The sequence below is a fragment of the Heterodontus francisci genome, chromosome 23 (genome assembly GCF_036365525.1).
Source record: "Heterodontus francisci isolate sHetFra1 chromosome 23, sHetFra1.hap1, whole genome shotgun sequence".
In the NCBI taxonomy this organism is placed as follows: domain Eukaryota; kingdom Metazoa; phylum Chordata; class Chondrichthyes; order Heterodontiformes; family Heterodontidae; genus Heterodontus; species Heterodontus francisci.
In genome coordinates this window covers 59,549,565-59,837,922 of record NC_090393.1, presented here as the reverse complement: position 1 = coordinate 59,837,922, position 288,358 = coordinate 59,549,565, and the positions used below count along the sequence as shown (strand labels likewise).

Below are 288,358 nucleotides of genomic sequence, written 5' to 3'. Positions count from 1 at the left end.
CGTTCTTCTTAGAACAGAGACGGTTATGGAGAGACCTAACAGAGTTATTCAAAATTAGGATGGGTTTCGATGGAGTAAGTGGGGAGAAACTCTTCATTCCGGCAAGTAGGTTGGTAACCAGAGCTTATAGATTTAAAATAATCGGTAAAAGAACTAGAGGGGAAATGAGAAATATTTTCACACAGAGGGTTGTTAAGATCTGAAAGGATGGTCGAAGTAGATCCACAGGATCTTTCAAAAGACAACTGGACATGTAATTGAAGAGGACTTATTTGCAATGTTATGGGGCAAAAGCTGAGGTCCTGGGAGTGGTCAGTTCAGAAAGATGGATCCACTGCCTGTGAGTGACCAGTTCAGAGATGGGTGGAGGAGCTTGGAATGGTCATTTTGGAGAGAAGTGTGCAGGGCCTGGGAATGGTCAGTTCAGAGAGACGGGCACAGGGGTTGGTAAGCTGACCGCTGACTGTGATACTGAACCACACTAAGCTCAGGCCTCAAGTTTAATCCTTCATTGTTGGTGTGCTAGCTGATGGTGTGGTATTATATTGGACAGTTCTTTCACACATTTGGCACAGCTATGACAGGCTGTATGGCCTGCTTCTTTGCTGAAGCCAACACTTGGCTCACTCCAATTGGATTGGAGAAAATGCAGCTGGAGTGTTGCTCCTCATCTTTGTTCAATGAGATCCAGAATCCACTGCAAGACAGCATAGGCTGGGAAATCCCGATCCCACTGAGATAGAACACAGACTGGGAAATCCCGATCCCACTGGGATAGAGCACAGACTGGGAAATCCCGATCCCACTGGGATAGAGCACAGGCTGGGAAATCCCGATCCCACTGGGATAGAGCACAGACTGGGAAATCCCGATCCCACTGGGATAGAGCACAGACTGGGAAATCCCGATCCCACTGAGATAGAACACAGACTGGGAAATCCCGATCCCACTGGGATAGAGCACAGACTGGGAAATCCCGATCCCACTGGGATAGAGCACAGACTGGGAAATCCCGATCCCACTGGGATAGAGCACAGGCTGGGAAATCCCGATCCCACTGGGATAGAACGCAGACTGGGAAATCCCAATCCCACTGGGAGGGGGCACAGGTTGGAAAATCCCAATCCCACTGGGAGGGGGCACAGGTTGGGAAATCCCAATCCCACTGGGATAGAACACAGGCTGGGAAATCTCAATCCCACTGGGAGGGAGCACAGGTTGGGAATTCCCGATCCCATTGGGAAGGGGCACAGGTTGGGAAATCCCGATCCCACTGGGAGGGGGCACAGGTTGGGAAATCCAGATCCCACTGGATAGAACACAGGCTGGGAAATCTCAATCCCACTGGGAGGGGGCACAGGTTGGGAAATCCCGATCCCATTGGGAAGGGGCACAGGTTGGGAAATCCAGATCCCACTGGGATAGAACACAGGCTGGGAAATCTCAATCCCACTGGGAGGGGGCACAGGCTGGGAAATCCCGATCCCACTGGGATAGAACACAGGCTGGGAAATCTCAATCCCACTGGGAGGGGGCACAGGTTGGGAAATCCCGATCCCACTGGGAAGGGGCACAGGTTGGGAAATCCCAATCCCACTGGGAGGGGGCACAGGCTGGGAAATCCCGATCCCACTGGGATAGAACACAGGCTGGGAAATCTCAATCCCACTGGGAGGGGGCACAGGTTGGGAAATCCCGATCCCACTGGGAAGGGGCACAGGTTGGGAAATCCCGATCCCACTGGGAGGGGGCACAGGTTGGGAAATCCCGATCCCACTGGGAAGGGGCACAGGTTGGGAAATCCCGATCCCACTGGGAAGGGGCACAGGTTGGGAAATCTCAATCCCACTGGGAGGAGGCACAGGTTGGGAAATCCCGATCCCATTGGGAGGGGGCACAGGTTGGGAAATCCCAATCCCACTGGAAGGGGGCACAGGCTGGGAAATCTCAATCCCACTGGGAGGGGGCAAAGGCTGGGAAATGGAGAGTTGCTCCGACAGTCTTAATCACATGATTGAATGACCTACTCGAGCTAGGTAGCCTGGTACTGCCCCTGGTAACCATTTGAGGACATTTTGTGGACCATACGCGAGTGCTTTCTCTGTGATGAATCAGTCTGTGTCTGAACTCCCCATCACACTCTCGCTGGCTGCTGATTCTCTTCTGTCGGCGCCGATAGTTTGCGAACCAGTTGTAGATCTGTTGTTTATCAAGACCAGTCTCCTTGATTAGCTGCTCCTACACAAGAGGAAACATGAGGGTAAGTGTATGACACAGAACCTGCTCTAGGAAACAGCGTTGAACCTCACACTACACCAACAATGAATTCAGACACACGACTCCTAGGACCATCCCCAATCCCCAGGAAAGCAGAATCAGAGCAGACCCACTCTACACTGGGAGTGTACTCAAGAGCAGACTCACTCTACACTGGGAGTGTACTCAAGAGCAGACTCACTCTACACTGGGAGTGTACTCAGAGCAGACACAAACAACACTGGGAGTGCACTCAGAGCAGACTCACTCTACACCAGGGGTGCACAGAGCAGACTCAACCTACACCGGGAGTGTACTCACAGCAGACTCACTCTACACCGGGAGTACGCTCAGAGCAGAAACACTCTACACCAGGAGTACACTCAGAGCAAACCCACTCTATACCAGGAGTGTACTCAGAGCAGACCCACTCTACACCGGGAGTACACTCAGAGCAGACCCACTCTACACTGGGAGTACACTCAGAGCAGACCCACTCTAGACCAGGAGTTCACTCAGAGCAGGCCCACTCTACACCTAAAGTACAGTCAGAGCAGACCCACTCTACACCAGGAGTAGACTCAGAGCAGACCCACTCTACTCCAGGAGTACACTCAAAGCAGACTCACTGTACACTGGGAGTGTACTTGGAGCAGACTCAGTCTACAGTAAGAGTGCACAAGGGCCTCAGGACTTACTCCTGCAAACGCTAATCAACACCAGCACGACATACGCCTCTCGCCAGTATTTATTGTTCCCTATTTTATTGACCATGGTCTTTTTTCAAATTCTTTCATGGGATGTGGGTATCACAGGCAAGGTCAGCATTTGTTGTCTATCCCTAATTGCCCCTGACAACTGTGTGGCTTCCTAGGCCATTTGAGAGGGCAGTTAAGACAATGTGGCTGTTGAGTCACATGTGTGCCAGCCCAGGTAAGGAACGGCAGGTTTCCTTCCCTACAGGGCATTAGTGAACCAGATGGGTTTTTATGACGATCAATGATAGTTTAATGGCACCATTACTGAGACTAGCTTTCCATTCCAGATTCTATTAATTTGAACCTGTGTCTCCAGGGCAATAGCCTGGGCCTCTGGATTACTAGTTCAGTGTCATTCCAACTCCACCACTGTCTCCCCAATTCTCTGATCCAATTCTAATCTGAGTTCCTGCAGATTTTTGTTTTATTAAAAGCTTTTCATAAAGAACATTTTTAATAGCTTTCCAAAATCCAAATAACGTGCCTGAGAGAATTGTTATACGCTACTTCGAGAATGGTCTTAGCCTCGCCATTATTTCTTTTTGTGGTCTGAATTAATTTGATTTTGATTTGCTTATTTGAAGCTCTGCATTCTTGATCCATTCCAATGGTGATTTCCAGGTAACCTGAAATGTAACCAAATTATTCTCACTGACCCTCACATACCCCACTAATCCAATTTTAAGGCTTTACTCTGATCCTTCAGAAGAGCCTGTCCCAAGTGTGAGGTTTCCAGATTTTGAGCCTTCTCTGTCAGGTGGAAAAGAGGCAGTGGTGCCCCTACAGATGGTGGGGCAGAGCAAATGCCCCCTTCCCAGCATGGTCTACTACTGGGCGGCCAGGGAATTGAGTCAGGTGGTTAGTCCTTTAAATATGCTAATCAGGGTCCTCTGGTTCCGCCAAGTACCAGTTGTTATCCATCCAAACAGGAGCCCATAATTGAGTTTTAGTGTATTTCTGAGAGGCTGGGAGCAGCAGGAATTCTCCTTCAGATTAAAGGCCTGCTACCTGACCTGAACCCGATGGGACCCGATGATGTGTCGGGTTCGGGTTGGATCGGGCCCCTCTTCCCGGTCCGGCTTTCGGATCAGGTCGTGCTCGGGTTGGGTCGTGCCGGACACACATGGTAAGTCCTCTGCTGGTGTGCATTAAAAATAAAAAAACTTAGCTGAGCTGGGAGTCCGGGACGAAACTGAGTCTGCACAGTGAGCGAGTGATGTCACTATGATGTCATCACGTATGCGCTGCATCTTCACGGAGCTTCCCAGTGGGAAGTAGAGGGATGGTTCGGTCGGGCTCGGATCAGGCTGAGTGGGATCAGGCTCGAGGCGAAATTGGAGGGAGTCGGGCCGGGTCGGGCTTGGGTCCACTGTGGATCGGTCCAGTTATTTTTCCCCACCCGAGCAGGCCTTTATTTTGGATTTCCCTTCCCCCATCCCATGGACCAACCTCTCCTGGCTCACAGGCCCACCCAATATTACTGTGGTCCGGAATCTGCGCATTTTCCATCCGCTGTTAACACTAATGAAGAGCCCACCACTCCCGCCAGGACAATGGGTAATTGGTGAGCTTCTCAAAATCCACATTGAGGCTGGGGGCGTGGGGAGGAAGATGGTGCCCAATTGGGTCAGAGAGTATTGCACACCACAACTACTGTTCCTAACTCTGTTGCCTGATTTCTTTGGCCATTCCCCGTTTATCACAGTATCATACAGCAACAGGAGGAGGTCATTGCCGTCTCTTTGAAAAAATAAATTCCTTCTTGTCTCATATTTATCCAATTCCCTTTAGAAAGTGACTGTTGAATCAGCTTTGACCACCCTTTCAGGCAGAGCATTCCAGATGGTGACAATTTGCTTCGTGAAGAAATTCTCATTTCCCCCTGGATTTTTTGATACTAGGTCCATTCCGAGTGCCAGGCTTCAGTGTGGCATTGGCTTCATCACGTCAGCCCAGATGGTGCGTTATTAGAAGAAGAAGGGGAATCTTTCTCTCACTTGATTCAGGAACTATCTCCATCCTCGATTGGAGGAATTCCCTTCTGTGCTGAGTTAAACTGATCTCTGTTACACGAAATTCACACTCAGAAACAGGCCATTTGGCCAAACTGGTCTATGTCGGTGTTTATGCTCCACACTCACCATCTCACACTCAAGAGTGGTCCCTCGCGTGTGGTGCGGTGGTTGCTGTGGAAACCAAACCCCAGCCGGAGTTACTACTGTTAGCAGTGGAGGGAGAGAAAACAGGGCAAACAAAAACCCTTCAATTTGTGCCATGTACATATATTGATTCTGCACCTTCCATGGCAACACACCTCCAGCTGAAATGTCACATTGGTAGCAACAGGAATCTCCGACCAGTCTCAGCAGATAAGGTGAGACCAGGAGCCCTACATACAGAGTCCACTGTTTACAATATTCAGTGGCAGAAAGTTGTGGGTTCAAGTCCCATTCCAGAGACTTGGGCGCAAATTCCAGGAGGAGATGTCGTCTTTCAGATGAGATGTTAAATCGAGGTCCCGTCTGTCCTCCCAGGTGGATGTAAAAGATCCTGCGGCACAATCTCCCCGGTATCCTGGCTGATATTTATCCCTCAACCAAAATTACTTAAAAAATGATTATTTGGCCATTATCACCTTGCTGTTTGTGAGAGTTTGCTGTGTGCAAATTGGCTGCTGCATTTCCTATAATACAACAGTGACTACACTTCAAAAGTATTTCATGAGCTGTAAAGGGTTTGGGATCTCCTGAGGTTGTGAAGTGCACTACACAGATGCAAGTCTTTCTTTACCCTTTCAGCCACACTTGGGGTGACAGTGTTGCCTTCAGCCCAGGCTCTCAGGTACTGCCTCGCCTCCGGTGGTAGGCTCCTTGTCTTCATTTCCTCTGGACAGAGGGATCTTGGTGGTGGGTTCCTAGAAGATGTATGGAACACCATTACAAAATCCACTGGCGCTCTGAGATAACCCGTGTCGAGTACCCAGTCACTGCAAACTTACTCTCTCATCAGTGTCAAAATCTACAAATACAGCTGTTCTGAATTCACCCCCCACCTGCTATGTGGCTCAGTGAGTAAAATGCACCCATATACCGAGCCATTCAGGCCAACATAATCCACTGTTTAGTCCCCAGTCTGTGTTTAGCTAGCTAATCTCTACCAGGACTGGGAAGGGGAAGGTGGAGAGAAACATCAGATAGAGTTCTTCCTCTGTGACTGCTGCTGGAAGGGCATGTGTGGAGTTAGATATAGCTTTTGGGGCGAAAGGGATCAAAGGGTGTGGGGATAAAGCGGGAACAGGTTACTGAGTTGGAAGATCAGCCATGATCATAATGAATGGCGGAGCAGGCTCGAAGGGCCGAGTGGCTTACTCCTGCTTCTATTTTCTATGTTTCAACAATTTTGGAAACACTGGGTGTCATTCTAGTTTTGGGTGATAGTGTTAAAATGAGAAATAGAAAATCGACAGCCTGGTTTACATCTCACTAGATTTGATCTCACCCATTTTACACAATGCACATGGTTAAAATAACCCCACAATCTTCAGGAGAGGGAGATGATAAAGATCCAGCCATCAACACATTCTGAAATATTATGAGCCAGGACCACTTTTCTCAACATATTCTGAGAAAGCTGGATAAAGGGACCATAGGCTCCAAAGATTGGAAGCAGTAAGCGAGAAGATGAGGCAGATCTGAATTTGAGACTAGGTAACAACAGCTGGGATTTAAAAGCCTGTAGATTGTAGGAAGAGAAAACTGAGGATAATGACAGCATTGAGGTCCTGAGGAAGAACTGGAGATGGAGATGGGTTATGCCATGAGCTGGTTTCAACTCCGAGAGGACACAGAGAGAAGGCAGAATGTTTAGGATGACGGATTAAGAAAGGAAAGTTCTGAGGAGCAGCATGCATTGATAAAATAGAGAGAGAGAGATACTTAGGAGTGGCGAGAATGCAGAACTCGCTATCAGATGGAGGAGCTGAAGTGAACAGCATAGAAACATTTAAGGAGAAGCTAGTTAAGTACATGAGGGAGAAAGTAACAGTAGAATATGTTGAAAGGATGAGATGAAGTAAGTTGGGAGGAGGAGGCTCGTGTGGAGCAGAAACACCAGCACAGACCAAATGGCCTGGATCTGTACTGACAATTCTGTGCTTGTGACCATGGTGTAAAGTGACTTCTGCTGACTCGTCACAGTGTGTGCTGTAAGGAGACCAGCAATCAGCAGAGTGTCTCTGTCTAGTTCAGACACATGGTGGGACTGGGAAGATTAAGATCTAGCAGTGTACCTCTTTCTGCAGCGGAATCGTTGCACAGCGGTCAGGCTGTTCTTTCCAAGCTGTTCCTTCAGTTTCATATAATGGACTTCATACCACAAAGATCTGATGTCCCCTTTCTCTTCAATCCTGCAGGCCTAATATGAAACAACTGCCTGTTACTGGATGAAACTCCTTTCATCACCCCCCATCATTTGGACTCTGTCTTTCTGAAAGCTCTTACAGTAGACGGTCCATTATCTGCCAAATCATGCGGAAACACCCCCCACCGCCAATTAATAACAGTAACGGCCACTCCTCAAATGTTAGCTTTGTATATAGGGGCCGGCAATACCCTCAGCACAGAATGAAAACAGATAAAAGATTGAGCAACAGAATTAATTTCATTTCACTGGGGGGGGGGGGGCGTTGTTGAGATGGATTAATGTCAGACTGGGGGTGGGTGTTGAGATGGATTAATATCAGACTGGGGGTGGGTGTTGAGATGGATTAATATCAGACTGGGGGTGGGTGTTGAGATGGATTAATATCAGACTGGGGGTGGGTGTTGAGATGGATTAATATCAGACTGGGGGTGGGTGTTGAGATGGATTAATGTCAGACTGGGGATGGGTGTTGAGATGGATTAATATCAGACTGGGGGTGGGTGTTGAGATGGATTAATATCAGACTGGGGGTGGGTGTTGAGATGGATTAATGTCAGACTGGGGATGGGTGTTGAGATGGATTAATATCAGACTGGGGGTGGGTGTTGAGATGGATTAATATCAGACTGGGGGTGGGTGTTGAGATGGATTAATATCAGACTGGGGGTGGGTGTTGAGATGGATTAATATCAGACTGGGGGTGGGTGTTGAGATGGATTAATGTCAGACTGGGGGTGGGTGTTGAGATGGATTAATATCAGACTGGGGGTGGGTGTTGAGATGGATTAATGTCAGACTGGGGGTGGGTGTTGAGATGGATTAATGTCAGACTGGGGGTGGGTGTTGAGATGGATTAATGTCAGACTGGGGGTGGGTGTTGAGATGGATTAATATCAGACTGGGGGTGGGTGTTGAGATGGATTAATGTCAGACTGGGGGTGGGTGTTGAGATGGATTAATATCAGACTGGGGGTGGGTGTTGAGATGGATTAATGTCAGACTGGGGGTGGGTGTTGAGATGGATTAATGTCAGACTGGGGATGGGTGTTGAGATGGATTAATGTCAGACTGGGGGTGGGTGTTGAGATGGATTAATATCAGACTGGGGGTGGGTGTTGAGATGGATTAATGTCAGACTGGGGATGGGTGTTGAGATGGATTAATGTCAGACTGGGGGTGGGTGTTGAGATGGATTAATATCAGACTGGGGATGGGTGTTGAGATGGATTAATGTCAGACTGGGGGTGGGTGTTGAGATGGATTAATATCAGACTGGGGGTGGGTGTTGAGATGGATTAATATCAGACTGGGGGTGGGTGTTGAGATGGATTAATATCAGACTGGGGATGGGTGTTGAGATGGATTAATATCAGACTGGGGGTGGGTGTTGAGATGGATTAATATCAGACTGGGGGTGGGTGTTGAGATGGATTAATGTCAGACTGGGGGTGGGTGTTGAGATGGATTAATGTCAGACTGGGGGTGGGTGTTGAGATGGATTAATGTCAGACTGGGGGTGGGTGTTGAGATGGATTAATGTCAGACTGGGGGTGGGTGTTGAGATGGATTAATGTCAGACTGGGGGTGGGTGTTGAGATGGATTAATGTCAGACTGGGGGTGGGTGTTGAGATGGATTAATATCAGACTGGGGCTGGGTGTTGAGATGGATTAATATCAGACTGGGGGTGGGTGTTGAGATGGATTAATATCAGACTGGGGGTGGGTGTTGAGATGGATTAATGTCAGACTGGGGGTGGGTGTTGAGATGGATTAATATCAGACTGGGGGTGGGTGTTGAGATGGATTAATGTCAGACTGGGGGTGGGTGTTGAGATGGATTAATGTCAGACTGGGGGTGGGTGTTGAGATGGATTAATGTCAGACTGGGGGTGGGTGTTGAGATGGATTAATGTCAGACTGGGGGTGGGTGTTGAGATGGATTAATGTCAGACTGGGGGTGGGTGTTGAGATGGATTAATATCAGACTGGGGGTGGGTGTTGAGATGGATTAATGTCAGACTGGGGGTGGGTGTTGAGATGGATTAATGTCAGACTGGGGGTGGGTGTTGAGATGGATTAATGTCAGACTGGGGGTGGGTGTTGAGATGGATTAATGTCAGACTGGGGGTGGGTGTTGAGATGGATTAATGTCAGACTGGGGGTGGGTGTTGAGATGGATTAATGTCAGACTGGGGGTGGGTGTTGAGATGGATTAATATCAGACTGGGGCTGGGTGTTGAGATGGATTAATATCAGACTGGGGGTGGGTGTTGAGATGGATTAATATCAGACTGGGGGTGGGTGTTGAGATGGATTAATGTCAGACTGGGGGTGGGTGTTGAGATGGATTAATATCAGACTGGGGGTGGGTGTTGAGATGGATTAATATCAGACTGGGGGTGGGTGTTGAGATGGATTAATGTCAGACTGGGGGTGGGTGTTGAGATGGATTAATATCAGACTGGGGGTGGGTGTTGAGATGGATTAATGTCAGACTGGGGGCGGGTGTTGAGATGGATTAATGTCAGACTGGGGGTGGGTGTTGAGATGGATTAATGTCAGACTGGGGATGGGTGTTGAGATGGATTAATGTCAGACTGGGGGTGGGTGTTGAGATGGATTAATATCAGACTGGGGGTGGGTGTTGAGATGGATTAATGTCAGACTGGGGGTGGGTGTTGAGATGGATTAATGTCAGACTGGGGGTGGGTGTTGAGATGGATTAATATCAGACTGGGGGTGGGTGGCAGCAGGCAGAACAATAATGGCTACATCCTCAACATGGCAGTAACCTGTCAAGATTTTAGTGGATAACTGATTCACGACCACGGCCATTCCGCTGTGTTCAGTGAAGGAGCCCTGCTCTCCAGTACTGCCTTATTTACATACACAGAAGTTTACCAAACCCCTCACATCAGAGTTTTATTAGGGCAACAGAAAAGAGATTTTCTTATATTCCCAAATCTTTACTTACATCATTACTAATGAATGATACTCTGGCTTGCACTACAGTCTATCCAAACCGCACCCCAGGTACATGTTGCAAAGGCCTCAAAGGTGACATTCCTGAGATCACAGGGCACTTACATACATGGTAAAGGTACACTACTAAACTGTGGGTGCTGTAAATATCGTTCCCCAAATACAGCTATACTCCACAATGTATGGACAGCTTGCCCACCCAACTACAAAAACCACTGAGGGGAGTTGGGGTCAAACCATGCGATGTTTCCCTCCTGTAACTGCACGAGAAGGTATCCACCAGCTTTTTCAGTTCAGCTAAAAGCCATCTGCTGAAGCAATACCCCGTCCCTCTTGTGTTTTATACAGATGGTTGTTCGCAAACACCTATACTGACAATAATGTGAAGAGAAAAGATATCTACCAGGAGACCCCCAGATATAGTTTATTTCCTCCAAAAATCTTTAACCTCGTCCCTGCCTCAAATATTTCTCGTTCAGTTGCTTAGCTTCCCTTGATTCTTGGTTGGCTAACCCCTATATAGTCAGTTTACATACAATACATAGTTGGTTACCTTTCTTACTATCCCATTAAAATCCAATCCTGCAGTTCGCTAACTCTCCCATTAATGGCTATTCCTCCAGTGCCCTAACTCTTCCATTGAATCCTATCCCTCCAATACCTTAACTCGGCCACTGAATCCCATCCCTGCAGTGCCCTATCTCTCTCATTATAGCATCCAGCTGCGTTCTGAAATTCCCTGCTGTTTTTGTTTCTGCTCCCCTACAACCATAATCGTTGTGTAAATACATTTTCACTAATTGTACCCTCTTGTCTACTCTCTTGGGATTACATTAAAGTAATATTCTGGTGTTAACTTACCTCAACACCATTTTATACTTCACATACCTTCCACTGCCTTCTTCCCAGATTGTACAGTACAGCTTTCTCACTGCTCATGCACTTTACATGGAGTATCAGTTTAGTTGCTCTTCACTGCATCATCTCCAGTGATTGTGCATGTTTATGGTACAGTACCAGGAAAGAACACAGTAATCCAAGAAAGATCTGGTCAATGGACTGTAAACCAACAGCACAGCCTGTGGCAATTCTCCTGTTCCTTTCTCCTTTTTCACTATTAGATTTTACTGTTTACTGAGACATTTAAGACTATAAGTGATGTATCTGTCACTGCTTTCGCCTATAGTTGTAAATCGTGGTAGGTTTGCTACAATTAACCTCAGCACCCCCTAGACTTGGGGGGAGGATGGAAATCAGTCGCGATTCTCAGTCTTCATCACTATCTAGTGCCCTCCACTGCACAATGCGTATGTAGATGTTGGGTGAGGACAGGTTTTGCTCAGAGAACAGCTACATCTGTTATATACTAGCTCGGGGAACAACTTTTCTACCTACCAGATTGCTGGAAAATTATACTCAGAGCCTCTGCTATTTGTCCTTGGATGTAAACCATCAGGTTTTGGCAGTTTGTCTATCTTAGCTTTGGAGAACTCCTTTACTGCCATTTATCTCCTAAAGATAATCTCCACTCATAGCTCTACAATCTAGTACCTTTCAAAAAGGAATTGGATATATTCTTGAAAAGGAAAACTTTGCAGGATAATGGAGCAAGATGGGGGAGTGGGACTAATTAGATACTCTACATTACTGTATTTATCATGACGTTACAATCTGCTCTGCAAGAAATTTGAGCACATAATCTATGCTGATCCTCCAGCACAATACTGAGGGAGTGTAGGCTGATCCTCCACTGCAGGACTGAGGGAGTGTAGGCTGATCCTCCAGTGCAGGACTGAGGGACTGTAGGTTTATCCTCCAGTGCAGGACTGAGGGGAGTGGAGGCTGATCCTCCAGTGCAGGACTGAGGGGAGCGGAGGCTGATCCTCCAGTGCAGGACTGAGGGGAGTGGAGGCTGATCCTCCAGTGCAGGACTGAGGAAGAGTAGGCTGATCCTCCAGCACAATACTGAGGGAGTGTAGGCTGATCCTCCAGTGCAGGACTGAGGGAGTGTAGGTTGATCCTCCAGTGCAGGACTGAGAGGAGTGAAGGCTGATCCTCCAGCACAATACTGAGGAAGTGTAGGCTGATCCTCCAGCACAATATTGAGGGAATGTAGGCTGATCCTCCAGTGCAGGACTGAGGCAGTGTAGGCTGATCCTCCAGTGCAGGACTGAGGAAGTGTAGGTTGATCCTCCAGTGCAGGACTGAGAGGAGTGGAGGCTGATCCTTCAGCACAATACTGAGGAAGTGTAGGCTGATCCTCCAGCACAATATTGAGGGAATGTAGGTTGATCCTCCAGTGCAGGACTGAGGGAGTGTAGGCTGATCCTCCAGTGCAGGACTGAGGGAGTGTAGGTTGATCCTCCAGTGCAGGACTGAGGGAGTGTAGGCTGATCCTCCGTGCAGGACTGAGAGAGTGTAGGTTGATCCTCCAGTACAGGACTGAGGGAGTGTAGGCTGATCCTCCAGTGCAGGACTGAGGGAGTGTAGGCTGATCCTCCGTGCAGGACTGAGAGAGTGTAGGTTGATCCTCCAGTGCAGGACTGAGGGAGTGTAGGCTGATCCTCCAGTGCAGGACTGAGGGAGTGTAGGCTGATCCTCCAGTGCAGGATTGAGAGAGTGTAGGTTGATCCTCCAGTGCAGGACTGAGGGAGTGTAGGCTGATCCTCCAGTGCAGGACTGAGGGAAGTGGAGGCTGATCCTCCTGCACAATACTGAGGGAGTGTAGGCTGATCCTCCAGTGCAGGACTGAGGAAGTGTAGGTTGATCCTCCAGTGCAGGACTGAGGAAGTGTAGGTTGATCCTCCAGTGCAGGACTGAGGGAGTGTAGGCTGATCCTCCAGTGCAGGACTGAGGGAAGTGGAGGCTGATCCTCCTGCACAATACTGAGGGAGTGTAGGCTGATCCTCCACTGCAGGACTGAGGGAGTGTTGCACTACCAGAGGTGCATCTTTCAAATGAGATGTTAAACCAAGGTCCCCTCTCAGGTGGACACATGATGGTATCTCAAAGAGGGGTCGGGGAGTTAACTCTGGTGTCATGGCCAATATTTATCCCTCAATTAACATCAGTATAAGCAGAATATCTGGCCATTATCATATTGCTGTGTAAACTGGCTGCCGTTTCCATTATCACAATAATGACCATACTTCAAATGGTCTGCATTGACTGTAGAGCACTTTGGGTCATCCGGCAAGTAAATGTCAGTTCATTTTTTTTTCTTTCTTAAGTGTTAAACGCAGTGGCGCAGTGGTTAGCCTCACAGCTCCAGCGACCCGGGTTCAGTTCTGGGTACTGCCTGTGCGGAGTTTGCAAGTTCTCCCTGTGACCGCGTGGGTTTCCACTGGGTGCTCCGATTTCCTCCCACAGTCAAAGACTTGCAGGTTGATAGGTAAATTGGCCATTGTAAATTGCCCCTAGTGTAGGTAGGTGGTAGGAGAATGGTGGGGATGTAGTAGGGAATATGGGATTAATGTAGGATTAGTATAAATGACTTGGTGGGCCGAAGGGCCTGTTTCAGTGCTGTATCTCTAAATAAAAAAAATTAATAAATGCGTCTTTATTTCAGTTTGACCCAGGCTCTCTATTTGTCTGTGGGACACCAGGCTTCTGGACCCTTTCTCAATGTAGCAACACTGTTGAAATAGCTGAAGGTAAAGTTGAATGAGGTGCTCGGGATTTCCAGGATACCACCCTCAAGCTGATCAGAACATACCTCAGTACTTTATCCTGTTCTTGGTCATTGAGACACAAAGGAATCATTCAAGTCCTAAAGGCAATGCAAAGAGACAAAAGGCCGATCCTGTGTCAGACGACAGAGTGATGAGGACAGACTGGAGAAACATGTTTTAGGAGGGACAAAGATTGCATAAGGAAGGAACAGAAAGTTTAACAATGGTAATAGGACATTAGCAACTAAGGTCACATCAGGGAAAAATAGTAAGTTAAAATTAAAGGTACTGTAGATAAATTATCGGTATTTTAGGTACTATAAAGGTATTAAAGTATTCGTAACAAGATAGATGAATTAATAGCACAAATAGAGATAAATGGGTTTGCTCTAGTAGACATTATTGCAACTTGGTTGCAGAATGCCCAAAATTAGAAACTAAATATTCCAGGGTACCTAACTTTTAAAAAGGCAAAATGGAAAAGGAGACCGAGGAGCCCTGATAATAAAGGATGAGATGAAGGCAGTAGAGAGGAAGGTTATTAACCCAGAAAATCAGGGGGGTAGAATCAACATGGGTGGAGCTAAGAAATAGCAAAGGGCAGAAAATACTGGTGGAAATAGTTTACAGGCTTCGTAACAGTAGTCATAGTGTTGGGCAGTACAGGCCTGCTCAGGTCGGGAAAAAAGAACCCGACCCGAAAGAACCACCGCGGACCTGAGCCTGACCCGGCCTGAGTCCCTCCAATTTTGCCCCGACCCAACCCGACCATCCCTTTACTCACCTTCAGGCTCGGAATCTCCACGAAGCTGCAGCGCATGCGTGATGACGTCATCGTGACGTCACTCGCTCACTGCGCAGACTCAGTTTCGTCCCGGACTCCCAGCTCGGGTAGGTTTTTAAAATTTCAATACTTACCAGCAGAGCACTTATCATGTGTCCGGCCCAACCCGACCCGACTTGACCTGGACTCGGCCTGACCTGACCCGAGCCCGAATGTCGTACCCTGAAGATGGGCCTGAGCCGACCCGAACCCGACACATGTCGTCAGGTCCCATCGGGTTCGGGTCAGGTAGCAGGCCTCTATTGGGCAGAGTATAAATCAGGAAATTAGAGAAGCGTGTAACAAGGATAATGCAATAATCGTGGAGGACTTTAATCTTCATATAGACCGAGCAAACCAAATTGGCAAAAGTATCTTGGAGGACAAGTGCATAGAATATATTTTGAGACAGTTTCCTAGAATGCTATGTTGAACACCAAACTATCCTGGCTATTTTACATCCACTATTGTGTAATGAGACAGGGTCAATTAGTCTTTGAATAGTAAAAGATCCTTTGGGGAAGGATGATAATATGATAGAATGTCATATTAGGTTTGAGAGTGGTGTAATTAAGTCCGAAAATAGGGTCTTTAATTTAAACAAAGGCAATTACGGAGGCATGAGAGGGGAGTTGGCTGAGGTAGATTAGGAAATTAGATTTAAAAATATGATGACAGCTAAGCAGCAGCAAATATTTAAAGAAATAATTCATAATTCGCAACATACATTGCCTTGAGGAATAAAAACTCCATTGGAAAAGTGATACAACTGTGGCTAACGAGAGAAGTTAAGGATAGTACTGCATTGAAAGAAAAGGCTCACAATGTTGCCAACAAGAGTAGTAAGTCTGAGGATTGGGAGGGTTTTGAAAATCAGCAATGGGTAACCAAGAAAGTGATAAAGAGGGAGAAAATAGATTGAGAGTAAACTAGCAAGAAATATATCAGATTCTAAGAGCTTTTACAAGTAATTAAAAAGGAAGTGAATAGTGAAAGTAAACATGGGTCCCTTAGAGGCAGAGTCAGGAGAAATTAAAGTTGGGAATAAGGAAATAGCAGATAATAAACAAATACTTTCTTGCTGTCTTCACGGTAGAAGACACAAAGAACATAAGAGAGTGTGGGAACTAAGGGTCTAATGAGAGTAAGGAACATAAAGTAATTAATACTAGGAAAGTGTTGGAGAAATTAATGGGATTAAAAGCCAACAAATTCCCCAGACTGGTGGCCTACATCTTAGGGTTCTAAAAAAGGTGGCTACAGACATAAGTGAATGCATTGGCTTTCATCTTCCAGAATTCCCTACATTCTAGATTGCTCCCCATCAATTGAAAGGTTGCAAGCACAACCCTACTATTCAAGAATGGAGGGAGAGAGAAAACAGGGAACTATAGGCCAGTTAGCCTGACATCAGTATCACGGAAAATGGTAGTATCTGTTATTAAGGACATGGTAACAGGGTAATTGGAGAATCACACACATTTAGACAGAGCCAACACAGATTTATGAAAGGGAAATAGTGTTTGATAAATCTATTAGAATTTTTTGAGGGTGTACCTAGTAGAGTAGTTAAAGGGAACTAGTGGATGTAGTATATTTGGATTTTCAGAAGGCATTCCATTAGGTGCTACACAATAGATTGTACACAAAATTAGAGCTCATGGAATTGGGGGTAGTATATTGGCACAGATTGAGAATTTGGTTAACTGACAGAAAACAGAGTCAGGGTGTAACTAGTGGAGGTCTGGCAGCATCTGTGGAAAGAGAAGCAGAGTTAACGTTTCGGGTCAGTGACCCTTCTTCGGAACTCCGAAGAAGGGTCACTGACCCGAAACGTTAACTCTGCTTCTCTTTCCACAGATGATGCCAGACCTGCTGAGTGAATCCAGCATTTCTTGTTTTTGTTTCAGATTTCCAGCATCCGCAGTATTTTGCTTTTATGTAACTAGTGGAGTGCTGGCAAGGATCAGTGCAGGGGGCTCAGTTATTTACCATCTATATTGATGGATGAGAAGAGGGGAACAAGTGTAATGTATCCAAGTTTTCTGACGATCCAAAGGTAGATGGGAAAGTAAACTGTGAGGAGGATACAAAGACACTGCAAAGGGATATAGATGGCTTAAGAGATTGAGCAAGAAGATGGCAGGTAGAATATAATGTGGGAAATGTGAAATTATTGACTTTCTAGTGTTATGAAGGTTTTTTGTTAAAAGTACTTTTTAAAAGGAATTCATAGTCAAACTGAATAAATGTTGGGCCAGTTTTTTTTTCCAACAGAGTCATTAAGAGGACAGTGAAGGAACTGGATTGGCAATAATGTTTACTGGTTCTCACATGACTCAGGTTAAAGATAGAACAGAAACCAAGTGCCTCTCGATTGGACAAGCCCAGCAGCAGTGCGCACCTGGGAGGGCAGAAAACTCACAAGTTTTTTGGTTGTAGGGTCAGTGTGTTTTACCTTCTGGAGTGAGCAACTGCTGCTGAAGATGTGAGGGAAGGAGAGAAGACCACAACCCAGCTCGCTTTCCAGCATCTCTAAAAGACCCTGCGAAGTCCACTGTGTCAATTCATCTCATCTCCTGTCTTTGAAGAAAGCCTGCTAAATTACTTCTCAACGCAGCCTGGAAAGAAGTGTTCTAAAAGATCTCAGTGACCCGACTACAGGTACTCAGAAGTTAGACTGTATGCCAGTTTTGGAACATATCTATCTGCTGTTTTCTTCGAAAATGAGCAAGTAATCCGCCCAAGTGTGTTTTTTTTTGATCTGTAACAGAACTCTGAATTTTAAAAATCCCTTTTTTTTGTTTAACCGGTGGATGTATTGTACTTAGATTTCGAGACGATATTTGATAAGGTGCCACATCAAAGGTTATTGCAAAAAATAAAAGCTCATGGTGTAGGGGGTGACATATTGGCATATGATGTGAGGGGACAGTGGACTTTGAGGGATGATGTGAGGGAGCAGTTGTCAGTGACAGGATGATGTGAGGGGTCAGTGGTCAGTGAGGAAGCAGTGGCCAGTGAGGGGATGATGTGAGGAAGCAGTGGTCAGTGAGCGGACAGTGTGAGGGGACAGTGGTCAGTGAGGGGATGATGTGAGGGGTCAGTGGTCAGTGAGGGGATGATGTGAGGAAGCACTGGTCAGTGAGGGGACAGTGTGAGGGGGCAGTGGTCAGTGAGGGGATGGTGTGAGGGAGCAGTGGTCAGTGAGGGGATGATGTGAGGGAGTAGTGGTCATTGAGGGGACAGTGGTCAGTGAGGGGATGGTGTGAGGGAGCAGTGGTCATTGAGGGGATGGTGTGAGGGAGCAGTGGTCATTGAGGGGATGGTGTGAGGGAGCTATGGTCAGTGAGGGGATGGTGTGAGGGAGCAGTGGTCATTGAGGGGATGGTGTGAGGGAGCCGTGGTCAGTGAGGGGATGGCGTGAGCGGTCAGTGGTCAGTGTGAGGGGTCAGTGGTCAGACGGACTCCTACCTCCAGCAGTGTGGTGGCTCTCCCGAACTGCCGGAGCTGCAGCAGCTCCCGGATCGCGGCTCTCAGCTGCTGGGCAGTGTCCGGTGCTCCTGCCGCTCTGCAGACGCCCTCCATCCTCCTCCTGTCACTCCGAGCAGTTTCTGCAACAAGAGCCGGGCCCGGGGATCAGAGACTCCAGTGAGTGACCCTCAGTCATCCCCAACCCTCCAGAGCAAGTCCCGGGGGAGTGACCCCTGACCCGCGACTCCGGCCCTCCCGGGGGAGTGACCCCTGACCCGCGACTCCGGCCCTCCCGGGGGAGTGACCCCTGACCCGCGACTCCGGCCCTCCCAGGGGAGTGACCCCTGACTCCGGCCCTTCGCCCGGTCAACACGCGGAGAAATGCCGCCAAAAGGCAGTGACATCATTCAGTCAGTCCCAGTTAACAAACTATTACCCACTCAGCTCATCCTCAGTGTTTTCACTAACTTTATGTTTTAGAAATCTTTATATCCCAGAGTTTATTTTATTTTACTGATTTACAGGTAATGTGAGGGAGGCAGATTCCAGGCTCGGGTCACCGAACGACTGACACTTCTCACTTTTCACAGTCTCTGCACATTGCACCGCCCAGTCCAGCCCGACCGACCCCACCCAGTCCAGTCCAGTCCAGCCCGACCCCACCCAGTCCAGTCCAGCCCTATCTCTGCCTGCTGGAAGGTTCCAAGCAGTCGTAAACTAATTCTGCCCTACCTATCCTGGGCACTCCTTTCCTCAGAATGCCTGCCCCTAGGATTTTAAAACAGTGCGTTGGTTAACTGATAGGTCAGATCTGGAACAGGTTGTCAAACTAAAAAATCTGTGCAATGTTTCAAAATGTTTATTAAGGCTTGTTGCATGCGACAGTTTTGTTTTTGGTGAATTTCCTGCTCATGAAGGTAAGGGATGTCATTGCTGGGGAAATGAACCGCTCGCATTTCAAGCATCCTGTCAATATCAAGCACTCCTAGGTCAGGTACAAAATGGGGTTAGATACAGAGTAACATTCCCTCCATCAAACAGCCCCCATGGTCAACTATAGCATGAGTTAGTTACAGAGTAACACTCCTTTCACCCTGATCCAAAGATAAAATACCATGTTGCTTGGAAATCTGAAATAGAAACAGAAAATTCTGGAAATACTCAGCAGGTCAGGTGGCAATTGTGTAGCGGGAACGGAGTTAACATTTCAGCACCTTTCATCAGAACTGGAAAATGTTACAGTTGTAATAGGGTTTAAGCAGGTACAGAGGCAGCAGAAGTGGGTAGAGCAAGGAAAAACAAAAGGTAAGGCCTGTGATTGGCCGATCACTTTGCTGAACAGCTTCGTTCAGCCCCCCCCCCCCCCCCCCCAAGTGTGACCCAGAGCTTCCGGTTATTTTAATTTTCTATTCCACTCCCACTCTGACCTCAGCCTCCTGCACTGTTTCAGTTAAGCTTAATGGAAATATGAGGGGCAGCACCTCACCTTTTGATTGGGTATTTTACAGCCTTCTAAACTTAACATTGAGTTCAATAATTTCAGATCATAATCACTGCTTCCGTTTTTCCAGACGGCAGGTACAAACAAAGGCATTTATGAATTAGGAGCAAATGTAGGCCATTCGGCCCCTCGAGCCTGCTCCACCATTCAGTAAGATCATGGCTGATCTGTGTTTCGAATTCCACACTACCCCGATAACCTTTGATTCCCTTGCCCAAGAATCTATCTACCTCCACCTTAAAAATATTCAATGACCCCGCCTTCACCACCTTCTGAGGCAAAGAGTTCCAAAGTCGCACAACCCTCTGAGAGAAAAAATTTCTCCTCATCTCTGTCTTAAAAGGGTGACCCCTAATTTTAAAAGTGCCCCCTGGTTCTGGACTCACCCAAAAGAGAAAGCATCCTTTCCACATCCACCTTGTCAAGACCATTCAGGATCATATAAACTTAAATCAGGTCTCCCCTCACTCTTCTAAACTCCAGTGAAACCAAGCCCAGTTTGTCCAACCTTTCCTCATAAGACAACCTGCTTATTCCAGGTATCAATCTAGTAAACCTCCTCTGAACCGCATTTACATCCTTCCCTAAATAAGGAAACCAAAACTGCACACAGTATTCAAGGTGCTGGTAATGGTTCTGCTGTTGCATTTTTACATTCTCTAGACCCATCTTTTGTCTCTTTTGATATTTGGCCTTCCACCCTATCACAGACCATTGCTTTTGTTGTCGAGTTCTCCCAGCCCCCTTTCCCTGTCTCTGTACTTTTTTAAATTCATTCTTGGGATATGAGCATTGCTGGCAAAGCCAGCATTTGTTGCCCAGTCCTAATTGCCTTGAGCAAGTGATGGTGAGCTGCCTATAACTGAGTGGCTTGTTATTGTCATTTCAGAAGCTAGTTAAAAGTCAACCACATTGCTGTGAGTCTGGAGTCACATGGAGGCCAGACCAGGTAAGGATGGCAGATTTCCTTCCCTGAAGGGCATTAGTGAACCAGACAGGATTTCACAACAATCCAGTAGTTTGATGATCATTATTAATAAGACTAGCATTTTATCCCCGAATAGGATTTGAACTCATGTCTCCAGAGCATTAGTCCCCTTGATTACTGGCCCAGTAACATTACCACTGTGGTGCTTGCTTAAAGCCTATCACATCTGTAACATTTTCCAGTTCTGATGAAAGGTCCCTGATCTGAAACATTAACTCTGTTTTGCTCTCCACAGACGCTGGCTGACCTGCTGAGGATTTCCAACATGTTTTGTTTATACTCTCTCTATGCTGTTCCATCAAATGCTCCTAGGGCAGGCACAGAATAGATTAGATACAGTACAAAGCTCCTCCTACACGGTACCCCCTTACCTTTCCAAAGTTATGTTCTCACCATCCAAACTCCACCCATCTTTCTCACACTCCATGTTTGAACCTCTCCAATCAGGTTTCTGCTCTGCCCGAGCACTGAAATGGCCCTTTATCAAAGTCACTAATGACATCCTTATGTGACTGTGACCATGGTAAACTATCCCTCATCATCCTTCTCAACTTGTCTACAGCTTTTGACATAGTTGACCACGCCATCCTCCTCCAACACCTCTCCACTATTGTTGAGTGGGATTGCCCTCACATGGTTCTCTATCCAGTCTTAGCCGGAAAATCACCTGCAATGGCATCTCTTCCCAGTCCAACACAGTTACCTCAGGAGTTCCTCAAGGATATATCCTTGGCCTCCTCCTATTTCTCATCTACATGCTGTCCCTCAGTGACATCATCCAAAAATACAGCATTAATTTTCAAAGTACACTGACGACACCCAGCTCTACCTCATCACCGCCTCTCTTTACTCCTCCACTGTCTGATTTATCACCCTGCTTGTCAGACATCCAATAGTAGATGAGCAGAAATTTCTTCCCATGAAAATTCCAAAGACTGAGGCCATTGTCTTCAGGCCTTGCCACAAACGCCACTCCCTGGCTACCAACTCTGTCCCTCTTCCTGGCAACTGTCTGAGGCTGAATCAAAGTCTTTGCAACCTTGGAATCCCATTTGAATCTGAGCTCAGTTTCCAACCCCATATCATCTCCATCACCAAGACCATCTACTTATAACTGCATAACAATGCCCATCTCCACTCCTGTCTCAGCTCATCTGCTGCTGAAACCCTCATCAATGCATTTGTTACCTCCAGACTCGACTATTCCTGGTCGCCTTCCCACCTTGCACCCTCCATTAAAATTCAGCTCATCCAACGCTGCTATTTGTGACCTAATTTGCACCAAGTTCCATTCACCCTTCACCCGTGTGCTCACTGACTTACACCTTAAACCTACCTCTTTGGCCAAGCTTCTGATCACCTGTCCTGATATCTCCTTACGTGGCTTGGTGTCAAATATTTTAGGATAATCGGTCCTGTGAGTGCCTTAGGATGTTTTACTATGTTAAAGGTGCTATATAAATGCAAGTTGTTGTTTTTGTTATTTCATCAAATCCTCCCAAGTCACGTGCAATGCAGGTTAGATACAGAGCAACATTCCCTTCTACATTGTCCCACCAACCACTCCTAGATCAGGTACAGCACAAGTTAGATATAGGGTAAAGCTTCCTCTACACTGACCCAAACACTCCTAGAACAAGTACAGCATTACAGGGCACAGAATTAGATGCAGAGTAAAGCTGCGTCTATACTGTCCCATCAAACACTCCCCAGGACAGGTACAGCACGGGGGTTAGATACAGTGTAAAGCTCCCTCTACACTGTTCCCATCAAACACTCCCAGGACAGGTACAGCATGGGATTGGCTGCCCACTGATTTGGGAGCCTCAGTGCATCAACGAGGTGCAGCTGAGAGTGCTGGTGGCAGTTGGAGGTTGCAGAGGTGGAGAGAGGAGCTACACTGAGCAAGGGAGAGCTTCTACAAACAAGCAGAGGAAAACTCCAACAACAATCACCTTTAAAAGAGAAGAAAGTGACATTCTTTTTTTGTTGGAAACAAGGCTTTGTCTGGAGGTGGGTGCTGAACACCAGTAATTTACTTTGGACTGTTGGGGGAGGAACAAGTGGCTGGAACAACAAGGGGTGGGGCTGCCAATTCAACAGGAATCTGTGCTGCTGCAAAAGCACACAGGAAAGCTCCCTCCCCACCCCAATTTGCCAAACCTGGGTCAGCTGAAGCTGCCCAGCTAAACAGACGGAAGGGGATAGATAGTGCCTGGGCAGCTTCAGCTGACCCAGGTGAAGACGACTCCCCCAACCAGAAGACCGGAAGACCAACTTCAAAGACTGTTTGTTTTAAGTGTACTGTGAGCACCACCTCCAGAAAGCAAGTCATCCCTTCCAGCCTGCCTTTGCCTCTCCTCTCTTACCTCAGCCTCTCCACTAACCTGTTGTTTGTTTGTTTGTCTTTTCAAATTTTTCTGTGAATCTGTTATTTAGTGTGCAAGTCCACAATTTGGGGTGGGTTTAGCTCTTGGACCCATGGCAAGCCCTTCATCACCGGTGGCGGGGCCCTCTACTACCTACGCAGCTGCAGCTTCTGTGGCTGCCCACGTGGTCCCGTCACCCTTTAAATTATTGACATGCAGCCATGGGGTGAAGAGCTATCCCCACCCCAACATGTCTATTGAGGCCTGCGTTAAGGCAATGGCCGTGGTTGTCGGCCCCTCGGCCATTGTTGCGGCCTCAAAAATGTATGGGAAGGCTGTGTTCTTTTTGAAGACCGAGCGGGCGGTGTCCCTGGCCCTGAGTAAAGGGCTCACTGTGGGGGGGACCTTCCTGCCAGTGGACCCTCTGGGGGCCACTGCGCATCGGATAATGTTGTCCAACGTCCCACCCTTCATTCCCAGTGAGCTCCTCCTCCACCACCTGCACCATCTGGGGGAGGTGAGGTCGGGGATCACCCCAGTCCGGCTTGGTCTTCGGGAGCACAGCCTCCAACATGTCTACTCCTTCCGCCGCCAGTTATTTATGCAGCTGGCGCGGGAGGAGGACACGGAGGGCCAATTTAATGTGGAGTTCCAGGGGACGGCCTACCGCGTCTTTTGGACCTCGGACGGGGCGCGGTGCCACGTCTGCAAGGGGGTGGGGCATGTTCGGAAGAACTGCCCCAACCTCCCGGCCGCCAGCTCCACCTCGGCGGCCCAGAGTGGTTCCACAGCACCTCCTCCCACTCCCCCCGCACATCCAACAGACACCGCTCAGTCGGTTCCGGAGGCTGTGGTTTTCACAGCCTCTGGCGGGGAGGGGAGCGTCCGTCCGAGCGGAAGGAAGACGCGGGGAAAAAAGAAACATCGTGAGGCGCGTCCCCTGGACACTTTGACTCAACCCGAGCCTGAGCTCAGCCCAAAGCCCATTCCCATGGAATCCACCTGTCCCAGGGCTGGGCTCAGGCCCAGGGTGACTAAAAAAGGAAAAAAGGGTGCGGAGGCGGAGGCCTCTGATGACATGGAGGTCTCTGAGTCTCCGCGCCCAAGTGCGAAAAAGAGGAGAAGGCACCCCTCCACAGAAATAACACAGGGCCCTGAGGTGCAGGGCCCATCTGTTGGAGGGGAGCTGCCTCCTGTTTCTGGTCCTCAGGTGCCCCCTACCACCACCACCAAGGCTGCTAAGTCCGGGCAGGTGCTCCCTATTCCTCAGGATGGAGGGGAGGGGATGGCCCCGGTACGTGAGGCCCCTCCTGAAGGAGTAAGTGGGGCCCTGCTTGTGGTGGGGGAGCCTGGGGAAACCGCCCATTCCGCCACTGCTACTGGGTCGGGTGTCCTGAATGAAGGGGAGGGCGAGGCCCCAGAGGGTCGGGCCTCCCAGCCGGAGTCCACCACCAACCAGGAGACACCCGACCCAGTTATAACTGAGAATGCTGCCCCATCTGCTGGGCCTGTGGGTGCTGGCGGAGCGGGAGATGGCCTCCTCTCGCCGCCTCCAGTCTCGGCTCCGGCTGGTTTCCCGGAGTCCGTAACTTCTGTCTCCCCTGGACCAGTCATTGGCCTGGGGATGGAGGTGGAGGGGGGTCCTGAACCGCTGGTGCCTACAGGCTCCAGTTTCACAATAGAACCCAGAGAGGACTCCTCCGCCATCGATCCTGGGGGTGGGATCGTGACGGAGGCGGGACCAGCTGGCGCGGCCGGGACGTCCGCCCCACAGTGTGTGGTGGATGTGTCGGCCGCTGGCGGTGACGACCCGGAGGAGGATGGGGATTCGGTGCGGGGCACGGAGGATGATCTTGATTCCATCGCCAGTGAGGTGGTGGAGTCCCTCGTGCCTCCCACCGAATCTCCTCTCATCCCCACGGCGGAACTCCGGGATTTCCTCGCGGCTTGCAGAGGTTGCCGCAATAAAGTTCAGCTGGCCCTCGACCGTTGGTCGAATCTGGCGCTGATCATCCAGTCCGTCCGTGCCGCCCTTAAGATAGCGGGCAAGCGCGCGGACGTGAAACTGGTTGAGAGGCGCCGTTTTAATGTGTTCCTCAATGGGTTGCTGGGGGAGTGGAGGGCCAGGTGCACTTCCACTCCCTCCTCACAGTGAGCTGTTGGTGACGGGTTTTACGTACCTTTGACATGAAGATAACCATAGCCAGCCTCAACATCAACGGCAGCAGAGGGGCTCACCGCAGATTTCACAATCTCTCAGTCCTTAGGGAAGGGAGATACGCGGTGAGCTTTCTGCAGGAAACCCACACCGTTCCGGGAGACGAAGCCACCTGGCTCCCGGAGTGGCAGGGTGGGGTCTACATGAGTCACCTCACCCCTATTTCTAGTGGGGTGGCTATCTTGTTGGCCCCGACTTTTCAGCCGGAGATCTTGGGGGTCAAGGAGCTAGTGCCGGGCCGCTTGCTCCACCTCGCCGTTCGCCTGGGTAGCGTGCCGCTCCACTTTGTGAACGTGTACGCGCCCAGGCCCGGCGCTTTGCAAGCGCGCTTCTTTGAAGAAGTGTCCGCTCTCTTGAGCTCCATCGATAGCGGCGAGTGCATCATCCTCGGGGGGGATTTTAACTGCACCCTCGAGGTGGGGGATCGCTCCGGTCCCCAGCGCGGCCAAGCGTCGGTGGAGAAGTTGAGGGGACTGATCAGCTCCCTTAACTTGGTGGACGTCTGGCGGAATCTCCATCCCGACTCCAGCGCCTTCACGTGGAGGTCTGGAGGAGGGGGGTCGCGAATCGACCGCCTCTACATTTCGCAGGCGTACGTCTCCCGTGTCTCGGCGGCCTCCATGCGGCTGGTGCCGTGCTCGGACCACCGCCTGGTGTGGGCGGAGTTCACTCCGCTCCGCACGCGGGCGGGGTCTGCGTACTGGCACTTTAACAACCGGCTGCTGGAGGACGTGCGATTTCGGGACTCGTTCTGTCGATTCTGGGCCGACTGGAGAAGGAAGCAGGGGGGCTTCCCCTCCTTGAGGCTATGGTGGGATGTGGGCAAGACTCACATCCGCGTCTTCTGTCAGGAGTACGCGAAGGGGTCGACCAAGAGGCGGGAAGCCGAGGTCGGGCGCCTTGAGAGGGAGGTGCTCGACTTGGAATCCCGCCTCGGTCATGCCGTCGCGGACCCGGCCCTGTGGCAGGCGTACAAAGAGAAGAAGGGCGCGCTGAGGAACCTGCAGCTCATAGGGTCCCGAGGCGCGTACGTGAGGTCGCGGATCCAGATCCTGGAAGATTTGGACCGCGCCTCACCCTTCTTCTACTCGCTGGAAAAATGGCGGGGGGTCCGTAAGCAGCTCGTCGAGCTGCTGGCCGACGACGGATCCTCCATCACGGATCCGGAGGGAATGGGCCTCCTGGTCCGGACGTATTACAGTGCGTTGTTCTCTCCGGATCCGTCCAGCGAGGATGCGCGCAGAGTTTTGTGGGAGGACCTGCCGCAGGTCAGCCCGGAGGGCGCCGAAGGATTGGAGGCTCCGCTCACGTTGGCGGAGCTGACTGGCGCCCTCCACCAGCTCTCGAGGGGCAAATCCCCAGGGCTGGATGGGTTGACCGTGGAGTTCCTCAGGGCGTTCTGGGACGTCCTGGGGGACGATTACGCGCGGGTCCTGGGGGAAAGCCTGGCGACCGGGGAGATGCCCCTCTCGTGGCGCAGGGCGGTCATCGTCCTGCTGCCGAAGAGGGGCGATCTCCGCCTGCTTAAAAACTGGCGTCCGGTCTCCCTCCTCAGCACGGATTATAAGATCTTTGCCCGGGCTATGTCTACCCGCCTGGGCTCCGTGCTGGCCCACATGATCCACCCCGACCAGTCCTACACGGTCCCGGGCCGGTCCATCCAGGACAACATCCACCTGGTCCGGGACCTGATCCATCTTTCCCAGAGGACTGGTCAGTCGGTCGCCTTTCTCTCCCTCGATCAGGAGAAGGCGTTCGACAGGGTGGATCACGATTACCTTTTCGGGACTCTGCGCGCTTTCGGACTCGGGCCGCATTTCGTGGCCCGGGTCCGACTTTTATACGCCGCCGCAGAGTGTCTAGTCAAAGTTAACGGGTCCTTGACGGCGCCCCTTCGATTTGGGAGAGGAGTGCGTCAGGGGTGCCCCATGTCCGGCCAATTGTATACCATCTGCGTGGAGCCCTTCCTGTGCCTGCTTCGCAGGAGGTTGACGGGATTGGCTCTGCGCGAGCCGGCCATGCGGGTCGTCCTCTCGGCTTACGCCGACGACGTGCTCCTCGCAATCACAGATCCCGTTGACTTGCGGAGGATGCGCGACTGCCAGCAGACCTTTTCTGCCGCGTCCTCCGCGAGGATCAATTGGGAGAAATGTTCCGGACTCCTGGTTGGTCAGTGGCGGGTGGACTCCCTGCCGGAGGAGATGACACCTTTTGCGTGGAGCACCACGCACCTCCTCTATCTGGGAGTCCACCTTAGCCCCGCTGAGGAAGCCTGGCCGGCAAACTGGCAGGAGTTGGAGGCGAAAGTCACCGCTCGGCTGGGGCGCTGGACAGGACTGCTCCGAGTGCTTTCCTACAGGGGCCGAGCGTTGGTCATAAACCAACTGGTGGCCTCCATGCTGTGGTACCGGTTGGTCACTTTGGCCCCGCCCCCTGTATTTGCCACCAAGATCCAGAAGAAACTCGTCGATTTCTTCTGGGGCAAGAGGAAACACTGGGTCTCTGCCGCGGTCCTGAGTCTCCCGATCGAGGAGGGCGGTCAGTCGCTGGTGTGCGTCCGCACCCAGGCTGCGACTCTCCGCCTTCAGACCCTGCAGAGATACCTGTACGTCGAGCGTCCTCCCAGATGGTGTGCGCTGGCGACGTATTTTTTCCGCCAGTGTCACTGCCTTCAAGACGACACGCAGCTCCCGGTGGAGTCCGTTAGCCGCGCCTCTCTGAGGGAGTTGCCTGTCTTTTACCGGGATCTTTTCCGAGTCTGGAACATGGTCGCCTCCAGTCAGGGCGCTCCCCCGCCGGCGGAGGAGAGCGCCTCGGCTGTCCGGGCGGCCGACTCCGGGGACGGTCCGGCGGGCAGAGGAGTAGCCGAAACCCCCGGGACGCCCCTCACTGCGGGTGGCGAGGGGGCTCGGGAGTGCGGAGCGATCCCGGCCGAGCTGACCCCCGCTGGGCCGGAACTGCTCATCGGACCCAGGCCCCGAAACCCTCCTCGGGAGCCGGTCCCGCACAACCCGAGCCGCCTCTCGGGAATGCCCTCCGTGCCATTCCAATCGGCGCGGAGGGGTTTCCTGTACGGGCTGCTCCTGCACACTTTCCACTTCCTCGCCCTCGTCAGCCGGCCGGACACGCCCTGGCGGTCTGCGTTGACATCTGGCGGCGAGGGGAAACCCCGATGGAGGTCTCTCTACGCGGGAGTCTTCCCCCTTTACATCGGGGACCTGGGGTGGAGGGTGCTGCACAGAGCAGTCCCGTGCAATAGGCTTTTAAGTAGGTTCACGGACTCCCAGGCCAGCTGTACTTTCTGCGGCCTGGACGAGTCCGTGTTCCACATTTATACGGAGTGTGCGAGGTTGCAGCCCCTATTTGAGTATCTGAAGGGGCTGCTCCTCAAATTCTGGCTGCACTTCAGTCCCACGCTCCTGATCTTTGGGCACCCGGTGCGGAGGGGCTTGGGCCGGGAGGAGGATCTCCTCGTCGGTCTGCTCCTGGGCCTGGCCAAGGTGGCAATTCACAGGTCCAGGTTGCGGGCCGTCGGGGGGTCCGTCCTCCCCGATTGCCTGCCCCTCTTCCGCGGTTACGTTCGCGCCCGGGTGTCCCTGGAAAAGGAGCATGCGGTGTCCGCCGGTACGCTTGAGGCCTTCCGCGACCGGTGGGCACCGCAGGGACTGGAGTGCATCGTCGACGCCGAGAATGGCATTTTAATTTGAGTTTTTTGTTTATTTATCTGTTTTAATAAAGTTATTTTAAAACTGTAAATATGTACATAAAGGGGGCCTGAGGGATAAAGGCCCCCTCGATGTGAAAAAATATAAAAGGGGCCTGGGGTATAAAGGTCACCTTGTAAAAAAGAAAAAAAAAAAGAGAAAAAAAAAAAAAAAAACGGGGGTAAGATACAGTGTAAAGCTCCCTCTACACTGTTCCCATCAAACACTCCCAGGACAGGTACAGCATGGGATTGGCTGCCCACTGATTTGGGAGCCTCAGTGCATCAACGAGGTGCAGCTGAGAGTGCTGGTGGCAGTTGGAGGTTGCAGAGGTGGAGAGAGGAGCTACACTGAGCAAGGGAGAGCTTCTACAAACAAGCAGAGGAAAACTCCAACAACAATCACCTTTAAAAGAGAAGAAAGTGACATTCTTTTTTTGTTGGAAACAAGGCTTTGTCTGGAGGTGGGTGCTGAACACCAGTAATTTACTTTGGACTGTTGGGGGAGGAACAAGTGGCTGGAACAACAAGGGGTGGGGCTGCCAATTCAACAGGAGTCTGTGCTGCTGCAAAAGCACACAGGGAAGCTCCCTCCCCACCCCAATTGCCAAGCCTGGGTCAGCTGAAGCTGCCCAGCTAAACAGACGGAAGGGGATAGATAGTGCCTGGGCAGCTTCAGCTGACCCAGGTGAAGACGACTCCCCCAACCAGAAGACCGGAAGATCAACTTCAAAGACTGTTTGTTTTAAGTGTACTGTGAGCACCACCTCCAGAAAGCAAGTCATCCCTTCCAGCCTGCCTTTGCCTCTCCTCTCTTACCTCAGCCTCTCCACTAACCTGTTGTTTGTTTGTTTGTCTTTTCAAATTTTTCTGTGAATCTGTTATTTAGTGTGCAAGTCCACAATTTGGGGTGGGTTTAGCTCTTGGACCCATGGCAAGCCCTTCATCACCGGTGGCGGGGCCCTCTACTACCTACGCAGCTGCAGCTTCTGTGGCTGCCCACGTGGCCCCGTCACCCTTTAAATTATTGACATGCAGCCATGGGGTGAAGAGCTATCCCCACCCCAACATGTCTATTGAGGCCTGCGTTAAGGCAATGGCCGTGGTTGTCGGCCCCTCGGCCATTGTTGCGGCCTCAAAGATGTATGGGAAGGCTGTGTTCTTTTTGAAGACCGAGCGGGCGGTGTCCCTGGCCCTGAGTAAAGGGTTCACTGTGGGGGGGACCTTCCTGCCAGTGGACCCTCTGGGGGCCACTGCGCATCGGATAATGTTGTCCAACGTCCCACCCTTCATTCCCAGTGAGCTCCTCCTCCCCCACCTGCACCATCTGGGGGAGGTGAGGTCGGGGATCACCCCAGTCCGGCTTGGTCTTCGGGAGCACAGCCTCCAACATGTTTACTCCTTCCGCCGCCAGTTATTTATGCAGCTGGCGCGGGAGGAGGACACGGAGGGCCAATTTAATGTGGAGTTCCAGGGGACGGCCTACCGCGTCTTTTGGACCTCGGACGGGGCGCGGTGCCACGTCTGCAAGGGGGTGGGGCATGTTCGGAAGAACTGCCCCAACCTCCCGGCCGCCAGCTCCACCTCGGCGGCCCAGAGTGGTTCCACAGCACCTCCTCCCACTCCCCCCGCACATCCAACAGACACCGCTCAGTCGGTTCCGGAGGCTGTGGTTTTCACAGCCTCTGGCGGGGAGGGGAGCGTCCGTCCGAGCGGAAGGAAGACGCGGGGAAAAAAGAAACATCGTGAGGCGCGTCCCCTGGACACTTTGACTCAACCCGAGCCTGAGCTCAGCCCAAAGCCCATTCCCATGGAATCCACCTGTCCCAGGGCTGGGCTCAGGCCCAGGGTGACTAAAAAAGGAAAAAAGGGTGCGGAGGCGGAGGCCTCTGATGACATGGAGGTCTCTGAGTCTCCGCGCCCAAGTGCGAAAAAGAGGAGAAGGCACCCCTCCACAGAAATAACACAGGGCCCTGAGGTGCAGGGCCCATCTGTTGGAGGGGAGCTGCCTCCTGTTTCTGGTCCTCAGGTGCCCCCTACCGCCACCACCAAGGCTGCAAAGTCCGGGCAGGTGCTCCCTATTCCTCAGGATGGAGGGGAGGGGATGGCCCCGGTACGTGAGGCCCCTCCTAAAGGAGTAAGTGGGGCCCTGCTTGTGGTGGGGGAGCCTGGGGAAACCGCCCATTCCGCCACTGCTACTGGGTCGGGTGTCCTGAATGAAGGGGAGGGCGAGGCCCCAGAGGGTCGGGCCTCCCAGCCGGAGTCCACCACCAACCAGGAGACACCCGACCCAGTTATAACTGAGAATGCTGCCCCATCTGCTGGGCCTGTGGGTGCTGGCGGAGCGGGAGATGGCCTCCTCTCGCCGCCTCCAGTCTCGGCTCCGGCTGGTTACCCGGAGTCCGGAACTTCTGTCTCCCCTGGACCAGTCATTGGCTTGGGGATGGAGGTGGAGGGGGGTCCTGAACCGCTGGCGCCCACAGGCTCCAGTTTCACAATAGAACCCAGAGAGGACTCCTCCGCCATCGATCCTGGGGGTGGGATCGTGACGGAGGCGGGACCAGCTGGCGCGGCCGGGACGTCCGCCCCACAGTGTGTGGTGGATGTGTCGGCCGCTGGCGGTGACGACCCGGAGGAGGATGGGGATTCGGTGCGGGGCACGGAGGATGATCTTGATTCCATCGCCAGTGAGGTGGTGGAGTCCCTCGTGCCTCCCACCGAATCTCCTCTCATCCCCACGGCGGAACTCCGGGATTTCCTCGCGGCTTGCAGAGGTTGCCGCAATAAAGTTCAGCTGGCCCTCGACCGTTGGTCGAATCTGGCGCTGATCATCCAGTCCGTCCGTGCCGCCCTTAAGATAGCGGGCAAGCGCGCGGACGTGAAACTGGTTGAGAGGCGCCGTTTTAATGTGTTCCTCAATGGGTTGCTGGGGGAGTGGAGGGCCAGGTGCACTTCCACTCCCTCCTCACAGTGAGCTGTTGGTGACGGGTTTTACGTACCTTTGACATGAAGATAACCATAGCCAGCCTCAACATCAACGGCAGCAGAGGGGCTCACCGCAGATTTCACAATCTCTCAGTCCTTAGGGAAGGGAGATACGCGGTGAGCTTTCTGCAGGAAACCCACACCGTTCCGGGAGACGAAGCCACCTGGCTCCCGGAGTGGCAGGGTGGGGTCTACATGAGTCACCTCACCCCTATTTCTAGTGGGGTGGCTATCTTGTTGGCCCCGACTTTTCAGCCGGAGATCTTGGGGGTCAAGGAGCTAGTGCCGGGCCGCTTGCTCCACCTCGCCGTTCGCCTGGGTAGCGTGCCGCTCCACTTTGTGAACGTGTACGCGCCCAGGCCCGGCGCTTTGCAAGCGCGCTTCTTTGAAGAAGTGTCCGCTCTCTTGAGCTCCATCGATAGCGGCGAGTGCATCATCCTCGGGGGGGATTTTAACTGCACCCTCGAGGTGGGGGATCGCTCCGGTCCCCAGCGCGGCCAAGCGTCGGTGGAGAAGTTGAGGGGACTGATCAGCTCCCTTAACTTGGTGGACGTCTGGCGGAATCTCCATCCCGACTCCAGCGCCTTCACGTGGAGGTCTGGAGGAGGGGGGTCGCGAATCGACCGCCTCTACATTTCGCAGGCGTACGTCTCCCGTGTCTCGGCGGCCTCCATGCGGCTGGTGCCGTGCTCGGACCACCGCCTGGTGTGGGCGGAGTTCACTCCGCTCCGCACGCGGGCGGGGTCTGCGTACTGGCACTTTAACAACCGGCTGCTGGAGGACGTGCGATTTCGGGACTCGTTCTGTCGATTCTGGGCCGACTGGAGAAGGAAGCAGGGGGGCTTCCCCTCCTTGAGGCTATGGTGGGATGTGGGCAAGACTCACATCCGCGTCTTCTGTCAGGAGTACGCGAAGGGGTCGACCAAGAGGCGGGAAGCCGAGGTCGGGCGCCTTGAGAGGGAGGTGCTCGACTTGGAATCCCGCCTCGGTCATGCCGTCGCGGACCCGGCCCTGTGGCAGGCGTACAAAGAGAAGAAGGGCGCGCTGAGGAACCTGCAGCTCATAGGGTCCCGAGGCGCGTACGTGAGGTCGCGGATCCAGATCCTGGAAGATTTGGACCGCGCCTCACCCTTCTTCTACTCGCTGGAAAAATGGCGGGGGGTCCGTAAGCAGCTCGTCGAGCTGCTGGCCGACGACGGATCCTCCATCACGGATCCGGAGGGAATGGGCCTCCTGGTCCGGACGTATTACAGTGCGTTGTTCTCTCCGGATCCGTCCAGCGAGGATGCGCGCAGAGTTTTGTGGGAGGACCTGCCGCAGGTCAGCCCGGAGGGCGCCGAAGGATTGGAGGCTCCGCTCACGTTGGCGGAGCTGACTGGCGCCCTCCACCAGCTCTCGAGGGGCAAATCCCCAGGGCTGGATGGGTTGACCGTGGAGTTCCTCAGGGCGTTCTGGGACGTCCTGGGGGACGATTACGCGCGGGTCCTGGGGGAAAGCCTGGCGACCGGGGAGATGCCCCTCTCGTGGCGCAGGGCGGTCATCGTCCTGCTGCCGAAGAGGGGCGATCTCCGCCTGCTTAAAAACTGGCGTCCGGTCTCCCTCCTCAGCACGGATTATAAGATCTTTGCCCGGGCTATGTCTACCCGCCTGGGCTCCGTGCTGGCCCACATGATCCACCCCGACCAGTCCTACACGGTCCCGGGCCGGTCCATCCAGGACAACATCCACCTGGTCCGGGACCTGATCCATCTTTCCCAGAGGACTGGTCAGTCGGTCGCCTTTCTCTCCCTCGATCAGGAGAAGGCGTTCGACAGGGTGGATCACGATTACCTTTTCGGGACTCTGCGCGCTTTCGGACTCGGGCCGCATTTCGTGGCCCGGGTCCGACTTTTATACGCCGCCGCAGAGTGTCTAGTCAAAGTTAACGGGTCCTTGACGGCGCCCCTTCGATTTGGGAGAGGAGTGCGTCAGGGGTGCCCCATGTCCGGCCAATTGTATACCATCTGCGTGGAGCCCTTCCTGTGCCTGCTTCGCAGGAGGTTGACGGGATTGGCTCTGCGCGAGCCGGCCATGCGGGTCGTCCTCTCGGCTTACGCCGACGACGTGCTCCTCGCAATCACAGATCCCGTTGACTTGCGGAGGATGCGCGACTGCCAGCAGACCTTTTCTGCCGCGTCCTCCGCGAGGATCAATTGGGAGAAATGTTCCGGACTCCTGGTTGGTCAGTGGCGGGTGGACTCCCTGCCGGAGGAGATGACACCTTTTGCGTGGAGCACCACGCACCTCCTCTATCTGGGAGTCCACCTTAGCCCCGCTGAGGAAGCCTGGCCGGCAAACTGGCAGGAGTTGGAGGCGAAAGTCACCGCTCGGCTGGGGCGCTGGACAGGACTGCTCCGAGTGCTTTCCTACAGGGGCCGAGCGTTGGTCATAAACCAACTGGTGGCCTCCATGCTGTGGTACCGGTTGGTCACTTTGGCCCCGCCCCCTGTATTTGCCACCAAGATCCAGAAGAAACTCGTCGATTTCTTCTGGGGCAAGAGGAAACACTGGGTCTCTGCCGCGGTCCTGAGTCTCCCGATCGAGGAGGGCGGTCAGTCGCTGGTGTGCGTCCGCACCCAGGCTGCGACTCTCCGCCTTCAGACCCTGCAGAGATACCTGTACGTCGAGCGTCCTCCCAGATGGTGTGCGCTGGCGACGTATTTTTTCCGCCAGTGTCACTGCCTTCAAGACGACACGCAGCTCCCGGTGGAGTCCGTTAGCCGCGCCTCTCTGAGGGAGTTGCCTGTCTTTTACCGGGATCTTTTCCGAGTCTGGAACATGGTCGCCTCCAGTCAGGGCGCTCCCCCGCCGGCGGAGGAGAGCGCCTCGGCTGTCCGGGCGGCCGACTCCGGGGACGGTCCGGCGGGCAGAGGAGTAGCCGAAACCCCCGGGACGCCCCTCACTGCGGGTGGCGAGGGGGCTCGGGAGTGCGGAGCGATCCCGGCCGAGCTGACCCCCGCTGGGCCGGAACTGCTCATCGGACCCAGGCCCCGAAACCCTCCTCGGGAGCCGGTCCCGCACAACCCGAGCCGCCTCTCGGGAATGCCCTCCGTGCCATTCCAATCGGCGCGGAGGGGTTTCCTGTACGGGCTGCTCCTGCACACTTTCCACTTCCTCGCCCTCGTCAGCCGGCCGGACACGCCCTGGCGGTCCGCGTTGACATCTGGCGGCGAGGGGAAACCCCGATGGAGGTCTCTCTACGCGGGAGTCTTCCCCCTTTACATCGGGGACCTGGGGTGGAGGGTGCTGCACAGAGCAGTCCCGTGCAATAGGCTTTTAAGTAGGTTCACGGACTCCCAGGCCAGCTGTACTTTCTGCGGCCTGGACGAGTCCGTGTTCCACATTTATACGGAGTGTGCGAGGTTGCAGCCCCTATTTGAGTATCTGAAGGGGCTGCTCCTCAAATTCTGGCTGCACTTCAGTCCCACGCTCCTGATCTTTGGGCACCCGGTGCGGAGGGGCTTGGGCCGGGAGGAGGATCTCCTCGTCGGTCTGCTCCTGGGCCTGGCCAAGGTGGCAATTCACAGGTCCAGGTTGCGGGCCGTCGGGGGGTCCGTCCTCCCCGATTGCCTGCCCCTCTTCCGCGGTTACGTTCGCGCCCGGGTGTCCCTGGAAAAGGAGCATGCGGTGTCCGCCGGTACGCTTGAGGCCTTCCGCGACCGGTGGGCACCGCAGGGACTGGAGTGCATCGTCGACGCCGAGAATGGCATTTTAATTTGAGTTTTTTGTTTATTTATCTGTTTTAATAAAGTTATTTTAAAACTGTAAATATGTACATAAAGGGGGCCTGAGGGATAAAGGCCCCCTCGATGTGAAAAAATATAAAAGGGGCCTGGGGTATAAAGGTCACCTTGTAAAAAAGAAAAAAAAAAAGAGAAAAAAAAAAAAAACGGGGGTTAGATACAGTGTAAAGCTCCCTCTACACTGTTCCCATCAAACACTCCCAGGACAGGTACAGCATGGGATTGGCTGCCCACTGATTTGGGAGCCTCAGTGCATCAACGAGGTGCAGCTGAGAGTGCTGGTGGCAGTTGGAGGTTGCAGAGGTGGAGAGAGGAGCTACACTGAGCAAGGGAGAGCTTCTACAAACAAGCAGAGGAAAACTCCAACAACAATCACCTTTAAAAGAGAAGAAAGTGACATTCTTTTTTTGTTGGAAACAAGGCTTTGTCTGGAGGTGGGTGCTGAACACCAGTAATTTACTTTGGACTGTTGGGGGAGGAACAAGTGGCTGGAACAACAAGGGGTGGGGCTGCCAATTCAACAGGAGTCTGTGCTGCTGCAAAAGCACACAGGAAAGCTCCCTCCCCACCCCAATTGCCAAACCTGGGTCAGCTGAAGCTGCCCAGCTAAACAGACGGAAGGGGATAGATAGTGCCTGGGCAGCTTCAGCTGACCCAGGTGAAGACGACTCCCCCAACCAGAAGACCGGAAGATCAACTTCAAAGACTGTTTGTTTTAAGTGTACTGTGAGCACCACCTCCAGAAAGCAAGTCATCCCTTCCAGCCTGCCTTTGCCTCTCCTCTCTTACCTCAGCCTCTCCACTAACCTGTTGTTTGTTTGTTTGTCTTTTCAAATTTTTCTGTGAATCTGTTATTTAGTGTGCAAGTCCACAATTTGGGGTGGGTTTAGCTCTTGGACCCATGGCAAGCCCTTCATCACCGGTGGCGGGGCCCTCTACTACCTACGCAGCTGCAGCTTCTGTGGCTGCCCACGTGGCCCCGTCACCCTTTAAATTATTGACATGCAGCCATGGGGTGAAGAGCTATCCCCACCCCAACATGTCTATTGAGGCCTGCGTTAAGGCAATGGCCGTGGTTGTCGGCCCCTCGGCCATTGTTGCGGCCTCAAAGATGTATGGGAAGGCTGTGTTCTTTTTGAAGACCGAGCGGGCGGTGTCCCTGGCCCTGAGTAAAGGGTTCACTGTGGGGGGGACCTTCCTGCCAGTGGACCCTCTGGGGGCCACTGCGCATCGGATAATGTTGTCCAACGTCCCACCCTTCATTCCCAGTGAGCTCCTCCTCCCCCACCTGCACCATCTGGGGGAGGTAAGGTCGGGGATCACCCCAGTCCGGCTTGGTCTTCGGGAGCACAGCCTCCAACATGTCTACTCCTTCCGCCGCCAGTTATTTATGCAGCTGGCGCGGGAGGAGGACACGGAGGGCCAATTTAATGTGGAGTTCCAGGGGACGGCCTACCGCGTCTTTTGGACCTCGGACGGGGCGCGGTGCCACGTCTGCAAGGGGGTGGGGCATGTTCGGAAGAACTGCCCCAACCTCCCGGCCGCCAGCTCCACCTCGGCGGCCCAGAGTGGTTCCACAGCACCTCCTCCCACTCCCCCCGCACATCCAACAGACACCGCTCAGTCGGTTCCGGAGGCTGTGGTTTTCACAGCCTCTGGCGGGGAGGGGAGCGTCCGTCCGAGCGGAAGGAAGACGCGGGGAAAAAAGAAACATCGTGAGGCGCGTCCCCTGGACACTTTGACTCAACCCGAGCCTGAGCTCAGCCCAAAGCCCATTCCCATGGAATCCACCTGTCCCAGGGCTGGGCTCAGGCCCAGGGTGACTAAAAAAGGAAAAAAGGGTGCGGAGGCGGAGGCCTCTGATGACATGGAGGTCTCTGAGTCTCCGCGCCCAAGTGCGAAAAAGAGGAGAAGGCACCCCTCCACAGAAATAACACAGGGCCCTGAGGTGCAGGGCCCATCTGTTGGAGGGGAGCTGCCTCCTGTTTCTGGTCCTCAGGTGCCCCCTACCGCCACCACCAAGGCTGCAAAGTCCGGGCAGGTGCTCCCTATTCCTCAGGATGGAGGGGAGGGGATGGCCCCGGTACGTGAGGCCCCTCCTAAAGGAGTAAGTGGGGCCCTGCTTGTGGTGGGGGAGCCTGGGGAAACCGCCCATTCCGCCACTGCTACTGGGTCGGGTGTCCTGAATGAAGGGGAGGGCGAGGCCCCAGAGGGTCGGGCCTCCCAGCCGGAGTCCACCACCAACCAGGAGACACCCGACCCAGTTATAACTGAGAATGCTGCCCCATCTGCTGGGCCTGTGGGTGCTGGCGGAGCGGGAGATGGCCTCCTCTCGCCGCCTCCAGTCTCGGCTCCGGCTGGTTACCCGGAGTCCGGAACTTCTGTCTCCCCTGGACCAGTCATTGGCTTGGGGATGGAGGTGGAGGGGGGTCCTGAACCGCTGGCGCCCACAGGCTCCAGTTTCACAATAGAACCCAGAGAGGACTCCTCCGCCATCGATCCTGGGGGTGGGATCGTGACGGAGGCGGGACCAGCTGGCGCGGCCGGGACGTCCGCCCCACAGTGTGTGGTGGATGTGTCGGCCGCTGGCGGTGACGACCCGGAGGAGGATGGGGATTCGGTGCGGGGCACGGAGGATGATCTTGATTCCATCGCCAGTGAGGTGGTGGAGTCCCTCGTGCCTCCCACCGAATCTCCTCTCATCCCCACGGCGGAACTCCGGGATTTCCTCGCGGCTTGCAGAGGTTGCCGCAATAAAGTTCAGCTGGCCCTCGACCGTTGGTCGAATCTGGCGCTGATCATCCAGTCCGTCCGTGCCGCCCTTAAGATAGCGGGCAAGCGCGCGGACGTGAAACTGGTTGAGAGGCGCCGTTTTAATGTGTTCCTCAATGGGTTGCTGGGGGAGTGGAGGGCCAGGTGCACTTCCACTCCCTCCTCACAGTGAGCTGTTGGTGACGGGTTTTACGTACCTTTGACATGAAGATAACCATAGCCAGCCTCAACATCAACGGCAGCAGAGGGGCTCACCGCAGATTTCACAATCTCTCAGTCCTTAGGGAAGGGAGATACGCGGTGAGCTTTCTGCAGGAAACCCACACCGTTCCGGGAGACGAAGCCACCTGGCTCCCGGAGTGGCAGGGTGGGGTCTACATGAGTCACCTCACCCCTATTTCTAGTGGGGTGGCTATCTTGTTGGCCCCGACTTTTCAGCCGGAGATCTTGGGGGTCAAGGAGCTAGTGCCGGGCCGCTTGCTCCACCTCGCCGTTCGCCTGGGTAGCGTGCCGCTCCACTTTGTGAACGTGTACGCGCCCAGGCCCGGCGCTTTGCAAGCGCGCTTCTTTGAAGAAGTGTCCGCTCTCTTGAGCTCCATCGATAGCGGCGAGTGCATCATCCTCGGGGGGGATTTTAACTGCACCCTCGAGGTGGGGGATCGCTCCGGTCCCCAGCGCGGCCAAGCGTCGGTGGAGAAGTTGAGGGGACTGATCAGCTCCCTTAACTTGGTGGACGTCTGGCGGAATCTCCATCCCGACTCCAGCGCCTTCACGTGGAGGTCTGGAGGAGGGGGGTCGCGAATCGACCGCCTCTACATTTCGCAGGCGTACGTCTCCCGTGTCTCGGCGGCCTCCATGCGGCTGGTGCCGTGCTCGGACCACCGCCTGGTGTGGGCGGAGTTCACTCCGCTCCGCACGCGGGCGGGGTCTGCGTACTGGCACTTTAACAACCGGCTGCTGGAGGACGTGCGATTTCGGGACTCGTTCTGTCGATTCTGGGCCGACTGGAGAAGGAAGCAGGGGGGCTTCCCCTCCTTGAGGCTATGGTGGGATGTGGGCAAGACTCACATCCGCGTCTTCTGTCAGGAGTACGCGAAGGGGTCGACCAAGAGGCGGGAAGCCGAGGTCGGGCGCCTTGAGAGGGAGGTGCTCGACTTGGAATCCCGCCTCGGTCATGCCGTCGCGGACCCGGCCCTGTGGCAGGCGTACAAAGAGAAGAAGGGCGCGCTGAGGAACCTGCAGCTCATAGGGTCCCGAGGCGCGTACATGAGGTCGCGGATCCAGATCCTGGAAGATTTGGACCGCGCCTCACCCTTCTTCTACTCGCTGGAAAAATGGCGGGGGGTCCGTAAGCAGCTCGTCGAGCTGCTGGCCGACGACGGATCCTCCATCACGGATCCGGAGGGAATGGGCCTCCTGGTCCGGACGTATTACAGTGCGTTGTTCTCTCCGGATCCGTCCAGCGAGGATGCGCGCAGAGTTTTGTGGGAGGACCTGCCGCAGGTCAGCCCGGAGGGCGCCGAAGGATTGGAGGCTCCGCTCACGTTGGCGGAGCTGACTGGCGCCCTCCACCAGCTCTCGAGGGGCAAATCCCCAGGGCTGGATGGGTTGACCGTGGAGTTCCTCAGGGCGTTCTGGGACGTCCTGGGGGACGATTACGCGCGGGTCCTGGGGGAAAGCCTGGCGACCGGGGAGATGCCCCTCTCGTGGCGCAGGGCGGTCATCGTCCTGCTGCCGAAGAGGGGCGATCTCCGCCTGCTTAAAAACTGGCGTCCGGTCTCCCTCCTCAGCACGGATTATAAGATCTTTGCCCGGGCTATGTCTACCCGCCTGGGCTCCGTGCTGGCCCACATGATCCACCCCGACCAGTCCTACACGGTCCCGGGCCGGTCCATCCAGGACAACATCCACCTGGTCCGGGACCTGATCCATCTTTCCCAGAGGACTGGTCAGTCGGTCGCCTTTCTCTCCCTCGATCAGGAGAAGGCGTTCGACAGGGTGGATCACGATTACCTTTTCGGGACTCTGCGCGCTTTCGGACTCGGGCCGCATTTCGTGGCCCGGGTCCGACTTTTATACGCCGCCGCAGAGTGTCTAGTCAAAGTTAACGGGTCCTTGACGGCGCCCCTTCGATTTGGGAGAGGAGTGCGTCAGGGGTGCCCCATGTCCGGCCAATTGTATACCATCTGCGTGGAGCCCTTCCTGTGCCTGCTTCGCAGGAGGTTGACGGGATTGGCTCTGCGCGAGCCGGCCATGCGGGTCGTCCTCTCGGCTTACGCCGACGACGTGCTCCTCGCAATCACAGATCCCGTTGACTTGCGGAGGATGCGCGACTGCCAGCAGACCTTTTCTGCCGCGTCCTCCGCGAGGATCAATTGGGAGAAATGTTCCGGACTCCTGGTTGGTCAGTGGCGGGTGGACTCCCTGCCGGAGGAGATGACACCTTTTGCGTGGAGCACCACGCACCTCCTCTATCTGGGAGTCCACCTTAGCCCCGCTGAGGAAGCCTGGCCGGCAAACTGGCAGGAGTTGGAGGCGAAAGTCACCGCTCGGCTGGGGCGCTGGACAGGACTGCTCCGAGTGCTTTCCTACAGGGGCCGAGCGTTGGTCATAAACCAACTGGTGGCCTCCATGCTGTGGTACCGGTTGGTCACTTTGGCCCCGCCCCCTGTATTTGCCACCAAGATCCAGAAGAAACTCGTCGATTTCTTCTGGGGCAAGAGGAAACACTGGGTCTCTGCCGCGGTCCTGAGTCTCCCGATCGAGGAGGGCGGTCAGTCGCTGGTGTGCGTCCGCACCCAGGCTGCGACTCTCCGCCTTCAGACCCTGCAGAGATACCTGTACGTCGAGCGTCCTCCCAGATGGTGTGCGCTGGCGACGTATTTTTTCCGCCAGTGTCACTGCCTTCAAGACGACACGCAGCTCCCGGTGGAGTCCGTTAGCCGCGCCTCTCTGAGGGAGTTGCCTGTCTTTTACCGGGATCTTTTCCGAGTCTGGAACATGGTCGCCTCCAGTCAGGGCGCTCCCCCGCCGGCGGAGGAGAGCGCCTCGGCTGTCCGGGCGGCCGACTCCGGGGACGGTCCGGCGGGCAGAGGAGTAGCCGAAACCCCCGGGACGCCCCTCACTGCGGGTGGCGAGGGGGCTCGGGAGTGCGGAGCGATCCCGGCCGAGCTGACCCCCGCTGGGCCGGAACTGCTCATCGGACCCAGGCCCCGAAACCCTCCTCGGGAGCCGGTCCCGCACAACCCGAGCCGCCTCTCGGGAATGCCCTCCGTGCCATTCCAATCGGCGCGGAGGGGTTTCCTGTACGGGCTGCTCCTGCACACTTTCCACTTCCTCGCCCTCGTCAGCCGGCCGGACACGCCCTGGCGGTCTGCGTTGACATCTGGCGGCGAGGGGAAACCCCGATGGAGGTCTCTCTACGCGGGAGTCTTCCCCCTTTACATCGGGGACCTGGGGTGGAGGGTGCTGCACAGAGCAGTCCCGTGCAATAGGCTTTTAAGTAGGTTCACGGACTCCCAGGCCAGCTGTACTTTCTGCGGCCTGGACGAGTCCGTGTTCCACATTTATACGGAGTGTGCGAGGTTGCAGCCCCTATTTGAGTATCTGAAGGGGCTGCTCCTCAAATTCTGGCTGCACTTCAGTCCCACGCTCCTGATCTTTGGGCACCCGGTGCGGAGGGGCTTGGGCCGGGAGGAGGATCTCCTCGTCGGTCTGCTCCTGGGCCTGGCCAAGGTGGCAATTCACAGGTCCAGGTTGCGGGCCGTCGGGGGGTCCGTCCTCCCCGATTGCCTGCCCCTCTTCCGCGGTTACGTTCGCGCCCGGGTGTCCCTGGAAAAGGAGCATGCGGTGTCCGCCGGTACGCTTGAGGCCTTCCGCGACCGGTGGGCACCGCAGGGACTGGAGTGCATCGTCGACGCCGAGAATGGCATTTTAATTTGAGTTTTTTGTTTATTTATCTGTTTTAATAAAGTTATTTTAAAACTGTAAATATGTACATAAAGGGGGCCTGAGGGATAAAGGCCCCCTCGATGTGAAAAAATATAAAAGGGGCCTGGGGTATAAAGGTCACCTTGTAAAAAAGAAAAAAAAAAAGAGAAAAAAAAAAAAAAAACGGGGGTAAGATACAGTGTAAAGCTCCCTCTACACTGTTCCCATCAAACACTCCCAGGACAGGTACAGCATGGGATTGGCTGCCCACTGATTTGGGAGCCTCAGTGCATCAACGAGGTGCAGCTGAGAGTGCTGGTGGCAGTTGGAGGTTGCAGAGGTGGAGAGAGGAGCTACACTGAGCAAGGGAGAGCTTCTACAAACAAGCAGAGGAAAACTCCAACAACAATCACCTTTAAAAGAGAAGAAAGTGACATTCTTTTTTTGTTGGAAACAAGGCTTTGTCTGGAGGTGGGTGCTGAACACCAGTAATTTACTTTGGACTGTTGGGGGAGGAACAAGTGGCTGGAACAACAAGGGGTGGGGCTGCCAATTCAACAGGAGTCTGTGCTGCTGCAAAAGCACACAGGGAAGCTCCCTCCCCACCCCAATTGCCAAGCCTGGGTCAGCTGAAGCTGCCCAGCTAAACAGACGGAAGGGGATAGATAGTGCCTGGGCAGCTTCAGCTGACCCAGGTGAAGACGACTCCCCCAACCAGAAGACCGGAAGACCAACTTCAAAGACTGTTTGTTTTAAGTGTACTGTGAGCACCACCTCCAGAAAGCAAGTCATCCCTTCCAGCCTGCCTTTGCCTCTCCTCTATTACCTCAGCCTCTCCACTAATCTGTTGTTTGTTTGTCTTTACTACACATTCAATATTTTCAGTTAAATCGCTGATATTTGGTGTGCAAGTCCACAATTTGGGGTGGGTTTAGCTCTTGGACCCATGGCAAGCCCTTCATCACCGGTGGCGGGGCCCTCTACTACCTACGCAGCTGCAGCTTCTGTGGCTGCCCACGTGGCCCCGTCACCCTTTAAATTATTGACATGCAGCCATGGGGTGAAGAGCTATCCCCACCCCAACATGTCTATTGAGGCCTGCGTTAAGGCAATGGCCGTGGTTGTCGGCCCCTCGGCCATTGTTGCGGCCTCAAAGATGTATGGGAAGGCTGTGTTCTTTTTGAAGACCGAGCGGGCGGTGTCCCTGGCCCTGAGTAAAGGGTTCACTGTGGGGGGGACCTTCCTGCCAGTGGACCCTCTGGGGGCCACTGCGCATCGGATAATGTTGTCCAACGTCCCACCCTTCATTCCCAGTGAGCTCCTCCTCCCCCACCTGCACCATCTGGGGGAGGTAAGGTCGGGGATCACCCCAGTCCGGCTTGGTCTTCGGGAGCACAGCCTCCAACATGTCTACTCCTTCCGCCGCCAGTTATTTATGCAGCTGGCGCGGGAGGAGGACACGGAGGGCCAATTTAATGTGGAGTTCCAGGGGACGGCCTACCGCGTCTTTTGGACCTCGGACGGGGCGCGGTGCCACGTCTGCAAGGGGGTGGGGCATGTTCGGAAGAACTGCCCCAACCTCCCGGCCGCCAGCTCCACCTCGGCGGCCCAGAGTGGTTCCACAGCACCTCCTCCCACTCCCCCCGCACATCCAACAGACACCGCTCAGTCGGTTCCGGAGGCTGTGGTTTTCACAGCCTCTGGCGGGGAGGGGAGCGTCCGTCCGAGCGGAAGGAAGACGCGGGGAAAAAAGAAACATCGTGAGGCGCGTCCCCTGGACACTTTGACTCAACCCGAGCCTGAGCTCAGCCCAAAGCCCATTCCCATGGAATCCACCTGTCCCAGGGCTGGGCTCAGGCCCAGGGTGACTAAAAAAGGAAAAAAGGGTGCGGAGGCCTCTGATGACATGGAGGTCTCTGAGTCTCCGCGCCCAAGTGCGAAAAAGAGGAGAAGGCACCCCTCCACAGAAATAACACAGGGCCCTGAGGTGCAGGGCCCATCTGTTGGAGGGGAGCTGCCTCCTGTTTCTGGTCCTCAGGTGCCCCCTACCGCCACCACCAAGGCTGCAAAGTCCGGGCAGGTGCTCCCTATTCCTCAGGATGGAGGGGAGGGGATGGCCCCGGTACGTGAGGCCCCTCCTGAAGGAGTAAGTGGGGCCCTGCTTGTGGTGGGGGAGCCTGGGGAAACCGCCCATTCCGCCACTGCTACTGGGTCGGGTGTCCTGAATGAAGGGGAGGGCGAGGCCCCAGAGGGTCGGGCCTCCCAGCCGGAGTCCACCACCAACCAGGAGACACCCGACCCAGTTATAACTGAGAATGCTGCCCCATCTGCTGGGCCTGTGGGTGCTGGCGGAGCGGGAGATGGCCTCCTCTCGCCGCCTCCAGTCTCGGCTCCGGCTGGTTTCCCAGAGTCCGGAACTTCTGTCTCCCCTGGACCAGTCATTGGCCTGGGGATGGAGGTGGAGGGGGGTCCTGAGCCGCTGGTGCCTACAGGCTCCAGTTTCATAATAGAACCCAGAGAGGACTCCTCCGCCATCGATCCTGGGGGTGGGATCGTGACGGAGGCGGGACCAGCTGGCGCGGCCGGGACGTCCGCCCCACAGTGTGTGGTGGATGTGTCGGCCGCTGGCGGTGACGACCCGGAGGAGGATGGGGATTCGGTGCGGGGCACGGAGGATGATCTTGATTCCATCGCCAGTGAGGTGGTGGAGTCCCTCGTGCCTCCCACGGAATCTCCTCTCATCCCCACGGCGGAACTCCGGGATTTCCTCGCGGCTTGCAGAGGTTGCCGCAATAAAGTTCAGCTGGCCCTCGACCGTTGGTCGAATCTGGCGCTGATCATCCAGTCCGTCCGTGCCGCCCTTAAGATAGCGGGCAAGCGCGCGGACGTGAAACTGGTTGAGAGGCGCCGTTTTAATGTGTTCCTCAATGGGTTGCTGGGGGAGTGGAGGGCCAGGTGCACTTCCACTCCCTCCTCACAGTGAGCTGTTGGTGACGGGTTTTACGTACCTTTGACATGAAGATAACCATAGCCAGCCTCAACATCAACGGCAGCAGAGGGGCTCACCGCAGATTTCACAATCTCTCAGTCCTTAGGGAAGGGAGATACGCGGTGAGCTTTCTGCAGGAAACCCACACCGTTCCGGGAGACGAAGCCACCTGGCTCCCGGAGTGGCAGGGTGGGGTCTACATGAGTCACCTCACCCCTATTTCTAGTGGGGTGGCTATCTTGTTGGCCCCGACTTTTCAGCCGGAGATCTTGGGGGTCAAGGAGCTAGTGCCGGGCCGCTTGCTCCACCTCGCCGTTCGCCTGGGTAGCGTGCCGCTCCACTTTGTGAACGTGTACGCGCCCAGGCCCGGCGCGTTGCAAGCGCGCTTCTTTGAAGAAGTGTCCGCTCTCTTGAGCTCCATCGATAGCGGCGAGTGCATCATCCTCGGGGGGGGATTTTAACTGCACCCTCGAGGTGGGGGATCGCTCCGGTCCCCAGCGCGGCCAAGCGTCGGTGGAGAAGTTGAGGGGACTGATCAGCTCCCTTAACTTGGTGGACGTCTGGCGGAATCTCCATCCCGACTCCAGCGCCTTCACGTGGAGGTCTGGAGGAGGGGGGTCGCGAATCGACCGCCTCTACATTTCGCAGGTGTACGTCTCCCGTGTCTCGGCGGCCTCCATGCGGCTGGTGCCGTGCTCGGACCACCGCCTGGTGTGGGCGGAGTTCACTCCGCTCCGCACGCGGGCGGGGTCTGCGTACTGGCACTTTAACAACCGGCTGCTGGAGGACGTGCGATTTCGGGACTCGTTCTGTCGATTCTGGGCCGACTGGAGAAGGAAGCAGGGGGGCTTCCCCTCCTTGAGGCTATGGTGGGATGTGGGCAAGACTCACATCCGCGTCTTCTGTCAGGAGTACGCGAAGGGGTCGACCAAGAGGCGGGAAGCCGAGGTCGGGCGCCTTGAGAGGGAGGTGCTCGACTTGGAATCCCGCCTCGGTCATGCCGTCGCGGACCCGGCCCTGTGGCAGGCGTACAAAGAGAAGAAGGGCGCGCTGAGGAACCTGCAGCTCATAGGGTCCCGAGGCGCGTACGTGAGGTCGCGGATCCAGATCCTGGAAGATTTGGACCGCGCCTCACCCTTCTTCTACTCGCTGGAAAAATGGCGGGGGGTCCGTAAGCAGCTCGTCGAGCTGCTGGCCGACGACGGATCCTCCATCACGGATCCGGAGGGAATGGGCCTCCTGGTCCGGACGTATTACAGTGCGTTGTTCTCTCCGGATCCGTCCAGCGAGGATGCGCGCAGAGTTTTGTGGGAGGACCTGCCGCAGGTCAGCCCGGAGGGCGCCGAAGGATTGGAGGCTCCGCTCACGTTGGCGGAGCTGACTGGCGCCCTCCACCAGCTCTCGAGGGGCAAATCCCCAGGGCTGGATGGGTTGACCGTGGAGTTCCTCAGGGCGTTCTGGGACGTCCTGGGGGACGATTACGCGCGGGTCCTGGGGGAAAGCCTGGCGACCGGGGAGATGCCCCTCTCGTGGCGCAGGGCGGTCATCGTCCTGCTGCCGAAGAGGGGCGATCTCCGCCTGCTTAAAAACTGGCGTCCGGTCTCCCTCCTCAGCACGGATTATAAGATCTTTGCCCGGGCTATGTCTACCCGCCTGGGCTCCGTGCTGGCCCACATGATCCACCCCGACCAGTCCTACACGGTCCCGGGCCGGTCCATCCAGGACAACATCCACCTGGTCCGGGACCTGATCCATCTTTCCCAGAGGACTGGTCAGTCGGTCGCCTTTCTCTCCCTCGATCAGGAGAAGGCGTTCGACAGGGTGGATCACGATTACCTTTTCGGGACTCTGCGCGCTTTCGGACTCGGGCCGCATTTCGTGGCCCGGGTCCGACTTTTATACGCCGCCGCAGAGTGTCTAGTCAAAGTTAACGGGTCCTTGACGGCGCCCCTTCGATTTGGGAGAGGAGTGCGTCAGGGGTGCCCCATGTCCGGCCAATTGTATACCATCTGCGTGGAGCCCTTCCTGTGCCTGCTTCGCAGGAGGTTGACGGGATTGGCTCTGCGCGAGCCGGCCATGCGGGTCGTCCTCTCGGCTTACGCCGACGACGTGCTCCTCGCAATCACAGATCCCGTTGACTTGCGGAGGATGCGCGACTGCCAGCAGACCTTTTCTGCCGCGTCCTCCGCGAGGATCAATTGGGAGAAATGTTCCGGACTCCTGGTTGGTCAGTGGCGGGTGGACTCCCTGCCGGAGGAGATGACACCTTTTGCGTGGAGCACCACGCACCTCCTCTATCTGGGAGTCCACCTTAGCCCCGCTGAGGAAGCCTGGCCGGCAAACTGGCAGGAGTTGGAGGCGAAAGTCACCGCTCGGCTGGGGCGCTGGACAGGACTGCTCCGAGTGCTTTCCTACAGGGGCCGAGCGTTGGTCATAAACCAACTGGTGGCCTCCATGCTGTGGTACCGGTTGGTCACTTTGGCCCCACCCCCTGTATTTGCCACCAAGATCCAGAAGAAACTCGTCGATTTCTTCTGGGGCAAGAGGAAACACTGGGTCTCTGCCGCGGTCCTGAGTCTCCCGATCGAGGAGGGCGGTCAGTCGCTGGTGTGCGTCCGCACCCAGGCTGCGACTCTCCGCCTTCAGACCCTGCAGAGATACCTGTACGTCGAGCGTCCTCCCAGATGGTGTGCGCTGGCGACGTATTTTTTCCGCCAGTGTCACTGCCTTCAAGACGACACGCAGCTCCCGGTGGAGTCCGTTAGCCGCGCCTCTCTGAGGGAGTTGCCTGTCTTTTACCGGGATCTTTTCCGAGTCTGGAACATGGTCGCCTCCAGTCAGGGCGCTCCCCCGCCGGCGGAGGAGAGCGCCTCGGCTGTCCGGGCGGCCGACTCCGGGGACGGTCCGGCGGGCAGAGGAGTAGCCGAAACCCCCGGGACGCCCCTCACTGCGGGTGGCGAGGGGGCTCGGGAGTGCGGAGCGATCCCGGCCGAGCTGACCCCCGCTGGGCCGGAACTGCTCATCGGACCCAGGCCCCGAAACCCTCCTCGGGAGCCGGTCCCGCACAACCCGAGCCGCCTCTCGGGAATGCCCTCCGTGCCATTCCAATCGGCGCGGAGGGGTTTCCTGTACGGGCTGCTCCTGCACACTTTCCACTTCCTCGCCCTCGTCAGCCGGCCGGACACGCCCTGGCGGTCCGCGTTGACATCTGGCGGCGAGGGGAAACCCCGATGGAGGTCTCTCTACGCGGGAGTCTTCCCCCTTTACATCGGGGACCTGGGGTGGAGGGTGCTGCACAGAGCAGTCCCGTGCAATAGGCTTTTAAGTAGGTTCACGGACTCCCAGGCCAGCTGTACTTTCTGCGGCCTGGACGAGTCCGTGTTCCACATTTATACGGAGTGTGCGAGGTTGCAGCCCCTATTTGAGTATCTGAAGGGGCTGCTCCTCAAATTCTGGCTGCACTTCAGTCCCACGCTCCTGATCTTTGGGCACCCGGTGCGGAGGGGCTTGGGCCGGGAGGAGGATCTCCTCGTCGGTCTGCTCCTGGGCCTGGCCAAGGTGGCAATTCACAGGTCCAGGTTGCGGGCCGTCGGGGGTTCCGTCCTCCCCGATTGCCTGCCCCTCTTCCGCGGTTACGTTCGCGCCCGGGTGTCCCTGGAAAAGGAGCATGCGGTGTCCGCCGGTACGCTTGAGGCCTTCCGCGACCGGTGGGCACCGCAGGGACTGGAGTGCATCGTCGACGCCGAGAATGGCATTTTAATTTGAGTTCTTTGTTTATTTATCTGTTTTAATAAAGTTATTTTAAAACTGTAAATATGTACATAAAGGGGGCCTGAGGGATAAAGGCCCCCTCGATGTGAAAAATATAAAAGGGGCCTGGGGTATAAAGGTCACCTTGTAAAAAAAAAAAGGGGTTAGTTTCTGCGAAAAAAAAAGAAAAAAAAAAAACGGGGTTGGCTGTTGCTTTATTGTAGGTGCTGACTGCTGATTGCAGCAACAAAAAAAAAATATAAAGCTCCCTCTACACTGTCCCATCAACAGTAAATATCATTGCATTTTTAAAATTCATTCTTTGGATGTGAGCTAGGCCAGCATTTATTGCCCATCCCTAATTGCCCTTGGGAAGGTGGTGGTGAGGTGTCGCCTTGAACCTATTATGACCTCAGTGAGACAGTTAACATTAAAATATGAGATATGAACCCCCAGACTAATTTAAAGAATTACACGACAATATTTCATGTTTTAAGACTGATTATAATTAAACTAAAAGAAATCCCCATTAACTGAATAGTACTTTCTAAGTAGCTGATACCCCAAATTAGAAAGAAGGGTATTTTCTTTATTCATTAAAACACTTGAAAACCTCACACCACACTTATACGTTACAGTCCTCTTTGAAGGTGACATCTTTGCTGTTAAAAGTCCTAAACTTCTCCCAGTTGTAATGGGTTGGAGCTCCCAGATCTTTCTCAATGTCCTCTTCGCTCACTTCTCTGAGCACTTTTGACCTAGACATCCGTGAATAAGGCGATTCCTGGTGATCCTGTTGGTCTTTTCCTTCTCTGCAAACCTCAGCTTAAAAGAAAACAGGTTCAAGTCTTCACAGCCTTTTGCTGTATCTTCTCTGAAAGCAGGTGTTCCCTCTCGCTCCCCTGAGACTACCACCTTTATTACAACCTTCTTTGAGGATGCCACACTAATTCCTTTCTTACGGCCTGCCTGCCTTCAGAAAATCTGTTTAAATTTATCTGGAATCAAAAGTCAATAGCTCATTGTCCTTTTCCAATATGCAAAGTCCAGAAGTCTGGTTTCAGCAGAGCCACCTAGGCCTTCCATTGTTTCCTGGTGTTAGCAGCTGCCTGGTACATTTGCATCCTCAGAAGCACTGACTCCTTGTTTATGATCCAAAAGTCTGGGAGGGTGAAACACATTATCCTTCAGGTGTTATACGCCTGTAGTCTCTTTTTCAAAAATAAGTCTTTGATCTGTGTTCTCTGTTGTCCTGGTAACCACAATTTCTGTCCTTAAGCAGCATTGATGTGAGTTCACCTGACTTCTCTGACTCCATTGTAAACTTTTAAAAATATCAGTTTTTAAAACATAATCATATAACAATGTCCAGCATTCATAACAAAGCACAACAGTCCATGTGGTGCAGGTACACCCACAGTACTGTTAGGAAGGGAGTTCCAGGATTTTGACCCAGTGACAGTGAAGAAACACCAATATAGTTCCAAGTCAGGATGGTGTGTGACTTGGAGGGGAATGCAGATGGGATGTTCCCATGCATCTACTGCCCTTGTTATTCTAGGTGGTTGAGGTCACAGGTTTGGAAAGTGCTATCAAAAGGAGCCTTGGTGAGTTGCTGCAGTGCATCTTGTAGATGGTACACACTGCTGCCACGGTGCGCCAGTGGTGGAGGGAGTGAATGTTGAAGGTAGTGGATGGGGTGTCGATCAAGCGGGCTGCTTTGTCTTGGATGGTGTTGAGTTTCTTGAGTGTTGCTGGAGCTGCACCCATCCAGGCAAGTGGAGATTATTCCATCACACTCCTGACTTGTGCCTTGTAAATGGTGGACAGGCTTTGGGGGGGGGGGGGGTCAGGAGGTGAGTTACTCACCGCAGAATTCCCAGCCTCTAATCTGCTCTTGTAGCCACAGAATTTATTTGGCTGGTCCAGTTAACTTTCTGGTCAATGGTAACCCCCCAGGGTGTTTATGATGGGGCATTCAGTTATGTTAATGCCACTGAATGTCAAGGGGAGGTAGTTAGATTTTCTCCGGTTGTAGATGGTCATTGCCCGGACTTGTATGGTGCGAATGTTATTTACCACTTATCAGTGCCTTTAACATAAAATCAGAAATATTTCTCACTTCCTGGGTTGCCTGCCTATGTTCTCATTGAATTGCTACTTAATTTGTATATTGTGTTCACTGTTATCATTGAAACTAACTATGAATGAACCATTCACTGACTTGGCTGTACACGACCAGCGTGAACAATCCAGCCACTGACCTGGGATTGATAGATATTTGTGATCCAAAGGGTATTAAGGAATATGGGATAAAGGTAGGTATATGGAGTTAGGCCACAGATCAGCCATGATCTCATTGAATGGTAGAACAGGCTCAAGAAGCTAAATGGCCTATTCCTGTTCCTATGTACACAGTGTGTATGAATGGAAACCAGCACACCACAATTATCAGTTATAACTATTTGTGAGATGCCATCATGAATGTCTGTTAGGTGAAATATTATCGGTGCGAAAGAAACTTTGCAGATGGAAACAGAGCAAACCTGGTTCTCCTTACAAAGAAGGATATGCACATTCTGAATTCAGTGTGTGACTAGGTCCATCAGTGTGCACTTACACCTACATAACTGAGAAGTGGCTATCCTCAACAGTAGACTCATCCCGCTTGACCTGTGTTCTGCTGTGTGAGTGGAATTAACTCTGATGGTGCCTGTGTTTCTGATGGAGTGCTGCTTGAAAATCTGTGTTTCTATAGAAAGAAACTTAAGTGTCAGTCTGCAGTATCTGGTGAAATTACCAAACAAGGAGAGCCAATGTGGTTTTAGAAGGGGCAATTTTTCACGACCAACCTTGAGTTTTACTTGGCACATATAAATCACCTGGAACCTTAGCTTCACTGCAAGTAGTTAAATTCATAGATCAAATCGAGGGGGAGGGGGAGGGAGGAAGAGGGTGGTGGTGGTCTGCTAACTAGTAGTATGCTGCTGAGCTGGACAGGGTTTGCACCTGGACTGATGACTGAAAAATGAAGTTTAATGCTAGCAGATGCATGGTATGTGTATTCTAAGTTATAGACTTGGTAAGGGAAAAGTTGCAAGAAACCTTGGTGTGTTCGTAGCTATCTCATTGCAGTCATCCCCACTACCAATATCAGGTAGAGGTATTGAGTCTGAAACTTTGTGAGGCACAAACATCGCGACTATACCATTAACAGGCACGCACATTGAAACTAACAAGTATGGACATAATCACCTGATTTAGAATGAAAGATCAGGGATCGAGAACATTCAGTCCCATTCACCCTTTGTGTGACCGACAATGGTTTTCTAAGTTGTCTTTTTACATGAAACAGCAGCTGTGCCTAGATACTAGTCATTTTGTTGGCACTATAACAGAGAGTCAAGACAGCAACATATATCTATCTTTAACCAATAAATTATTTAAAATGTTTTATATAGGTACCAACTGAGTTCGATTAAAACATTGTGACAGTGAATTTGATGGCTCATTAACACATTGTTATAGAACAAAAATTACTCAATTTCTGATTTCCCAAATATTTATGGATTAGTTGGGTCTGACTGTATTCATCATTTTCACCTAAAGCATAATAAGGCTATGAATAAGTTACCAGGGTTAAGATGATTGAAGCAGTCTGACTAGGTTCAAGAAACAATCGAGTGTGTTTCTGGAGAAAGGATTGAGGGAATGTGGTGTGGAGGTGGGTTTGACCAGTCTTGTTGAGACTAATGGGAGTTTCCAGTTCCTAGGTGTTTGAAGGAGGAGCAGGCACATGGGAATAGGACTAGGTTCACCTGGAGGACTTAAAAACTTTGCTCTCAGAATGTGGGTGATACTGGCAGGTCTCCTTCCCTGAAGGACATTAAACACCAATTGGGACAAACAGCCTTGTTTCCATGTAATTCCCACACAACTCTGTGTAAAGCGCACAGTGTCCTTGTTCCGATTATACACTTGGAAATATGGTGACCAGAGACACAACCAAAGGAATACAGAGTAAGAGATAGTCTCCTCTTCTCCCCTCCCACCAGCTAAAAAGAAACTTGCTTCTCATACTTGGATTGTTTTAAGCCTTTTCCCTACAATGGTTGGGAATCTAACAAGGTACAGCTTAGAATATCAAACAGTGAGGGGGACAGGCAAGATACAAGGAAGGGATGATTCTGGGAACTGAATGCATAAATTCAGGAGCAGGACATTGCCTGATGGATAAGTGAGAATGGAATCAATGTGAAATTGCACAATTTACATATTTTTGTATGTAAACATAAGATAGTGTTAATTCCAAGAAGCAAGCAGTTGGAACAGCAGGTTATGAAAATATAATAGTTATTAGTCACATTTATTGCTTACTTTAAACATTTTGAACCCATAACATGAATTTTCAGAATTCTCTATATTCTTCTCCGCACTCTCTAGTATAACTGTGCATATCCCATTTTAATCTGGACACAAGATAGCATAACATGAACCAAAAATAATCTTCCCCCCATAATGTCAGCTGATCTCCTGGTTCCACAGAAAACCCCATTTCTGCCCCAAACACAGTTCAAAGGTTATGCTGCCTGGCAGCTGTTGGCACACTGGAGCAGATCTTAGCACAGTGACTGTGTTTTCTGCCAGTACTGAACCAGCTGATTTGTGTTAGTACAGCAGCAGTAGTCAAACTTTAGCCAACAAGTGCAGGATTTAAATCCCCCAACTTGTCAATGGTTCAGTTTGTTTTTGAAATGCCAAAGCTACTTTTGTTGCCCTTTCTACTGGAATCAAGGCTTCTGATAGTTATCCAAAGCCTCGGTCACCTCCGAGTTCAGGACCCTTCCAGATACCAATTGATCTGCTGTGTGCGTCTGGAATTTCCTGCTTCAAGTCGGATTCACAATGCTTTCTATTTTCTGCCTTTATACAGTCCCTGAAAAAGGGGCTTCGCCAGCCTAATCAGAAACTGTTCACTTGAAAAGTTAACTTTTTTTGAAGATAAATTAAAACAGAAAATGCTGGATACACTCACTAGGTCAGGCAGCGTCCGTGGAGAGGGAAATAGAGTTAACGTTTCAGGTTGATGACCTTTCATAAGGACTGGGAAAAGTTAGAAATCTAACAGGTTTTAAGCAAGTACAGAGGCAAGGTAAAAGGTGGTGATTATGGGTGAGGGGTGGGGGAGGGTTAGTGGGTAGAACAAGGGGAGATCTGTAGTGATTGGAGGACAGGAGTGATTAAATGACAAATAGAATAATGATGCAAGGCAGCAGAGAATGATAATGGGACAATTAAAGAAAGAGTAGATGGGTCCAGAGGAGGTATACAGGCTAACAGTAGAATAGCAGAGAGGGGTTGGAAGCATGGGAAATGTGGAAAGAGGAAAAGGTTCCTGTGGCAAAGGAAAAGATGCTTGACCTGCTGTACAATCCCAGTAATGTCTCCCAATCGGATTTATTTGGAATACAGGCTCCAAAACAACCTCAAGTTAGCTTGAACGCATGGAACTTTAATATTGCAGCTCAGTTGCTATTTTATCAATTCCCAAAGTGGAGCAGTTGGCAGAGCAGAAGATCTGAGAATGGAAAGAAAGTAAAAGGACTTGTATTTATATAGCAGCTTTCATGAACTCAGGACATCCCAAAGCATTTTGCAGCCAATAAATGAAGTACTTTTTGAAGTGCAGTTACAGTTGTAATGTAGGAAACAGAGCAGCCAATCAATGCACAGCAATGCGACAATGACTAGATGATACCTTAATGATGTTGGTTGAGGAATAAATATTGGCCAGGACACATTGGAGAGACTGCTGCTCTTTGAAATAGTGCCATGGGATCTTTTACGTCCACCTGAGAGAACAGATGGGACCTCGGTTTAACATCTCATCCAAAAGACTTCACCTCTGACAGTGCAGCACTCCGTCAGTACTGCACTGGGAGTGTCAGCCTAAATTTTGTGCCCAAGTCTCTGGTTTGGGGTTTGAACCCATAACCTTCTGACTCAGAGGTGAGAGTGCTACCGACTGGTAGCAAGAGCTTGAGACATCCTTTGGATAGTGAGCAGTTTTACTTTTGGTCCATTTTAAAATCTAGTTACAGTTTATTAAACCCGTCAGCAATCTCTTTGTGAAAGTAGGTGGCATAACTACCACTTGAGCTGTTTTTGCCCCGCCTTTGTTTTGGTTGCTCTATGAAGGTGCTCTCCTCCTGACTTTGCAAATTCTGAGGAAGGGTCTCCCTGAAATATCAACCAGTTTTTCAGTTTCGGATGGGGTCAGACCTGCTGTGCATTTGCTCTATTTTCTGTTTATTTGTCAAGGCACAACATAGAAGTACAACCCAGCTCAACAATTTGTATTTATATTGTGCATTTAACGTAGTAAAACGTCCCAAGATGCTTCACAGGAGCGTAATCAAACGGATATTAATACCAAGACACATTAGGAGATACAAGGACAGGTGACCTAAAGCTTGCAGGTTTTGAATATCTTTTTTTTATTCTTTCATGGGATGTGGGCGTCACTGGCGAGGCCAGCATTAATTGCCCATTCCTAATTGCCCTTGACAACTGAGCAGTTTGCTAGGCCATTTGAGAGGGCAGTTAAGAGTTAGCCACATTGCTGTGCGCCTGGAGTCACATGTAGGCCAGACCAGGTAAGGATGGCAGATTTCCTTCCCTAAAGGACATTACTGAAAAAACCCATGTCCCCAGGGCATTAATCTTGGCTTCTCCATTACTAGTTCAGTGACATTACCACTACGCCACCATGTCTTAAAGGAGAAGGTCTCACCTATGTTTCCTCATGTCAGGCTTCCATTGCTTTTGTGATTAAAATTTCAAAGCAACGAACAAAAAAAATCACATGAATATTTACTGAGACTGGAAGTCTATTCGTGAGATATTTTAATCTTGTTCTGGTGATTTAATGACAATCTTCTGTACAGAATTACAAAAACTGTAAAAAATAAAGCTGAAGGTCTTTTTGCTTTTTATTTGCAAATATAAATTTTGAAGAGAAAGCTGAGGAAATGTTAGTGGTGCTTGTTTCTCTCTCTCGAGCTGAGTCAGGTACTTGGACATGCTCAGAACCAGTCTAGATGGAGACAATGGCCCAAATCATGCCCGTATTACTAACTGCCAACTCCACAGGTACAGTCAAACACCAAGTGGATGTACTGAGAGTTACAGGTTGCTCACAGGCAGTGGTAATAATTTGAGGCGAGGAATTAAGAACATCACGCTATAATTGCACAACATTAAAGTGGCTTAAACAATTTCCATAGTCGTCTTGCCCTGATACTGAGGTACTGTACAGTCTACACGTGAAAAACATGCTCAATAAATGTTGTGCCATGTCTGCCCCTCATGGTTCAACATCATCTATTTTCCAGGATGGTGTGGAACACACGTGCCGCTTTCTACACTTGCAGGGACTCGACACAGGAGGAGCTGGATTTACACACTCGTAGGTATTCTGCACATCAGGGGCTCGGTTTACACACTCAGGAAATTTTCTGCAAGAGGGATGGAGCTTACACATTCAGAGGGACAGGATTTGCACACTCGTGGGACTTTGTGCAGGAGGGCCAGAGTTTGTACACTTGGAGGGATCCCATGCAGGAGGGACAGGGTTTGTACACTTGTGGGATTCTGCGCAGGAAGGATGTGATATGCTTGTCGCCTTAATTTTCTTGTTTGCATAACCTGGCTGACTGAGGAGTGTAGATGAATATAATATATTGTAAAAATTATGCGAATTAACAAATCCCTTGAAGGGAGCTGATTGAGTTCAGTTTCGGGGTTCATTCAATAGAAGTGATTGGGATTCATTCAGTAGAGCCTGGTCTGTAAACCTTCCTCTTGCCCTGTCTTGTGCAGAATCCTAGTTATACACTTATACTCAGCATTCTCCCCCTATCCCACCCGCTTCATCAAACCAGCTGAGAATACAGACCCTGGAGTAGCGTGTGGATATTGGGGAGGGGAAGGAGAGCAGAAGAACGCTTTGGAAATGTAAGCAAAACGCCATGAGAAATCAATGAATGAAAGACCTAATGAAATGGTAGACAGCGTGTAGGGTCCCTGTATGGGTCGGACACCGGAGATGCGTTACAATTCAGAAAGTGGCCAAAACTGTACTCCTCACAAACAGGACTGTGCTGTACAACAGCACCTTGGCCAGGTTTGCTCATGACCACTTGTGGCCAAGCTGATATTTCTAAATTCCATTGGAACATTCTGCTCTACATGAAGCCTTGTGCCATTCCATTCCCTTCTAAACAAAACTGAAGGAAATAATTCAATACACAACAGCTTAAATAAATACTCAATAGAAGAACCAAGTTAGTCATTATCTGGACTTGACATATCAACACAGACAAAGGCACATGGTTACAAAGTGTAGGGACTGAGGTCAGTTATTCGAAAGAGCTCATCTAACCAAGGTTTGAAATTAAGAAAAACCTCAGAAACTGACGACAGCTAGTGGGTTTGGGAGAGGAGTTTGTTAATGAAGAGATTTGACTGGATGATGCAATTTAATGAAGGAGCATCAGCAAAATGAAGCCCCTTCCTCTTCTCGATTTCTCCACACTCCCTTTCCAATGTTCATTGCCCAGAGTCCCAGGAACTCATGTCCTACTCTGCCCAACCAGATTCACTAACTATTCCAGGCCAGGCGTTTGTCAGGGCAGCTGAAATTGAGATAATATCTGGATTCATAGTCAATGTGACCAGACGTGTGGATAAGGCCAAGTAGGGTATATAGGGAATTGGGTGGATAAAGGAATCATCATTTGGGAAAACTCATAGCTGAGGCACTGAGGCAATGAGTCAGGGAGTGCAAGTGGCACTGCAGGCTAGCGTCACATGGAATTACAATTTGACTCAAGCATACAATGGTTACTGAATGTGCTTCCAATGGGCAAAGGATAGACCCATGTGTCACCAACTAGATGTCTAGTTTTACATGGACAATGACCCTGACCGTGATTCCCTGCTTTTCCCACCCGTTCTATTCTGGGTCTCCCTCTCAGGGTGCACTGGAATGCATTTTCTCCAGACAGCTCTCCCAGAAGTTGACCAGACGGTTGTCCCTGTTGGAGCAGAAGTCGTTAAAGTCCTTTAGCAAACGATCGGCAAATTTCTCATCGCCTGTGGCGCTGGATCTCCAGGATTTGGTCAGCATGGTGTTGTAGGCCCAGTTGTAGCCGATTTTCTCCTCACCGAAGAGGCTCTGGGTGCTGGAGCTGGTGGAGTTCCTCCGCCGTCTCTGTTGGCCGCTGGTGAACTTACGTTTGGAATATGGCAACTGAAGAAATACTGTACCTGGGGTAAGCAAAGAAAAATATCAACCTGGAATTAACGGGTTGCCTGAACAGATGAAACACTGTCCATATCAGGGACAAATCAAAGGCTGCATCTTATACTTCTCACTATGGTCTTAACATTATTTATGATCAGTGAACAAAATCTTAGAGCTCTCTATGATTTGCAACATCATTAGCCCTCAAACACTGGTCCCATTTGCTCTTGGACAGCAGATGCTGGTAATGAAGGATGGCCACATCAGAGCCATTAGGAGTGGAGGTGTGGGCTGGGGATCCCCCATTGGTACATGGTTGGCAGGGTGGTCTGCACCCCTGGGGTCTACCCACCTGCCACATTCCAAGGCTGCGGCAACCCGCTTGCTTTGAGATTTTTTCCATATTTCCTTGTCATTGTGCTGTAACCATTTACACCTCATCTGAATCCTAGAATGGTCAAAACACAGAAACCATTCAGCCCATTGAGAATGTGTTGGCTCTCTGCAAAAGCAATTTATCTAGTCCCATTTCTCTGGACCCATTTGTTTCTATACTTGTCTCATTACCACTCCCTTTTGCCTTGCACTATCATTGATTTTACCATTTGATCATTCCTGGTACTCAGCTTTATCACAGAACTTCTCTTTTGCTCTTTCACTGGCTCATTAATTGCTATAAGCAGTTCATTTCTAATATCTTCCAGTTCTGATTAAAGGACATTGACCTGAAACATTAACTCTGATTCTCTCTCCACAGATGCTGCCAGACCTGTTGAGAATTTCCAGCATTTTCTGTTTTTGTTCCAGATTTCCAGCATCTGCAGTATTTTACATCTGTTTTGTAACTTTTTTTTGTTGGTAACGAGATATTAAAACTTAACATCTCCGTTAAACAGAGGATAAAACAACAGCTTATTAACGATTTAACAGTCCACATACTAACAGCGTAATTCCAAGGCTTCAGTCTTTGCCGGGGGCGGGGCAGGGGGAGGGACAGGGGCGGGGGTGCTGCTGGGAAGAAAAACCTCGGGATATGTCAGAATTTTGTATCATCATTTTCATCAAGATAAGCCATTAATTTTTTCCAGTTACTAATCAAGCCTGACCCCAAGTCAGGAGTCTCTGAGCACCCATGCTAGCAGATTCCCCACTGCACAGCTGAGACGCTGAGCAAACACCAGCAGATTCTCCACAGGAGAGCTGAGTCTATGGACTCACACCAGCAGCTCCCCATGCACAGCTGAAACTCCCAGCAGTTTCCCCTCAGTGAAGGGGGCGATAGCCGAGAACCGAGTCCCCACTGCACACCTCGCAGTGGTTAGTTACACAGAGGCAGAGGATTGCTCACAGACTCTCTCAGCTGGGGAACACAGAGCAGGTAACTAAGAAGGGAGAAAATAACTAGAGGGAAACAATGAAGAGAAGAGAAAAAAAGTTACTTTTAAAATATAAAAAATTCCTTCATTTCTGCAAATGTAAAATGGAGAATAGTAAATCCAGCTCATGCAGGAGGCTTTGGGTGTCTTGCAGGACAAAGTAGCTTCTAGATGGGTGAGAAAGCACACTTCCCATCGGCTACAGGCTCAGCACCTGTGTAACTGGCACCTGTAACTAGCACTACATGAATATACCTGGACCGAATTCCTACACCAGCACTCACCTGTGACATGAATGTACTGCGGTTTGTTCTCTGCAGGGAAGTTAAAGGCTGAGGCAGTGTACTTGTCTTGGACAAAACCAAACCTGGAGGAGGGAGATAAGTAAGAAAGATAATTGCAAGCAGAAAGCAAAAAACCTGGCCTTCCCGAATGGCCAGGCTGTCACAATGTGCAGCTGAGCCCCACAGACTAGGCTGGTTTGTCTTGAATTAGCTGATCACAGCGGGTGACAGTAAGAATATTGCAATGTTTACTCCAGAGAAATATCGTTTCTCAGAGTTCTAGAGAGAGCCATAGAGTCATATAGCATAGAAACAGGCCCTTCGGCCCACCGCATCCATGCCAACCATAATGCCTATCTATACTAATCCCACCTGCCTGCATTAATTCCATATCCCTCTATGCCTTGCTCATTCAAGTACCTGTCCAGATGCCTCTTAAATGTCGCTACTGTTCCTGCCTCCACCACCTCCTCAGGCAGCTCACTCCAAATACCCACTATTCTTTGTGTGAAAAATTTACCCCTTTGATCCTCTTTAAACCTCCTCCCTCTCACCTTAAATCTATGCCTTCTAGTTTTAGTCACCCCTACCATGGGAAACAGACTCTGGCTATCTACCCTATCTATGCCTCTCATAATTTTATATACCTCTAACATGTCCCCTCGCAGCCTCCTTCGCACCAGGGAAAACAGACCCAGCCTATCCAATCTCTCTTTATAACTCAAGCCCTCCAAACCAGGCAACATCCTTGTGAATCTTTTCTGCACCCTCTCCAGCTTACTCACATCTTTCCTGTAGTGCGGTGACCAGAACTGCACACAGTACTCCAAATGCGGCCTAACCAACGTTATGTACAACTGCAACATGATGTCCCAACTCTTGTACTCAATGCCTCGGCCGATGAAGGCAAGCATGCCATACGCCTTCTTCACCACCCTGTCTACCTGTGTTGCCACTTTCAGGGAACTATGTACTTGCACCCCAAGGTGTCTCTGCTCAACAACACTCCCCAGGGCCCTGCCATTCACTATATATGTCCTGCCCTGGTTTAACTTCCCAAAACGCATCACTTCACAATTATCGGCATTAAATTCCATTTGCCACTCCCTTGCCCACTTTCCCAGTTGATCTATATCCTGTTGTAACCTTAGACAACCTTCTTCACTGCCCACTACACCACCAATTTTGGTGTCATCTGCAAACTTACTAATCATGCTCCTTATATTCACATCCAAGTCATTAATATACATGACAAACAACAGAGGGCCCAGCACCGATCCCTGCAGCACACCACTGGTCACCGGCCTCCAATCTGAAAAACAACCTTCCACTACCGCCCTCTGCCTCCTATCACCAAGCCAATTTTGTATCCAATATGCTAGCTCACGCTGGATCCCATGTGTTCGAACCTTCTGGACCAGCCTACCATGCGGGACCTTGTCAAAGACCTTGCTAAAGTCCATGTAGACAACGTCCATTGCCCTGCCCTCGTCAATCCTCTTGGTCACCTCCTCGAAAAACTCAATCAAATTCGTGAGACATGATTTCCCATGCACAAAGCCATGCTGACTATCCCTGATCAGACCATGCCTATCCAGATGCATATAAATCCTGTCTCTCAGAATCCCTTCCAATAATTTTCCCACCACTGATGTAAGGCTCACCGGCCTATAGTTTCCTGGCTTATCCCTGCTGCCCTTCTTAAATAAAGGCACAACATTAGCTATCCTCCAGTCTTCCGGTACCTCACCCGTGGCTAACGATGATACAAAAATCTCTGCCAGGGCCCCAGCAATCTCCTCCCTTGCTTCCCATAGCATCCTAGGGTACACCTGGTCAGGCCCTGGGGATTTATCCACCTTAATGCGCTTCAAAACCTCCAACACCTCCTCCTTTGTAATGTTGATATGCTCCAGGATATCGCTGTCCCCTCCCTTGAACTCACTAGCTTCCATGACCTTCCCCACGGTAAATACGGACAAGAAATATTCATTTAAGACCTCGCCCATTTCCCGTGGCTCCACACATAGATTGCCACACTGATCCTTAAGGGGACCTACTCTCTCCCTAGCTACCCTTTTACTCTTAATATACTTATAGAATCTTTTAGGATTTTCCTTTATCTTATCTGCCAGGGAAATCTCATGGCCCCTTTTCGCCCTCCTAATTTCCTTCTTAAGTGTAGTCCTACATCCCCTATACTCCTCGAGGGACTCGCTCGATCCCAGCTGCCTCCTTCTTTGTCCTGACCAGATCCTCAATATCCCTCGTCAACCAAGGAGGTGACCAAGAGGATTGACGAGGGCAGGGCGATGGACGTTCAAGTTCCCTAAACTTGCCAGCCTTGCCCTTCCATCTAACAGGAACATGTCGGCACTGAACTCTTCCTATCTCACTTTTAAAAGCCTCCCACTTGCCAGACGTCCCTTTACCTGTAAACAGCCTCTCCCATTCAACTTTTGAGAATTCCTGTATGATGCCATCGAAATTAGCCTTCCCCCAATTTAGGACTTCAACCTGAGGACCAGTCCTATCCTTTTCCATAACTATCATGAAGCTAATAGAGTTATGGTCACTGGTCCCAAAGTGCTCCTTCACTGACACATCAACCACCTGTCCATCCTACTTTCTTAAGAGGAGGTCGAGTATAGCCCCTTCTCTAGAGTGCGAGGGGGGAGATTAGAGAGAGAGAGGCGGTTTGAGAGAGAGAGAGGGGGAGGTTTGAGAGAGAGAGGGGTTCAGTGGAGGGGGGGTGGAGATTCGAGAGAGGGGGGGGAGGTTCGAGAGAGAGAGAGAGGGGAGGTTCGAGAGAGAAAGGGGAGGTTCGAAAGAGAGAGGGAGAGAGAAAGATTCGAGAGAGAGGGGAGGTTCGAAAGAGAGAGGGGAGGTTAGAGAGAGAGATAGGGTCGAGAGACAGGGCGGGGGGGTGGGGGGGGGGAGTTTGGAGCGAGAGAGAGAGAGAAGGGAGGTTCAACACAGAAAGAGAGAGAGAGGGGAGGTGAGATGAGAGAGAGGGGAGGGTCTGGATAGAGAGGGGCGGTTCTAGAGAGAGAGGGGGGAGGTTCTAGAGAGAGCAGGTTCAAGAGAGCGAGAGAGAGAGAGAGGGGGGGGGGAGGTCCGAGAAAGAGAGAGAGAGGAAGTTCGAGAGATAGAGGGAAGTTCGAGAGAGAGAGGGAGAGAGAGGTTCTAGAGAGAGAGAGAGAGAGAGAGAGAAGAGGTTCGAGAGAGAGAGAGAGAGAGAGAGAGAAGGTTCGAGAGAGAGAAAGTTCGAAAGAGAGAGAGAGAGAGAGAGGGAGGAAGTGAGAGAGAGAGGGAGGAAGTGAGAGAGAGAGGGAGGAAGTGAGAGAGAGAGGGAAGAAGTTAGACAGAGAGAGAGGGAGAGAGAAGAGGTTCGAGAGAGAGCAGGTTTGAGAGAGAGAGGGAGGTTCGAGAGAGGAAGTTTGAGAGAGAGAGAGAGGTTAGAGAGGGAGAGAGAGAGAGAAGAGGTTCGAGAGAGAGGAGGTTCTGGAGAGAGTGAGAGAAGCGACATTTGGGTGAGAGAGAGAGAGAGAGGGGGTTCGGGGGGGGGGGAAGTTCGAGGGGGGGGGAGGTTCGAGAGAGAGAGAGAAAGTTCGAAAGAGAGAGAGAGAGAGAGGAAGTAAGAGAGAGAGAGAGAGAGAGGGAGAGAGAAGAGGTTCGAGAGAGAGCAGGTTCGAGAGAGAGCAGGTTCGAGAGAGAGCAGGTTCGAGAGAGAGCAGGTTCGAGAGAGAGCAGGTTCGAGAGAGGGAGGTTCGAGAAAGAGAGAGAGAGGGAGGTTCGAGAAAGAGAGAGAGAGGGAGGTTCGAGAAAGAGAGAGAGAGGGAGGTTCGAGAGAGGAAATTTGAGAGAGAGAGAGAGAGGTTAGAGAGGGAGAGAGGGAGAGAGAAGAGGTCAGAGAGAGAGCAAGTTCCAGAGAGAGAGGGAGGTTCGAGAAAGAGAAAGAGAAAGAGAGGGGGGCGGAAGTTCGAGAGGGGGGGGCGGAAGTTCGAGAGGGGGGGTGGGGGAGGTTCGAGAGGGGGGGGGGAGGCTCGAGTGAGGGGGGGGGAGGCTCGAGTGAGGGGGGGGGAGGTTCGAGATGGGGGGGAGAGGTTCGAGAGAGGGGGGGGAGGTTTGAGAGAGGGGGGGGAGGTTCGAGAGAGGGGGGGAATTTCGAGAGAGGGGGGGAATTTCGAGAGAGGGGGGGGAATTTCGAGAGGGGGGGGAATTTCGAGAGAGGGGGGGGGAAGTTCGAGAGAGGGGGGGGAAGTTCGAGAGAGGCGGGGGCAGTTCGAAAGAGAGGGGTGGGAAGTTCGAGAGGGGGGGGAGAAGTTCGAGGGGGGGGGGAAGTTCGAGAGGGGGGGGAAGTTCGAGAGAGGGGGGAAGTTCGAGAGAGGGGGGAAGTTCGAGAGAGGGGGGGGAAGTTCGAGAGGGGGGGGGGAATTTCGAGAGAGGGGGGGGAATTTCGAGAGGGGGGGGGAAGTTCGAGAGAGGGGGGGGAAGTTCGAGAGAGGGGGGGGAAGTTCGAGAGAGGAGGGGGCAGTTCGAGAGAGGAGGGGGCAGTTCGAGAGAGGGGGGGTGGGAAGTTCGAGAGGGGGGGGAGAAGTTCGAGGGGGGGGGGGAAGTTCGAGGGGAGGGGGGAAGTTCGAGAGGGGGGGGAAGTTCGAGAGGAGGGGGAAGTTCGAGAGGGGGGGGGAAGTTCGAGAGGGGGGGGGAAGTTCGAGAGGGGGGGGGGAAGTTCGAGAGGGGGGGGGGAGTTCGAGAGGGGGGGGGGGAAGTTCGAGAGGGGGGGGGGAAGTTCGAGAGGGGGGGGGGAAGTTCGAGAGGGGGGGGGGGAAGTTCGAGAGAGGGGGGGGAAGTTCGAGAGGGGGGGGGGAAGTTCGAGAGGGGGGGGGAAGTTCGAGAGGGGGGGGGAAGTTCGAGAGGGGGGGGGAAGTTCGAGAGGGGGGGGGAAGTTCGAGAGAGGGGGGGGAGGTTCGAGAGAGGGGGGGGAGGTTCGAGAGAGGGGGGGAGGTTCGAGAGAGGGGGGGGAGGTTCGAGAGAGGGGGGGAGAGGTTCGAGAGAGGGGGGGAGAGGTTCGAGAGAGGGGGGGAGAGGTTCGAGAGATGGGGGGGAGGTTCGAGAGAGGGGGGGGAGGTTCGAGAGAGGGTGGGGGAGGTTCGAGCGAGAGAGAGAAAGTTCGAAAGAGAGAGAGAGAGAGAGAGAGAGGGAGGAAGTGAGAGAGAGAGGGAGGAAGTGAGAGAGAGAGGGAGGAAGTGAGAGAGAGAGGGAAGAAGTGAGAGAGAGAGGGAGGGAGAGAGAAGAGGTTCGAGAGAGAGCAGGTTTGAGAGAGAGAGGGAGGTTCGAGAAAGGAAGTTTGAGAGAGAGAGAGGTTAGAGAGGGAGAGAGAGAGAGAAGAGGTTCGAGAGAGAGGAGGTTCTGGAGAGAGTGAGAGAAGCGACATTTGGGTGAGAGAGAGAGAGAGAGAGAGGGGGTTCGGGGGGGGGGGAGGTTCGAGGGGGGGGGAGGTTCGAGAGAGAGAGAGAAAGTTCGAAAGAGAGAGAGAGAGGAAGTAAGAGAGAGTGAGAGAGAGGGAGAGAGAGCAGGTTCGAGAGAGAGCAGGTTCGAGAGAGAGCAGGTTCGAGAGAGGGAGGTTCGAGAAAGAGAGAGAGAGGGAGGTTCGAGAAAGAGAGAGAGAGGGAGGTTCGAGAAAGAGAGAGAGAGGGAGGTTCGAGAAAGAGAGAGAGAGGGAGGTTCGAGAGAGGAAATTTGAGAGAGAGAGAGAGGTTAGAGAGGGAGAGAGAGAGAGGGAGAGAGAAGAGGTCAGAGAGAGAGCAAGTTCCAGAGAGAGAGGGAGGTTCGAGAAAGAGAAAGAGAGGGGGGCGGACGTTCGAGAGGGGGGGGGGCGGAAGTTCGAGAGGGGGGGTGGGGGAGGTTCGAGAGAGGGGGGGGAGGTTCGAGAGAGGGGGGGGAGGTTCGAGAGAGGGGGGGGAGGTTCGAGAGAGGGGGGGGAGGTTCGAGAGAGGGGGGGGAGGTTCGAGAGAGGGGGGGGGAGGTTCGAGAGAGGGGGGGGGAGGTTCGAGAGAGGGGGGGGAGGTTCGAGAGAGGGGGGGGGAGGTTCGAGAGAGGGGGGGGAGGTTCGAGAGAGGGGGGGGAGGTTCGAGAGAGGGGGGGGAGGTTCGAGAGAGGGGGGGGGGAGGTTCGAGAGAGGGGGGGGAGGTTCGAGAGAGGGGGGGGAGGTTCGAGAGAGGGGGGGGAGGTTCGAGAGGGGGGGGGAGGTTCGAGAGAGGGGGGGGAGGTTCGAGAGAGGGGGGGGGAGGTTCGAGAGAGGGGGGGGAGGTTCGAGAGAGGGGGGGGAGGTTCGAGAGGGGGGGGGGAGGTTCGAGAGGGGGGGGGGAGGAGGAAGTTCGAGAGAGAGAGAGAAAGAGAGGAGGAAGTTCGAGAGAGAGAGAGGAGGAGGTTCGAGAGAGAGAGAGGAAGTTCAAAAGGGGGAGAGAGAGAGAGAAGGAGGAAGTTCGAGAGAGAGAGAGGGGAAGTTCGAAAGAGAGAGAGAGAGAGAGAGGGGAAGTTCGAAAGAGAGAGAGAGGGGAGGAGGTTTGGGGGGGCAGGGAAGTTAAAGAGAGAGAGAGGGTTCGAGAGAGAGAGAGGGTGGAGGTTCGAGAGAGAGAGAGAGAGAGGGGGAGGAGGTTCGAGAGAGAGAGAGGGGGAGGTTCGAGGGAGGAAGAGAGGGGAGGTTCGAGAGAGAGAGAGAGAGAGAGGGGTGGGAGGTTTGAGAGAGAGAGAGGGGGGCGGCTCGAGAGAGAGAGAGGGGGGAGGTTCGAGATAGAGAGAGAGAGAGGGGGGAGGTTCGAGAGAGAGAGAGGGGGGAGGTTCGAGAGAGAGGGGAGGTTCGTGAGCGAGAGAGAGAGAGAGAGTGAGGGGGGAGGTTCGAAAGAGGGGGGGAGGTTCGAGAGAGAGAGAGAGAGGGGGGAGGTTTGAGAGAGAGAGACAGAGGGGAGGTTCGAGAGAGAGGGGGGGGAGTGATTCGAGGAGGAGGGGGGAGGTTCAAGAGAGACAGAGATGGGGGGGAGGTTCGAGAGCGAGGGGGAGGTTCGAGAGGGGAGGTTCGAGAGAGCGAGAGACAGAGAGAGGGGAGGGAGGTTCGAGGGGGGGGGGGGGGAGAGGTTCGAGACAGAGAGAGAGAGAAGGAGTTCTGGAGAGAGAGAGAGAGAGAGAGAGAGAGAGAGAAGGTGTTCTGGAGAGAGAGAGAGAGAGAGAGAGAAGGTGTTCTGGAGAGAGAGAGAGAGAGGAGGAGTTCTGGAGAGAGAGAGAGAGAGAGAGAGAGAGAGAGAGAGAGGGAGTTCTGGAGAGAGAGAGAGAGAGAGAGAGAGTTCTGGAGAGAGAGAGAGAGAGAGAGAGGGAGTCTGGAGAGAGAGAGAGAGAGAGAGGGAGGGAGTTCTGGAGAGAGAGAGAGAGAGAGAGAGAGAGAGAGAGAGAGAGAGTTCTGGAGAGAGAGAGAGAGAGCGAGAGAGAGGGAGTTCGAGAGAGAGGAGGTTCAAGACAGAGTGTGTTCTGGAGAGAGAGAGGGAGTTGTGAAGAGAGAGGGAGGGAATTCTGGAGAGAGAGTGTTCCGGAGAGAGAGAGAAAGAGAGAGAGAAAGAGAGAGAGAAAGAGAGAGAGTGTTCTGGAGAGAGAGAGTGAGAGAGAGAATTCTAAAGAGAGTTCTAGAGAAAGAGAGTCAGTGAGTGAGTTCCGGACAGAGAGAGAGAGGGTGTTCTGGAGAGAGTTAGAGTTCTGGAGAGAGAGAGAGAGAGAGATGTGGGGAGAGTGAGTTCTCGAGTGGGCAGAGTTGGAGAGAGAGAGTGTGTTCTAGAGAGAGGGAAATAGTTCTAGAGTGGATGAGTTCGAGAGAAAGGGAGAGTTCTGGAAGCAGTATGCCGAGAGGGGACGGTAAGTATCGAGGGGATGAGTGCACAGCAAACAAAAGGAAACTATTTTTTAATTGTACTATGATTGCTTGCCTTGGTTGCTTGCAGCAGTGCCAGGAGGTTAATTCCTAGAGACTCTGGGGTAATCCTGAGTAGTGGTAACTCGGCTCCCAAGGGTTACATCATCTAGAGTTTATTAAGTACAATGTTACAGGCATTGCCAGCAATTTACCCTCAACAGCTGCACTTTACACTATAGTCCTATGGCCCTGATACACCAGTTTGGCACTGTAGAATGCTGTAAGCTGACAGCACCAAGTTTAACGGCAGGGTTGGTATTTCTCTCTGGTTGGGGCAGCATGCCCTGTGCACCAGGGATTACTCACTGCCATCTGAATGCCAGTCCATGGTCTTGCCCCTCCTCATCTCTGTAACCTCCTCCAAAGTTCCTACATCTCTGCACTCCTCCAATTCTGGCCTCTTGAACATCCCCAATTTCTTTGCGCCACCATTGGCCATGCCTTCAGCTGCCTGAGCCCTAAGTGCTGGAATTCCCTCTCTCTGCCCCTCTCTCCTCCTTTAAGATGCTCCTTAAAACCTACCTCTTTGACCAAGCTTTTGGTCATCTGTACTAATGTCTCTTTTTGTGGCTCAATGTCAAATCTTGTTTCATAACAATCCTGTGAAGTGGCTTGGGATGTTTTAGGGGCTATATAAATGCACATTGTTAAACAGTACAGACAGGACAATGATTTGCTACTAACACTGAAAATCAAGTGTGAGAACACCAGCTGATCGTACAGCAGCCAGTGCGAAGCCGAGCTGGCGAGAACAGACTGTCTCACACCACTTCCGATCGAACTGAGGTACGACACTGCTACTGTGCCTTAATTCTAAGGCACAAATCCCAGCATCTCCAGCCCCTTAATGCATTCAGTGAGCTCACTGCTTCAAACTCCAGCACCACTTAATTTAAAAAATACTTTGACTGACAAGATTTAATTTGGCTGGCTGGGTGACTGCTGCTCTGTGCCTGTGTCCCTGAAGAACAGGGCACGAGGGGGCTGTTCTGCAGCATAAAATATTGACCTCACACATTATAATAAAACAAAATAAGATTAACTTCACAAATGACTTGTCGAAGGTAAATGTTAACACGTTTGTCAGAGTTACAATGATTCACAGGGCAAGCCCATGATACCAGCTTGGTACCGAGTGGAAATTTACACAGGGGACATCAGAAATTGGCTGCACAACAAGCAAATTGCACTTCAAACAGTAATGCATTGGGTGAAGATGTGTTGACGTGATGAAGGCCTCACATAAAGAAGGTTTGTAACTGTAATAAGACAAGCTCATGCACCCTCTAATGGTTACAGCGTGGCACTGCCTGCTTATCTTCAGGCTGAGGAACTGGTGCATTATTGGGGGGATGGACGAAATAATTTAAAGATCGAAAGGTGGTAGGGCAGGAAAAGAAATTAAATGGTCATCACTGGAGACAAGGGTGGTGGAGGTGGAGACAATCAATGACTTCAAAAGGAAATTGGATGGGCATTTGAAGGAAATAGACCTTCAGGGCTATGGGGATTGAGCAGGCTTGCCCTGTGAATAATGGTAACTCTGATTATAATGTGTGAGGTCAATGTTTTAAGCTGTGAACAGCCTCCTCGTGTCCTGTTCTGCAGGGCCACAGGCACAGACCAGCAGTCACCCAGCCAGCCAAATAAAATCCTGTCTGTCAAAGTATTTTGCAAATACTGGGTAGCTCCGTGGTGAGTTGGCATGGAGTCGATAGGCTGAATGGCCTCCTTCTGTGCAGTAAATGACTCTAGGTCAGAGATATTGTACTAAAGTGCTTGTCCCATGTAGGTTGAGAATTTCAACTATTGCTGTTTGTACATATGGGCAAAGATTATTTCCCACTTAAAACCCTTCTGTGTGTAACAATGGCAACCTGGCAAGTATCCTGAAGTACAGTACCTGGCAAGAATAGCCTCCTGCAGAAGCTGCATCCGATCCCAGTACGTCTCAGGCTCGAACCCTAGAATAACAAACAGAGCAGTGAGATTAAACACAGAACATTGTGGCAAGGGCACAAGTGTCTCCTCAGAAACCTGGTATAGTGAGGGAATTGATCACCAAACCCAACTGACTGGTATATCAGAAGGGGCAATTCTCCAACATGTCCTGTTGGTCCCATTATCCCCAACGTGTTCTGTCAATCCACAATAGAATAGCAGTTAACATGAAAGGTAACCCAAAATTCTTCTATCGGCATGTAAATATGAAGCGGGTAGTAAGAGGTGGGGTGGGGCCTGTTAGGGATAAAAAGGGTGATTTATGCTTTGGGGAAGCACAGTGGAGCAGTGGTTTGCACTGCAGCCTCACAGCTCCAGCGACCCGGGTTCAGTTCTGGGTACGGCCTGTGCGGAGTTTGCAAGTTCTCCCTGTGACCGCGTGGGTTTCCACCGGGTGCTCCGGTTTCCTCCCACAGTCAAAGACTTGCAGGTTGATAGGTAAATTGGACATTGTACATTGCCCCTAGTGTAGGTAGGTGGTAGGAGAATGGTGGGAATGTGGTAGGGAATATGGGGTTAATGTAGGATTAGTATAAATGGGTAGTTGTTGGTCGGCACAGACTCGATGGGCCGAAGGGCCTGTTTCAGTGCTGTATCTCTCTATGACTCTCTAGGAGCAAGGCAAGGCTAGAATACTTTTCATTGGTGTTTACGAAGGAAGAAAATGCTGACAAAATAATCGGTAGAAATGGAGACGGTAGAGGTAATGGATGGGTGAAAACTGATAGGCAGGATGTACTGGAAAGGCTGGCTGTACTTAAGAGTGGATTACTTGCCTGATCTGGATGGTTTGTATTCCAGGTTGCTAAGGGAAGTGGGTTTGGAGATAGCGGAAGGGCTTGCCATAATCTTCCAATCTTCCTGAGAAATGGGGAGGTTCCAGAGGAATGGAAAGTCGCAAACGTGACACCCTTGTAAGAACATTCCTAATAACCACAGGCTGGTCAGTTTAATATCTGTGGTTGGTAAGGTTTTAGAAACAATAATCAGGGTAAAAATTAACATGCACTTGGAGAGGTTTGAATTAATTAAGGAGAGCCAGCATGGATTTATAAAAGGCAGACTGTGTTTGGCTAATCTAACTGAATTTTTTGCTGAAGTAAGAGAGAAGGTTGATGAACAGAATGCAGTGGATGTAGTTTATATGGATTTTAAGAAGCGTGTTTGCCAAAGTACCACATAAAAGACTGGTTAACAAAATTGAGGCTCATGGAATAGGAGGGCCAGTGTCAGCTTGGATAAAAAAATTGGCTTAAGGATAGAAAACCGGAAAACAGCAAGTTGTGGTGAATGATTGTTTTTCCGACTGGACGATGACAGACAGTGGTGTTCCCAAGGGTCAGTGCTGGGACCACTGCTTTTTTTTTGATATATCTAACTGACTTAAATATACCAAACTTGGAGGTATGGCAGACAGGGAGGATGACACCAATCAACTGCAACAGGACATAGATAGGATAGGCAGACAAGAGGCAGATGGAATTTAATATAGAGAAGTGTGAGGTGATGCATTTTGGCAGAAGGAATGGGGTGAGGCAATACAGATTTAATGGCACAGTTCTAAAGAGTGTGCAGGGACAGAGGGACCTGGGTGTGCATGTGCATCAATCTTTGAAGGTTGCAGGACATATTGAGTGTGTGATCAGCAAAACATATAGGATCTTGGGCTTCTTAAACAGAAGTATTGAGTACAAAAGCAAAGAAGTTATGCTGAACCTTTATAAAACTCCGGTTAGGCCACAACTAGAGAATTGCGTCCAGTTCTGGTCACCACACTTTAGGAAGGATGTGAGGGTCTTTGAGAGGGTGCAGAGGAGATTTACCAGAATGGTTCCAGGGATGAGGGATTTTAGCTACAAGCTAAAGCTGATGTTGTTCTCCTTGGAGCAAAGGAGATTTGATAGAGGTGTAAAGATTATGACAGGTTTGGATAAGGTGGATGAAGAAAAACTGTTCCCATTAGCTGACGGTACAAGGACTAGGGGACACAAATTTAAGGTTTTGGGCAGGAGATTCAGGGGGGAATATGAGGAAGGGCATTTTATTTTTTAGACGGCCAGTGGTAATGACCTGGAACACACTGCCTAAGAGGGTGGTGGAAGCAGAGAGGATCAATGATTTCAAAAAGAAAGTGGATGGGCGGAAATAAACTTGCAGGGCTACAGTGTTAGATCGGGAGAATGGGGCTGACTGGATTGTTCTACAGACAGCAGCCAGTGACTCAATGGGCCGAATGGTCTCCTTCTGTGCCGGAATGACTCTATGAAATAATCAGGCAAGGTTCTCTGCTTGTTACCTGGGCACACAACAAATTTTACTTTTCTATCAGGGCAAGTGGGATGTAGACAGCTTGGGGTCAGCTGCAGGTGTAGTCTCAAGACAAGGGGAGAAAAATGGGTGGGCAAAAAGTCAGTTGAATGCAGAGGTAAAAAAGTACCAGTCTCTTTTTTAAATATACATAGATGGGGCCTATATACCCTGAAATAAAAATAAGAAATGCTGGAAATAGTTAGCAGGTCTGGCAGCATCTGTGCAGAGAGAAGCAGAGTTAACGTTTCAGGTCAGAGACCCTTCTTCAGAACTTATATATACCCTGAGTTTGGGGTGCCTCAACCCTGCTTCGAGTGCTGCACCAACAGGCAATTTCACCTGGAGAGGCCCAAGGTCGGCTGGTGTGTAAAATAGAAAAATGACACACGTTTCTCTCTTCTAGTCCTGAATGCATTGTCCCATTGCTGGGTACAGTTCAACAGGTGCTGGGTATCCTCCAGTTCCTCTTGTCCCTTTCAAAGGGTGTCACGCTCATGGAGAGAACAATGATGAAATATGAAATGAACTGGAGGAACTATGAAATAAAAGTCAACTTATGAACTGAACAAAAAAATGGACATATGCGTGCTAGAGGCCTGCTTTAGGTGGGAAAAAAAACCCAACCCAAACCTGACCGAACCATTGCCGACCAGAGCCCCGTCATTTTGCCCCGAACCCGCCCCGACTTGAACTGACCTAAGCCCAACCCGACGATCCGTTTACTTACCTTCCTGACACCGAACCTGCAGCGCATGCGCAATGACATCTTAGTGATGTCACTCACTCACTGCGCAGACTCAGTTTCGTCCCGGACTCCCAGCTCAGGTAAGTTCTTTTACTTTAAACTCTTATCAGAGAGGAACTTACTGCGCGTGTCCAGCCCGATCCGACCCGACTAGACCTGGACCCGGCCCGACCCAACCCGAGCCCGAAAGCCAGCCCCGGAGAATGGGCCTGGCCCGACCCGAACCTGACACGTCGTCGGGTCCCGTCGGCTTCGGGTCAGGTAGCAGGCCTCTAATGTATGCCACAGACAAAATGAAGGTGACACCTCCTGTACGGTCAATAAACATGTTTGGCTGTTGAAGACGAAATCCATTATCCACGTCTGAATTAGCTTTGTGGAAAACATACTGAAATGGAAGAACAATCCATTCCATGCTAACAACTCCTATCTGCTGGAATGGAACTAACAAAGACTTTTGCAGCCAGACTGACTCCGAAGCCAAGGCCCAAATAATAGGTGTGAAATAACACCTATTTATCAAAATGGACCACATTCAGATACCATCTTGTAAAAATGGTTCCCATATCCTGCAGCACTGTCGGGGTAACAACCCAACCTGACAAGTTTCTATCTTAATAGGTATCTCTCCGGAGAAAGATAGATAGAACAGCCAGAACAGCTGTGAGACAGTTCCAACTAAGCATGAGTCCTGCTGATAACTTTTAACTACTGCAGCAGAGAAATTTCAAGGTGACTTTGCAACTCCCCATCTCAGAAAATGAACCATCGACTTCGGATTGAGGCTTAACCATGAGAAGCTGGCGACATTTTATCCTTTTCAAGACAAAGATGATTCAGGTCTGCAGCAGAAAGATTTCCACCCAAAAAGCTTCTAAAAGTTTTCTGAAAACAACAAACTCTTTTACAATAATTGGGCTCTAATTTCATGCTAACACTCTACTCTCTATCTTTTCTTGTGTGTGTGTATGTGTGTGTGAATGCATGAGTGGGTGAAGTCGCGAATATTTTTTGGTTACCGGGTAAAAATATATATTTTTTTTAAACCTACAAGAAAACCTGTAATTTGTCTATTGATTTGACCCTTAAAACACTTAGACTAAAACAATTGTTTAAACACTATCTGCGGTCAGTTGAGAAGTGGAAAGTGGAAGTCACCCACATCAGTGCCCACCTGTCCGTAACAGATTGGGGGCTTGTCCGGTTTTCTGAAACAGCAGATTATACGAGAGATTCGGAAATGGGAGGAAAATTGATTCCTAAAATTGTAAACATTAAACAGGCAGGTTTTCTCGTATTTCTTTTTTTTCTCTACGGTCCTAAAAACAAAAGACATGGCTACATTCGATGTCAAAGTGTTTATAGAGCATGGAGAAGTATCCTACGATACATTAAATCAATTAAGTATTGAATAATTAAAAGCTATAGCTACCCAGATGGGAGTCACTTTCAAGCAAAAAACAAAGAAACCTGAGATCCTTAAGAATCTAGGAAGTCATTTTATTATCCCAGAACCAGAAGGAATGGGCATGGAATCTGAAACTGAAGAGGGAGCCCTAGCTAGACTTCAATTGGAAACGCCAAAAGCGGAATTGCAGTTTCAAAAGGAAACAGGGGAAAGAGAGATGCAAAGAGAGGCAGCAGCAAGACAGTTTGAGTTAGACAGGCTGCAAGCACAAAGTGAGAATGCCACCAGCCATTCAAATATTATCCCCAATTTGGAGCAAAGCTTTGATGTTTTGAGACACTCACAATTAGTGCCAAAATTTAATGAGCAAGAGGTCGAGTCCTATTTTATCTCCTTTGAGAAAATAGCTACCAGGCTAAAATGGTTAGAAGAATTTCCTTTTACAAGATGAATTGGTGGGTAGAGCTCAAAGTACATTCCATGTTATCAGAAGAAAGCTCCCTCGATTACGAACATACTAAAATGGCTATCTTAAATGCATACAAGTTAATCCCTGAAACCTATCGGCAAAAGTTTAGAAATCCCCAACCCTTTATTGAAGTTAAAAGAGTTAAACACATAGCTTCCGATCACTGGATACGATCTCTCAAATTAGACCACTCATATGAAAATTTGACAGAGATGATTCTATTGTAAGAATTTAAAAACAGTACTCCCATCAATGTAAAGACCCATATTGAGGAACAAAGGAGCACAAGGGTGAGAGAAGCTGCTACAATGGCAGACAATTATGAGTTCATCCATTAATCCTTTCATCAAGGAAAATCCTTCCACGGCAATCCCCAGAGGTCCGGGAAGGACAGAAAGTGGGAGAGAGAGAAAAGATGGGGTGCTAGTGAAAAGGAAACTAAGAGTGAGAACACAGGGAGCCCTCCACCAGTCAGGAAAGGAAGTGTAGAGGATTGGAATGTTTTCCACAAACCCATGTGTTCCACAAACCCATGTGTTCCCACTATAGCAAAGAAGGGCATGTGAAAGCTGACTACTGGAGATTGAAGCTGAACCCAGTGAGTTTTGTGGGAGTTTACAAGGCTAGCCTAGAAAAGGGTGCCCCAGCAGGCAGTAAGGCAGATAGGATTGTGGCCCTACCCATGGTGATGGACCCCTCAAAGAATACTGCCATAAATGTGGCACAAACAGTAGAAATTCCTGAGGGTTACCAGGATTCTGTTTTAAATGGAAAGGCAAGTCCATTATCCTCTTCAGAGATACAGGGGCCACTCAATCTTTAATGCTGGATAAAGGCATGACCTTTCCACAGAGAGCTTGTTAAAAGTGAAGGTTTTTTTAAATTCTTTCATGGGATGTGGGCATCGCTGGCTAGGCCAGCATTTATTGCCCATCCCTAATTGCCCTCGAGAAGGTGTTGCCTTCTTGAATAACTGCAGTCCATGTGGGGTAGGTACACCCACAGTGCTGTTAAGAAGGGAGTTCCAGGATTTTGACCCAGCGACAGTAAAGGAACGGCGATATAGTTCCAAGTCAGGATGGTGACTTGGAGGGGATCTTGCAGGTGGTGGTTTTCCCATGCATCTGCTGCCCTTGTCCTTCTAGGTGGTAGGTGCTGTCTAAGGAGCCTTTGTGTGTTGTTGTAGATGGTACATCCTGTTGCCACTGTGCGTCGGTGGTGGAGGGAGTGAATGTTTGAGGGTGGGATGCCAATCAAGCAGGCTGCTTTGCCCTGGATGGTGTCGAGCTTCTTGAGTGTTGTTGGAAGCTGTACACATCCAGACAAGTGGAGAGTATTCCATCACACTCCTGACTTGTGCCTTGTACACAGTGGACAGGCTCTGGGGAGTCAGGAGGTGAGTTACCTGCCGCAGGATTCCTAGCCTCTGACCTGCTCTTGTAGCCACGGTATTTATGTGGCTGGTCCAATTCAGTTTCTGGTCAATGGTAACCCCCAGGATGTTGATAGTAGGGGATTCAGCGATTGTAATGCCATTGAATGTCATGGGGAGATGGTCAGATTCTCTCTTGTTGGAGATGGTCATTGCCTGGCAATTGTGTGGCACAAATGTTACTTGCCACTTATCAGTCCAAGCCTGGATATTGTCCAGATCTTGCTGCATCTGGACCCGGGCTGCTTCAGTATCTGAGTCGTCGCGAATGGTGCTGAACATTGTGCAATCAGCGAACATCCCCACTTCTGACCTTATGATTGAAGGAAGGTCATTGATGAAGCAGCTGAAGATGGTTGGGCCTAGGACACTACCCTGAGGAACTCCTGCAGTGATACCCTGGAGCTGAGATAATTGACCTCCAACAACCACAACCATCTTCCTTTGTGCTAGGTATGACTCCAACCAGCAGAGAGTTTTCCCCCCGATTCCCATTGATCTCAGTTTTGCTAGGGCTCCTTGATGCCATACTCTGTCAAATGCTGCCTTTATGTCAAATGCAGTCACTCTCACCTCACCTCTTGAGTTCAGCTCGTTTGTCCACGTTTGAACCAAGACTGTAATGAGGTCAGAAGCTGAGTGGCCCTGGTGGAACCCAAACTGAGCGTCAGCGAGCAGGTTATTGCTAAGCAAGTGCAGCTTGATAGCACTGTCGACGAAACCTTCCATCACTTCACTGATGATCGAGAGTAGACTGATTGGGTGTTAATTGGCCGGGTTGGACTTGTCCTGCTTTTTGTGTACAGGACATGCCTCGGCAATTTTCCACATTGCAGGGTAGATGCCAGTGTTGTAGCTGTATTGGAACAGCTTGGCTAGGGGCGCGGCAAGTTCTGGAGCACAGGTCTTCAGTACTATTGTTGGAATGTTGTCAGGGCCCATAGCCTTTGCAGTATCCAGTGCCTTCAGTCGTTTCTTAATATCACACAGAGTGAATTGAATTGGCTGAAGACTGGCATCTGTGATGCTGGGGACTTCAGGAGGAGGCTGAGATGGATCATCAACTTGGCACTTCAGGCTGAAGATTGTTGCAAATGCTTCAGCGCACTGATGTGTTGGGCTCCCCCATCATTGAGGATGGAGATATTTGTGGAGCCACCTCCTCCAGTTAGTTGTTTAACTGTCCACCACCATTCACAGCTGGATGTGTCAGGACTGCAGAACTTAGATCTGATCTGTTGATTGTGCGATCACTTAGCTCTGTCTATCACACGTTGCTTATGCTGTTTGTCACGCAAGTAGTCCCGGCTTGTAGTTTCATCAGGTTGACACCTCATTTTGAGGTACACCTAGTTCTGCTCCTGACATGCCCTCCTGCACTCTTGATTGAACCAGCGATGATTCCCCGGTCTGATGCTAATGGTAGAGTGGAAGATATGCCGGGCCACGAGATTACAGATTGTGGTTGAGTACAATTCTGCTGCTGATGGCCCACAGCGCCTCATGGATGCCCAGTTTTGCCTTGCTAGATCTGTTTGAAATTTATCCCATTTAGCATGGTGGTAGTGCCACACAACACGATGGAGGGTATCCTCAATATGAAGATGGGACGTCGTTTCCATAAGGACTGTGCGGTGGTCACTCCTACGAATACTGTCATGGACAGATGCATCTGCGGCAGGCAGATTGGTGAGGACAAGATCAAGTATGTTATTCTCTCTTGTTGGTTCCCTCACCATCTGCCGCAGACCCAGTCTAGCAGCTATGTCCTTTAGGACTCGGCCAGCAGTGGTGCAATCGAGCCACTCTTGGTGATGGACATCCAAGTCCCCCACCCAGAGTATGTTCTGCGCCCTTGCCACCCTCAGTGCTTCCTTCAAGTGGTGTTCAGCATGGATGAGTACTGATTCATCAGCTGAGGGAAGGCGGTAGGTGGTAATCAGCGGGTTTCCTTGCCCATGTTTGACCTGATGCCATGAGACTTCATGGGGTCCGGAGTTGATGTTCCCCGGGCAACTCCCTCCCGACTGTATAGCACAGTGCCACCACCTCTGCTGCGTCTGTTCTGCCGGTGGGACAGGACATACCCGGGGATGGTGATGGCGGTGTCTGGGACACTGTCAGTAAGGTATGATTTGGTGAATATGACTATGTCAGGCTGTTGCTTGACTCGTCTGTGGGACAGCTCTCCCAGCTTTGGCACAAGCCCCCAGATGTTAGTAAGGAGGACTTTGCAGGGTCAACAGGGCTGGGTTTGCCGTTGTCGTTTCCAATGCTTAGGTTGATGCCGGGTGGTCCGTCCGGTTTCACTCCTTATCAACTTTGTAGTGGTTTTATACAACTGAGTGGCTTGCTAGGCCATTTCAGAGGGCAGTTAGGAGTGAACCACATTGCTGTGGGACTGGAGTCACATGTTGATCAGGTATGGACGGCAAATTTCCTTCCCTCAAGGACATTAGTGAACCAGGTGGGTTTCTATGACCATCGCCAATGGTTTCATGACCATCATTAGACTAACTTTTTTTAAAATTCCAGATTATTAATTGAATTCAAATTCCACCTTCTGCCATGGTGGGATTCGATCCCATGTCCCCAGAGCAATACCCTGGGACTCTGGGTTACTAGTCCAGTGACAATCCCACTACGCCACCGCCTCCCCACGAACACAGCTCTGATGAAAGGTCACAGACCTGAAACATTAATTCTGTTTCTCTCTCCACAGATGCTGCCTGACCTGATGAGTATTTCCAGCACTTACTGTTTTTATTTCAGGTATATAGTAGGCCCTCTGTAACTGAAGCCCAGCAGGGAGACCGATTTAAAAAGAATAGAGCAGATCACCTGTTCTGAGACAGGCAAAGAAAATGCCTGAATGTTATTACTTTAAAAATGGAGTAATAAAGAGAAAATGGAGACCTCCACAGCAACCTGCAGAGGAGGAGTGGACAGTGATCCAACAAATTGTAGTTCCCCCATAAATATCTTAGGTAAATTTTGAGGCTTGCCCATGAAGTCCCTATGGCAGGGCACATGGAAAGACCCAGGCCCAGATAAACCAACACTTGTACTGGCCTCAAATCCACAAGGATGTGGTTACATTTTGTAGGACCTGCCATACTAAGTGCGGCTGGTGGGCACAGAGTGTGAAGAAGGGAATTTGGTAAGTGAGGGAGTTTGGTAAGGAGGGGAACTGTAAATTAATTAAGAAAAAATAAATTAAATTAAATTAACACAGTTTAGATGGCAGGATAGGTGATGTGTTGCAGCTGCAGTATGTGGGAGCTCCTGGATGCCATGGTAATCCATGGCAACCACATCTGTAGTGTCTGTGGCTTGAGGAGCTTTGGCTCAGAGTCATTGAGCTGGAGGCCAAGTTGCAGGCACTGTGATACATCAGGAAGGGAGAAAGTTACCTGGCCACTTTGTTCCAGAAAGCAGTAACACCCCTAAGGATAGGGTTGTCTGTTTTGGTCAGTGCTCAGGGACAGGAGGGTGTGACTGAAAATCAGGCAGGTAAGGGGATCGAGAAGATGGGAGTGGATGGAGCCTCAGCCCTTGCAATTGAGCAACATGTTCAAGGTTCTTGCAGCTTGTATGGACAACAGCGAGGTCTGTAATGTAGATGACTAGACTGACCATGGCACAGGAAGCTGTTCAAGCGGGGGGAGCACAAAGGAATGTAGTAGTAGTAGGGGACAGTAGAGTGAGCAGGAATAGCACTGTTCTCTGGAGCAAAGAGTGAGAGTCCAGAAGGCTGTGTTGCCTGCCCGGTGCCAGGGTTTGGGACAACTGCTCAGGGCTGGAGAGGAACTTACAATGGGAGTGGGAGAGAGAGGATCCAGTCGGCGTGGTCCATGTAGGTACCAAAGACATAGGCAGGACAAGGAAGGAGATACTGCATAGTCAGTTTGAGGACCTAGGCACCAAATTAAGAAGCAGAATCTCAAAGGTAATAATCCAGAGATTATTACCTGAACCACCTGCAAATTGGAGTAGGGCAAATAAGATTAGAGAAATGAATGCGTGGCTCAAAGACTGGTGTGGAAGAAGTGGGTTCCAGTTCGTGGGCCACTGGCACCAGTAATGGGAAAAGTGGGGGCTGTACTGTTGAGACGGTCTACACCTGAACCGTGCTGGAACCAGTGTTCTAGCGAGCCGCATAACTAGGGAAGTAGAGAGGTTTTTAAACTAAATAGTGGAGCCAAGGGACCAAATTTGGGAAGATGTAGTAAATCAAAGAATGGAGACAAGGCCAGAGAGAAAGGTATTAATATGGGAAAAGATAGACTGTGACAGGAAGGGACAGTGAGTACAAATCTAAGAGTAAATCAGCAGACAAGACTAGAGATTACAAAAATAATAAGAGGACAAAACTAAAGGCTCTGTATCTGAATGCATGTAGCCTTCGAAACAAAACAGATGAACTGACAGCGCAAATAGAAATAAATAAGTACGATTTGATAGCTCTTACAGAGACATGGCTGCAGGATGACATAGATTGGGACCTGAATATTAAAGGGTACATGACATTTAGGAAGGACAAGAAGCTAGGAAAAGGTGGAGGGGTGGCTCTGTTAATTAATGATGGTGTTAGCACAATAGAGAGGAATGACCTAAGTTCAGGAAACCAGGATGTAGAAGCGGTTTGGGTCGAGATGAGAAACGATAAAGGCAAGAAATCACTTGTGGGAGTGGTGTACAGACTCCCTAACAGTAACCACATGGTCGGACAGGGTATACAGGAAGAAATAATGGGTGTTTGTCAGAAAGGTACGGTGATAATCATGGGGGATTTTAATCTACATATAGACTGGAAAGGTAGCCTAGATGAGGAGTTTATGGAATGTTTTTGGGATAGTTTCTTACAACAGCACATTCTGGAGCCAAACAGAGGGCAGGCTATACTAGACCTGGCATTGTGCAATGAGATAGGAATAATTAACGACCTCATAGTGAAGGTGCCCCGAGGCAGAAGCGATCATAATATGAATGAATTTTACATTCAGTTTGAGGCAGAGAAGAGTCTAGTATTTTAAACTTCAATTAGGGCAATTATGAGAACATGAAAGCAGAGCGAGCAAAAAAATTAGGTCAACAGAGATGCAGTGGCAGACATTTAAGGGGATATTTCAGAATACACAGGATAGATACATTCCAACAAGAAAGAAAAATTCCAAGGGGAGGACCCACCATCCGTGGTTAACTAAAACAGTTAAAGATAGTATCAGAATTAAAGAAAAAGCAATGTAATTGCACAAAGAAGGGTAGCATGTCAGAAGATTGGACAGAATATAAAAAACAGCAAAGAATGACTAAAAGATTAATAACGCGGGAAAAATTAGAGTACGAGGGAAAGCTGGCTAGAAATATAAAAACAGTAGAGTTTCTATAGATATTCAAAAAAAAAGTTAAAGTGAGCGTTGGTCCTATAGAAAACGAGTCTGGGAATTATAAGGGAAAATAAGGAGATGGCAGATGAATTGAACAGGTATTTTGCATCAGTCCTCACTATAGAGGATACAAGTAACATCCCAGAAATAGCTGTAAATCAGGAAATGGAAGGGAGGGAGGAACTCAAGAAAATTACAATCACCAGGGAAGTGGTACTGAGCAAATTGTTGGAGCTGCGGCTGACAAGTCATCAGGATCTGATGGACCACACCCTAGGGTCTTTAAAGAAGTGGCTAGTGAGATAGTTGATGCTTTGATTTTTAATTTTCCAAAATTCCCGAGATTCGGGGAAGGTTCCATTAGATTAGAAAATAGCCAATGTATTCCTTTATTCAAAAAGGGAGGGAGACAGAAAGCGGGAAACGACAGGCCAATTAGCTTAACATCTGTCTTTAGGGAAAATGTTAGAAGCCATTATTTAAGATGGTGTAGCAGGGCATTTAGAAAAATTGAAGGTAAACAGACAGAGTCAACATGGTTTTGTGAAAGGGAAATCATGTTTAACCAATTTATTGGAATTCTTTGCAGTAACATGTGCTGTGGATAAAGGGAAACCGGTGGATGTATTGTACTTAGATTTCCAGAAGGCATTTGATAAGGTGCCACATCAAAGCTAATTGCGGAAAATAAAAGCTCATGGCATAGGGGGCAACATATTGGCGTGGATAGAAGATCGGTTAGCTAACAAGAAACAGAGAGTAGGTATAAATGGGTCATTTTCTGGTTGGCAAGATGTAATGAGTGGTGGGCCACAGGGATCAGTGCTGGGGCCTCAACATTTTACAATTTATATAAATGACTTGGATGAAGGGACCGAAGGTATGGTTGCTAAATTTGCTGATGACACAAGGAAAGTAAGCTGTGAAGAGGACATAAGGAGGCTACAATGGGATATAGATAGGTTAAGTGAGCGGGAAAAGATTTGGCAAATGGAGTATAATGTGGGAAAATGTGAAATTGTCCATTTTGGCAGGAAGAATAAAACAGCATATTATCTAAATGGTGAAAGATTGCAGAGCTCTGAGATGCAAAGGGATCCGGGTGTCTTTGTGCATTTATTTTTATTTATTTATTTAGAGATACAGCACTGAAACAGGCTCTTTGGCCCACCGAGTCTGTGCCGACCAACAACCACCCATTTATACTAACCCTACAGTAATCCCATATTCCCTACCACCTACCTACACTAGGGGCAATTTACAACAGCCAATTTACCTATCACCTGCAAGTCTTTGGCGGTGGGAGGAAAGCGGAGCACCCGGCGAAAACCCACGCGGTCACAGGGAGAACTTGCAAGCTCCGCACAGGCAGTACCCAGAATCGAACCCGGGTCCCTGGAGCTGTGAGGCTGCAGTGCTAACCACTGCGCCACGAATCGCAAAAGGTTATTATGCAGGTACAGCACATAATTAGGAAAGCTAATAGAATGTTATCATTTATTGTAAGGGGAAGTGAATACAAAAGTAGAGAGGTTATGCTTCAGTTATACAGGCATTGGTGAAACCATATCTGGAGTACTGTGTACAGTATTGGTCTCCTTATTTAAGGAAGGATGTAAATGCATTGGAAGCAGTTCAGAGAAGGTTTACTAGACTAATACCTGAAATGGGCAGGTTGTCTTATGAGGAAAGGTTGGACAGGCTAGGCTTGTATCTGCTGGAGTTTAGAAGAGTAAAAGGCGACTTGATTGAAACATACAAGATCCTGAGGGGTCTTGATAGGGTGGATGTGGAAAGGATGTTTCCTCTTGTGGGAGAATCTAGAACTAGGGGTCACTGTTTTAAAATAAGGGGTTGTCCATTTAAGACAGAGATGAGGAGAACTTTTTCTCTGAGGGTCGTGAGTCTTTGGAGCTTTTGTCCTCAAAAGGTGATGGAAGCAGAGTCTTTGAATATTTTTAAGGCAGAGGCAGATAGATTCCTGATAAGCAAGGGTATGAAAGGTTATTGAGGGTAGGTGGGAATGTGGATTTGAGGTTACAATCAGATCAGCCATGATCCTGTTGAATGGTGGAGCAGCCACGAGGGGCCGAGTGGCCTACTCCTGCTCGTAATTCCTATGTTCATATATCTGCCAGGTTGTTGGGAAACCAATAACTACAATCAAACCTGCTCCACTAATCCCCATTCCTGCTTTCGAGGAACCCTTCAGCAGAGTTCTTGTCGATTGCATGGATCTCCCGACCTAAAACTAGGGCAGGCTACCAATACCTGCTAACTATCATGGCTATAACAACCCAATTCCCAGAAGCCACACCCTTGAGGAAAATTACAGGTAAAGCCATAGTTGAGGGGCTGACCAAATTTTTCACCCAACACAGACTGCCCAAAGAAATTCAGTTCGTTTAAGGAACTAATTTCATGTCTCGAACATACATATGAACATACAAATTAGGAGCAGGAGTAGGCCATTTGGTACCTTGAGCCTGCTCCACCATTTGATAAGATCATGGCTGATCTGATTGTGGCATCAACTCCACTTTCCTGTTTGCCCCCCACCCCCGCCGCCCCATAACACTTGACTTCAAGTGTTAAATAGATCAAGAATCTATTTAACTCAGCCTTGAATATATTCAATGACTCAGCCTCTACTGCTTTCTGAGGAAGGGAATTCCACAGACTAACGATCCTCTGAGAAAAAAATTCTCCTCATCTCTGTCTGAAATGGGAGACCGCTTATTTTTAAACTGTATCCCCTAGTTTTAGTCTCACCCATAAGTGGAAACATCCTTCCAGCACCCACCCTGTTAAGTTGGCTCAGGATCTTATCTGTTTCAATAAGATCACCTCTCATTCTTCTGAACTCCAATGCGTATAGGCCCAACATGTCCAACATTTCCTCATTAGATAACCCCTTCATCCCAGGAATCAGTCGAGTGAACCTTCTCTGAACTGCTCCTAATGCAATTTAATCCTTTCTTAAGTATGGAGACCAAAACTGTACACAGTACTCCAGATGTGGTCTTACCCCTGTACAGCTGTAGCAAAACTTTCCTACTTTTATATTCTATTCCCCTTGCAATAAAGGACAACATTCCATTTGCTTTCCTAATCACTTGATGTACCTGGATACTAAATTTTTCTGATACATGAATGTTCCAAGAAGTCATACACAACCTTGGTATTGACCAGTCGAAATTTTTAGCATATCACCTACAGTCACAAGGGGCTCTGGAACGAAACCATCAAACCCTGAAAATCATGATCAGGGCATATGGCTGTGATTACCCTCATGATTGGGAGAAAGGAATAGCTTTTTTGGTGTTTGTTACCAGAGATTCACCAAATGAATTCACAGGCTTCAGTCCATTTGAATTGATTTTTGGACATGAGGTGCGGGGCCCCTGAAATTGATCAAGGAAAAATTCCTGGATCGAAGGGAGGGAACATCATTACTAAATTTTTGTGAAAGACTCTTTAAAGCCTGTGCTGTAGCAAAAGAACACCTGAGCAAAACATGAGAAGACAGGCTGCAGCCTTTTTGTCTGCCTGAGAATTTAAGCCAGGCACCAGGTTCTGACACTGCTACCAATACAGGGCGAACCCCTAAAGGCCAGATTCAGTGACCCGTATGGTGTAGGCAAAAAAAGTCAATGAAGTGAACTACCTAATTAACACAACAGACTGGAGGAAAAAGCAAAGTCTGTGCCTCATAAATATGCTAAAAGGAGCCAGATAGACCAGTGAATGTATGTCAAGCAGTGAGAACAGTAAAGGAGGACAACAGCAGTGAAGATGAACTAGGGGAGGAAAGGAACCCAGAACTTCTCAAATTGAACCCCCTATTGTAAAATTGGAAAATACAGAAATTATAAGCAGACCAGAATATATTTGACTATCTATCTGACCAGCAGAGAAAGGACCTAACAACACTGTTAAGGAACCTTGAGGAAGCTTGCAAGGACAAATCAGGTTGTAGCTCTCTACACGAAGTAGAAGTAGGAGAGACCCCATCCATAAAACAAAACCCTTACAGGCTGAGCCCCGATAAATTGGTTCAGGTCCACACTGAAATCCAATATATGCTGGGCAATGATTTAATTGAACCCAGCAAAAGCACACATTGTACTAGTCCCCAAACCTGACGGATCAACCAGACTTTGCATTGATTACTGCAACGTTAATGCAGTACCTGAACAGACTTAAACTCAATCCCCTGTAGGAAGTAGGAAGTTCCACCTACGTTAGCAGAATTTATTTATGAAAGGATATTGGCAAGTTCCCATGACCACCCAAGCAAAGAAAATGTCAGTATTTGTCAGCCTCGATGGCTTATTTCAATGTGAAGTAATGCCATTTGGTTTAAAAAATGCCCCAGCAACTTTCCAAAGACTAATGAACCAGGTGGTAGCCTGTTTAAACAACTGTGTCGTTTACCTGGATGACCTGTTAGTTTACAGTGATACCTGGGAAGACGACTTGAATGGATTAACAGAACCCTTTCAGGGTTTACAGAAAGCTCACCGAGTGACCAATTTAGTAAAGAGCGAATTCGCTAAGGCTAAAGTAACCTATTTGGGCCACATTGTAGGCCAACTTTGAGTGTTGCCAAGGGTAGCAAAAGTGCAAGCCCCGGTAGATTTCCCTGTTCTCAAAACCAAGTCAGAAATCATGTGATTCCTGGGAATGTGCAGTTTCTATCGAAAAGTTGTTCCCAAGTTTAGCACCTTAGCTGCACCCTTAACTGACTTACTAAAGAAAAATGTAAAAGTGGTGTGATCAGAGCCAGCTAGCTCTCAAAAGCTTGAAGGCAATTTTAACAAATGACCCGGTATTGGCAGCCCCCAATCTTAATAAGCCCTTTAAGATGGCTATTGGCGCCAGTGATATCGGAGTAGGGGCAGTCTTACTCCAAGATGACGATTCAGGCCTTGAGAGGCCGATTGGCTATTTCTCAAAAAAAAAACAAACACCAAACATTTCGAAGTTTATGCAAATAATGGACGCAGAGAAATTCAAATCTATGGAGACCACAACCCCCTCACAATTCTGGCAAAATTCAAAGTTAAAAGTGCCAGACTGTTCCAATGGAGCTTATTTCTTCAGCCGTTCAACTTCAAAGTTGTACACATTGCTGGGAAGAACAACATTATTGCTAATCGATGTCCTGAATTTAAATACTGTACTACCAGAAATCTGTGAAGAAACAGGACTGAAAGCATGAGGAGTGAATGGGATGAATGTATGAAGATGTGCTAGTGCTGTTAGGGAGGGTTTAAACTAAATTGTCAGGGGGACGGGAAGCTGAGAAGGAGCTCAGATTGGAGGGAAACAAAACTGGTAACTTGTCAGGGGTGTGGGAACCAGGAGCAAGTATCAGAGAGGAATGCCAAGGAGCACAGAACACTGGGGGAGATAAATAGCACAAGAGTAGGGAATAGTAAGTTATTAGGTGGGGTAAGAGTAAGGGAGCAAGTAATAAAGTCTGAATCAGGGTTAATGTGCACGTATATGCATGTACGGAGTGTGGTTAATAAGACTGGTGAGGTACAGGCGCAGATTGCCATGTGGAAATATGATGTTGTGGCTATAACAGAGACGTGGCTCAAAGAAGTGTTAAATATTCCTGGATACAGGGTGTTCAGGAAAGATAGGAAAGGGAAAAAAGGGGGAGGGGTGGCGGTATTGACTAAGGAAAGCATTGCAGTACTGGAGAAAAAGGGTCGAGGTCAGAATCAATTTGGCTGGAGATAAGGTGTTCAGTGATGACAAAAGAGGTGGAGATTAAGATAAAGAAGAAAAAGTGTGCTTATGACAGATGCCAGGTAGAAAATACTATTGAGAACCAGACTCCCAATAACAGTGCAAATACTGACTCCCAATAACAGTGCAAATACTGACCCCCCCCCCACCATAAATAACATTGCAAATACTGACCCCTGCACCGCAAATAATACTGCAAGTACTGACCCCTGCACCGTAAATAATACTGCAAGTATTGACCCCATAAATAACAGTGCAAGTATTGACCCCCATAAATAACAGTGCAAGTATTGACCCCCATAAATAACAGTGCAAGTATTGACCCCCATAAATAACAGTGCAAGTATTGACCCCCATAAATAACAGTGCAAGTATTGACCCCCATAAATAACAGTGCAAATACTGACTCCCAATATACAACAGTGCAAATACTGACTCCCAATATACAACAGTGCAAATACTGACTCCCAATATACAATTTGGGCGGCACAGTGGCGCAGTGGTTAGCACTGCAGCCTCACAGCTCCAGGGACCTGGGTTCGATTCTGGGTACTGCCTGTGTGGAGTTTGCAAGTTCTCCCTGTGTCTGCGTGGGTTTTCTCCGGGTGCTCCGGTTTCCTCCCACAAGCCAAAAGACTTGCAGGTTGATAGGTAAATTGGCCATTATAAATTGCCCCTAGTATAGGTAGGTGGTAGGGAAATATAGGGACAGGTGGGGATGTTTGGTAGGAATATGGGATTAGTGTAGGATTAGTATAAATGGGTGGTTGATGGTCGGCACAGACTCGGTGGGCCGAAGGGCCTGTTTCAGTGCTGTATCTCTAATCTAATCTAATAACAGTGCAAATACTGACTCCCAATATACAACAGTGCAAATACTGACTCCCAATATATAACAGTGCAAATACTGACTCCCAATATACAACAGTGCAAATACTGACTCCCAATATACAACAGTGCAAATACTGACTCCCAATATACAACAGTGCAAATACTGACTCCCAATATATAACAGTGCAAATACTGACTCCCAATATATAACAGTACAAAGAATGAAATGCCTGAAGCAAACACTGGAAATTCAAAACTCTAAAAATAAGTGATTACTTCATCCGTGCTGTCACTAGGCTTTTTTGATGCACCAGTGAACTACACAAAAGAAAGAAGTCCATTTCCAGTTTAATCTGCATGATACTCCTATTCAAATTGTTTTTTTTGACTGCATACAGACCCACTGTCCAGCACATACCAAAGCTTCTCCAGTTACAACCTTAGTCTACAACTGGGATTAAGTGGACAATGAGTATTCCACCCTTTTATTACATCTTATTGTAACCATACTAACAGTTCAATTGTACAGATGAGTTATTTCGTCACAGTTTAGACCCCTTCATCATAGCCACTCCAGGCGCTGCTTCACAAACCACTGACCACCTCCAGGCGCGTATCCATTGTCTCTCGAGATAAGGAGGCCCAAAAGAACAAAAGAAATTGTAACCATACTAACAGTTCAATTGTACAGATGAGTTATTTCGTCACAGTTTAGACCCCTTCATCCCCATTACAGGATAGCGAGACACTTACCGTCAAAGAGATGCTCAGCGCCTTCCTTCACCAAACAGCTGATATTAAGGGGGATGAAAAGCTGAGCGCGCAGTGGATCTCCGTACAGATAGCTGGGTAGAGCAAATGGACCTTCGAGAACAGGTACCAAGAGAAACCCGCAGGAGGTGGCCTTCCTATGCCAGCCTTGCACCTGGATGAGTAAATTGATTAAGTGGTCAATGAGCCTGCTATTTGATCATGGGGAAGTATATCAACTGAGCCTGATTTTAACCCCACCTGTAATTCAGATGCAAAAGGTTTTAGTAGTGAGTCATCAAGTAGTGGACAGGGGCAGTGACCCTGGTAGATTCCCACCTCTGCCCATTTTCGCCAAATTCTTGCGCTCTGATTGTTGCTCCAATTGGTACCTGAGCACAGATCTAGGATCCTCCTAGCCCACAGTGGGCAGAGCATCTACTTCCTGCCACTCAACAAGGCAGCAGGCTTACAACTTTCAGCATCCATGTGTGCCTGCACCTACCAGAATTCTTCTGGAAAATGATCGATATTGAGGCTGGCCATTCGCCACATGCCAGGATTTTTTGCTTATAACCCCCATTCCCTCCTCCTGTTGTAAGGGAAGAAGGGTTTATAAAGAAAAGGTCCTGGCATACTCTGTGAACAAAACTCCCCAGAGAAATCATTTGAAGCACGTAAGATCACTGGATTTTTTAAATATATAAAATCATCAACAGGACAATGCATGAATCTTGGAATTTTATCAGAGACAACTGTCAAAAGAAACAATTTAAATTTCTATTTTCAGAGCTGTTGCTTATTTAGTAACTTCAACCAGCTACATATAAGATAAATGAAATTTTGGCCCCGATATTAACTCTGAGGCAGGGAGGGAGCTGGGCAGGTGGAGGCGGGGGTGGGTGGTGTTGGGAAAAGCAGTTTGACAGTCCCTCAGATCCTGTCAAATTTAACGGCAGGTCCTAATTAGCTTTCCTGGAATGCATTTTCCACAAGTCTGTAGGGACATTGGATCGCAAGGTGGGAGGGGTGGTGGTGGTAGGGGTCCAAACGCTGGGGAGGATAACTCTACTTGGATGGGGGAGAAGAACTCCTGCTCCTCCTGGCCCACAAAGAGTGCTGGTAAAGTACTAACTGGTTCCATTCAGTCCTCGCCTCCACTTAGCTGACAGGTTTCCCAAGACCCAGGAAACCCAACTGGCCAGCATCAAAGCTGGAACAGAGAAGAAACCGGAGGTATGTACCCTCATTGAAGTAATTAAATGAGCAATTCGATTCCAGGGAGTGTTTTGGTTGCCCATTCCCTCATCCCACCGCAGATATAATGGGAAGTAGGCGGGTTCAGTTCAGGTTTGAATTTTGTTTTTACGTTTTTACTTCCCATACAACCCAAACTCATCTTTTTTTTGCAGGGGAGGGGGTTCAAATTCCCCTCTTAGTACTTAATTGCATTTTAAAAATATATCTTGAAATGTACTCCAAATGAGTATAACAGTTGCCTTTATTTTGTTTATTTGGGTGAAAATTTAAAAACAAAGCAGCTGCAGAATGGAAGGCAATGGCAGCAGAAATGTATTGAGCTCGAAGGCTGTACTGTAGTTCAATTAGATCATGGCTGATTTGTATCACATCCTTTAAAACCTATACCTAACAATAATCTACCTATCTCAATTGAATTTGTCAACTGACCCCCAGCCTCAACAGCTTTGTGAAGGAGAGTATTCCAGATTTACAACATTTAAAAAAAAATACAGGACAAAAGCTGTTGAACATTGTGGGCCATCATGACATGATGAAAGAAATGATATAAGCACAAGGTATTTCTCTCTTTAGCGTAGAAGGTATAATGATTCTTGATCTCAGTGCAGTGAGGATGCAGAGGAGGAAGATTGTGCAGGGATGATGTGTTTGCAGCTCAGGAAGAACGAGAAAAGTACAGATAAACATAGATCACATGCAGCATTGGTAAATCCTGGATACAAGAAAGGTTAGAGGCGAGAGAAGGATTGGCTACCAGATGACAAGCTAACACTCAGGACATGGGCCATCTCTAGTTGCCTGTGTGCTGGTGGTGAGTCATCAACCTGAACCGCTGACAGCAGTCGGGGAGGGTGTATTTGCTTCTGCAACGTCAGTCACTCCAAGCAAAGTGGATTTATGACTAATGAATCTAAGACTGTGTAAGTTTGTATTCAGTGAAACGCTGTTAGAATAGGTGAGGAAAACAGATATTCATCGAGGATAATGCATATAAAATATAGACAGAGCTAATGGAGCAGACTGTCATCAAATAATTATGTCATCAGGCAGCAATCAAATGTCATTTTGAAAGGAATCAGCCATTAACCTGCTAACTAACCTGGAACTCTGTGTATGTTTAACAGATGCTACACTGACTCATTTTATGACAGCAACTTCAAATGCATCCCATTTCACTCAGCTGCCTGTGCTGACTGAGCTCATCTACACTTTCAACTGTGTTCAATTTTAGTGTTAAGAAAATTAAAATGCAAAAATTGACAGACATACAGGAAAAAAAAAACAAAATGGAGAATGAGAGAACACCAGAAAATGGGGAGAAATGGAATGTGGAAACAAGCAGAAGGAATCAGGAAATAGGGGGAAAATATGACATGGTGGGGGGGGGGGAAAGAGAGTGAGTGAGTGTGCTGGGAGAAAGCAGGAGCACATGGGGGAGAGCACGCAAAAGGGGGCGACAGTGAGTGGGGACAAGCTAGGGAGAGAAGGCATTGAAGGATGTTGAAAGAAGATGGGATGACCCCTGAAAATGTAACAGACTCTATGTTCCTTTTTCTCTTGCTTGAAAATAGCAGAAATTATTCAGATTTCAAAAAGTTATTTTTTATATCAAAAATATCTTTTGTTCTCTCCTTGAAATGCAATGAAAGGCACGCAAATACTTGCTGTTTTCTGATTGTTGCCAATGATGTCACAAGCTATAAACTACTAGTAAAACATCTCTCATTTTGTAATTCATTATAATAATGTACCAAATGCACCTTCTGGACTGCAAGTTTTTCTCCTCAGCCATCTCAGAATATAACAGTACCTTCTCTAACAAATCACACATCCAGTCACACCAGAGAGCGTGGCACTGGTTTGCCATTATATCTACTCTTATACCTGCACTAATGCCTGTGTTCTTGGCACTGGCTCCAAACATCCATGTCATCTCTCACTGTTGGTTGCAACCAAGAATAAATGTGCCTGTGCTCGGCAAGGCCAGTGGCTGGGAAGACACGCTAAAAACTCAAGAAGCTCAACACCATCCAGGACAATGTAGCACACTTGATCCACCACCTTTAACAGTCACTCCCTCCACCACCAACGCACAGTGGCAGCAGTGTGTGTCATATACAAGATGCACTGCAGCAACTCACCAAGGCTCCTTTGACAGCACCTCCCAAACCTGAAAACTCTACCACCTAGAAGGACAAGGGCAGCAGATGCATGGGAAAACCACCACCTGCAAGTTTCCCTCCAAGTCACACACCATCTGGCTTGGAACCATATCGCCGTTCCTTCACTGTTGCTGGATCAAAATGCTGGAACTCCCTAACAGCACTGTTGAGAGTACCTACACCATATGGACTGCAGCGGTTCAAGAAAATGGCTCACCACCACCTTCTCGAGGAGAATTAGGGATGGGCAATAAATGTTGGTCAAGCAAACAACACCCATATGCCACAACTTAAAGAATGGGTCTCCTGATTGCTGAACTTAATGGATTCTGGCAAGTTTACATTTGGGTTGCAATTGGGTGTCAGCAACTGGTGCCGACCAAGAAAAGCTGCTTTTGCATTTGTCAACATTTGTACCTCAGGACAGACAGCAATTTCCGGTCCGTCCTACGGTGTCACTCAATTGTCTGATCCCACCTACCATTTCAAAGAGCACAGCTGATGTTACTGCCATCCAGTGTAGCTTGACTTCAAATGCAGCATTTAACGAGTAGTTTCCGTGGTAATAACAACTGCACCATTCAACACGGTCCGAGCGGTTATTGACATCCACATCCAGGGTCACTGTCTTCTGCTCAGGGACTGTGGCAGCTACAGAGGAAGAAGGTTAAGAGAAGCAGGCAGGAACAAATTAAAATGAGATACAAATCTCACTATATTTGAAGCGCTACATGCACCCACAGGATTAGCAGTGTGGGAAAATCAAGGAGGGGGCATATCTTAGAATTAGAGCCAGGCCATTTAGGAGGGAAATCAGGAAGCACTTTTTTTTTTAAACACAAGGCTTAGTAGAAATCTGGAACTCCCTTCTCCAAAAGGCTTCCAATGCCGGTGGAGGCGGGGGTGTCAACTGAAACTTTCAAGATGTGATCAATAGATTTTTGTTAGATATGGATACTAAGGGACATGGAGCAAAGACAGGTAAATGAAGTTCAGGTATAGGTCAGCCATGTCATTGGGATTTCACTGCCCAATGGTCCAGCTCTAAGTTTAAAATTATGCCCTCTTGCTTGGATTCCCCTAACAGAGGAAAGCTTTGCTGTGTATCTGTCTTATCGAATCCCTAATCGGAGTATACTTCTAAAGTGGAATCTAAACAATAAGGGACTCTCTAATTTGTCTGGGTATTTGAAAAGACAACACTGTCCTTTTGTCCGCTACTAGCCTATGAGAGGGTATATAGAGTGGTTCTACTTTGGCAGTAGGACAGGACACAGAGGGATTATTTTGCTTAAACTAAGGAACACCAGACTGGGAGTGGCATCGCATGTGCTTGCATCATTTGAAATATGTAACTCTAATCATACCTGTTTGCCCTGTGTGATTTACCTTACTTTGGAATAAAGCAGCTCTCTGATCCAAATCAAATCTGATCAAGTGTTAACTCCTCCGTCTTCGGAGAGATTCAAGAAACAAATGTGCACAAGACCCAAGTATCTGGTCCAGACAGCAAGTGGGTGCTGCTGTGGCATTCCTGGGTTATATTACTATTTCAAGTAGATATAGGGCTGCATGAGTCAACTCCCATCAGAGCAAGATCACATCCGGGAGACAACACCACTGAACCCAAGCAGGTATCTGTCTCAGACTTGAATCTGGAGCAGAAAACAACAACTTGCATTTATAACTCACTTTTAACACAGTAAAATGTCACAAATTGCTATTCAACAGAGAACACATAAATCCAGAATTGTTGCCTTGTGCTGAGAGTTGGATCCTCATTGGCAGAAGGCCGAGGCCAGATTGCTCAGCCAGGAGTGAGATGCTCTATGGGAGATAATCAGAAGAAAAAGGCAAAGGAAGAAAAACAGCTTAGGAAATAAAGCAAGAACCAGACAGGGTTTTGTAGCACGGTACAGATAATTACTGGGGACAACACAGAATAAAGAGATAATGGAAGCTATCATTATCTCTCCAGTAAACACATCACAGCTGCATGAAATTGCTTTTTGTTGTAGCAGCTGTAAATTGTAAGAGACATTTTGTACTGTGAGCTTCACCTCATTGGGTATTGACTCTCTACAGATCAGGCTTTAATTCCGAGGACACTTTCCAACAGCTATAACGGATGCTGCTTCTCTTACTTGGATTTCCAGTTCTCTCCCTTCCTATCATGGTGCTGACTCTTGATAGCTACAGGTCTGGGGCCTGTCGGTTATTCTTTATGTGTAGTCTAGACTGCAAGCGTGGCATGCTGTTCTACTACCATGATGGGGGTGGCAGTGGGGGTGGATTCCATCCTGTCCTCATCCAATGCAGCAGGTGAATCTGCTAGTGACCAAAAGTGGCAACACCCTGATGGCTTCTCCTCAATCTAAGAACACGGAGCCAACTGCAGAGTCCTGCCCAAGATCAGCTTATTCAGCACAGTTCAGGGAGCTTCTGGCCAGTATGGTGTAGTTTATACGAGGCACTGCCTTCACCCACTAGGTGCTTCACTCCATTAGTCTGAGCTGAGTTTTAACAATTCTACAAAGGGAAGAAAGCTCAATGTGCTACTGAGACCTGGAAGCTCAAAAGAAACTCTAGAAATCAATGATTGACATATAGCTCCCTTTCACACTAACTCCTACAAACAACAATCAGAGCAACTTTCTCTTCCTCCACTCTTGGAATTTGTACAATGTTTTTTGTGTTCTTGTGGTATTCCAGTCTCAGGAACACATACAGCCTGTGCTGCCACGCAGATATAGAACAATTTTTTACATTAAGTTCTTTTTTATTGACAGTAAGTTTTATCCTTTTCTTTGACCTAACTAGCCTGATGCCTTTATCTGGAACTCATAGTACATGACCAACTCCCAGACCACCGCCTTGGGACCAATGAAGTGCAACTTTCCTCTGACGTTTTAATCCCACTCTCCTGGGAAACATTGCAGACTCCAAGTGCAACTTGACTCGGACCAAGTGGAGTGGGATTTACATCTGTAGCAAACGGAGTCACTTTCAAAGAAACAACAGTTTCTCAGATGTTAAACTAAGGCACCTTGGGATGTTTTACAACATCAAAGATGCCACATAAATGACAGTTGTTGTTGTCTACCCTCTCAGATGGACCAGAACAATCCCATGGCACTATTTCAAAGAAGAGCAGGGGAATTCTCCCTCAACCAACATCTAAAAACAGATTATCTGTGTCATTATCACATTGCTGTTTGTGGGACCTTCTTATGTGCAAATAGCTGCTGTGTTTCCCACATTACAAAAGTGGGATGCAAAGTCTATATAAAGGTTAGTCTCTCTTAGAATAGATCATGCTCTGTAAAGTAATTCAGTGGAACTAATGCAAAAGCAAAATATTACAGATGCTGGAAATCTGAACTGTTCTGATGAAAGGTCGTCAACCTGAAATATTAACTCTGTTTCTCTCTTCAGTGATGCTGCCAGACCTGCTGAGTATTTTCAACAATTTCTTTTTTTATTTACGTGGAACTGGTACTTTGTGGTGAATTTCAGAAAGGGAAACCTGGACTGGGTGAGTCCCTGAATGCTACCCTCTCTTTTATTTTACCCTCCCCTACAAGTATCACGATCTTCATTTCCTCAGAGGGAAAACGTTAAACAATATATTTTAGCTTCTAAAAGCAAAAAAATGCAAATTCTCAACAGTAACCCATTGACGCTGGGAATTTTCCCCCAATTGAAGACGTCTGAACACCCTATTTTATTTATTCTTTTATGGAATACGGGCATCGCTGGCAAGGCCAGCATTTGTTGCCCATCCTTAATTGCTCTTGGCTTGCTAAGCCATTTCAGAGGGCAGAGGATCTGGAGTCACATGGTGGCCAGACCGCAGATTTCCTTCCCAAAAGGACATTAGTGAACCAGATGGGATTCTACCACTATTACTGAGACTAGCTTTCAATTCCAGATTTTTATTAATTAGTATTAGCCCGTGTCTCTGGATTACTAATCCAGTGACATTACCATATGCCACCAGCCCCCCAATGAATGTTCACCTTTGAGTATTCTGTGTCATTCTTTCTACTGCCTGGTGAAATTAGAAGAATTTTACTTTTTTTTTTCCACAGGAACACCAGACATGACCTTCCAGATTACCAGGTCTGTAACTGTGGAATGGGTCAACCTTTCAGTCAAACAGTGTCCTCAGCTTTAAAAATGTAATATGCTGATGTTAGACAATCACTGCAATTCTGCAGGGTTCAAAATAAACAGTACACAACAGAGCAGTGACAAATAGGTCTGTGCTCATGTACCCTGCCCTCCCCTCCCCTCCCACAGATCTGCTGACCTCAGACATCATTACAGGGGCTGGGTATTTCTGCACATTAGGTATAGGGAAGGAAAAGCAGGAGAGTTGGTCTCTAAGCAGCACTCTAGCATTCACCAAGATGTGGTTCCACCTGTAAATGACATGTGGGGTGTGGAAAACCGAGGGGAGGGAAGAAAACCAACACAAAGAGGGACATAAAGAAAAATATCACATCAACACACAGATCAAACAGCGCTGATGAAAATGAAAACACTGAATGAACAATATTACAATAGCAATCACTGAACATATTTCCCTCTCCAATTCCTTTCCCCCTTTTACAGAAAGCAATAACATGGTGACAAATGTCAACAGGCGCTTTGCAAACCTCTGACACATGGCCCTTCTAGGCAGTTGGTATGACAGCTTGCTTGGCTGTGAAGGGCATTGCAAATAAGTCTGATTCTGTTTTCACCAAACACCCACACCTTCCAGCATAGGTCATTGGATGGTGATCAGTAATGGGGAGTTTGTTTTATTTTACCCTTTTCAATGCCCAGTGGGGTGTTGTATCCAATCCCCACAGCTGCCAAAACCAGCAATCTCAATACAGAGAGGGATGGGACCTTCCAGGCCTACATGGCTTAGCACCATATAAGGGGAACCCTATCTCTCAAGATCTTCCACATCATTTCACATCAACGCACCCCAAATTTACCACACTAAGGAGGGAAGGAGGAAGGAATCATGCAGGATAATCTAAGGGACAGATTACTGGGAGACAGGGGTTTTAGATCATGGGGAGTTTGAGCTTGTTCCTCAGCTCCATTGTACATGCAGTTCCACATCACAGGCTCGGCGTAGGGAATCAGCCAACGACATCCAAGAGCGGAACCAATGAGATCATGTGGACATGTTAGATTTTGCAAAAGCTTAATGGATATTAGCTACTAACCAGGAGCCAGAAAAGAGAATGGATACATTACATTAGTTTGAAAGCTTGGTATCAAACAGCTACAATGGATTTCAGCAGCTGTAGAATACACCATCATGGAAACAATGCAGTGTTTTGTCACAATAAGCATTTCTTGTGTGCTCATGGTTAGTAAAGCTTACTGATCAGAAATTGGCAGAAGAAGTTTGTCAATTCTGTAATGTCTGTTTCAACAGGCAATCCTTGTTTAGCTGAAGAAGCAGCACCTTCGTTTCTGAATTACAGGCTCTATCACATACCTCACTGTGATGAGTTCAAGGGCCTGGTTTTAGGGTTCTGGATAGTTATCTATCCTCAACCAGCCTCAAGTTATATCCTGGCTCACTTTCTTCAGACAACACAAGTCCCAGTCAGAATGCAGATGATTGGGTAATTCCCGACATTCAACTGAAGACCATTCTACTGTAATTCACTGCGACTGATTTTATGCCCACGGCAGGGCTTCCAGCACGGGCCGAAAAGGAATTCTGCCTCGGCCACTTGAAGCCTCACCTGTAACAAGTCTATATCACCGAGCCAATTAACAGCCCAGCGCAGGGATCCCGCCTCCAAAAGCTGCTAGCCAATCACAGGGCTAGCAGCTCTGTAGTCCTGGCAGCTCCACTGGGAGTGGTGGCCACTGCCAGTACAGCAGAGGCCTTGGACCCAGGCCCAGGGATGGAGACCTGGACCTCAGGTAAGGGGGAGGGTGGGCGTTGAGTATGGGGGAGGGCAGTACAGGGAAGTGTTTTATTTGTTGGCAAGGGCCCTCCATGGGCCATAGATTGCCATCGTTTTACTGGGCAATCTCCTGTAAGGCGGATGCCCTCCCCTCCGTTGCTGGCTTAATGCCGGGGGGGGGGGGGGGGGGGAGGGGGGGAGGGGGGGGTGCGGGTAAGAGGCCCTTAAAGTGGCTGTTAATAGGCCTCTTAAGAGCCTCAGTTGGCTTCTGGGCAGGAAGGCCATCGTCGGCCTAACCCATCCCTGAAAAAAAGTGTGCTACAATGGGGAGGCAGTGGGCCCTCCGCTTCCCCCCTCTCCCTGCAATTCTATGGCCCACCTCATCTCCAAACCTGTCTCAGGTGGCCCATAAATGTCAGCCCTCTATATTTTTCTGGAGAAATAAGCCTGCTGTACTCGGGAGACTCCATTTGCTGTAGTTTCAGTAATGACCTCCAAGACTTTGTAAATTAAAACCACCGCTTCCAACACTTTGCCTGACTCAATCATGGCAATATTAATTGTTTTAAAAAATATATTTGAATAATGCTTTCTGCACCATGGATGAGTTTTATTATCCAGATGCACCTGGGCCCTTGAGGCAGAAGCTCTCCCAGGTTTAGGCCTCTCCTCACACTGTGCCTCAATCAGTGAAAGGCCACTTGCTTCAAAGTTGCTCCCATATCCAAACTTTAATGAGAATGATAGGATCAAACTGGATAGAAAAATGGTCTAAGAGAAAAACAGAGGGGGAGCAATAGGGAAGGCAGGCTGAGACTATAAAAATTAATTTTAAATTATTTTTAAATGTTGAATTTAAATTTTTAGGATGTGTATTAACAATTCTCATGAAATTTTGTGCGGCTTTAAACTGTTATATTAGTGTTTGATCTAATATCACAATGCATGAGCTGAAAATGAACTGAAAGCTCTTGTTTTCCTATCCCTGCTGGTAGTTTAAGGGTTAAACCTCAACACTGTCCTAAGCTCATGAATTAGTCCCAATTTCAGAGCTGTACCAGTATGACATTTTCCCATTTCTATAACAACCATACTATGGACCTCTGAGACTGACAGATCAATGGTGTCTAATATAATCCATCATTAACAACAATGCATCAAGATAGATCATTGAAAACACTGTGCTTAGTACAGCCCATCAAAGTGACCTCAGCTCTAATCCTGAAAGTAGGGTGCAGCCCACATCAACCTGGCTCAGTTTTTCTATACTGTGCAGTAGTGCTGTGATTATGTTATTAACTAGAAATACAGAGATTTGGACTAATATGTCAAAGAACTTGAGTTCATTTCCCACCATGGCAGTTTGAGAATTTGAATTCAGTTTTAAAAAATCTTAAATAAAAAGCTGGTATCAGTTTAACAATCAAGCTCTCAGATTATGGTAAAAACCTACTGGTTCATTAATGTTCTTTGGGAAGGAAACTGCTGTCCATACCGGGCCTGGCTTCGATGTGACTGCAGACCCACTACAATATGGCTGACTTTTAACTGCCCTCTGAAGGGGCTGAGCAAAGCTCTCAGTTGCTTCAAGCTGCTACGTAGACTGCAGCGGTTCAAGGCAGCAGCCCACCGTCACCTTCTCAGGGCAGCCATGGATGGCATCATATGCTGGCCTTGCCAGCAATGCCCATATCCTGAGAATGAATTTAAAAAAGCATAGTTAATGTTGATGCTTTCATTACAAAGTGAATACAAGATGCTTGATTCCATTAAATGCGAAGGAAAGTCTTGGGGAAGAGTCTGGTATTTTCTGTTCAAAGCAACTTCTTCCTTCCCAGCCACTGCAGTCAATTAAAGTATGGGGAGGAAGCAGCAGGATTTCATTTCAATGGGAGTAAGAACTTTGGCCTGTTCTGGCAGCTGATGTAGTGATGATAGAAAACCCTGCTTCATACTGGTTGAGTATGCACATGATAACCTGGCTCATCTACAGTCTGCGGCCCTGGTTTGAAGTTTATAGGCTCTGTCCTCTTTGAAATCTGAGATGTAGGCAGCACTTGTTCTAACAGAGAGCAGCAGAGAAGGGAAGGAAAGCTAAAAGGGTGTATTTCTGTAAGGTTAGTATTTTATTTCTGAGATAGAGGTGATGGGGATGGGAGGTATAATTTGAGCAGAAAGTATAGCACTTCCCTGAGCCTTTCTCCCTCTTTAAACAAACCAAGCATCTTATGTATTTCAAATGTTGCCTTGTATGTGAGGTCACTATGCACATTAAAAACTGATCCAGGCTGCGTGGGTTCTAGATTCAGGTAGCTATGTGAAACAAGGGATTTCTGCCTTGTGAAGCAGATACAGAATAGATGAATACATACAAATAAAGAATCTGAGCAGCTGATGTAGAGAATGGGAGGAGGCGAATGGCTGCTGTCCACATGAACTCATTCCCTTGGAGACCGTCCCCCGCTGCCTGTGGTGTGCATCTACCTAGTAAGGCAGCAGCTTGACTTCGTCCTCCAAAACTGCGGCTGAAGGAACTGTGCCTACTTGCATAGGACGCTGGCCTACTGGGTAACCATGGTAACAGGAAGGCAGGAATGTCAATGTGAAGCCGCTCTTCTGTGAGGAAAGCCACCTCAAACCACTTGCGCTGGAATGCAGCCAGGTCATCCATCGTCGAGGTATACCAGATAGTGGAAGACTGCATATTTCCTGCAAATAGGAGGATGGGAAGAAAGTCACGTTGAAGCAGTTTAGTGAGCAGACACTGGATGGAGGAATCAGGAATTAGTCATTCTCTCAATTAACATTACATCGCCTGAGGCAACAGTCAAAAATACCCCATAAAAATATAAAGTATGAGACTTTATCCAAATAGAAAGAAACAAACAAACATGCCATGGGATCTCTTTACATCTATCTGTAAGGGCAGCCGGGACCTCAACTTAACATCGCATTTGAAGGATGGCGCCTCTGAGCAGTGCAGCACTCCCTCAGCAATGGACTGGAGTGTCAGTCTGGATGTTTGTGCTCAAGCTGTTAGAGTGCAACTTGAACTCATGACTCAGAAGCAAGAGTGCTACTCACTGAATCAAAGCTGACATAATTTTACTAAGTCCCACCATACATCATAAAAAAGCGCCAACAGCAATCCAGAATAAAGGGAAAAGAAACATCAGGTATCAACATCTCCCAAACACAATAAAAACACATCCAGTCTTGTGGCAATACCAACAAGCATTTGGAAATTGACAGACACAAAATCATACTGATAAAGGCAAGATCATAATCCCCTCCGCACCAAGACTGCGTGATGAAAAAGGTCAATCAAGTAACCAAGGTTGACCAACAGCATCACATCTGACTGTTCCAGAGGCAAAATCTACAAACCCAGGCCAGGATCAAGCCTCAAGTATTGTTGTAGTTACAAATAATCATCCCGGGTCACATTTAATCAATACCATCAGGTCTGCACAGATACAGGGTACATGGACACACTCAGACAAGAGCAGTTCTGCGCTCCCCTGCGGGTTGGGTTTTGGACTTGCACCTTGGATTTTCCAATGCAAAAAAAATCATCACATCGCAGCTGATTCTTAATGAAAATACTAGCCCAGCTAACCCTCTGATTACCCAAAGAGGTCAGCTTTTAGAAAAGCCCTTTCTAACAGTTGGCTCAGTGGATCGATTGAGTAAACCTGGAGTAAAGAAAGTCTTACATTTATAGGGCCTTTCACAATCTTAGGCTGTCCCAAAGCACTTTACAGCCAAAGAAGTATTTCTGAAGAATAGTCACTGTTGTAATGTAAGAAACACACCAGCTAATTTGCGCAATATGGAGTAATGCAGACTACGAGGGCGGAACCTTACCACCTTAGTCTTTGGTGCATTGATGGGACCATTTTCAGGTTGTGAACCCAACCTCCCGATTAGTGGGCCTTCCGGTTGCTCTTTACCAGAGCAAATCAATTAAGAACTTGCCTCCAGGATTCTGGACCAATTAGGGGGCAGGTAAAATGATACGGCCATTTTGTCAGAGGATTTCAAATTAAAGGGACCACGGCATGTTTCAGAAAAGCTCGGCAGCACTTGGATTTTTCAGGCTGCAGCACCCACAGGAATGGTGAGGAGACCTGGGAAGGCAGGGCCCCAGGTCTCCCACTCTTAGCTGGACGTCCAGAGAGAAGAGCTGCAGGTGAGGTGAGTTCTCTCAAGGATGGAAGGAGGAGGACAGCTTCTCCAACCAAGCAGGCATGAATGGAAGTAGCCGAGGAAGTCATAAGCCAGAGTGTGTTCCCACCAACCTCGAGACTGTGCACCAAGAGGATCCAGGACCTCAGTAAGGCATGACAAGTGAGTGGTGTAACACTTTCCAGGTGCTAGGCCTCACACTCTGAATGGCCCAGCATTCTCCTACACAGCATGCCTCAGGACAACATACCATGCAGCTCCATTCATTCCTCTCTCTGCAGGCAGATAGGGAATGGGTGACTGCCAGAAGGACAAGGAGGACCAGGCAGGAAGGACAGGGATCCCATGAGTGCATCTTGCTCTCCAACCAGTATTCAGTTCGGAATACTGGTGACAGTGCAGGCAGACCCAAGTCCACGGCACCATGGGTGGCTCAGCTGCACAGGAGAGAAAGGAAGAAGAGCAGAAGAGGAATAGTGATGAGGGATTCGACAGTGAGGGGAAGAGACAAGTGCTTTTGCAGCTGCAGACATGACTCCAGGATGGTATATTGCCTCCCTGGTGCTGTTACTGAGCGGCTGCAGGACATTCTGGGGGTGGGGGGGAGGGTGAACAGCCAGAGGTCATGGTCCATATGAGCACCAATGACATAGGCAGAAAGAGGGATGAGGTCCTACAGGCAGAGTTTAGGGAGCTACAAGAGAGAGAATGAAAAGCAGGACTTTAAAGGTAGTAATCTGAAGATTACGTCCACGTGCTGCTGAGTACAGAAATAAGAAGACAGAGCTGATGAAGATGTGGCTGAAGACATAGTGCAAGAGGGAGCGTTTTAGATTCTCTAGGAATTGAGACTGCTTCTGGGGAAGGTGGGACCTATACAAACTGGATGGTTTACACCTCAACAGGGCCAGGGCCAGTATCCTCACAGGGGGTTTTGCTGTTGGGAGGATTTAAACCAGCTTGGTAGGGAGGTGGGAACCTGAGAGTAGATTCAGAAGGGTGCGAAGAAAAGTTGGAAATGGAAGGCAGAAAATTAATAGGCGTGTTTGGAAGGCAGAATAAACAAAGGCTAGAAAATAGATAGCAAGGGAGTTCGGCAATGCTAAATGCAAGAAGTCTAGGGAATTAGGCAGATGAGCCGAAAGCACAGATTGACACAGGGGAGTATAATATTATAGACATGGCTGAAAGAAGGGCAGGAATGGCAGCTCAACATTCCTGGTTACAGGGTTTTCAGTCGAGATAGAGAGGCAGATAAAAAAAGGAGGGGGGAGGTCGCAATATTGATTGAAGAAACAATTACAGCTATGAGGTGGGATGATATGGTAGAAGGATCATCAAATGAGGCCATATGGGTTGAATTGAAGAACAAAAAGGGGGCAATTACAAAACTGGAAGCGTACTATAGACCCCCCAAACAGTCAGAGGAAACAGAAGAGCAAATAAGTAGGCAAATCTCTGAGAAGTGCAAAGACATCAGGGCAGTAATAGTGGGGGATTTCAACTACCTGAAATTTATCTGGGATAGAATTAGTGTGAAAGGCACAGAGGGAGCAGAATTCTTAAAATGCATTCAGGAGAACGTTTTAGCCAGTACATAGGAAGCCCAATAAGACAGGAGGAAGTTCTGGATTTAGTTTTAGGGAATGAAGCTGGGCAGTTGGAAGGGGTATCAGTTGGGAAGCATTTTGGTGGAAGTGATCATAATCCAGTCAGATTTAGGGTAGTTATGGAAACGAACAAAGACAGACCAGGAATAAAAGTTCTCAAATGGGAAAAAGCTAATTTTACTAAACTGAAATGTGATTTAGCTAAAGTGGACTGGAAACAGTTACCTGAAGGTTCTTCAGTGCCAGTTCAATGGGAGACATTCAAGAAGAGATAGCGGGGGTTCAGAGTAAGTATGTTCTCTTAAAGAAAAAGGGTAGGACTAACAAATCCAGAGCCCCCTCGGTGTTAAGGGACTTGAAGGAGAGGATAAAGAAAAAAGAAAGCTTATGACAGATACGGAGGTCTCAATACTGCAGAAAACCTAGAGTATAAAAAGTGTAGGGGTGAAATTAAAAAGGAAATTAGGAGAGCAAAGAAAGGGCATGAAAAAATATTGGCAAGTAAAATCAAGGAAAACCCATAGTTTTTTTTATAAATACATAAAGAGCAAGAGGATAACTAAAAACAAAAGAGTAGGGCCTATTAGAGGCCATTATTTATTTATTTAGAGATACAGCACTGAAACAGGCCCTTCGGCCCACCGAGTCTGTGCCGACGATCAACCACCCATTTATACTAATCCGACATTAATCCCATTACCCTCTCACATCCCCACCTTCCCTCAATTCCCCTACCACCTACCTATACTAGGGGCAATTTATAATGGCCAATTTACCAATCAACCTGCAAGTCTTTGGCTGTGGGAGGAAACCGGAGCACCCGGCGAAAACCCACACAGTCACAAGGAGAACTTGCAAACTCCGCACAGGCAGTACCCAGAATCCAACCTGGGTCGCTGGAGCTGTGAGGCTGCGATGCTAACCACTGCGCCGCCCCATTATGGTAATCTGTGTGTGGAGGCAGATGATGTTGGTGTGGTTCTTCATGAATACTTGGCATTTGTTTTCACAGAAGAGAGGGAACGATACAGACATTGTAATCAGAGAGAGAAGCAGTGTGAAATATTAATGAAATTAACATAGTAAGAGAGGGAACATTAGGGATTTAACATCTTTCAAAGTGGATAAATCCACAAGCCTGGATGAAATGTGTCCTAGGCTATTGAGGGAAACAAGAAAAGAAATAGCAGAGGCTCTGATCATCATTATCCAATCCTCTCCAGCTACAGGTGTGGTGCCAGAGGACTGGAGGACAGTGATCATTGTACCATTGTTTAAAAAGGGAGAAAGACTGAGTAATTAAGGGCAGTCAGCCTAACCTTGGTGGTGGGAAGAATATTGGAAAAAATTCCGAGGAACAGGATAAATCTTCAATTAGAAAGACACGGATTAGTCAAAGACATTCAGCACAGATTTATTCAGGGAAGGTTATGTATGACAAACATGATTGGATTTTTTGAGGAGGTAATGAGGAGGGTCAATGAGGGTAGTGCATTTGATGTAGTCTATATGAATTTTAGCAAAGCTTTTGATAAGGTCCCACATGACAGATTGGTCACAAAAGTAAAAGGTCCCTCTGCAAAGTGGCAAGTTGGATCCAAAATTGGCTCAGAGGCAGGAAGCAAAGGGTAATGGTCGATGGGTGTTTTCTTGACTGGAAGCTGTTTCCAGTGGGGTTCCACAGGGCTCAGTACTAGGCCCCTAGTTTTTGTTGTATATATAAACGATCTGGACTTAAATGTCTGCGTTCATAATGAAGAAGAAAGTGCAGACTGCAGGAAGATATTAATGGACCAGTCAGGTGGGTGGGACAGTGGCAAATGGAGTTCAATCCGGAGAAAATTAACAAAGGCAATGGAATATACAATAAATGGTAGGATATTGAAAAGTGTAGAGGAACAGAGGGACTTTGGATGGCATGTCCACAGATCCCTGAAGGTGGCTGGTCAGGTATATAAGGTGGTCAAGAAGGCATAGGAGATATTTGCCTTTATTAGCCGAAGCATAGAACATAAGAGCAGGGCGGTTGTACTGGAACTGTATAAAACACTAGTTAGGTCACAGCTGGAGTACTGCATCCAGTTCTGATCACTGGAAAGATGTGATTGCACAAGACAGGGTACAGAGATTTGAAAGGATATTGCCTTGACTGGAGAATGTTCGTCACAAGGAAAGATTGGATAGGCTAAGGTTGTTTTCTTTGGACGGGAGACCTTATTGAAGGGTATAGATAGAGTGGATAGGAAGGCCCTATTCCCTATGATTGAGGGGTTCATAACCAGGAAGTAGAGATTTAGGGTTAAGAGTAGGAGGTTTAGACGGGATTAGAGGGGAAATGTTTTCACCCAGAGGGTGATGAGGGTCTGGAACTCACTGCCTGAAAAGGTGGTAGAGGCAGAAACCCTCATGACATTTAAAAAGTACTTGGATATGCACTTGAAGTGCCGTAACCTACAAAGCTATGGACCAAGAGATGGAAGGTGGGATTAGGCTGGATGGCTACTTGCCGGACGCACGGACACAACAGGTCAAATGGCCTCCTTCCACACTGTAAATTTCTTGATTCTATGATCCCCATCAGAGCAGCCAATGCTCTCACTCTCAGGCGATTGCCCTCTCACAGCCATGCCTCACAGTGACCCTCCACAAATGGCGTCCTTCCCTCCTCTGCACACAAGCCATTACCAGCACTCACACCTCCCTGCTTACTCTCCTTACAGGAGAAGAGAACACACAACTTAGCGAGAAGCAGAGACGCGGGATGGGGGAATGTGAAAGAGTCTAGAGGAATACAAGTTCTATCATTCTTTAAGCAGAGGTCTCAACAATAAGCTAGCACACCTTTACCTTTCTCTGTGTCTTTGTCTGTGACGAGCCTGTACAGGTAGAAACCATACACAAACGCCCGCATAGATTCCCCAAAAGCATGGACGATGAGCTGCTCGTCCAGCATTTTCTGCATAAAGATACACACAAAGGAATGATCAATTTTATGACACTGCAGCAAGTCTCTGCTAGGACCAGCAAACCTAGCACAGCCCAGGGATGCAAGTGTCTATATCAACATGGTGTACCATAGGGTGGAGCCATCACCACTCACAGGATCACTAACACCAGGAGTTTCAGCTCTGAGCTGGGTCTTTGGGAGAAGCTGCATCTCACGATACATGGAAAGAAACCAGGTGGGCAGCCCAGCCCACTCCTCTGGGCCTCTTAATGTCTGGCTTGGCAGAGACGCTGGAGCAACAGGAAGTGGGGAGTATGGGGGAGGGACAAGGAGGGGAGATTTTATCAACAGTGTTCCAAAAAGTTTTTAAAAGCCCAGATTTGCAAAAGTTGGTGGAAATTAAAAAGCAGCCTGCTGTTACAAGGGACCAATCTTGGAAAAATAAGTAGTTTCAAAACTAAGGGAATTTTCAAAATAAAAACATAAAGTTGGGTGTGATGAAAATCTGTATTTTAAAAATGAAACACAAAAGAATTTTAAAATAAGGTGGAGTGATTTAAAGGGGTAAAAACTAGTTTAATTCAGCAGTGTGAATTGACAGTCCATTTTACACTGTGCCTGCTTTTTGAAGTCAATGGAAAAGTATGTAAAAACTGGATGCTGATTTGATTTGAGCCTATTTTGCACTGCTGATGTAGACTACTTACATTTCCCCCAAGTCTTCTTAAAAACCAGTACAAACATTAATTCACACATTTGGTTGGTGATATTTGCATCTCATTGCAGTTTTCAGTAAAAGTGCAGTTTCTGGTTATTATTCAATTCTCCCCCCCCCCTTTCCAAGGTGCTGACTTTTCTGGGGACACCTCAACGGGTGACATTTACCCTTTGGCATTTCGCCCTAGTACTCATTCTTAATAAGAACTTGGCTACTTGACCAAGGGTGAAAAGCCAAGCCAGATCCCATCTCCTGCCCATACAGACACGCAAGGTGTTACAGGATAGTGACTATGGAGCTTGGACCTTGGTTGAGTTTTCTCTTCTCAAACTAGGGAGCACTGAGGCCAATTGTAGGACCACGCAGCTGCATGGCTGAGGTCAGCTGACTCAACACAACCAGGGCCTTCAAATCGCCCAAAATAAACTATAAGGCAGGGGCACGGTATGACGGCCGTGCTGCCTGTGCACTCTACCTGCATGATGTCGATGGCCATGGGCTGAGTCTGAACACCTTCAACGTTGCTGATAAGCCAGTGGACCACCTCTGCACTGATGAAACAATTCGGGTGTAGCCCCCTCTGTTCTGGAAGCAGCTGAATACCAGTACTGGGAGTGGAGAACAAACAGAAAGTATTAGATTCCATATTTAAACAATAAAGATTAAAATTGAAAAAAATTTTACCAAAAGTCTAGTTTGCAAATTGTCTGATTAACTGATTACACAAATAGCAAACCCGAGATCAGGCACATTTACAAAACACACCAAAGCAATCCATCACTAACCTGCAAGTTCATTAACACATGGAATAATCGTGCATTTTAAAGTGACCTTTCCACTATCCTCGACTTGATTCCGAATAATTTGGAGTTTAATGGATCTGCTACCCATTCCCTTAAATCAAACTTGCTCCCAGCCACCTTTACCCACTTTCCAAGAAAGGTAAAGTTCAGACTGTGAGCACAGAGCTAGAAAACATCAAATCCCTTGAGAATGATAAATGGTTTATCCGAGGCATTATCTCTTGCCAAAGACAAGGAGCTGCTGAACATCTGAAACTGCTCAAATGGGACAGCTACAGAGTAAATAGATTTTTCTGTACAAACAAAAAGGGGCCCTCTCGCTGTATAATTACCTTCAACTTCCTTCTTAACCCCCACCTCTTTGGGTGGGGGTTATCCCCAAGCCTTTGGTTGTACCTCCTAAATCTATTTTTTTTTGACTTAATGTTTGTTTTCCCCAATGCTTCTGAAGCTCTTGGGACGTTTTCTATACTGTCATGCAGACCCCCACCTGCCAAGAATGAGGCATATTAATTTCACCATATGAACATTGATTTTAAACAGTTGCTGGAGTGAAGAAATAACTTGTTTGAAGATCACCAGACACTTGGCTGGAAGAACATTTGCATACGAAGAGACAGTGCTTGGAGAGACAAAAGAATTACTCCCTGATCCAATTAACCCAAATGGATTTTGATCACCAGACATTGAAGGTGTAAGGAAGCGCATTCCACGAACTGCTACAATCCATAAAGACAGGACTGGTTAAACTAGCTGGTCACATGACTAACTGGCTGATCCAGGCTTTTGAATGAGAGACAGGGCAGTATGAATTCAGAAGGTAGTTTGCAACTGAAGCTGGAACAAGGAAGCCTCTCTCCTGGCTGTCTCTCTCTCGCATTCTCCCAAGCCACCGGACCCACGTAAGACACGTAAATCTCAAAAGAGAAAAGACTCAAACATCAAAACAAGCTGAAGCATGAACTGGGCCCCAACAAACAGCAGGACTTGCCGTCAACCAAAGACTCCACACTGAACTCAAAGGACTGTAATTATAATCCCGATTTGCTTCAAACTTTTCTCCTTTATTCTTTTCTACTTTTTCTGTCTATGTGCGTGTGTGTTTATGGTATATGCATGCTAGCGTGGTCATGTCGCATATTCTTGGTCGTTAACCAGATTAGAGTTTAAGATTAATAAACTTCCACCTTTCTCGTTTAAATCTAAGGAAACCTGTCTGATTTCTTTCAATTGAAAATACAATTGGAGCAGTGAACAAGGATTCACTGAGGGGGGAGCTAAAAACACGATGTTTCTAAAATTAAACCCAGTTACAGTTAAACCAGACAAAGGCTGAAAGGGAACCCCTAGACCCCTTCTCACCTGGTCATAACAATACTAAAGTTGTTGCATTATGGTCTGCTTTGTGCTGTGGACCAGTTTCTATCAGGAACTGGACTAAGAGGTACAGGTACAGTTAGTCTGGGCTGGTTTCAAACCATAGTAGCAGTCCAGTGTACCACCCGAAGCTCATCGACACTAAGCAACTTCTAACTGGTCTGCGAAAGCTGGCTGATCCACTATCCGTCTGCTGGTTGATGATGCATTTTCAACAATAACAGCGAACTATGCCAGATCTGTGTTTGCATTAAGAACGATCAGCACTGTGTGGCCCTCATTTCAAGGCCTACAAAAGAAAGGAAATCCTCCTCAATCCACTCTCAAATTCAACAGTGCAGTGTTTACAGATGGCATCTTTCAACCAGGTTAGCTCTCCTCCTAAATTACCAATCACTAATTATTTCATCCTTGTTCTCACTGAGAAAGGCCAATGAAGCCCTTGCATTCATCTACTGTAACCTTAAAACTGAATTACAACACCTAATAGGGTCACATTTGTTACTATAAGGTTCTGGTAAAATTTAACAATGTTACTGACAGAAAGTCATGAGCCTCAGCTGTACAAGTGCAGACACGCTTGCAAATACATACGCCTGACGTGTGTACGCACATAGGATAAAGCAGGGTAATTCAAAGACTCACGTGGGGTGCTTCATCGTTTCCAGTATTTCTGCTAGTGACGAGGAGGAAGTCAGTGAATTTGCGATCCCAGACGTCAGCTGGTTGCTGCAAAGCAATAAAACACATTAAGTACTGTTGATGTGTTTCAACGTGTGAACAAATAGAGCTGAATGTATTGATTCACATTAAACAGTTACATTGTACAATAATATAAAAGGAAAATACTGCGGATGCTGGAAATCTGAAATAAAAATAGAAAGTGCTGGAAGTTCTGATTAAAGGTCACTGACCTGAAACGTTAACTCTGCTTCTCTCTCCACAGATGCTGTCTGACCTGCTGAGTATTTCCAGCACTTTCTGTTTTTACATTGTACAATACTTTATTACATCATCTCGTAACCTTCAGTACTTGCACAAGCTTAGACTGCAAACGCTTGCTGCACTTCAGCACTAATTTTCAATTCCATTCTGCCCAGGACTACCCTGGTTCCCAAGATTTTATGGTTCAATCTTTCTCACTGCCTGCTTCACAGGCCCCAGGCTTAAATAATCCATTAGCTTTTAAGCTGCAGATGTCAATATTTCTTCAAATAGTCCTATTGCTACGTTAAACAAGTTACAGCTGGATGTTCACATCATCCAAACAAGGTCTTCCTTGTTTACTTTCTTAAATTCGTACTTGGGCTGTGGGTGACACTGGCAAGGCTGCATTTATTGCCTATCCCTGGCTGCCCTGAGACAGTGATGGTAGGCCTTGCTCTTTGAACCATTGTAGTCCTGGTGCTCCCACATCATGGTAGGTGGAGAATTCCAGGATTCTAACCAAGTGACAATAGAAAAATGATGATGTATGTCCAAGTCAAATGTTTGTAACTTGGAGGTAATGCTGTTGCTGCTCTTGTTTTTGGTGATAGAGGAAAGACACTGCAGTACCTCCACTGGCAGAAGGGCATAATAATAATCCGACAAGTTTACATAGGCAATTTCCATTATAAATAAGAATTTATAATGAAACTACAAAAATGAGAACAGAGTGTATGGTTTGGAAATGGGGATTGATTTCAATCTTCATATTCAGGTCCAATTATTCCACCCCTTCAACATATTTTACCCAAAGACTGCATTTAGTCTTGGCTCTGTGTGCAATGCCATGGTGAATAAAGATACAGCTCCATCTGCTAACTATTCCGGTCTTATCCTTCATTTTTGCTCCCCAGGCAAAGGCTAAACAGTAAGGCCATCCAGAATGGAAATCTCTTCTACAAAAAATACTCTTGCGTTTAATTTTTTTTTAAAATGTAGTAACTTGTGTTTGGAAGCATCAACTCCCTCGACCTGCCCTCACACTCCAGAGTAGTGTTTCAAGTGGGCAGTGTAAGAAGGTTCAAGAGACAACTGGATGCAATTTTGCAGAAGGGACTGAAAGAAACTGGGGTTTATCTATAGTTAGGTTTTCGAATTGGCTCAACTGCAGGTGGTAGCACTCTTGTCCATGAGTCTGAGGATTGGAGCTCAAGCCCCAATCTAGTAATCTAGGCTTCCACTTCACTGCAGTACTGAGGAAGGGCTGTCTCTTGGGTCAGATGTTAAACCAGATCTATTTGTTATGGTGGATGTAAACAATCCCGTAACACAATCTGAAGTAGAGCAGAAGTGTTCACCAGTGTCCTGGCTAATAGTGATCCCTTAACTGACACTACAAAAATAGATTAACTGGCTTTTATCTCATCTGTGATACTTTGTTGTTCGTTACCGTTGTTAATGCTGAGAGTGCCTTACTGAAACCGAAGACTTTTTCTCCCTTTGTAGCCCACTGGAGGCTGTGCACCACATAACAGAGCCCTGTTTAGTCCTCCAAAACCTAGTGTGATTTTAGAGTGGCCCAGGAAGTAGAGAATGGCTACCCGACCCGAACCCAACAGGACCCGACGACATGTGTCGGGTTCAGGTTGGGTCGAGTTGCTCTTCCGTGTCCGGCATTCGGGCTTGGGTCGGGTCGGACACACTCCATCACCACCTCCGGTAAATAGCTCCAATGTTAATGTACTTTTTAGACTTGAAAGGTTGTTTAGTTACAGTTTTTTTAAACTTGTGCAGATGAGCAACAAAGTGAAAAACAGAAGCTAGGTTAACTTGGGTTGAGTCGGGTGTGGGAAATAAATGAAAGGACTTGGGCCGGGTCGGGCTCAGGTCGGATGTGGTTCTGTCGGCTTGGGTCGGGTTTCATTTACAGACCCCAGCCGGCCTTTACCAGGAAGGGACTTTTATAAACAAGGTGATGGATGTTCCTTCTGGTAAATGGACCCCTTTCCATTTCAGGCAGCCAGTGTTGGTATTAAGCTCGCCAAGGACAGGTGCAAACTAATCAAATTCCACATAAAACAATCTTTCTGTTCTGTCCCAACAACATGCCTCTGCCCCAGCCTCAGAAAGCACCTCTTGCTGGACTTGTCACATTTCTTAATTTCCCACACTGCCCCCTTGTTTCTTTCTTAATCCCTTTACTTTGTGTTCGGATAGCTGCTATCCTGCCATCTACACCTCATCCAGACACATCTTTTGTTTCTTTTCTTGGCTTTGTACCATGAAACCATTTATCATTTAATATCTCCTGCTCGCCACCCTATCACAGACCTTCCGTTTTGCTCTTTCTCCCCCTTCCTCTCTTTCACTGGCTCAATACCTATTACATTTCTAACCTTTGCCAGTTCCAGCATCTTCTGTTTCTGTTTCAGTTTACACACTCTAGTGTTGGCCACTACTACAGCAGGATGAGAAATGACTTAAATTGAAGACTCAGATTACTGGGCTACTGGGGCACTCTGCCCTTCCAAAGGAGGCAGCAAACCTCCTCACTATGTTCATTGTTTGGGTTAGATCTTTACTATGGACTGGGTCAAATTCCAGGGAGCATTATTTTTTGTTGAGAAACCCCAAGTGAAACCCCAAGTCTCATTCTTAAGAAAACCATCAAGGTTCAGAACAAAAATATGGTGTAGAAGAAAAGACAAAGTTAAGTAAGTAGCAGTGATTAGGTGATGCAAGTTTAGGATCTAAAAGCCTGTGTACTGTCAAAGAAATTTATATACAATCCTAAACGGGTTCAAACCAGACCAGCGGGAACTTCCCTGGGCAAAAGCAAATAATCCCCAACTCTTCAACAGAACACTAAGTACAAACTTCTTCACCTCAGTTCATCAAGGTTGTCGGTTTCACATCAGGATCAGTAAATTCAATGAGAGGAACTCTCACTGAGAGCAGTGTTCACATGATATCACAAGCCCAGTACAGCATGGCTGCCTCATGAAAAATACAACATCACAAAATAATAATCAACAAGTTCTGATACAGGTACCATTCGCACTATATAGGGTGGTATAAAAGTATCTCATCAGGAAAAGAAATGTCATAAAACACAGAAGATTTTGTATAAAAACAGTATTATTTGCTGACTCTGCACACCTTGAACAATGCCTGCCTGGTTTGTGACGACCTTACCTGCCCTCTAATGTGGCAGGGGCAGGAGGCTGGTCCCCTGTACTCTGAGTGACACCCATGGCAGAGCTCTGGGCGTTGCCTGATGTGTTGGATCTATCTCCGGTTGGAACAGCAGTTCCAGAAGCTGGGCTGTAATCTGAATGGTCTGCACCAGTCGACACCTGGTCTCCTTGGACCTGTATGCATGATAAAAATACATAAACACAAATGGACAGAATTTTTGCACCACTTATAAAAAAGTAGCACTGTAATACTCTGACTAAAGAAAGTGTAACTGTACTGTTTGAAAGCACGGCTCGAGAAGAAGTTACTAAACCAAAATCAATGCTTCCATCACAGGCAATACAGAAGCATGGTACGCCAAACAGATATAGTTCTGAATAAGTTTACCACCGTTTATAAACAGGGCGCTGAATCTGGACAGCACATCACTGTGAATGACAACTATCACTTTGTCCCTAAGTCTACACAAGGTGGCTCAAAAACCGGTTAGTCAGGGTTTGCAATCAGAAACTGAATAGGTTGTAATTTTATTACAAATTTCCACAAAGTTCCTTCAAAAAGCTTTAGCTTTTTTATGATAATATTAATAAAAGGAAAGATGAAAAAATTCTTGAGTTAAGACTTCACAGCCTGAAATGGTCAACTCTAGATCCTCTTAGGCCATTGACTTTGGTTTATAAACCATCAGTTTCATTTCAGGGGACGGCAGTCATAAGCTTGTTTCTTCAAGCAGAAGATATGCTGTCTCTCATCTGAGTATTCATCAGCTGGAGGCACAGGGTTGCCTCTCAAAGCACATTCACATGGGTGCACATCTTGGAAGGCTGTCAGTCAAGACAGAGAACTATGGGTGGAATCTTAGCACCTTAGCCCATGCTGCAACGATGGGACCATTTCTGGGTTTGGAACCTGACTGTCTGCACAGTGTGCCTGGCAGTTGCTCTTTGCCAAACAAACCAAATGACATCCCACCTTGGGCACACTGACCAATTAGGGAGGGAGGGCAAGGTGACGTGTCCATTCTGAAAAAGGAAGGATTTTTAATTAAAGCGATCACAGCATGTGTCAGAAAAGCTCACCAGCACTTGGATTTTTGAGGCTGCAGCACCCACAGGAATGGAGGGGAGACCTGGGAAGGTTGTCCCAGGTCTCTTGCTCTTAACTGGAGGTCCAGCTGAGTGGCTGCAGTGAGGAGAGCTCTCCCAAGGACAGAAGGAAGAGGACAACCTCTCCAATCAAACAGGTATGGATGGAAATGGTCGAGGAAGTCAGCAGCAGGAGTGTAGTGCCTCCAACCTGGAGACAATACAATAAGAGGACCTAGGACCTGATAAGGGCAGGAAAGGTGAGTAGTATCACATTTTCAGGTGTCGGGCCCCACACTCTGATTTGCCCACCATTTTCCTGCACAGCACGCCTCAGGTCAACCCAGCTTGTAGCTTCACTTGCTCCTCTCCCTGCAGGCACCTCACATCCCCATCTGAACAGCCACCACTCACGCTCACCCTCAGCCTATTGTCCTCTTGCACCCATGCCTCACAGTGACCCTCTACAAATGTTCTCCTCCCTATTCTCCACACGAGCCATTACAAACACTCATAACTCTCAGCTTTCTCTCCTTGCACACAAGGAGACAGCACACAATCTTGGGAAGAGGTAGAGACCCGAGGGATGCCCTCCAGTGATGGCTACCTCGATGACCATGGCAATGCATGCCCACCTGATCCACTAGGAAGGAGGTCTTATTCCAGAAGGTCGCAGATGTCAGCAGCGACCTGCTGCGACAGCCTGAGCCTCCTGAGGCACTGGTGTTCAGCCACATCAAGACAGCTGATCCTCTGCCTATAGACACTGTGTTGCTGGTCTCGCCCCCTTCCAGCTGGTTCTCAGTGTCTATCCCTTGCCCAATGGAGAGACATGTGGGCTGAGGAGAAGATAGCTAGTGCTCCTGGTACTGTTGACCCTCAACAGAGGTGCAAAGTGCAGCTGCGTAAGCAGCTCCCATGCCTTGCTGAAGGCTGGCAGCAGGGAGATATACCTGAAGATGCGTGAGGTGGCCCATCAGGTGAAGTGCCTTCCAGTTGCACTCACCTGTCAAGCAGTGACTGCACTCACTGACAGGAGTGCTTTGAACAGCAGCCTCACCTGCCTATGGCTCGAGCTCTTCAGTGTAACTGATCAAAGCTGGTCAGTTTCACTGAAGAAGCTCTCCCTGCTGTGCACTCACCTGGGTGACTTGCTATCAAGTTTGGAATCAGGGGAAATCCATGATTTGGGACTAAAGCACCTCATAAGTAGCTTAACCACAACAACTACTTAATTATTGACTTGACAGATCCAAAGGAGTTCCTTGCTTGCCTTCAATCCCGCCCCCGGGAAGCCAGAAAAGGGCAGGATCCAGATCCAACATTTATTGCCGGGACCTTCCCACCCCGCTCACCCCTGAACCCGTCTCCAACGGCCTGGGAAACTTCAGCCCAACGTGCTCACCTGTGGCAGCACATAATCACCTTTACAGGACATGAGAAATCTGGTAGACACAGACAGGACGACCGTTAGGCCTGCCAGATGCATTATTAGTGCAGTATTGAGATGGCTGAGGAGGAGGCCCTGAGGGCAATAGAACAAGGTGGCAATAAGGAACTGGAGAAAATCAAGGAGGCAACAAAAACCGGAAATATTAAAAATGTGTGTCTCGCAGATCAACCTTTCAGGGTAGTGCCATACTTCTGTGCTGAAGTAAAATAACTCTAAATGAACACCTTAAAGTGGCAAGAAGAGAACATTGTGAGAATACTAAGGCTCTAATCAGTGCTGCAAATGTATAAAGCATCAGCCTGAGATAGTGAAGCACACTCATTAACAACTTTCAAAAGAGATTTGGATAAATACTTGAAAGGGGAAAGATTTGCACAATTATGGGGAAATGGAACCAATTGGCTAGCTCCTTCAAACAGCCTGCACAGGAGTGTTGGTTTGAATGGCCTCCTTCTGTGCTCTACAATCCTATGATTAGAAAACCAATACCAGAAGTTTGGGAAAGCTATCCCCTCATGGCTCAGTGAGTAGGAATACCATGTGGTATAAAACAGGGCCATAAATAAAGGGCCCTGCTTCAATCTTTGGTCTGTGCTGAGTTCTCCTGGTCAGGGAGGGGATAAACAAATCAGGTGACGTTATTGCCCAAATTGCCACTGTTCAAAGTGGGCACACGAGGACATGACAAGGGTTGGCTCTGATGGATCCATGCATTTGAGCAGCACATCAACATCTTCAAAAGAGCATGGAAGAAATTTGAAGGGGAAAACAATAACAAGAAATTTACACAAATGTACATTTTGCCAGATGGTAGAAAATGCAACAAAAGCCCCCAGCAAAGCCTTCAGATCAGTATTCAAAGGGTCACTGAGGAGATTTTCTGAGCAAATCGTCTTGGATATTTTCTGGCTGTTATTAAGGGTTTGTTACTTCACCCATCATTAGCATTACAAAAGCAAACCAGTTAGAGTTACAGTTACTCAGGACTACTGCAGCTATGTCTGCATTATTAAATACATATATTCATACTGTGGACTAGTACGGAAGCTGTTGTTAGTTCTAGTCAGTTGCAGGTATTGGTGGGATACAAGGCAGTTTGTCAACTTTCCAACCTTCCATATATTCTCCTCAAATTCATCTTCTCCAGTTCCTGTCTGTACTGGTCCAGTAAGAAGAGCAATACTGAGTCTAGATAAGATTCACTGCCAGAAGAAATGACCTTTTCATAGTAATCCCCATTACACATGGATCAGGGAATGCAAACATGGTGACTGGGCACTAAGCAATGACAATGTTCCATTCTTTGCACCGATCTACAGTACAAACTTGAGAATAAATAATGAAGAAAAAACAGAGACCTTGTTCTAGCTATCTACAGACTAACATGAGCTTCTGGTAGTGGTATCGAGTGGAGCTGGAGGTTATTTGCAGTCTGGGGGTTTGCTAGGTAAGAGCTGCACATGAAGTGGAACTGAACCACCAAGAACAGGAAGGTCTTGGGTTTGGTCCCTGACTTGTTCGGAGTTAGCTGTAGATGTACAACAACTGGCATTAGCACACAAGGCTGGACAAAAGGAATAAAAACAGCCAGAGTTCTCGTGGCTGCCCAGTGATCCCTGTGTGAAAGAGTCTGAGAATGGCAGTGAGGACAACTCTGACTGAACAGCCTGGCAACACAAACTACTGAGAATCACACAAGAAGGGTCAATTGGGCGCAGTGCTGGAAGGTGACCAAAACTATAGAACTGCGCCCCACAATGCCTTTAGGAGGAAAACAGGAAAATAACAAAAATTAAAACAAATTGCACCAGGAAAGCATTGAAGAGACAAAAGCCTTCCCCAGATCCATCAGCTGTGGGTTAGCATTGATTTAGTAGGGAACAATGGAATGCAGGGAAGAGAGATTTTAAACACCAACACAAAACTGACCAGAGGTTGGTAGATCGCTGCTGTACAAGGGCTTCGCACAAACTCCAGAAAGTAGGCCCGATCCTGGGAGTAGAGATGTCAAGAGTTGTAAAAAGCAGAGTTCACCACACAACAGAGCAGTGTAATCACAGCAACAGCAGACATACAGTCTGCCACAGGATGCCTGCCTCCAGGCACCTAAACTGGCCCCTGCCAGTGTGGGAAACTGAAGGCCAACTGGAATTTTCTTTAATTGGCCTTAATGAGGCCCTTAACAAGCCTAATCGGCTATCCACATGGTGGCAGGTAGCCCTGATGGTTCCAAAGCTGCCTCTGCAAAATCAGCCGGCGCCAGGAACCCAGCATACTGGCTGGCACGGGTATTTTCAGGCCCCATCTGCCTCCGTTCCTGCTGCCAGCAGGGCCCGAGAATTCAGCCCTCAGTGTAGTACTAAGGGAGAGTTGCACTGTCAGAGGTGCTATCTTTTCAAAGAACTGTTAAACCAAAGCCTTATCTGGCCTGTCAGGTGGATGTAGATGATACCAAACCACTATTCAAAGAAGAGCAGGGAACTTCTTCCAGTGTCCTGGCCAGTGTTTATTTCTCAACCCAGACTGTCAAAACAGATCATCAAGTCATTACTCTCATTTGCTGTTTGTTGAGCCTTATTGTGCACGAATTGGCTGCAAAAGCACGACTGTACTTCAAAAGCGTCATTCCCTTATTTGCATGCGTGGACTTTAGGTGAGGCCAAGACTGGACTTTTGTTTAATTCTTTCATGGGATGTGGGCATTGCTGGCAAGGATTTGTTTCCCAACTCTGATTGCCCTTGATAACAGAGTGGCTTGCTAGGCCATTTCAGAGGGCAGTTAAGAGTCAACCACATTGCTGCAGGTCTGGAGTCACATGTAGGCCAGACCAGGTAAGGATGGCAGATTTCCTTCCCTAAAGGATGGGTTTTTAACGACAATCAATGATAGTTTCATGGCACCATTACTGAGACTAGCTTTCAATTCCAGATTTAAAAAAATTAATTAAATGTATTAATTGAATTTAAATTCCACCAGCTGCCATGGTGGGATTTGAACCGTGCCCTGGAGGCATTAGCCTGGGCCTCTGGATTACCAGTTCAGTGACATTACCACAGTTTCCCCGTGCACCCAGAGTCAAACACCCTGTAGATGTTCACCACCCAGTTCATACACAAAGGGCCACTTAGGTGATGCACTGAAGGTGCTACCAGGGCCCATGAAACTGTTGTCCAGCAAAAGTCCAAGACCTTCAGAAGACAGCAAAAATTAACAGGGAAAAAAAAACTTGGGCTGCCAGTCTAATAAGTCTGAGCTGTCAAAACCTTGGCCATCAAGTTAATTCCACAGAATTTTATTTAAAACAAGGATTAGCAGGAATCAAACATGTCAAACAGGGGTGAAGGCAATGGGGGATAAAGAGACCAGAATTACAGGAACACAGAGCTCTCAGAGGGTTGTAAGGCTGGAGGAGGTTACAGAAATAGGACAGGGCGGGAGAAAGCCATGAATGGATTTGAAGACTCATCGGCAGTCCCTCAGATCTAGACAGCTGGTGAAACTCAGCATTAAAGATAGCCAGAGATGAGGCTAATGTCACCATTGAAAGATACTGTAAATATCAGAAAGATTACAGGAATTATTGTCTCTTTTTTCTGCCATCGCAACAGTGACTATACCTCAGAAGTATTTCATTAGGTGTAAAGTACTTTGTGGCATCCTAAAGTCATGAAAGGTGATTTCCAAACACAACGCTTCCATTACATCCAGGCCACATTCTAGTAGATGCAATAGCTACAGCTAGGCTTATATACACAGTTCTGCTGCTGCACTGATTTTGCAAATAACCATCTCGTCAGACGATGGCATCTATGGAGAAGCCTGGCGCAAACAGCCCTGCTCCCTCAGCAGAGAGAGGACAGAATACTGCCAGCTGTCACGTGCCCACGTACCCTGCCCTTTTCAAATTATGCTCAGATTTTCAAAATGCATGGATGAATTAACCACAATAAATCATAACCAGTCAAGATACTGCTTTTCTGTATATGAGGGGCGCTAATCTCACCATTCTATAGATCAGGTAGTAAATACCTCTGGCAGAGGATCTAAAATGACATACGCAGCAGAAACAGTGAACTATAAATTCACCACACAAGAAGTTAAAAAACAAAGTTAGAGCACATGGGATTGGGGAGAATATACTGACGTGGATTGAGAACTGGTTAACGGACAGAAAACGGAGAGTAGGAATAAATCGGTCATTCTCAGGATGGCAGGTTGTGATTAGTGGGGTACCGCAAGGATCAGTGCTTGGGTCCCAGCTATTCACAATCTATATTCAATGATTTGGATGTGGGGATTAAATGTAATATTTCCAAGTTTGCAGATTACAGAAAATTAGGTGGAACTGTGATAATAAAAACAAGAAATGCTGGAAATACTCAGCAGGTCTGGCAGCATCTGTGGAGAGAGAAGCAGAGTTAACATTTCAGGTCAGTGACCCTTCTTCAGAACTGGCAAATACTAGAAATGTAAAAGGTTATAAGCAAGTAAAGTGGGGGTGGGGCAAGAGATAACAAAGGAGAAGCTGTAGATGGGACAAGGTCACAGAATAGCTGATCAGAAGGTCATGGAGCAAAGGCAAACAATATGTTAATGGTGTGTTGAAAGACAAAGCATTAATACAGATAGGACAAGAAATGCTGGAAATACTCAGCAGGTCTGGAACTGTGAGTTGTAAGGAGGATGAAAAATCGCTTCAAGGGGATTTGGAGAGGCTAAGCGAGGAGGCAAAAATTTGGCAGATGGAATACAATGTGGAGAAATGTGAGGTTATGCACTTTTGTAGGAAAAACAGAAATACAGAGTATTTCTTCAATGGAGAGAGGCTGGGAAGTGTTGAACTTCAAAGGGACTTGGGTGTCCTTGTTCATGAGTCCCTGAAAGCTAACATGCAGGTACAGCAAGCAATTAAGAAGGCAAATGGTATGTTGGCCTTAATTACAAGGGGTTTTGAGGAAAGGAGTTGTCACAGAAATGTAGATTTTTTTCTGTTTAAAACAGTGTGCCTTTAAGAATCTGTTTAAAAACAGCATGTCTTTAAAAACTAAGGGGCACAGAGTGCCAGCTGCACCTGTTTCCTCGGCCACAGCAGCGGAGAGGAAGTCACATGGTGTACTGTAACTTTTAAGTGTGGGTAAAGACTGGCTTTAACCGGTCTGAACTGCAGTCCAGCAACGCGTGCTTTACTGCAAGGAAGGATCTCTCTCTCTTAGCAGAAAAAAACCTACATTTATCTTCAGGCTCTGTATTGCCTAAGGAGAGAAAAACCCTGGAAAAAGAACATTTCCATTGTTGGAGATAGTAAATTCCGTTTTACTTCAAAACTCTAAGAAGTCTCTGCTACAGAATTGACTCTCTATTGCCTGTTAGTGTTTGCTGGAATTCTCAGTAAAGTTTCCACCAAAAGACTGCTCATTTTAAAGTCCAAGTAGACTTATTGCTGTGCTTCTCATTGCAAGAACTGTGTGACGCCTGCTGCAACTGAAATACTTTGAATGCCTATCTATTAAAGACTGTTTTGTCAAATTCACCTGGAGACTTCGAGTGGCATCTGATTACTCTACTTTGGGACACTTCATCAACTGGGAACGTAACCCACCAGGACTTATAACCCAGCTACTTATTTTATTCCTAAGAAACACCATTTTTAAAAACCTGTTAACCATTATCTTTTTGAATGTATGTGTGTGTGAATGGGGGGTTAGGATTAATAAGAAGTTATAAGGTCATTAGGCATAAATTTATCGTAACAGCGTTGAAGATTTAGTTTATCAATAAATAGTTAATTTGTTGTTGTTTAAAAATACCTGGTTTGGTGTATTTTATTCTGGGGGTTAATAAAGTGTTTAATTTGGCTGTTTTCCGGTTAGGTGGGAAACTTTATTAATATGCTATGACCTGTGGAGTGATAGGACTAAATTGACAGTGCATTGCTCCCGCCTCGGTCATAACATATTAATTGGGGACTTACGTCTGAGATATCATATTAATTGCTCTTGCTTCTGGAATCATATTAAGTGCTCTTGTGTCTGGGATCATATTAATTGGGGTGCTCGATTGTTAGGATCCAAATCTAATGCCAGTTATGTTAATTATAAGGGGAGTAATAATTTGAAAGAGAAAAAATAAAAGGAACCAGGTTTCTTGTATAATAGGTTAAAGGCTGTACCATCGGAATGGCATTAGCAGTTGCCACAGTGTTTCTGGGAAAGGAGAATGTGTCCCTCAATGACTTGACAACTTTAACTAAGAATAAACTAAAAGAATTGATGGCAAAATTGGGGTTAGAGTTGAAATCAGGTGCTAAAAAAGCAGAGATATTTGATGTCATACTCCAACATTTAAAATTAGAAGGCGACGAGGAACAAGAAGATAGTAAGTCAGGGAGTGATGCTGTGGTATTGGTTGGGTTTCAGCTAGAAACGAAAAAACATGAGGCTGAAAAAGAATTAAGAAAATTTGAACAAGAAAAAGAAACAGCAATAGCATTGGAAAGACTTAAGCTTGAATTCCAGAAAGGAAGAGAAGAAAGGGAATTTAGATTGAGAGATGGAACTGAGACAAAGGGGTAGTCTTGAATCCAGGGAAAGATCTGGTCAGGAAGAATCTGAATTCAGCCCAGGATGCAGCAAAAATCTGTTTAAATTTATACAAGCTCTTACTAAGTTTGAGGAAAGGGACGTAGAGGCATTTTTCATAACTTTTGAAAAAGTAGCCAAACAAATAAAATAGGCAAAGGAAAGCTGGACGCTACTTATGCAAAGCAGTTGATAGGCAGAGCTCATTACATTTACGCCATGCTTCCTGTCATGCTTCTGCAGATTATGAGATGGCAAAAAAGGCTATTCTCACTGCGTATGAGTTAGTCCCTGAAGCTTACCGTCAGATGTTTTGGAACTTACGGAGATTGGCTGGGCAGACGTATGTAGAATTTGAGAGGGTGAAGCAAATTAAATTAATTTTGACCATTGGATACGGGCATTAAAGATGGAAACCACATAAGAGAACCTTCGAGAATTGATTCTCCTGGAAGAGTTTAAAAATTCCATCACTTCAGTAGTGAGAACTCATGTAGATAACCTGAAAGTTTTGAAAGCTGGGTAAGTAGCGGAAATTGCTGATGATTTTGAGCTTGTGAATAAGCCAAAACGTTTTGTCCGTCACCCCCATTAACCCGAGAAGGATAGAAAGTGGGAGAGTGAAAGGAAGGCAAGTAGCTGGGGACAAGAAGGAACAGCTGGGAATGCCCCAGGCTCATCTCCTCAGGCCAGAAAAGAAGGTTCTGAGGGTAGGATTGAGGCACGTAAGCCCAAGTGTTATCATTGCCACAAAACGGGTCATCTTCATTCAGAATGCTGGAAATTGCGAGGTAAACCCATAGGACTGTTGGGATACACAAAGCTAACGCAGAGAAAGTAGCTCTGACCGAGCGTACAGCAGACCAGGTTGTACCTTTAATGGCAGCTGTAAAACCAGATACAAAAACTAAAGTGAATGTAGAGATTAAGAATAAGATAAGAAAGTTATAATGAATTTTTGTCCAAGCGAAAAGTAACTCCATATCCTTTAAGTGAGGCAGAAAAGCCTATCATTATACTCAGGGATACAGGAACAATCCAAAAACTCTTGCTGGGGAAAGATACAACGTTTCCACCAGAGAGGGCCTTGAACGCCAAAGTTTTAGTTAATGGAATTGGCAGGGACTATATACCCGTACCTTTACATAAATTATGCCAAGAGAGTGACTTAAGATCTGGGATGGTAACTGTAGGAGTTATCCACAGTTTGCCAGTAGAGGGAATTGATCTACTCCTAGGAAATGATTTGGCCGGATCAAAAATATCAATTTCTCTTATAATTACAGAGGAATCAAGTGAAGTTAGAGAAACAGAACAATTACAGGAACAAGTTCCAGGAATATTTCCTGTGTGTGTAGTCACCCGAGCAATGGGTAAAAGCGTTCCATTGTCGGAGGTAAAAGTGGCACCGTAAACAGATAGCCGAGTATCTGAAACCTTATTTGGGGATTTAGATAATCCAAATGAGATGTTTAACAGATCTTCTATAATTGCAGCACAGCAAGCTGATCCAGAGTTATACCGAATGGCAGAGATGGCTCTGACAGAAGCTGAGGCGAAAGGAGTTCCAGAAGGCTATTATATGGAAAACGGGGTTTTGAGGAGGAAATGGAGACTGCCTCATAGGCCTATGGACGAAGACTGGACAGTTGTTGAACAGATAGTGGCACCACCTAAATATCGCCAAGGATTATAAAGGTTAGCACATGACATTCCTTTTGCAGGACAAAGGGGGATTCGGAAGACTAAAACACATAAGCAAACATTATTACTGGCCAGGCCTTACAAAGAATGTAAGACAATTTTGTAGGACATGCTATATATGCCAACTGCAACCTATCATAAAACTGGCACCACTAGCTTCCATACCAGTGATTGAGGAACCATTTAGCAGGGTATTGGTAGACTGTGTAGGACCCTTGCCAAAAACAAAACATCAATACATACTTACTGTCATAGATATGGCTATTCAATTTCCAGAGACCATTCTTTTAAGGACAATTACTGCTAAAATAGTAGTAGGAAAGTTAACCCAATTCTTTACGAGATATGGATTACCACTTGAAGATCAATCGGATCAAAGTTCTAATTTCATGTCTAAGATAGTTCAAGAAGTCATGGGCAATTTGTGAATCAGACAGTTTGAAATCTTCAGCATATCACCCACTGTCACAGGGAGCTTTAGAGAGATTTCACCAAACTCTCAAAACAATGATTAGAATATACTGTCACGAATATCTGCATGACTGGGATAAAAGACTAGGCTTTCTTTTATTTGCCACCAGAGAGTCAATGAATGAGTCTATAGGCTTCAGTCCTTTCGAACTGGTTTACGAACATGAAGCAAGAGGTCCTCTAAAACTCGTCAAAGACAGATTCTTAGAACAAAGGAATGAATCTTTGATACTAGACTATGTATCTGTGTTCCAGGAAAGGCTCACGAAAGCTTGCAGTGTGGCTCAGGAACACCTTAAAACATCCCAAGCCAATATGAAAAAAGGGGCAGACAAGAATGCAAAGACCTGCAATTTTCAATCAGGTGGTGTTACCATTACGGGGGAACCATTAAAAGCATGATTCAGCGGCCCATATAAAGTGAATAAAAGAGCGGGTAAGGTAGATTACTTGATTGACACCCCTGCTCGCCGGAAGAACAACTGGTTGTGTCACATAAATATGTTAAAGCAATATTATCGCAGGGAGGAGGATAAGCCAGTACAGCTATGTCAGGTAATCAGGACTGTTCAGAAGGAAAAGGATAGTGAGGATGAGGCAGAAGGAGGCCTAGAAAATTCTCAGATTGAACCTCCAACTAGCTGTTTGGGAATACAGCCAGGAAAATTGGACAATATGCTTTTGCACTTAGAGGCAAAACAATGTGAAGACCTAATCAGGATTTTCACAACACTTAAAAGAGTCTGCAGGGATAAGCTGGGATGGACAACCTTAGCCACACATGTTGTGGATATAAGGGAATCCGTTCCTTTAAAGCAACATCCTTACCGCTTAAGTCCGGACAAACAGGCCCAAGTAAAAGCAGAAATCCAATACATGCTGGAAACAACTTAATCGAACCTAGTCAAAGCAGCTGGAGTTCACCAATATTTCTAGTACCCAAACTTGACAGGTCAACCCAACATTGTATAGACTACAGAAAAATCAATACAGTAATGAAGGCAGACTCCTACTCAATTCCACGTTTAGAAGACTGTATTGACAGAGTGTGCAGTGCTAGGTTTCTTACTGAGATTGACTTGTTAAAGGGATAATGGCAAGTTCCTTTGACTCCTCAAGCCAAAGAGATATCAGCTTTTGTAACACCAGACGGTCTTTATCAGTGCTGGGTGATGCCATTCGGGCTAAAAAAATACCCCAGCCATAGAGTCATAGAGTTATACAGCACAGAAACAGGCTCTTCGGCCCACCGTGTCTGTGCCAGCCATCAAGCTTATCTATTCTAATCCCATTTTCCAGCACTTGAGCTGTAGCCTTGTATACTGTGGCGTTTCAAGTACTCATCTAAATACTTAAATGTTGTGAGGATTCCTGCCTCTACCACCCCGACAGGCAGTGTGTTCCAGATTCCAACCACCCTCTGGGTGAAAACATTTTTCCTCAAATCCCTCTAAACCTCCAGCCCCTTACCTTAAATCTATGCCCCCTGGTTATTGACCCCTCCGCTAAGGGAAAAGTTTCTTCCTATCCTCCCTATCTATGTCCCTCACAATTTTGTATACCTCAATCAGGTCCCCCCTCAGCCTTCTCTGCTTTAAGGAAAATAACCCTAGCCTATCCAGTCTCTCTTCATAGCTGAAATGCTCCAGCCCAGGCAACATCTTGGTGAATCTCCTCTGCACACTCTCCACTGCAATCACATCCTTCCTATAGTGTGGTGACCAGAACTGTACACAGTACTCCAGCTGTGGTCTAACTAGCATTTTGTACAGTTCCATCATAACCTCCCTGCTCTTATATTTTATGCCTCAGCTAATAAAAGCAAGTATCCCATATGCCTTCCTAACCACCTTAGCTACCTGTGCTGCTGCCTTTAGTGATCTATGGACAAGTACACCAAGGTCCCTATGACCCTCTGTACTTCCTAGGGTCCTACCACCCATTGTATATTCCCTTGCCTTGTTGGTCCTCCCAAAATGCATCACCTCACACTCTTCAAGATTAAATTCCATTTGCCACTGCTCCGTCCATCTTACCAGCCCATCTATAACGTCCTGTAATCTAAGGCTTTTCTCCTCACTATTTACGACACCACCAATTTTCGTGTCATCTGTGAACTTACTAATCAAACCTCCTATATTCACATCTAAATCATTAATGTACACTACAAACAGCAAGGGTCCCAGCACCGATCCCTGCGGTACCCCATTGGTCACAGGCTTCCAATCGCAAAAACAACCCTCGACCATCACCCTCTGCCTCCTGCCACTAAGCCAATTTTGGATCCAATTTGCCAAATTGCCCTGGATCCCATAGGCTCTTACCTTTATTTATTTATTTAGAGATACAGCACTGAAACAGGCCCTTCGGCCCACCGAGTCTGTGCCGACCATCAACCACCTATTTATACTAATTCTACACTAATCCCATATTCCTACTACATCCCTACCACCTACCTATACTAGGGGCAATTTATAATGGCCAATTTACCTATCATCCTGCAAGTCTTTGGCTGTGGGAGGAAACCGGAGCACCCGGCGAAAACGCACGCAGTCACAGGACGAACTTGCAAACTCCAGAATTGAACCCGGGTCGCTGGAGCTGTGAGGCTGCAGTGCTAACCACTACGCCACTGTGCCGTGTACCTTCTTGACCAATCTCCCATGCGGGACCTTATCAAAAGCCTTACTGAAATGCATGTAGACTACATCAACTGCTTTACCCTCATCTACACATCTAGTCATCTCCTTGAAAGATTCAATCAAGTTAGTTAGACATGATCTCCCCCTGACAAAGCCATGCTGACTATCCCTGATTAATCCCTGCCTCTCCAAGTGGAGATTAATCCTGTCCCTCAGAATTTTTTCCAATAGTTTCCCTACCACTGATGTTAGACTCATTGGCCTATAATTGCCTGGTTTATCCCTACTACACTTCTTGAATAATGGTACCACATTCACTGTCCTCCAGTACCTCTCCGGTGGCCAGAGAGGATTTGAAAATTTGTGTCAGAGCCCCTGCAATCTCCTCCCTTGCCTCACATAGGAGCCTGGGATAGATACATCTCATCTGGGTCTGGGGATTTTTCCACTTTTAAGCCCGCTAAAACTTCCTCCCTTTCAATGCTGATTTGTTCAAGTATATCATAATCCCTCTCCCTGATCTCTACACCTACATCGTCCTTCTCCATAGTGAACACAGATGAAAAGTAATCATTTAAAACCTCACCGCTGTCCTCCGGCTCCACACACAGATTGCCACTTTGGTCCCTAATGGGCCCTACTCTTTCCCTGGCTATCCTCTTGCCCTTAATATACTTATAAAACGCCTTGGGATTTTCCTTTATCTTGCCCGCCAGTGTTTTTTCATGCCCCTTCTTCGCTCTCCTAATTACTTTCTTAAGTACCCCCCTATACTTTCTATACTCCTCTAGGGCCTCCACTGTTTTCAGCCCTCTGAATCTGCCATAAGCCTCCTTTTTTTCCCTATCCAATCCTCTATATCCCTTGACATCCAGGGTTCGCTGGATTTATTGGTCCTACCCTTCATCTTTACGGGAACATGTTGGCCCCGAAATCTCTCTATTTCCTTTTTGAATGACTTCCACTGGTCTGATGTAGGCTTTCCTACAAGTAGCTGTTCCCAGTCCACTTTGGCCAGATCCTGTTTTATCATATTGAAATTGGCCTTCCCCAAATTCAGTACCTTTATTTCCGGTCAGTCTTTGTCCTTTTCCATAACTACCTTAAATCTTAGAGTTATGGTCACTATCCCCGAAATGCTTCCCCACTGACACTTCCACCACTTGTCCGGCTTCATTCCCTTAGATTAGGTCCAGAACCGCCCCTTCTCTTGTAGGACTTTCTACATGCTGGCTCAAAAAGTCACTTTTCAAAGATTAATGAATCAGGTGGTAGCTAGTGTTCCCAACTGCGTAGTGTATCTTGATGATGTACTAATATACAGTAACACTTGGCAAGAACACTTAAACCAGCTAAAAATTCTGTTCAAAACAAGCAGTGGACTTCGTGATAAATATGGAAAAAATCAAATTCAGAAAAGCAAGAGTAACTTACCTCGGACACATAGTGGGGCAAGGACAAGTATTGCCAAAAATGGCAAAGGTACTGCCTTAATAGAGGTCCTTATCCCTAAATCTAAATGTGGAATAATGAGATTTTTAGGGATGTGCAGTTTTTACAGGAAATTTTAGCATCGTGGCTGCTCCATTACCCAATTTGCTACAAAAAATGAAAAACAAAGTAGTATGGTCAGATGAATGCCAGGCAGCTTTTGAAAAGCTGAAGGCAATCTTAAGTAATGAACCAGTGTTGGCTGCTTCAAATTTTGCAAAACCCTTTAAAATAGCTATCGATGCTAGTGACCTGGGGTTTGGTCCAGTCGTACTGCAGGATGACGAATTGGGCATTGAAAAACCAGTAGGGTACTTTTCAAGAAAACTAAATTGCCATCAAAAAAAATATTCCACTGTGGAAAAAGAAACATTAGGACTTTTGCTGGCTCTCAAACATTTTGAAGTATATGTCCGCCAAGACTATAAAGAAACACTAATATACACTGACCATATCCCATCAACGTCTGTGGAAAAATTTAAAAACTAAAATGCTAGTGGAGTTTGTTGTTACAACTTTATCATTTGAAAATTGTACATATTTCGGGGAAAGACAATGTTATCGCCGACGCTCTGTTAGGAATTTAACCATGTTGTTACATGAATGGCAATGGTACAAAGAAAACATTCGTAAATTATCAGTAGAGTGAATGACATCATGAATGTGAAAATATGTTTAGTGTTTTTTTCCAGTTTCTGTTTTACATCGTAATGAAATGCATTTTAAGAATGGCATTTCATTTCACCAACAGTGCAGGTGTCATGGAAGTGTAGTTTATTTTTCTGTTTAAAAACAGTGTGCCTTTAAAAACTAAAGGGCACAGTTTGCCAGCTGCACCTGTTTCCTAGGCCACAGCAGGAGAGAGAGGAGGTCACATAGTGTACTGTAACTTTTAACTGTGGGCATAGACTGGCTTTAACCAGTTTGAACTGGAGTCCAGCAAAGCGTGCTTCACTGAAAGGATCTCTCTCCCTTAGCAGAAAAAAAAAATCTACATTTATATTCAGGCTCTGTATTGCCTAAGGAAAGAAAAACCCTGGAAAAAGAACATTTTCATTGTCGGAGGTAGTAAATTCTATTTTACTACAAAACTCTAAGAAGTCTCTGGTACAGAATTGACTCTCTATTGCCTATTTGTGTTTGCTGGAATTCTCAGTAAAGTTTCTACCAAAAGACAACCCAGTTTAAAATCCTAGTCAGACTTATTGCTGTGCTTCTCATAGAAAGAACTGTGTGACACCTGCTGCAACTGAAATACTTTGAATGCCTATCTATTAAAGACTGTTTTGTCAAATTTGCCTTGAGACTTCAAGTGGCATCTGATTACTCTACTCGAGGACACTTCATCAACTGCGAACGTAACCCACCTAGAGCATGGCTACCCGACCTGAACCCGAAGGGACCCGACAACATGTGTCGGGTTCGGGTCGCTCCTCCGGGTCTGGCATTCGGGCTCGGGTCGGACACACTCTTCACCACCTTCGGTACGTGGGTCCAATCTTAAATGTCCTTTTTAAACAACCTTTCAAGTCCAGTTACAGTTTTTGTTGCTTAAAAAGTGAAAAACGGAAGCTAGGTTAACTGAAAATTCCAGTGGTCAGGTCGGGCACGGGAAAAAATGAAAGGGCTCGGGCCGGATCGGATCGAGGTTCTGTCAGGCTCGGGTTGGGTTTCATTTTCAGACCCGAGTGAGCCTTTAAACCCACCAGGACTTACAACCCAGCTACTTACTTTTTTCCTAAGAAACGCCATTTTTAAAAACCAGTTAACCATTGTTTTTTTGAATGCCTGTGTATGTGCATGGTGGTTGGGGGGTGGGGAGTGGTTAGGATAAATAAGAAGTTATAAGGTCTTTGGACATAAATTTATCTTAACAGTGTTGAAGATTTAGTTTATCAATAAATAGCTAATTTGTTGTTGTTTAAAGATACCTGGTGTATTTTATTCTGGGTGTTAATAAAGTGTTTAATTTGTCTGTTTTCTGGTTAGGTGGGAAAACTTTAATAATATGCTATGACCTGTGGAGTGATGGGACTGAATTAGAGTCATAGAGTTATACAGCACAGAAACAGGCCCTTCGGCCCATCGTGTCTGTGCTGGCCATCAAGCATTTATCTATTCTAATCCCATTTTCCAGTACTTGGCCCATAGCCTTGTATGCTATGGCGTTTCAAGTGCTCATCTAAATACTTCTTAAATGTTGCGAGGGTTCCTGCCTCTACCACCTCTTCAGGCAGTGTGTTCCAGATTCCAACCACCCTCTGAGTGAAAAAACTTTTCCTCAAATCCCCTCTAAACCTCCTGCCCCTTACCTTAAATCTATGCCCCCGGTTATTGATCCCTCCGCTAAGGGAATTTTTTTTTCCCCATCTATCCTATCAATGCCCCTCATAATTTTGTATACCTCAATCAGGTATGGTGGCGGGGCGGGGGTCAGCCTTCTCTGCTTTAAGGAAAATAGCCCTAGCCTATCCAGTCTCTCTTCATAGCTGAAATGCTGCAGCCCAGGCAAAATCCTGGTGAATCTCCTCTGCATCCTCTGCAGTGCAATCACATCCTTCCTATAATGCTGTGACCAGAACTGTACACTGTACTCCAGCTGTGGCCTAACTAGCATTTTATACAGCTCCATCATAACCTCCCTGCTCTTATTTTTTTTTTTAGAGATACAGCACTGAAACAGGCCCTTCGGCCCACCGAGTCTGTGCCGACCATCAACCACCCATTTGTACTAATCCTATACTAATTCCATATTCCTACCACATCCCCACCAGTCCCTATATTTCCCTACCACCTACCTATACTAGGGGCAATTTATAATGGCCAATTTACCTATCAACCTGCAAGTCTTTGGCATGTGGGAGGAAACCGGAGCACCCGGAGGAAACCCACGCAGACACAGGGAGAACTTGCAAACTCCACACAGGCAGTACCCGGAATTGAACCCGGGTCGCTGGAGCTGTGAGGCTGCGGTGCTAACCACTGTGCCACTGTGCCGCCCCTTATATTCTATGCTTTGGCTAACAAAGGCAAGTATCCCATATGCCTTTCTAACCACCTTATCTACCTGTGCAGCTGCCTTCAGTGATCAATGGACAAGTACACCAAGGTCCCTCTTACCCTCTGTACTTCCTAGGGTCCTACCACCCATTGTATATCCCTTGCCTTGTTAGTCCTCCCAAAATGCATCACCTCACACTTCTCAGGATTAAATTTCACTTGCTACTGCTCCGCCCATCTTACTAGCCCACCTATATCATCCTGTAATCTAAGGCTTTCCTCCTCACTATTTATGACACCACCAATTTTCGTGTCATCTGCGAACTTACTGATCATACCTCCTATAATTGACAGTGTATTGCTCCCGCCTCGGTCTTGCTGCAATTATATAAAGCCTTGGGAAAGCACACCTGGAGTATTGTGTGTAGTTTTGGTCTCCTTACCTAAGGAAAGGTATACTTTCCATAGATAGAGTGCAATAAAGGTTCACCAAACTAATTCCTGGGATGGAGGGATTGTGCTATGAGGAAACATTAAATAGACTGGACCTTTATTCTCTGTAGTTTAGAAGAATGAGAGGTGATCTCATTCAAACATACATACATGCAAACATACAAATTAGGAGCAGGAGTAGGCCACTCGGCCCCACAAGCCTGCTCTGCCATTCAATAAGATCATGACTGACTTAAACTCCACATTCCCACCTACCACAATAACCTTTCATCCCCTTGCTTATCAAGAATCTTAAAAATATTCAAAGACTCTGCTTCCATCGCCTTTTGAAGAAGAGAGTTCCAAAGACTCAAGATCCTCAGAGAAAAAATATCTCATCTCTGTCTTAAATGGGCAACCCCTTATTTTTAAACAGTGACCCCCTAGTTCTAAATTCTCCCACAAGAGGAAACATCCTTTCCACATCCACCCTCAGAATCTTGCGTTTCAATCAAGTCGCCTCTTACTCTTCTAAACTCCAACGGATACAAGCCTAGCTTGTCCAACCTTTCCTCATAAGACAACCGGCCCATTCCGGGTATTGGTCTAATAAACCTTCTCTGAACTGCTTCCAATACATTTACATCCTTCCTTAAATAAGGAGACCAACAGTGTTCACAGTACTCCAGATGTGGTCTCACCAATGCTCTGTATAACTGTATAACAGTTACAGTATAACTGTATAACTCTGTATAACACAGTGGCGCAGTGGTTAGCACCACAGCCTCACAGCTCCAGGGACCCGGGTTCGATTCCGGGTACTGCCTGTGTGGAGTTTGCAAGTTCTCCCTGTGTCTGCGTGGGTTTCCTCCGGGTGCTCCGGTTTCCTCCCACATGCCAAAAGACTTGCAGGTTGATAGGTAAATTGGCCATTATAAATTGTCACTAGTATAGGTAGGTGGTAGGGAAATATAGGGACAGGTGGGGATGTTTGGTGGGAATATGGGATTAGTGTAGGATTAGTCTAAATGGGTGGTTGATGTTCGGCACAGACTCGGTGGGCCGAAGGGCCTGTTTCAGTGCTGTATCTCTAATCTAATCATAACCTCCCTACTTTTGTATTCAATTCCCCTTGCAATAAACGATAACATTCTATTAGCTTTCCTAATTACATGCTATAACTGCATACTAACCTTTTGTGATTCATGCACTAGGACATCCCAATCCCTCTACAGCTCAGAGCTCTGCAATCGCTCACGATTTAGATAATATGCTTTTTTATTCCTCCTGCCAAAATGGACAATATCACATACAAAATTCTTACAGGGCTCGATAGGGTAGATGTAGGAAGGATGTTTCCCCTGACTGGGGAGTCTAGAACCAGGGTAAACAGTTTCAGCATAAGGGGCAGGCCATTTAGGACTGAGATGAGGAGGAATTTCTTCACTGAGAGGGTGGTCAATCTTTGGAATTCTCTGCCCCAGAAGGCAGTGGAGGCTCAGTTGTTAAGTTTGTTCAAGATTGAGATTGATAAATTTCTAGATATTAAAAACATCATGGGATACGTGGATAGTGCAGGAAAATGGTGTTGAAGTGGAAGCTCAGCTATGATCTCACTGAATGGTGAAGCAGGCTCAAATGGCCTACTCCTACTCCTTATGTTCTTATGTCTGGTTAATTGTGCTGTGGCAGAGAATCTAAAATGACATACACAGCAGTAACAGTGAACTATAAATTCACCATCATATTCTGGTTAATTGTACTGTGACAGTGATGACTCCCTTTGATATATTGGGTGCAGGCCAGATTTCATGCATCATTAACAGCGAGACTGCAATCAGTTTATCTTGAGTCTGCTAGAAAAAGCTCATAAATAAAACAGCCAGATATGGCACCAATCTAGAGTCATAAATGGAGGGAAGAGTTCACATCCAAAATGGGCCTCAAATTATTCACACACTTTTAGCTACAGGTATCTATCTCGCCACTTTTTGTATCAAGAGATGACAAAAGACTATTCTGGAATGTTCATATTACTCTGCCATAATCCAGCTTTAGAGTAATTCATCACACTTCCAAAAGATGGAGTGCAGGAAACAGGGACAGTCACCACAGCCACATACATATACCTGCATTATTGCAGATCCTGCTAAAGCATTGCTGAAGAGTGACTCACTCTAAAACCTATAGCAGATAAAAATCTATATTCTGCTTTGAAATAGTACTTGGGGACAGTAATAATCCATGAACTGGGTTGCATGATGTCTTTAAAACAATAAAGGGATTCAAAAGGCTAGATATAAATGAACTCTAGAACAAAGGGGTATAACTTTAAAATTAGAGCTGGTCCATTCAGGAATAACATCAAAACATTTTTTTCCCACAAATGATAGTGAAAATCTGGAATTGCCCCTGAAATTTTCTAATCTTTATTAGATATGAGTATCGCGGGATATGGAACTGGAGTTGAGCTACACATCAGCCATGATCTTATTGAATGGCCAAATAAGGCATGACGGGGATGACTGATCGACTCCTATTCCTAATCTACACATGTTCCCTTTATTACTATGCATGCATGTGGAACTTCATCATGATTTTGTTTACTTCAAGCCTGTGAGTGGAACTGATTGAAGTTAAAAAAATTAAAAATTGGTAGATTGCAAAGAACAGTACTTCACTGGGAGCTGGATTCCTTGACATCCCCTATTTGTAGCTTGTACTGTGTAGCTTTTTGCACTGATTTTAAGTTTGGTAGCTATTGCTCCACAGTGTGATACAACACTCAAGATCAAGTGGGATATGTCATTACCCTTCTAATCCTTCCTGTGTAAAGAATAAACATATGAGAATGACAGATTATTTACATACTTGGGCACAAGTTCCCTTCCACAAGTTGCCATTAATCATGGGAGTTGGGAGGAAAACTAAGTCATTTGGGACACCATCACATCACTGGAGCAGTGAGAATCTTCCCAAACTCTCGCACAACCTTTGCCTGATCTCAAGAAAAGACCTTTTACTGTTGGTTGACCCAAGAAATGGCCACTGCACGAAAAAGTTTTAACTTTCACTGGTGGAACCTGGACTGCCAGGGAACACTAAATGAAGATTAGCTCCAATCCCAGTTATCCAACAGCCACTTTGTAACGGATTCTCCAAGTCTTGCTTTCAAGTGAAATAAACTATTTTGATTAAGAGATTATTTATCCAATATATGTGATGTGGTGTGTGTTGTGCACAGCAACCAGATAATACTTCCTCCCAATGGAAGAAGGGGTGGGGGCTCCACAATTCAACGGCTGTTTCTTGAGACAGATAACCCTAAAGACAAGGCCTTCCTGGCCCAGTAAGGGGTTACCGGAATGATCATAACTATCTCCTCCTGATAAAGATTAAGGGTGGAAAGGTATACAGAAATCTCCTCAGCCAGGAGATTGCTGGATTATTCAGGGCTATTACAGACACTACAGTAACATCCTGCAGTTTAACGTAGAAAAATGCCAGCAGAACCAGCTGCCTTAATGTAGCCCATTTAACTAGAGACATCCAGTTAAGGTCATCAATCTAAAACATTGGGTCCGATTTTAGCTCTCTGCAAGTGGGTGGGTTTTGCATGGGTTAAAATCAGGCCAATGTTAACTCTGTTTCTCCATCTACAGATGCTGCCTGACCTGCTGAGCATTTCCAGCATTTTCAATTTTTATTTCAGATTTCTAGGATCTGCAGAATTTTGTTTTTGTTTTTAACTAGAAATGTGGTTTAATTTGAATTGAACGACAGCAATTAACTTCCTCTCACAAATTTAAAATTTTCCTTCTCAATGCAGTGCGCCACAGAGCATGAGAGAAATTTGCAAACCTGTAGAGAAATACATAGAAAATAAAACTATAGATTCTGTCCTTCCAAACATGGGTTGCACCCTGTGCAAAGGAGCACACTTGGAGTAGTATAACTCTGAGCGAAGTACTGGTATTTACAGGACTGTCACTGATAATGATGAGAGCAATTAGATGGAAGGATGAGTATTAATCACACTTTGTTTGTCACAACATTCAAGCACAATGCTTTAAATACCATAATCCCAGCAGCGATTGGTACCAAAATGTAAAACAACTCCTAGCGGCAACACCAAGTATATCTGTTTGAAAAAAGGGAATGTTTTTCTACCTGTTTACTTCAGTACTGAATCACATGCTGCAAACAGCAAAGACACCAGAAATGAAACGATTAAGAGTGTTCTGTGATTTTAAATAAGAGTGCTTTTTACCTTCCTTGGACTGTCGACATAGCTGGGAGCGATAGCAATGTTTGCCCCAGAGTGTGGGCTGTTGTCAGAGGCTGGGCCGGCACCTTTCCCAGAATGCACTGCTGCCTGCTGCTCTTCGAAGCTCCTGGAGACCATTAGAAAGGAAATACATCATTTATTTTTGAAAAATGAAGGTACTATAGCAGCAGTGTTAAACTAAACCTTGTGCGGAGACCCACTTGGTCTGAGGCAGGATTAGCCCCACCTTCAACTAAGGATCCCTTTAACGTCACAGGTGTGGATTTTTAGTTTCTCCTTACTGTGCAGCAAAAAATTAGTTTAATTAAAGAGCTATCACGGTGATTAAGTTTCATTATCACATTTAAAAACACAATCCAGACACTTTGTTGCGTTGCTTTGCGATTGGAGTTTGAGTCATTTAAAAAAAAAACACAATCAGCCTAGTTCAGGAATCTGCATTGAAATGCACAGATTCAGTTCCGCAGCTCATCCCTCAGCACTGACATTTCCCTCTCTATTTTCACTCTGCCATTCCCAACGCCAGTGAAACTGTATAAAGCACCATCACAACGAAGCCCACGTTTTCAGCTTATTTTATTCCAGCATTTTGTCTGACAAAACTTCAGGGATTTCAACTTCTGTCCCTTGGATCTATGCGGATCGCGATCCCCCCGATCCATGCGGATCGCAGTCCCTTGAATTAGGAGGTCCTAATCACCAACTGGGTTGGAATATGAAACTAACTGAGTGGTAACGGATATGAAATTTGAAACAATCACACAGGGACTAATCAAAGTTAAATATGGATTTGAGACCACTGAATAATTGTGGGAAGAATGAATTCAGTTGATACATTAATTAAGAGACTGTGTAATGTTTACAGGGTGAAGAATATTATACCAGATTTAGTTCTAAATTACAACTGAATGAAGACTGACCTTTTTGAAGCGCTTTATGTTCAGTGCAAATGGAATGGGGATAAAGATGGGGCCATTTCCACTCAGTTCCCAGTCCAAGCAGCGAGACTCTGAGCAAAGGCTGCAGCCCCTCCCCCCTATCCCAGCATGAGTCGGGGCAGCTATACTTGTGAGGGAGGGAGCAGAGTGAGGGAGGGAGCAGAGTGAGGGAGGGAGGAAGCGCAATCTAATGGCCACAGAAGGAACCCTGATGATTGACCCATTGTGTAACCGTGGAAGCAGCTGCTCAAAGCGGAGGTCTCACCTCTGGCTGGCTTCCATCTCCAGCAAGGCTGACAGAGCTGAAGTTCCCTTCTTGCCGAGAGGTGGCCCTGCTGGCTCAGTGGGATAGTTTGAGAGGGGCCCGGTCACCTGCAGTCCTTTAATGGGGGCCCCTTTCTGAAAGATGAATAGAAAAACCTGCATTAGTTAAACAAACTGAGGCATCACATTCACCAGCAGCTGAAAGTCAATCGTACACCGGATGACAGATTAGCCTCTCCCTGTGAGCATCAATCTCAATAAATGGAAGAAAACTGAAGGGCAACAGGAATATTCCAGAAGTCTGAATTGCAAGCCTTATGCTGGTACCTCCCAACTAGTAAAATTACTTTTAATCTTTAACATTGTTAAATATGTCATATTCTGACCCACCCGAATGGTCCCACATATCAGGATGATTGACAGAGCACCAAGCAGATAGGAATCACAGACCCAGACAGATTGTGGGGACCTTTCCCTGTAAAACTCTGATCTGGCAGGACCACCTATCATTATAAACCAAAAACACGTAATACTTCTGACCACTTCAAAATCTCACTTTGATGAGCACATTGAGTCTCTTTTTTTTTATTTCCAAAATATATTTTATTCATAAAATCTGTAAAAAATACATTAAAAAACAGTTCCAAAAAGCACATGGTCAAACAATACAAAGAGTGCAAAGGAGATCAGTTTCCTTCAATACAGGAGTGAGTTGCCTCACAACACTTCCATTTCATTTGACATGCCATGTACATTTTACAGCAAACAAATATTTTCTGGCTACAGTTCGAGGGGTTTTCCATGGATCTAGCACCTCAGTTCACCTTGGTCGGGGGACCTTACACAGTGGTCTTTCCCCATTGAGCCTTTGCTGCAGCTGCCCCAAGCTTTAGTGCGTCCCTCAGCACATAGTCCTGGACCTTAGAATGTGCCAGTCCGCAACATTTGGTCGTGGACAACTCTTTGCACTGGAAGACCAGCAAGTTTCGGGCAGACAAAAGAGCGTCATTCACCGAATTGATAGTCCTCCAGCAGCAGTTGATGTTTGTCTCGGTGTGCGTCCCTGGGAACAACCCGTAGAGTACAGACTCCTGTGTTACAGAGCTGCTTGGGATGAACCTCGACAAAAACCACTGCATCTCTTTCCACATCTGCTTTGCAAAGACACATTCCAGAAAGAGGTGGGAAACCGTCTCTTCCCCACCACAGCCACTTCAAGAGCATTGTGCAGAGGGTGTGAGACTCCGGGTGTGCAGGAAGGATCTGACAGGGAGGACTCTTCTCACCACCATCCAAGCTATATCTTGGTGCTTGTTTGAAAGTTCTGATGTGGCATTCCGCCAAATGACTTTGGCAGTCTGCTTGGGGCACCATCCGACCGGATCCACCATATCCTTTTCCCATAGGGTCTTGAGGACATTCTGTGCAGACCAGTGCCTGATGGATTGGTGGTCAAAGGTGTTTTTCTGTAGAAACCTTTCCACGACGGATAGGTAGTACGGCATGGACCAACTGGATGGCGAGTTCCGCGGCAATGTGACCAGGCCCATCCTTCGCAACACTGGGGACAGATAGAACCTCAGCACGTAGTGACACTTGGGAGTTTGCGTACTGGGGGTCTACGCACAACTTGATGCAGCCGCACACCAAGGTGGTCATCAGGATGAGGGCGGCGTTGGGTACATTTTTCCCGCCCTTATCAAGGGGTTTGAACATCATGTCCCTCTGGACCCGGTTCATTTTGGATCCCCATATGAAGCGGAAAATGGCTCGGGTGACCAACACAGCGCAGGAGTGGGGTATGAGCCAGACCTGCGCCACGTACAGCAACGTGAGCGCCTCACACCTGATGACCAGGTTCTTACCCACAATGGAGAGAGATCGCTGCTCCCACATGCTCAGTTTATGGTGTACCCTGGCTACTCACTCCTTCCAGGTTTTGGTGCACGCCCCGGCCCCTCCGCACCATATCCCCAGCACCTTCAGGTAGTCTGACCTGACGGTGAAGGGGACAAAGGATCGGTCAGCCCAGTTCCCAAAGAATATGGCCTCGCTCTTGCCGTGGTTAACTTTGGCTCCCGAGGCCAGTTTGAACTGGTCGCAGATACTCATCAGTCTGCGAATGGACAGCGGATCCGAGCAGAAGATGGCGACATCATCCATGTACAGGGAGGTTTTAAGCTGGGTGCCTCCACTGCCTGGGATTGTCACCCCTCTTATGCTCACATCTTTCCTAATAGACTCAGCAAAGGGTTCAATACAACAAACAAACAAGACAAGGGAGAGAGGACAGCCCTGTCTGACTCCAGATTGGATCGGGAAACGTTCTGAATCCCACCCATTGATTGAGACTGCGCTACTGATGTTCGTGCAGAGCAGTTTGATCCAATTGCAGATTCCCTCCCCAAACCCCATTTTGGACAGCATGTCCATCATGTAGGTGCGTGATATCCTGTCAAAAGCCTTCCCTTGGTCCAGGCTGATGAGGCAGGTGTCCACCCTCCTGTCCCGTACATAGGCGATCGTATCCCTGAGTAGCGCAAGACTATCAGAGATCTTCCTGCTGGGTACAGTGCAGGTCTGGTCAGGGTGAATCACCAACTCCAGAGCAGACGTGACTCGAGTGGCTGTGGCTTTGGACAGAATCTTGTAGTCAACATTAAGCAGTGAGATGGGCCGCCAATTTCTGATTTCTGCCCTGAGCACATCGAGTCTCACCATGGCTAAGATAATAGGTCCAGGATTATCCTTTAACTACAGCATCACACATATGGCCCACCATGTTCTCCTGACTCCTCACCATCACATTAGGCTAAAACTAATCGTCCAATTTATCCAAAATAAAAATTCACAGACCCTCTGAGGCACAGCAAGAGACCAACAGGCCAATACTTTAAAAAGGAACAATATAAATGGAATTGGTACACAAGGGATTTTAAGTCCATTTTTGGAATATGTTATTACGTCATTTGATTACTGAAGAGAATTTTGGATGAAATAATATTCATGATGCTATGTTGTACATGCATGACATAAATCTCCAGCGAATTTCAGATCTTCAGTCAGAACTGATGCTGAGTGACCAGGGTTGGCATTTATGTTATAAGTCATTCGTGTTGTAGACATTTCTTTGATGTACACAGAGTTTAACAGATCTTCACATTGAGGAGTTGATGTTGGGAAACTGCTATTCCCTACACTTATTATTTCACTTTGATGGTGTTTCACAGAGTTAATGAATTGTCCTAATCTCATCATTCTGCATCAACAGGCTGTAAATTCGCATGTTATTCTGCATGCTTATGTTCAACCCAACTATTCCAGCAACCAAACAACTCTATTTTGAACTAAGGTATGGACACAAGCAAAGTAAAGACATAGACACCGTCCTTAACAACACTGCCAATGTGCCAACTGCACTTATTGTTCACTGCTACAGAAAGAATGGGAAACACAACTGGCTGAAGCCATTGCAAAATTCAATTTTCCTGGCTATCTAAAATTATTAAACCACAACTTGCATTTATGTATCACCTTTAACACAATACAATGCCCCAATGTGCTTCACCAGAATGTTATAAAGCAAAATTTGGCCATGAGCCACATAAGGAGATATTAGGTCAGCTGACCAAAAGCTTTGTCAAAGAGCTACGTTTTAAGCAGCGTCTTAAAGGAGGAAAGTGAGGTAGAGAGGGAATTCCAGAGCTTAGGGCTGAGGCAGCTGAAAGCACAGCCACCAATGGTGGAGCAATTAAAATCAGGGATATTCAATAGGCAAGTGAGCGCAGATATCTCGGAGGGTTGTGAGGCTGGAGGAGGTTACAGAGATAGGGAGGGGTGAGGCCATGGAGGGTTTTGAAAAGAAGGATGAGAATTGTAAAGTTGAGGCCTTGCTTAACCAGGAGCCAAAGTAGATCAGCAAGCACAGGGGTGATGGATGAGTGAGATTTGGTGCGAGTTAGGACATGGGCAGCAGAGCTTTGGATGACCTGAAATTTACAGAGGGTATAATGTGGGAGGCTGGCCAGCAGTGTGTTGGAATAGTCAAGTCTAGAGGTAACAAAGGCATGATTGAGGGTTTCAGCAGCAGATGAGTTGAGGCAGGGATAGAGTCAGGCGATGTTAGAGATGGAAATAGGTGGTCAGAAATTATCCTACTCAACATAAAATTCACAACTCATTCACCTGCAAACATTCTACAGATGGAAGTTTGTAGTATGGAAATCTAACACTACATCAGAGTGTTTCAAGAAAACCACCGGCCCAGATTTTGCTGGAGGATTATATAGGGCTTTGGTAAGACCACACCTGGCGTACTGTGTCCGGATTTGGTCTCTTTACCTAAGGAATGATGTATTTGCCTTAGAGGGAGTGCAATGTAGGTTTACTAGACTGATTCCTGGGATGGGGGGATTGTCCTATGAGGAGAGACTGAGTAGACTAGACCTATCTTCCCTGGCATTTAGAAGAATGAAAGGTGATCCTATTGTAGCATATAAAATTCTTAAGGGGCTTGACAGGGTTGATACTGGGAAGGTGTTTGCCCTGGCTGGGGAATCTAGAACAAGGAGTCACAGTCGTAGAGTAAGGGGTTGGCTATTTAGGACAGAAATGAGGACAAATTTCTTCACTCAAAGGGTTATGAATCTTTGGAATTCTCTAACCCAGGGGGCTGCGGATGCTCAAGTTGTTCAGTATATTCAAGACAGAGATTGATAGATTAGATTAGATTAGAACATTACAGCGCAGTACAGGCCCTTCGGCCCTCGATGTTGCGCCGACCTGTGAAACCATCTGACCTACACTATTCCATTTTCATCCATATGTCTATCCAATGACCACTTAAATGCCCTTAAAGTTGGCGAATCTACTACTGCTGCAGGCAGGGCGTTCCACGCCCCTACTACTCTCTGAGTAAAGAAACTACCTCTGACATCTGTCCTATATCTATCACCCCTCAACTTAAAGCTATGTCCCCTCGTGTTTGCCATCACCATCCGAGGAAAAAGACTCTCACTATCCACCCTATCTAACCCTCTGATTATCTTATATGTCTCTATTAAGTCACCTCTCCTCCTCCTTCTCTCCAACGAAAACAACCTAAAGTCCCTCAGCCTTTCCTCGTAAGACCTTCCCTCCATACCAGGCAACATCCTAGTAAATCTCCTCTGCACCCTTTCCAAAGCTTCCACATCCTTCCTATAATGCGGTGACCAGAACCAGAACGGTTCTTGGATATTAAGGGAATTAAGGAATATGAGGATTATGCAGGAAGGTGGAATTGAGGTAGATGAGCCATAATCTTATTGAATGGCACAGCAGGCTTAAAGGGCTGAATGGCCTGCTCCTGCTCTTATTTCTTATGTTTTGACTTTTTTTTCCCCCATGAAGTTGCCAGAAGTCTGAGTTCATAACAGCGCAGTGAGGGTAACAGGAACCCTGGCGAATGATGGCAATCTATTTCCTTAACCAATGAGATTAAAGGATTGGGAGATAGACAGATGAAGGACTGAGGAGGGTGAATTAGAGTGGGTAAATTAAATGCTCCATCAGGTACAGATGAGAAATAAAAAACAGGAATAAAAGATTGGATTGAGAGAGACAGACAGGAAGAAGTAAGAAAAAATGAAAAAAATTATATATTTTTAAAAATCTCCAACAATTCACAACCTGAAGGAATAAGACTCCACACTTTCAGTTGTTCACTTTCTAGGCAAGAGAAATTGATTGGCCATCGTTGGCAAGTATCCCGTTGTTCAGAGTACTTAGGGGATGGGGGGAGGTAGAGAGCGAGATGTTTTTGCAAAGCGAATGGCAGAGGGGCACCAATCAGCCAGCAAGTTGTGAGGACTCATGATTCATGGGGAGTCTCTTCCTCACAAGCTGGTGGTCAATTTGTACATTAATCATTCAGGCACCATTAATTTGTCAGAAAAATCTGGTCCCTTAATGATCATTATTTATTCCCTTCCTAACGCAAGGGAAAAAAGCAAATTAACTGTGCGCCCCTCCACTTGATACTGACATTCCAATGAACAGTCTCTTTGGTGCAGCTCTTCCTCTGGTGTAACTTATACATCGTATACTACATTAGCTGGCACAATTCAGCTGAGGCAAGTTGGACAATGTAAATCTCTTCCCTTATAAAACGGATAACTGGCTTAGACAGTAAAGAACTGACCAAGCTCGCTCAACCGAAGCCATGCAAGATGAATGACAGGCAGTTGTTGAACATTAACACAGGTCCCCTCTGGCTGGGCGACTTAAACACTCCACTGTCTAAATTACTAGTTGCCAATAATTGGTGTTCCACTGAAAAGTGAAGAGACAGCCTCACCCTTATGATTCTGTCTGAGCGATGCCTTCTCCGTATTCGGTTCAAACCCTCTACAAATCGAATGAAACCATCCAGCAGCTGCCACTCCTCCTGGTCGGAGCGCAGCTTCTCACCGTAAACGTCACAGCGAGTCTCTCCCTCCGTGATTCGTTTCGTAGCCGTTACGCAGGCCGGCAACAGCAGGAACCTTGTTCGCCAGAACTTCAGGGATTCGATCAGGCTGTAAAGCAGCAATTAAAAAAAAAGTTTACTCCGCTGTCAGGGTCTTACTTAGTACAACAACAACTTGCATTTTCATAACACCTTTAACATAGCAAAATATCCCAAGATGCTTTATGGGAGCATTATCAGACAAAATCTGACACTGAACCACAAAAGGCGATCTTAGGACAGATGACCAAAAGCTTGGTCAAAGAGGTAGGTTCTAATGAGTGTCTGAAAGGAAGAGAGAGAGATGGAGAGGTGTAGGGAGGATATTCCAGAGCTTGGGGCCAAGGCAACTGAAGACACGGTTGCCAGTGGTGGAGCAATTAAAATCAGGGACGTGCAAGAGGCCAGAATTGGAGGAGGTTTCAGAGATAGGGAGGGGCGAGGTCATGGACATTTGAATCACCTCAAGTTTATGGAGGATGGGAGGCCGGCCAGGAGGGCATTGGAATAGTCAAACCTGGAGATAGGTGGAATCCTGATACATCAGAGACCAAGGGCACAAGCAAAAATCTCCATGTTATCTTGATTTCTACCCTTGGCCTGGTCCCAGTCTCCAGCTGACTTCCCACTCACACAGGATCTTGCACATAGCATATGGTACTTAAAACTCTCCCACTATAAATATGCAGCAGCCATCTACAATATTCCCCAGTGCCCCTCTCTTCAACTGCATGTCAGTGTGAGCTGGGACTCGGCTGCATGCTTAGCCCTACCAAGGAGTTCACTTGTGTGAATTTAGTGCTCCAGAGTGACATGGGAAATACCAGGTGTCAGCACTGCTCTTTCATTGGTGGCTCTGAGGAAGAAGTCGGAGTCCTTGTGGATATTGGCAGAGAGGCGGAGACACATACCTGAAATCCTCGGAGCCCGATGAGCAGATGTACTGATCCAGGTAATTCCATTTGTACTCCTCCAGCCGCTCGTGACAGAACTCCACCCAGCACGACACGAACTCAGTGCTGGAATGTGGCGGGCAGAGGCTGTAACTGTACTGGATCTGAGCAGACTCATAAGGATACCTGAACCAGACAAAAAGCAGCCGCCAAGAATCAGAACACAGCTGCTGTGCTACGTCTTCATTCTTCTCAATTTCTGCAATCCTTTCTTCGCACCCCACACCACCCACCACCCCCAACCTCCAAGCAGCATTACATGAATGAAGGGCCAAGAGGAAAATGTGCTTTTAGAAACTAAATAAAATATATATGCCAAAAACCATCACTTTTTGACTCACTTCTTCACTTCCCAAACTCATCTCCGATTGAAAGATGTACACTTTAAGAACACAAGAAAATTCATTGTTTTTGACAGGTTTTTTTTCTAAAGCTCAAGTTGCCCTGGCTTGCAGTGTGCCTGGAGCTGCCAGGGTGACTCAGCAAGCAATCTTACTGCTCCACTCTCCGTGTGAAGCCAGATCCCACTCGGACCAACTCCTATTCCCCACTCAGAATCATGTTATCGGGTCCAAATCAACTGTTGAAAATAATGCATGTCCATGGAGGCAAACCTCTGCTCCCTGCACTACTCTCCTGTCAAATTTCCCCAAAATCACAGAGCTTTTAAAAAACAGTTGCATTTAGACAGCCTCAATCACATCTCTCAGCAATGTCCCAAAAGTGCTTCAAACGCAATGGATCACTATGACGTGCAGACAGAGACAGCAGTAATTTTGCACAGAGCAAGATCACAGGAATAACAAGGAAATTAATGAGTAGATAATCTGTTGCTGGTGTTGACTGAGGGAAGAACAACAGTCAGGATATCAGAGGAGCTCCATGCTCCACCTCAGATAGCATGATCGGTTTGTTTAAGCCCATCTGGAGCACTGAGAAAGAGGAGGGGTGACTGTTGAGTGGCTCATTTGAAAGATGGCACCTCTGACAAAGCAGTGCTCTCTGAGTGCTACACTGGAGTGTCGGCTTGGATTATGTGCTTCAGTGCTAAGTGGGGCCAGAACCAACACCTTTAAGATGTCATCGTTTTATTTTTAAATAAATGTATTAGTAGTGTAAGGAAGCACTATAACCAAACAAGGCTGGCAAAAATACGGGAAGCTACACAGCTGGGTCATAATGGGGGTAGATTGGCTGTAAAGCACTTTGGGACATCCCGAGATTGCAAAAGACGCCAGACAAATTCAATTTATTTTGCTCTTTTCTTTTTCGATACAGAATGGTATTTTACAGTTTTAAGGGCAGCGACCTGATCACAACCATATTTGACCTTGGTGAATGCTCAGTTAGGCTTCTCGCTGCTGAGGCATTTATGCCTCCTTTACTCGACCAGCTTCAAATCAAGTGAAGAATTTCTGCTACACACAAAAAGCATGACTGCTGCGTGACCTTGAACTGCACTGGTAAAAGCTCGTGTTCCGCTCTCATTTACAAATCTAGTTTTGCGTTCTCATTTTATTTTGCAGAAAGACACAAAATGATGGCAAAATGTCTGTCCCATCCTTGTTAAATTATCCAAACATCAACCAGGTGAACGGCAGGGCTGGACCACTTGCTTCTCACTTACTTGGGTAGATAGCGCGTGACGGTTATTATCTTGTCTTTTAAGCAGACCTTATGAAAGGTGCGCCCCATGCTCAGCCAATAAGCAATCTCCTCCTCTTCCAGCTTGTTCCTGGACACCAGACCTGCAAACACAGGTGTTACACCGGTTACTAAACAGCAGCACTGAGGCATTTGATAACTGAAGTTCATCTGGAAGGATCCCTCCTATAAAGTGTGGTGGGTATTAATTATTGCAGAGGTTCCAATGGCCGAAATTTTACGTCGCCCCAGCGGGTCGGATGGTGGCGTGAGGGCGGCATAAAATTGAGCGGCAGGCTCCGGGAGGCCTACCCGTCTCGATTCCGCCTCCGTACAAGTTTACGGAGGTCAGGCGGGGTGGGGGTGGGGGGGGGTGGAGGGTGGTAAACGGCTCGCCTGCCCAAGGCCAATCAAGACCCTTAAGTGGCCACTTGACGGCCACTTAGGGGACCTCGCCTGCCTCCATGGGTATTTTACCCGTGGCAGGCGTGTGTGCTGGGGACGTGAAAGGCCGCCCAGCAAGGCAAGGGCCTCCCCCGCCTCCCAACCCACCCCCGCGACCCAAGACACTCCCCTCCCTTTCCCCTGAAGGACCACTCCAGCCTCACCAGGGAAGGACCGATCCTCCTGGTGAGGCATGCCCCTACTTACCTTCCCTCCTCGATCCATGGCGTCGGCTTGACTGCAGTCCCAGCAGTGGCCACCGCACCCGGTGGCGCTGCTGAGACTAAGAGCTGCCGGCCCGCTGATTGGCCGGCAGCTCACTGAGGCGGGACCTCCTCCCTCAAGTGGGTGGAAGTCCCACCTCGTGACAATTAAAGCCCGGGGACCTGTAAAATACAGGACAGATCCCCAGGCTAGGCAGAAGCGGGTTTGCCTCCGACTTTCACGTCGGAGTCCGGCTCCAGTCCATTCACCATAAAATTCCGGCCAATGCCTTTCTGACTGGCCCACGGGGACTATGATCTACGACATGCTTAGCAGAGACACACATGGCCGTTAAAGGTGCAGACTTGGTTTTGCCGCTGGCATACGTACTGACCTTCAATTTACCGCTTGGCTTTGCACTCACCCCCACCCTCCAACCATGAGGACAGGGAGATCAGTAGGTTATACACCTTCTTTTGACTCTGAGATACTGCCCAATGATGGTTTAGGACCAACATTAGTCATTTAGCCCCTCGAGTGTGTTCCACCATTCAGTGAGATCATGATTGAACTATGACCCAGCTCCTTGCCCCATATCCCTTAAGATCACCTCTGCCTGACCTCTTTCAGGGTTCAGTGGATTGGGTTTCAATCTCCAGCGGGTGTTAACATCCACAACTTTCAAAACATAACTAACAACTTGGAGCCACAAGGGATGCTGACGTTGGAAGTGGGGATACCACAGTAATACAGTAAGGGTGACTGACTGAGTTTGGGTTTTGCTCGAAATGAGGGATTGATCCTCGCCTTAGCAGCTGAAATGGAAAAATATTCTGCACTGCATCATTGTAATGATGGTAGACAGCATTAACCATGACTGGACAACGCCGAGTGACAGAAGTGGGTTAAGAAACACTGCCACTCCCAGAAACTGCCACTGACTTCAGGCGGATGAGCCCTGGGAGAAGTTTCAGTGGGATCTTCAATGAAGGAAACACCATCAAAATAGCGATGAGTGTCCACAACCTGCAGCTGTGATGCAGCTGCAGGACAGAACACGGAAAGGGCGACCACGGACCCTCCCAATTACAACACCAGCATTCACCTTCCTGCCTTAAAATGGAGGACCGTCACAGGAGCTCCAACAATAGGCGACCAATAGTAATGATGATGATACGCCAACATCCACACCTTGCAAAAAGTTTTGCTCCTCCAACTTTCCCTTTTTTTCTTGCCAAATTCCTCCTGTCCCCACAAAGATAGGGTATGGTTCCAATTCACCTCCTGTACCCAAGCCCAACAGCCACTCTTCATGTTTAAGCCCAGGCACTGAATGTCAGCAGGCTATTCAGCACTGGGTGGCAGCTAAGCCCAATCCTGCACTCACACAACCGCACTTCCAGACAGTGGCTGCTGGGTAGAGATCCAAAGCGAAAGCCCCATTATTGCCCACCCTCTCCCAAGGGCACTGTGGGTAACACCAGTGCCGAAAGGAAATCTGTCAAAGATTAGCTCACTCGAGCAACCTGCACTGAACCGTTCTGCACGCCTCAGTGATTCACTGCACCATTAGAACCTAGATCTCATTTAACACAAAGCTTCATCTTAATGACCAACCCGTGCGGCTCCTTACCTCGTGTGTAGAGGGGGCTGCTGCTGAGAGGAGCCGAGGCTGCAGCATTGGACAGCTTGTTCTTGGTTTGGACAATAATCTGATATCCTTGCATGAGGCGCTGGCAGATGAACTCCTCAAACACCTGCTGGGCTGTCATTATAGGCCCATCCTCATCTCTCCTAGGAACGAGCAGAACAAGCAGGTCAGAAAATGTTTCACTGTCACTCTCTCCTTCAGACCAGCAATAACACTTTCTGCAACCCCTCATAAACCAGCCAATGATCACTGTAGAGTGTACTTCTCACATGACAATCCAGGCCTAAAGCTGTCTGATCTGTTGCAACTGAGAATTTTAGTTATCATTTTATCGCTGCACTTAGGATTAACCAAATTCTAATTGTCATAATATTACAGTGACTGAGTTTCCTTTCATTTATATTTTACCGACACACCTTGTTATTTTCACTTTGCACTTTCACCAGATCTCCCTGCATCATTTGACAGGAGCCCACTCCCCAGAGGGCCCACAGCCCACTCTCCAAACCAGAGGGCCCACGGCCCACTCCCCAAACCAGAGGGCCCACAGCCCACTCCCCAAACCAGAGGGCCCACAGCCCACTCTCCAAACCAGAGGGCCCACAGCCCACTCCCCAAACCAGAGGGCCCACTCTCCACAGTCATAGCTAAGGAGGAGGGGAGTCCACTCTCAATTCCATATACACAGACTTTCTAGCATGGTTCACTGGAAAGTAAAGTCCAGTTGGAACCCTGGCTGAGTTCCACCTTCTCTCTTTCGCAAGCAATAAGACCAGTTACAGCAGCCCTGCTACAATGTGCTAAGAAAGGGAAAAAGACAGACTTGCATTTATACAGCACCTTTCACATCCTCAGCATGTCCTGATGGGGCCCTGATATAACATCTCATCACCTGAAAGATGACACTTTCAACAATGCACTCCCTCAGTACTGTACTGGACTGACAGTCAGGATTTGTGAGCTTGATCCTGAACTGATTCAAAGGGGAGAGTGCTACCACCGAGCCACAACTAACTCAGGGAACCTAACCTGGCTCATCTACTAACTGAGTATCGCAGGAGCGACTGATCCACATTCTGCCACAGGAAAACTTGGCAATATGGCACCGTGTCCACATGACATGTAGCCCATTCCGCAGACAGGAAATCAACCATTCCCTGCAGGTCACTGTAATGGTGTAGAGGGTCTAAACAGCAAGGGCAGAGGGTCCATACTGTACCAAACTGCTCCCTCTTTTGCAGGTCTGGTGATAAGCACGATCATTCTGTTAACACATTTCGTTCCAATTACTAAAATAGACTGAAACCCATATTCAGGCCACTAAGCTCACAGTTGACCAATTACTCCTACTTCTGCTCCTCGAGGCAAGCCAGCACCTGGCAGCACTCAGTCACACTGACAGGTGTGCTGCCCAAAGATGGAAAATACCACTCCGCTGCTTCCAGCTAGGTAAGCTGATCAAAGCAGCTCTGCTGCTTGCAAATCACATCCATTTGTACATCCTGCAATATTTTCACTTATTAATGTTTCACATTTCCCAGTCATGCAGCTAGAATCAGTAGCAAGCACTCAAGGCAGGTGCAGCAGTCAGGTGCAATATAAAGCTCCCTCAGCACTGTCCAAATCATGTATCTCAGCACAGACCTCGAAAAGGTGCCCCCGTTACTCCCCAGACCACCAAACAATATGGCTGTTCTCAAACCAGGCAGCCACGTGGGTTCTCAGCAAGGCTGCCAATTCATCCATCTTTCTGCCACCAGTTCTCCTCCACTGGGGACTAGATTATCCAAACTCACATTATAGAGCTCTTATAGCCATCACACAGACGTTCATCCAACTACTCTGAGCCGATGACCAAATCTGTTTTCCCTGTCTCTGCTTTTCCCTCACTTTCATAAACAACTCTTTATGTATGGTAGGAGGATTAGATTAGAGATACAGCACTGAAACAGGCCCTTCGGCCCACCGAGTCTGTGCCGAACATCAACCACCCATTTATACTAATCCTACACTAATCCCATATTCTCAACAAACATCCCCACCTGTCCCTATATTTCCCTACCACCTACCTATACTGGTGACAATTTATAATGGCCAATTTACCTATCAACCTGCAAGTCTTTTGGCTTGTGGGAGGAAACCGGAGCACCCGGAGAAAACCCACGCAGACACAGGGAGAACTTGCAAACTCCACACAGGCAGTACCCGGAATCGAACCCAGGTCCATGGAGCTGTGAGGCTGCGGTGCTAACCACTGCGCCACTGTGCCGCGATCTTCCTTCTTCTGATGCTGCTCCCTAGCAGCTGAACTCCCACTACAATGCTCTCCTCCAGCTACTCAATTAAAATGTTTGCATATCTTTCAGTTTTCAGTTCTGAAGAAGGGTTCTTCCTGAAATGCTGGCCTGTCTTTCCTCTCTGCAGATAATGACTGGCTTGCTCACTCAGACTGAACCAGATGGTGTGTAACCCCTGGTGTCCTGTTCGACAAGGAGCTGAGCTCCAAACCCCATATCCAATTCATCACAAAGAACCCTTTTGCTTCTAGCTCTGCAAAGTCGCATTTCTCCTGGGAAACCTGCCAGATTAACTCTTGACGCCGCCTGAAAAGAACTGCTCCAGAATGATCCCAGTGACAGTAGTCTACGTGTATTTGGGAAGCCAGAATAAAGGGCCCATTGATATCATTCCATATCTTCTCCTTCAAGAATGAACAAATATTTGACCAAAGTATTCTTTTTTTTGTCTTTTTTTGGTAAAAGATCTCTGCAGAGAAAACTTCTTTTTTCTTTAATCTAACCGGTGTGTGTGTGTGGTGTGTGTGTGTGCGTGTGCGTGTGCGTGTGTGCGTGTGTGCGTGTGGTGTGTGTGTGTGTGGTGTGTGTGTGTGTGTGTTGTGTGTGTGTGTGTGTGTGTGTGTGTGTGTGTGTGTGTGTGTGTGTGTGGTGTGTGGTGTGTGTGTGTGTGGTGTGTGTGTGTGGTGTGTGTGTGTGGTGTGTGTGTGTGTGGTGTGTGTGTGTGTGGTGTGTGCGCGCGCACACGTGTTGGGTAGCTAGAGGGAAATATCTATTTACACTGCGTGTTAATGCTTTGCTTCATTACTGGATAAGTCTTGTTTTATAATAAGCTGATAATTTTGTTGTTTATTAAAGAAACCTGGTTTGTGTATTTTTTTCTGGGATAAAAAGTGTAGAGTATATGATTGATTATATCAGTAACTGGGTAAACATTTAAATATAGAAACATAGAAAAATAGGAGCAGAGTAGGCCATTCGGCCCTTCGAGCCTGCTCTGTCATTAAATACAATCATGGCTGATCATCCAAACTCAGTAACCTGTTCCTGCTTTCTCCCCGTATCCCTTGATCCCATTAGCCCCAAGAACTATATCTAACTCTTTCTTGAATATATTTAATTATTTGGCCTCAACTGCTTTCTGTAGTAGAGAATTCTGGGTGAAGAAATCTCTCCTCATCTCAGTCCTAAATGGCTTACCCTTTATCCTTAGACTGTGACCCCTCGTCCTGGACTCCCCCGCCATCGGGAACATCCTTCCTGCATCTAGTCTGTCCGGTCCTGTTAGAATTTTGTAGGTTTCTATGAGATCCCCTCTCATTCTTCTAAACTCTAGCAAATACAAGCCTAATCGACCCAATCTCTCTTCATACGTCAGTCCTGCCATCCCAGGAATCAGTCTGGTGAACCTTCACTGCACTCCCTCCATAGCAAGAACATCCTTCCTCAAATAAGGAGACCAAAACTGCACACAATACCCCAGATGTGGTCTCACTAAGCCCTTGTATAATTGCAGCAAGACATCTTTGCTCCTGTACTCAAATCCTCTCGCTATGAAGGCCAACATACCATTTGCCTTCTTAACTGCCTGCTGCACCTGCATGCTTACTTTCAGCGACTGGTGCACAAGAACACCCAGGTCTCGCTGCACCCTCTCCCTTTCCCAATCTATCGCCATTCAGATAATTATCTACCTTTCTGTTTTTGCCATCAAAGTGGATAACCTCACATTTATCCACATTATACTGCATCTGCCATGTATTTGCCCACTCGCTCAATCTGTCCAAATCACACTGGAGCTTCTCTGCATCGTCCTCGCAGCTCACACTCCCACCCAGCTTGGTGTCGACTGCAAGCTTGGAGATATTAGAACAAAGAACAGTACAGCGCAGGAACAGGCCATTCGGCCCTCCAAGCCTGCGCCGATCATGATGCCTGTCTAAACTAACACCTTCTGCACCTCCGGGGACCGTATCCCTCTATTCCCATCCTATTCATGTATTTGTCAAGATGCCTCTTAAACGTCACTATCGTACCTGCTTCCACCACCTCCCCCGGCAGCAAGTTCCAGGCACTCACTACCCTCTGTGTAAAGAACTTGCCTCGCACATCCCCTCTAAACTTTGCCCCTCGCACCTTAAACCTATGTCCCCTAGTAACTGACTCTTCCACCCTGGGAAAAAGCTTCTGACTATCCACTCAGTCCATGCCATTCATAACTTTGTAAACCTCCATCATGTCGCCCCTCCACCTCCGTCGTTCCAGTGAAAACAATCCGAGTTTATCCAACCTCTCCTCATAGCTAATGCCCTCCAGACCAGGCAACATCCTGGTAAACCTCTTCTGTACCCTCTCCAAAGCCTCCACGTCCTTCTGGTAGTGTGGCGACCAGAATTGCACGCAATATTCTAAGTGTGGCCTAACTAAAGTTCTGGACAGCTGCAGCATGACTTGCCAATTTTTATACTCTATGCCCCGACCGATGAAGGCAAGCATGCCGTATGCCTTCTTGACTACCTTATCCACCTGCGTTGCTGCTTTCAGTGACCTTTGGACCTGTATGCCCAGATCTCTCTGCCTGTCAATACTCCTAAGGGTTCTGCCATTCACTGTATACTTCCCACCAGTATTAGATCTTCCAAAATGCATTACCTCACATTTGTCCGGATTAAACTCCATCTGCCATTTCTCCGCCCAAGTCTCCAACCAATCTATATCCTGCTGTATCCTCTGACAATCCTCATCACTATCCGCAACTCCACCAACCTTTGTGTCGTCCGCAAACTTACTAATCAAACTAGCTACATTTTCCTTCAAATCATTTATATATACTACAAACAGCAAAGGTCCCAGCATTGATCCCTGCGGAACACCACTAGTCACAGCCCTCCATTCAGAAAAGCACCCTTCCACTGCTACCCTCTGTCTTCTATGACCGAGCCAGTTCCGTATCCATCTTGCCAGCTCACCTCAGATCCCGTGTGACTTCACCTTTTGTACCAGTCTGCCATGAGGGACCTTGTCAAAGGCTTTACTGAAGTCCATATAGACAACATCCACTGCCCTTCCTTCATCAATCATCTTCGTCACTTCCTCAAAAAACTCAATCAAGTTAATGAGACACGACCTCCCCTTCACAAAACCATGCTGCCTCTCGCTAATAAGTTCGTTTGTTTCCAAGTGGGAGTAAATCCTGCCCCGAAGAATCCTCTCTAATAATTTCTCTACCACTGACTTAAGGCTCACCGGCCTATAATTTCCTGGATTATCCTTGCTACCCTTCTTAAACAAAGGAACAACATTGGCTATTCTTCATTCCTCTGGGACCTCGCCTGTAGCCAATGAGGATACAAAGATTTCTGTCAAGGCCCTGGCAATTTCTTCCCTTGCCTCCCTCAGTATTCTGGGGTAGATCCCATCAGGCCCTGGGGACTTATCTACCTTAATGCTTTGCAAGACGCCCAACACCTCCTCCTTTTTGATAATGAGATGACTGAGACTATCTACACTCCCTTCCCTAGACTCATCAACCACCAAGTCCTTCTCTTTGGTGAATACTGATGCAAAGTACTCATTTAGTACCTTGCCTATTTCCTCTGGCTCCACACATAGATTCCCTCCTCTGTCCTTGAGTGGGCCAACCCTTTCCCTGGTTACCCTCTTGCTCTTTATATACGTATAAAAAGCCTTGGGATTCTCCTTAATCCTGTTTGTCAATGACTTTTCATGACCCCTTTTAGCCCTCTTGACTCCTTGCTTAAGTTCCTTCCTACTTTCTTTATATTCCTCAAGGGCTTCGTTTGTTCCCAGCCTTCTAGCCCTTACGAATGCTTCCTTTTTCTTTTTGACTAGGCTCACAATATCCCTCGTTATCCAAGGTTCCTGAAATTTGCCAAACTTATCCTTCTTCCTCACAGGAACATGCTGGTCCTGGATTCTAATCAACTGACGTTTGAAAGACTCCCACATGTCAGATGTTGATTTACCTTCAAACAGCCGCCCCCAATCTAAATTCTTCAGTTCCTGCCTAATATTGTTATAATTAGCCTTTAATTCCCTCATTTATATCATTAATATATATTGTGACTAGCTGGGGTCCTAGCACTGATCCCTGTGGTACCCCACTAATCACTGCCTGCCACTCGGAAAAAGTCCCGTTTATTCCTACTCTTTGTTTCCTGTCCGCCAACCAGTTCTCTATCCATGTCAGTATCTTATCCCCAATCCCATGTGCTTTAATTTTGCACGCTAATCTCGTATGTGGGACCTTATCGAAAGCCTTCTGAAAGTCCAAATACACCACATCCATTGGATCTCCATTATCTATTCTACTAGTTACATCCTCAAAAAATTCCAGTAAATTTGTCAAGCACGATTTCCCTTTCGTAAATCCATGTTGACTTTGTCCGATCCTGTCATTGTTTTCCAAGTACATTAGCTATCCTCCAATCTCTTGGAACTGTTCCAGAGTCTACAGAATTTTGAAAAATGACCAGCAATACATCCACTATTTCTAGGGCCACTTCCTTAAATACTCTGGGGTGTAGATTATCAGGCCCTGAGGATTTATCGGCCTTCAATCCCATCAATTTCCCGAACACCATTTCCCTACTAATACTGATTTCAGCAGTTCCTCCTTCTCACTAGACCCTATGCTCCCCAACATTTCTGGGAGGTAATTTGTGTCCTCCTTTGTGAAGACAGAACCAAAGTATGTATTTAATTGGTCTGCCATTTCTTTGTTCCCATTATAAATTCCCCCATTTCTGACTGTAAGGGACCCACATTTGTCTTCACTAATCTTTTTCTCTTCACAGATCTATAGAAGCTTTTACAGTCAGTTTTTATGTTCTCTGCAAGCTTACTCTCATACTCTATTTTCCCCTTCTTAATCAATCCCTTTGTCCTCCTTTGCTGAATTCTAAACTGCTCCCAATCCTCAGGTTTGCTGCTTGTTCTGGCCATTTTATATTGCTCCTCCTTGGATCTAATACTATCCCTAATTTCTTTTGTAAGCCACGGTTGAGCCACCCTTCCTGTTTTATTTTTGCCCTTGACAGGAATGAACAATTGTTGTAATTCATCCATGTGCTCTTTAAATGCTAGCCATTGCCTATCCACCGTCAACCCTTTAAATAACGTTCCCCAATCTATCATAGCCAACGCGCGCCTCATACTTTCATAGTTTCCTTTATTTAGATTCAGGACCCTAATCTCAGAATCAACTCTCTCACTCTGCATCTTAATGAAGAATTCTATCATGTTATGGTCGCTCTTCCCCAAAGGATCCCGCACAACAAGATTGTTAACTAATCCTTTCTCATTACACAATACCCAGTCTAGGATGGCCTGTTCTCTAGTTAGTTCCTCAACGCATTGGTCCAAAAAAATTACGTACGCACTCCAGGAATTCCTCCTCTACAGTATTATTGTTAATTTGGTTTGCCCAATCTAGACGTGAATTAAATTTACCCATAATATGTGTTGTGACCTGTGGAGAAGTGGAACTAGAGGAAGACAGTGCAGTCCTCCCGCCTCTGTCATAACACTGGTGAAATGTTATTGGCAGAGTGGCAATGGAATTGATGTGAAAAATCAAGAGATGCATTCATCTTCACGAGAAAACAAAAATAAAACCAAGAAACAGCATAGTTAAACAGCACTGCAATGTCCTTTAGGGAAGAAAATCTGCCGTCCTTATCTGGTATGGCTTATATTTGATTCACGACCCTCAACAATGTGGTTGACTCTTAACTGCCCTCTTAAATGGCTGAGCCCACTCAGTTGTATCAAACCGCAAGAAAAAAACCAATCAGCATAAAACCACACAGACCACCTGGCATTGGCTTAGGCACCGGAAATAACAAAGGCACACTCTGCCCATTCAACCCTACTTCCTCACTCCAAGCTAGAGACTTGTACCAAAATTCGGAGAACTGTCCCACAGGCTAATCAAGCAACAATCTGGCATAGTCATACTCACCATGCCAGTCTAGACCTGTGGCTGGTAGTGAGAGAACGAACAAGAGGGAAAGACCTACTTGAACTCAGTGTCACCAATTTAATTGTCACAGATGCATTTGTCCATGACAGTTTTGGTAGGAGTGACCACCGCACAGTCTTGTGTAGATGAAGGTCCATATTTTAACTCAGTACACCCTCCATCATGTTGTTTAGCACTACCACCGTGCTAAATGGGATAGATTCAGAGCAGAATTTGTGAAGGAAAATCGAGTCTGATTAACTTGATTGAATTTTTTTTTTAAGAAGCAATAAGGAGGATTGATGAGGGTAGTGCAGTTGAAGTGATCTCCATGGATTTTAGCAAGGCTTTTGACAAAGTCCCACAAGGCAAACTGGTTAAAAAACTAACAACGCAGGAGATCCAGGGAAATATTGCAAGCTGGATACAAAATTAGCTCAGAGGCAGTAAACAAAGTGTAACTGTTGAAGGGTGCTTTTGCAACTGGAAGGCTGTTTCCAGTGGCATTCCGCAGAGCTCAGTACGAGGACCCCTGCTTTTTGTGGTATATAGTAATGATTTGGACATAAATGTAGGGGACATAATCAAGAATTTTGCAGATGACACAAAAAGTGGTTGATAGAGAGGAGGATAGCTGTAGACTGCAGAAGATATCAATGGACTGGTCAGGTGGGCAGAAAAGTGGCAAATGGAATTCAACTCTGAGAAGTGTGAGGTGATGCATTTGGGGAGGTCAAACAGGGCAAATAAATACACAATTAAAGGGAGAATACTGAGAGATGTAGAGGAAGCGAGAGACCTTGGAGTGAATACACAAGAGCACAAGAAATAGGAGCAGGAGTAGACCATATGGCCCATCGAGCCTGCTCCGCCATTCAAAACGATCACGGCTGATCTTAGGACTCAACTCCACTTTTCTGCCTGCTCGCCATACCCCTTGATTCCCCGAGACACAAAAAATTTGTCTATCCTAGTCTTAAATGTATTCAACGATGCAGCATCCACAACCCGCTGGAGTAGAGAATTCCAAAGATTCACAACCTTTTGAGTGAAGTAATTTCTCCTCATCTCAGTCCTAAATGATCGGCCCCTCGCCCTGAGACTGCACCCCCGTGTTTCAGATTCCCCAACCAGAGGAATTATTTTCTCAGTGTCTTTCCTATCCAGCCCTGTTAAAATCTTATATGTCTCAATGAGATCACCACTCATTCTTCTAAACTCCAGAGAATACAGGCCCAATTTACTTAGTCTCTCATCATAGGGCAAACCCCTCATCCCAGGGACCAATCTAGCGAACCTTCGCTGCACTGCCTCCAATGCAAATATAGCCTTTCTTGAATGTGGAGACCAAAACTGCACACAGTATTCCCAATGTGGTTTCACCAAAACCCTGTATAATTGTAGCAATACTTCCTTATTCCTGTACACCAATCCCCTTGCAATAAAGGCCAACATGCCATTTGCCTTCCTAATTGCTTGCTGTACCTGAATGCTAACTTTCTGCATTCCTTGTACAAGGACACCCAAGTCTCTCTGAACATCGACACTTACAAGTTTCACACCTTTTAAAAATATTCTGCTTTTCTATTCTTAGGACCAAAATACTTCCCTACATTGTACTCCATCTGCCATCTTGTTGCCCACTCACTTAACCTGTCTATATCTCTTTGCAGCCTCTCTACATTCTTCCCCGCAGCTTACCTTTCCACCTACCTTTATATCATCATCAAACTTCGATACATTATTCTCTGTCTCCTCATCAAAGTCATTAATATAGATTGTAAATACTTGAGGCCCCAGCACTGATCCTTGTGACACTCCACTATTTACTGCCTGCCAACTTGAAAATGCCCCGTTTATGCCCACTGGTTGCTTCCTGCGAGTTAACCAATCATCCCTCCATGCTAATATATTACCCCCAACTCTATGAGCCCTTATCTTGTCAAGTAACCTTTTGTGTGGCACCTTACTGAATGAGTTTTGAAAATCCAGGTATACTACATCTACCGATTCCCCTTTATCTACCCGACTAGTTACATCCTCAAAAAACTCTCATAAATTTGTCAAACAGGATTTCCCATTAGTAAAGCCATGTTGACTTGTTCTAATCATACTGTGCTTTTCTAAATGCATTGTTAAAACTTCCTTAATAATAGATTCCAGCATTTTCCCAATGACTGATGTTAGGCTAACTGGCCTGTAGTTCCCTATTTTCTCTCTCCCTCCTTTCTTGAAAAGCGGTGTAACATTTGCCAAAGTCCAATCTGATGGGACCATTCCCAAATGAGAAAATTTGGAGAATGTGCACAGATCCCTGGAGGTAGCAGGACAGGTCGATAAAGTGGTTAAGAAGGCATATGGAATCCTTTCCTTTATTCGCTGAGGCATAGAATATAAGAGCAGTGAGGATATGCTGGAACTGTATAAATCATTGGTTAGGCCACAACTTAAGTACGGTGTTCTGGTCACCTCATTACAGAAAGGAAGTAATTGCACTACAGAGGGTACAGAGGAGATTTACGAGGATGTTGCCAGGACTGGAAAAATGCAGCTATGAGGAAAGATTGGATAGACTGGGGTCGTTCTCCTTCGAACAGAGGAGGCTGAGGGGAGATTTGATTGAAATGTACAAAATTGTGAGAGGCCTGGATCGAGTGAATGTGAAGGGCCCATTTACCTTAGCAGAGAGGTAAGTGACTAGGGGGCATAGATTAAGTGACTAGGGGGCATAGATTTAAAGTGATTGGTAGAAAGATTTTTTTTATTCATTCATGGGATGTGGGCATCGCTGGCCAGGCCAGCATTTATTGCCCATCCCTAATTGCCCTTGAGAAGGTGGTGGTGAGCTGCCTTCTTGAACCACTGCAGTCCATGTGGGGTAGGTACACCCATCGTGCTGTTAGGAAGGGAGTTCCAGGATTTTGACCCAGCGACAGTGAAGGAACAGCGATATAGTTCCAAGTCAGGATGGTGTGTGACTTGGAGGGGAACTTGCAGGTGGTGGTGTTCCCATGCATTTGCTGCCCTTGTCCTTCTAGTTGGTAGAGGTCGCGGGTTTGGAAGGTGCTGTCTAAGGAGCCTTGGTGCATTGCTGCAGTGCATCTTGTAGATGGTACACATTGCTGCCACTGCACATTGGTACCACTGCACATTGGTGGTGGAGGGAGTGAATGTTTGTAGATGGGGTGCCAATCAAGCAGGCTGCTTTGTCCTGGATGGTGTCGAGCTTCTCGAGTGCTGTTGGAGCTGCACCCATCCAGGCAAGTGGAGAGGATTCCATCACACTCCTGACTTGTGCCTTGTAGATGGTGGACAGGCTTTGGGGAGTCAGGAGGTGAGTTACTCGCCACAGGATTCCCAGCCTCTGACCTGCTCTTGTAGCCACGGTATTTATATGGCTACTCCAGTTCAGTTTCTGGTCAATGGTAGCCCCTAGGATTTATTTATTTTTTTATTTATTTAGAGATACAGCACTGAAACAGGCCCTTCGGCCCACCGAGTCTGTGCCGACCATCAACCACCCATTTATACTAATCCTACACTAATTCCATATTCTTACCACATCCCCACCTGTTCCTATATTTCCCTACCACCTACCTATACTAGGGGCAATTTGTAATGGCCAATTTACCCATTCACCTGCAAGTCTTTGGCATGTGGGAGGAAACCGGAGCACCCGGAGGAAACCCACGCAGACACAGGGAGAACTTGCAAATTTCACACAGACAGTACCCAGAATTGAACCCGGGTCGCTGGAGCTGTGAGGCAGCGGTGCTAACCACTGCGCCACCCAATCATCAGCGAACATCCCCACTTCTGACCTTATGATTGATGAAGCAGCTGAAGATGGTTGGGCCGAGGACACTACCCTGAGAAACTCCTGCAGTGATACCCTGGAGCTGAGATGATTGACCTCCAACAACCACAACCATCTTCCTTTGTGCTAGGTATGACACAAGCCAGCGGAGGGTTTCCCCCCAATTCCCATTGACCTCAGTTTTGCTAAGGCTCCTTGATGCCATATTCGGTCAAATGCTGCCTTGATGTCAAGGACAGTCACTCTTACCTCACCTCTTGAGTTCAGCTCTTTTGTCTATGTTTGAACCAAGGCTGTAATGAGGTCAGGAGCTGATTGGCCCTGGCAGAACCCAAACTGAGCGTCACTGAGCAGGTTATTGCTAAGCTAGTACCGCTTGATGGCACTGTTGATGACACCTTCCGTCACTTTACTGATGATTGAGAGTCGGCTGATGGGGCGGTAATTGGCCGGGTTGGACTTGTCCTGCTTTTTGTGTACAGGACATAACTGGGCAATTTTCCACATTGCAGAGTAGATGCCAGTGTTGTTGCTGTACTGGAACAGCCTGACTAGGGGCGTGGCAAGTTCTGGAGCACAGGTCTTCAGTACTATTGCCGGAATATTGTCAGGGCCCATAGCCTTTGCAGTATCCAGTGCCTTCAGTCGTTCCTTGATATCACGCGGAGTGAATCGAATTGGCTGAAGGCTGGCATCTGTGATGCTGGGGACTTCAGGAGGAGGCCGAGATGGATCATCAACTTGGCACTTCTGGCTGAATATTGTTGCAAATGCTTCAGCCTTATCTTTCGCACTGAAGTGCTGGGCTCCCCCATCTTTGAGGATGGGGATATTTGTGGAGCCACCTCCTCCAGTTAGTTGTTTCATTGTCCACCACCTTTCATGGCTGGATGTGGCAGGGCTGCAGAGCTTAGATCTGTTCTGTTGGTTATGGGATCGCTTAGCTCTATCGCATGCTGTTTATGCAGTTTGGCATGCAAGTAGTAATGTGTTGTAGCTTCATCAGGTTGACACCTCATTTTGAGGTATGCCTGGTGCTGCTCCTGGCATGCCTCCTGCACTCTTCATAGAACCAGCATGGGTCTCCTGTCTTGATGGTAATGGTAGAGTGGGGGAAATGCCGGGCCATGAGGTTACAGATTGTGGTTGAGTACAATTCTGCTGCTGCTGATGGCCCACAGTGCCTCATGGATGCCCAGTTTTGCATTTCTAGATCTGTTCGAAATCTATCCCATTTAGCACAGTGGTAGTGCCACACAACACGATGGAGGGTATCCTCAATGTGAAGGCGGGACTTTGTCTCCACAAGGACTGTGCGGTGGTCACTCCTACCAATACAGTCATGGACAGATGCATCTGCGGCAGGCAGATTGGTGAGGACGAGGTCAAGTATGCTTTCCCCTCTTGTTGGTTCCCTCACCACCTGCCGCAGACCCAGTCTGGCAGACTTTAGGACTCGGCCAGCTCGGTCAGTAGTGGTGCTATCAAGCCACTCTTGGTGATGGACATTGAAGTCCTCCACCCAGAGTACATTCTGTGCCCTTGCCACCCTCAGTGCTTCCTCCAAGTGGTGTTCAACATGGAGGAGTACTGACTCATCAGCTGAGGGAGGGCGATAGGTGGTAATCAGCAGGAGGTTTCCTTGCCCATGTTTGACCTGATGCCATGAGACTTCATGGGGTCCAGAGTCAATGTTGAGGACTCCCAGGGAAACTCCCTCCCTACTGTATACCACTGTGCCGCCACCTGTGCTGGTTCTGTTCAGCCGGTGGGACAGGACATACCCAGGGATGGTGATGGCAGTGTCTGGGACATTGTCTGTAAGGTATGATTCTGTGAATATGACTATGTCAGACTGTTGCTTGATTAGTCTGTGGGACAGCTCTCCCAACTTTGGCACAAGCCCCCAGATGTTAGTAAGGAGGACTTTGCAGGGTCGACAGGGCTGGGTTTGCCATCGTCATTCCGGTGCCTGGGTCGATGCCGGGTGGTCCGTCCGGTTTCATTCCTTTTTATTGACTTTGTAGCGGTTAGATACAACTGAGTGGCTTGCTAGGCCATTTCAGAGAGCATGCAAGAGTCAACCACATTGCTGTGGGTCTGGAGTCACATGTAGGCCAGACCAGGTAAGAACAGCAGATTTCCTCTCCTAAAGGACATTAGTGAACCAGATGGGTTTTTACAACAATCAACAATGGTTTCATGGCCATTAGACTAGCTTTTTAATTCCAGATTTATTAATCGAATTCAAATTCCACCTTCTGCTGTGGTGGCATTTGAACCCATGTCCCCAGAGCAATACCCTGACTCTCTGGGTTACTAGTCCAGTGAAAATATCACTATGCCACCGCCTCCCCTCGGGAAGAGGGGAGATGAGGAAAGGTTTTTCATCCAGAGGGCGGTAGGTGTCTGGAACTCACTGCCTGTAAGGGTAGTAGAGGCAGAGACCCTCAACTCATTTAAAAGGTGTCTGGATATGCACCTCAAGTGCGGTAACCTGCAAGGCTATGAACTAAATGCTGGAAAGTGGGATTAGGCTTTCAACCAGATTTTTCAGCCGATGCAGACACGATGGGCCAAATGACCTCATTCTGATCTGTAAATTTTCTGTGAATCTATGATTTTCTTTGATTCCAAGGGGATCAACCCTTGTTCAATGAGGAGTGCAGGAGAGCAAGCCAGAGCGCACCAGGCATATCTAAAAATAAGTTACCAACCTGATGAAACTAAACAGCGGAAGCAGCATGCTATAGACAGAGTTAAGCGATCCCACAATCAATGATCTGCAGTCCTGCCACATCCAGTCGTGCATGGTGGTGAACAATGAAACAACTAATTAGATGAAGAGGCTCCTAAAAAATCCCCATTCTCAATGATGTTGGAGACAAGGCTAAAGCTTTACAACATTCAACTAGACGGTCTTTTTATTCTTTCATGAGATGTGGGTGTCACTGCCAAGGCATTTGTTGCCCATCCCTAATTGCCCTCGACAAGCTTGCTATGCCATTTCAGAGGGCAGTTAAGAGTCAACTACATTGCCGTGGACTGGAGTCACATGTCGGCCAGACCAGGTAAAGACAGCAGATTTCCTTCCCTAAAGGACATTAGTGAACCAGATGGGGTTTTTACAACAATCGATGATAGTTTCATGGGACCATTACTGAGCCGAGCTTTCAATTCCAGATTTTTAATTCATTGAAATTACATTCCACCAGCTGCCTTGGTAGGATTTGAACCTGTGTCCCTAAGGCATTAACCTGGGCCTTTGTATTACTAGTCTAGTGATATTTACCACTATGCTACCATCTCCCGTGTGCCGACTGGATGATCCATTTCGCCCTCCTCCTGAGGTCCCCAGCATCACAGATGCCAGTCTTCAGCCAATTCGATTCACTACTCCATCTGATACCACGAAACGGCTAAAGGCACTGGATACTGCAAAGGCTATGGGCCCCGACAACATCTGGGTGTACTACTGAAGACTTGTGCTCTAGAACTAGCCGCTGTTCCAGTACAACTACAACAGGGGCATCTACCCGACATTGTGGAAAATTGCCCAGGTATGTCATGACCACAAAAAGCAGAACAAATCCAATCCAGTCAATTACCACTCCATCAGTCTGCTCTGAATTATTAGCAAAGTAATAGAAGGTGCCAATGACAGTGCTATCAAGTTACACTTATTCACAAATAACCTGCTCACAGATTCTCAGTTTGGGTTACACCAGTACTACTCAGCTCCAGACCTCATTACAACCTTGGTCCAAACATGGACACAACTGCTGAATTCCAGAGGTGAGGTGAGAGTGACTGCCTTTGACATCAAGGCAACATTTGACCAATTGTGGCATCAAAGAGCCTGAGAAAAATTGAAGTCAATGGGAATCAGGGAGAAAAACTTCACTGGTTGGAGTCATACCTATCACAAAGGAAGATGGTTGTGGTTGTTGGAGGCCAAACATCTTAGCCCCAGGACATCACTGCAGGAGTTCCTCAGGGTAGTGTCCTCGGCTCTACCATCTTCAGCTGCTTCATCAATAACTTCCCCTCCATCGTAAGGTCAGAGGTGGGGATGTTCGCTGATGATTTCAGTGTTCAGTACCATTCACAACTCTTCAGATACTGAAGCAGTCCATGCCATATGCAGCAAGACCTGGACAACATTCAGGCTTGGGCTAATAAATGGCAAGTAACATTCATGCCACACAAGGCCAGGCAATGACCATCTCCAACATGAAAGAATCTAACCATCTCCCCTTGACGTTCAATGGCATTATCATCACTGAATCCCCCCACTGGGGGTTACCATTGACCGGAAACTGAACTGGACCAGCCATATAAATGCCCAGGCTACAAGAGCAGGTCAGAGACTGGGAATTCTGCGGTGAGTAACTCACCTCCTGACTCCCCAAAGCCTGCCCGCCATCTACAAGGTACAAGTCAGGAGTGTGATGGAATACTCTACCCTTAGCTGGATGAGTGCTGCTCCAACAACACTCAAGAAGCTCGACACCATGTAGGACAATACTGCCCTCTTTATCAGCACCCCATCCACCACCTTCAACATTCACTCCCTCCACCACTGTCGTACAGTGGCAGCAGTGTGTACACCATCTACAAGATGCACTGCAGCAACTCATCAAGGCTTCTTCGACAGTTCCTTCTAAACCCGGTGATTTCTACCACCTGGAAGGACAAGGGCAGCAGACACATGGGAACACCACCATCTGCAAGTCCCCTCCAAGTCACACACTATCCTGACATGGAACTATATTGCCGTTCCTTTAATGCCACTGGACCTAAATCCTGGAACTCCCTCCCTAACAGCACTGTGGGTGTACCTGCACCAGATGGACTGCAGTGGTTCAAGAAGGCAACTCACCACCACTGGTCTAATCATCTTAAATTTAGCAAATTTGGCTCTGGGGATTTACATTCGCTAAATAAATAAAAACCACCACCTTCTCAAGGGCTAACAGGATTGGGTAATAAATGCTGGCCTTGCCAGTGATGCTCGCATCCTAAGAACAAATTAAAAAAAACTCCTGGTAAATACATGAAAAATTCCCCATTTTTTTTAGGCATTTGGAAAATGACTGGTGTCTGGATTTGCAGGATCAGGCTGGTCAGGCAGAAACTGCCTCTTCAGCAATTCCCAATAAAAGCTGAACAGAGTTAGAGTGACATTGTGAATACTTAGAATATTTTTGTACTGATTACATCACTGGAGGAACACAGCCTTACTGTAGGAGGGCATCGGATTCATGGCAGAGGATGCAATCGCCGACCAAGGCATCGGATTTTCTTTTAGTCGTTCTTGGGATGTAGGCATCGCTGGAAAAGGCAGAATTTTTTGCCCATCTATAGCTGCCCATGAGCAGGTGGTGGTAATGACAGAGGTTGCAATCACTGACCAGGGAAAACTTAGTCTCCCACATGCATGTTAAATTTCATCACACTTCCAGACTTGGTAACTCTTCTGATGAGATCATTGACACTCAGCATTTAAATGTCAAGGGTAAACCAGTTTGAACTATGCCCTCCCCAGCAGCAGCTGGGACATGTTGTTATTTTAAGCTCAACACACTCTTGCGTCACTATTGACTCCAGTGTCTCATTTGCTAAAGTCAAAGTTCCAGCAAATCCTATTGCGTTGCAAAATGTAACAAACTTAGAGGTGGATGTGAAAAAGTTTGGGCAGCAGAGCCAGAGTGGGAAGGGTGCGAGTGAAATTAAACAAAGGCATGAGCGCCAACTAAAAGTGTGTTGGCTCTGGTTAGTAGGGGCAGAGGCACATGGACTGAAACTGGCACCACTGGCAAAGAAAAGTGCGACATGATTCTAAGTCAACACTTTCAGGGATTTCAGATTTATGAAGGGCTGCACTTTGCGAATGACAGAATCAGCTACCAGAATAATAGTCATTTTAAATGCCACAACCAAATCTGGTGAATCAGCAGCAGTCTCTCAATTGCATCCTTTTATACTGAAGTCCAAGAACTGTGGAATCTGTTAAATATCGAAGTCCCACATTGTTAAAGTTGTACAGGTGAAAAAAAAGTGGGAATTTCAGGAAGACATAGCGATATTCGGAAATTCTGTTTCCAATTGCTGCCACATTTGCAATGACCGATAAATTATCGTAAACACTGCCATCTGCTGGAAAGAACTGGAGCTTCTGGTTAATCAGCAACAGTGGTTCAAAATACAGTAGATCAGAGGATTAGGAACATCAATCTCAGAAACTCTTCAATCACTCCCTGGATTGTGAACATATCTACAGCACGTCACATCAATTGTCCTCAGTTAAGCTATACAGAAACTCCTATGGCTTTTCTTTTATAAAGCAGAACGTCACATAAAGCATTCCTCACTGGAATGAGAGGAGTCAGTTGAAGTTAAAACCAAGGTAGCGTGTGAAAGCAGTTAATTGCTCTATCTATTACACCTGTCACACACCCCACCCTCAGTATCAGATCCAATTATAACACACTCCATCACACACCCACCCTCAGCCTAAGGCTCACAGTGCACATAATCTCATGCCTTGTTTCACCCCCATCCTGCCAGTCTCCACTTGGAAGAAGTCAGTAACCACAAAACCAATTTAAACAAGGTAAAGGACGAATATTACATACCGGTCGACGTCAGTCTCTGGGAGGAGATCGTAGCAACCCTCTGTGTAGTCATTCTGCAGGCTCTGCCGGTCTGGAAAGTAGTCTGTGGTGAGTGGCAAGCAGGCAGGTGTGGTGAGAGACTTCCAGTCAACACCCACTGTGCAACAGAAACTGGGCACTACAGGAGGAGCAGACAGCATCAGAACTTCAGCGCGTCAGAAAATCATACGGACACCGAATTCCAGGACAAGGATAAATGGGGAAGGGAGGAAGGGGGGGGGGGGGATGGGGAAGGGAGCAAGGGGAAGGGAGCAAGGGGAAGGGAGCAAGGGGAAGGGGGCAAGGGGAAGGGGGCAAGGGGAAGGGGGCAAGGGGAAGGGGGCAAGGGGAAGGGGGCAAGGGGGGAAGGGAAGGGGGCAAGGGGGGAAGGGAAGGGGGCAAGGGGGGAAGGGAAGGGGGCAAGGGGGGAAGGGAAGGGGGCAAGGGGGGAAGGGAAGGGGGAAAGGGGGAAAGGGGAAAGGGGGAAAGGGGAAAGGGGAAAGGGGAAAGGGGGAAAGGGGAAAGGGGGAAGGGGGAAGGGGGAAGGGGGAAGGGGGAAGGGGGAAGGGGGAAGGGGGAAGGGGAAGGGGGAAAGGGGAAGGGGGAAAGGGGAAGGGGGAAGGGGGAGGGAGGAAAGAGAAAATTAAAGCCATTGATTGAGCAGAAAGGGAAGTAGGAAGAGTGAGAAGAAAGAAAAAAAGAATTATTAGCTGTTAAAAAAATGAAAGATTCTTGCTATCCAAATTTTAACATGCATATACATCATTGTGCATAATTTGACAGCAATATCAAAACACAAAAAGATGTTACTTTAGTAATTGTTAAGCATATAAATTAATTGCATAGTGTGCAAAACAAGAGAAGGGATTATTTCGTTGTCAATCATATTATTCATCCATTGTTTAAAAGTAGCAGGATTGGGATCATTAGGTATAGCAAGATTTCACTATATACGACAGACACATCCAAACACATACATTGTACAGGAGATGGGTCACAATCACGTACCATGCTAGTAAGTTTCAGAGCAGGGAAAACGGGCATAAAAAAAAACAGAAATCAAAGTGGAAAATAAAGTCAATCCAGCATCAAATCCTGCAACATTCAGCACAACTGTGAGTAAATATTGTTTTTCCTCCTACTGCTACACCAGGAATCAGACAGAACCTTTTCCAAGCTTGTTCAATGTAGGGATACACTTGAGGGTTCCTAGCTGCAGCAGTCAAGTGGTATCAGACATACAAATGTTAAAGTGTGAATCAAAATAGCCACACACACAAAGCACCCCTTCCTGGGTTCAGCGGGATTATGTTCGATGTTTAGCTGTAGTGACACTAGGCATTGCTCAGATCAGAAAACAAAATTTGCTTACACTTAATGTTAAGACCAGGTTAGTACAGCAGATAGTGGGAACTTCTTATTGCAATTAGTTTGGTGCGTGCAGTTAGTAATGTTCCGACTGAGTACTTTTAGTTGTTCAGATTCTCTTCTCTCATCTGCACAAGGTGCTCTCACATGGGCACGAGAGCCCTCCAGTACTTTACCCAAGTGCCCACTCCTAACCAAATGAGTCTAGATAGCCAGGGTCAGCAGGGTTGTGGAGGCCAAGGCTGATCCTACCCTGGCCTGACACTTACACATGCACATTGCCCAGCAGGAGTCACTGAATAGCCAGCAGGAGCAGCAGGTCCGCTTAATTTCTTGTCCCTCCACCAACCCCAAAGTACTTAATTCAATTGTAGCCCACCCCTTCCCCCAGCTGCTGCCCTGGTTGGAACACAGACTGAGAACACGGCATGGGACCTTTGTGTTACACCTGTTTACTTAACAGACCATTGAGGGAATATGCTGCTTCACATATACAGCACCAAAGCACCCGAATAAAGATAGTTAGAATTAGTAAAAACATATTTTAGTGATATCAGTAAACGTCTTTTAAAAAATAAAGAGACTGATAAATAAAATCCAATTCAAAGTAGAATCTGACCAGACATTTTGCCTTGCAGTCAACAATGAATGAACATAAAATCAATTTATTTGGAAACTTTCCATTTGGTTCATCAATGTTTGCATCCTAATTTCTTCCTGTTTTCTCCACTCTTCTCTTGGGGGCGTTATTGCTGAGCTGAATACTCCGGATGGGTGCTTTCCAACAGGAGTGGGATTTCTGGCCTCCATCCCAAGCGCAGCAGCAATGTGTCCAATTTTAATGTCACTACTTTAGATCTGGCTGATCTCGGCTAACTCAGCATAGACTCGCGATCAAACCCTGTGACTACTGGTCTGTATAGCTTCATGCTGCAGCAGACGGTGCTTTCACTTATAAAGACTTGGCGGGAGTGCTTGGATCAGGATTTCTTTATTAAGTGGAAGTGAATAGGAATGGTACATTGGAATTCAAAGCTTGGATGAGGTGGTATTATCCCAGTTCTGCCATCAATGGTAGTCCAGATAGCTCTAGACTGGCTTTGGAAATCACGAATTAGAATTAGACATAACAAGCGTAGCTGGATAAACTAAGTCAGGCGTGCAGGGTGTGGCTGGATTTCAAAGCCAGTCAGGAAAGACCAAGGAGGTCTGGAACAGAAGAGCTAAACTTTTGAGGGGAGGTTGGGGCAAAGGTAAAAATCAACTAGACGGCAAAGAGGAATGGTATCAAGGTGTGGATCAAAACAGTGAAATACTCACTCCCAACTGATCGGACTTTTGAAGTATTTTACACAATACTTTACAATACGTGGAATTCAAATGATTATGTAATGCCATTCCTACAATACGAAACTGACCCAAACACGAACATTAAATTCATTGCTACAGGATTGAGGGGTTCTGGCAGGAGCCAAAGCTTTCCGAGGCAAGCAGGTTATCCATCCATACTCTGCTAAAGCACATACTACTGTCACCTTATACAGAGCAATAGGTTAGCTTAATGTGCTTTCAGATGAAAGGTTCTGAAAGTGTGGACACAACTGAAGGGGAAATATTACAATCGCATATAATATTTTTATATTAAATAGATTAAAGATGAACTTTGCACTTCACAGAACTTGAGACAAACTTTTATTCGACTGAATAAAATACACAGACTGGGAAGGGGTGGTGGCCCTGAAAGGGGCCGGGGGAAGGGGGCAGAGGTAGTCCCATTAATTAGAACAGTGGAGTGGGGTAGACACAGGCTAACGTCTGATTCCCTCGTGATCTCAGCTGAGCTGAGCAGGGAAACAGTGTTTGAAGGCCACCTCCAGCTCCCCATAGGGCACAGGACAAGCAGGTAGGCAGACAGACAGGCCTGGCCTTTCTCTTTTGACTTCTGGTGGTTAGTAACCCTTGGCACTGTGGGGGTGGGGGGAGTGTAGTGGGGGGGGAAAGAGGGGCAGCCTAGGGAATGAACTGTGAACCCGATGTCCTTGGCTGAAGGTTCAGACTTGACGGATGGAAAAAAAAGAGGATGAAAATATAAAGAAAAAAATACCAAGCCTCTTGAAAAAAAGATGGAATACATCTTAATGTGGTACAGTTCACAGCTAAACAGATGTATGAAAATGATTTAATTCTTTAGTTATTAAGATATACTGAGGTGGTGGGTGATGGAGGGTAAAGGATGAAAGCAGATCGAGCTCTCCTTTGATAAAAACTGAAAATGCTGTAATTATACAACGGGTTAACTCAGTGTCTGAAAGAAGAGAGACAGGTTAACATTTCCATCAGTGTTCTGATAACTGGTCTCTCCCTGAATGTTAACCTGTCTTTCCTCCATTAGATGACATCAACCTGCTGTGTACTTGCCCGTTCTCCACATTTTTTATCCACATTTGCATCATTTGCTTTTTCCTCTCTAATTTGACTCAATCAAGTCAGTGACTCACTTGGATCGCGGCCAGTAGAAGGGTCCTCATAGGATGACACCTGGTTCAGAGGAGTCCCTGAAACAAAAACAGACATTGATCAGTCATTCTGATCCCGAAAAAAGCAAGTCAGTCAGTTTTACGGTTTTTTTCTCTCTAAACTGGGGCAATAGTTTAAACTAATACTGGGGTGATGCAAATATTGTATTAAATTTACAGCTTAACTCGTTGAACTACTTAATATAACTATAAATTATCATTGAGTGACATTTCTCAATTTGAAACCTAGTTAGTTAAATAAAACACAGTAGAGATGGCAGGGCTGGTGATGTGTTGCAGCTGTAGCATGAGGGAGCTGGTGGACAGCAGTGTGATCCAGTGCAACCACATCTGCAGTAAGTGTCTGCAGCTGGAGGAGTTGATGAGCTGGAGTCTGAGCTTCAGACACTGCGATGCATCAAAGAGGGGGAAAGTTACCTGGACACTTTGTTCTTGTTGGCAGTCACAGCCCTTAGGCTAGGTACTTCAGATTTGGTCCGTGGTCAGGGACAGGAGGGTGTGATTACAAGTGAGGCAGGTATGGGGATCCTCCCTGCAGTCCCTGCTCTTGTCCACATAAGCTGCAAGAACCTGTTGGACAAGTGCAAGGGCTAAGGCTCCTCTAGGAGATCCTCTCTCTCCAGCAATGTAATATTATCCCTAATCAATACTGCCACTCCTCCTTCTTTCTTTTCTTGCCTGTCTTTCCTGAACACCTGTATCCAGGAATATTTAGTACCCAGTCCTGCCCTTTTTTGAGCCAATTCTCTATGATCATCATGACATCATATTCCCACCTGGTTACCTGAGCCTGCAGCTCCCCAACCTATTTACCACACTCAGTGCATTCACATAAGCCACAGTAAACCCAATTTAGACTTTACTGCACTCCCTCTTGGTTTGATCACAATCTAACACCTTACTATTTCTTACTTCAGTGCTAGCTGTCTCTTCCAATTCACACTTTGCATCCTCCGTAAACTGAGCTCATCGAAAACTCTGCTGCCCATATTCTAACTCGCACGACGCCCCTTTCACCTATCATCCCTGTGCTTGCTGACCTACACTGGCTCCCAGTTAAGCAACCTTGATTTTAAAATTTTCATCCTTATTTTCATATCCCTCCATGACCTCACCCCACCCTATCTCTGTAATCTCCACCAGCCATACAAACCTCCAAGATTGATGTGCTCCTCCAATTCTGGCCTCCTGCGCATCCCTAATTTTAAATTGCTCCACCATTGGCAGCCATGCTTTCAGCTGTATAGGCCCTAACCTCTGGAAGTTTCCTCTATATCTCTCTGCCTCCCATCCTCTCTTTCCTCCTTTAAAATACTCCTTAAAAGACCTGATTTTCTAAGCTTTTGGTTATCTGTTCTAAAATCTCCTTATGTGACTCAGTGTCAAAGTTTGGTTGATAATTTTCCTATGAAGTGTTTTGGGATGTTTTATTTTGTTATAGGCGCTATATAAATGCAAATTGTTGTTGTTTTGACCTGATATGACCACACTGCTAGAGATAGCTCAGTTGGTTGAAAAGTGCACTGTGTATTATCACATGCCCAACTCTCTATTACCACATCTGAACTCAACACTTGAGATCAACGACATGGTAACATGAAAAGATGAAACTAATATTTAAATGAACATAAAGATGGAATAAAAAGAGAACAAGTCTTCCTATTCTCACCTGCACTGTGGCTGCTGGCCGGACTAGTGGCAAACTCCTCCACTCCTGTACACCCCAGGAAAGATAGATTATCAGCAGCCTGCCTGGCAGTACTCCGTCTAGGGGTAAGAGATACCAGATATACATCATAATAAGCAGCAGGAATACTCTAATGCTATTTAATGGTGCAATGTGAATCATCATTTTACTTTCACTTTTTAATTTCAATCCAAATCAAAAAAGCCCTTCCAGTTTTAAGATAGGTTGCGATTAGAATTCCCCGGAGAGGTGAAGGACAAAACTGACAAGACGGCACACATTGGTTTTCTAGCTGAGAATCAGGATATTATACATCACATTGATCACACTGTAAACCAGGAATTATTCCTCCCCCAACAGCAGTACACAGTGGGGGGGGGGAACAGAGGGAAGAAGTGAGGTGTTGTACTTCAAAATTAAATCATCTTTAGAAGTAATGGCTACCAAAGCTTACACTGATTATACATGGCAAAAGCCTTGAAGACTGCAGCTTAGGGTAAGAAGAAGTGCAGTCTTAACAAAAAATGCTAAGAGGGAGAGATCAATGTTCTGCCTTTGTCTCTCACACATTCCTTTTTACCCGGTTTCTGTTCACTGGTCCCCCACAGCCTGCAAGGTAGCTGTTATGGAGCTCTCTGCTGTGACATCATGAAATTCTACTGAATTACATCACAAAATAGGAAAAACGGATTGTTACATTATCACCAGATATAGCAACTGTGCAAACAGCAACAAATCTCATCTCTCTGCCCATCCCCAAAAAATGAATGCTGCACATACAGGTGTAACCAGTGGTCAAAGATCAGTGACAGGAGATGACGCGTGCCCTACTCACACTGCCATTTGCAATTTCCCGTGAATTCTGAATCACAATAGTTAAAACAATGCAGGTTGACCATGAAGCAAACCTTTCCTGAGCTGGATCATCTGTAATCTGCTTTGCTTGAATCTGGGACTACGCTTGAATAATCAGTTATATCCCTTTATCAGGTATATTCCTTTATAAAACGTGGTGGATTACACCCTAGGATTGGAGCACATAATCTAGGTTGACACTCCAGTGCAGTACTGGGGGAATGCTGCATTGCAGGAGGTACTGTCTTTGAAATGAGACATTAACCTGAGGCCCCATCTGTCCTCTCAAGTGGACAGAAAGATCCCATGGCACTATTCAAAGAAGAGCAGGAAAGTTATCCCGGTGACCTGGCCAACATTCCTCTCTTAGCCATCATCACCAAAACTAGATTAACAGGTTATTTGTCTAATTTGCTGTTTGTGAGACCTTGCTGTGTGCAATCTGACTGCTGTGTTTCCTACACTACAACTCTGTCTACAATTCACATCCAATTAATTACTTTTGATGTGCTTCAAGATATTCAGAGGACGATCAGCTACATAAAATGCAAGTTCTTTCATACAAAACAGTCCAGTAAACTGCCTTTATAATAAATTTGGATAAATGGCGTTTGGCCGAAAGTAAGAACGGAACAAGAATTGCAAACAGACTGAGTCTCTGTGGCATTGTTCCGAGCTCCTGATACATCAGATAATGGGTTTGTCTTCATGAATTATTTGCCAATGGTATCATCCATGCCAACCTGCCAGTCGCTTCATGGTAGGCCAGCTCCAGCAGTTCTGCAGAAGAGTGTGTGGAATCTCGCATACTGCTTCCCTGAAGCTCTGCCATATGCTGTCTTGTCTGGTGGTGGATCTGGATCGCTTCTCCAGAGGGACCTGTGAAGAGAATGTACAGACAGTACCATCACACCCAGCACCATGGCAACCACACACACACAAAAGAACTGCAAACATACACCATAAGGAGGGAAATGACTAAATTCAGTTTCTAGTTAAAAGTGCTGGTTTGATTCAGTTGGTGGGACTCTTGTCTCTGCATCAGTAAGTTGTGGGTCCAATTCCCATTTCCGGTTTGCAGCCACATCAATGCAGGACTGAGGGTGTACTGCAGCATGAGGGGTGCTAATGTTTACAGATGAGATGTAAAAATAATGATCGATCTCCTTGTTCCAATGGACATTAAAGATCTTGTGATACTGTTTCAATAAAAGCAGCAAATTCTTTCAGTGCCCTGACCAGTATTTCATCCCTCAAACACCAACAGATATAGAAAAAAGTTATAGTTCATTTTACAATCCTGGGGAACAGCCCCTAATTAAATATACAAAAACAGACTGAATAGCTAAATCTGTAAATGCTGCAAAAGAACATGAATTGCAAGGCATCAGACAATTCTCTAACCCCTCATTATAGAACTGACTGGAAGGCTATTGCCAACGCAGCTTCTAATTTTTTTGGGAGTGCACGGGCAATTTGCTTAAGTGTGCGGGTCCTTTAAAAATTTTTGGCACAGTATATTAAAGGGGCCTGCACAGGAAACTTTGGATTGCTGCACGGCCTCGCAGTTTAGAAGGAACATTGGCTACTGCCCATGTATAGGAAACTGGAGATGCCCAAAATTCTGGCTCTCTGGAACTGTTCATCATATCAATTAATGCTAACAATTGACAAACCAGACATGTTTCCCTTTTCAAATTTTCAGCATACCTCAGTGAAAGGGTTAGTTTTTGGGTACCAAAGCCTCAAAGCAAAAACTTGTCAGAAAAAGTTATGAACTATATTTTTAAAATGACCATGCTTCCAAAAATGAGCTAACATTCTCCTATTTCTGAATAAGCTGTCTGCTCTGTACACAACAGTGTAACCCATGTCAAGTATCAAACACCAGGAGCTGGAAATTGGTGTGCCTCAGTTTTTGAGCATGAGGGTTGCGATTCGTGACCTGTCTGTGCCGCTTCCAAACGAGGTGGGCATCATGTAAAATTGCTGCACCCACCTCATTTCCATGATTGTCATGTGGCCCCAAGTGGATTCCGCGCTGAACTCCTCTCTGTAGCACTGCTGGCGGCCTCTGTGCAAAGCAGGGAGCCGAGTAGTGTTGTGAGCAAACCACATGTTGCAGGCAGTCTTCCCTTTTTAAAGGCACAGTCCTTATAAAAGGGAAGCTGCACTAATAGACTGAAAGCTGCTGGATAATCACTTTGGAACACTCAGGATCAAGGGAGATGTCACAGCATGCAAGGGAAAGGACTCACTGCTTCAGTGACGCTGCCCTGGAGACACTGGTTAGACAAGTAGAGGCCATGTTTCTGCCGGGGGCAGGAAACCTTTGAGACAGACCCTCAGAAGGAATGGGAGCAGGTACCCAGGGTGTCATCCCGAGGGCATGGTAGCAGTGCTGAAAAAAGTTTAATGACCTCACTCAGGTGGTCAAGGTGAGCGAATGCATCTGCACATCACATCTCACACCCACAACACCACACACTTCTCACACTGCTCAATGCACCATTCCGCCATTATGCACCCAGCAGCATACCCTGACACTCAGGACTCAGCCCTAATGTCCTTATACAACACGTCACCCTGACACATCTCCCAATCATGCCAGCCACACACACCACTCCACACCCCGCAAACCTACGGCTATCCAGCTATGGTTGGTAAATCACAGTCACTGACATTCTACCCTTACTCTTGCAAGGCCCACAATAGATAGGAAAGCCAGAGGACTAGTGGAGGACCAGCACACCTGCATCCCCCCGGCACCCTCAAGGAGATGGTCCAACATACAATCGGACCAATGCCACAGATTCAGTGGCACCCAGCTCTGCTGAGGGCATCAAGGATGATGGTAAGTTGCTGCCTTATGCATCTTTTCCACTTACTCCACATTCTGGAGGGTACCATGAAATGGAAACTGCAAATGGTGAGACTGTGGAACTCCAGCTTTCCTCCCCACCCCTCCTTCCCTCACCCAACATCCTCCCCTTCAGACAGTCAAGAACTGATGGCTACTCAGCCTCCAAAGAGCCAAGAGAAAGAGGAAGAACAACCGCACAAGAGTAAAGAGGAGGCACAGTGACTTAACCTTACACACTCAGCCACCAGCTCAGATACTGGCATTGCGTGAACATTAGAGGCTAGCGTAGAGTCAGGATCAGCACGTGATGAGTCAACAGCTGCAGCCTTGCCAGGGGATAGCACAGCTCCTGTGTGAATGCCCCGGAGGGTGGAGTTGCAGATCAATACTGCTGCAGGGGACTCAGATGAGGATTTTGTTGAGAAGGACTACATGAAAACACTGATGATGATGCACAGTGAGATGCTTAACATATTGACAAACTTGCCAGATAGCTTCCACTCACTGGCAAGAAGCCTGGAGGAGTCCGGCTGCACCGTGGCACAGGGCATCATGCAGAGCTGGCAGCCTAATGATTTCCAACTTGGAAGTGGTGGGCACCACCGTGGCAGCACTACCAGACTGACTCACAATGGAGCATCTGCTGTCTCAGTTTCCAATGCAGCGTAGGCAGCGGCCTCCCAATGTCTCACTGCTGCACAAGAAGCTCAGATGGAGGTCACAATATCCATGTCTGCTGCCAGGCAGGCTCAGACTGCTGCCACTGTGAGTGAGGATCTCAGTGTTCAATGGGGCACAAAGGCATTCACAGTAATCCAATAATCTGTGCTCTAGCAGGTTACTAGGATTAGCCACATTAGCCAGGCAATGATCATCTCAAACAAGAGAGAATCTAACCATCTCCCCTTGATATTCAATGGCATGACAATCGCTGAATTCCCCACTATCAGCATCCTGCAGATTACCATTGATCAGAAACTGAACTGGACCAGCCATATAAATATTGCGGCTACAAGAGCAGGTCAGGGGCTGGGAATTCTGCGGTGAGTAACTCACCTCCCGTCTCCCCAAAGCCTGTCCACCATCTACAAGGCACAAGTCAGGAGTGTGATGGAATACTCTACACTTGCCTGGATGGGTGCACTGCCAACAGCACTCAAGAAGCTCAACACTATCCAGGACAAAGCAGCCCACTTGATTGGCATCCCACCCACAAACATTCACTCCCTCCACCACCGACGCACAGTGACAGCAATGTGTACCATATACAAGATGCACTGCAGCAACGCACCAAGGCTCCTTCCAAACCTGCAACCTCTACCACCTAGAAGGACAAGGACAGCAGAAGCGTGGGAAGACCACCACCTGCAAGTTCCCCTCCAAGCCACACACCATCCTGACTTGGAACTATATCACCGTTCCTTCACTGTCATGGGTCAAAATCCTGACAGTCCCTTCCTAACAACAGTGTGGGTGCATCTACCCCTCAAGGACTGCAGTGGTTCAAGAAGATGGCTCACTACCATCTTCTCATGGGCAATTAGGGATGGGCAAAATGCTGGCCTAGCCAGCCACGCCCACATCCCATGAATGAATAAAAAAAAGGCTGCCGCCCCATGGGAGTAGCAGTGGCTTTGTGGAGCATGTACCTGCGGTGCCCTCTCAGAATAACACTCTGCCAGTGCCCTTGTTGCCTCTCTGCCAGCCAGCCCACACTGCTACCACCCATGCTGAGGTGGTGCAGTCTGAAGCTGGGCCTTCTGGGCCCAGAGCTGCTAGAGTGTGTCCTGCAAGGCCATCTGCAGTCTCCCCCACTGAAAGTCAGCAGCCTTCCTCCAGCCATGCTGCAGCCAAGGGGATAGCACTTTGTCGGAGCATGAGGACAGGCACTAAGGGTGATTAGTTCTAGTTTTTTTGTATTATTGATGTGTTGCTGGATGAAGTTGTTGAGCGAAGGTTTTTGCTGTTGACCTTTATTGATTAATGTTGGTCAAGAGGACTTTCTGATGGGGAAGTTCTTTCAACTAAAACAAAGTCTCACTACGGTCCCTTTGGCTGTGTTCAGTTGCACATAACGGATGTGGTCACCTCCCTGCCTCCTCCTTTCCTCAAGGTGGCCTCCGAATCTCAGGAGGTAGTAGCGGGGCTTGGTTGTGGAGGATGCAACACACCACCACAAACATGTTTGCCCTTTGTGGTGTGTACTGTAGAGATCCCCCGAGCGATCTAGACAGCGAAATTTACTTGAGTAGGTTGATGGCTTGCTCCATGGCTTTTACTGAAGGCCCTCTGATCTCCTGTGGTGGGATGGTGGTCATCAGTCATATGTCGAGCAGGTAACCCTCGTCGCCAAGCAGCCATCCTCCATTGCATCTTGGAGACCTGAAGACAGTCAGTATTGTGGACTGGTGGAGGATAAATGCATCATGGGTGCTGCCAGGATGGCGGCATGCATCGAGATGAACTTCTTGGTGTAGTTGCACACCAACTACACATTAAGGGGTAGCCCTTGCGGTTCTTGTATCCCTGTAGACTCAGACTCACACGCGTGCAGTTGATGGTCACCTGTACCATTGGGAAGCCATCTATCCTGGCAAATTCATGTGCCCTTTCATCCTGCTATTCCTTCCTCAAGGACAAGAGGATGAAGTCCCCTCTCCTCATGTACATTGCCTCTGTGACCTCCCTGATGCCTCCGTGAACAATGAACTGCGAAATGTTACTGATGTCACCTGCTCCCGCCTGGAAGGATCCACTGCTGCAGAATGCCCTACTTTGAGGCTCCAGGTCAGAGTGAAGGAGGTGGCAGAATTCTGTGATGACTCTTTGGTGAAGTATAACCTCTTCAGGCACTGCTCCTGACTAATGGTTAAGTAGGAGTGGTGTCCTGGAACATCCATTGTGGGTTGGACCTTCTAGGGACAACCCTACTTCTGCTCCCTCCTCGCAGAACTTCCCTGTTCTGCCTCCTCCTCTCTTTGTCCTGCTCATGCACAACAACTACAACTGCCCCTATACTTATGTAATGTCTTTCCTTCCTCTGTGTGCAGCAAATATCTCCAAATTGCTCCAGCTACTGAAAACAGTGCTTCCACGATGTTTGCCTTAGCAAAAGTAAAATCAAAAGCATCTCACCTGCAGAACAGAGCCCATCTTGCTTTATAACACTTGTTGTTTCAAGAGCAACTTGCGAAGATGTTGCCTTCACATGCTTTGACCAAAGTTGGTTCCTGGCATTGCATCAGGCAGGTCGTGTCACTGACATCATGATAGCGTCCATTCAAGATCTTAGAGCGCACGCTGGGGATGTACCTGCTTGTGCCATTCTAATTCAGTAACGCGATGCAGGAAGTGGCCAGTGGCGCATCATGTGCATGGAAACCTGTGGTAGGCCTCTGTAGCACCACAGAGAATCGGCGTTATGCTACTCAATATCACGCTCTGGATCTGATCAAAGGTCAGACTTTTGTCAAATACTCTAGTGGAAAGCTATGGGGCAAGTTACCTAATTGTCTTATTATTATTTGGCTTCTTTCTGCTCAACACAATCTACAACTCACTGTGGTTGAATCACATACCTTTCTTTTTTCTAAAACTGCTCTCCAAAATTTGCCTCCAGTTTTTTTCTTTGTTCCGCCTGTTGTTGTCAACTCTGCTGTCAATTTCTAAGTTCTTTGTAAATGTCCTGCTGGTTTCTAACCAAACTAACTTGGCTAGTCAGCTTCAGATGCTCCATCCCACAGTTTCAAGCCCTAGAATGGAACTCAGGCTTAGCTGGAAGCAGTCAGGGCCTAACCTGAACATTTTCAAATAGCAGGCAAAGAACAGACCAACATTGTCCATTAAATAATCCAGAATGTACAGGACATCACCAGACAGGGACTAACGTAGGAGAACATAAGTGCACAAACTTTTTCTGTTTGTGTTACAAGCTGCATTAGTGAATGCTCTTTGGAAACAAATTGATGAGTTTACTGCTGCGGATGGGAGAGCTTGATCAAATAGCCATTATCTTTCAAGTATCAGAACACCAACCAGTGCGTTTCAGATGCAATATTTGATCAACTGTGAAATTAACTCCCTCCTGCAAGACTGTGCAGTGCTGCCTCTGCCCATTGTTATGATGCCTGATTATTGACCATGCAAGCCATAAATTATGAGTAATCTTGCCTTAGTTTTACCCGCTGGATTTTTTGAACTTGGGAAATGCATTCAGAAATCTGTGTCCAGAAAAAGGAGAGAACATTTAACTTCTAGACTGAAAAACAACTTCGCTCCTGAAGCAGAAAACTGGGAGCTGATGCTTGGGTAGAGAGGCAAGCAGGTCTATTGCCTCATGTCTCCCTAACTCCAGAAAATGTCCTGAGCAACTGTTCAGCGGATCTTTCACTTGTGAAGATGAACTATGAAAAGACTAAGCATGCATCTGCCACAACGGATTTATTCAAGCTAAATGCTGAGTTAATAGGATAGGCTCATCACCCAAACAGCAGGGGTCTTGCTGCATTGCACAGCGACAAAAGGGAATAGGAGTGGCTCCTCCTTCTTGTTGGTAACTGAGTGTTAATGAATCACCTGCACACATCACTGTGGGTGGCCATATTCTCATCAACCAGTGCTCCAATGGATGGATGTGACTACTTGATTGCCCAATTGTTCTGAGCTCAGTTCTGCTGCATATGTGCCTCCAATTGTCAGGTACATGGTCAACTGTGAGAGGAGCTGTCACAAGGAGCATCCCCTTCTCCACCAGAAAGGAGTGACTAGACTCCGTTCTGGATCTGGCGTGATTCAAGGCAACAGCTTTTTCTTCTTGTATGCCAAGATGAACCTAGGTCACACACAAGTACTTTTGGGAAACCCCAGGTGCTGAGGGAAAACCAAAGTGGTGCATTTTATATTGGTAACTTTTCAGCCCAAGGTTGAAGCAGAGACATTGTAGTATTCTTGCACAGGGGGATATGGTAGTATGAATCCTTTAGGTTAGCTAACCAGCCCCTGAATACACTGCCTAGATAATCCACAATAAGGTGACCATCTTGGATGTCTCCCATTTTAGAAACAGGCTTTCTTTTTTTCTTATATGGAGGTCAACTTTTGTTTCCTTTTGTGTACATACCCTGAAAATGATTGTTTAGACCCGGATTGTGCAAGTTTTTTGCCTTCGTGGCCTGCTTAGACGTGGTCAAATGTTGGGATCTTAATGTTTTAGAAACAAAATGAATTCCCTTTAAATATTGTCTGAGATTATCAGTAGTTAAGGGGTTCCCCAGAGACTGTAAATAATAAGGGAGTTGCTGCACCTGACTGCATGGATAGGGTCTGGCAAGTCTGCCCTTTTGGTGAACAGCAATGAATAAAAGCAGAAGGACAAAGATAGTGGCAGGTTGTCAGCTATTTGAAAAGGAATGCTGTGAGGCAGTCAGGCAGCAAAGAAAGCTGGCATGCAGGACAGAGCAGTCAGAAATCATTTTGTTTAAGCCACCCACTGACCCTTCGTTGTGGGGAGATGTAACTTTTGCATCATTTTGTATTTCTACATGAAAATAAGTTGCACTGATTGAATTCAGCGAGTCCCATCACAATGACTGTTCCGTACATTCACTGAACTGTGAAATAAAGCAGCTTATTGATCCACAACAAGCTTCGCCTCATCCGTCATTTGCTTGGTCAGCATTTGCAACAATCGAAAAGGAATAAAAAAGATACTTATAATTATATAGCACATTTCACAAACTCAGGATATTCCTAAACACTTTACAGCCAATGAAGTACCTTTGAAGTGTAACCCCTGTTGTAATGTAGCAAATGCAGCAGCCAATTTACGTACAGCAAGGTCACAGAAACAGTCTTGAAATAAATGGCCAGGTAACCTGTTCTTGGGTGTTGGTTGAGTGATAAATTACTGGCCAGAACACTGGGAGAACCTGCTGGTCTTCTTCAAATAGCGCCATGGGATCTTTTATATCCAAAGAGAGGTCAGACAGGGACACTTAACATCTCATCCGAAAGACAGCATCTCTGTCAGGGCTGCTCTCCGTCAGTACTGCACTGAAATGGCAGCATAGATTATGCGCTCAAGTTTCTGCAGTGGGACCAGAACATAGGATATACATGTGATAGGTATGAATATCTGGTTCAGGTCACAAGGGGGCACTCTTGGGCAGTGTGTCATCTCCTGAGCATTGGCGAACCCAAGAAGGTATCAACAGCAGAAGCAAACCACAGAGCACTCAGTGTGTAGTAGGCCAGGTCCTGGAGTTTTATAGGATATGACAGCAGAAGAACAATGTTACGGAGGCTTTTTCATTTGCGTGCTCAGCATGTGGTTTCCCAGAACTAAATCAGGTTTGTCTTTACTGCTGTGGTGTGACGCAAACCCGAAAAGCAGCAGCAGCAAATTCAAGGAAAACTTTGCTGAGTTTTAAACGCTTGGAATAGTCTACAAAGTAAGAGTGAAAAAAAAACTGGGATTATACAAAAGATAAATAGATGTTCTGGTCATACAGTTCAATGTCCCAGAACAGCTTAGTGTATATTGAGGCCACTGTGTCAGCCAATGACTTGGAGATCGAACAGGACTTGAGAATCTCTGAGCCCATGACCGAAACTACAGCAACAGCGTCTTCCGACTGCAACAGGATTTTTCCAGTAAAATGCAGTGAATGGAGGGTAGCTACATAACATTAATTATGAATGCAGATTCAATCCCAGTGACTACAGCAATGTGGTCTCCAGGTTTGATTGATGGGGGAATTATCCAATCATTTCCATTCTGGCAGGATTTATGGTGTCACCGTATGCAGCACCAGAACAGGGTACTCACGTACTACTGATTAAGGGTCTTAATCCAAACTGCTCAAAGACCAATCTCACAAACACACCATTCGATTCATTCTCAACACGGCCACATGCTGCCCCCATTCCTTTCCCATTCATGGGATTTCATAACAGCCTAAAAGCAGGGCCTGCTAGGTGTCTCAGTTACTGCACTCACACTGCCCATGGTTATACCATCCACCAGAAATTAAGTCATTTCATAGTTTCTCTTTGCCCCAGTAATTTCCCCCTCAAACACTTCCACTTCAAACTCAACCTGGATAAAAAAAAGAACAGCTGAACTGGCTAATCTCAGTGGAAATAGGATTGCAATGAGCAGCAGGATCAGAAACGGAGGGAGAATCTGGGAGAATGTGGGAGAATCTAGAATAGGGGTCACTGTTTAAAAATAAGGGGTTGCCCATTTAAGACAGATGAGGAGAATTCTTTACTCTCAGAGGGTCGTGAGTCTTTGGAATTCTCTTCCTCAAAAGGCAGTGGAAGCAGAGTCTTTAAATATTTTTAAGGCAGAGGCAGATAGATTCTTAATAAGCAAGGGGGTGAAAGGCTATCGGAGGTAGGCGGGAATGTGGAGTTGAGGTTACAATCAGATCAGCCATGATCTCATTGGATGGCAGAGCAGGCTCAAGGGGCTCCTCATTCATATGTTTGTATGGTTGTAACAGCGTCGAGTGTAAGCTACCGTTAGCCCGTTAAGCACTATAATAAATATCCCATAATGGAAGAATGACCTTCGATGTGCTGCCTGACCTATACTAACTCTGATTCTTCTAAGGATCCTGTGACAATATACATAGTGGGTTACTGCACTGGCGTCTTCCAGTATCTCATTGTTGTATCTACACGTGGCATAGACAGTGATGGTCAGTAGGCTATTTGACTGTGAACAGCATCATACTGAAGGCTGTCCTGCCTTTTCCTTTCTAGCCCCACACAGAGATGAACTGTAGTGACCTTGACTGCTGTTCTGGTTGAGAATCCCTAGCTCCAGATCGAGCAGGGATCGAACTTTGGATCATGCTGGTCTGTATTGTTCAGCACATTCACCAACTGAGTTATTGGTAGAAATGGCAGGGAGTTGTTCAATTCAGTTACTTGCCATGCACAACAAGCTGCTAACCCATCTCACTTACCCACTGGGAATGTATGCATCCACCTCCTCCTGTTTGACGTTAGTTTCATTGGCATCCGGGAAGGTGCAAACGGATTAATGAGTGCCCGCTGAGGGGTGTACCCACCCGGCCGAATGTGGAGCATGGACTCAGCACTGCCCACGTGAAAGCGCCCTGGGGCACTGGAATCTCTCTGCTGCGAGTCAATCATTCGCTCTAGGATATCTGCAATGTGGAGCTCAGAATTAATAAAAGTAACAAGTAATGGACAATTAGCAAAGTAATTTTAACCTAACGCGCCTGTCAGAAAACTGCTGATCTGGTGAGTAACATTGGACAGTATGTAAAACTGGCATTCCACACGATTCTGTGGTTTTCCACCCCATAAAACTTTCCCCTTAGACTCTACTTGTTCTCGAGGACATCCCACCACCTCCCTGCTCCCGCCTCAGTTTTCTCCAATCCCTTCCCACAAGATACTGATCCGTGCTGGAGTGAAGTTCCATGGACATCAGCTACAGATCTACAGCACAATCAGAATGAAACCATGCTCAGACAGAGACATTCCTGCAGCCCCAAAAAAGGTCACAGAAACCTTATACGTAATGCAAGTCATGCTGGTGCTTATGCAGTACACGAGGCTCCTCCTACCATACTTAATCTAACTCTATCAGCATATCTTGCTATTCCTTTCTCCCTCATCTACTTATCTAGCGTCCCCTTACATGCATTTATTCCATTCCAGACTACTCCCTGTGGTAACAGTTCCACATTCTCACCACTCTCTGGGCAAAGAAGTTTCTCTGCAATTCCCTATTGGATTTAATAGTGACTACCTTATATTTAAAACCCTCCTTCTCATCTCCCCCATAAGTGGAAACATCTTATCCACGTCTACCCTATCAAACCCCTTCATAATTTTAGACCTCGATAAGGTCACCCTCAGTATTCTCTTTTCTAGAGAAGAGTGACAAGACTCTTCAGACTTTCCTGATAACTATAATCTCTCAGTTCCAGTAACATCCTTGGAGATCTTTTTGTGCACCTTTTCCAGTGCTTCCTTGTCCTTTTTATATGGAGACCAGAACTGTTCACAATATTTAAAGTGTGGTCTAAGCAAGGCGCCATACAAGTTTAACGCAACTACAGTGTAGAGCTTTCTTCCTTCACAAAGCAGCAGGTTGTCAGGATCCAGGGCTCAGATGGTGCTGTGAAAGAGGTGCTGCTGTACGGGAGTCTGTCATGGCTCAAAGGCTGAATGTTAAGTCCCTCTGAGGGAACTTTGAGCTTTTCCCTGCAACGCCAAAGATTGTTTGCAAATTTTTTTTTAAAAATTCATTCATGGGATGTGGGCGTCACTGGCTATGCCAGCATTTATTGTCCATCCCTAATTGCTCTTGAGAAGGTGGTGGTGAGCTGCTTTCTTGAACCGCTGCAGTCCATTTGGGGTAGGTATACCCACAATGCTGTTAGGGAGTTCCAGGATTTTGACCCAGCGACAGTGAAGGAACGGCGATATAGTTCCAAGTCAGGATGGTGTGTGACTTGGAGGGGAACTTGCAGGTGGTGGTGTTCCCACGCATTTGCTGCCCTTGTCCTTCTAGTTGGTAGAGGTTGCAGGTTTGGAAGGTGCTGTCTAAGGAGTCTTGGTTCATTGCTGCAGTGCATCTTGTAGATGGAACACACTGCTGCCACTGTGCGTCGGTGATGGAGGGAGTGAATGTTTGTAGATGGTGTGCCAATCAAGCAGGCTGCTTTGTCCTGGATGGTGTCGAGCTTCTTGAGTGTTGTTGGAGCTGCACCCATCCAGGCAAGTGGAGAGTATTCCATCACACTCCTGACTTGTGCCTTGTAGATGGTGGACAGGCTTTGGGGAGTCAGGAGGTGAATTACTCGCCTCAGGATTCCTAGCCTCTGACCTGCTCTTCTAGCCACGGTACTTATATGGTTACTCCAGTTCAGTTTCTGGTCAATGGTAGCCCCTAGGATGTTGATAGTGGGGGATTCAGCGATGGTAATGCCGTTGAATGTCAAGGGGAGATGGTTAGAAGCTCTCTTGTTGGAGATGGTCATTGCCTGGCACTTGTGTGGCGCAAATGTTACTTGCCACTTATTAGCCCAAGCCTGGATATTGTCCAGGTCTTGCTGCATTTCTACACGGACTGCTTCAGTATCTGAGGAGTCACGAATGGTGCTGAACATTGTGCAATCATCAGCGAACATCCCCACTTCTGACCTTATGATTGAAGGAAGGTCATTGATGAAGCAGCTGAAGATGGTTGGGCCTAGGACACTACCCTGAGAAACTCCTGCAGTGATGTCCTGGAGCTCAGATGATTGACCTCCAACAACCACAACCATCTTCCTTTGCACTAGGTATGACTTCAGCCAGCGGAGGGTTTCCCCCTAATTCCCATTGACCTCAGTTTTGCTAGGGCTCTTTGATGCCATACTCGGTCAAGTGCTGCCTTGATGTCAAGGGCAGTCACTCCCACCTCACCCCTTGAGTTCTGCTCTTTTGTCCATGTTTGAACCGAGGTTGTAATGAGGTCAGGAGCTGAGTGGCCCGGGCAGAACCCAAACTGAGCGTCACTGAGTAGGTTATTGCTAAGCAAGTGCCGCTTGATGGCACTGTTGATGACACCTTCCATCACTTTACTGATGATTGAGAGTAGGCTGATGGGGCGGTAATTGGCCGGGTTGGACTTGTCCTGCTTGTTGTGTACAGGACATACCTGGGCAATTTTCCACATTGCAGAGTAGATGCCAGTGTTGTAGCTGTACTGGAACAGCTTGGCTAGGGGTGTGGCAAGTTCTGGAGCACAGGTCTTCAGTATAATTGCCGGAATATTGTCAGGGCCCATAGCTTTTGCAGTATCCAGTGCCTTCAGTTGTTTCTTGATATCACGCGGAGTGAATCGAATTGGCTGAAGTCTGGCTTCTGTGATGTTGCGGACTTCAGGAGGAGGCCGAGATGGATCATCAACTGTTGCAGTTGCAAATGCTTCAGCCTTATCTTTCGCACTGATGTGCTGGGCTCCCCCATCATTGAGGATGGGGATATTTGAAGAGCCACCTCCTCCAGTTAGTTGTTCAATTGTCCACCACCATTCACGGCTGGATGTAGCAGGACTGTAGAGCTCAGATCTGATCCGTTGGTTATGGGATCATTTAGCTCTGTCTATCGCATGCTGCTTACGCAGTTTGGCATGCAAGTAGTCCTGTGTTGTAGCTTCACCAGGTTGACATCTCATTTTGAGGTATGCCTGGTGCTGCTCCTGGCATGCCCTCCTGCACTCTTCATTGAACCAGGGTGGGTCTCCTGGCTTGATGGTAATGGTAGAGTGGGGATATGCCGGGCCATGAGGTTACAGATTGTGGATGAGTACAATTCTGCTGCTGCTGATGGCCCACAGCGTCTCATGGATGCTCAGTTTTGCATTGCTTGATCTGTTCAAAATCTATCCCATTTAGCACAGTGATAGTGCCACACAACTCGATGGACGGTATCCTCAATGTGAAGGTGGGACTGCGTCTCCACAAGTACTGTGCGGTGGTCACTCCTACCAATACTGTCATGGACAGAAGCTTCTGCGGCAGGCAGATTGGTGAGGACGAGGTCAAGTATGTTTTTCCCTCGTGTTGGTTCCCTCACCACCTGCCGCAGACCCAGTCTAGCAGCTATGTCCTTTAGGACTCGGCCAGCTCGGTCAGTAGCGGTGCTACCGAGCCACTCTTGGTGATGGACATTGAAGTCCCCCAATTAGAGTACATTTTGTGCCCTTGCCACCCTCAGTGCTTCCTCCAAGTGGTGTTCAACATGGAGGAGCACTGAGTCATCAGTTGAGGGAGGGCAGTAGGTGGTAATCAGTAGGAGGTTACTTTGCCCATGTTTGACCTGATGCCATGATACTTCATGGGGTCCGGAGTCAATGTTGAAGACTTCCAGGGCAACTCCCTCCCTACTGTATACCACTGTGCCACCACCTCTGGTGGGTCTGTCCTGCCGGTGGGACAGGACATACCCGGGGATGGTGATGGCAGTGTCTGGGACATTGTCTGTTAGGTATGATTCCGTGAGTATGACTATGTCAGGCTGTTGCTTGACTAGACTGTGGGACAGCTCTCCCAACTTTGGCACAAGCTCCCAAATGTTAGTAAGGAGGACTTTGCAGGGTCGACAGGGGTTTGCCGTTGTCGTTTCCGGTGCCTCGGTTGATGCCGGGTGGTCCATCCGGTTTCATTCCTTTTTATTGACTTTGTAGCGGTTAGGTACAACTGAGTGGCTTGCTAGGCCATTTCAGAGGGCATGTAAGAGTTAACCACATTGCTGTGGGTCTGGAGTCACATGTAGGCCAGACCAGGTAAGGACAGCAGATTTCCTTCCCTAAAGGACATTAGTGAACCAGATGGGTTTTTACAACAATCGACAATGGTTTAATGGCCATCATTAGACTCGCTTTTAATTCCAGATTTATTAATTAAATTCAAATTCCACCTTCTGCTGTGGTGGGATTCGAACCCATGTCCCCAGAGAAATACCCTGGGTCTCTGGGTTACTCCAGTGATAATACCACTACGCCACCGCCTACCCATCATTTTCTACTAAAATTCTACTACTCCTTCTTGAAAGACTCGAATAGCTTACCCATCCCTCACCCAAAAGTAGCTTTTTGCAACAGCTGCTTGTAAGAGCGATGCTAAATATATCCACCCTTCCAGCAAAGCAAAATGCCACAAGCCATTGGCCTTATGCAGAGTCCACAGTGCGTACAGCTACTGTTGTTGCAGCACTAGGGTTTGTATCTGCTCTTCAGTGAAGAATGTGGGAACAGGAACAGGCCCGTCATCCCTTTGAGCCTGTTAGATCATCGTTGATCTGTATCTTAACTCCATCTACCCACCTTGGTTCTGTAACCTTACCCAACAACAGTCTATCAATCTCAATTTTTTATTTTTTTAAATTGACCCCCAAATTCAACAGCTTTTTGGGGGAGAAGGTTCCAGATTTCCACTACTCTTTGTGTAAAGAAATACATCCTAACATCTTCCTGAATGACCTAGCTCCAATTTTAAGGTGCTGTCCCCTTGTTCTGGCCTCCCCCACCAGAGGAAATGGTTTCTGTCCATTTACGCAACTAATTTTTCAAATCATCTAATCATCTTAATTAGATCATCCCTTAATTTTCTATACACAAGGGAATACAGCTTAATCTATGTAACCTATCCACATAATTTAACCCTTTTATCCCAGGTATCATTCTGAGGCATGGCAATTGATCACAAATGGGACTGTGGTCTGCCTTAACGTTTGCCTGGGCTTCTACTGAGCACATGTTGCCCAATGTAATAATGGCATATGCATCAATCGAATGATTCCGCACACCAGAATTCAGTCAAATGGCTCAGGATCAATATCTTTTACCACATCAGGAAGGAACTTACAAGCATAAAGCAGACTTTATTCTTTACTGGGTTTGTACCAGAGTCTGAAAAACTCTCAGTACTGACAAGTAAGCCATCAACAGCGTTTGTTTAAATGTTGGTTTGATCCAATGGTGCCTTCCTCGGAAGGGCCAAGTGTGGCCTGCCCTTCACATTCCTAACCGCTAGTATTGGAGGGTGCTGGTGAGTCATCGGTGAAACCCAGCTAGGACTGGGCAGATATATTTGAATCAGTGACCTCCAATCAGGTGTGGCCCTCTTTTGTTTGTCCCTTTTCACTCAATGTTGGTCTGAATGACTTGAGTCATTTGGCTCAATTGCATTCAGTAAATGTGAGCTGAGAATCCAAGGAAAGCAGTGGTATGACAGGCAAGATAGTCAGTGCTAGTCATAAAGTAATGTATTTTTACAGTGGTGCATGTTTAATGCCTTCGTAGTACTTAATCCCAGCTCATATAGGCATGTGGGTATTTCTAATGCAGGCAGGATGATAGATTTTAGTTCAGTTACAGCAGACCTACCAAATAACCAACAGCTTACATGACAAAAAGTTCCTGTACTGAATGTTTAAAGAAGGAGAAATTTCCAGGGGAAGGGTCCCTCTTGTTCAATAGAAATAGAATTGCTTCTGACTTTTTTTTGCCATTTGCCAATTTGATGAGAGTCATTGAAATGCTCCACTGCGACCTCTTATTCTGCTCAAGCACTCCAGTAACATCAGTTACAGGAAGAGTGCTGGAGTTGCTCAACAATAAACAGCAGGAAGCACAATTCCAAACTACCCCGACAGCAGGTTCCCAGGATTTCCCAGGGCTCCAGAGCAGCTTTCAGGTCTGTTTAGCGTTGGGAATTGCACCTTACGTCAGGCTTTGGGACTTGCGACTTGTTGAATAGAAAGTAGTAATCGGCAGGGGCCATGGAGATGTCTAAGGCTGCCCTCATCCGTTACAGCTGGAGGAAAGCAGACAGGGTTCCAGCAGAAAGCAGTTTTAAAAAAAGGGTTGAAGAAAACAAATCCTCTTCCTTACCCCTGGTGCTTGTATACCCCAGAGAGCTGCTGACTTCGTACTGGTGAAAGTGAGACCGTGGGATCAGGAGAATATTTGAAATCTTTCCAAGAGAGCTGTCGTCAGAGGCTTGGCTCCTGACTTCCTCCAGAGGCAGGGTCCCTCTGTGGTGTGGTGGACTGTTTGAAACATCATAGGAGCTGGAACTTTTTCTGGTGTGGCTTTCTCGAACAGGTCTGAAATCAGAGCCAATAATTCAGAGTCACTATACAGTTTGCTTAGACATTGCAAAACATCATCTGTAACAACCAATCAAAGCAACTTAAAGAATGGTAATTGTATGACATCCTAAGAATAGACAGAACACAAAGAGCAAAGTGTGACAGCACAGTGATGGAACATGGTCTCAAGTCAAAGTTAGTTACAAGGGAAGTAATCAGCAGCTAGAAAGCCACCCTGGATACTCATGTACTGCTTCCTGCTCACCTTACTGCATTTTAAAGTTGTTATGTAAATGCAAGTTGTTGTTTCAGATCAGGGCTGGCAGAAGGCTGGAAGCAGGAGGTAGCTGCCATCCACCCTTTGGCAGAGGAGCTGTGAGACTCAAAAAAGGGAAGGAAAAAAAAACTTCAGAAATAAATGTTGGACTCCAAACATCTCAAGTAACCATTGTAAACTCACCTGAAGGAGGTGGGCCGCTGGACTCGAGAAGGTCCTGGCAACCGGAATACCTGCGCATCGTATGCATCATAATCCACCTGGATGGGAAGGCTGTTCTCTGATTCCTTTGGGCTGCTGGCACCAATTGCTAAAGATGAAGAAATGCACAACGAGTAAATAAGTGACAAATATTCAGTATCCTTTCCTCCAATGATTGTGGGAGCTCTCAATAGAGCCTCATGTTATCGCTGTCATCACAAATCCTTAAGAGACCTACTGAATGCCCGATGGCACCAAATCACCAAGCTGGCAGGAAGTTTCAGCTTCGTGTGCTTTCTAAATATTTTTGCTCCTACCATCAAGACAAAATTGGAATTCTGTAACAATGAGTTCAGCTGTGAAAGGTACTAATGTTCTGCATTACTGTCTCAAGATTCAAGTAAATTTGAAGCAAACAACCCCAACCTAAATACTTCCACTTTGATGAAGAAGGGTGAGAGTTTCACTCGGATTCCTCTGCTGAGACATCCAAGATGGCAGCCACTGAGAGAGCGACAAAGAGAGAAAGCGAGAGTGCGAGAGCGCCAGACCACAGGTTTCAGTACCACACTCGGAAGCTTATTGTTATGCTGCATAATAAGACATGTGCTAGATGTTCTGACTTTTGATGCATCAGTTTCACGTGGTCAGCTGTGACGCAACATAATGTTGTAATAAAAACAGAGAAAGTTGGAAACACTCAGCAGGTCAGGCAGCATGTCCGGAGGAAAGGATGATGGGGCTAACATTTCAGGGTGATAATCTGTTGTTAGAATCAACCTAAAAGATTAACCCTATCTTCATCTGTCTCCACATGTTGCCTAACCTTCAGAGTTTTTCCAGCATTTCTGGTTATTTAATTCAGATTTCCAGCATCTACAGTATTTTGATTTTTGCAAAACCTGTCGTTGAAAAGACTCTTTTCATTTTAGTTAATCCCCACAAGATTACAATTGGGTTGCTGCATCACACTAATTTGCAGGGACCTGCTGCCACTAACATGGCTACTGCGCAATACAAAAGCAGCTCCACTCAAGAGTATTGCCTCTATCTCTACATACTGAGGACACTCAAACACACTCATATTACTTATTCTTAAAGTAATCATCAAATGGTGATCTCATATCAACAGGGATGATGGAGGTCAGAAGCTATCAATATGATTATCATATATTAATGGCACAAAGTACACTTACCACAACCAGAGAAAAACTACAAACAACAATCCCCCTGCTTCACATACAAACTTAACAGCATATGCTGGAAAATACAAGGGAGTGAGTTCAAGGTTTGAATATAATCTTAGAGTAAATTGACTTTCTAAATAGTTTGAGTTTTCTGCTCATGACCAAGGATATTCCCCGAAGCAAATGGAGCTTTGAAACTCACTCCCGAGTGACTGTTAATTCTGATGCATCATGAAATGGGAAATGATGAGATCAGAACACATGTCTACACTGGGCACTGGATGGCGTTGTTGGTTAACACACTGCACTCTCATTGTCTCTTCATTTTGTTGGCTGTAAGCGTCATCAGTGAAATGAGTCTGGACAGACTCAATCCAAATCCCGGAGGGTACAAACTCACAGCACAAAATGGTACTAAAGTGTCAACCTCACTCAGAGGCCACAGGGATGGCAGAGGTGGGAAATGGAGAAGGTTGTTGTGCTGGTGAAACAAGAGTGTTCTGCAGAGGTTGGGGAAAAACAGCTAGTGTGTTACGTCCAACTGGAGGGCACATAATCTTGAACAGGGTGACAGTTTAAAAAAATACACCTAAATGATCCTTTCTTCAACAATAAATTATTTCAAAAAGATTCCTCTACTTTTCACCCCTCCTCTTCTGAGGGTGTGGACTCTTGCGGGCTACCATTTCACAGGCACTGGTAGCCTTCCTGTACCTTACCCGAATAGCGAGACTATATGACAATTAATGCTAGCAGGCTATTCAACAAAGGGATGGCACAACAACCAAATCCGGTCCAGTCCTCTCTTGACGTCTACATGCCTGTATCTTTCCAGTTAGCTCACAGGCGTGAAGCCAACTGTAGCACTCTCATCACCATCCCAGTTAACTTAGCACAGAGCAGGGATCTGATCTGTACAGCTCAGTGCCGTACCAGAGAATGCATTTACCCACTGAGCCATCTCTTGTTCACATTAGCATGGCTGGGCTTTCTCTCAGCCTCAATTAGGGTTGCCAACCTGCTAGGATTGGCCTGGAGTCCCCAGGAATTGAAAACTAACCTTGCAAGCAAACCTGGAGAAAATCATAGGGGCATTATTAAAAGTGCTTATGTTAATTTATTAGTGATAAAAATATTGGACATGGGGAAAAATAAAGGCTACATCACTAACAGTCAAGATTTATCCAATTCAGTAACAGAGTTTGTTCCCTCTCCAATTGAAGTGGAAAGGCACTGTGTCTGGAGGATGGGCCAATGTCGAGTGTGGGGGGGCAGGGAGCTTCCAGACAGTAGGTAATGCGATGAAACCTCCAGGCATGCACCCAACAGAGTTGACAACTCTAGCCTCAATAGGTGGTACTGCCAAGCTGAATTTTCCTGCTGTTACTGAATTATTGCAGCATTGCTCAATACCCCCTTAACTTAATAGGCTGCAGGTTATTGAGTGGTAGAAACCAGGAGGAGATCCAAAAACAGCAGAACCAGCAAGTCCTCCCGCAGGGAGCCAATGAATCTTCAATGTACAACATTTATAGTTTTGACAGATATATCACCGTTGGGGTCCAACATTCAACTTCAACAAAGGGCTTGCTGTCTCCATGACAATGGAAGAGTACGAGACGATGCAAACACTTACTGTTATCTCTATTATTTTTGCCTTTCTCTGCTGGCGCCTAGAAAAACAGAGCAGATGTAAGACATTGGCTGTTGGCGGATTTTAGTGAAATGACCTCAATACAAGAAATCTAAATCCAAGAGCTGTATAAAATACTGGAAATTGAATTTCACATTTAGCAAACGTATTCTACAAAAAAAAGGATCAAAAGATAAGCTGCCATTCTTGGAAATGAAAAAAGATCAGGTGGACAAGCTCCTTTTAGAGGGTTGACCAGGACAAACAGAGAGGATTGATTGGACAGTTAAGCTGGGGAAGATTACAACTGTAAACGGGAAGCTAACTGACTCAATAGCATGTAAATAAATTTTATAAAGGCTAGTGAATGCAAAATGAGATAAATCCTTTTCAAAACACTAGAATAGAATAAACCAAAGCCAGGACTTCATGTTTTGAAAAATTAAACTGTCAGGACAATTACCCTTTTACACTAATGGCCCATCTGCAGTGACCACTATGATTAAAACTCAATCACCTACTGGGTGTCCACGTGTACTTTCCACAAGGAAATGCTTAATAACAGTCAGGAAAACTGGCTGAATTTTCTCTTCCCTTAGCAATCAGCTGCTCAGATCAGCTAAACACTGTTTAGACCCAGAAGTGAACCTAGGACCTTCTAGTTTATATGGCATACGGTTATCTTAAATGGTGGTTCTACCTGATCGCTTTCTAATATAATTTTATGTTATTAAATTGAAAATAATTGTAGAAAAAAAGCTATGCATCATATATTCAGGCAGCTAATACAAGAACTGCCACATATTACTTTGGATGAATAATGGCAGATTTTAATAGGCACCAGAAGCTAATAACTATCATTTTTCAAACGTCTACTGTAGTTCATCTTCAACCAGACCTCAACTCACCTTTCTTGCTGCAAGTTTAATGCGAGGAGTGAAACTATTATAATACAACTGACTCTTGGAGGCGTAGAAGCTGCAAATAAAACAATGAGATCAAGTCAGTCCAACATTAACGATCTATTTAAGAACACCAAAAACAAAATCAGAAATTTTGACTGGTTTACCAATTCTTAGCTGATCTTATCCCTCTCTCTATCTCTGACATTGTGGCTCTCTACAGCACAACAATCCATAGAAATGGGAGGATGGAAAGATTGCAACAGCTATCACTTTCGGTGACACAAAGAGCAGTAGAGACAGAGAATGTAGCGAAATATTTGAAGAAGAATTTAGGGTGCTTGTGCCCATGCGTCTTATAGATATACATCAGTTAATCTCTTCCGGGAGTAGTCCATAGACAAAGAATAAAAATCAGGTCTCTATTTTTGTACCTGTTTTTACCGTACTCTCTAATTCATTCTGTTTCCCCATCTACTTTTCTGACTGTCTTCCATTCTCCCTTCCCCTCTGTGTAACTCTTATACAATTCCCCCTCTGGGTGGCTTTGATACATTTGTTCCCAGTTGCTCCCTGGTTGCTTTTATACTGACCACATTTTAATTCAGATACCAAGACACCAGCGTCCGTGAGGCAGTTCCAAGCATTTATACTTCTAAATCTAGTACTCACAAATCCGTAGCTACAGGTCTGCCGGTGACCAGTATTTAGCAGTGTAAATAGATGGAAATGATTCAGGTTCTGTGCTCCCAAATTCAAATTAAAACAAGACTAATATAAAAGCAGAGTCTCAGAGATTCACTCCATTGCGCTTTTAAAGTCGGTTCTTCCTTGTCACTGCTCATTTCTTACCCATCTCTGAATTACATGCCCACGTCTCCGGAGTGGAACTTGAACCCAGACCTTCTGACAGAGGCGAGAGCGCTGCCACTGAGCCATGGCATTTAAAGTGTTGGTCTTTGTAGTAAACAACTACCAAACCTACAGCTTCAGTCACATCTGATTGAGGAAACTATCGCAATAATTACCAACCTGTGGTTTATCCAGTGGGGAATGTTGTAATCATCACCCAGACGAGAATCTCCAGGGATACTTCGATTGTGTAACTGTTAAAAAGAGAGGAAAAGTTGAAACATTTCACACCAATCAGACACCATGATATTCTTATAGAAAGTACAAGGATTTTTCAAATACTAAGGGCAATTTAAACCTAACTCGCCAGACGGGAAACCCACAGGACTGTGTGGAATGCTGGTTTTACAAGCAAAAAAGATGATCATGCAGAATCTACATCCATACACACAGCACTGATGGACATATGAGACTGAGATCCAGCGTGCCTCTGCAACACTTCACATTCACTTGGTCCTGACTATAAAGCTCAATTTGCATGAGGACCTCACCATGGCTTCAGAGGCCTGCTTCTTTGTTATTAATTATCAAGCATTCCATAACCATACAATTAAAATCACAAATATTTGACTGGTTGACATTGATTTTCAAACTTAAGGGAATAGGCATAAAGCAATTAATAACAAACTGGTCCAAACTGCATAAAGGTTAACCTGATTCTTCAGCAGTCAGACACATTCAGCAGTGAAAATAAAATTTCATGAATTTTGCACAATATAAATACTGTCGCATTTTATATGCATATCTGCTGACATAGAGAATTTAAAACATCAGCGAACAGCTTCAAAAAGCTAACAACCATAAAAAACAAGGTATAACTGAAAAACAGCGGTGAATAAAGGCACATGATTAAGGCCTCCGCTTCACGGTAATCAATCAAATTTCTTTTTATTGTGGTGGATTTCAGGAGTGCGTTTCAGTTTGCGTTCCTGTCAAAACTGAAATGCAATAGCCTCACGTGAAAAGTAAGAGTGACAATGGGAGTGCACTAGGAATGGACTTACCGTGACTTCAGCCGCAGCTGTACCTGCTATTCTATCAGATGTAGAACAGGAGAAAATATTCAAGTGCATTGACGTTCATGGCGAATTTAGAATTTTTTTTGAAGGGAGGAACTGAACTCTGCTGGAGCAAAATTTATTTCTTAAGGGTGGGCCATCTATGGACATGCCCACAGGAAATTTTGATTTTTGCTACTTTATTCCAATATTTTAAAGTGTACTGTGATTCAGCTTTGGAAACTAATTAAAATGAGTGTAGTTGTTATGAGTCAGTATCGACTCTGAGCCATCAGGGGTAATAACTCACCGCGTGTAACATACCAGGCCTACATGAATACAGGTGCCATAGCTGAATGAGATTATGCAAATCTATCGGTTTAGTTACATCATTATTAAATGGAAACTTAATTAATCCAAAAGCATTGATGAAAACAACATAACTTGTATTTCTATCACTGAAAATCTTGCTGAGAAGACACCAACATTGCCAATCAGCCCTGTTGATGCTGTTAGCAAGGGGACTGGTAGAACAGCCGATTCTGGACTGGCTGAATTCCCTCAATAGTTTGTAGTTCATCTTTTCAGCAAAGGAAATTTCAATCCAGTACGGTAACTTCAATAAACTACTGACTGAACAAATATAACGGTGAGAAGTTGGGTAGAGAACCTCTCCTCCTAATGGGTAGGTTCATCAATAGAGAAAATGAAGAAAACATGACTGAGGATAAATGATACAAAAGACAGTGGAAGCCACAACCCAAAGATGATCCTAATATTCAAAAACAATTAAAATCGAGTCGACAGCTTTGAAAAAGACCATTCAGCCCAGCTGCTCTGTGCTACCGTTTACGCTCCACACAAACCACTATGATCTTCGTGTTTTAATATATGGCAGTAACAGCCACCACTGAGATAGCACTAAGGATATCATATTACCAGCAAGATAAGGAAAATATACACAAAAATCACAGACAAGATGGCTCACACGTGAGCTCAATAGGATCTCCGCTAAAGGCACATTAATATTGGTCCCAGTAGTGGATGGGATGGGGGCCCACATTCTCTGCCACTGCTTCCCCAGCCCCCTCCCAATTGCTTTATCAGTGTGCCCAATGATTGGGAGGTCCACTTGATGTCGCACAGGAAAAAAGGGGTACTTCCAGTACCTCCAATAGTTGCTCTTGAAATAAATGAAGAGTTTAGTCCTGGCAGTTGACGGTGTGGAGTTTGGTAACTTTACATCGTCAGATGGGAGGGCAGCCGTTCCTGCTGGCAGCTGCACACCATCAATGTAAAAGCACCTTAGGAAGCTCAGAGAAATTAGAGAGACAGCTGGTAATCAGTGTGAAATGAGGACGTTGAGTCTGCGGGATTAGCAAGAATGAACAAAAGCACGTAAAGCCAGAATGACTAATGGCGTCAAATCAATTGGAGAGAGTATTAACACTGCAGCGAGAGGAGTGGAGGCTACAAAGCACAAGGTGTACACAAAATGCATGAAAGGTGAATTCCAGATTTGGAAAAGCTGGATCATCTCAGTAACATGAGCAGACAAAATAATCTTTACTTTTTCCAATTTACTGAAGAGCAGAAAGCCTGTGACTTAATGTGATTGTAACAAAAACAAAAACAAAACAAAAAAAAATGGATTGAGTTCCAATAATTGAATCCCAAGATCATTAAGGAAAGGGCACACGGAACTCAAGCCCTGAACATAGGAACCTGAGCATCACTAAAACTTTGTGGAATAGGGAACAAGGTCAAGAAATGTCTTTTTATACGGATTTATCTACCAATTTTCTGAACAAGAGGAAATGGTTCAATGCGCTGAGGGAATTCACTCACTACAGGGGTTTGATGTCAGACCCAGTTTGACTTTGCTTTCATCATCCAAAAACTGCATGGCTTTATCCATACCTCTAAAAAGGTTCACATGCTTCCAGAAGACAAATAGAATTAAAATGTTTCGTCATGAAGAAAGCTTTTTGTTGGGCAAAAGGCTCAGCAAAGAACTGCAGGAAGTAAAGGAGATACACAGAGAAAACTGCCAGAACTGGGGGCAATCATTGACCAGAAACTTAACTGGAGCAGCCAAATAAATACTGTGGCTACAATGCAGGTCAGAGGATGGGTATTCTGCAGGGAACATCTCACCTCCTGACTTCCCAAAGCTTATCCACCACCTACAAGGCACAGGTCAGGAGTGTGACAGAATAGTCTCCACTTAGATAAGTGCAGCTCTAACAATACTCAAGAAGCTAAATACTATTCAAGACGAAGTAAGAACAAAGAAAATTACAGCACAGGAACAGGCCCTTCGGCCCTCCAAGCCTACGCCAATCCAGATCCTCTATCTAAACCTGTCGCCTATTTTCTAAGGGTATGTATCTCTTTACTTCCTGCCCATTCATGTATCTGTCTAGGTACATCTTAAAAGACGCTATCGTGCCCGCGTCTACCACCTCCGCTGGCAACGCGTTCCAGGCACCCACCACCCTCTGCGTAAAGAACTTTCCACGCATATCCCCCCTAAACTTTTCCCCTTTCACTTTGAACTCGTGTCCCCTAGTAATTGAATCCCCCACTCTGGGAAAAAGCTTCTTGCTATCCAACCTGTCTATACCTCTCATGATCTTGTACACCTCAATCAGGTCCCCCCTCAACCTTTGTCTTTCTAATGAAAATAATCCTAATCTACTCAACCTCTCTTCATTGCTAGCGCCCTCCATACCAGGCAACATACTGGTGAACCTCCTCTGCACCTCTCCAAAGCATCCACATCCTTTTGGTAATGTGGCGACCACAACTGTAACATGACCTGCCAACTCTTGTACTCAATACCCCGTCCGATGAAGGAAAGCATGCCGTATGCCTTATTGACCACTCTACTGACCTGCGTTGCCACCTTCAGGGAACAATGGACCTGAACACCCAAATCTCTCTGTACATCAATTTTCCCCAGGACTTTTCCATTTACTGTATAGTTCACTCTTGAATTGGATCTGCCAAAATGCATCACCTCGCATTTGCCCTGATTGAACTCCATCTGCCATTTCTCTGCCCAACTCTCCAATCTATCTATATTCTGCAGTATTCTCTGACAGTCCCCTTCACTATCTGCTACTCCACCAATCTTAGTGTCGTCTGCAAACTTGCTAATCAGACCACCTATACTTTCCTCCAAATCAAAGTAGTCCACTTGATCAGCACCCCATCCACCACCTTAAACATTCACTCCCTCCACCATCAGCACAACATGGCTGCAGTGTGTACCATCTACAAGATGCACTGCAGCAACTCAACGGCACCTTCCAAACACACAACCTCTATTCTCTGGAAGGACAAAGGCAGCATATGCATGGGAACACCACCACCTGCAAGTTCCCCTCCAAGCCACACACCACCCTGACTTGGAAAGATATTGCTGTTCCTTCACTTATCACTGGGTCAAAATCCTGGAACTCCCTTCCTAACAGCACTGTGGGTGTACCTAGTGCATGAACTGCAGCAGTTCAAGAAGTCAGCTCACCATCACCTTCTTGAGGGCAATTAGGGACGGGCAATGAATGTTGGCAATTTACACTCAGCAGCCTTCAACAGCATTATAAAATGGGACTTTGGAACTGAAAAGCACAATATAAATGCAAGTTATTCTTTGTTTGTCAGCACATGGCAGGTAAACAAACAATTCAGATTTAATGAGGGTAATAAACATATCAAACAGACTGTGTCCTGATAGCCAGAAGGCATGAAAATGATCTGGAATCCAAATACAAGATGGAGTGAAGGTTGGCAGCCATTAGTTACAATGAATTTAAGAGGAACCCACTTAATCCAGTGAATGGCGGATTACACTCTGAGCACCCTACTCAAAAGATCATACGTCGTGAGTTTTGATGAGAGGTCATCGACCTAAGACATCAACTCTTTCACTTTCCACAGATGTTGCCTGACCTGAGTGTTCCCAGCATTTTCCAAGTTTATTACATGAAACAGACTGCTGGGGAGGTAGTGCAAGTGGATACATCAGCAAATTCAAATGGGAGTGCAAGATGTATGAGAGAGTAATGCATTTTTGGAAGTTTGGAGCTAGCTGTTTTTTTCTGTTTCTTTATATACTAGTTACACGTCAATAAACTACCCCACCATGAAAATCCTCATTATTTAAGGTTATTATTTCACACTAATGTTGAAGTGTAATCTTCTGAGTAGGGTGCTCAAGACTATAACTTGTCTTTCACTATATTAAATGGGCTCCTCTTAAAAAAAAAACTCTCTGCAACTAATGGTTGCAGCTACATCTCCGAATCAGTAGGTTCCTTACTCCATCTTATACTTGGACACTAGGTAATTTTCCTGCTATATGGCTATAAAGGACATAAATTTTAATGAGTCTAATAAAATTCTTAATGGGATCGTACTGGTAAACAGAAGATAAAATACAGCTTTACTGCATGGTTTAAAAAGACATTGCTGTGCTTTAGGCATCGATACCTGCCACACTGTTCAAATAAAGTGTAAAGGACCCTGCAAATCACTCAGCATTCTCTTAAAGGGAATTTACACAAAAAAGCCACTCAAATTCAAGCAAAGTTCCTACAAACTACAGTTTCTGCATGGGGATGGATGCGTTTGTTTGTACATCTGGTGCAGTTGATGAAGTATGCCTGTAACCTGCACTAGACTGTGAGGCTGACAAACAATAAGGGCAAGAGTGGAGACCCGAGCTCATTCCTCTGCTAATTGCCAATATGGCTGAAAGCAAGAACACCATTCCCTGCACATAAAAATATAGGACAGTATAGTAGTCAAATGCACCAGAGCTGCAATATACTTTGACTTGGTATGAACAATCTCCAACACGTGTCTGTGATCTCACCTATACCAGAAATGACAGGTGGATTTTAATATATACAAATGCAAGATAATAAAACATTAAATAATGCTAATGATCACACAATAAGCACACACCAACTCTCCAATCAATGGAGTACTGTCATCAATGGGATTAACTGAGTACTAGGATGAAACCAGAGGAGAGAGAGGCAGTGTCCCTGCAAGGCAAACAATGTTACACTCACCTTAAATGGATCATTGGTGATGCCACATTTGGATTGGGCATTCTATCTTCAAATGCAGACAGTGGTAATGAGGTAGCCAAAAGAGAAGTGGTAAGGATGGTTAAGACTTGAATTGCTACAAGGTTCAATTAGGTTTCATTACAGAAAGGGACGCCGCACTTTAGGAAGGATGTGAAGGCATTGGAGAGAGTGCAGAATCAATTCACGAGAATGGTTCCAGGGATGTGGAACATCAGTTATGAAGATAGATTGGAGAAGTTGGGTTTGTTTTCCTTGAAGAGAAGGCTGAGAGGTAATTTGGTAGAGGTATTCAAAATCATGAGGGGTCTCTTCAGAGTAGATAGGGAGAAACTGTTGCCACTCGTGAAAGGATCGAGAACAAGAGGGCACAGATTTAAAGTATTTGGTAAAAGAAGCAAAACAATGAGGAAAAACATTTTCACGCAGTGAATGGTTAAGGTCTGGAATGCACTGCCTGACAGCGTGGTGGAGGCAGGTTCAATTGAAGCAGTCAAAAGGGAATTAGACTGTTATCTGGAAAGGAAGAATGTGCAGGGTTACGGGGAGAAGGCAGGGGAGTGGCACTAGGTTATATGCTCATTCATAGAGCTGGTGTAGACACGATGGGACAAATGGCCTCCTTCTGCCTGTAACAAATCTGTGATTCTATGAAAATTTAAAAGGGCAGCATCTAAGCCTTCAAACGGTGTTATACTGTTCAAAGTGCAGCACTGTGAATTAAATTTTAAAATCCTGCTGCAGAGTGAATAAGTGCGAACAGGCCTGACTGCAGTGCACACCAATCCATTAATCGCTAATCTCACAGGCAAAACTCACGCAAAGAAAGGCCACTTAGGTAAGTACTGAAGGATTGCCAGCATCCATGGAAAGGTGCCCCAGCAACATTCTGTCCCATCGGAAGGATGGCAGAAAGTATAAACGGGATGGGGGTGGAAGACAGCCAATCAAGCAGAACAGTGAATTTCTCTCCAAGAAATTTTAAGAATTAAGAAATTTTAAGACGACAGATTTGGTTTTGCAAGAGGCAGCAAGGAAAGAAGTATAATGTTTTCTGGCAATCTTTTCCCATCACCTCCTTCTCTCCTGAAGACACAACTCCTTGCTCCAATACAATTCAACAGACAGACAGCACCCTCCAGATCCAAAGTGGCCTTTCTTACCTGTGAGGCCAGATGTTTCCAACCTATACTGGCTCCCAGTCCACCAAGGCCTCGAATTTAAAATATTTATCACTTTCAAATTGATCTCACACCATCCCGCCACCCCACCCCCCACAATCTCTGTCGCCTCCTCCAGCCCTACAACCCTTCAAGATCTCAGCGCTCCTCCAATTCTGGCCTCTTGGGCATCCCCAATTTCCTTTGCCCATCCATTGGCAGCCGTGACTTCAGCTGCCTAGGCCCTAAGTTGTGGTTGTTGGAGGTCAAACATCTCAGTCCCAGGACATCACTGCAGGAGTTCCTCAGGGTAGTGTCCTAGGCCTAACCCTCTTCAGCTGCTTCATCAATTACCTTCTCTCCATCATAAAAGTGGGGACATTCGCTGATGATTGTACAATGTTCAGCACCATTCGTGACTCCTCAGATACTGAAGCAGCCCATGTCCAGATGCAGCAAGACCTGGACAATGTCCAGGCTTGGGCCGATAAGTGGCAAGTAACATTTGCGCCAAACAAGTACCAGCCAATGCCCATTTCCAACGAGAGAGAATCTAACCATCTCCCCTTAATGTTCAATGGCATTACCATTACTGAATCCCGCACTATCAACATCCTGGAGGTTACCATTGGCCAGAACCTGAACTGGAGCAGCCACATAAATACTGTAGCTACAAGAGCAAGTCAGGGGCTGAGAATTCTGCAGTAGCTCATCTCCTGTCTCCCCAATGCCTGTCCACCATCTACAAGGCACAAGTTAGGAGTGTGATAGAATACTCTCCACTTGCCTGGATTACTGCAGCTCCAACAATACTTAAGAAGCTCAACACCATCCAGGACAAAGCTTGATTGATATCCCATCCACCACCTTCAACATTCACTCCCTTCACCACCGATGCACAGTGGCAGCAGTGTGTACCATATACAAGATGCACGGCAGCAACTCACCAAGGCTCCTTCAACAGCATCTTCCAAACCCACAACCTCTGCCACCTAGAAGGACAAGGGCAGCAGATGCATGGCAAATCTCTCAGTTTCTCTCTCCCGCTTAAAACCCTTTTTGCCAAGCTTTCAGTCACCTGTCCAAAGTCTCCTTCTTTGGCTCGGTGTCAATTTTTTGTCTGATAATGCTTTTGCTACATTGAATGTACTATATAAATGTAAATGTTGTTGGTTACTGTTGGCAGGCTACTTGGTCAAGTGATATCAAGTTCAATCCTGTCCTAACTGGATAGCAAGGGAGTTGAGCAGACATCAGTGGATAGTCATCAGAAGTGGAATTCCTGGTCAACTTTCTCCTCCCTAATCTGGGGACACTCGAACCAACTGTAGTAATCGTTTCACTGCCTCAGCTGAGATCAATTGACTCAGCACATAATATGGTGTGATAGGCTTGGCTACTCACTGCCTTAATCAGCTATACTGACAGGAAGCTTTAGAGTCGTTCAAGTATCCATTTGTGATCGAGTACTAGATTTGCGAGAGCATCAACTATGTACCATTCTGCAAGAAGCTCAGAAAATAAATGAATTTCCATGTCATTAATACCAATCTAGTATCGACATGCCTTCAGGATGGAGATACTACAAAAGGATTTTGATCCACGGTGTTTGTTCAGTGAAAGGCAATAGTTACTGTAAACACACATCACATCCAAAAACACAGATTAGATTTATGGGCTTTTGCGGATCTGAAAAATACCTTATGCAGCATCTGGCAAACAGATAACATACCAATATAATTGCCTGTGAAATTCTGGTTAAGTAGCTTTCATGCTGACTTTGTTATTATGTATAGTTGGCAGGAGAAAATGCTTTTCTCTTTAGTTCAAAATATGCAAAATTAAAAAAGGGACAACTGTATCCACCTAACATTCAACAACCACAGCTTGCATTTATATAGCACCTTTCACGTATTAAAATGTCCCGAGGCGATTCACAGGAACTTTATCAGAATGCTATCTCAGTCTAAAATACATCAGTTACATCTTGTCCAAATTGCCTCTTGCAAATTAAGTCTTGGCTAATTATATAAATGTAGGAACTTGTTAATTATTTGTGTACTGCTCCCAGATCTTCCAAGAGATATGCTGGAGGATTCCCAGAGGTGACTCTCCACCTATCCCTCTGACTGTGAGGATGTTGCTCTCCACCATTCCTCTCAACATCAAAACTGCTCAAGACAGAGAATTCAAGAGAGTGGCTGAATCAAACTAACATCCTCATGCTCCATTCCATCTAATGTTCCACCTAATCTATCCAAGTCTTTTTTTTTTATTCGTTCATGGGATGTGGGCGTCGCTGGCTAGGCCAGCATTTATTGCCCATCCCCGATTGCCTTTGAGAAGATGGTGGTGAACTGCCTTCTTAAACCGCTGCAGTCCTTTGGGTATAGATACACCCACAGTGCTGTTAGAAAGGGAGTTCCAGGATCTTGACACAGAAGCAGTGAAGGAAATGCGATATAGTTCCAAGTTCGGATGGTGTGTGGCTTGGAAGGGAACTTGCAAGTAGTGGTGTTGCCATGCATCTGCTGCCTTTGTCCTTCTAGGTGGCAGAAGTTGTGGGTTTGGAAGGTGCTGTTGAAGGAGTCTTGGTGAGTTGCTGCAGTGCATCAAGTATATGGTACACACTGCTGCCACTGTGTGTCGGTAGTGAATGTTGAAGGTAGTGGATGGGGTGCCAATCAAGCTTTGTCCTATAAAATTCTAACAGGACTAGACAGGCTAGATGCAGGGAGGATGTTCCTGGTGGCTGGGGAGTCCAGAACCTGGGGTCACAGTCTCAGGATTTGGGGTATGCCATTTAGAATCAAGATGAGGAGAAATTTCTGCACTCAGAGGGTGGTGGACCTGTGAAATTCTCTACCGCAGAAGGCAGTGGAGGCCAAGTCATTAAATATATTCAAGAAGGAGATAGATATGTTTCTTAATGCCAAAGGGATCAAGGGATATGGGGTGAAAGCGGGAACAGGGTACTGAATTAGACGATCAGCCATGATTTTTTTTGAATGGCAGAGCAGGCCTGAAGGGCTGAATGGCCTATTCCTGCTCATATTTTCTATGTTACTATTTTTAGGTAAGGCTATTCAGGGTTACAGAACCAAGGCAAGTATATGGAGTTGATAAAGATCAGCCATGATCCAACTGAAAGGCAGAACTGGCTTGTAGGGCTGAATGGGCAACTCCTGTTCCATATCTGACACATTCTTAGGATGCTCCACATAAGTACTTTCCATTTGCCTGATATGAAGTGCACACTGTCTTCTCTGTAAAGACACATCTCATTTACCAAATCACAGAAATCAGATGCACACTGACAGGAGCCACAGCTTAGGGACCTAACCTGCTGCAGGTTAATTGCTAAATCTGCACACATTCCCAGCAAAAAGTGCTGGGTGGTTTTCAAATGCTTGCCCAGCTATCCATTAGGGCATTGGTTTGCAAAATTACCAGGAAGAGTGGAAAGAATCTCAACCGCCAGTGACAACCCCACCCCCAAATCGCATGGTTATTCCATAAACAGAAACCAATAGCTCTCATCTATAAATTGGGTCAGTGAATATTTTCAAATTGTGAACCGCTGTTTTCCTACACAATCTGTGTGATCAGTCTTAAAACTTAATACAAAATTTGAAACCTTCACAGGTTTCCGAGCCGTTTTTCTCACATACGTCACTTCAAATAGGTATCAATCTGTACCCAGAGCGGCACGGCAGAGTCAAGCAGCTTCACTTACCTTAAACAATGGTACAGCGTGAAGGGGCTGTTCACCCATACACACCAGGTCAACACCAATACCTAGGCACAGGAAATAAGTGTTAAAAACGGTCATTGGGAACAAACAGTTTTTATTAAAAAAGGAAACGATACCAAGGATTCTCCATTATTAGCCCAACAGAGCCCTCGTGCTTTCTCATTGATAGAGGGGCAAAATGAATGAGGTAGCTGGTGGTACAGGGGACTAGATTATCAACATACTGTGCCATGCAGTAGTGGAATGTGGGATGGCTCTTTACAACCACACTCCAATCGATCTCAGTTTCTTTCAATCTCAGACACACACACACAGCATTATCCTCGGCAGCTGACTGGCAGAATCCAGTGCTTCCTCACAGGGAAGGACTAGCTGTGCTGACCTGGAGGCCAGTTGAGAACAGTATTGGTGGGATTCTGGAGACCATAATTGGACAGGGAAAGAGAAAGCCTTTAAACAGAAAAACTCAATATAATAACGTTGGAGGAGACATGTAGGGAACTAAATTGGATAGCCCTTGAAAACAGCCACAGGGTTCATGATGCGTGACTAATGTGCACCCATTGATTAAAATGCAGGCAACATGCCAACTTCGCGCTGCCTGCTCATTAGGGTGATTGCTGCAAGGAGCAAGTGTTAATCACACTGTTCATTAGCTGGACGCATCAGCAGAGGACCCAAAATTGTAACTTCCTAATACCACTTAAAGCTGGCCTGCACATCTTAAGGGGAAGGTGCATTGTGGCTGCTGGAGGTGTTCGAAGTCCTGCAGGAAGTGACTCTGACCTGGCGCAACTTGGGAGGGCGCAAACTCCAAGGTTTTCCAATGCTGCAATGGACACCTTGGTGGAGGAAGTGTAAAGTAGGAGTGATGTCCTATATCTGCAGGGGGCTAGCAGGCCCTCCAGACACATGCTCAAAAGGCAGTGAGAGCAGATAGTCGTGGAGGTCACTGACAAGAGACTAGCCTGAGGACCTGCACATAGTGCCTCAAAAAGTTCAATGACCTCACACAAGTGGTCAAGGTCAGTGACTGCATCATCAAATGCCATATCCGACCAGCTGCACCACCAGCCTCAGTCACTGCTCAATGCACCACACCCCCATCACCTACCAGCTATCTATCAATCAGGATTCATACCCAACATTCACATGCTCCTCTGCACACTCATGCACTTAACACTGCTGCAAGCCTCACACCCACATCTCACAGCTTGCACACACTGCCAGCTATCCAACTATGGCAGCCACATCATTCAAACACATTGAGTGTGGTGCAATGCCACACTTCGCTCTTTCCTGCAGGATAAGGTGGTGCAGACTGGAGGCAGCAGGAGCTAACCAGAGGGGGAACAGGCATGCCAGCATGTCCTAATCACCATGGAGGAGACATTGCTCACCACTATTGAAACAGCAATTGCTCAGATAATGCCTTGCAGTGGAGCTGCAGCAACTGAAGATGACAATACCCTCATAACCAATTCTCCTTCTCACATCCCACTCCCTTCACATCCTTCAGTCACTTCTGATTTACAAGCTGCAAATAGTGTAAATGTGCACCACTACGTTTCCCCCACCTTCCTCACCATAAACGTACCCTTCGACCTTTCTCCTTTCAGATACACTAGCGCAACCTGGCCAGGGAATGGAGGAAGAGCAAGAATACTAAGTGCTGATGAAGACACTTTGTCACTTGATCTCACACTCGCAGCCACCAGCTTAGATACTGACACTGCGCGTAAATCAGTATAGCACAGAGGCAGAATCTACACCAGCACGAATGACCTGCAACCAGGGCAAGGTGCAAGGATAGCTCAGGTGCCAGCTCGCTAGGGAGCAAGGTTACACTCAAGTTCTGCTGCAGACAACTCAAATGAGGATTCTGATGGGGCAGGCGACAGGAAGAATAGAGGATTGGCTAACTAACAGGAAACAGAGAGTCGGGATAAATTAGGCATTTTCAGGTTGGCAAACTGTAAGTAGTGTAGTGCCACAGGGATCAGTTCTGTATCCTCAGCTATTTATGATCTATATTAATGACTTGGATAAAAGGGACCAAGCATATTGTAGCCAAATTTGCAGATGATACAAAGACAAGTAGGAAAGAAAGTTGTGAGGTGGACACAAAGGGTCTCCAAAGAGATATGGATAGGTTAAGTGAGAGGGCAAAAATTTGGCAGATGGAAGTATAATGTGGGAAAATGTGAGGTTGGCCACTTTGGCAGGAAGAACAGAAAAGCAGAATATTATTTAAATGGAGAGAGACTGCAGATCACTGCGGTACGGAGGGATCTGGGTGTCCTTGTACATAAATCACAAAAAATTAGCATGCAGATTCAACAAGTAATTCCAAAGGCAAATGGAATGTTGGCGTTTAGTGCAAGAGGGATGGAGTATAAAAGTAGGGAAGCCTTGCTACAGCTGTACAGGGCATTGGTGAGACCGCACCTGTGTACAATTTTACTTAAAGAGGGATATATTTGCATTGAAAGCAGTTCAGAGAAGGTTCACTGGGTTGATTCCTAGGATGAAGGGGTTGTCTTATGAGGAAAGGCTGTGCAGGTTGGGCCTGTATTCATTGAAGTTTAGAAGAATGAGAGGTGATCTTATTGAAACATATAAGGTTCTGAGGGGCTTGACAGGGTAGATACTGAGAGGATGTTTCCCTCGTGGGAGAATCTAGGTCTAGGGGGTACAGTTTCAAAATAAAGGGTCTCCTGTTAAGACAGAGATGAGGAGGAATTTCTTCTCAGACAGTCATTAATCTTTGGAATTCTCTTCCCCAGGGGGCAGTGGAGGCTGGGTCATTGAATATATTCAAGGATGAGTTAGACAGATTTTTGATCAAAATGGGAGTCAAGGGTTATGGGGGCAGGCAGGTAAGTAGAGTTAAAGCTACAATCAGAACAGCCATGATTTCATTGAATGGCGAGCAGGTTTGCGAGGCCAAATGGCCTACTCCTGCTCCTACTTCTTAAAATCTTATGGGTATGCACAATAAAATGCTTGGTGCATTGGGAAGCCTGACCGAAAGCCCACATTCAATATCAAGAACCATAGAGGAGTCCAGCACCAACTTAGCACAGGGCATTGTGCAAAGCTTGGAACCCATTCTTTCCAGCCTGCAAGTGATGGCCAACTCTATTAGCACCCTTGTGAACCCAACTGTGATGCAGCATCTGATAGCCAATATCTCAGTTTCCACTGTAGCACAGACAGCTTCCACCAGAAGTCTGAGATATGCTTAGCTGAGGATACCAGTGTTCAAAGGGGCTTGCAGGGTGTCACAGCAGTTCATCAGTCTGTCCTCCAACAGATTATTAGGATTGCTGAGGTGCTGCCCCATAGGAGTGGCAGTGACTCCATGGAGTACAAACCTGCTGTTCTCTCTCAAAGTGGCAGCATTCGTGTCATGCTGTTGCCCGTCAGCCAACCAGCCCAAACTGCTGCTGCCCATGCTGAAATGATGCTGTTTGAAGCCAGGCTCTCTCAGACCAGAGTTGTTCAAGGTCGTCCTCTACGGCCATCTGCAGTCTGCCTCAGTCAAAGACTGAAGTCTTCCACCAGCCATGCTGCAATCACTGGGATAGCACTGCGTAGGAGCACTAGGAAAGGCAAAGGGAACACGAAATACAGGCACTAAGGGAATGAATGCACAAGAGTGATTTGTTTACACTGGCATTCAATATTGGATGGGTTGATTTACAAACTTGGTTTGGAATGTTTATTTTGTGGTTGCTTTTATTTTTGTGGCTTTATGGCCAAGGTGACAATGTGATGGTCAGTGACAGAGGAACATCAGGAGTGTGGGACTGTTGGACAATGGGGAATTGGGGTTGTGGTTACTGGTATCTGTAGCAACTTGTATTTATATAGTACCTTTAACATAATAAAATGTCCCAAGGAACATCATAGAGGCATTATAAAACAAAATATGACACCAAGTCACATAAGGAGATATTAGGGCAGATGATCAAAAGCTTAGTCAAAAAGGTAGATTTTAAGGAATGTCTTAAAGGAGGAAAGTGAGGTGGAGAGGCAGAGAGGTTGAGGGAGGGAATTCCAGAGCTTAGGGCGTAGGCAGCTGAAGACATGGCCACCAATGGTGGGGCAATTAAAATCGGGATGCTCAAGGAGCCAGAATTAGAGAAGGGCACAGATCTTGGAGGGTTGCAGAGCTGCAGGAGATTATAGAGATAGAAAGGGGTCAGGTCATGGAGGGATATGAAAACAAAGATGAGAATTTTAAAGTCGGGGTGTTGCTTAACCAGGAGCCAGTGTAGGTCAACAAGCACCGGGGTGATAGGTGAAGGTCATGTGGTGCGAGTTAGGCCATGGGCAGCAGTTTTGGATGACCTCAAGTTTATGGAGATTAGAATGTGGGAGGCCAGCCAGGAGTTCATTAAAATAGTCAAGTCTGGAGGTAACAAAGGAACAGATGAGGTTTTCAGCAGCAGAAAAGCTGAGGCGGGGCGGAGACGGGCGATGCTACGGAGCTGGAAATAGGCTGTCTTAGTGATAGTGTGGATGTGTGTTGAAAGCTCATCTCGGGGTCAAATATGACACCAAGGTTGCAACAGTCTGGTTCAGCCTCAGACAGTTGTCAGAGAGAGGGATGGAGCCGGTGGCAATGGAGTGGAGTTTGTGGTGGGGACCTAAGACAATGGCTTCAGTCTTCCCAATATTTAATTGGATGAAACTTCTGCTCATCCAGTTTCGGATGTTGAATAAGTAGTATGGCAACTTAGAGACAGTGGAGGGGTCGAGAGGGGTGGTGGTGAGGCAGAGCTGGATGTTGTCAATTTGCGGGTGAAACTGACATTGTGTTTTTGGATGATGTTGCCGAGGGGCAGCATGTAGATGAGAAATAGGAGGGGGCCAAGGATAGAACCTTGGGGTCAGCAGAAGGAAAGGTGTGTGAACGGGAAGAGAAGCCATTCGCTACGACTGGATAAAGGAGAGAGGAACCAAGTGAGAGCAGTCCCACCCAGCTGAACGACAGTGAAGAGGTGTTGCAGGAGGACAGTGCAAAGGTGTAGCAAGAGAACAGTGCAGTCGACGGTGTCAAAGGCTGCAGACTGGTTGAGAAGGATGAGGAGGGATAGTTTACCTTTGTCACAGTCACATAAGATATCATTTGTGATTTTTTGATAAGAGCCGTTTCAGTACGGTGGCAGGGGCAAAAACCTTATTGGAGGGATTCAAACATGGAGCTCCGGGAAAGACAGGCATGAATCTGGAAGGCAACAACACGCTCAAGGACTCTGGAGAGGAAAAGGAGGTTGGAGATGAGGTAGTAGTTTGCAAGGACGGAGAGGTCAAGGGTTTTTTTTTTTGAGGAGAGGGGTGAGGACAGCAGATTTGAAGGAGAGGCAATGCTTGAGAGGAGAGAGGGACAATACCCGAGGAGAGAGAACTGTTAACAATGTCAGCTAACATGGGAGCCAGGAAGGAAGTTGGGTGATCAGTAGTTTAGTGGGAATAGGGTGAAGGGAGCAGGAAGCGGGTCTCATGGAGAAGATGAGCTCGGAGAGGGCATGAGGGGAGATAGGAGAGAAACTAGAGAAAGATGTGAGTTCAGGAATAGGGCGGGGTGGGAGATTTAGAGGAAGTTTGACCCGGTGAGCTAGTGGAAGGGAGGGAAGTGGCAGAGGCAGCTGATTGGATGGTCTCAATCTTGGTGACAAAGAAATCCATGAGCTTCTCACACGTCGCACTTATCTCACTCGAAGTAGTTTGTCACATCCAGCCTGGGCAGAAGGGGATGTCTAAGTTGGGACCTTCCTTTCTCTCTCTACTCTTCTAGCAGCTTGATGTGATCTACGTGACCTTTGCGCATTCTCACAGTCATACTTATTCCAAGAGGACGGCCTACCAGGCCTTCCAGGGATGGAGGATTTTAGTTTCAAGGTTAGGTAAGAAAAGCTGGGTTTGTTCTCCTTAGAAGAAAAGGAGATTGAGGGGAGATTTAATAGACGTGTACACGATTATGATAGGCTTATATAGGTTAGACAAGGAAAATCTGTTCCCATTAACAAACAGTGCAAGGACTAGAGGACACAGATTGAAAGTTTTGGGCAAGACATGCAGGGGGAATATGAGGAACCACTATTTTAGGCAGCGGGTGGTAATGACCTGGAACTCACTGCCCACAAATGTAGTGAAAATGGAGATGATCAATGACTTCAAGAGGAAGTTGGATGGCCACCTGAGAGATAGAGACTTGCAGGGCTATGGGAACCAAGCCGGGGAGTGGGACTGACTGCATAGCTCCGTGGAGTGCTGGCATGGACTCGATGGGCTGAATGGCCTTCTTCTGTGCCATAAATGACTATGACTCCACTAATGCACCCATGTCTGGCAGCAATTGGTTTGCACAGAGGTCTTGAAATCAGGAATAACTTGTTCAGCACCTGCCGCTTCACTCTCTGCAACTTGAAATTACAGAAAGGACCAAACACTTGTGGAATCGTACCAACAGTCAGAAGAAATCAACCAGCAACTAACCTGTGAGTAGTTGATCTCTTTAAATAGCATGAGTTAGTTGAGCGTCAAGTTAAGTGGGGCCGTCGGCTGGAGACTTGAGCTCCAAAAAGACAGTGCTCATGTGAAATCTGCATTGCACGCTGACTGATGTCATGATTTACATTTCCAGCATATGTTAGTTGTGCGCATGCCAACATCTTCACCAATATGGTACCCAGCACTATTCGCAGAAGTGTGCGTGCATATTGGATGCCATTTTGCTCTCCAGACAGCACCCGTAGCGCCCAAGTAACAGATAGTACCGAGCCCAATTTTTCACCAGTCATGTCTCTCTACCCAGTCTCCTCCTTTCATACACATTACCTAATTGAGCACAATGGACACTGAACAAAGAACAGAGAACAGTACAGCACAGGAACAGGCCATTCGGCCCTCCAAGCCTGCGCCGATCTTGATGCCTGCCTAAACTAACACCTTCTGCACTTCCGGGGCCCATATCCCTCTATTCCCTTCCTATTCATGTATTTGTCAAGATGTCTCTCAAACGTCGCTATCGTACCTGCTTCTACCACCTCCCCTGGCAGCAAGTTCCAGGCACTCACCACCCTCTGTGTAAAAAACTTGCCTCGCACATCCCCTCTAAACTTTGCCCCTCGCACCTTAAACCTATGTCCCCCAGTAACTGACTCTTCCATCCTGGGAAAAAGCTTCTGACTATCCACTCTGTCCATGCCATTCATAACTTTGTAAACCTCTATCATGTCGCCCCTCCACCTCCGTCGTTCCAGTGAAAACAATCCGAGTTTTTCCAACCTCTCCTCATAGCTAATGCCCTCCAGACCAGGCAACATCCTGGTAAACCTCCTCTGTACCCTCTCCAAAGCCTCCACGTCCTTCTGGTAGTGTGGCGACCAGAATTGCACGCAATATTCTAAATGTGGCCTAACTAAAGTTCTGTCCAGCTGCAACATGACTTGCCAATTTTTATACTCTATGCCCCGACCGATGAAGGCAAGCATGTCGTATGCCTTCTTGACTACCTTATCCACCTGCGTTGCCACTTTCAGTGACCTGTGGACCTGTACGCCCAGATCTCTCTGCCTGTCAATACTCCTAAGGGTTCTGCCATTTACTGTATATCTCCCACCTGCATTAGACCTTCCAAAATGCATTACCTCACATTTGTCCGGATTAAACTCCATCTGCCATTTCTCCGCCCAAGTCTCCAACCGATCTATATCCTGCTGTATCCTCTGACAATCCTCATCACTATCCGCAACTCCACCAACCTTTGTGTCGTCCGCAAACTTACTAATCAGACCAGCTACACTTTCCTCCAAATCATTTATATATACTACAAACAGCAAAGGTCCCAGCACTGATCCCTGCGGAACACCACTAGTCACATCCCTCCATTCAGAAAAACACCCATCCACTGATACCCTCTGTCATCTATGACCGAGCCAGTTCTGTATCCATCTTGCCAGCTCATCTCTGATCCCGTGTGACTTCACCTTTTGTACCAGTCTGCCATGCAGGACCTTGTCAAAGTCTTTACTAAAGTCCATATAGATAACATCCACTGCCCTTCCTTCATCAATCATCTTCGTCACTTCCTCAAAAAACTCAATCAAATTAGTAAGACACGACCTCCCCTTCACAAAACCATGCTGTCTCTTGCTAATAAGTTTGTTTGTTTCCAAATGGGAGTAAATCCTACAGATTAAATTGATTAAACTTTGGGGAAGAGTGAGGAAAAAAAATAAACAGGTAGTGCCTTGATCTAACCTGCTGTTGGTCAACTTTAAAGCTGCAATTTCAGTTTCAGTCCACTTGCCCCCCCCCTCCACACACACATGCTCCCCACACATGCATCCCCACCCGCACACGACCCCAACCACCCCCCTCCAACGCACACACCCCATCGCCCACCCCAACCCCCAACACACACAAGTGAACTTTAATAACTGCCAGAAATATCAGTGCTCACCATTGTCAATCATCCGCTGCTTGGTAAGAATCATCAGCAGCCGGTCAACTTCAAACACTCCCACCCCGGGCGTGATAACCACAGACATCTGGCCAGTCCGGTCAAAGTTTCTGTTTATGTAATGCTTGTCAAACACTAAATAAGCAAATTAAAGATTTTATATAAGCACCGACAAATTAATATTTGTAAGTGATCGAGCCAAATGTACATCGACACAGTAAGTCAGTTTGCTTCAATTTTATTTTTGCAGGCGGTTCAATGGGTTACCACGCTGTGTGTGGGACCCAGGTTCAAAATCCAGTCTGGGTCCATGAAAATGGTCATTGTCTGCCAGCTGCAAAGAGCCCACATTATATGAGTCTGGATAATCTCAGCCCAATTCTTAAGACACACAAATGGACACAAATTAGCACTTCACTCAGACTGAGGTTCTGGAGATCTGATGTCGCCAATCGCCAGCATTTTTCACTAATAAAATACGATGAAATCATTTAAACCATACACACTCAGAGCCAGATCACCACAAATAGCATCTGATAAATACACACAAGCTGCTTTACTGTATTATTGGACAGCTCTTTTCACAGTAACATATCAGATAGCCTGGCAGTCCTTTTCCTATCAGTAGTGGTCCTCTCTCACTTTTTCCTCATGTCTTTCATCTGGCCCTGGATCACAAGTCCATCTTTTCTCCATCAACCTGCAGTACTCTGGCTGCTGGTCTGGCTTGGGCCAGTTCAGTACACATGCAGACCACTCTCTCTGAATGTACTGAAATTAACTTGATGAAACTGACCATGTCTTCACCATACATCATACATACCAGTTGCTCAAATGTTTGGGATACCTTACCCTTCCAGGGTAATCTGAGGCAGACTGGGCACTTTTCAGGGCCGAAAATGACGGCTTCAGACCCGTTCATAAGTTTGTGCAATATACAGCGAGAAATGATCTGATCAAGGTAGCCATTGTCATGCAGGATGTTTAAATAAATATATATATATTATTTATATATTACATATATTAATAGACAGGGCCCTGTTCTTTGCAGACAGAAAGAACATGTACACATGTTGCGCCTGTTTCAGCTAAACAAAATAAGTGACAGCTGGTTCATTCCTCAGAGCAATGCCTTGACCAGAGTCAAACTGCCTGGTTTAAAATTCAAACAAAGCTTGGCAGTTAATTGTCAGTCACCATAAACTGGTGCATTCTCCAGGGCATCGCCTCTACCAATCAGAGTCCACTTGACAACCAATCAGCACTCTATACTCATATTATAGATCTGTTGCTTCCCTTACATTAGTATTCTTGAGAATTGTCCTGATGAGTGCAAGACAAAAAGCTTCAACAAAATGTCTCTATTTTCAGCAATATTCAAGTTCTGTACTACCAAATGACTATTTCATTTTTTTTTGTCTTTTCGCCAATTTGTATCAGCTCTACTGGAACCAGCAGTCGTCTTGTACTTCATTTACCTGAGATTTGACAGGGAGTGTGGGAAGGCTATTTAACACCAGGGACCTGGGAGAGGGCCAGGAATTACACCTGCACCTAAACCTGCTCCTCATAGACTCTTTCCGGGAGACAACACTGGACAGCAATCAGTGGTGAGGTTACTGACTCATTTCTCCCTCTTCAGCCCAGGAACACTGAAGTCAATTGTGGTGTGTAACTGCTACCCTGGCTGTGATCAGCCAACAGCATACGGCAAGACTCAAACTGGGCCTTCATGGTCTATCTGGGTTAGAGCTATAGCTGGTAGTGTCACTAGGACAACCTAGTCAAATTCATTCAATCCCCTAAACACAAATCAAACGGCACACAGATACGCACCATTGAAGGAGAGGTTGATGGCCTCCAAATAGTTTCCTTGGGCTGCTGTAGAATTCTGTCCAAGTGGAAAACCATCTAGGGAGGGAAGAAAAGCAGCAGTATAGTTTGTGCATTTCAAAGGTTTCAATACGTTACAGTTCCATCAGCGATCATTCACTCTGCAGTAACAAGTGGTTGCTGTACAGCCTAAATCCTTTGATACCGGCACTAACGTCAGACATCACACATGAAGCAATTGGGTAGAAAACCCATTCTACTTTTAACTGATATCATGGCAGAATGCTGATTTCTGAGACGTAAAGAGAATATAACTGCCCTGCATCAAGATAAGCCAGAAGAGGTGGATACTGCTGGCAGCTCCAAGACCACCATTGGTTGCAGTACAGATAACACCAAGAAGTGTGGAGCCCACCATCTCTTTCGGGCTCTCAAGGAGACTGAGCAACTCAGCCTGCTTGTACAGACCAGCAATGCAGCTCCCCCAATCACTGGAGAAGTTACAATGGCCAGAAAAAAAGTTCTCAACACAAAAACAACAGTGGCTCCCCAACATTGTGAACAGCTTGTACAATACAGGAAAAGTCCTTTTAATGCCCATTACTTCACGCCACTTCACCATCCCCGTCTGCAAATACTCATTTCTTGCTGGGGTAAGGTTTCGCATGTCCAGGTTGCTCTCTGGTATCTCACTCAAGTGGATAGCTCATGTCTGAACCTAGAAAGTGATTGTCAGAAAATATTTCAACTGTATGGGTACTATTTTGGTTCAGTTGGAAGCACACTTGACTCCGACAGAAGGTGATGAGTTCAAGCCACCTCACTTCAGGGACACGAACATAATCTAGGCTGACACTTCAGTGCAGTACTGAGGGAGCAAAGCACTGTTGGAGGTTCTGTATTTCGGACGGGACTTTAAATCTTCTAAAAGATTCAATGCCACTATTTAAAGAGCAGGGGAGTTCTCCCCAGTAACCTTACCAATATTCATTGCTCAATGAGCATCAGTAAAACAGATTATCTGGTGTTATGACCTCAGTAGAGACTGCTAACTTTAAAACAGGAGATATGAACTTCCCAGTGACCGATTAAAGAATTACATAACAAGATTTCGTGTTTTAAGCCTTTTACGAGAACTAAAAATCAAAATTAACTAAAACATATTTAGTAGGTAACTAATACATTAAATTACAGAGAAAGGTATTTTCCATTAACTTATTAACACATTCGAAAACCCCACACCACATTTATACATTAGTGTTCTCAGCCAGAAGGTATCCTTGCAGTTAAAAGTCCTGAGCTCCTCCCAGCTGCAATGGAGTGGATCTCCCAGTGTCCTTCTCAAAGTCCACTTTGCTTACTTCTTCCGGGCACATTCAACTGGACTTCTGTTAATATGGCAATCTCTGGTGACCCCATTGGTCTTTTCTCCTCCACAAACCTCGAGTCTTCGAACAGGGTTCAAATCTTAGCAGCCTTTTGCTGTATCGGTGATCTAAGAGCAGCTGTTTCCCCAGAAACAGCCCGCTGGTCTCTCTCTCGCTCAATGCTGCGCAGCTGACTGCTGATCTTTGTTTCTTGCCTTTCAGTCTCCAGACCTAGGAAAGCCTCTTGAATTTATTCAGATCAGAAGTCAATAGTCATTTGCCTTTGACAATTCTCAGAGATCACGAGTTGGACCATAACAAAAGTACCCGGGCCTTCTTTTGTTTCCAGGTGTTAAAAATTGCCCGTAGCTCCCTGTTTACAATCTGAGACTCTGGGAGAGTGAAATCCATTGTCCTTTAGGTATTATAACCTTGCACCCTGCTTTCAAACGGATCTTTGACCTCGGTTCCTTGTTCTCATGGTAACTAAGGTCCCTGGGCTTGTCTCTGGGAAGATTTTTATTTATTTATTTGAGATACAGCATTGAAACAGGCCTTTCGGCCCACTGTGGGAGGAAACCAGAGCACCCAGTGGAAACCCATGCGGTCAACAGGGAGAACTTGCAAACCATGCACAGGCAGTACCCAGAACTGAACCCGGGTCGCTGGAGCTGTGAGGCCGCGGTGCTAACCACTGCGCCACTGTGCCTCCCTTTTGTATGAAGTTACATGTCTCCTCCGAATGTCCATTTTACAGTGCATTAAGGATCACAGTTTTTAAAAACATAACCACACTAAAAAGTCCAGCTTTCATAACACCTCCCCACTATAAATAGAAAAATCATTACCGTAATAATTTTTCTACATTACCAACATATAACACTGTAAACATTTCAATTATTAACATTTTACATAGCACATAGGTGAACAACAGAATTATTATAGCACCGAGTTGTTTTCCTCTATTATACCCTTTCTTTAAATTCTGGACAGAGTATCAGCAATTACATTGCTCCTTCCTGTAACATGTTGTTACAGCCATGAGGTCAGGGGTTTGGGTGATTCCCACCTGACTACATCGTGTTTTGTTATTAGGGCTTGACACTTTGTGCTTTATTTGTTAAATAAACAGAGAGTGACAGATTTTCTTGCAGTTTTAAAACAGAAAATCAATTATTTATTGATCAATACACCTTAACCTGCAATTGTCACAACCGCATCCATTCATGCATTCGCTCGCTTGCGTGCGCACACACACAAACACATACACTAAGAGATAGATAGAGAGGAAAGGGGGTAAGCGGTGGTCAGTGCGGGGTATGTTTCAGGAGTCACAGTAAACCTGTTGAATTGTCTCGGAAGTCAGGTTCTCATTGGTTGCAGGCCTGAGGTGTTTGTAGGTTTCTCTCTTGGTTGAAAGTTCAGTTGAAGACAATGGATCACTTCTAATTCACTGCTGTATAAGTGTGTCCCTTCTGGTTTACTGGAATTCTCCCAGCCCCTTAGATGGAAAAGTTTCTTGGATGCTTCTTTCTGGGTGTCTCGCACTCTCTCTCTAGGACTTTTAAGGTAAAAATGTGTTGCATGCCGCCTCCACTGGGAGACAGGTATTTTCTTCTCCGTAGTGACCGACAATGTCCTAGGATGTGGCTACTTCACACCTGCTTTGTTTCAGTAGAACCCATTCAGTTCAAAAGGGTTGCTTGATGTGTTCAGGATGAGAATGATCCAATTTTGATGTTTCCACTTCATACCTTCTTTGTTTCAGAAGAACCCATTTAATTTGGGAATATTTCAAGATGCGTATAGGATGGGTGCAATTGACACCTTTTAGCTTTGAAGATTTTCCTTTGTCCCTGTCAGACAGTTTGAATATACAAAGGCCAAGTCTTTTACCTTCAGCGACCATTTTGGAGCACTTTGTTCACTTTTTAAAAGAAAAGGTCAATTTTTTAAAAGACTAAGTCAATTTTTATAACTCCAGTTTTAGTCCAAAATATTTCGTCGTCGCACTTCTTGTACCCGTGACAATGTACAATTTTTGGTCTAAATGGTTGCAACATTAAACTCTACTGGAATAATCTGGCGTTGTTGCTCTTGAATTTCTCTATAAACCTTGATGGGTTATGGTCAGTATAAACAGATATTTCTCCTTGACCGTTATTACCATGTACTTTAAAAAGCTAAAGAGCCAATACAAGACCTAAAGCTTCCTTTTCAATGGTGGTGCATTTCTTTTGATACTTATTTAGTTTTCTGGAGAAGTAACTGACCGGTCATTTGATACCAGCATCATCATCTTGGAGCAACACAGCTCCTACCCGTACATCACTAGCATCAATAGCCCCTTTCAAGGCCTTACTAAAATTTGGTGCCAATAGGACGAGTTCATTTATTAAAATGGCCTTTAATTTCTCAAATTCCATTTGAGATGATTCTGTCCACTCGACATTCAAGTTTCTCTTTCACAAATTTGTCAGTGTGTTAACTACTGTACTGAAGTTAGGAATGACCTTTCGGTAGAACCCACACATCCCTCGGAATCGCTGCATCTCATTTTTTGTCTTGGGAATGGAAAGTCTATCATTGTCTGAACTTTAGCTTGTCTAGGCAATAATCGACCTTGACCCACGAAATGCCCCAAACAGGTGACCTTAGCCTAGGCAAACTCACTCTTTGCTAAGTTTATTACCAAATTGGCTTTTTCTAACTTGTCAAACAGAGCCTTTAAGTGTTCCATATGATCTTCCCAAGTGTCACTGTATACCAATAGGTCATCAATATACACAACACAATTGCTTAGTCCAGCAATCACCTGGTTGACAAATGTGGCCAGTGCATTTTCCATACCAAACAGCATGGCCTTACACTGAAGTAGGCCCTGTGGGATCACAAAGGTAGAAACTTCTATGAATTGGTCAGTAAAGGGGACTTGCCAATGTCCTTTCAGCAAATCAATCTTGCTAATAAAGGCTGAATTTCCCACTCTGTCAATATAATCCTCAAGTCATGGGGTTGGATAACAGTCTGTTCAGTTACTGCATTGACTTTCCAATAATCCATACAGAAGCTTCTGGATCTGTCTGGCTTTGGTAACAGCACAACCGGAGAACTCCTGCTACTTTGACTGAGTTCAATTATTTATTTTTTATTTATTTAGAGATACAGCACTGAAACAGGCCCTTCGGCCCACCGAGTCTGTGCCGACCAAGAACCACCCATTTATATTAACCCTACAGTAATCCCATATTCCCTACCACCTACCTATACTAGGGGCAATTTACAATGGCCAATTTACCTATCACCTGCAAGTCTTTGGCGGTGGGAGGAAACCGGAGCACCTGGCGAAAACCCACGCGGTCACAGGGAGAACTTGCAAACTCCGCACAGGCAGTACCCAGAATTGAACCCGGGTCCCTGGAGCTGTGAGGCTGCAGTGTTGAACCTTATCTCTCACCTGACCCAATTTATCAGGATTGAGTCGATATGGGTTCTGTTTAATAGGTGTAGTTGTACCTATATCAACCCCATGAATAGTCAGAGGAGTTCAACCTGGCTTATCTGCACATACAGCTTTAAACTCTTTTAGCAGCTCAGCTATGTCCTTTTTATTTGTTCAGAAAGCTAGTGTATCTAAACTTCTTAACACTTCTGTGTTTGGCGGTTTCACCACAGTAGTCTCAGACTCATCCTCTGGTTTATCACAGGCACCAGTGTCGCCATTAACATTCTCTACCACCTGTGCTACAGCTACTGACTGACTATGCTTGCGGTCATAATACCTCTTCAGCATATTCACATGACACACCCTTTGACATTTTGGTCTGTCTGAGGTACTAACCAAATAGTTCACCTCACTGAGTTTCCTCTTAATGAAGTAAGGCCCACTGAACCTGGCTTTCAATGGTTCCCCAGGCAAAGGCAACAAAACTAGCACCCCATCTCCAGGTTGAAAACTACGTGCCTTAGTTTTCTACCACTTGGGTTTTCATCACTTACTGAGAAACCTTGAGAAGTTCTCTGGCCATTTCACAAGCTCGAGTGTCTTTCTCAAAACTGTGACACAATCTAAGATGTTAGCTTCCTCCACCTGTGCTAAATGTCTCTCCTCAAATGAGTTTAAGGGGACCCCTAACCTCACAGACTAATATGAATGGACTGAACCAGTAAACTCATTTGGTGTGTTACTGGTGGCAAAACATAAAAATGATATCCCTTTATCCCAATCATGGGGATACTCAAACAACAGGCCTTAATCATACTTTTCAAGGTTTGGTGATACCTTTCCAAGCATCTTGTGGTTGTGAGTGATAAGCGTACTACTTGAGCTGCTTCACTCCCAAATTACATATGATCTCTTGAACTACCTACTATCTTTGGAACTCTCTTCCTCAAAAGGCAGTAGAAGCAGAGTCTTTGAATATTTTTAAGGCAATGGTAGATAGACTCCTGATAAGCAAGGGAGTGAAAGGTTATTGGGGATGGGCAGGAATGTAGAGTTGAGGTTACAATCAGATCAGCTATGATTTTATTGAATGGCAGAGCAGGCTTGAGGGGCGAGTGGCCTACTCCTGCTCCTAATTCGTATGGTCGTGTACCTGACATGAAATTTGACCCCTGGTCCAACTGAATTTCCTCTGGCAACCCATATTGAGTGAAAAACTGAATCAACCCCTCAATCACAACTTTTGCTGTGATCTTTTTCAAGGGTATTGGCTCTGGAAACTGAGTGAACAAATCATGATGGTCAGGAGAAAATTGTGACCTGACTCAGTCATGGATAGGGGTCCAACATAATCCACAAGAACCCAACTGAATGGTTTGTCAAAAACAGGTATTCGTATTAATGGGGCTGGCTTAAATTGAAGGCTGTGGCTTCCCAATCATCTGATATGTGAAACATGTCATACAGAAGTCGACCACATCCCCGTGCAGCTTTGGCCAGTAAAAAGCATCATCATTACCCTAGCCTGTGTCATCCGAATACCCAAATGACCTTGTTACAGCCAGTGGGTGATGGCGTGGCTTGTCGCCACTGTTTACCTCCCAACTGACCACAGCAAGTGTTTTTGTTACTAGAGTTTTTACGCCTTGTGTTTTATTTGCCAAATAAACAGATGATCAGTTTTTCTGTAGGTTTAAAATAGATTAACTATTTATTGAATAATATTCATTCCTGAAATGGTCGCAACTGCATCAATTCTCTCTCTTACACACACACACACAAACACAAGAATAAATAGGTAGTGAGGAAAAGGGTAAGTGGTTTGAAGTGAGATAGGTGTTCAGGGTTCATGGTAAGCCTGTTAAATCTTCTTGGAGGACAGTTTCTCTTTTAAAGTTGCAGGCCTGGCTGTTTGTAGTTTTCTGGTGGTTAAGGCTTCAGACTGGAGGTGGTGGTCACTTTCAGTTCTCTGCTGCACCAAGTAGAAGTGTAGAATTTGCAGCAGGGCTCTGTCCTTGGTTTTTGATGGACTGCTTTTCGGTGATGCTCTTGTGATGACTCTGTCTGTGTGTGTGTGTGTGTGTGTGTGTGTATGTATGTCTCTCTCTCTCTCTGTGTCTGTGTGTTTGTGTCTGTGTGTGCGTCTGTGTGTGTGTCTCTCTCTCTCTCTGTGTGTTTGTGTCTGTGTGTGCGTCTGTGTGTGTCTGTGTGTGTGTCTCTCTCTCTCTGTGTGTGTCTGTGTGTGTGTCTCTCTCTCTGTGTGAATGTGTGTGTCTCTCTCTCTGTGTGTCTCTCTCTCTGTGTGTCTGTGCGTGCGTCTCTCTGCGTGCGTCTCTCTGCGTGCGTCTCTCTGCGTGCGTCTCTCTGCGTCTGTGTGTGTGCGTGTGCGTGTGCGTGTGTGTGTGTCTCTGTGTGTGTGTGTGTCTCTGTGTCTGTATGTGTGTGTGTGTCTCTGTGTGTGTCTCTCTCGACCACCTTAGCCTTGAAAACAAAACTTCTATAATCTTCAGGGAAATGATCTAATTCGTCAGTACACCGGGGAGAACCCCTCTGCTCATTATTAAAAATTGCCAAGGCCACTGGCTTGTCAAAAGCGCCTCCTATTGAGGCATCCTTTTTAAGCACAGGCTTTCAGCAAACCTACCATACCTACCAGTTTAGCTTTGAAGTTCCAGCATTTTGATTTTATATGCCCTCTTTTATTACAAAAATAACACATTGGTCCTTTTGACTCAACCTTAATCTTCTGATTATCTTTCTTACTACTTTGAGGATTACCTGTACCATCTCCTTTACCCTTTCTCTCACTAAAACCAGATCTCTTTCCATTATCAATCCTCCTATCTCTGAAAGTTTCCAAACTGGGGGGCTGTAACTCCTGCTTCTGTCAGTCAGTTCGTAATGATCTGCCACTATTGCGGCATCCCTTATTTTGCCAACTTTATGTTCTTCCAGGTGGGACCTTATTCCTGAAGGGACACTATTTTTAAATTCTTCCATTAGGACTACTTCCCTAAGGTTCTCAAAGTCTTGCTCAACCTTCACTGACCTATTCCACCTATCAAATACCATTTCCTTCTCTGCAGCAAATTCTATATATATCTGGCCCTGTTCCTTTTTTGAATTCCTGAATTTTTGTCTGTATGTCTCTGGTACGAATTCATAAGCATTAAAAACAGCAGTCGTTACTCTGTCATAGTCCCTTGAGTGCTCATCCGACAGGCATGAGTCCACTCCAAAGCTTTCCCTACTAAAAGGCTCAGTAGGAGCATTGACTAAGATGATTTAGGCTACTCCAGATTCATGGCAATTTCTCAAATGAAACAAAGTACATTTCTACTCCCTCTTAACTAAATTAAGTACCAAGCGTAACATGAGGAGTTTCATCTGGGTCATCGTCAATTTTCACCCAATGCACGCCCACTGGTTTTGAGCCTTTCCATTTTGTGGTCTACAGACAAATTTTGCATTTCTTGTTCTAATTCTTTTTCTTTCTTTTCCCTATCCAGTTTTATCTGCTCTAGTTCAAATCCAAATTGTCTCTTTCCTTTTCTTCCCTTTCCAATATCAGCTTCTCTATGGGGCGGCACATTGGCGCAGTGGTTAGCACTGCAGCCTCACAGCTCCAGCGACCCGGGTTTGATTCTGGGTACTGCCTGTGCGGAGTTTGCAAGTTCTCCCTGTGACTGCGTGGGTTTCCGCCGGGTGCTCCGGTTTCCTCCCACAGCCAAAGACTTGCAGGTTGATAGGCAAATTGGCCATTATAAATTGCCCCTAGTATCGGTAGGGGAATTGAGGGAAGGTGGGGATGTGAGAGGGTAATAGGATTAGTATAAATGGGTGGTTGATGGTCGGCACAGACTCGGTGCCCAAAGGGCCTGTTTCAGTGCTGTATCTCTAAATTAAAAAAAAATAAAAATAAATAAAAAACTCAATTTTGGCTAGTTCCACTTGAACACTCGTAAAAGCATCCTTTTCTTTCACCAGCTTCAGGCAAGGAATTATTAAAGTGGATTATCTCCACTTTCCTAGCCCTGGTTTTACACTAACCACCAAATGTGTTGATATCATGGCCAAATCTTTCTTAACTGCTGCAATATACTGAGAGTCAAATCTTCTCTCTCAACAAATTCTTATACATTAATAACACTCATGTTGATTACCCACCAAACTAAATGTGAAATCTTGTTTATTTAAACTCTGGAAAATTCCAGCAAACCCGTTTTACAGCCTACTTCTGAACAATTCAAATCCTGGACGAGCCCCCAATTTGTTACCGCTAACTTTAAAACAAGAGATATGAACCTCCCAGTGACCGATTTTAAAAATTAGTCAAGATTTCGCATTTCAGGTGTTTACTGTAACAAACAAGCTAAAAATCATTAACTAAACAGTATTTCGTAGGTGGGTAATACACTAAATTACAGAGAAAGGTATTTCCCATTAACCTATTAATACACTCAAAAACCCCACCCAACATTTATACATTACACAGCGTTGTCAGTGTAAAAGTATCCTTGCAGTTTAAAGTGCCAAACTCCCCTTAGTTGCAATGGGTTGGATGTCCCAGTGTCCTTCCCAAAGCCAAAGTCCTCTTTGTTCACTTCAGAGCACATTTGACTGGACTTCTGTTAATAAGGCAATCTCTGGTGGCCCCGAAGGTCCCCGCAAACCTCGGGCCTTCGAACAGAGTTCAAATCTTAGCAGCCTTTTGCTGTATCAGTGATCAGAGAGCAGCTGTTTCCCACTGGTCTCTCTCTCTCTCTAAGCTGTGCAGCTGACTACTGGTCTTCATTTCTTCCTTTTCAGTCTCCAGACCTAGGAAAGCCTCTTGAATTTATCCAGATTAAAAGTCAATTGTCGTTTGCCTTTGACAATGCCAGAGCCCATAAGTCTTTTTTTTTAAATTCATTCACGGGATGAGGGCGTTGCTTTGTTGCCCATCCCTAATTGCTCTTGAACTGAGCGGTTTGCTAGGCCATTTCAGAGGACATTTAAGAGTCAACCACATTGCTGTGAGTCTGGAGTCACATGTAGGCCAGACCTGGTAAGGACAGTAGATTTCTTTCTCTAAAGGACATTAGTGAACCAGATAGGCTTTTACAACAAATGACAATGATTTCATTGTCACCAATAGACGAGCTTTTAATTCCAGATTTTTATGAATTGAATTCAAATGTCACCATCTGTCATGGGGGGATTCGAACCATGTCCCCAGAGCTTTAGCCTTGGCCTCTGGATTGCTCATCCAGTGACATCACCACAACACCACCGCCTCCCCATCTGACCATAACAAAACCACCTGGGCCTTCCTTTGTTTCCAGATGTTAAAAATTGCAACTCAGATTTGCTTTTTAGAGCCCTTGGCTCCCTGTTACAATTTGAGAGTCTGGGAGAGTGAAACCCATTGTCCTTTAAGCGTTCCAACCTTGCACCCTGCTTCCAATAGGGTCTTTGATCCGGGTTCCTTGTTCTCATGGTAACCAAGACCCCTTGCTTGTTTCTGGGCAAATTTTGTACAAGGTCACATGTCTCCCCCGTCAATATCCATTTTACACTGCACAGGATCACAGCTTTTTCAAACATAACCATACTACAAAGTCAAGCATTCATAACAATGGCCATTATCTCATTGCCGTTTGTGGGATCGTGCTGTGCACAAATTAGCTGCTGTGCTTCCCTGCATTACAACAGTGACTGCACTTTAAAAAATACTTAACTGGTTAGAAAGTACTTTGAAATGTCCTGAGATTGTGAAAAGCACTATATAAATGCAAATCTTTGTTTTAAATCGAAAGATGAAAATAGAGTACAATCCTGTCCTCAAGCAATGTCAGTATGCATGCACTTTTCAGCAGAGAGTGGGAATTCAAGGCAATTTCCACTCCCGAGCCCAGAGACACCACAGTAAACTGTCATGCTGTACTCAATGTTAAGTACATTATAGTCCTATCAGTGGCTGCCTGGCCATTACAATACAGCCCTTACTTCCGGGATGAAAAAGTTTCCACTTTCTCCCTGCAGGCTGCAGAGGCTCGACATGAAACGTGTATGGGCAAATTTTTCAGCAGTTCTTAATGGATACTGATCGATAGCACAAACTGAGAGCCTCGCTCAGTAGTGCAGGGATGGATGGTGTAAAAAAATAGAACTGGAGCATTCCCAGGTTGAGTGAGCTAGGAGCACATGCAGAGTAAAGCTTCCTCAGCAATACTGCCACACCAAAAAACACTCTTGACTGCACCAAGGTAGTAAGGAGGGAAAGAAGAGGGGGAGGGGGCCTCTTTTAAGGTTGAAGTTAGTTGATAGAATTTGAAGATAGAGCTTTATTCTGCTTCTAATTCCACAATATTCAACTTGGGAGTGCTTGATGCTATTTCCAGACAAAAAAAATGTGATTACATCCCAGTGTTGAAATCCCTCACCTTGATGAGAAGACAATCCCTCCCTCACAAAATATATGGACAAGGTAAAACAAGCAAGGACTTCCATGAAAGAAATTTTCAAACTAAAGTAGTTCACAGTGTGGGGTCACAGGTATTCTAGAAGAAAGACTTACAGTGACATCAAGGGAAATCTGTAAGCTGATTGGTTGTAACAGCTGTTAGTGCATTTTTTGTTAATTCATTCATGGGATGGGAGCATTGCTGGCCAGGCCAGCATTTATTGCCCATCCCTAATTGCCCTTGAGAAGGTGGTGGTGAGCTGCCTTCTTGAACCGCTGCAGTCCACGTGGGGTAGGTACACCCACAGTGCTGTTAGGAAGTTCCAGGATTTTGACCCAGCGACAGTGAACGAGCGGCGATATAGTTCCAAGTCAGGATGGTGTGTGACTTGGAGGGGAACTTGCAGGTGGTGGTGTTCCCATACATTTGCTGCCCTTGTCCTTCTAGTTGGTAGAGGTCGCGGGTTTGGAAAGTGCTGTCTAAGGAGCCTTGGTGCATTGCTGCAGTGCAACTTGTAGGTGGTACACACTGCTGCCACTGTGCGTCGGCGATGGAGGGAGTGAATGTTTGTAGATGGTGTGCCAATCAAGCAGGCTGCTTTGTCCTGGATGGTGTCGAGCTTCTTGAGTGTTGTTGGAGCTGCACCCATCCAGGCAAGTGGAGAGTATTCCATCACACTCCTGACTAGTGCCTTGTAGATGGTGGACAGGCTTTGGGGAGTCAGGAGGTGAGTTACTCGCCTCAGGATTCCTAGCCTCTGACCTGCTCTTGCAGCCATGGTATTTATATGGCTACTCCAGTTCAGTTTCTGGTCAATGGTAGCCCCTAGGATCTTGATAGTGGGGGATTCAGCGATGGTAATGCCACTGAATATTAAGGAGAGATGGTTAGATTCTCTCTTGCTGGAGATGGTCATTGCCTGGCACTTGTGTGGCGCAAATGTTACTTGCCACTTATCAGCCCAAGCCTGGATATTGTCTAAGTCTTGCTGCATTTCTACACGGACTGTTTTAGTATTTGAGGAGTTGCGAATGGTGCTGAACATTGTGCAATCATCAGCGAACATCCCCACTTCTGACCTTATGATTGAAGGAAGGTCATTGATGAAGCAGCTGAAAATGGTTGGGCCTAGGACACTACTCTGAGGAACTCCTGCAGTGATGTCCTGGAGCTCAGATGATTGACTTCCAACAACCACAACCATCTTCCTTTGTGCTAGGTTTGACTCCAGCTAGCGGACGGATTTCCCCCTGATCCCCATTGACCTTAGTTTTGCTAGGGCTCCTTGATGCCATACTCAGTCAAATGCTGCCTTGATGTCAAGGGCAGTCACTCTCACCTCACCTCTTGAGTTCAGCTCTTTTGTCCATGTTTGAGCCAAGGCTGTAATGAGGTCAGGAGCTGATTGGCCCTGGCGGAACCCAAACGGAGCGTCACTGAGCAGGTTATTGTTAAGCAAGTGCCGCTTGACGGCACTGTTGATAACACCTTGCAACACTTTACTGATGATTGAGAGTAGGCTGATGGGGCGGTAATTGGCCGGGTTGGACTTGTCCTGCTTTTTGTGTACAGGACATACCTGGGCAATTTTCCACATTGCCAGGTAGATGAAAGTGCTGTAGCTGTACTGGAACAGCTTGGCTAGGGGCGCAGCAAGTTCTGGAGCACAGGTCCTCAGTACTATTGCCGGAATATTGTCAGGGCCCATAGCCTTCAAATAGCTTAAAAAAAAGGGGGGAAAGATTTTTTTTGAAAAAAGCCTCAAAACCTACCATATAAGTGATAAGGTGAGTACTCCTAAAGTGTGTTTTTTAAAATTAATTAAATTTATTTAAGACTTTAGATTATAGTGGGTAGTGTTTGGAGTAGAACAAGGCCCCTACCATAATTAGTATTTTTTATAGGGAGCAACTAAGTAATCTAAAGGTAAGTCATGGCAGGAGAGCTCGCACCCGTGATCTGCTCCTCCTGTGCTATGTGGGAAATCAGGGCGCTTCCAGTGTTCCTGACGACCATGTGTGCACTAAGTGTATCCATCTGCAGCTACTGGCTACCCGCATTACGGAGCTGGTGCTGTGGGTGGATTCACTGTGGAGCATCTGCAATGCTGAGGATGTCGTGGATAGATGCTTAGCAAGGTGGTCACACCGCAAGTAATGGCTGCACAGGCAGAAAAGGGATGGGTGACCACCAAGCATAGTAGGCGGCACAGGCAGGTAGTGCAGGAGTCCCCACTGGCCATCCCCCTCTCAAACAGATATATCACTTTGAATTACTGTTGGGGGGAGTGGGGGGGTGGGGGGGGGGGTGGAAATGGCCTCTCAGGGGAAAGCAGCAACAGCCAAGTTCGTGGCACCATTGATAGCTCTGCTGCACAGGAGAGGGGGGAAAAAGACTGGGAGAGTCACAGTGATAGGAGATTCAATTGTAAGGGGAACAGACAGGCGTTCCTGTGGCCACAAACGAGACTCCTAGAAGGTATGTTGCCTCCCTGGTGCTAGGGTCAAGGATGTCTTGGAGCGGCTGCAGGACATTCTGAAGGGGGAGGGTGAACAGCCAGTGGTCGTGGTACATGTTGGTACCAATGACCTAGGTAGAAAAAGGGATGAGGTCCTGCAAGATGAATTTTAGGAGTTAGGAGCTAAATTAAAAAGCAGGACCTCAAAAGGTATTAATCTCAGGATTACTTCCTGTGCCACGTGTTAGTGAGTATAGGAACAGGAGACTAGACCAGATGAATGCGTGGCTGGAGAAATGAGGCAGGAGGGAGGGATTTAGATTCCTGGGACATCGGGACCCATTCTGGGGAAGGTGGGACCTGTACAAGCGGGACGGGTTACACCCAGGCAGGACCGGAACCGATGTTCTTATAGGGGCATTTGCTAGTGCTGTTGGGGAGGATTTAAACTAGATTGGGCACGGGTTGGGAACCTGAGCTGGGAGACTAAAGAGGAGGAAACAAGGACAGAAATGAAAGACAGGAAACAAAAAGGCAAAAGTGGAAGGCATAGAAATCAAGGGCAAGAAATAAATAGGGCCATAGTGCAAAATAATGCTAAGATGACTAAGAATGTTAAAAAGACAAGCCTAAAGGTATTGTGTCTTAATATGTGGAATATTTGCAATAAGGTAGGTGAATTAACCGCGGAAATAGATGTAAATGGATACGATATAGTTGCAATTACGGAGACATGGCTGTAGGGTGATCAAGGATGGGAACTGAACATCCAGGGGTATTCAATATTTAGGAAGGACAGGCAAAAAGGGAAAGGAGGTGGAGCAGCATTGTTAATAAAAGAGGAAATCAATACAATAGTGAGGAAGGATATTAGTTCAGAGAATCCTGATGTGGAATCTGTATGGGTGGAGCTAAGAAACACCAAGGGGCAGAAAACGCTGGTCAGGGTTGTATATAGACCCCCAAACAGCAATGGTGATGTAGAGGATGGCATTAAACAGGTAATTAGATGCAGGCAATAAGGGTGCAACTGTAATTATGGGTGATTTTAATCTACATATAGATTGGGCAAACCACAATTAGCAATAATACTGTAGAGGAGGAATTCCTGGAGAGCGTACCTGATGGTTTTTTGGAACAATACGTTGAGGAACCAACTAGAGAAAAGGTCATCCTAGACTGGGTATTGTGTAATGAGAAAGGATTAGTTAACAATCTTGTTGTGCGGGGTCCCTTGGGGAAGAACGACCGTAACATGATAGAATTCTTCATTAAGATGGAGAGTGAGAGAGTTGATTCCGAGACTAGGGTCCTGAGTCTAAATAAAGGAAACTATGAAGGTATGAGGCACGAGTTGGCTATGATAGATTGGGGAACATCACTTAAAAGGTTGACAGTGGATAGGCAATGGCTAGCATTTAAAGAGAGCATGGATGAATTACAACAATTGTTCATTCCTGTCTGGGGCAAAAATAAAACAGGAAGCGTGGCTCACAAAATAAATTAGGGATAGTATTAGGTCTGAGGAGAAGAAATATAAAATGGCCAGAACAAGCAGCAAACCTGAGGATTGGGAGCAGTTTAGAATTCAACAAAGGGATTGATTAAGAAGGGGAAAATAGAGTATGACAGCAAGCTTGCAGAGAACATAAAAACTGACTGTAAAAGCTTCTATAGATATGTGAAGAGAAAAAGACAAATGTGGATCCCTTACAGTCAGAAATGGGGGAAATTTATAATGGGAACAAAGAAATGGCAGACCAATTAAATACATATTTTGGTTCTGTCTTCACAAAGGAGGGCACAAATTACCTCCCAGAAATATTGGGGAAGGGTCTAGTGAGAAGGAGGAACTGTATGAAATCAGTATTAGTAGGGAAATGGTGTTAGGGAAATTGACAGTATTGAAGGCTGATAAATCCCCAGGGCCTGATAATCTACATCCCAGAGTACTTCAGGAAGTGGCCCTAGAAATAGTAGATGCATTGCTGGTCAATTTTCAAAATTCTAAGACTCTGGAACAGTTCCAACGGATTGGAGGGTAGCTAATGTAACCCCACTATTTAAAAAAAGATAGAGAGAAAACAGGGAATTATAGATCGGTTAGCCTGACATCAGTAGTGGGGAAAATGCTCGAGTCCATTATAAAAGATGTAATAGCAGAGCACTTGGAAAACAATGACAGGATCGGACAAAGTCAACATGGATTTACGAAAGGGAAATCATGCTTGACAAATCTACTGGAATTTTTTGAGGATGTAACTAATAGAATAGATAAGGGAGAACCAGTGGATGTGGTGTATTTGGACTTTCAGAAGGCTTTCAATAAGGTCCCACATAAGAAATTAGTGTGCAAAATTAAAGCACATGGGATTGGGGGTAAGGTACTGACATGGATAGAGAACTGATTGGTGGACAGGAAACAAAGAGTAGGAATAAACGGGTCTTTATCCAAGTGGCAGGCAGTGTCTAGTGGGGTACCGCAGGGATCAGTGCTATGACCCCAGCTATTCACAATATATATTAATGATATAGATGAGGGAATTCAATGTAATATCTCCAAGTTTGCAGACGACACAAAGCTGGGTGGGAGTGTGAGAAGTGAGGAGGACGCAGAGAAGCTCCAGTGTGATTTGGACAGATTGAGTGAGTGGGCAAATACATGGCAGATGCAGTATAATGTGGATAAATATGAAGTTATCCACTTTGGCTGCAAAAACAGAATGGTAGATTATTATCTGAACAGCGATAGATTGGGAATGGGGGAGGTGCAGCGAGACCTGGGTGTCCTTGTGCACTAGTCGCTGAAAGTAAGCATGCAGGTGTAGCAGGCACTTAAGAAGGCAAATGGTATGTTGGCCTTCATAGCGAGAGGATTTGAGTACAGGAGCAAGGATGTCTTGCTGCAATTATACAAGGGCTTAGTGAGACCACATCTGGGGTATTGTGTGCAGTTTTGGTCTCCTTATCTGAGGAAGGATGTTCTTGCTATGGAGGGAGTGCAGCGAAGGTTCACCAGACTGATTCCTGGGATGGCAGGACTGATGTATGAACAGAGATTGGGTCAATTAGGCTTGTATTTGCCTGAGTTTAGAAGAATGAGAGGGGATCTCATAGAAACCTACAAAATTCTAACAGGACCGGACAGACTAGATGCAGGAAGGATGTTCCCAATGACAAGGGAGTCCAGGACCAGGGATCACAATCTAAGGATAAGGGGTAGGCCATTTCGGATTGAGAGGAGGGGGGATTTCTTCAACCAGACAGTGGTGAACCTGTGGAATTCTCTACCACAGAAAGCAGTTGAGGCCAAATCATTAAATATATTCAAGAAAGAGTTAGATATTGTTCTTAGGGCTAAAGGGATCAAGGGATACAGGGAGAAAGTGGGAACAGGGCACTGAGTTTGGGTGATCAGCCATGATCGTATTGACTGGCAGTGACTGGCAGTAGGCCGAGTGGCCTACTCCTGCTCCTATTTTTCTATGTTTCTATATTTCTGAAGCATTTTTTTTTTTTAAAAAAGGATCTGACCAGAGAGACGTGATCTCTCTCAAAACATTCCCTGAGCAGACTGTACAACTTCTGTCCCAACTTCATAACATTACTGTGATAAGTACCTGCTTCCTGCAATCGCACCAGCACAGGATACTGAATGAAAAGCTTTTTAATTGTTGTAAGTAGTGAAGTCCACTCTTCCCGTCTTTCATTCTGGGCAACAACTCTGGGAAAACAACAGTAATTGGAAAACAAAGAAACAAATCAATCCAGAATTTAGCCTGCTGATTTTGGAGGTCATTTACAAATTTAGGCCCATTACTATATTGATATATTTATACAAAAAGTGCCAAAACCCTTGTGAAAATTACCAGCATATGCTTCTGGATCCAATTAAAAATGTCACAAAGCACAAACAACAATTAGCCAGCTAGCAGAGCATTCTTTATATACACTCCTGCATCTCCTTCTGCCATTATCTGGCATCTGCTTCATTAGACCTGTAGTAATTCAAAGCTCCAAGTTAAACTATGTCCCATGATCATTCTATTTACTGTAGCTCTCGAAGGTCAGAAGCAAAATTGTTAAATTTACTAATGAAATTTATGCAATCGGCTGCGTCACCTCACTGGTAACTTCTTACTGCTCTTCAACAGCAACACATCAAACTTCCTTGCTCTCATTCTTGCGCACTGCTCAAAAGCAAGTTATAAGGGGTTTTCATATGGTTTCCTTATTAGTCAAGAACGCAAGTGTCTTCTGTGCCTTAGTTTTGTGGGCTACATTGGGCTACTCTAAATCAAGCAAATGGGCTGAAACTGGATCTTAGGTGGGGCACCAATAGAAGGACTAAATTGTCTTCAGTGCCCACGACAGTAGAGGGGAAGAAATGCACAAAATCCAGAGTTCCTGATCATTAGATAAAAACCTTCATAACGGAAGTAGAAGATGGATAAGGGCAGGATCAGGCTCAACTATGACAATCCAAAGTCAAATAACCTGCTGTCAGTTTAGATTCACACCTGAAGACTGACCATTTGGGAAAGATATTGAAGAAACTGCCACTCATGGAACCATGAGCCAAATAAGAAACTTCTTTCAGAAAATAAGAGAATTCTTTGATGAGGTAACGACCAAGTTAGTCAGACATGATGTATCTTTAACAATTCTTTGCTTCCTCTCCTCGCTTAACTTTCCAAATGAAAGTTTATTTTGTCCCTGTTAATGGTTTCTAATAACTTCTCCACCACCGATGTTAGGCTGACAGGCCTGTATTTTCCTCGTTTATCCCTCACCCCTTTCTTGAATAATGATAACATTAGCAACCCTCCAATCCTCCATGTACAAGATGCACTGCTGCAACTTGCCAAGGCATCTTCAACAACACCTCCCAAACCCGCACCCTCAAACACTTAGAAGGAAAAGGGCAAGAAGAGCATGGGAATACCACCTCCAAGTTCCCCTCCAAGTCACACACCATCCTGACTCGGAAACATACTGCAGTTCCTTCTTCGTTGCTGGGTCAAAATCCTGGAACTCTCCCTAACGGCACTGTGGGTGTACCTACCCCACAAGGACTGCAGCAATTCAAGAAGGCAGCTCACCACCTCCTTCTCAAGGGCAATTAAGGATGGGTATAAATGCTGGCCTAGCCACAGATGTCCATATCTTATAAACAAATAAAAATAAATTGACTTTGTTATTTCTACTTTTGTTCTTTCAGCAACCTGGATGCATTCCATCCAGACTAGGTGACTTACCAACTTTCAGTAATGCTAATCTTTTCACTACGTCTTCTCTATTACTATCCTGTCCATAACTTCTGTCTCCTCCGTTAATGCAACCGTCACTTTGTGCACACAGATGTACAGTACTCATTTAATAACTTTGCCATGTCCTCTGCCCCTTAAATAGGGCTAATCTTTTCTCATAACCTCTTTTTGCCTCTCGTATTAACTTTTCAATTCTCTCTTGTACTTTCCATAATTCTCCTGGTTATTAACCGAATCTTGCTCGTGACATTTGTGATAAACCTGCTCAGCTCTCTGATTTGATGCAGCTCACCAAATGGAAGAAAACCTTTCAAAAGAAACAGGAATTTTTGAAATGAGATTTTCAGTCAGCAAACTTTCTCAGTGCAGATCTTTATTCAGACAAATAAAACCTTTTCACTCTGCAATGGCCAGTAATTTTAGTGTTAGGCACAACCCTCTCTACAAGTAAATTTCTGAAAGTTTTGTCAATTTGTCAAATGCATGCAATGGGTCAACAAATAACAAACACTGGCTAGAAAACTCAAATTACAGTTTTAACTGGCATGGCTCAGACTAATGGAATGGCAATTCCTTGCATCTACTCACCATACTTAGTCCAAGTCGAAGTTGGATTCGGCCAAGAGCACAAACACAGCCAATTCGGCACTATTTAATAATCTATCGATGAGGCCACAAAGTGGCTGGTATTAGGAATAGAAAAATGTCACACCAGCACAGCAGGAAGGGTACTCATCAAAGGTTGCATTTTTGGAGTACAGGAAGCTTCACTCGGCATATAATTGTGCTACACTGATCTTGGGAGTGTTGATGCTAACAGTGAGTAGATGAAATCGCAAGCTGATTCATTCCTCAGCAGTAAGATGCCTCATCTTCATGCCCTTTAAATAAAACCCATCATATAAAACATTGCAATAGTATATCTGGTGTGTTTTTTGAGAGCTACCCCATTGGTCCATGGTGATTACATGACTGGCTCCAATCATATACAAGTGCTTCATTGCCAAATCTTTATAGGACACCCTCTCTGACCAGATAGATGCCCTGTTGCTTTCTTCTAGGCTTCAACTTCCTGTTCCTTCCTCACCCATATATGTCGCTGTAGTTCTAGGATATGATTGGATATGCAGGCAGGACCAAGCCTCCAGATCGAATATGACAGCTGATTGAAAGACGAGAGAGAGGAACTCTTAAAGAAAGAGTCAGAGATAGACATATGACAATAGTTGAAAATGCATGAGTCACAGAGAGACACACAAATAGAAACAAGAGACAAATAGAAAGACAGGGAGAGTGAGACAGAAGGCATTTTGACCTCTGCCTCAGATTTGTATGTCAAGAATCTGCTCACCAAACTGCAAATCAAAGCTACCACTTTAAGAAACTCTCCACTTGATGTGGGAGCTATGACAGCTATTCTGTCTGTTAGCTAAGCTCACCTCAGCTGGGTGTATTGGATGAAGACCGTTCTAACATTGAAGGTACAAGCTACAATGGAATGTGTCAAGTAGCCTCCATTGTCTCAAAACTGATGTGGTACGTGGGAATACACAGCTCCCAGATGGTTGACTCACCAATTCCAACCAATTGCCATGAACAACATCCCAGTTGCTGGGCTCTCTCTATGGAACTCTGAACCAAATTTATCTTCATAACAGCATCATACAAATTAAACCAAAATACCATCGACGCCAAATGGATAAATACCTCAAAACCTCACACCCACGATAGACTGAAAGCAGAAATAAAGAAGATCCGTTACTGCTCAGTCAGAAGTTCTGACCTCCTAGACACTTTTGGTTGGGCATTGCTTCTTCCCGTAACCAACAGCGGAGAGCCAAAATGGCTCAGATTTCATTCAGGAAATTGTATCTACCTGGAGTGGGTGGGAAAGAAAAATCAAACAAAACTCACTTATAAAAGTCTTCATAGAATCTTCCCTCATGATCCTGTTGAATGGAGGGTCGGTAACTCTCAGGAAACTCATCTGTAACAAACACAATTGGCCTGTGAGCACAGATTGTGCCAAAATACAAGTCATACCTTGTTACATCATTCTCAGGAGAGTGCTGTCACAACTACAGAGGAACAGAGGGGTGAAGCAGCCCAAGTTATGAATGTCCCCATAAATAAAATCAGTGTGCTTTCTGCCCTATAATAACAACAACAACTTTCATTTACTTGGTGCTGTACAGGAGCACTATAAAGTACAATTTGACACCGAACCACATATGGTGATATTAGGGCAGATGGCCAAAAGCTTGGTCAAAGAGGTAGAATTTAAAGGAGCATCTTCTCCTCTTTTTCAGCTCTGTTACAATGAGAAGAACCCAATTCAATATTTGTCCCATTAAAACTGCTAACAATGAGGGCAATGGTAGAACCTAAATTGATTAAATTAAGAAAGAGGAAGGGAAATTGTGAAACTTTTTGCTGTGCATTACATTTTTTTAAATTCGTTCATGGGATGTGGGCGTCGCTGGCTAGGCCAGCATTTAATGCCCATCCCGAATTGCCCTTGAGAAGCTGAGTAGCTTGCTAGGCCATTTCAGAGGGCATTTAAGAGTCAACCACATTGCTGTGGGTCTGGAGTCACATGTAGGCAGATTTCCTTCCCTAAAGGACATTAGTGAACCAGATGGGTTTTTACAACAACTGACAATGGTTTCATGGTTACCATTAGATTAGATTTTTAATTCCAGATTTATGAATTGAATTCAAATTTCACCATCTGCCATGGTGGGATTCAAACCCATGTCCCCAGAGCATTAGCCTGGGCCTGTGGATTACTATTCGTGACATTATCACTTGCCACCAAACAGATTGAGATGGAGGGGACCCGCAGACTGTTCAGATGGAAATGCTAGAAGAACCGGACAAAACACTGGGTGATTTTAACTATCCCAAGATAGACTTGTACAAAAGGCATGCTTATGGTCAAAGTGGGGAAAAGCTGTTTAGAATGTATCCAGGACTGCTTTCTAACACAGCGTGATTTTAATCCGACAAAAAAGGCAGTTTTTGAGCTATGAAGTGGGCTCAATAACTAACGTGACATTGGAGAACAGCTAGGAAATAAAAATCACAACACAGTTAGGTCCAATGTATAAACAAAAAAAGAATAATGAAGAATTCAAAAGAAAGATGTTGGACTAGAAAAAAGGCAAAATTCAACAAGATACAAAAGGAACATGGTTCAAAGCAACTGGGCTGAAAAGTTAGCAAATGGGCCAACAAATCAGCAGTGGAAAATCTTCCAACATGAGTACTTTATCCATCTCATGTAAAGGAAAAAGAGACTGCATCAAAAGATGGTGTTCCATAGATAAATGGAGAGATTAAACTTAAGCAAGCTTAAAAGAGAGGCATATGAAAAAAACTAGGGTTTAACAATTCTAAACAAATCATCAGGAATATAGAAAGTGCAGTGGGGAAGGAGAGAGGAAGATTGAAAGGGAATGTTAAAAAAAGCTACTGGAGAATATTAAAAGGTAAGGTTTTCTTTTATAAAGAGTAAAAGAATAGAACGGGAGGGGAGGACCATGCAGGGTTGAAGGAAGGAGTCCAGCTGTGGAGGGTAAAGTTCTGGCAGAGATATCAAATGAAGATTTGGCATCCGTTTTTACAAGTGATGGTGAGCATGTAAGTGTATTAAAAGAAGAAAATGAACAACTGTAGAAAAGATTTGGTTCAAAACTCAACAGAACTCGAGGTGGATAATTCACCAGGTCCTGATAGTGGCACATTGGACCGTTGAAAGAAGTCAAAGAGGCAGCAGAAGCTCTAGTTACTTTTTAATTTCTCCTTCTATATTCAAATCGTGTCATTGAACTGTGAAAGAGCCAATGTAACACCTTTGTGCAAGAAAGGCAAGAAGAATAAACCGAACAACTATAGGCCAATTAGTCCAACGTCTGCTGTGGGCACACATTTAGAATTCATGACTCAAGATATAATGAGTGAGCATTTAGAAATGCATGTGGTAATCAATGAAGGTCAACAGAAAGGCAAGGCATGTCTGATAAATATAGTAGAGCTTTTTGAAGAAGTGACTGATTAACTAGGTGGAATTTGGTAGATGTAACTCATGGATTATCAGAAGACATTTGATAAGATTTTATTTTTTTATTTTATTTTATTTAGAGATACAGCACTGAAACAGGCCCTTCGGCCCACCAAGTCTACGCCGACCAACAACCACCCATTTATACTAATCCTACATTAACCCCATATTCCCTACCACACCCCCACCATTCTCCTACCACCTACCTACACTAGGGGCAATTTACCATGGCCAATTTACCTATCAACTTCACAAAAAATCAGGCATAAGGAATAAAAAATATAGCAGTGTAGATGCAAAGTTAGTTGACAGAAAGGAAACAAAGTTAAGGGAAATGGATTGGGGAATAGTTGAAAGTGCTGTATCCCAGGGTTTGGTGTTGAGTTCACTTTTACCTTTGTTATAGATTAATGATTTGGACTTGGTTATAGGGAATTCAATATTGAAATTTACTGATGACACAAAAGTAGGGGCTGGGTAAACAGTGGGAGAACTGTAAATAACTTCAGAAAGGCAGACAGGTTAACAGAATTGGTAGACAGGCATTGGATGCAATTTGATGTGGATCAGTGTGAGGCATAACATTCTAGCAGGAAAGACAAGGAATTGAGAGTATGCACTCAATGGGAAGATACCAAAGGATGTGGATTAACAGAGAGACCTCATTTCAGGAAAGTGCGAATGTAGGTTGATAAAGGCATATAGCATTTTGGGTTCCATAAGCAGTGGCATAGAATGCAAGCGGAAAGATTGTGGGCATAACATTATAGAATGGACATTAAAGCTAAAGAGTAGTGTGGATTCACCAGGGTGATGCAAAAGGCAGAGCTAGAACGAAGAGGGAAGACTCGGGATAACTATTTCCACAGTAGCAAAGATGGCAAAGGTAGATTTATTATACGTTTTTAAAATAATGACGTTTTTATACAGTGAATAAGAAAAGTTAATTTCCTCTGTGATAGCGAAGCGAGGAATAGGGAGAGAGAGGAGTTGAACACGTGGCTGCAGGGATGGTGCAGGAGGGAGGGTTTTGGTTTCCTGGATAATTGGGGCTCTTTCTGGGGTAGGTGGGACCTCTACAAACAGGATGGTCTTCACCTGAACCAGAGGGGTACCAATATCCTGGGGGGGAGGTTTGCTAGTGCTCTTCGGGGGGGTTTAAACTAATTCAGCAGGGGAATGGGAACCTAAATTGTAGTGCCAGTGCACAGGATGTTGAGAGTAGTGAGGTCAGGGATATGGTTACAAGGATGCAAGAGGGCACTGGCAAGCAAGAACCTGGTTTAAAGTGTGTCTATTTCAACGCCAGGAGCATCCGGAATAAGGTGGGTGAGCTTGCAGCATGGGTTGGTACCTGGGATCCTGATGTTGTGGCCATTTCGGAGACATGGGTAGAGCAGGGGCAGGAATGGATGTTGCAGATTCCGGGATTTAGATGTTTCAGTAAGAACAGAGAAGATGGTAAAAGAGGGGGGGGGTGTGGCATTGTTAATCAAGGAGAGTATTACAGCGACAGAAAGGACGTTTGAGGACTCGTCTACTGAGGTAGTATGGGCTGAGGTTAGAAACAGGAGAGGTGAGGTTACCCTGTTGGGAGTCTTTTATAGACCTCCGAATAGTTCCAGAGATGTAGAGGAAAGGATAGCGAAGATGATTCTCGACAGGGGTGAGAGTAACAGGGTAGTTGTTATGGGGGACTTTAACTTTCCAAATATCGACTGGAAATACTATAGTTCGAGTACTTTAGATGGGTCAGTTTTTGTCCAGTGTGTGCAGGAGGGTTTTCTGACATAGTATGTAGACAGGCCAACCAGGGGCGATGCCACATTGGATTCGGTACTGGGAAATGAACCCGGCCAGGTGTTAGATTTAGATGTAGGTGAGCACTTTGGTGATAGTGATCACAATTCGGTTAGGTTTACCTTAGCGATGGGCAGGGACAAGTATATACCGCAGGGCAAGAATTATAACTGGGGGAAAGGAAATTATGATGCGATTAGGCAAGATTTAGGATGCGTAGGATGGGGAAGGAAACTGCAGGGGATGGGAACAATCGAAATGTGGAGCTTATTCAAGGAGCAGCTACTGCGTGTCCTTGATAAGTATGTACCTGTGAGGCAGGGAGGAAGTTGTCGTGCGAGGGAGCCGTGGTTTACTAAAGAAGTTGAAGCGCTTGTCAAGAGGAAGAAGAAGGCTTATGTTAGGATGAGACGTGAAGGCTCAGTTAGGGCGCTTGAGAGCTACAAGCTAGCCAGGAAGGATCTAAAGGGAGAGCTAAGAAGAGCAAGGAGAGGACACGAGAAGTCATTGGTGGATCGGATCAGGGAAAACCCTAAGGCTTTCTATAGGTATATCAGGAATAAAAGAATGACTAGAGTTAGATTAGGGCCAATCAAGGATAGTAGTGGGAAGTTGTGTGTGGAATCAGTGGAGGTAGGGGAAGTGTTAAATGAATATTTTGCGTCAGTATTTACAGTAGAGAAAGAAAATGTTGTTGAGAATACTGAGATTCAGGCTACGAGGCTAGATGGGATTGAGGTTCACAAGGAGGAGGTGTTAGCAATTTTGGAAAGTGTGAAAATAGATAAGTCCCCTGGGCCAGATGGGATTTATCCTAGGATTCTCTGGGAAGCTAGGGAGGAGATTGCAGAGCCTTTGTCCTTGATCTTTATGTCGTCATTGTCGACAGGAATAGTGCCGGAAGACTGGAGGATTGCAAATGTTGTCCCCTTGTTCAAGAAGGGGAGTAGAGACAGCCCTGGTAATTATAGACCTGTGAGCCTTACTTCGGTTGTGGGTAAAATGTTGGAAAAGGTTATAAGAGACAGGATTTATAATCATCTTGAAAAGAATAAGTACATTAGAGATAGTCAGCACGGTTTTGTGACGGGTAGGTCGTGCCTCACAAACCTTATTGAGTTTTTCGAGAAGGTGACCAAACAGGTGGATGAGGGTAAAGCAGTGGATGTGGTGTATATGGATTTCAGTAAGGCGTTTGATAAGGTTCCCCATGGTAGGCTATTGCAGAAAATACGGAAGTATGGGGTTGAAGGCGATTTAGAGCTTTGGATCAGAAATTGGCTAGCTGAAAGAAGACAGAGGGTGGTGGTTGATGGCAAATGTTCATCCTGGAGTTTAGTTACTAGTGGTGTACCGCAAGGATTTGTTTTGGGGCCACTGCTGTTTGTCATTTTTATAAATGACCTGGAAGAGGGTGTAGAAGGGTGGGTTAGTAAATTTGCAGATGACACTAAGGTCGGTGGAGTTGTGGATAGTGCCGAAGGATGTTGTAGGGTACAGAGAGACATAGATAGGCTGCAGAGCTGGGCTGAGAGATGGCAAATGGAGTTTAATGCGGAAAAGTGTGAGGTGATTCACTTTGGAAGGAGTAACAGGAATGCAGAGTACTGGGCTAATGGGAAGATTCTTGGTAGTGTAGATGAACAGAGAGATCTTGGTGTCCAGGTGCATAAATCCCTGAAGGTTGCTAACCAGGTTAATAGGGCTGTTAAGAAGGCATATGGTGTGTTAGCTTTTATTAGTAGGGGGTTCGAGTTTCGCAGCCACGAGGTCAGCTGCAGCTGTACAAAACTCTGGTGAGACCGCACCTGGAGTATTGCGTGCAGTTCTGGTCACCGCATTATAGGAAGGATGTGGAAGCTATGGAAAGGGTGCAGAGGAGATTTACTAGGATGTTGACTGGTATGGAGGGAAGGTCTTACGAGGAAAGGCTGAGGGACTTGAGGTTGTTTTCGTTGGAGAGAAGGAGGAGGAGAGGTGACTTAATAGAGACATATAAGATAATCAGAGGGTTAGATAGGGTGGATAGTGAGCGTCTTTTTCCTCGGATGGTGATGGCAAACACGAGGGGACATAGCTTCAAGTTGAGGGGTGATAGATATAGGACAGATGTGAGAGGTAGTTTCTTTACTCAGAGAGTAGTAAGGGCGTGGAACGCCCTGCCTGCAGCAGTAGTAGATTCGCCAACTTTAAGGGCATTTAAGTGGACATTGGATAGACACATGGATGAAAATGGAATAGTGTAGGTCAGATGGTTTCACAGGTCGGCGCAACATCGAGGGCCGAAGGGCCTGTACTGCGCTGTAATGTTCTAATTCTAATTCTCTCTGTGGAGAACAAATGACAAGAGGTCATGAATTTGAAATTGCCACTAAGAAAATGAGGAGAGGTAGGAGAAATGTATTTTCACCACAGGTTGTTAGAGTTAAATGTTTTATCACAGGGAGTGGTTGAGACAGAGACCACTGCATCTTTTAAGAGAGAATTGGATAAATATTTGAAGCAGGCAGGGGAAGATACAGGGCTATGGGGATAGAGCATGGTAGTGGGATTACTTTTGGATTGCTAATCCTAAAAAGGGCTGACACAAACATGATGGGCTAAATTACCTCCTTCTGTGCTATAAACTTCTATGGTTCTATAGCTGGACTCCTCCTGCCCTCAAGATTCCAACTGGCATGGAGTATATGAATTTTCTTTCTACACTTTCCTATTTTCTTTCCTAGTCTCTGCTCCTTTCTGGTCTTTGATGGTGCTGGTTGGAAAGGGAATGATGGCTAGGACATTGAGAGAACTTCCTCCCTTCAAATAGTGTCATGGATTCTCTATATATACCCGAACAGGCAGACAGAACCTCAGTTTAAAGCCTCACCAGAAAGACAGTATATCTGACAATGTAGTTCTCCCTCAGTATCAACATGGATTACAGGCTTGAACAACTGAGCCTTGTAGACATACAAAGTTGAGGTATATAGCTTACTGCTATCAACTGTGGTAGTAGCTTTGGATGTGGAGCATTTTTAAAAAGCAAAGACATTTTTGCTCATTGTGCTCCAGTTTGTGACGATGAAAAAAGTATTAGAGATTCCAAAACTTTTGAATGAATTTACCCAGAACACTGATTATTTTCTTCATGCCCATACCAAATATAATGAACTGTAAATACAGCTAAATTGATCAAAGATTTAGGCTTCGTACTGGAAAAGTAGTTTTATAGAGCTAGAAGCAATTTAATTTTGTGCTTGAATCAATTATGGATTTCTCTGCAGTTTTTAGTTTAGGTTTTAGTTTAGGCAGGCATCAAGATCGGCGCAGACTTGGAGGGCCGAATGGCCTGTTCCTGTGCTGTACTGTTCTTTGTTCTTTAACTCCCAAGGTTGCAGCATATTATAACCAACAGCACCATTAGTGTGGCTTCCTGGGCTAAACTACTATTATAACATCCAATGACAAAAGCATATTTCATGCAATCTTTGGTCATTTCTTGATTCAGAGACTCACAATACCAGTGACTAAAGGACAAACTCACCCACTGACTTGGCATCATAGAAAGTTCTGGAAAACAAAACCACTGTCACTTCATGGCTGCAATTCTTATCCTAAAATTAAAATGGAGGAAAAAGAGAAATTTTAAATTGCAATCTTGTTTGATAGGACACAAAATGTGGAATAAATATGTACAGCAAGATCATACACATTTGAATATCTTATTCAATATTTCCATTTCTACTGCTGCATGATTAAGCATACTCGGTGAGGAGTTGTCCAATATTTTCATGCTACAGAACGTAAGAAATAGGAGCAGGAGTAGGCCATTTGACCCTTCAAGCCTGCTCCACCATTCAATTAAACCATGGCTAATCTTCTACTTCAACTCCACCTTCCCGCACCATCCCATATCCAATAATTCCCTTAGTATTCAAAAATCTATCAATCTCTGTCTTGAGCATATTCATGGCTGAGCATCCACATCTCTCTGGGGTAGAGAATTCAAAAGATACGCAACACTTTGAGTGAAGAAATTTCTCATCTCTGTCCTAAATCGGCAATCCCTTATTCTAAGACCATGACCCTTCGTTCGAGACTCCCCAACCAGGGGAAATTTCCTCCCAGCATCTATCCTAACAAGGCCTTTAAGAATTTTAGATGTTTCAATGAGATCACCTCACGTTCTTCTACATTCCTAACAGGTTAAGCACAGTTTACTCAATCTTTCCTCATAGGACAATCCACTCATCCCAAGAATCAGTCTAGTGAACCTTTGTTGCACTCCCTCCAAGTCAAATATATCCTTCCTTAGGTAAGTAAACTAAAACTATACACAGTACTCAAGGGGTGGTCTCACCAAGGCCCTATACAATTGCAGGAAGATTTCTTCACTCATCCTCTAATCTCTTTGTAATAAAGGCTAACATACCATTTGCCTTCCTAATTAACTGTGTGATTCATGTACAAGGAAATCCAAGTCCCACTGAATATCAACATTTCCCAGTCTCTCACCATTTACAAAATAATCTGCTTTTCTATTTTTCCTTCCATAGTGGATAACTTCAAGCTCTGCAGTCCTGCCAATCCAGTCATGAATGGTGGTGGACAATTAAACAACTAACTAGAGGAGGAGGAGGCTCCACAAACATCCCCATCCTCAATGATGGAGGAGCCCAACACATCAGTGCAAAAGAAAAGACTGACGTATTTGTGATCATCTTCAGGCAGAAGGGCCGAGTGGATGATCCATCGCGGCCTCCACCTGGAGATCCCCATGATCACAGATGCCAGTCTTCAGCCAATTCGACTTACTCCACATGATATCAAGAAATGGCAGAAGGCACTAGATATCGCAAAGGCTATGGGTCCTGACAACATTCCGGCTGTAGTATTGAAGACTTGTGCTGCAGAACTAGCTACACCCCTAGCCAAGCTTTCCAGTACAGCTACAACACTGGCATCTACCTGACAACATGGAAACTGCCAAGTTATGTCCTGTACACAAAAAGTAGGACGAATCTAATTCACCCAATTAGGACCCCATCAGCCTGCCCTCAATCATTAGAAAAGTGATGGAAGGTGTCATTGGCATTGCTATCAAGTGGCACTTGCTCAGTGACGCTCAGTTTGGGTTCCAACTGGGCCACTTGGCTCCTGACCTCATTATAGCCTTGGTCCAAACATGGACAAAAGAGCTGAACTCAAGAGGTGAGGTGAGAATTATTGCCCTGGATATCAAGGCAATACTTGCCCGAGTGTGGCATCAAGGGGCCCTAGTAAAACTGCGTTCAGTGGGAATTGGGGAAAACGCTCCTGTAGTTGGAGTCATACCTAGCACAAAGGAAGATGGTTGTGGTTGTTGGAGGGCAAACATCTCAGCCCCAAGATATTGCTGCAGAAGTTCTTCAGGGTAGTGTCCTAGGCCAAACCATCTTCAGATGCTTCATCAATGACCTTCCTTCCATCATAAGGTCAGAAGGGGGATGTTTGCTGATGACTGTACGATGTTCAGTACCATTTGCAACTGCTTAGACACTGAAGCAGTTTGTGTCCATATGCAGCAAGACCTGGACAACATTCAGGCTTGGGCTAATAAGTGGCGAGTAACATTCGCGCCACACAAGTGCCAGGCAATGACCATCTCCAACAAGAGAGAATCTAACTCTCTTCCCTTGACATTCAACGGCATTATCGTCACTGAATCACCCACTATCAACATCCTGCGGTTACCATTGACCAGAAACTGAACTGAACCAATCACATAAATACTATGGCTACAAGAGCAGGTCAGAGACTGGGAATTTTGTGGCGAGTAACTCACTTCCTGACTTCTCAAAGCCTGTCCACCATCCACAAGGCACAAGTCAGGAATGTGATGGAATACTCTCCAATTGCCTGGATGGGTGCGGCTCCAACAACACTCAAGAAACTTGACACCATCCAGGACAAAGCAGCTTGAATGGCACCCCATCTACCACCTTCAACATTCACTCTCTCCACTACCGACACACAGTGGCAGCAGTGTGTACCACATACAAATGCAATGCAGCAACTCACCACACTGCCTTCGACAGCACCTTCCAAACCTGCGAACTCTTTCACCTAGGACAAGATGCATAGGGACACCACCATCTGCATGTTCCCTCCAAGTCGGCACTGTGGGGCGGCACAGTGGTTAGCACTGCAGCCTTACAGCTCCACGGACCCGGGTTCGATTCTGGGTACTGCCTGTGTGGAGTTTGCTCCGGGTTCCTCCCACAAGCCAAAAGACTTGCAGGTTGGTAGGTAAATTGGCCATTATAAATTGTCACTAGTATAGGTAGGTGGTAGGGAAATATAGGGACAGGTGGGGATGTTTGGTAGGAATATGGGATTAGTGTAGGATTAGTATATATGGGTGGTTGATGGTCGGCACTGACCCGGTGGGCCGAAGGGCCTGTTTCAGTGCTGTATCTCTAATCTAAGTCACCCACCATCCTGACTTGGAACTGTATTACCATTCCTTCACTGTCGCTCCATCAAAATTCAGGAAATCCCTTCTTAACACCACTGTGGGAATACCCCACCAGACGGACTGCAGTGGTCAAAGAAGGCAGCTCACCTCCACCTTCTCAAGGGCAATTAGGGATGGGCGACAAATGCTGGCCTTGCCAGTGAGACTCACATCCCACGAAACAAAAAAAAACTTGACATTTGCCCACATTATATTTCAACTGTCCACTCATCCACCCTGTCAACATCCCTTTGTAGCCTATTTCCATCCTCTTCACAGCTTACTTTCTCACCTAACTCTGCATCAGTAAACTTGGAAACGTTACACTCTGTCCCCTCATCTAAAGCATTGATATAGATTGTAAATAGCTGAGGCCCATGCTCTGATCCTTGCAGTACCCCACTAGTTACAACCTGCCAATTTGAAAATGACCTGTTTATTCCTACTCTCTGTTTTCTGTCTGTTAACCAATCCTCAATCACTGCGAATATGTTCACCCAATCCCACGAGCCTAATTTTGTGTAATAATTTCTTGTGTGGCATCTTATCAAATGCTTTTTGAAAATCTAAATGCACTACATCCATTGGCTCCCCCTTATCTACCCTGCTAGTTATATCCTCAAAAAACTCTAAGATTTGTCAAAGACGATTTCCCTTTCATAAATCCATGTTGACGCTGTCTAATCATATGATTTTCTCAGTGCCCTGTTACCACATCCCTAAAAATGGAATGCTCATTTCCACTAGACCTTTAGCTCCGCATTAAAAGAACCTTCAGAATTCTGACGAAAGGTCATTGGGCCAAAACGTTAACTCAGTTTCTTTCTCGAAAGATGCTGCCAGGTCTGCGTATTTGCAGATTTCTATTTTTATTTCAAATTTCCAGCAACTGCAGCATTTTGACTTTGTTTCAGAATTCAGGGCAATAGAATCTAAACACATCGATAAACTAAAGGTTGCAATAGTGGGTAGTTGTCACTTTGTGTCAGATATGAGATTACAGTTGTGATTCATGTGCTGTTGAGATTCCAGATCTCCGCATGGCCACAAGGGAGAAGTACCCTATCGAAACTGAGTACTTCTCAGTGACCTATATCTATCTCAGGATGCTAAAGGAAACCAGGAAGGAAAGCAGTGAAGGACTGGCTGTCCATTTTATACTCCGATCAACTTTACCTCGCATATTGGCAACCAGAGAAAACTGTACCACAGGGGAGGTTCTTATCAGGCCCTGCAGCAAAAAAAATCTGCTAATTCTCACCATCTAATGTTCACACATCGAGAATGGTCACTTGAGTGAGGGTGGGGGCGGGAGGGAGGGGAAAGAGAGGCAAGTGGCTGGCAATATTTGTGGAACTGTACCTCAACAGCAATCACTAACTTCAGGAAAGAAACAAAGAAAAAGGAGGAAAATTCAGGGTAGGGCAGGAATTAAGTGAATCATTAACTACATATATTGCCAATTTGCTATCTATTACCTAATATATATATATTAAAAAAAGCATAAAAATATTGAAATCTTGTATCTGTACTACATGCAAAACTGATTTCATCTTCCACATTCAGTAGGAATATTCCTTTCTTTTCTGCTCTTTTTACCTTCCACTTGGCAAACAGGTCAGCCAAGAAACCATTTACAGCCTTCTCAAAGTACAAATCACCTAAGTAAGAAAGAAACACACAGGATGGTTAGAGAATAGTCCAAACATTGCCTTTTGTCATTCGTGGTGGAAAATGTAAAACTTCAAGTCCAACATCTTTTCTCTTTCCATTTGTATCAGTCTAGGGTCCCAACACCATTACTGTTAACACAAAAGCAAAATACTGCGGATGCTGAAAATCCGAAACAAAACCATGTCTGATCCATTTCATGCATTTCTGCTCTCATCCCTTCCCCTCCTTCCCAGAACCATGATAGGGCTCCCCTTGTCCTCACCTCCAACCCCACCAGCCTTCATAGTCAACGGATCATACTCTGCCATTTCTTCCACCTCCAGTGTGACGCCACCACCAAACACATCTTCCCCTGCCCTTTCCGAACTCTGAAGGAACCGTTCCCTCTATGACACCCTGGTCCACTCCTCAGTACCCCCAACACCTCCCCCGGCCTTTCCTATGGCACCTTTCCGTAACACCTGCCCTTTTACCTCCATCCTTCTCATCGTCCAGGGCCCTAAACACTCCTTCCAAGCAATTGTACTTCTTTTAATTTAGTATACTGTACTCACTGCTCACAATGCGGTCTCCTCTACACTGAGGAGACAAACAGATTTGAAAATCGCTTTGCCGAACACCTCCGTTCAGACTCAAAACGCGAACCCAAGCTTCCTCTCACCAGTCATTTCAATTGGGTAGAGATGAGAAGCAGTTTGGGTAGAGATGAAAAATCATAAAGGCAAGAAGTCACTTGTGGGAGTGGTGGACAGGCCACCTAACATTAAGCACAATGTGGGACAAGGTATAAAGGAAGAAATAATGGCAGCTTGTCAGAAAGGGCGGCACAGTGGCGCAGTGGAGGGCAGCACAGTGGCGCAGTGGTTAGCACCGCAGCCTCACAGCTCCAGCGATCCGGGTTCAATTCCGGGTACTGCCTGTGTGGAGTTTGCAAGTTCTCCCTGTGTCTGTGTGGGTTTTCTCCGGGTGCTCCGGTTTCCTCCCACAAGCCAAAAGACTTGCAGGTTGATAGGTAAATTGGCCATTATAAATTGTCACTAGTATAGGTAGGTGGTAGGGAAATATAGGGACAGGTGGGGATGTTTGGTAGGAATATGGGATTCGTGTAGGATTAGTATAAATGGGTGGTTAATGGTTGGCACAGACTTGGTGGGCCGAAGGGCCTGTTTCAGTGCTGTATCTCTAAATAAAATAAAAAATAAATAAAATAAATAAAGGTACAGCGATAATTATGGGGGATTTTAACCTACATATAGACTGGAAAAATCAGATGGGCAGAGTTGCCTAGATATGGAGTACATAAAATGTTTTCGGGATAATTTCTTGGAACAATACGTTCTGGCGCCAACCAGAGAGCAGGCTACACTAGGTTGTCTACTAATATCCATTATAAGCCCACCGACTCCCACAGCTACCTCGACTACACTTCTTCACACCCTACCTCCTGTAAGGACTCCGTTCCATTCTCCCAGTTTCTCCGTCTCTGACGCATCTGCTCTGATGATGCTACCTTCCATGATGGTGCTTCTGATATGACCTCCTTTTTCCTCAACCGAGGATTCCCCCCCACTGTTGTTGACAGGGTCCTCAACCGTGTCCGGCCCATTTCCCGCACCTCTGCCCTCAACCCTTCCCCTCCCTCCCAGAACCGTGACAGGGTTCCCCTTGTTCTCACTTTCCACCCCATCAGCCTCCATATCCAAAGGATCATCCTCAGCCATTTCCGCCACCTCCAGCGTGATGCCAGTACCAAACGCATATTACCCTCCCTTCCCTTGTCAGCATTCCGAAGGGATCGTTCCCTCAGCGACACCCTGGTCCACTCCTCCATTACCCCCACCACCTCGTCCCCGTCCCATGGCACCTTCCCCTGCAATCGCAGGAGGTGTAATACCTGCCCATTTACCTCCTCTCTCCTCACTATCCCAGGCCCCAAACACTCCTTTCAGGTGAAGCAGCAATTTACTTGTACTTCTTTCAATGTAGTATACTGTATTCGCTGCTCACAATGTGGTCTCCTCTACATTGGGGAGACCAAACACAGACATGGGTGATCGTTTTGCGATCAGTCTGCAAGCAGGACCCTGAGCTTCCGGTTGCTTGCCATTTCAACACTCCCCCCTGCTCACATCTCTGTCCTGGGATTGCTGTATTGTTCCAGTGAACATCAACGCAAGCTCGAGGAATAGCATCTCATCTATCGATTAGGCACACGACAGCCTGCCGGACTGAACATTGAGTTCAATAATTTCAGAGCATGACTGCCCCCCATTTTACTTTCATTTCTAGTTATTTTTTCTTTTTTTCTATTTTGCATTTTTTACAATTTTTTTTGCACTTATTTCATTTCATCTTAGTTTGTTCAGTTTGCTTACCCACTGGTTTTTTCATGTTTGCACTTGCTGCTGTTCAATATTCAGTTCGTTAACACCTTATCTGTACTAATGCTTTGTCTTTCAACACACCATTAACATATTGTTTGCCTTTGCTCCATGACCTTTTGGTCAGCTATGTGGCCTTGACCAATCTACACCTTCTCCTTTGTTACCACTTGCCCCACCCCCACCTCACTTGCTTATAACCTGTGACATTTCTAATATTTGTCAGTTCCGAAGAAGGGTCACTGACCTGAAATGTTAACTCTGCTTCTCTTTCCACAGATGCTGCCAGACCTGCTGAGTGGTTTCAGCATTTCTTGTTTTTATTACTATAGCAGGCTACACTAGACCTGGTATTTTGCAACGAGATAGGATTAATTAATGACCTCATAGTTAAGGCACCCCTAGGTAGCAGCGATCATAATATAATTGAATTTTACATTCAGTTTGAGGGAGAAAAGAGTGGGTCCAAGAATAGTATTTTAAACTTAGATAAGGGAAATTATGAGAGCATGAAAGCAGAACTAGCTAAAGTGAACTGGCAAATCAAGTTAAAGGACAGGTCAATAGAGATACAGTAGCAGACATTTAAGGGGATATTTCAGAATACACGGAATAGATACATTTCAATGAGAAAGAAAAGTTCCAAGGGTGGGACCCGTCATCTGTGGTTAACTAAAACAGTTAAAGATAGTATCAAAATTAAAGAAAAAGCCTATAATTGTGCAAAGATGGGAGGCAGGTCAGAAGATTGGACAGAATATAAAAAACAGCAAAGAATGACAAAAAGGTTGATAAGGAAGGTAAATTTAGAGTACAAGAGAAAGCTAGCTAGCAATATAAAGACAGATAGTAAGAGTTTCTACAGATATTTGAAAAAGAGTTAACAAAGTCAGCGTTGGTCCTATAAAAAATGAGTCTGGGGAATTAATAACGGATAAGAAGGAGATGGCAGATGAGTTGAACAGATATTGTAGAGAAAAGCCAGGGAACTACAGACCGGTGAGTCTCACGTCAGTGGTAGGGAAACTATTGGAGAAAATTCTGAAGGAGAGAATCTATGGATCACTTGGAGAGGCAAAATTTGATTAGGAATAGTCAGCATGGCTTTGTCAGAGTGAGGTCATGCCTAATAAATTTGATTGAATTTTTTGAGCATGTGACCAGGTGTGTAGATAAGGGTAGTGCAGTTGATGTAGTTTACATGGATTTCAGCAAAGCCTTTGACAAGGTCCCACATGGGAGACTTATCAAGAAAGCAAATGCACATGGGATACAGGGTAACTTGATAAGGTGGATTCAAAATTGGCTTAGCTGTAGGAGACAGAGAGTGATGACAGACGGCTGTTTTAGTGACTGGAAGTCAGTGTCCAGTGGCGTACCACAGGGATCTGTGCTGGGTCCCCTATTGTTTGTCATTTATATAAACGACATGGATGACTATGTGGGGGGTAGGATCAGTAAGTTCGCGGATGACACAAAGATTGGCCGAGTGGTTAACAGTGAGGTGGAGTGTCTTAGGTTACAGGAAGATATAGACGGGATGGTCAAATGGGCAGAAAAGTGGCAGATGGAATTTAACCCAGAAAAGTGTGAGGTGATACACTTTGGAAGGAGTAATGTGACATGGAAGTATTCAATGAATGGCCTGATACTGGGAGATTCCGAGGAACAAAGGGACCTTGTCGTGTTTGTCCATAGATCTCTGAAGGCAGAAGGGCAGGTTAACAGGGTGATGAAAAAGGCATATGGGACACTTGCCTTTATTAAACAAGGCAAAGATTACAAAAGCAGGGAGGTCATGTTGGAGTTGTATAGAACTTTGATAAGGCCACAGCTGGAGTACTGTGTGCAATTCTGGCCGCCACATTATAGGAAGCATGTGATTGCATTGGAGGGGGTGCAGAGGCGATTCACCAGGATATTGCCTGGGATGGAACATTTAAGCTATGAAGAGAGGCTGGATAGGCTTGGGTTGTTTTCATTGGAGCAGAGAAGACTGAGGGGTGACCTGATCGAGGTGTACAAGATTATGAGGGGCATGGACAGGGTGGCTAGGGAGCAGCTGTTCCCCTTAGTTGAAGGTAGTCAAGAAGGCATACGGCATGCTTGCCTTCATCGGTCGGGGCATAGAGTATAAAAATTGGCAAGTCATGCTGCAGCTGTACAGAACTTTAGTTAGGCCACACTTAGAATATTGCGTGCAATTCTGGTCGCCACACTACCAGAAGGACGTGGAGGCTTTGGAGAGGGTACAGAAGAGGTTTACTAGGATGTTGCCTGGTCTGGAGGGCATTAGCTATGAGGAGAGGTTGGATAAACTCGGATTGTTTTCACTGGAACGACAGAGGTGGAGGGGCGACAGGATAGAGGTTTACAAAGTTATAAGCGGCATGGACAGAATGGATAGTCAGAAGCTTTTTCCCAGGGTGGAAGAGTCAGTTACTAGGGGACATAGGTTTAAGGTGAGAGGGGCAAAGTTTAGAGGGGATGTGCGAGGCAAGTTCTTTACACAGAGGGTGGTGAGTGCCTGGAACTTGTTGCCGGGGGAGGTGGTGGAAGCAGGTACCATAGAGACGTTTAAGAGGCATCTTGACAAATACATGAATAGGATGGGAATAGAGGGATACAGACCCCGGAAGTGCAGAAGGTTTTAGTTTAGGCAGGCATCAAGATCGGCGCAGGCTTGGAGGGCCGAATGGCCTGTTCCTGTGCTGTACTGTTCTTTGTTCTTTGAAGGGTCACTTACGAGGGGTCATAAATTTAAGGTGAGGGGCGGGAGGTTTAAGGGGGATCTGAGGAAGAACTTTTTTACCCAGAGGGTGGTGACGGTCTGGAATGCCCTGCCTGGGAGGGTGGTAGAGGCAGGTTGCCTCACAACCTCTAAAAAGTACCTGGATGAGCACTTGGCACGTCATAACATTCAAGGCTATGGGCCAAGTGCTGGCAAATGGGATTAGGTAGACAGGTCAGGTGTTTTAATGCATCGGTGCAGACTCGATGGGCCGAAGGGCCTCTTCTGCACTGTATTATTCTGTGATTCTGTGATATTCTGCATCGGTCTTCACTATAGAGGATACAAGTTACATCCCAGTATTAGCTGTAAGTCAGGAAATGGAAGCGAGGGAGGAACTCAAGAAAATTACAATCACCAGGGAAATGGTACTGAACAAATTGTTGGAGCTACGGGCTGACAAGTCCCCGGGTCCTGATGTACTTCATCCTAGGCTATTAAAAGTGGTTAGTGAGATAGTTGATGTGTTAGTTTCAATTTTCCAAAATTCCCTAGATGCGGGGAAGGTTCCTTCAGATTGGGCAATAGCGAATGTAACTCCTTTTTTCAAAAAGGGAGGGAGACAGAAAGCAGGAAACTACAGGCCAGTTAGCTTAACATCTGTCTTAGGGAAAATGTTAGAAGCTATTAAAGATGTTATAGCAGGGCATTTAGAAAAATTAACGGTAATCAGGCAGAGTCAACATGGTTTTGTGAAAGGGAAATCATGTTTAACCAATTTATTGGAGTTCTTTGAGGGAGTTACATGTGCTGTGGATAAAGGGGAATCGGCAGATATGATTAGATTAGATTAGAGATACAGCACTGAAACAGGCCCTTCGGCCCACCGAGTCTGTGCCGACCATCAACCACCCATTTATACTAATCCTACACTAATTCCATATTCCTACCAAACATCCCCACCTGTCCCTATATTTCCCTACCACCTACCTATACTAGTGACAATTTATAATGGCCAATTTAACTATCAACCTGCAAGTCTTTTGGCTTGTGGGAGGAAACCGGAGCACCCGGAGAAAACCCACGCAGACACAGGGAGAACTTGCAAACTCCACACAGGCAGTACCCAGAATCGAACCCGGGCCCCTGGAGCTGTGAGGCTGCAGTGCTAACCACTGCGCCACTGTGCCGCCCTATATATTGTTCTTGGAATTCCATAAGGCATTTGAGAAGGCGCCACATCAAAGCTTATTGCAGAAAATAAAAGTTCATGTGTAGGGGGTAACATATTGCCCTGCGATTAGCGAACCAGCCCCCTCCCCCTCTCCCGGCTTCATTCACTGGGGGCAGAAAGCAGACACTCCTTGTTCAAACTCTGAATTTTGAACATGCCCACAAGTGGAAACATCTTTCCCTGCCAGTCAGCATGAGCTACATCTCCTTTGACACCTTGACTGAGGAAATCCGCCTTAAGTAAGGCACTTCAGGTTACCGGGGAGCGGAGGTAAAGCGGACCCAGAGGGGCGGAGCATCGGAGCTGTGACCATAACTTACCTTGGGGATTTTGCGGCCTAATCACCGGGGAGCAGAGGTAGAGCGGACCCGGAGGGGCAGAGCTGCTTTCACTGCTTCAGTGTTCCAACTGAAACTGAGAAAAATCTGAAAAAGGTGACGCCACAGGAAAACTGGTAGGGAATCTGCACTAAATTTGAAAAACTAATTAACTGAAGTAAAGTAGAGATGGCAGGGCAGGCGATCTGCCAAAGCTGCAGGGTTTGTGGGAGCTGGTAGATCCCACTGCGAGCCACAGTGACCACACCTGCAGCAAGTGCTTGCAGCTCGAAGAACTTCGGCTCAGAGTTGATGTGCTGGAGTCGGAGCTTCAGACACTACGGCACATAGGGGAGAGGTTCCTGGACACTGTGCTTAAGGCAGTCACACCCCATAAATTAAGTATCTCAAATTCGGCCAGTGGTCAGGTACAGGAGGGTGTGACTGCAAGTGAGGCAGGTAGAGGGATCCTGAATTCAGCAATGGAGGAGCCTCAGTTCTTGACCTTGTCTAACAGGTTCGAGGTACATTCTCCCTGTGTGGATGAGGAAAAGGACTGTAGGCAGGATGAGCAAACTGACCACTGCACCGTGGTACTGGAGACCATTCAAGCGGCGGGAGCAAAAAGAAAAGTGGTAGTAGTGGGGGATTCCATAATTAGGGGTACTGATAGCTTCCTTTGTAAGCAGGACCGAAAGTCCTGCACGGTATGTTGCCTACATGGTGTGAGGGTGAGGGACATCTCTAACCGGCTTGAAAGGATATTGCAGAGGGAGGGGGGGGATCAAACAACATAGGCAAGAATAGGCACGAGGATTGGGGATTATCAGGAACTAGGAAAAAAATTAAAAACAGGTCCTCAAGGGTTATAATCTCTGGATTATTACGCAAACCATGTGCAAATTGGCATAGGATTAAGAAAATTAGGGAAGTAAACACGTGGCTAAAGGAGTGATGTGGGAAAGAGGGGTTTCATTTCATGGGGCACTGGCATCAGTATTGGGACAGGAGGGAACTGTACCGTTGGGATGGGCTCCACCTGAACCGATCTGCGACCAGTGTCCTAGCGGAAAGGATAAACAGGGTGGTCACAAGGACTTTAAACTAGTAAATGGGGGGAAGGGGTGGCCTCAGGGAAAGTCATTACAGTTTCAAAAACAAGTAACAGGGCAGAGAGTAAAGAAACAAACAGTCAGGAACCCTACTTCAGGAACTGCAGGTAATGGCAAAACTGCAAGAAGAATACTGGTTAAACCAGAAGAGAGAAATAATAAACAGGCGAATAAAGCATCAGTGCTGAGGGACAGGTTAGGGGATATAGCCCAAATAAGAGTTCTATATACAAATGTACGGAGTGTAAGGAACAAATTAGATGAGTTGCAGGCGCAAATTCAAATGGAAGATTACGATGTGGTGGCCATTGCGGAGACAGACGTGGCTGCAGGATGGTCGAGACTGGGAACTAAATATACCTGGTTATAAAGTTTACAGGAGGGACAGGGAAAATGGCAGAGCGGGTGGAGTAGCCTTACTGATTAGAAATAATATCACCTCATTGGTGAGGGAGGACATAATGAGGGGAAAGCATCCAGTGGAGACCTTATGGGTGGAACTGAGGAACAGAAAAGGATCTAAAACTGTGATAGGTGTTGTGTATAGACCCCCTGGTAGCAGTTCTGAGGTGTTAGATTGTATAAATGCACAAATTAGGCAAGATTGTAACAAAGGCAGAATAGTATTAATGGGGGATTTTAACTTACACATAGATTGGGAGAGATAGACAAGCACCTGTCAGAAAGGTAGTGAATTTCGTCTGGGATAGTTTCCTACAGCAATATGTCCTAGATGTAACAAGGGGACAGGCAATATTAGATTTAGCTACGAGTAATGAGCCAAATTTAATTAGTAGCCTAACTGTGCGTGAACATTTATCAAATTGTGATCACAACATGAACGAATCCAAGGAAGCATTTGAAAGTGAAAAGCACGAATCAGCTACTAGAATATTAGACTTGGGTAAGGCTGACTTTAACAGGATGAGACAGCGACTGTCCACGGTAAACTGGGTAGATCTGTTAATGGGTCAAACGACTTAAGAACAGTGAAGAATATTTAAAGAAACATATAACGAAATACAGAGTGAGTATATACTCCTGAGAGGAAAAAGCTCCACTTCACAGAAAAAACAGCCATGGACAACTAAAGAGATTAGGGATAGCACAAAACAAAAAGGGCTTACAAAATTGCAAAATGCAGCACAGATCCGGCTGAATGGGATAGATACAAAGACCAGCAAAAGGTCACAAAGCAGCTTATAAGAGCTACTAAAAGGGATCAAAGGAAACTTGCAAGGGACATCAAAATCAATAAGACGACATTTTATAGTTACATAAAGGGAAAGCGGGTGGTCAAGAGCAATGTTGGCCCACTAAAAGCTGAAAATGGAGATATTGTCATTGATAATGGGGAAATGGCAGACATGTTGAACAACTACTTTGCCTCAGTTGAAAAGGAGGATGACTTGCCAGAAGTCCTGAAAAAAAATTAATAACCGATAGGGAACAGGGACTTAATACAATTAACGTAAGTAAAACATCAGTAACAAGGAAATTAATGGAACTAAAGAGCGAGAAATCCCCAGGACCTGATGGTTTCCATCCGAGGGTGTTAAAGGAAGTAGGGCAGCACATTGTAGATGCGCTAACTATAGTCTTTCAGAGTTCCCTAGATTCAGGAGTGGTCCCTCTGGATTGGAAAGTTGCACATGTCACTCCACTTTTTAAGAAGGGTGAAAGGGGGAACCAAAGAAATTACAGACCCAGTTAGCCTGACATCTGTGGTGGGAAAGTTGCTGGAGTCTATAATCAAGGATAGGGTGACTGAACACCTAGAAACATTTCAGTTAATCAGGGACAGCCAGCATGGATTCATGACGGGAAGGTCATGCCTGACAAATCTCACTGAATTTTCTGAAGATGTGACTAAGGTAGTGGACAGGGGAATGTCTATGGATGGTATTTATATGGACTTCCAGAAGGCATTTGATAAAGTCCCACATAAGAGACTGTGAACTAAGGTAGAAGCCCATGGAGTTGAGGGCAAATTATTGACATGGTTAGGAAGTTGGTTGAGTGGTAGGCGACAGAGAGTGGGGATAATGGGTAAGTACTCTGATTGGCAGGATGTGACTAGTGGTGTCCCACAGGGATCTGTGTTGGGGCCTCAATTATTCACATTATTCATTAACAACTTGGATGATGGCATTGTAAGTCATATATCCAAATTTGCCGATGATATAAAGTTAGGTGACATTGTAGACAGTCTAGATGATAGCATAAAATAGCAAGGAGATATTGACAGACTAGGTGAATGGGCAAAACTGTGGCAGATGGATTTCAATGTGGGCAAGTGTGAGGTTATCCATTTTGGACCAAAAAAGGATAGAGCAGGGTACTTTCTAAATGGGAAGAGGTTAAGTACGGCGGATGTCCAAAGAGACTTGGACGTTCAGGTGCATAGATCTTTAAAATGCCACGAGCAAGTGCAGAAAATAATCAAAAAGGCTAATGGAACGCTAGCCTTTATATCTAGAGGATTGGAGTATAAAGACACAGAGGTTATGCTGCAGCTGTACAGAACCCTGGTTAGACCCCAATTGGAGTACTGTGAGCAGTTCTGGGCACCACACCTTAGGAAGGATGTATTGGCCTTGGAGGGAGTGCAATGTAGGTTTACAAGAATGATACCTGGACTACAGGGGTTAAGTTACGAGGAGAGATTACACAAATTAGGCCTGTTTTCGCTAGAATTTAGAAGGTTAAGGGGTGATCTAATCGAAGTCTTCAAGATATTAACACAAAAAGACAGGCTAGATAAAGATAAACTATTTCCACTGGTTGGAGATTCTAAAACTAGGGGGCATAGTCTAAAAATTAGGGCCAGACCGCTCAGGAGAGATGTTAGGAAGCACTTCTTCACGCAAAGGGTGGTAGAGGTTTGGAACTCTCTCCCACAAACAGCAGTTGAAGCTAGAACAGTTTTAATTTTAAATCTGAGATAGATAGATTTTTGTTAAGCAAAGATATTAAGGGATATGGGCCAAAGGCAGGTATATGGAGTTAGGCATCAACCATGATCTCATTGAATGGCAAGACAGGCTCGAGGGGCTGAATGGCCTACTCCTGTTCCTATCTTCCTATGTTCCTATGGATAGAAGATTGGTTAGCTAACAAGAAACAGAGAGTAGGCATAAATGGGTCATTTTCTGGTTGGCAAGATGTAACGAGTGGTGTGCCACAGGGATCTGTGCTGGGGCCTCAACTTTTTACAATTTATATAAATGAGTTAGAAGAAGGGACCGAAAGTATGGTTGCTAAATTTGCTGATGGCACAAAGATAGGTAGGAAAGAAACTTGTGAAGAGGACATAAGGAGGCTATAAAGGGATATAGATAGGTTAAGTGAGTGGGCAAAGACCAGGCAAATGGAGTATAATGTTGGAAAGTGTAAAATTGTCCACTTTGACAGGAAGAATAAAAAAGCATATTATCGAAATGTTGAGAGATTGCAGAACTCAGATGCAGAGGCATCTGGCTGTACGAGTGCATGAATCGCAAAAGGTTAGTATGCAGGTGCAGCACATAATTAGGAAAGCTAATAGAATGTTATAGTTTATCACGAGGGGAATTGAATACAAAAGTAGGGAGGTTATGCTTCAGCTATACAGGGCATTGGTGAGACCACATCATAGCAACGTAGAAAATAGGAGCAGGAGTAGGCCATTCGGCCCTTCAGGCCTGCTCCGCCATTCAAAAAAGATCATGGCTGATCGTCTAATTCAGTACCCTGTTCCCACTTTTTCCCCATATCCCTTGATCCCTTTGGCATTAAGAAATATATCTATCTCCTCCTTGAATATATTTAATGATTTGGCCTCCACTGCCTTCTGCTGTAGAGAATTCCACAGATTCACCGCCCTCCTAGTGGAGAAATTTCTCCTCATCTCGGTTCCAAATGGCATACCCCATATCCTGAGACTGTAACCCCTGGTTCTGGACTCCCCAGCCATCAGGAACATTCTCCCTGCATCTAGCCCGTCTAGTCCTGTTAGAATTTTATAGGTTTCTATGAGATCCTCTGTAGTGAATATAGGCCTAGTCAACCCAATCTCTCCTCATACGTCAATCCTGCCATCCCAGCAATCAGTCTAGTAAATCTTCTTTGCACTGCCTCCATGGCAAGAACATCCTTCCTCAGATAAGGAGACCAAAACTGCACACAATACTCCAGATGTGGTCTCACCAAGGCCCTGTATAACTGCAGTAAGACATCCTTGCTCCTGTACTCAAATCCTCTTGCAATGAAGGCCAACATACCATTCGCCTTCCTAACTGCTTGCAACACCTGAATGCTTGCTTTCAGCGACTAGTGTACAAGGACACACAGGTCTCTTTGCACCTCCCCCTTTCCCAATCTATCACCATTCAGATAATGATCTGCCTTTCTGTTTTTACAACCAAAGTGGATAACCTCACATTTATCCACGTTTTACTGCATCTGCCATGCATTTGCCCACTCACCCAACTTGCCCAAATCACACTGGAGCCTCTTTGCAATCCTCCTCACAGCTCACTTTCACTCCCAGCTTTGTGGCGTCTGCAAACTTGGAAATGTTACATTTAGTTCCCTCACCCAAGTCATTAATATATATTGTGAATAGCTGGGACCCAAGCACTGATCCCTGCGGTACCCTACTAGTCACTGCCTGCCACCCAGAAAAAGACTCGTTTATTCCTACTCTCTGTTTCCTGTCCGTCAACCAAATCTCAATCCATGTCAGTATATTACCCCCAATCCCGTGTGCTTTAATTTTGCACACTAACCCCTTATGTGGGTCCTTATCAAAAAGCTTTCTGAAAATCCAAATACACCACATCCACTGGTTCTCCCTTATCTATTCTACTCGCCATATCCTCAAAAAACTCCAGTAGATTTTTTAAGTATGATTTCCCTTTCGTAAACCCATGCTGACTTTGCCCAATCCCATTTATGCTTTCCAGGTGTTCTGCTATCACATCCTTTATAATAGACCCTAGCATTTTCCCCACTACTGATATAAGGTTCACTAGTCTGTGGTTACATCTGGAGTACTGTGCACAGTACTGGTCTCTTTATTTAAGGAAGGATGTAAATGTATTGGAGGCAGTACAGAGAACGTTTACTGGACTAATACCTGGAATGGGTGGGCTGTTTTATGAGGAAAGATTGGACAGGGTAGGCTTGCATCCGCTGGAATTTAGAAGACTAAGGAGGTGACTTGGTTGAAAAATATAAGATCCTGGGGGGTCTTGACAGGGTAGATGTGGAAAGGATGTTTCCCCTTGTGGGAGAATCTTAAACTAGAGGTCACTGTTTAAAAATAAGGGGTCACCCATTTAAGACAGATGAGGAGAAATGTTTTCCCTCAAGAGGGTCGTGAGTCTTTGGAATTCTCTTCCTCAAAAGGCAGTGGAAGCAGAGTCTTTGAATAAGGCAGAGGTAGACAGATTCTTGATAAGCAAGGGGGTGGAAGGTTATCGGGGGTAGGTGGAAATGTGGAGTAATCAGTTCAGCCATGAACTTATTGAATGGCGGAGCAGGCTCGAGGGGGTCGTGTGGCCTACTCCTGCTCCTTATTTGTATGCTCCTACCCTGACCTTTCTGTCCTTGGCTTGCTAGGGTGTTCCAATGAAGCTCAACGCAAGCTTGAGGAACAGCGCCTCAACTGGGGGCTTGACAGCCTTCTGGACTCAACACGGAGTTCAATAATTTTAGATCATAACCATCGCCCCTGCCCCCCCATTTTTTTTCCTAAGTTTTTTTTTTCTGGTTCTTTTTCTTTCCCCTACAGTCCTTCCCTTTTGGTCTTCTTCCCTCCTTCTCCCTTTCACTTGCTCAAAACTGATTATATTTCTAACTTTTGCCAGTTCTGATGAAAGGTTACACAGACCTGAAACATTAACTTTGTTTTTCTCTCCACAGATGCTGCCTAACCTGCTGAGTATTTCCACCATTACTGTTAATATATCAATCCAACCCACAGCCCAACTAGACTGTATCTGATCAGTGATTGTGGGAACACTTCAACAAAGAGGAGATAGGAGATGCCACTCTGGTTCTAAACTACGCAAATGCAAAATAGCATCCTGTAATTATTTGTCTACATGAGAAAATAAAAAAACATTTCAGTTAAATGGAATTCACCAAGAGCTCAGTATTTTAAATATCTCAATTTCCACTGAGTGAGGAATGGTGGCACAATATGTCTTCTCACATTACACGTACTGCAGAAAATACAATGGTTTTAAAAGCAGATACTGGCCAAAGCACACTGGAGATACAGAGGCAGCACTCAAAGAACCGATATTTGATTAACAACTGAGCTTTAAAGGAATAGGAAGCCAATACTTAGTCAGAACACAGACTAAACCAATAGTTTTTATTCTTTATAACTATGAATTTCAAATAATTCTATTCACCCTCGAGTTACGAGCTTGCAACTTAGGCTCCTCTTTCCCAGCAGACATTATCAGGGCTTTAGCAGGATTAAAGCACAATACTGTATGTGTGAAATTATCATACAGTGTCCACATGAACTATGAAAATCTCCCATCAGAATAATGAATAATTAAAATCCTTGGCTCTCTGACTACTTTGAAACAGAGTTACAACACTGCAAGTCTGGTCATAGAACATGACTTCTATTTAATGATGATATAATCTGTGACAGCACGACTTATAAGACACCTTTTTTTTTTAAATATTGTCTTACCATAGATGTCAAAGTCCCACATCTCACAGCTCATCTGGATGAAAATATAGACCATGGCAGAAGTAGATCGGAATACCACCTTCAATAAGACACCAATAATGTTAGTCACAATGTAATCATTTTCCTGAAGACAGAATCCTCTTCTGATTATACCCATCCAAAAAGTGTAGACTCAAAACAATCTTTTCTCCCTCATTATATACCTCAAGCATGAAATCTCCCCATTGCCTACAATGATCACCAATTCTTACACCTGTTAAATTTGGCCTTGACCTTAATCCTGCCCTTTAATGTCTCCCTTTGGATTTTGCTGGGATTTCCATACTGTGGGGTCTTTTCTCCCAAACACCAGCACGCAGTTCCCTCAAATCATATAACATGCAAGAAGCAACAACGACTTTTGTTAATGCCTCCAAGCTCGGAGCCTTCATTCAAAAATGGCAGGACTTTGCCAGATGCCAAATATACTTCAAATCAGCCTGCAACATCAAATGCCACAGCCATTCCACAAATCACAAGATTCCATAAGATTTAAAACATAGCTCCCCAGTGGCTCAGTGGGTGAATGCACCACATGACATGATACTGAACCACACAGAGTAGATGGCTCCGGATTTAATTCCGATCTGTGGTAAGCGTGTGAAGCAGCAGCTGAGACCCGAATAGTTTATTAATGTCCTTTAGGGAAGGAAACTCAAAGTCCTTACCCCGTCTGACCTATCTGTGACTCCAGTCCCACATCTTCGTAAGCCACTCAGTTGTATGAAACCTCAAACCACTGCCAGTGATTCATGAAGGCAGCCACTACCAGTTTCTCAGAGCAACTAGGAATGGGAAATAATTTCTAGCCCTACCAGCAATGCCCACATCCCAAAAATGAATTTTAATATTTGGGAGGTGATGGAGGCTTCGAGAAATGAATAGAGCTCATGGGAAGGACAATGTACCATGGCCACAGATAAATTCTTACCCTGGTATCCTCGCTTATGTATCCACAGGTAACCTTTTCACCTTTGACCCAAAGTTCACTTGCTTGTGCTCTAAAACCAATAAACAAACATAACCAGCGTCTTAATCAGTTAAACAGAAACCTTGTGTATAGTACCCCCACCTGAGAGAATCCTCAGCAAAATAAAAACAATGCATGTTCTCCGCCAGGATTTAATTAAAGACAAACAGAACACAGAGATTTTTCACTATAAAATCACAAGTCAACATTTTTTTTCCCCAAGAGCACAATCCAACACCATCCTTTTGCATTCTCACATAATGTTCCCATCGTTGAATAATAGAGCATAGATGGAGGCCACTCAGCCTTATTGTATTTATGCCGGCTCGGTGTTCGAGTTATCCAATTAATCCCACACCCCTGCTCTTTCCCTATAGCCCTGTTTGTTTTTTCCCCTTCAGGTATTTATCTAATTCTCTTTCGAATGTTATGTCAAGAAAACCGTATATGCTAAATGAGATATCATAATTCATCGGTTGGAATTAGACATATAATGGAGTAAATCTTACAGTTAAACTTTAAAAAAAAACTGGCAGCCAGGATGGCCAGCACAATTTGCATTTGAAACACCGTTGCACATTCCAAGGCTCAACTGGAGCCAGAAGTCTAACAAGAAGCCCAGCCAGGACAATGCTTTGTGTAGATTATCCCAATCAGCCTCGTTAGCGGGACATTTAAAGCCATCTTGAGGCATTCATAAGTGGAGACATCCCTCCAGGTGGTAAACACTGACAACACCACCTGCGAGAGGTTTTAGACTTTGGACCTTTTAAAAACAAAGGGGTTTGAGAGAACCATGTGATCATCTGCCCATCTCTGAAAATATTGGGAGTTTTATTATACAGACAAGAGCCAAGCAGTAACTCAGACTGTGCAGCAGGAAAAGGATGCATGCCTCCCTTTCTCTCTCTCTATCTCCCCAGATAACACAGGTTTGAAACCATCTACGGCTGTGGATCCTTCCAAGCCTACAGATTGCTACAGCCAGAGACAAGGGGAAGAGAACCAAGTACAAGTCTGCCTCCGAGAAAGCCTTGAGCCAAGTGGACCAACCACAAAGTGCACTTAGATCAGCCAAGGTCTTCAAGAATACAGCTTCATCTGGAAGACCACCAAATCATCCACTCCACAGACTGTATTTAAGTTCCATTTATTCTGGACTCTAATCCAATCACCAAATCTATTTTTCCCTCTGTAATCTATTTGTGTATGTGTGATACTCGTGTGAATGTGTGCGTGAATGTTATCGGGTTAGAGTGTTAAGTATAATAAACTTACCTCGACACATACATCAGGATGTGAAAAGATTAGATCTTACTAATTTACATGCGGAAAATCAGGAACTGGTGGTTACCCAGCCAATAATGGGAGGAGTGGAGAATACGATGAAGTTCTTGATGATTGTGCCACAAAAACATGCCAATGGGGTCTACATAGGGGGATACAGATTTGAATCCCTAGGAGTGGAAAGAAATGGGTTGGTGCATCAGGTGGGAACATGGGAATATACAGCCCCGGGTTTGAATGGTACTCTATTAATCACAACACAAGAATGCTGTACCGAGTCACAGCACTACATCATCTTCTCCTGTAACACTCTAAACCCGATCAGTAATGATTCTGTCGTAGTGCTATCAGTTAGTTCCCTTGAAGGGACCTTGAAGACAGTTCAAACCTCCCCTCCACAGTGATGCTTTTTGACAGGTAGGACAAGGTTCTTGTATGGAGGATTGGAGTGCGACAATAATCACACCTTCTGCTTACAGATTACTGACTCCTTTACTGTGGAAGATTTTCATCTTGCGGGCAGGGCCCTCACTGGGTTCTTATTCAGTCCATGGTGGGATAGTGCTTTAAATATTGATGACGCCCCAGCAAGGATGGCCCGGGCAGCAGTGGAAAGGGCCCTAGCTACAACCATGGGATTTATAGAGCAAAGCTGTCAGGCAATCACGAGGAGTAAGGTGCAGGTGAACCTAGCCAAGGGTGTGGCTAGAGTACTGGAAGACTCAGCTAGTAGTTAGGCAACTGTGGCAAGAATGCAGTACATTTGGTGGGAGGTAGGAAGAATAGCAGCAGCCGTTGCATCAATTGAGGTCCTGATCAGTCTCTGCATCTGTTGCTATCAGAGACTCATTATTATATCCCAAGTGGTGCAGATGGTAATGATGACCAACAGAGGGTATCCTCCAGTATCCACGACAACCCACACTCCTCTCCCAGGGAATGGGAAAACTGGGAACATTTATGAAGATTTTGCTATTTACTAAAATTGAGGCTCCTGGCCCAGCCTAGGTCAATAGGACTTTGGTGAAACCATTAGGGAACTGTAGACTAGGAGATCCGAAGCCCATTGAACACCAGTAGGATCCCTGGAACAATTGGTGAGTAAAGGATCACGGGAATGTCCCGCCCGGGTCAGGTTGGCCTGACCAGGGGTCCAAAAGGAGGGAATGTAGTGGGACAAAAGGGCTAAATAGGGCCAGTATTAGAGTGTACTAATAGTCTTAAAACAAGTACTGTAGTGGAGATAGGCATGATGGAATACTTGACCAATGTCAATCCTGGGGCTGCAAAGTCAGCAACATGTGTAAACATGTTATTCTGTGGGAGCGAGATAAAGGGGAAGTGAAGGCCAGACAGTCACCAAGTAACTAGCAGACTCAAGGTCGGGAACTGAGAAAGCAGGGAACATCTGCTAGCCAGGTATTGTCCATTGTTCAGGTTACTAACCACATGATACATGTAATGAATTAAAGTGATTAATGATTGATGGCGGTCATAGAATTGTATAGTAAAACTATGAAGTTAAGAACTATAAATATGTGCTGCAAATTCTGTATTGCTGAGAAGTTCTTTGGGTTACCAGAAGCTTCTCCCTTGCATATGCTTGAATAAACATCTTTGCTTGCTTAAATCCCATGGACTCAACAGTGGTCAGTTTAATTCCACAACATTGCCTAGAATTAAATACAATATTCCAGCTGAGGTCCTACCAGTGATTCATAAAAGGTTAGCATAACTTCCCTACCCGTTCTTCCCAAATAGCCATGGCAGCTGACCTGCCGCTGAAACTGTACCAATGCTCCCAGCAGTTGGCTGCGAGAGGACATGCAAGAGCTGAAGAGAGATCACCCCTGACCACTACCACTTCCACAGTTCCCCACATTGCTCGAGGCCACATCAGGAGTCCAGCAGTATTTATTTTGGGGGTGGGGGGTGCAATACAATACTCAACAACTGATAATGCCATATGCCAATGCTCCGGTCATGCTGAGAGAGTTCTCATTAATGGTACCTCCTAGATTTGACATGCAATAGAACTACAAATCTGACCTTATTCCAGCAAATTCCACTTTCTGTGTAATGTAAGCACAGGTGTTAACCTGGAAGAGATAGGCATGTCTTAGATATCAGAGGTCACAATTGTTACATCTTACAAACATTCATCACCTGACCCTATCTCTGAAGTTTATTACAATCGTTTTGAGATTTCCATGGTGGAGCCCTGCTTCCATTCCAGTCTTTGAGGGTCAACTGCAGTGTGGATCATGTGTATGAGCACTGTGCGCGAGTGCCATTTACAAGCAACATGCATGAGTCTCAGTAACAGCAGCTGCTCCTCAACCCGACAAAATTGCCAGATTGGTCCTGTACATAGAGCCACAGGAATCCACCTGAGGAACATCATGTTGACTTGGTTACAATTCCAGGAGGCGGTAGGAGTCACCAGCTCAGAGACTGGGCTCATACTGTATTGCCTCCAAACCAATGCTAGCCCAAGACATCCTACAGAAGTGACGTCTTCACTTTTCAAATTGAGAATTTTGGATTCTGAAGAGTTCTATTCACTCCAGTTTCTTTTTCAGCACCAAAACCACAGCCTGAAAGACACTGAAACTGGCACTCGGATGTTTGAAGGGTCCATGGTGGCTCTCCCTTCAATTCACCCTCTTTGTGTGAAGCACCTGGCTATTGAACAGTACACCCTCACAGCTTGAATAATTAACGTCCAGGAGTGAAGAATCTTAAACATAAAGTCACATCCTGCCCCAGATGCAACCTGTACACTCCACCACTACCAGCACTAATAGACTGGAGATGTAAAGTGTATCTGACAGGTTTACACTTAAACACCATCCTCATATTCAATGCATAACATGAGAGCTAGGCAGTTCAGGGGGGATGTCAAGAAACACTTCCCTGCACAAAGAATAGGGAAAATCTGGAACTCTCTCCCCTAAAAAGCTGTTGAGAGCTGGGGTTGGTCCACTGAAAATGACAAAACTCAGATTAATAGATTTTTGATGTGAATTGGTATTAACAGTTATGGAACCAAGGTGGTAGTTAGAGTCAAGACACAGATCAGCCATGATCTAACTGAAATTTGGAACAGATTTGTGGGGTTGAATAGCCCACTTCTGCTCCAATGATGCTCGGAACAGCTCGTCAGAGGTTTAAGGGATGGTATGATCATCCCACCAAAACAGTAATTCAGGAGCAGTTTGGGGCTAGAACGAAGTGTAATTAAATTACCTACAACTTACCAGGTTTTTCTTTAACCGCCACATGTCGCTGCGCCCAATGTACTGGTCCTTGAAGGTAAGCTCCACCAGATCGAGGGCAACATCCTGTTAAATATTCAGACAGATAGCACAGGGAAATATTTACAGCTAGGGCACATTTAAAAATAAAAACCCCCAGTTTTCAAAAACCAATTATGACAAAAATAGAATTTATCTAAATACAGTGAAATCTGGTCATATGAACACTTGCAAATGACAACCATGAAATACAGACACTCCATGACAGTCCCAAATGTTTTACGTTATAAAAGATACAACAGGCACTCTGAAAGACAGACATTGGCAAATTAAGGACAATGGACAGCCTCCAATGTAACCAGCCCTATTTATCCTGTGGCAGTGGAGGCCCTGTAAAGGTTTTCATAAGCGATGTCACTGGTGCCTATATCACGCATGTTTTAAAGGCAATAGGAACTGAGTTTCAAAATGGAAGACAGGAGACAGTTGGAGAAAGGGCACTTTTTTTTTTAGGGACTAGTTGAAATAAAAAAAGTTTGTTCTGGGTGTGAACTGAGCTATATACAATAAGGGCTAGAGTACATGCACGTAGGCTGCTTGGATTCCAGATAACATGTTTAACCACTCAATATTCGTGCGACTGGTTTTATGTTAATCGTATTGAGTGTGAGGACTGACCAATTGTTCTTTTGATCACGATTGATTGACGGCACCGTCTTCAAAGACAAGAAATTTTTGACACAAACATTGTTCAGCAGTCAGCAGTTCGAACCGATACATTAAATATGTGTGGGTACAGCAGTGTGTATGGGGACAGTAGAATAATGGTAAAGATTCTGGACTAGTAATTCAGAGAACCGGACTAATGTTCCAGAGACGCAAGTTCAAATCCCACCACAACAGCTGGGGGAATTTAAATACAATTAATTAATAAATCTGGAGTAAATTGCTAGTCACATTAATAATGATCATGAAACAACTAGATTGTCCTAAAAGTCCATCTGGTTCACTAATGTTCTTCAGGGACGGAAATCTGCCATCCTTACCCAGTCTAGCCTACGTGTGACTACAGATCCTATAGCAATGTGGTTAACTCTGAAATAGCCTAGCCTAACAAAATACTTAGTTGTATCAAACCGCACAGAAAAGCTGAAGAATTAAACCGGACGGACCACCTAGCATCGACCTAGGCACTGCAAATGAGAAAGGCACACCCTGCCCAGTCAACCCTGCAAAGTCCTCCTCACCAATGTCTGGGGACTTGTGCCAAAATTGGGAGAGCTGTCCCACAGACTAGTCAAGCAAGTCATACTCACAGCCATAGTCATAACTCATCGAATCATACCTCACAGCCAATGTTCCAGACACTTCCATCATCATCCCTGAGTATGTCTTGGCCAACTGGGGGGATAGATCCACCAAAGGTGGCAGCACAGTGGTATACAGTCAGGAGGGAGGTCTCATTGCATCAGGTCAAATGTAGGCAAGGAAACCTCCTGCTGATTGATTACTGCACACCATGTGGAAGCAGCACAGAAAGTAGTAAGGACACAAAATGTACTCTTGGCAGGGGACTTCAATGTCCATCACCAAGAGTGGCTCAGTAGCACCATTACTGACTGAGCTGGCAAAGTCCTGAAGGACATATCTGCCAGACTGGGTATGTGGTAGGTGTTGCGAGAACCAACAAGATGGAAGAACCTACTTGACGTCGTCCTCACCAATCTATCTGTCGCAGATGCATCTGTCCATGACAGTATTGGTAGGAGTGACCACCGCTCAATCCTCGTGGAGACTATGTCCCATCTTCATACCGAGGACATCCTCCGTCGTGTTTTGTGACACCGCCGCCATGCTAAATGGGATAGATTCAGAACAGATCTAGCAGCTCGATACTGGGCCAGTGCTATGGGCCATCAGAATTGTAGTTAACTACAATCTGTAACCTCATGGCTGGCATATCCATCACTCTACCATACACAAGCCACAGGACCACCTGGTTCTATAAGGAATATAGGAAAGCATACCAGGAGCAGCACCAGGCATACCTAACAATGAGATGCCATCCTGGTGAAGCTACCACACAGGACTTCATGCAAGCTAAAGCAGCGGAAGCAGCATGCAATACAGAGCTAAGCGATCCCACGAACAACGGATCTGATCAAAGCTCTATAGTCCTGCCACATCCAGTTGTGAATGATGGTGGACAATTAAACAAACAACTGGAGGAGGAGGCTCTAAAAACATCCCCATCCTCAATGAATATTGCGTGCAATTCTAGTCGCCACACTACCAGAAGGACGTGGAGGCTTTGGAGAGGGTACAGAGGAGGTTTACCAGGATGTTGCCTGGTCTGGAGGGCATTAGCTATGAGGAGAGGTTGGAAAAACTCAGATTGTTTTCACTGGAACGACGGAGGTGGAGGGGCGACATGATAGAGGTTTACAAAGTTATGAGCGGCATGGACAGAGTGGATAGTCAGAAGCTTTTTCCCAGGGTGGAAGAGTCAGTTACTGGGGGACATAGGTTTAAGGTGCGAGGGGCAAAGTTTAGAGGGGATGTGCGAGGCAAGTTTTTTTTTACACAGAGGGTGGTGAGTGCCTGGAACTTGCTGTCAGGGGAGGTGGTGGAAGCAGATACGATAGCGACGTTTAAGAGACATCTTGACAAATACATGAATAGGAAGGGAATAGAGGGATATGGGCCCCGAAAGTGCAGAAGGTGTTAGTTTAGGCAGGCATCAAGATCGGTGCAGGCTTGGAGGGCCGAATAGCCTGTTCCTGTTCTGTACTGTTCTTTGTTCTTTGATGTCGGATGCCAGCACATCAGTGCAAAAGACAAGGTTGTAGCATTTGCAACTACCTGCAGCCAGAAGTGCCAAGAGGCTGATTCATCTCGGCCTCCTCCTCAGGTCCCCAACATCATAGATGCCAGTCTTCAGCTAATTTGATTCACTCTACGTGAGAGCAAGAAACAGCTGAAGTCACTGGATTGCAAAGGCTATGGGCCCTGTCAACATCCTGGTTATAGTACTGAAGACGTGCTCCAGAACTAGCTGTGCCTCTCACTAAGCTGTTCCAGTTCAGCTACAACACTGGCATTTACCCAACAATGTGTAAAATTGCCCAGGTACATCCTGCCCACAAAAAGCAGCACAAACCCAATCAGGTCAATTTCCCCACCATCAACTACTCTTCATCATCAGCAAATTGATGAAAGGTGTCATCGACAGTGTTACCAAGCAGCACTTACACAGCAACAGCCTGCTCAGCGAAGCTCAGTTTGGGTTCTGCCAAGGTCACTCAGCTCCAGACTTCATTACAGCCTTGGTCCAAACCTGGAGAAAAGAGCTATATTCCAGAGGTGAGATGAGAGTGGCTGCCTTAACATCAAGGCAACAAGGAGCCCTAGCAAAAGTGAAGCCAATGGGAATCAGGGAGAAAACTCTCCAACGGTTAGAGCCAAATATAGCAAAAAAGGAAATAGTTGTGGTTGATGGAGGCCAATCACCTCAGCCCTAGGACATCACTGCAAGAGTTCCTCAGGCTAGTGTCCTAGGCCCAACCATCGTCAGCTGCTTCATCAATGACTTTCCCTCCATTATAAGGTCAGAAGTGGGGATGTTCGCAAATGATTGCATAGTGTTCAGTACCATTCATAACTCCTCAGATACTGAAGCGGTCTATGCATGCACGCAGCAAGACCCAGACAACAATAAGGCTTGGGCTAATAAATAGCAAGTAACATTTGCACCAAGTACCAGGCATTGGCCATCTCCAACAAGGGAGAATCTAACCATCTCCACTTGACATCCAATAGCATTACCATTGCTGAATTCTCCACCATCAACATCCTGGGGGGTTACCACTGACTAGAAAATTAACTGGAGCAGCCATATAAATATCGTAGCTACAAGGGCAGGTCAGAGACTGGGAATTCTGCGGTGAGTAACTCACCTCCTGACTCCCCAAAGCCTGTCCACCATCTACAAGGGTCAAGTCAGGAGTGTGATGGAAAATTTTCCACTCGCCTGGATGAGTGCAGCTCCAACAACACTCAAGAAGCTCGACACCATCGACAAATATAAAACACACCACCTACCTTGGGATCCACAATATTAACATAGACATCCTGGTAAGCTCGGAGTTTAAACACCTGGGCCACAGTCTGGTCCACACTAATAGTTTCTGAGGCAAACAATAAGGAGAAAACAAAATATGCAATTAATTTTATTTCACAATAAGTCTCAAAAAGATTTTTCCTTCACATAATTTGATTGAAAATTTTTTGAGCAAAAGTAAGTCGATGCATATAAATTTTTAATATAAACATATGTGATTGGGCAACACAATTCCATACCTCTCCACTGTTGCTACATTTCTGTAAGGGATTCAGATTCCTTGGGCACTGAGATGACATCAGAGGCGGGGTGGGGGTGTGGGGAGCTGTACCAACAAGACATCCAAGTCAAACCAGCACCAATGTGCATACAGAGAGAGAGGGCAAATAGAGGAGTGGGGAAGAATTGTAGATAGACTGGTTTTAAAATAGCATGGGGTGCGAGGAGAAAAGTTTAAAATATAGGAGAGTGGAGCTACAGGAGTAACTAGATGTGGTACCTGCTACAGTGTAACGTGTCTGAGGGTCCCACAGTAGGTTAAATAAAACTAAAATTTTAATTTTGAAATTTCTTCACCCAAAGAGCAGTGAGCCTGTGGAATTCGCTACCACAGAAAGCAGTTGAGGCCAAAACATTGTATGTTTTCAAGAAGGAGCTAGATATAGCTTTTGGGGCGAAAGGGATCAAAGGATATGGGGGAAAAGTGGGAACAGGTTACCGAGTTAGATGACCAGCCATAATCATAATGAATGGCGGAGCAGGCTCGAAGGGCCGAATGGCCTGCTCCTGCTCCTATTTTCTATGTTTCTATGAAACAGAAAATGCTGGAAATGCTCAGGTCAGGCAGCATCTGTGGAGGGAGAAACAGAAATCAGTGCTTCTAGCATTTTAATTTCAGATTTCAATCATCTGCGGTATTTTGCTTTTATTTGAACGTTTAATTCATTGCTATTTCTCTACTGAGTGGCCTACTCCTGCTCCTAATTCGTATGTTTATATATTCCAGGAATGTCCACCTTGAAGAAATCATGCGACTCTGTTCCCTTCTCCACAAATTCTGCCTGGCCTGCTGTGTTTTTCTAGCATTTTCTGTTTCTATTTCAGATTTCTAGCATCCACAGTGTTTTACTTGTGTTTTAATAATAAAGATCCCGTGGCATTTGAAGAGGAGTGAGCTCGACCTGTGTCTTGGCGAACATTCCTCTCTCAGCCATCAGCACCAAAACTAATCACTCCTCTTTGTTAGGAAGGCACTGTATAAAATGTAAGGCTTTCCTTCTCGAATGTCTTATCAAATGTTTTTCCTCTTCAGAAACAGCACTTTAGAATACAGCTCCCTTTCTCACACCATCTATGTCTGTAACGCAGGTCTACTAAATTAAGAGTAGCTTTGTGCTGTAGACTATGTTGAGATTACCTAGAACTGAGGAAGGCTTCATGCCATCTGTGCAGAGTTGACACAAACTCGCTCTCTCCCCCTCCCCCCCCACAGGGTGCAGTCAGACGAGGTGTCGACTCTCCCTCTCCCCCTAGGGTACAGTCAGGAGAGGTACCGACTCTCCCTTTCTCCCCCCGGGTACAGTCAGGCGAGGCACCGACTCTCACTCTCTGTCTGTCTGCCCGCCCTGAGGGTATGGTCAGGCAAGGTGTCACATTTGCCCCCCCCCCCCACACAACTGCTCCACAAAGTCTCCGCGCATCCTCCCAACACACCTGATTTGGGGAGTGAAGCCTAACACACATTCGCCTCCCACCCCCAAAAAATACATTTGGAAACACAAACCCCAAGTGGTATTTTCTACATTACTCGTGGAACTAGGGATGCCTCCGTGACAGCACCGCGGAGCATTGGGGGGCGGGGGGGGAGGGGTTAGTGGGGAGGAAAAAAACAAACAATGGATGCTAAGGGGAGCTCAATAATAAAGTTAACCTGGCTGGTGGGATTGGGCGGGTCAGGGACGGGGTTAATGGCACCGCAGGCCAGGAGGGACCGACCCTGTCTTCCCTGGGGTACAGTCAGTGGAGGTGTTGACTCTGTATCTCCAGGGTACATCCCAAGACTGTTCTGGTGCAATAAAGATACTAATTTCAGCGCAAATGTTTTGCGGGTCTCTGCTAGTTATCTCAGATCATCTAGATACAGTTTAACACAGACACTGTCCACAAACTGCAAAGTTCCACTCTTCCCCACCTCCCCCAGCCACTACAGTACATAATACAAAATAATTCAAGGTGTTACCTTTCTGCAGGTCTTCTTTCAAAGATTTCACCTGAAGAAGAAGAGGGCTGCAAATAATAGAGACAACATAACAATCATGCCACACATATGGGATAGGAAAAGAGAAAGGGGGAAGAAAGAAAACACCTGCATTTTTATAGCACCTTTCACATCCTCTGGTCATCCTAAAGTACTTTACAACCAATGAACATTGTTGAAATGCAGTCATTGTTCTAATGTAGGAAAATCAGCAGCCAGTTTGCCAACAGCAAGCTCCGACAAACATCAATATGATAGTGATCAGATCATCTGTTTTAGTGATATTGGTTGAGGCACAAATATTGGTCAGGACACTTCATTAAAGAGTGATTACAAGGCAACAATCTCAGAAGGAAGTTCATTTAATGTATTTGGTCAGTTGAGAAAAAGTTAGGAGATTTAGACCACCCCTCTCACAATGGGATTATGAGAAATCTCCCACATGGGCATCTTTAACAGATCATATTTGTGGGCTTTGCGAAGGAGATTTCAATTTTTTTTTGATGTGGGGCACGGCTCAAGCTGGCCTCTGTGTAGAATGGAAATTGAAACAGTGTCTATCTCTACTCTGTGTTACTGTTGGCATATTAACCCGTACCCCCCAAAAACAAGTTACTTTCCCCTCAGGTATAAAAAGTCATAATAATTCGAAAATTATTTAAAAATTACACACTTTATTGGCTGTTAGCAAAAGGGAGAGTATAGTTGACTCTAAATCAGATAGTACATCAAACCCCAAATGGGAATCACTTTGACAGAGACCTGTTTGAAACATATATGGAAATGATTTCCTGGTCAGTAAACAGTCTTCTGGATTTTTTTTTGATACAAAGGCCCACCAGTGGTTTTCATGCAAGTCACACAGAGATTGAGAGATGAGCCATTTTGAGTCTTGGTATGTTGAGCTAGTAATATCTACTGTAAAACTGTGAGCGAATGATATGGAGGAGATGATGTAATGCCCTTTTAGCTAAGCTTAAAAGCAAGACCATTGTATGTGAGGTCGGAAGATGAAGAAGGGAGACATCTGGAGGGCGGAGCTGTAATGTGTGCATCTTCTGACATCTTGGTGTTGGCTGCCAGTATGTTCAGGTTCAGGACTGCAGCCTTTGGCTATATTATTGCAAAATTCATGATCCTAACAGTTCCGTCAGCTTTGCTGAAAAATAAACTGGGACTGAAGTATCTGAGTAACCTCCTCACTACGTCAGTCAGTCCTGCTAGTGGTAGAGGAGTTCTGCTGTAATGTATAATTACTTCCCATCCTCCCATTTTCAGTTACTTTATCCTCCTGTCTTCAGATCTTTCCACCCCACAATTACATTTCACAACTGGGGCAGCCAGACAACCCAACTCTTGGTCTTGCCAGGGTTACTCTTTAGTGAACAGTCACATCCCATGATATGTTCTGATGAAAAGTCACAGAGCTTGAAACGTTAACTCTGCTTTTCTCTCCACGGATGTTGCCAGACCTGTTGAGTATTTCCAGCACTTTCTGTTTTTACATCCCATGACAGCTCATCCTCTGTCTTTCCCTCTCAATCCTGCTTGTTGGCATTCTACACTGATGCTACAGCTGAAATTAGGTTATGCGAGTACAATCTTTTTGCTGAGGTGCAGTATGCTGACATCAGCAGTACACGCGACCCACACCAATTACCTTCTGACATTCCTTCACAACAAATTTTCGAAGTAAATCTAAATTAGTACAAGCAAACAAAAATGCAGAGATGTGGCTGCCCATCTAGCATAATAGCATAAAATTCTTGTGGCTTTGCAGACACTGTAACTTTGAAGATTAATAACAAAAAATATATTCCATTTAAAGATTAAATGTCCTGGGTTGCATATGTCCCAGGAAACGTGCTGCGCATCAAAATAAGTAACATGCAATAGAAAGTAATTCAGTAAAATGGTGCTAATATATTTACCTATACTCATCATTGATATATGCAATCTCCACAATATCACCCAGCTTCACCTGAGGGAAGACTTTGGGGTTCACCATCAGCTCATAGTCTAAATGAAGCAAGAAACAAGAAGTGTGAAGACAACAACTACTTGTATTATTATAGCATCGTTAAGATAGTAAAACATACCCAGGCACTTTAGAGGAGCATTATGAAACAAAATTTCACATCGACTCACAAAGAGATATTAGGACAGATGACCAAAAGCTTGGTCAAAGAGGTTTTAAGGTGCATCTTAAAGGAGGAAAGAGGGATAGAGAGGCAGAGAGGTTTAGGGAGGGAATTCCAGTGCTTAAGGCCTTGGCAGCTGAAGGCACCACAGCCAAGGGTGGAGCATTGAAAAACAGGGATGCTTAAGAGGCCAGAATTGGAGATGCACAGATATCTTGAAGAGTTGTGGGGCTGGAGGAGATTATAGAGTAGGGAGGGGCAAGGCCATGGAAGGATTTGAAATCAAGGGTGAGAATTTTAAAATCAAGACATTGCTTGACTGGGAGCCAATATAGGTCATCCAGCACAGGGGTGGTGGAGAATGGGATTTGGTGCGAGTTAGGATGTGGGCAGCAGAGCTTTAGATGACCTCAAATTTATGGAGGGTAGAACGTGAGAGACCAGCCAGGAGTGAGCTGGAATAGTTAAGCCTAGAGGTAATGGAGACATTAATGAGAGTTTCAGCAGCAGACGAGCTGAAGCAGGGCAGAGTCAGGCAAAGTTACGAGTGTGGAAATAGATGATCTTATCAATTGTACGGACATGTGGTCGGTAACTCATCAAACGGTTCAGGCTTAGACAGTTGTCAGGGATACAGTTGGTGGCTAGGAACAGAGTTTGTGATGTGGACTGAAGACAATTGCTTCAGTCTTCCCAATATTTAGTTGTAGGAAATTACTGCTCATTTGGCACTTGAGGTCTGACAAGCAGTGTGACAAATCAGAGTGGAAGGGTCAGAGAAGTGGTGGATGTGAGGTAGAGCTGGGTGTCAACATACATGTGCAAACTAACACTGTTTTCAGATGATGGCGCCAAGGAGCAACACGTAGATGAGAAATAGAAGGGGGCCCAAGGATAGATCCTTCGGTGATTCCAGAGGCAACAGTGCAGGAGTGAGAAGAGAAGCCAATGCAGGTGTTTCTCTGGCTATGCCTGGTTAGGCAAAAATGGAACCTGGCAAATGTAGTCCCACCCAGCTGGACAATGATGGAGAGGCGTTAGAGGAGGATAGTGCAGTCAACAATGCAGACAGGTCGAGAAGGATGAGGCAGAGTTGTCACAGTCAACTAGGATATCACTTATGACTTTGATAAGAGTCATTTATCACAGCATGGAGTAAGAAAAGGCCATTTAGCCTATCAAGCCCACTCCTTCCATCCCACATGAGCGAGCATCTGGTTGATGGTTTGTGTCACACTCATGAAGGGAACAGTGATGAAATATAAAATGAACTGGACAAATTATGAAATAAAAGTCAAATGTTGAATGAACTACAAATAGACACATTTATACCACAGACAAAATGAAGGAGGTCAGGTGACCCCCTCCTGTACTGTCAATAAATATATCTATCTGTTGACGACGAAACCCATTATCCACATCTGAATTAGCTTAGGAGAAAACACACAAATGTAAAACAGCCCATTCCATGCAAAAACTCCTATCTTCAGGAATTCAGCTAACAAAGACTGATGTAGACAGACTGACTCCGCAGCCAAAACTAAAATAACAGGTGTCAAGTAGCACCTATTCATCAGAATGGAACACATTCAGGCACCATCATGGAACAATGTTCCCATATCCTGGAACAGTATACAAATCACCTCAGGGGAGAGAGCCCTTAGTCACCTGACCAACACCCCAACCTGACAAGTTCCTACCTTAAAAGGTATCTCTCTAAAGAGAGAGAGAGGGCAGAACAGCCAGAGAAGGCATTTTCCAGCAGAATAGTTGTGAGACAGTTCCAGCTAAGCAGGTGCCCTGCTAACTACGTCTTCTAACGACTGCAGCAGAGAAATTGCAAGGTGAATTTGGGACTTCCCCTCTGCAAAAGTGAACCAGGAATTTCCCCATTGACTTCGAATAGAGGCTTAACCACAAGCAGCCTACAACACTGTGTTTTCAAGACAACGAACTTTCAGGCCTGCACCAATGAAAGATTTCCTCCCGAAAAGCATCTAAAAGGTTTTCTTAAAACAACAAACCCTTTTACCACAATTTGACTTCATCTGCATGCTACGACTCTACTCAATCTTTTCGTGTGTGTGTGTATATGAATGTGAGTGGGAGAGGTTGCGAATATTTTTCGGTTATTGCATAAAAGTAAACATTTATCCGTTTTTTAAAACCTCCAAGAAATTCTATAATTTGTCTATTTATTTGACCCTTAAAAACACTCAGGGACCAAAACACTATGGCTTGAATATTACGGCACCCCAACGAGCAGGATGGGGCCCGAGGGGGGCTGACTGATAGAGTGGGAGGTGGTGGGGGGGAACCATTCCTTGACTCCTTCCGAACGCTGCTGCAATTTTATGCAGGGTGGTAGTGGCCCGCCTGCCCCAGGCCAATCAAGGCCTTTAAGTGGTCAATTAACTGCCACTTAAGGGCCTCCTCCTGCTGCTGCTGGTATTTTACCTGCAGTGGCCGGATGGCAAAGGCCCCAACAACTCCACCTGGTTTTACCAGGCGATCTATTGGCAGGCTGGAGGGGGTCCTCCTGATTGGGCACCCTGAGCCCCACGGAGGGCAGCCCCCAAACCCCCAACTGCCCCCAATGCACAACACTCCCACCCCCCACCACAAACAGACTCCCTTGCCTCGCAGGGGCTCAGCCAGCTGTCCCCAGCAAGGCCCCAAAAACGTCCCAGAGTTCCAGAACCATCCTTCCTCTTGCTTCCAATGGCTGGGTGTAGCCTCAGCAGTGGCCACTGCTCCCGGTGGCACTGCTGGGACTAACAGCTGCCGGCCTACTGATTGACCAGCAGCTCCATTAGGCAGGATTTCCTGCCTCAAGGAGGTGGAAGTCCTGTGCAAGACCAATTCGGGGCTTGGGGAGCAAAAAATCCCAGCCTCTCTCCACAGACCCAGCAGAGGCAGGCTCACCACTGACTTTTTGGCCACCTCCCACCCAACGTAAAATTTCATCCACTATTTTTAAAACACTATCTGCAATCAATTGAAAGGTGAAAAGTGGAAGTTACCCACACCACTTCCCATCTGTCCATAACAGGTTGAATGTCAATAAATGGTCATGGAGCTCTAGCCAGGAAGAGACCATGCCCCCTCAAAAGGGAGGAAACTGGAGGGTGGTGCAATTACATTCTACCACCTCACTGCAAGCCTTTCAACCTCAGAATATTATAAAGGTTCTACCCAGCTGATACTTGCTAAGGCCAGGTTGACCTGTGAGTTTTGTGTAATGCACTCAATGTAAAAAGAATGTCCCAAAGCACTTCAGAAGCATTATTTCAATGGAACAGAGATTTTAAAAAAAGGAGGGCTGACCAGTAGCTTGGTCAGAGGTGTGTTTTATTTGGGTCTGAAAGAGAGAAGGCAGAAGGGTTTGGGAAGGGAATTGTAGAGGTTAGGGCCCAGGCTGTAACGGGTATAGGAGTCAATGGTGGGCAATGAGGTCACTAAGGGCTAGAGTCGGACCAAAGCAGAGCTGATGTTGGAGGGCGGGCGAAGCCATTACAGGATTAAAGAGAAACGGCTTTCTGCCACTGTCAATGAGTGAGAGACAGCGAAAGGAATCTGTATAACTATCCCGCTGACAGTGCCCGGCCCGGATTACAGAACCATGTTGTGCCGCTCACAGGTCCAGGCTATCCGGGATGAAATGTCACAACAGAGAGGCCCAGAAAGCTCCCCCCACCTCGAGCCCGACACTCACCGCTGCCCCCGAATCCCTTCTTGTGGATCCATAGTTTATAAACTCTGTTGGTTCTCATGGTGACTCCAAACCAACATTCCGGCTTCAGTGAGATCAGCGACTGGCCGAGGACAACTTTCCAGCAACCCGTGTTTCACTCCGGAAATACATTCGGGTGCACTAGTGTCACAGTGAATCGCTTTCGGAGAGAAATGACAGTGATTGTTGCAAGTGTTCATACATAGAAATAATTACCTATCATACATAAACACTGCATATATATATACACACAAACTCATGTATATATGAAACATACATATATAAGGAGTTTTAATGTTGTGCCTTTTAACAACATGCAGATATCACAATGAGTATTTTTCAAAATTTGTCACGATTGAAATGATCAGATAATCTGCTTTAGTGATGTTGCTTGAGAGATTTGGTAGGGCAATTGAATAATTTCCCAGCTCTTGGAATAGTGCCATTTGCGTCCAACTGAAAGGGTAGACGGGGTCTAATGCGTCATCTGAATGACGGTGCCTTCGACAGTGCAGCACTCCCTCAATACTGCACTGAAGTGTCAGCTGAGACTTTGTGCTCAAGTTTCTGAACTTGAACCTACAACCTTCTGATTCAAAATACTTTCCATATAACGTGTAAAAATATGATGTATATGTGTGTGTGTGTGTACATGCAGAGGAAGAGAGAAACATTGGAACAGGAGATCATTTAGCCCCACAATCCTGTTCTGCAATTTAACCAGATTGTAGCTGATCTGCTACTCGATTCAATTACCCACCTTAGATTCATATCCTCTGATACCCTTATGCAACTAAAATCTATCAGTTTCAGTCCAGAAAATTTCAGTTGAGCTAGCATCCACAGCCTTTTAGGGGTGAGAGTTGCAGATTTCCATTACCCTCTGTATTTAAAATGCTTCCTCATTTCATTGAATCATCTTGCTCAAATGTTAAGGTGTTGTCCCCATGTTAAAATATGCATGAGTTGATTTTCTGTGGCCCTACACACAGGAAGGCGATAGCAAGTTGGAGAAAAGACTTGAGAGAATGATGGGATGGAGACAGGAAGAGGCTATAGAGCAGGGAGGTTGAAGGAAGAAAGGTTGGAGGACAGGGAGGGAGAGAAGGCCATAAACAGGTGCATGAGAATGGGCCAGGGCCTATTTCTTCACAGGGGTGGGCTGGGGAGGAGCTAGACAGAGAAAGGGTTTGGAAGAAGTTAAAGGATTAAGCAATGTTGGGTTGGGAAGGATTTTGTTGCACTGGGCGAGGTAGGTTTGCCAAAAATGGTGTCAGCCTAGACTTTGTGCCAAGGAATGGTCTAAGCTGGGTAGCAAGGAGCAACCTTCAGCTGAGCAGGATGTCGGGATTTGGTCTTGGTGGGGAAAAGGAAGACTGAGTTTGTGCTGTTTAGGGGAAAGGGAAGGCCCAGTTTGTGCTCAGTTGAGGAAATCGTGTTTGTTTTCAGTGGGATAATTGAGGGGGCCCCTCCCATTCACACAGGGCAAGTCCTCTTTGTCAATTTCAGTGGTGGGTGGGGTGGCTAGATCTCAAAATGGAGCCAGTGGTTATCCTATTCTGTGCAGTATGCATAGAAATTTACAGCACAATAGGAGGCCATTTCGGCCCCTAGTGTCTGTGCCGGCCATCAAGGAGCATCAAGTCTAATCCCACTTTCTAGCTCTTGGTCTGTTTCCTTGTAGGTTACAGCACTTCAAGTGTATATCCAAATACGTTTTAATTGTTATGAGGGTGTTTTTACCCTTTACCACCCTTTCAGTCAGTGAGTTCCAAATCCCACCACTGGGCGAAAAAATTTCCCCTTGCATCCCCTCTAAACCTCCTACCTCTTACCCTAGACCTATGACCCCTGGTTATGGAGCCCTCAATCAAGGGGAATAGGGCCTTCCTATTCACTCTGTCTAGACTTCATAATTGTATACACTTCAATTGGTCTCCCCTCAGCCTCCTCAGCTCCAAAGGAAACAACCCTAGCCTATGCAATCTATCCTTGTAACTAAAATTCTCCAGTCCAGGCAACATCCTCGTAAATCTCCTCTGGACCCTTTCTTACGCAATCACATCTTTCTATAGTGGGGTGACCAGAACTGCAAACAGTACTCCAGCTGTGGCCTAACTAGTGTTTTATACATAATAAAAATAAGAAATGCTGGAAATACTCAGCAGGTCTGGCAGCATCTGTGGAGAGAGAAGCAGAGTTAATGTTTCAGGTCAGTTACCCTCCTTCAGAACTGGGAAATTTTACAAATGTGAAAGGTTTTAAGCAAGTAAAGCGGGGGTGGGGCAACAGATAACAAAGGAGAAGGTGTAGATCAAACACCAGGAGGGAAATAGAAAGCAATGAAGGTGAACAAGGTAAAAGAGACAAATTAAAATCCCGTCGGAGAGCAGAGCAGAACTTCTTCAAGGTAGGCATTCCTGGTAACAAGGTAAAAAAGTGTTTTATACAGTTCCATTATGACCTCCCAGCTCTTACATTCTATACCTCAGCTAATAAAGGCAGGTATCGGTATGCCTTCTTGACCACCTTATCTACCTGTCCAGCCACCTTCAGGGATCCCTGGACATACAGAATCACAGAATAATACAGTGCAGAAGAGGCCCTTCAGCCCATTGAGTCTGCACCGATGCATTAAAGACACCTGGCCTGTCTACCTAATCCCATTTTGCAGCACTTGGCCCATAGCTTTGAATGTTATGACGTGCCAAGTGCTCATCCATGTACTTTTTAAAGGATGTGAGGCAACCCGCCTCTACCACCCTCCCAGGCAGTGCATTCCAGACCGTCACCACCCTCTGGGTAAAAAAGTTCTTCCTCAAATCCCCCTTAAACCTCCTGCCCTCACCTTAAACTTGTGTCCCCTCGTAACTGACCCTTCAACTAAGGGGAACAGCTGCTCCCTATCCACCCTGTCCAGGCCCCTCATAATCTTGTACACCTCGATCAGGTCACCCCTCAATCTTCTCTGCTCCAGCGAAAACAACCCAAGCCTATCCAACCTCTCTTCATAGCTTAAATGTTCCATCCCAGGCAACATCCTGGTGAATCGCCTCTGCACCCCCTCCAGTGCAATCACATCCTTCCTATAATGTGGCGACCAGAATTGCACACAGTACTCCAGCTGTGGCCTTACCAAAGTTCTATACAACTCCAACATGGCCTCCCTGCTTTTGTAATCTATGCCTCGATTGATAAAGGCAAGTGTCCCATATGCCTTTTTCACCACCGTATTAACCTGCCCTTCTACCTTCTGAGATCTATGGACAAACACGCCAAGGTCCCTTTGTTCCTCGGAACTTCCCAGTGTCAGGCCATTAATTGAATAGTTCCGTGTCAAATTACTCCTTCCAAAGTGTATCACCTCACACTTTTCAGGGTTAAATTCCATCTGCCACTTTTCTGCCCATTTGACCATCTTGTCTATATCTTCCTGTAACCCAAGACACTTAACTTCACTGTTAACCACTCGGCCAATCTTTGTGTCATCCGCGAACCTACTGATCCTACCCCCCACATAGTCATGTGCATTTGCTTTCTTGATAAGTCTCCCATGTGGGACCTTGTCAAAGGCTTTGCTGAAATCCATGTAAACTACATCAACTGCACTACCCTTATCTACACACCTGGTCACATGCTCAAAAAATTCAATCAAATTTGTTAGGCATGACCTCCCTCTGACAAAGCCATGCTGACTATTCCTAATCAAAT

The 288,358-nt window shown here is 46.3% G+C and overlaps 1 protein-coding gene across 11 annotated transcripts; it reads right to left on the bottom strand.

Moving 5' to 3' along the window:
* Positions 1 to 52,842: 52,842 nt before the first annotated feature.
* Positions 52,843 to 284,759, bottom strand: depdc5 (DEP domain containing 5, GATOR1 subcomplex subunit). Of its 11 annotated transcripts, none has more exons than XM_068055365.1 (42): positions 284,630 to 284,759; positions 280,705 to 280,792; positions 278,756 to 278,802; positions 276,498 to 276,583; positions 272,400 to 272,483; positions 271,189 to 271,238; positions 267,814 to 267,883; positions 266,844 to 266,922; positions 252,297 to 252,358; positions 247,746 to 247,815; positions 240,268 to 240,340; positions 236,704 to 236,819; positions 219,371 to 219,445; positions 217,535 to 217,669; positions 209,041 to 209,102; positions 198,165 to 198,238; positions 197,139 to 197,208; positions 196,234 to 196,270; positions 193,393 to 193,519; positions 192,733 to 192,947; positions 186,281 to 186,484; positions 176,188 to 176,323; positions 174,572 to 174,669; positions 172,864 to 172,920; positions 168,980 to 169,163; positions 150,230 to 150,390; positions 147,932 to 148,052; positions 146,263 to 146,430; positions 145,202 to 145,421; positions 138,866 to 138,999; positions 137,645 to 137,768; positions 118,985 to 119,047; positions 114,515 to 114,690; positions 111,038 to 111,121; positions 108,688 to 108,820; positions 107,395 to 107,503; positions 101,234 to 101,458; positions 93,304 to 93,473; positions 89,404 to 89,575; positions 70,205 to 70,265; positions 60,342 to 60,424; positions 52,843 to 58,704 (listed from the first exon to the last, which is right to left on the bottom strand). In XM_068055365.1, the coding sequence occupies exons 1-42, from the start codon at positions 284,685 to 284,687 to the stop codon at positions 58,409 to 58,411; spliced, it is 4,857 nt and encodes a 1,618-aa protein (XP_067911466.1). In that variant the 5' UTR covers positions 284,688 to 284,759; the 3' UTR covers positions 52,843 to 58,408. The 11 variants fall into 11 exon arrangements, 10 of the variants coding, with proteins under 10 accessions (XP_067911466.1, XP_067911469.1, XP_067911468.1 ...); XM_068055368.1 differs by having other exon boundaries at positions 101,294 to 101,458; XM_068055367.1 differs by having other exon boundaries at positions 168,980 to 169,136.
* Between the last annotated feature and the right edge of the window lie 3,599 nt (positions 284,760 to 288,358).

Coding starts and splice junctions, on each gene's coding strand:
- depdc5 (XM_068055365.1), bottom strand. CDS start 284,687: ATGAGAACCAACAGAGTTTATAAACTATGGATCCACAAGAAGGGATTC. Junction 280,793..284,629: donor GAAGGGATTCGGGGGCAGCG/GTGAGTGTCGGG, acceptor TGCTTCATTTAG/ACTATGAGCTGATGGTGAAC. Junction 150,391..168,979: donor CCAGAGACTGACGTCGACCG/GTATGTAATATT, acceptor GCTCGTTCCTAG/GAGAGATGAGGATGGGCCTA.